Source organism: Hyperolius riggenbachi, chromosome 3 (assembly GCF_040937935.1).
Source record: "Hyperolius riggenbachi isolate aHypRig1 chromosome 3, aHypRig1.pri, whole genome shotgun sequence".
Lineage (NCBI taxonomy): Eukaryota > Metazoa > Chordata > Amphibia > Anura > Hyperoliidae > Hyperolius > Hyperolius riggenbachi.
The window spans coordinates 265,671,084-265,959,441 of record NC_090648.1 but is presented as its reverse complement, the minus strand read 5'-3'; the positions used below and the strand labels follow the sequence as shown (position 1 = coordinate 265,959,441).

General features: G+C 43.7%; 1 protein-coding gene across 1 annotated transcript; it reads left to right on the top strand.

Moving 5' to 3' along the window:
- The first annotated feature begins 71,169 nt into the window (after window positions 1-71,169).
- On the top strand, window positions 71,170-273,835 carry LRRK2 (leucine rich repeat kinase 2). Its single transcript, XM_068276292.1, is given in 53 exon segments — window positions 71,170-71,255; window positions 79,217-79,415; window positions 79,495-79,580; window positions 82,951-83,060; window positions 85,200-85,288; window positions 85,481-85,615; window positions 87,591-87,725; window positions 110,087-110,218; window positions 115,044-115,163; window positions 117,861-117,988; window positions 120,395-120,474; window positions 120,557-120,663; window positions 126,286-126,415; window positions 130,398-130,522; window positions 134,774-134,907; window positions 135,643-135,787; window positions 136,473-136,612; window positions 137,236-137,364; window positions 139,714-139,884; window positions 148,046-148,325; window positions 151,258-151,431; window positions 152,199-152,314; window positions 162,291-162,354; window positions 182,903-183,120; window positions 184,806-185,056; window positions 185,882-186,030; window positions 189,255-189,348; window positions 195,227-195,419; window positions 195,689-195,870; window positions 196,405-196,634; window positions 207,224-207,351; window positions 210,395-210,613; window positions 215,109-215,310; window positions 219,341-219,429; window positions 221,472-221,659; window positions 223,663-223,817; window positions 230,372-230,518; window positions 231,123-231,314; window positions 235,460-235,606; window positions 235,716-235,816; window positions 236,731-236,921; window positions 237,746-237,906; window positions 240,641-240,811; window positions 244,404-244,504; window positions 253,067-253,261; window positions 255,691-255,884; window positions 257,836-257,908; window positions 262,692-262,876; window positions 264,568-264,720; window positions 264,835-265,040; window positions 269,113-269,172; window positions 270,922-271,052; window positions 273,734-273,835. Coding segments are annotated over 51 exon segments (7,566 nt in total). The 5' UTR covers window positions 71,170-71,255; window positions 79,217-79,279; the 3' UTR covers window positions 271,047-271,052; window positions 273,734-273,835.
- Window positions 273,836-288,358: the final 14,523 nt, after the last annotated feature.

Below are 288,358 nucleotides of genomic sequence, written 5' to 3'. Positions count from 1 at the left end.
ACAGGTAGTGTTGGGCGAACATCTAGATGTTCGGGTTCGGGCCGAACAGGCCGAACATGGCCGCGATGTTCGGGTGTTCGACCCGAACTCCGAACATAATGGAAGTCAATGGGGACCCGAACTTTTGTGCTTTGTAAAGCCTCCTTACATGCTACATACCCCAAATTTACAGGGTATGTGCACCTTGGGAGTGGGTACAAGAGGAAAAATTTTTTTAGCAAAAAGAGGTTATAGTTTTTGAGAAAATTGATTTTAAAGTTTCAAAGGGAAAACTGTCTTTTAAATGCGGGAAATGTCTGTTTTCTTTGCACAGGTAACATGCTTTTTGTCGGCATGCAGTCATAAATGTAATACATATAAGAGGTTCCAGGAAAAAGGACCGGTAACGCTAACCCAGCAGCAGCACACGTGATGGAACAGGAGGAGGGTGGCGCAGGAGGAGAAGGCCACGCTTTGTGAGACACAACAACCCAGGCCTTGCATGAGGACAAGAAGCGTGCGGATAGCATGCTTTGTACCGCCATGCAGTCATAAATTTAATAAAGATAAGTGGTTCAATAAACAGGGACCACGCGGCAACGCTAACCCAGCAGCAGCACACGTGATGGAACAGGAGGAGGGTGGCGCAGGAGGAGAAGGCCACGCTTTGTGAGACACAACAACCCAGGCCTTGCATGAGGACAAGAAGCGTGCGGATAGCATGCTTTGTACCGCCATGCAGTCATAAATGTAATAAAGATAAGTGGTTCAATAAACAGGGACCACGCGGCAACGCTAACCCAGCAGCAGCAGACGTGATGGAACAGGAGGAGGCGCAGGAGGAGAAGGCCACGCTTTGTGAGACACAACAACCCAGGCCTTGCATGAGGACAAGAAGCGTGCGGATAGCATGCTTTGTACCGCCATGCAGTCATAAATTTAATAAAGATAAGTGGTTCAATAAACAGGGACCACGCGGCAACGCTAACCCAGCAGCAGCAGACGTGATGGAACAGGAGGAGACGCAGGAGGAGAAGGCCACGCTTTGTGAGACACAACAACCCAGGCCTTGCATGAGGACAAGAAGCGTGCGGATAGCATGCTTTGTACCGCCATGCAGTCATAAATTTAATAAAGATAAGTGGTTCAATAAACAGGGACCACGCGGCAACGCTAACCCAGCAGCAGCAGACGTGATGGAACAGGAGGAGGCGCAGGAGGAGAAGGCCACGCTTTGTGAGACACAACAACCCAGGCCTTGCATGAGGTACCGCCATGCAGTCATAAATGTAATAAAGATAAGTGGTTCAATAAACAGGGACCGGCAACGCTAACCCAGCAGCAGCAGCAGCACACGTGATGGAACAGGAGCAGGCGCAGGAGGAGAAGGCCACGCTTTGTGAGACACAACAACCCAGGCCTTGCATGAGGACAAAAAGCGTGCGGATATAGCAGCAATGCTTTTTGCCGCCATGCAGTCATAAATGTAATACAGATGAGAGGTTCAATAAACAGGGACCGGTAACGCTACACCATCCCAGATGTTCATTGGTCATGTTACTTGGTTGGGGTCCTGGAGTGTTGCGTAGTCGTTTCCAATCCAGGATTGATTCATTTTAATTTGAGTCAGACGGTCTGCATTTTCTGTGGAGAGGCGGATACGCCGATCTGTGACGATGCCTCCGGCAGCACTGAAACAGCGTTCCGACATAACGCTGGCTGTCGGGCAAGCCAGCACCTCTATTGCGTACATTGCCAGTTCGTGCCAGGTGTCTAGCTTCGATACCCAATAGTTGAAGGGTGCAGATGGATTGTTCGACACAGCTACGTCATCTGACATGTAGTCCTTGACCATCTTCTCCAGGCGATCGGTGTTGGAGGTGGATCTGCACGCTTCCTGTTCAGTGGGCTGCTGCTGCATGGGTGTCAGAAAATTTTCCCACTCCAAGGACACTGCCGATACCGTTCCCTTTTGGGCACTAGCTGCGGCTTGCGTTGTTTGCTGCCCTCCTGGTCGTCCTGGGTTTGCGGAAGTCAGTCTGTCGGCGTACAACTGGCTAGAGGAGGGGGAGGATGTCAATCTCCTCTCTAAAGTCTCCACAAGGGCCTGCTGGTATTCTTCCATTTTGACCTGTCTGACTCTTTCTTCAAGCAGTTTTGGAACATTGTGTTTGTACCGTGGATCCAGAAGGGTATAAACCCAGTAATTGGTGTTGTCCAGAATGCGCACAATGCGTGGGTCGCGTTCAATGCAGTCTAGCATGAATTGAGCCATGTGTGCAAGAGTCCTACCAGAATCCTCATCATCCTCTTGTGAGCGTTGTGATAGTTGTTGTGATGCATCATAGTCGTCACCTTCCTCCTGGTCTGCTTCTGCTGACCATTCGCGCTGAATTGTGGAAGTCCAACGTGCACCGCTCTGGCCCTCGTCAGTGGTGGCATGAAATTCCTGCTCCAACTCCAGCTGTTCCTCCTCCTCTTCTTCGTCATAGCTGCTGGGGCCAGCGTTCCCTGAGGCGGATGGCCTGATGTTGGTACCATCACGCTGATCGTTTTCTCCTTCAGATTCCCCCAGTTGCATCATGACAGCTGTTTCCTTGATTTTCAACATTGACCTCTTCAGTAAACACAGCAGTGGTATGGTAATGCTGACTGAAGAGTTGTCACTGCTCACAAGCAACGTGGATTGCTCAAAATTTTGGAGGACTTGGCAGAGGTCCAACATGTTGGCCCAATCGGATCCACAGAAGCTTGGCAGCTGGCCGGATGCGCCTCGGTACTGCGCCGTCATGTACTGGACCACTGCACTCTTCTGCTCACAAAAGCGTGCTAGCATGTGCAGCGTAGAATTCCAGCGCGTAGGGACATCACACAGCAAGCGATGGTGGGGGAGATTGAAGCGCTCCTGCATCTTGGCGAGTGCCCCCGAAGCAGTACTGGAATTTCTACAATGTTTGGCCACTCGACGCACCTTCAACAGAAGATCGGCCACGCCTGGGTATGTCCTCAGGAACCGCTGAACTACTAGGTTCATCACGTGCGCCAGGCAAGGGATGTGTGTCAGCTTAGCCAACCTTAAAGCGCGAATGAGATTACTCCCATTATCACACACAACCATGCCCGGTTTCAAGTCCAGCGGTGCCAGCCACAAATCCGTCTGTTCCTTTATTCCCTTCCAAATTTCCTCCCCTGTGTGCTGCTTATCCCCAAGGCAGATCAGCTTCAGCAACGCTTGCTGACGCATGCCAACAGCTGTGCTGCACTGCTTCCACGATCCTACTGCTGCTGGGTTAGCGTTTCCGGATGAGGTACAGCTTTGAGATGCGTTGGAGGAGAAGGAGTCAGAGAGGTAGGTGCTGCTGTTGTTATCCAGTGGGAGGGACGGCGGTGCAGCTGTTTGCGGCGTGGGCAACACCCGCGCCGTAGCAGGTGAGGAATCGCTGCCAGGCTCCACAAGGTTCACCCAGTGCGCGGTAAGGGAGATGTATCGACCCTGGCCGAACGCACTCGTCCAAGTGTCAGTGGTGAGGTGAACCTTGCAGGCAACGGCATTCTTCAAGCTTCGGGTTATTTTGCTGACCACGTGCTCATGCAACTCAGGCACTGCAGAGCGCGCAAAGTGGTAGCGGCTGGGAACCACGTAACGTGGGATGGCCACTGACATCATGCCCTTGAAGCTGTTTGTCTCCACCACTCGATATGGCAGCATTTCGCAGGCCAGAAGCTTGGCTATGCTGGCTGTTACTGCCACGGCCCGGGGGTCATTTGCTGGCAATTTCCTCTTGCGCTCAAACATCTCCGACACAGACAACTGAATCGTAGCGCTGCACACGGAAGGGCTGTTGGTTGTTGTGTTTGATGAACACTGGGAGACCTCAAGAGCACTACTCCGGAAAGTGACAGTGTCAGCGTCGTCTGATGTTTGTGAATGTTGTGAACCACGCAATGGCTGGGCTACTGCTGCTGCTGAGGCGGGTCTGGTGGTGAGTCTGGTGAACCCAAGGGAGGCAGTGTTGCTGGTACCCTGTCCTGCCGCGTTTGCCCACAGAGTGGGATGTTTGGATAGCATGTGGCGGCTCATGCTGGTGGTGGAGAGGTTGTTAATACTTTTCCCCCTGCTCAGGCGAGTCTTGCACACCTTGCAAATCGCCATGGTAACATCCTCAGTGCAGTCTTCAAAGAAAGCCCAGACTTTGGAGCACCTGCCTCCTTGCTGGCGATTTCTGTTTCCTCCTCTTTTGCCTCTCACTCTAACTTCCACGCTTGTGGTGCCTGAAATTGCGCGCCGCCTACCTTGTGGCACAAGGCGAACTCGTGCAGCAGTGGGTTCTTCAACAGACTCATCTGTGCTGCTGCTACGACGGCGATGTTCTCGTTCACAAATAAAATCTGGGTCTCTGTCCACATTGTCCATACCCTCCTCTTCCATCTCCTCAAACTCGTCATATGTCATTGTGGGGGGCCGCCGCCGTGGAGTAGAGCTCCCCAGAACAACCTCTGCGCAGCTCACTCCAACGTCGTCTTCCAGATCTTGTCGGCCGACCTCCTGCAATTGCAACCCCTCCTGCCCAACTTGCTCTGGGATTTGGGTTTCCGAGTCCTCCTCGGACTCGCCTTGTATTTCAGTGCGCGGTGCATTTCCCACAGTTAATGGTTGTGAATCCGGGCACAACATTTCTGGCTGTTCCTCCATTGACCTTTCATAGGTGGAAGTTTGTTGGGCTGGGAATAGCTCCTGCGAATACCCCATTGTGTCCTGAGGTAATTCATAGGACTGGTTATCTGGCAGTTGTGTGCGTGGTGTCGCTGCCGGTTGTGTCAGCTTTGTGCCCACTGGCTCCTTGTAACTGGCTGAGGACTCGGACCTCGTGCGTGATGTGCTGGTGCTGCTTAACCCACTGCTGGACGCTTGAGAGGTCATCCAAGTAATTATCTGGTCCTGTTCTTTTGGATTTGTGAGGGTTGTTGTCCTGGACAACATGGGCGGTATTGAGTGGGTTTTCTTGGGTGCTCCCCTGTGGCCTGTACGTGAACCGTCAGGGGAAACACCTCTTCCCTTGCCCCTTCCTCTTTCACCGGATTTCTTCCTCATTTCACTTATCCTTACAGTACACGCTGACTGGCAGCAGTACAGTGGCAGTACAGAAATGCTATACAGTACCACTATTCCCAGCAGCGACACAGAGCACAATGCTATACAGTGGCGGGTGAGCGGTGTACTACTGTTCCCAGGCCCAGCAGACACAGAGTGGAAGTAAACACAATGCTATATAGTCTGGCTGAGCGGTGTACACAGAGTGGCAGTACACACAATGCTATATAGTCTGGCTAAGCCGTGTACACAGAGTGTCATTAAACACAATGCTATATATAGCGTGGCTGAGCGAGGTGCACAGTGGCAGTACACACAATGCTTTATAGTCAGGCTGAGCCGTGTACACAGAGTGTCAGTAAACAATGGTATATAGTCTGGCTGAGCGGTGTACACAGAGTGTCAGTAAACAACGGTATATAGTCTGGCTGAGCGGTGTACACAGAGTGGCAGTACACACAATGCTATATATAGCGTGGCTGAGCGAGGTGCACAGTGGCAGTACACACAATGCTATATATAGCGTGGCTGAGCGAGGTGCACAGTGGCAGTACACACAATGCTATATTAGTCAGGCTAGCCTAAGCCGTGTACACAGAGTGTCAGAAAACACAATGCTATATATATAGCGTGGCTGAGCGAGGTGCACAGTGGCAGTACACACAATGCTATATATAGCGTGGCTGAGCGAGGTGCACAGTGGCAGTACACACAATGCTATATATAGCGTGGCTGAGCGAGGTGCACAGTGGCAGTACACACAATGCTATATTAGTCAGGCTAGCCTAAGCCGTGTACACAGAGTGTCAGAAAACACAATGCTATATATATAGCGTGGCTGAGCGAGGTGCACAGTGGCAGTACACACAATGCTATATATAGCGTGGCTGAGCGAGGTGCACAGTGGCAGTACACACAATGCTATATATAGCGTGGCTGAGCGAGGTGCACAGTGGCAGTACACACAATGCTATATTAGTCAGGCTAGCCTAAGCCGTGTACACAGAGTGTCAGAAAACACAATGCTATATATATATAGCGTGGCTGAGCGAGGTGCACAGTGGCAGTACACACAATGCTATATATAGCGTGGCTGAGCGAGGTGCACAGTGGCAGTACACACAATGCTATATATAGCGTGGCTGAGCGAGGTGCACAGTGGCAGTACACACAATGCTATATATAGCGTGGCTGAGCGAGGTGCACAGTGGCAGTACACACAATGCTATATATAGCGTGGCTGAGCGAGGTGCACAGTGGCAGTACACACAATGCTATATATAGCGTGGCTGAGCGAGGTGCACAGTGGCAGTACACACAATGCTATATTAGTCAGGCTAGCCTAAGCCGTGTACACAGAGTGTCAGAAAACACAATGCTATATATATAGCGTGGCTGAGCGAGGTACACAGTGGCAGTAAACAATGCTATATATAGTGTGGCTGAGCGAGCGGTGTACTACTGTTCCCAGCAGCGACACACAATGACTGGGGGGGACCCTGGCTAGCGTGGCTGGAGAGCGAACTACCCTGCCTGCCTACCCAAAGCTAAACCCACAGACAAATGGCGGAGATATGACGTGGTTCGGGTATTTATTTACCCGAACCACGTGACCGTTCGGCCAATCAGAGCGCGTTCGGGCCCGAACCACGTGACCCGTTCGGCCAATCACAGCGCTAGCCGAACGTTCGGGGAACGTTCGGCCATGCGCTCTTAGTTCGGCCATGTGGCCGAACGGTTTGGCCGAGCACCGTCAGGTGTTCGGCCGAACTCGAACATCACCCGAACAGGGTGATGTTCTGCAGAACCCGAACAGTGGCGAACACTGTTCGCCCAACACTAGGTACAGGTACCAGCAGGCGGCTGTACCGATGATTTACAGAGTCCTGAAAAAGATCCAACAGGAGAAAACAGTAGTTTTGGCGGTCATTCCTTTCTGGCCGCGCAGACCGTGGTTTCCCCTTCTGCAGAAGTTAGTATCAGCTCCTCCAATAACCTTACCGAACAAGGTTCTGCATCAACATCCAGAGCTCCTCAGTTTGACGGCATGGAGACTGATAGGAGCAGACTAACAACTTTAGGATGTTCTGAAGATGTCATCGAGACACTACTTAAAGCAAGGAAGGGGACAACTAATTTCACATATCATAGGACCTGGAATAAATTTCTAAACTTTCGCACGGAAGAGAACTTACAGATGGAAGGAGTTCACGTGGCTACCATTCTAGCGTTTCTGCAGAGGGGAGTAGACTTAGATCTCAGCCTAAGTACTATAAAGACTCAAATATCTGCAATCTCAGCACTCACACATAAGAGATGGGCGACGGAACCACTCGTGGTGCAATTTGTTTAGGCCGTGACCAAGATAAGGCCCCCAAAAAGGAACTGGTATCCCCAGTGGGAGCTGCCATTAGTGCTTAAGGCTCTATCCCAACAGCCTTTTGAGCCAATGGAAGAGTGTACTTTAACTAACCTCACTTTAAAAATAGCAAAAAATCTATTAACCCCTCGCACTCACGCATGCAAATGTTCAAACAAATGCATTCACAGATTCACTCATCCAGGCACAACTGTTATCCCTACAGCTAAGTTAAAAGCCGGGGTCTTAGTTCACAGAAGAATGCATTCTTATGCTTAGTCACCTACACTGCGCAGAAGTACCCAGGTAAACATAGGTGTCCTAACTCTGGCCCTGTAACATGCATAGTGCAGACATGCAAACACATTCATTGCATCAAACCTATCAATGGATTAGGAGCACACATCCTGACGTCCTCTCCTGGGACAGATAGTGCATCTTACCAATCGCACAAGGGAGCTAACGTAATGTATCCATGTGCACCATGCACATACACCAGCATAAGCTGTGTGCATGCTGACAAACACATACAGGGGAAGGAGGGGGTGCACTGAATTAGACCCTAGCCACAGGGGTCAGTAACAAGAAAAAAATACATATATCCAGGCACATCGCCTCTAGTTAGGTTATGTTTACCTGGGTACTTCTGCGCAGTATAGGTGACTAAGCATAAGAATGCATTCTTCTGTGAACTAAGACCCCGGCTTTTAACTTAGCTGTAGGGATAACAGTTGTGCCTGGATGAGTGAATCTGTGAATGCATTTGTTTGAACATTTGCATTTTTTGTATATTTTCACTTTAAAAATAGTCTTCTTAACAGCAATCATCTCTGCAAGAAAAATTTCGGAGCTACAGGTCGTCAGCTGTGACTCTCCTTACACTCGATTTTTTCCGGACAGAGTGTCACTAAGGCCAATAGATCAGTTTATACCGAAGGTGGCAAGTACTTATCATTTCAATCAAGAATGGAGTCTACCATCTTTCCATGACGCCACAGCTGAGAGGCCAGGTGGTCTTAATATACCTCAGATATTGAGAAGATACATAGAGTCGACGAAAGAGTTTCATAACACAAGGAGACTTTTTGTAATTCCTGTAGGCTACAGGAGAGGACAGGCAGCTACAACTAAAACCATAGCTACTTGGTTGGTGAGAACTATAAAAATGTCTTACAGGATTATGGGCAGAGCACCACCTGAGGAGGTTTCGGCACACTGTACAAGGTCGATTGCAGCATCATGGGCAGCACTAGTAAAAGTATCTCCTGAGATGATATGCCGGGCTGCCAACTGGTCATCACTAGTGATGTTGCGAACCTCCGATTTTCGGTTCTCGAACCCTGTTAGCGAACCTCCGCGGAATGTTCGGTTCACGAAAAAGTTCGTGAACCTCAATAGACTTCAGAGGGGATGCGAACTTCAAAATTTACAAACATTTCTACTGGCTAGAAAAATGATAGAAAACATGTTTCAGGGGTTCTAATACCTGGAGCTCCCTCCACCCGCCCCCTTTTTTGCCTATTCCTTCCTCCCTCCTAGGAGGAGGAGGGTCTCATCTGCCAGGGAATTCCAGTATTTCAAAAGCCAGCTTACATACCGTGGCTGGGGATTGAACCCAGGTCTCAGTGTATGGTAGGTAACTAACATATCCATTATACCCCCAACACTTCTAGCTGAAGCTAGCCTAGCATGTACAATTTATGCTCAATCAAAAAGAAAAATTAGACAAGACAAATAACATGGCGGACTCAAAGCGCTGGAGCTGCAGCCACTAGGGCACGCTCTATAGGCAGTAGCAGTGTTGGGAAGACTTGCCTAAGGTCTCCTACTGAATAGGTGCTGGCTTACTGAGCAGACAGAGCCGAGATTCGAACCCTGGTCTCCTTTGTCAGAGGCAGAGCCCTTAACCATCACACCATCAAGCCACTGCTTAAGGATATGTAGCCAGGCATGGCCTTGCCTTTCGTGTTCAACAGTTGTCAAGAGAAAAATTAGACAAGACAAATAACATTTATATTGTGCTTTTCTGCTGGCGGACTCAAAGCTCCAGAGCTGCAGCCACTAGGGCACGCTCTATAGGCAGTAGCAGTGTTGGGAAGACTTGCCTAAGGTCTCCTACTGAATAGGTGCTGGCTTACTGAGCAGACAGAGCCGAGATTTGAACCCTGGTCTCCTGTGTCAGAGGCAGAGCCCTTAACTATTACACCATCCAGCCACTGCTTAAGGATATGTAGCCAGGCATGGCCTTGCCACCACCAACACTACATGCTGAAGCCAGCCTAGCATGTACCATTTATGCTCAATCCATTTATGCACAAAAATACAATTCCGCGGAAAGCGGTGACCATCCCTACTAGAGAGAGAGAGAGAGAGAGAGAGATGAATCTACCTGGCTATCTGGGGTTCTCTTTGGACAACTGTTTAACATGTAAGGCAAAGCCATGCTACAAATTTATCAAAATTTACAATATACAATCTATTGTAAACATGATAGGTAAGTTATTACAGTAATTTACTATCAGCTGATATGTTTTTTGTGTTTCTGGCTTAATATGGGGGTTATGAACCGCTTTAAGCAGTGGCTGGATGGTGTAATGGTTAAGGGCACTGCCTGACACAGGAGACCAGGGTTTGAATTTTGGCTCTGTCTGCTCAGTAAGCCAGCACCTATTCAGTAGGAGACCTTAGGCAAGTCTTCCTAACACTGCTACTGCCTATAGAGCGTGCCCTAGTGGCTGCTGCTCCAGCGCTTTGAGTCCGCCAGGAGAAAAGTGTGATATAAATGTTATTTGTCTTGTCTAATTTTTCTTTTGGATTGAGCATAAATTGTACATGCTAGGCTAGCTTCAGCTAGAAGTGTTGGTGGTATAATGGATATGTTAGTTACCTATCATACACTGAGACCTGGGTTCAATCCCCAGCCACGGTATGTAAGCTGGCTTTTGAAATACTGGAATTCCCTGGCAGATGAGACCCTCCTCCTTCCGGTAGGAGGGAATAGGTAGGAGGGTGGAGGGTGCAGTTTCTTAACTAATTAGTATAGGCAGATGAGTGAGTCAAATGGCTCAAGGACTTTGCCTTGTATAAGGGGTGGTGGGGCTCCAGCAGTGAGAGCAGTCTGATTGGCAACAATGTGCCTGCTGACTGTGATGTAGAGGGTCAAAGTTTTGCTCAATAGAGCATTATGGGGCGAATCGAACTTCAGCGAAAGTTCGCCTGGTGCAGGCGAACGCGAACCACCAAAGTTCGCCTGGAACCGTTCGGTATATCTCTAGTCATCACTGAATAAAATCACTTTTATTGCACATTATAAAGTGGATCTGGGAGTACTGTCCACAGTGCAATTTGGGAAGGAGGCGTTATCTGCAGTTAAGATAACCACATCCTAATTAGTTTGTTTTTTCAGAGTAATTTTGTTGCTCTACTACTGTAGCTAATAAAGCTTTATTTTTTACAGCAAACATATGTCCCTCCCTTTAATTTGCAAGTATAGTTATATCCCTGTAGTGTGGTGCCATTGACATGGAAAGAAAACGGAGAATTGTATACTCACCTAACGGTAATTTTCCTCTATTTCCAATGTCCATGTCAGCATACGGAGGACCCACTCATTAGTTGTCTGTTCTTGGGACTAGTAAAAAAAGCACTCATTGAGGGGATGGCTCAAAATTTATACAAACAGGTCCTGAAGGGGTTACAGGGCGGGACTAACCCTGTAGTATGCTGACATGGACATTGGAAAGAAAGGAAAATTACCGTTAGATGAGTATACAATTTTCCGTTATCATTGCCTGCCTCCCTCCCAGTCTTCAGGCACTCCCACCCAGCTCTGCAGTAGAAAGTGCATTGAGAAATATTTGCCAATCAGAGAGTAACAGAGGTGTGGGAGGGGAAAACAGGAGGGAAAGAGGCTTCAGTCAATCAGGCTGCATTAGTTAAAGAGACTCTGAAGTCTCTTAAAAATCCTCTTTTTATTACAAAATCCTGTGTAATATTATTGCCCTACCTAAACCGACACATCCCCGCCGCTGTAATCTAACTAAATCCCCCCAGACTCCCTCGGGGGCAATCCAGGGAGCGCTTCCGTAAGAGGCAGAGCTATGAGTTGCAGCTCTGCCTCTCAGCGCGTCTATCAGCGCCGGATCGCCGCCTCTCCCCGCCCCTCTCACTCTTCCTTCACTGAGAGGGGCGGGGGAGAGGCGAAGATCCGCCGCTGATAGACGCGAATGGAGGCAGAGCTGCGGCTGAAAGCTCTGCCTCCAACAGCAGCAAAATCCACGACCAAGAAAGTAATGGATTTTTCAGGGGAGAGGGAGGGGGGAGTTAGGGGGAATTTAGTTAGATAACAGCCGCGGGGATGTGGCGTTTTAGTTAGGACAGTAATGTTAGACAGGATTTTGTAATAAAAAGATGATTTTTAAGAGACTTCAGTGTCTCTTTAAGTCTGAGGGGAAAGTAAAGAAGAAAAAAAGAAAACCCAGCATGCCCTTCAACTTCCTTTTTGGAGGCAGATGTACCAAATAAGAGCCCGGGAAACAGGGGATTGATGTTTTATGGAAAAGAAAAATAAGAGTGATTTTTAACTTTTGGATTGTCTGGTTAGCATCTTTATTACTCGTTTACCAGATAAAAATAAAGAATTGATTTTTTATTTTATGCCTAACAGTTAAACGAGTTATAGTAAAAAAAAAAAAAAAAAAAGGAATCCATGTTTTTATGTTGACTGTTCCCCAAAATTAGAACAAGGAGGCTTAATTTGAAATGCTTGTAGTACCAGCATGTTACATATGTTACTATTACAAGTAATGTATTTTTGATGATCTCACACTGTGCTCATGCTTTATCAAACATGCAACACATATTCTCCATGGCAGCCGACTAATAACAATAGATTAGTTTTAACAGTTTAAACCATAGATTAGTGCAAACAGAAAGAAAGAAAAAAAGTGTGCATTTGCTCAGTAATATATGTTCTGGATTATATATACCATATATACTCGCATATAGGCTGAATTTTTCAGTACAAAAAATATGCTGAAAAGTCACCCCCTCGGCCTATATGCGGGTCATCTGCCTGTGTCTGTGGTGGGGGTGTGCAGACTGACCTGCCAAGATGATCAGAATGTAGCCGTGATGCTTGTGCGGGCTTCAGCTTGCTTCCTGGGTGTTCGGAGGTGCGGGCCAGCTGACTGGATTACCGCCGGTGCTGCGGGCTGTGCAGGGGAGCTGATCGGCGGGTGCCTGTACCGTGGATGCACTGCCAAAGGGGACCAACAACTGCTGATCTGCATTAGGATCTCCTGGTTAGGTCACGGCAGACGTGATCAGAGGTCCAGGGGAGAGCAAAACAGGAGAGATGGATGGCCAGAAACACAGCTCCGCTCTTCCGTGCACAAAATCTTGCGCTTCCAGTGCAATGTCAAGAGTCGCTTTGACATTGAATGCTTCATTTAAGCCTTATTCACAGCTACACATGCGGAATCATTTGTATTTTCCAAGATTTTAAAGGGTATGCATTTCTTACAGCATTGATGAGCAAAGCAGAATCACTGCAGTAAAGTACAGAGGCACTCTGTCAACCTATGTAATAATTCCCGCAGGGGTCGAGTCCTGCATGAACGCGGGGGGACGACGTCCACTTACTATTATTGCAGAGTGGACGCCATCCCCCCTAGCACCCTGGAGGGGAGCAGCGCAGCAGAGAGGAGCATTGGGCAGAGCAGTGGGGAAGGGCGGATGCTCCCCCCCCCTTCCCTCACCTTGGAGCTCCTCTCCCTGGCTCTCCCCTCCATAAACATTGCGGCGGTGGCTGGCGGCGGTGACTGGCGGCGAGTGGACACACAGTGTCCACTCGCCGGAACACTGGAGGAGGTAAGTCCCGCCCACTGATGCCGCCGCCAGCCACCGCCACAATGTTTATGGAGGGGAGAGCCAGGGAGAGGAGCCCCAAGGTGAGGGAAGGGGGGGGGAAACATCTGCCCTTCCCCGCTGCTCTGCCCAATGCTCCTCTCTGCTGCACTGCTCCCCTCCAGCTGGGGGGACACCTATACACCTGGCTACATATACTGGGGCCACTATACTCCTGGCTACATATACTGGGGCCACTATACACCTGGCTACATATACTGGGGCTACTATACACCTGGCTACATATACTGGGGCCACTATACACCTGGCTATATATACTGGGGCCACTATACATCTGGCTACATATACTGGGGACATATACACCTGGCTACATATACTGGGGACGTATACACCTGGCTACATATACTGGGGCTACTATACACCTGGCTACATATACTGGGCACATATACACCTGGCTACATATACTGGGCACATATACCCCTGACTACATATACTGGGGCCACTATACATCTGGCTACATATACTGGGGACATATACACTTGGCTACATATACTGGGGACATATACACCTGGCTACATATACTGGGGCCACTATACACCTAGCTAAATATACTGGGGACACTTATACACCTGGCTACATATACTGGGGCTACTATACACCTGGCTACATATACTGGGGCCACTATACACCTAGCTAAATATACTGGGGACACCTATACACCCGGCTACATATACTGGGGCCACTATACATCTGGCTACATATACTGGGGCCACTATACACCTGGCTATATATACTTGGGACACCTATACACCTGGCTACATATACTGGGGACATATACGCCTGGCTACATATACTGGGGCCACTATACACCTAGCTAAATATACTGGGGACACCTATACACCTGGCTACATATACTGGGGCCACTATACATCTGGCTACATATACACCTGGCTACATATACTGGGGCCACTATACACCTGGCTATATATACTGGGGACACCTATACACCTGGCTACATATACTGGGGACATATACACCTGGCTACATATACTGGGGCCACTATACACCTGGCTACATTTACTGGGGACATATACACCTGGCTACATATACTGGGGACACCTATACACCTAGCTACCTATACTGGGGACATATACACCTGGCTTTACTGGGGACACCTATACACCTGGCTACATATACTGGGGACACCTATACACCTGGCTATACTGGGGACAGCTGAACACCTGGTTACATATACTGGGGACACCTGGCTATACTGGGGACACCTGTAGACCTGGCTACCTATTCTGGGGACATCTATACACTTGGCCACCTATTCCGGGAATATCTATACACCTGACCACCTATTCTAAGGACATCTATACACCTGGCTACCTATTCTGGTGACATATCTACATCTGGCCACCTATTCTGGGGACAACTATACACATGGCTACTTATACTGGGACACCTATAGACCTGGCTAGCTATACTGGGGGTACCTATTTTGGGAGAACTGCTGTCAGATCTGTATTTTTGGGGAACCGCTGATGCCAGATTACGTGTATTTTGGGGAACCGCTGCCAGATTGTGTATGTTGGGGGACCACTGCTGCCAGATTAAATGTATTTTGGGTGTTACGTGTATTTTGGGTAACTGCTTCCAGATTATGTGTATGTTGGGGGAACTGCTGCTGCCAGATTGTCTATTTAGGGGGAACCACTGCCATATTATCTGTATTTTGGAGGAACCCCTGCCAGATTATGTGTATTTTTGTGAAATGCTGTCAGATTACATCTACTTTTTGGGGATATACTACGACAGAGCTCAAACTTCCCCTGGCAGACTTTTTATACCACTGCTAAGGCCATGTATTTTTGGCCCCACCCATGACCACGCCCACACTATGCTTAACAACGCCCACTTTTGGGCGCGCCGCACGTATTTTTCCAGGACTAGACCCCTGAATTCCCGTGTCTCTGTGTCCCATCCATGTGTCTGTGCGTTACTGAGCATGTGCCGGACGGACAGCCTATGGGACAGGAGCAGGGCAGAACAGGAAGGCATGTGTGCCCGCGCTGACATGTGGCAGCAGTGGCAGACCAAGAGCCCATTTTTAAACGGGCTTAGGTCAACTAGTTGCTGTAATATTTAATGCCTACAAACACCTATCATTGCAGAGAAGTACAGGAACCTGAAACAAGTTATTACAGCTGGATGGTCCTAGTGGGTGAGAGATGGCCCAAACTGTTCACCGGCGGACAGTTGCTGGTGAATTTTGGCTGTTCGCATTTGCGCCTGTTCATGAACATATGGCGTGATCGACCCGCCCCTTATACATTATAATGGAGCCAAAAATTGATCCCTAACCCCAGTCACAAGACATATGGCAGCCAATCAGTTATCCCTGCCACCTGGACCGCCCCCCCCCCCCCCACCCACCTATCAGAAAGCCAGCACAGCAGCCATTTTGCAGTCTGTATTTGGCTTCTGTGCTGGGCAGATCAGGGAGAGTGTGCTGCTGACAGGGATAGCATTAGTTAGGCCTATGTTCTGTGTCCTCAGTGCAGATTCTTGCTGCTACTAGTGTCTTGAACAGCTAATAGCCCTTCTTAGAGCTAGTACATTGTTTTTCTTGCTCGCAGGGGTTGTGCTGTTGTGATTTCCTGGGGCCCTAGCACATTGGCAAGTGTTCAGAGGTCACGTACCTTGAACCCACAAAATGGCAGAGAAGTAGTTGACTGGCTTACACAGCAGCACACCCCATTTTTTCCCGCTTTTGCTAGGAACTTTGCCGCAACATCCTCATCCTCCTCTGATATGGGCACTCTACATCATCATTGAACTACCTCAAACCAATCATAGGGGTTAGAATACCGCGATCGCTTGCACTCCCACAAACATGCGCACAAGCACGGTCTCCACTACACAAATATTACCGCCGAAAGGACTAACATTTAAGTCCTGGAAGTTTCAACTCGTAAAAACAATAATACGCTCACCTGAGGTTATCACTAAAGCTCTTTGCAGTTGTTTGCAGTGTGGTAAATGTGGCGTTTCATCTGTCAGTGTGAACAAGGCCTAACCCTTACACTACCGATTGACATGTACAAACGCCAGACATTTTAAAACACTTTATTCCACAAATTTAGGAATGTAATGCGATTTCTGCCTTTTAGAGATTAAAACAATACTCAGGGTCCACTACATAAATTGTTCGTGGGACTTTTGCCATGGGTCCCTCTCCGGCATGTCACGGTCCAGGTGTTAGGCCCCTTTAAACAATTTTTCTTTCACTTTTGTGGCCAGAAATCGTCCCTCTACGTTTTAGAATTCACCTGCCCATGGAAGCAGAGCCGGATTAAGGCTAAATGGGGCCCTAAGCAAAGTAACTGACTTGCCCCCCCCCCCCCATCATGTCATAATAGAATGAAAAGGTGCAGCTGCTGCCGCACACACCGGGGCAGCCGCGCTACTGGTTGCTATGGACAACAGCCCACTTTCCTCTGCGGGTGCACAATGCACGAAATAGCAGCGGCAACTTGGATCTGTCTCCTCTAGAATGCCGCCACTCTGTTACTACTACTATTACTACTTCCTGTCTGATCTGAGAATCAGAGCTATCGGCGGCCCTGTAGAGGAGACAGGTGGGTTTCGGATGACGGGACCTCTATTGCTTGGATCACGGATACTGTATGCGAGTGGGCATTTGTCATCTGCTGCTATCATTCTTGCCCACTGCAGCTGTGGCTCTCTGTAGGAAGGGAGGGAGGAGCGGGCAGTGGCAGAGCGCACAGTAGCAGGAGGGGGATCCAGGAGGAGAGCCCGGCTCTGAAGATAATCAGTAACAGGGGGTGTCTTTTGTCAGGATTGCAAGGACTGGATTTTGTGCTGGTGGGTCCCTTTGACTCTGAATGGGGGGCCCCAAGCAAATGCTTCAAATGCCTGGTTGGTAATCCAGCCCTGCAAAAAAGTCTATGACGGTTCGCGAACCGAAAAATTCAAGTTCGAAACAGCATTAGTGGGTGACTTACTGTAAGATGCTATTTATTTCTGTAGAGCAGGGAATGCTATTACAAAGTAGTATAGAGCTGTGAAAGTTAGTCTTTGGCTATGGAAGAACAAGCGGAGTAATTTTGATAGACTGAATAACCAGAACAGCAGGGCCGGGCCGAGGCATAGGCTGGAGAGGCTTCAGCCTCAGGGCGCAGTGTAGGAGGGGGCGCAGAATTCATTCAGCTGTCATTCCTAATTGTGTTTGAAGCAGAAAGAAATAAGAAAAGGGGATACATAGCAGTGACTGCAAGCCAGATAACTAGATATTAAGGTGTTGGGGAGGTTGTGGGCCCTGTGGCCCTCTTAGTCTAATAGCAATCAGTGTGTGACGGCTGGGGTGGCAGAGATGGAGGGGCGCACTTTGGTGTCTCAGCCTTGGGTGCTGGAGGACCTTGTCCCGGCTCTGCAGAGCAGTACTGGAAAAAAGTAAGTTTGCCATTTCAGACTGGTAGTGGCAGGTATGGGGCATTGTTTATTGGTTTGTCTGCATTCCGGATCAGCTCTGATTCTGCTGTCATTGCTACAGCTGTGCCTGCTGCTTCTGCATCTCATTTTCCCCTATTCCAGATCCAAATGTCTTTCTCTTCTGCAGCTGCCCCAGCAAACTCTAGTGCAACATCAGATTCATTCTGTACACTGAACACAACCATTTGTCAGATAGACACTTGTGCAACCTGGTGGAAGAAATGGGAACTTCATATAGAGATGTTTGTCCATGCATGTCAAGTCATTGATAATAGCTAGATTTTTTTTATCTGCCCTAAGCACCAGGCAAGTGATAGAGCAGAGAGGTCTTCCATGATACACTGTCCTTGTGATCCACATTACTTTCTTACATTCTGGCAACTGATTCTCCAAAGGTCTTAAACCTTTCATGATCTCCATACATTACATCCAAAATGCTTATTCCTGCACGTGAAAACCTTCTATCCTTCACTCTGATCTCCTCACAGTCCAAGATTTATTATAGGCTTCACCCCACCTCTGGAACTGTCTTTAGAACCACATCCGTCATACTTTCGGTCTGGAAACCTGCAAGCATACCCTTAAAAATGATATGATTGCTTGAAAATCTAATTTATCATAATTAGTACCCGGACGTGCGTATTGTATAATGCATTGTTACCCACTATTGGCGACATTGTACTCTAAAAATACCTTATAAATACGTTATAAAATCTCTTTAGTTCATTTCCTGTAGAAAAATATAAGCAGCAAGCATGTACTGTACAATTCTCTGTGCATGAATTGTACCGACAACAACCATTATTGCCCTTTATTATTAAAGACCACCTCCAGCCAAAAAAAAAGTCTGAATGGCAATACATATGTGGCCTAGGCACTGTGTACAGTTAGATGAACATTTAAAGTTTACATCTGATACATCATATTGGATAGAACAGACTCACATTTCTATATCTGTAAGTAGCACTTCCTTATTCCTCCTGAAGCTGAAAGCATTGTGTCCACCTCTTCAGCCTAGTTAACTCCCCTGCCCCTCCCTCCCCTGCTGTCTGCCTGGATCAAATTACTATTTTTTTTTATTTTTTTTTACAAACTGTAGTACAGAGAAGAAAAATGAAAACTGCTGCAGCCTGTCTTATGTCTGTTTGCTATAATTCTTACTTCAGATGTCTGTCTGTCTGTCTGCCTAGATTAGATCACATGGACATGAGGGGTAGAGAGATGACATAAATGCCCCAGCATCCTTTGCACCTATGGTTTGGAAAGAAAAAAAAAGGCCCAGGGCCCAATTTCACACTGGGGACAGCGATTTTAAGACCATATGTGGAATATTGGCCCTAGGGGGTGAGAAAAGCATTTATCATGTGTGATTTTATATATCTTGGCAACTTTTTAGGTTTGAAGCAAACTGCAATGTATAATTTAGGTACTCTAAGGGTGGAGTTGCTATATGTCCAGCATCAAGGATGTATAAAGAGGTAATCTAGCGGACCACAATAAAAAAATATACAAAACACTTTCTCACTGAAAATTGCCACTTTTTGTGACAAATGTAGGCAGAGTGCAAATACATTATACTCATCTGTAGTTGCTTTATGTTGCTATGCATTATTGCTTTTGTTATAACGTTCTTCAATAAGTCTCATCTTGTATAATGCATGATGTATAAATGTCATAGTGATAATTGGCCTCTGGGGTTTTCTTACTGAATGTTCTGAGATAGTGACCTTATTTGCAAGTCCGTGGTGATGAGTTAAGGGCATGAAGACATGTATCCAGTTAAAATTCTGTGCTTGAGGCAATCACATTACTTATACTATTATTAGAACATGTTACGTTGAATGGGAAATTGGCAGAGAAATCCTACAGTAAAATATTCTCCAGGGTTTGTGATTCAGTTCTAATATGTTTTTCTCTGCTACATATACTGGATATCACCTCTACTCGTGATGTTCATCCAGAATCATGGCGCCACAAATGATATCAGACCATGCAAAGCCCTAAAGGTTGGCATGGTCACAAAGTGAGGAATTACTTCCGTTTCTGCAGATCGCCTTGAAGAACTTTACCAAAATATATTAGTAGGAGGGGGAAAAAAAATCAATACCTTGCAAAGTGAGAAGTTACAAAATAGACGTTCGATTAAAAAATGATTGATACCCGCCATGTGATTTGTTCTTGTTGGTTATCAACCATACAGGTGTCCCTGATGATCTATTGGGTTGAAGTTCAATTCAAGGTTACATTTCCTCTTTAAATCCATACCTGGACACTTCAGGACTTCACCACTCCAAAAATAAATATGATGTAACAGACCAGGCTCACCTAAATAATAATATGTGGCCAGCAGCTCTGTTTCAGGGCTAGTTCCCACTGGGTGATTTTTCAGCGTTTCGCTGATCATTGGCGATCAGTAAAATGCTGCTCATAATGCAAGTCAATGATAGTGTTCACACTGTAGCGATCGCAAGTGATTAGCGAATTGCTGATGGTGCATGCAGCATTTTTGGAGCGATTTTGGAGCGATTGCATTTCTATGTTATAGAATCAGAAAACGCAATCACACCTAAATCGCTTCCCTGTACAGTGAAAAAACTGTTTTTTGCCGATCGCCGGCGATCAGCAAAATGCTACTAAAGCACCCAGTTTGAACTAGCCCTCACTCTTTTGTCTTGTTGTGCTGCATGCATTAACTAAATGCTTCAAATACAATAGGTAGAGCTTCTGGAGGACAGCAAGTAGTGGATATGGCAAATGCTTTGCAACAATAGCATTGAATCCAGGGTAATTCTAGGAAGAAATTATAGAATATACTATATGTGGTTTTTAGCAGTACAAACACTTTTTTTGTGTTAAAATATATGTTTAAACTGTATACAAGGATAAAATGGCAGCCTCATTATATAAGGTTTAGGATATTATAGGATAATATCCTAAATATCCAAATATTAAAAAAAAAAACGGTGCACAGGTCCCTGTACTGGCTGAGTTCACTGGAAAGAAACTTCCTTGAGGGAAGGCAGGTTGAAAAAATTCAAAGAGCACACATTTGTAAACAACCGCCACTCACCAAACTTTATACCAAAAAATACTTTATTGGTAGAAAAAAGACGTGACATCCATCCCATTAGAAACATGAACCCCTTAAATAAATAGACGCAGGCATATTATTTCAAGGAGTACTCCTGGAATCATACGCACCAACACATTCACACCCAGATCTGTATCGGCCAATCCCTGCAGTGTGTGCGTGTGCGTGCGTGTGTGTGTGTGTAAGAGAGCTGAAATAGAAGCACCTATCATGCAAGTCCACAAATTCTTAAGTCCCGTCTACATGGAGCGAGGTTTCCACGATGTGCCTTATCGGGGAATCGAATCCGACGCACGCGCGGGCGAGCGGGTATGTGGAAGAGGCGATCCGGCGGCTAATTGAGCCGCCGGATTGCCTCGTGTAGACGGGGCTTAAAGGACAATCCATGATCCTCTTGTGCAAGTTGAATCCTGCTTCAGATATGTTCAATACAGTCCCTTTGTTTTGGATGCACTAGGGTGCTGCCTTATAGCCAGCAATGAATGACGAATTCTCTCTGTTGGAAAACTCTACTGCAGCAATAAGTCACAAATGTCTTTGGCGGTTTACGCCCAGTTATACTCATATGAGTTAGTTACCTTCTCTTGCGCAGCAAAGAGGCTCACGGATTGTCCCTTAGAATTGGTGGACTTGCATGATAGGTGCTTCTATTTAAGCAAGCAAGCGTGCATGCACGCACACACACACACTCTGCAGGGATTGGTCGATCCAGATCTGGATGTGAATGTGGTGAATGTGTTGGTGCGTATGATTCCAGGAGTACTTCTTGATTTAGTATGCCCGTGTCTAATGGGATGCATGTCATGTCTTTTTTCTACCAATAAAGTATTTTTGACATATAGTGTGGTGAGTGGTGGTTATTTACAAATATGTAGGAGATTATAGGATCAGCGTTCGTCTTTTAGATACGTACACGGCTAATGCAATAAATTCATATAAACCTTATGCCTGCTGTATGATTCACAGTGAAATGTCTGCTTTCTCAAACCCAAATTTGCATAAAATCATATAATCTTGCCATATCCATCCCAATTTCAGTGTTTGCCAGATACGCCCCTGCACTGCTGACTTCCTGCAGTTGAAGTGTGCTATGCCATCACTGCTATGTTCTGCACACCACTTTCCTCTTACTTTACTTTGAGCCACCACTGATCAGCAGGTCTGTGTGTGTTAGTGTTGCAGAGTGGGGGAGACAACTATGCATTTGACTTCCTAACTTACACCAATGTCCAAATTATATATATATACTGTAATATGTAATGGTTATGGCTAAAGCTGGGCTTATTATCATGTTTACTCTCTTTGTGAGACAGGTAAGCACTGTGCAAGCGATGCTCTGATACAACTGCTGCTTTAAAATACAAAAGCAAAACATGATTGGGGTTGCAGATGATGTTTGGTATTACAGATAGTACCTTCAATTAGTTAAATAAAAGATATACACAGACAAGATTTGGAGAATAAATTAAAATTCTCATCCGTAAGCAAGACTTTAGACATAGAACTGAAAAATCGCAAAATTAATAAACACATCAACACACTGCATATCAAATGGCAGGCATTGACAAAATAGAAGAAAGGAATGCATAGGGTGAGGGGATCTCATACAGCACAGTACAGCTGATGATTATTAGTGACAGTCCAATAAACTGATGTACGGAAATCAGCACTGATTACTGTGTATCCTATTCATGTGTGTAATCTGTGTGAGATTTATGTGCTGCTGAAAGAAGAAAGCTCATTAATGACACTTTTTAAAGTGTACACGTTTAAATAATGACACGTCAAACTCTAGCAATATTGACAACATACATACTTTTCTCCCATTTAGTTGACTCTTGGGTTTTTGGATTAGTTCCCACTAGACTGCTGATAAAAACTAGCATTATATGGTTAGAGTAGAACTCACCAGATCGGGGACACTTTGGCGCAGTTGGTGAGCTTAAGCGCGTTAAAGCGTAACCAAGAGCCCCTGTCACTGTTTTTCCTGTTGTGTGCTGCAGCCCCTCTTTATGTTATATATATTTCTTGTGGGGATTGGGGTCTCCACTGCTGCGTGCATACTTTGCAAAAAAATTGCATTAAAAGTTGGTTTGTGCTGCTCACCCCTTGATAATTGATTATAATTTTCACCTTGTAAACCTGTATAACCACGCCCACCTGTAGCACAGTTAAGCAAAATAAATGAGTGCATTGCACATGTCCAGAGAGTTCGTTTGGTAGCTAGTGCACTGGCGCACCGAAGGGGGTATTCCGGGTGTCTGGAACACCCCCCCGCGACCAGAAGGATATGTGTGCGGCGCTGCGGGGGGCCTCGGTTGCTGCTGGCGGCGGGCGTAAGGCAGAGCTGCGGGGAGAGAAGACTTTACACTTACGGTGCCTGGATCCTGCGCGGCTTCCATGTACTTCCTGTCCCGGCGTCTGTCGCTATGGTAACAGCGCCCCCTGTAATGACGTACCGCATGTCATCACAGGGGGAGCTCTTACCGATGCGACGCGCGCTGGGACAAGCAGAAGATAGAAGCTGCGTGCAGGATGAAGGCAGGTAAGTGGAAACTCCTCTCTCCCCGCTCCCCCCCCCCCGCCTACCTATCTAACCTACACAGGGGCATATACCTATCTAACCTATACTGGGGCATATACCTATCTAACCTATACTGGGGAATATACCTATCTAACCTATACTGGGGCATATACCTATCTAAGCTATACTGAGGGGCATATACCTATCTAATCTATACTGGGGGGCATATACCTATCTAACCTATACTGGGGGACATATACCTATCTAACCTATACTGGGGCATATACCTATCTAAGCTATACTGAGGGGGCATATACCTAGCTAATCTATACTGGGGCATATACCTATATAACCTATACTGGGGCATATACCTATATAACCTATACTGGGGCATATACCTATATAACCTATACTGGGGCATATACCTATCTAATCTATACTGGGGCATATACCTATCTAACCTATACTGAGGGGCATATACCTATCTAATCTATACTGGGGGGCATATACCTATCTAATCTATACTGGGGACATATACCTATCTAATCTATACTGGGGGGTATATACCTATCTAACCTATACTGGAGCCATATACCTATCTAACCTATACTGGAGCCATATACCTATCTAACCTATACTGGAGGCATATACCTATCTAATCTATACTGGGGCATATACCTAACTAACCTATACTGGGGGACATATACCTATCTAATGTATACTGGGGGGCATATATCTATCTAACCTATACTGGAGCCATATACCTATTTAACCTATACTGGGGGCAACTATATGGGCTACCTATACTCGGCTGGCTACCTATACTGTGGGCACCTATACCTGTCTCCACATTGGGGCACATTTTACGCCCTCGCCCTGGGTGCAATTTAGCCTAGAAACTGCTAGTATTTGGCTCCACGCACATCATGTTTTGGCCACGCCCACATGCCGCTTTCAGGAATCCCCCCCTTGAAAATCCTGGATTTGCCCCTGTAGTGGAAGGTGAGGTGTTTTTAATTTCCTTTTCTCCCATTTAGTTGACTCTTGGGTTTTTGGATTAGTTCCCACTAGACTGCTGATAAAAACTAGCATTATATAGTTAGAGTAGGACTCGCCAGATCGGGGACACTTTGGCGCAGTTGGTGAGCTTAAGCGCGTTAAAGCGTAACCAAGAGCCCCTGTCACTGTTTTCCCTGTTGTGTGCTGCAGCCCCTCTGTATGTTATATATATTTCTTGTGGGGATTGGGGTCTCCACTGCTGCGTGCATACTTTGCAAAAAAATTGCATTAAAAGTTGGTTTGTGCTGCTCACCCCTTGATAATTGATTCTAGCAATATTGACACTACACAGTGGATCACATTTTGAAAATAGCTTGTACACTCACAGTTGTCTCTGGTCAGCAAAACATTTTCTGCAAGAATAGTGAAGCTATCAGGTTCGGTTCCCGATAGCTTCCATAATGAGGTTTGCATACGGTGAACTGCAACAGAATGTCTGTTTTTTTAATACTAATACTAAAACTGGCAGGAGTTCATCTGCTGGCATAGTGTTTGCATCAACATATTGTAAGTATAGAAGTGTATGGAGATATCAGTAATATTTCCTCTACATCTGCTAGAGGAGAGAGTAATAATTTTTTCAGTGGTCATTGTTTTGAATGGCAACTTAGTATTAATGAATGCAATGAATGGCCACTCCCAGAAGGAGAGCCACCTAGTTAAGGCATTGGGATCACCCTCTACTGATCTAGTGATTTGGTACATTACATGCATGCCGGATATGCACAAGTACCCTGGTAAATTTTACAGCTTTACCAAATTTGCTTTGTATGTTTGCTGCTTATCTTGCACCAACTGAAGAGCAAAAACATCCCCAAGTATGATATTTTAGGTCTAGAGGAAACATTTTTTTTTGGCATATACAAAACATTTTCAAAACTGCAAGACAACCATCCTGTAAATTTTAAGTTCAAGTTGTCAGGTTTTCAATTATCAGATATAGAGATTTAATAATTGAATAAAAACATAATTAATATCCTTTAAGAATATAGCCTTATAGGATTGCATGGTCTATTATAGATATTAGCATGTGTATCCTGATTCATATTATATATGCATGCATGTTTGATTTATCATATGGATTTTAAGAAATAGATTTCTTTATACTGTTTTATATCAAATGTAATTCTGACTCAAAAAGAAAAGCAAAGAGTTTCTTTCTTCTAAGTTCAGACTGCTGACAAAATGTTGATCAAGGTATACGTGACTATTCTTAATCTTTAGGCAAATCTTAAAAGTTTACTTTGTCTTGGACAATATTGAAGCCAAGTGTCCTTGTTTACAGTCCAAAGGCCAGCAGGCTATATAGTGGCAGCTTGGAGTTAGAAGGTGGACTGAATAGAATTTCTTATAATCTTATTATCAGGAATTCTATATAGGTATGTCATTATATATAGCATGTCATATATAGTAATGTAATTACATTATTCCATATTATTTTATATAGTTAAGTGGATAGTATATGGGGATATATATTTAAATATCATATATCAGCTTATGCTCAATTCCAACCATTTTCCCCAGGGATGGTCAGAGCTACAATGCGTTTTAGTTTAATGTTTAACTCAGTGACCAGACACTTAAGAACCATATTTACTAGAATAACATTTTTGGATCATAAATGGTTGTTCTCAAACAGAGCCATAACTTATTGTTGGCCAGTTTTATGTGTTAAGGTATTAAGGGATTATAAGAGATTATGATCATTCTTCCAATCTAATGAATTGTCAACATAGTGTTCAGAGCAGGGACAAGGTCCTCCAGCACCCAAGGCTGAGACACCAAAGTGCGCCCCTCCATCTCTCCCACTCCAGCTGTCACACACTGATTGCTATTAGACTAAGAGGGCCACAGGGCCCACAACCTCCCCAACACCTTAATATCTAGTTATCTGGCTTGCAGTCACTGCTAGGTATCCCCTTTTCTTATTTCTTTATGCTTAATACACAATTAGGAATGACAACTGAATGAATTGTGCGCCTCCTCCTACACTGCGCCCTGAGGCTGGAGCCTCTCCAGCCTATGCCTCGGCCCTGATAGTGTTGGACATGGTATTAACAGGTCAATAGGTTATTCTTTTAGTTTTGAATAATATATCTAATACGAGTGTGCCCCCTGCTGGAGGAAATTACACATCCAGAAATAATGTCACATGATTTATATAACTGAGCTAGTTAAATAGAAAATTGAAAGAATACGCCCACCAACTCCAATTGGATCTTAGTTAATCCATGGAGGTTGGATTATTGATAAGAGGAAACATAAATCTGACTGAGCGTGCCTAGCTCTCTAAGGCTGCTCCAGACATTACATCTCATTTCTGCTACTTTAAACCTCTTAATGGGAAGACTGGACCGAAATTTCAGTGGATTCTAATGTATCACTTCTCCAGCAACACCTATAACCTTTCAGAACACCTGGATTACTTGGGATGGCAAAGATTTAAGCTGGATTGGATCTTCCTTGGAATCACCCACTGCTGTACACTGCACACCTTCCTTGGAATTGACCTGAGACTTTAAAGACTTTCGGCCTCTTTGTGCCCGCCCTCTCCCCATCCTGTGAGTAACTTTCATCAATTATCTACAGCATCTATGCTCAATAGACTATATTTTTCTACATATGTTTTATATATAATATCTTAAAACTCCTAACAAAGGACTGTGTTTTCAAATCCATGCTGTCCATCCATACATCTCTGTGTAAGGACAATTCAGTCTACACAGACCCTTTGATCTCTGCAGGATACCAGCTGGAGCTGAGAAAGTTCACACCTTGACTCTAAATAGGGCCTTTTTCAGCAGGAGCCCTGAGCTGTCTCTTGTCCATTCTAATGTGTAATGGCTCATACACATGAGCCACAGCTGTGGCTCAAGCCATAAAAAAAAAAAAAAAAAAAAAGCAGCGACAGCTCGTCGCCAGGTCCCTCTGTGCAACAGCCGTACACACGGTGCACAGAGGGACACAGATTCGGCGGAAGCTGTCGCCGAAGGTTCCTCCCCCCCGCATTGTGTATGGAGTTGCTGTCGCTAGTCTGCATACACACGGCGGACTAGCGACAGTTGCGTCGATGTTGCGGCGACAGCTTTTGCCGGCGATTGGCCGTGCCAATCGCCTGGCGACAGCAGCGACGAGCGACGGTTCGGGGAGCGCTCCTCATACACACGGGCGATCTGTCACCGCAACATGTGCACGCCATGTGGTTGCGGTGACAATTGTGGCTCATGTGTATGAGGCTTAAGCATCAATATTCAGCAGAGACACTTCTCGCTGTATACCAACCAAGAAATGTTTATCCAATTGACAAATCAACAATAATTCTACTTAAGTCTGTTGGAATCTTCAGAAAGACAAAAAGAGAATTCAGAGGACGTGGAAAAAGACGTTCTTCACTGCAGGACCAAAATAAATCTGTGACAAAATCTAGAGAGTATACCGAGGCAACAACCCTAATAGCTCCAGCACAATCCAGCAGAGATGACAGCCACACATCTGGAGACTGTTCTGTCCTGGAGTCCTCAATCTCAGACCCTAGCTCCCAGGGTAGTACCATCAAGGCTGTCCTCTGTAATGTCAGATCGATAAACAACAAAACAGCAATCATACATGATCTAATAGAGTCTTCTGATCTGGCCTGCCTGCCTGAAACCTGGCTTTCTGAACCAGTTGGCCCCACCCTGGAGGCCGCCGTGCCAACAAACTATTCAGTGATATACTGCAACAGGAAAGAACGCAGGGGTGGAGAGGTTGCACTTTGCTTTAGATCAGCTTTGAAAATCAGACCACTTACTGTAGGACCTACCAACTCGTTTGAATGCTTGGGGGTGCAACTTTAAGCTGAGAAAAACATTAACATATTGCTGATCTACCACCCACCAGAAAAGTACTCGGACTTCCTTAAGGAACTTGTAGATCTCCTATGCAACCTAACACTGGAACACCCCGGATGGATTGTTCTTGGAGATTTCAATACATGGGTGGATAACTCCTCTTCAGAATTTGGAATAGAGCTACCTTATGCCTTATATAAACTGGGCTTCTTCCAATCAATCAGCTCTGCTACTCACAGGAAAGGTCACACTCTGGACCTTATATTCCATACTGGGCTGTCAATAGCCAATGTGGAAATTAATCCTGTTGCCTGGTCAGACCATCACACTATCCACTTCTCCCTCTCAATACCAGCTGTCAAACACCAGTTCAAGAATCAAATAAAATATCGCCGCTTAAAAGGGCTAACACCACAACATATTCGAGATAACCTTAGCTTTGATGAATTGACTGACTCCAGCTTGGACCCTAATACTCTGGTGTTTAAATACAACAAATGTGTTTCCTCCACCTTTGAGACCTTTGCTCCTCTGTGCACCAAATATCTTACTCCACACCATCATGCACAGTGGTTTGATAACTCTATAAAAGAGCTGAAAAGACAAGGCCGAAAACTTGAGAGACTGTGGCGCAAATCTCAGTCCCCTGAAGACAAACCTGCCTTAATCCTCCACTTCAAGAACTACCAAAAGGTAATCATGGGGGAAAAAATCATCCTATCACAAGAGATTGCAAATGCAGTTAAAGAGTAACTGTCAGGCTGCAGAAGCTAATTTAAACCTCTATTCTCCTGTGTTAAACAGTTTAGAAGGAAGCCCAAAAGCCATTAGTGAAGATAAAAATCTCAGTTACCTTTGATGTGTGCTTATCAGTAAGGCTGTTAAAACCCAAGAGGACGCAAGCCGCATACTATACTGCAAAGCATTCTGGGGCCCTCCCCTCGGCTGCTAATGAGACGTTACAGCAGCTTGTAATCAGTCCAGCGCGTAGCACTGATAAATCTCTGGGCAGAGTACACTGCAGGAGTCAGCTATTGTTCCTAGCCACATGGCTCATTAATATTCACTGCACACTGTGTTGTTCAAGTACGAGCTTATCTGTGATCAGGAAGCAGGCAGGACATGACGACACATTTGACAGAAAAACATGGAGCCTGCCATGAGCTGTCAGGAGCATCTATCTCTGCATATACTATATACAAATTCTGTGAAATCCAAACGTGGACAGTGAAATGCATATGTAATGTAAGTACAGCCAATCTTTAGCTACTGATATATGTGTTTATTTTCTCTGAGACCTTATACCTAACAGCTCCTCTTTAACAAACCAGCCCAACTGATCCGCACAGTGGAAAAACTCTGCAACCCGGCATGTCAAAAACTTAATATCGAGTCTTCAAAGGACCTCTGTGACCAATTTGCCCATTTCTTCACAGACAAAGTCTCCGCTATAAGGTCCACCATCCAACTTACAGCCTCTGAGCCTAATATAGCGCAGAAGACCATTAGCAGAGACAACATAACACCTTGGTCAAACTTAAAAGAAATTGATGAAGAAGTCACATCAAGCATCCCCCTTCACCTCCGCCTAACTACCTGTGGCCCAACACAGTTCATGTTGAACTGCCCCGACCTGTTTGTACCGGTATTCCTCAAAATTGTTAACTGTTCCTTACAATCAGGGATATTTCCTGCTTTACTGAAGGAAGCAATCATCAAGCCTCTCATCAAAAAACCCTCCCTGGACCCAGATGCAATGACCAACTACAGACCTGTCTCTAACCTTCCCTTTCTGGGTAAGATAATTGAAAAAGCTGTATACCTCCAGCTAGAAGCCAAAATCCTACAAAACAACAGTTATGACCCATTCCATTCTGGCTTCAGGAAACACCACAGCACGGAAACTGCCCTCATCCAAATATGCAACCACCTGCTCATGGCAAGAGACAGAGGAGAGTGCTCGATCCTCATACTGCTAGACCTTTCTGCAGCCTTTGATACAGTTGACCATGACATCTTGATAAACAGGCTACAGGAATACTGCGGCATTGATGGCATAGTTCTTCAGTGGTTCTAATCCTTCTTGAGTGGCAGAACCCAGTGTCTATGGGGCCCTTCCTGTCCACCCCTGTACCAGTTAAGTATGGGGTGACCCAGGGCTCAATCCTCTCTCCCCTGCTTTTCATGATTTACATGTTACTGCTTGGAAAACTAATCCAAAAACATGGCCTGACCTACCACTGCTATGCAGACGACACCCAACTATATATTTTCTTCAAGCCTGGTGTGACAGATCCAACTCTAACTATAAACGCCTGCTTACGTGAACTACAGCAATGGATGAATGACAACTGGCTGAAACTGAATGCAGACAAAACTGAAGTCTTTCTGATCGGAGGGCAGCGCATGACAACAAAACAACTTAACTTGCAGTCTTCACCACTGGGAATAGGAGGCACGGATCTACGCAGCTCTGATCATGTGCGTAGCCTGGGAATTCTAATGGATGGGGATTTAAACTTCAGAACTCAAATCTCTGCTGTGGTGAAATCATCCTATTTTCACCTTAAGAACATTGCAAAAATCAAGCACCTCATCCCCCCAGAAGATCTGCCAACCTTAGTTGATGCCTTCATTACATCCCGACTGGACTACTGTAATGCTCTCTACACTTGCCTTCCAACAAGGTCTCGTACCGCCTGCAGCCGATACAGAAAACTGCTGCCAGACTGCTAACCAACCAACCTCGTCACTGCCACATAATGCCAGTCCTGCACTCCCTTCACTGGCTACCTATAGAATGGAGGGTCCTATTCAAGATCGGCCTACTGACATTTAAATCCCTGAATAATCTGGGCCCTGGATACATGAAAGATATGTTGCAGCTGCATAGCAATCCCCGCATTCTCAGATCCACAGGTTCTAATAATCTAGTCATACCCAGAGTCCACTTGGAAACTTTTGGTCCCATAGCCTTCTGTCATGCTGCCCCTACGTTTTGGAACTCCTTACCTCAACAGATCAGGACAGCTCCATACCTGGACGTGTTTAAATCCAGACTGAAAACCCACCTGTTCTGTTTGGCATTTGCAGAAATATAACTTTTGTTGTGTGAATACTTCATCCTACTACCAATTACTGAATCTGAGAGAGCCTAAGCACTTTGAGTCCTATGGGAGAAAAGCGCTATAGAAATGTTATTGTATTGTATTAATAATGAGTGCATTGGACACTCGAGACACACTCATCCTTTCAAAAGAAAAGAGACTCTCCTCTGCGCACACGCACTCTCAACCTCTGAAAGAAGGGACATACCTTCAGACAAACAGACGGAAAATACTCTCACGCTTTACCAGCCTTGAGGCCACTCCCAGATCGGGTTAGCAGTGCAGGCCTGGCAAGATTCCTTACTCCATTTTATTGGTAACTATACATTTTTTATTATATCAAAGCCAACTAAGTTAGGGGCTTGGATTTTCAATGATTCTATACCTAGTATAGAATACCCTGAACATGTGACCTTCCTGGAATTGCAACTAGGAATATCCGTGTTTGATTTGGGTTCATTTTTCTCTACATTTTTTATTAATGTAAGTTTTTCTTCCAAGCTTATAACTTGTTAGAGAGAGATAAAAGATTGGTTGACATATAAAGGTTTCATTTACAGACCAGGTCATAATTGCATAATTTTATATCTTTTTCTTTTTATTTAAAATCAATTATTTTATAAAATCGGTGTTTACAGATCAGTAAACTTTAAACTTGTTTTATATATTGAGGTTTTTTAGACCAGCTATATCTGCTTCCATATTTTTTTCCCTTGTTAAATTGTGCATTACAATCAAGCCTTGCAAATAAGATAAAATATCTGCCATCTTGTGGTTATACAGCCTATTGTGATTGTTATTCAATAAAATAAAGAAGTTAAACAGTTTGCAAATCATCATATTCTGACTTTATTTACATTTTACTCAACTCTTTATGAAGTAGGGTTGTACCATCTCCACATTATGCACCCATAATTGCATCTTACATTGTACAGTACCATGGAAGGTGATGGTGCTATGCAAGTCATTTATAATAATAATTCAATGAAAGCTCAGTACACTTGAGTTTCTTGTACAGACTCCTAGCAACATCAAGGATATTCAGATTTCATTCACCACTATGAATTCCCTTGTGATAATTTATAGGTAGGTGCATGGTAAGCAATTGAAACAGGTCAGAATCTGTCAAAAAGTTTCCTAAATGATCTGTAAACTCTGCCTCAGCATACAGTATATGGGAGAAAAACATTGAAATTGCTTTGCAAATGCTTGAAAACCACATCATTAAAGGACAATTGCACTCACAAAGCACTGTTTGCAAAATGCTTTAAAAAAAAAAAAAAGAATACCCTTATCAATAATGCATATGTAGTGAATTATTGATTTTACTCCCTTTAAGAAATATCCCTAGATGGGCAGTAATGCTCAGAGCAACAATGTATTCACACTGTCTACATTAGGAGGTCCTAGCTCTGGCTATCTTGAAAAAACATGAGTGAGCCCACTGATGCAGTTGTGTCTGCTTTTCAGTGACACATCAATGTTACAGATGCTGAAAAGCAGACAGAAGTGGACACAACTGCATTAGAAGCGGACGCAACTGCGTTAGTGGGCTCAGGCCTTCACTGACTTCCCCCCACACACTCTAGGGAGCCTAACGGCTAACTACAAGTAAACCTAGATGCATGCAGGATGATTATTATCCAATGTGGCAAATCAGTCAATCTCTATCTATAAGGAATTTGATCAGATAGTAATTGATAACTTCATCACATGAAATATACAGTCAGGTCCATAAATATTGGGACATCGACACAATTGTAACATTTTTGGCTCTATACACAACCACAATGGATTTGAAATGAAACAAAATGATGTGCTGTGAACGGTGTATAAATTACAACAGTTTGCATATGTGCCTCCCAATTGTTAAGGGACCAAAAGTAGTGCGACAGAATAATAATCATAAATCAAACTTTCACTTTTTAATACTTGGTTGCAAATCCTTTGCAGTCAATTACAGCCTGAAATCTGGAATGCATAGACATCACCAGACCCTGGGTTTCATACCTGATGCTCTGCCACGCCTCTACTGCAACTGTCTTCAGTTGCTGCTTGTTCTTGTGGCATTTTCCCTTCAGTTTTGTCTTTAGCAAGTGAAATGCATGCTCAATTGGATTCAGGTCAGGTGATTGACTTGGCCATTGCATAACATTCCACTTCTTTTTGGAGCAATCAGGCCGGAGGAAGCCCCAGGTATGTATGATTTTTTTTCAGTACACTTTAACCACTTAACCTCCTTGCCGGTTATCCCGAACTCAGGCCCCGCTGGGCCGATTTGCATAATTTTTTTTTTCCTACACGCTAGCACTTTGCTAGCTGCGTGTAGTACGCGATCGCCGCCGCTCGCCGCCGATTCGCTGCTATCCGCCGGGCCCCCCCCGCCCCCCTGCGCAGCCTGGCCAATCAGTGCTAAGGGGCGGAACGGGATTCCCTCTGACGTCACGACGTCCATGACGTCGGTGACGTCATCCCGCCCGGTCGCCATGACCGGGGAAGCCCTGCAGGAAATCCCGTTCTCAACGGGATTTCCTGCATACTCTGATCGCCGAAGGCGGGGGGATGCCGCCGCTCAGCGGCTATCATGTAGCGAGCCCTGGGCTCGCTACATGATTTAAAAAAAAAAAAGTGCGGCGCTGCCTCCTTGCCGGATTTTTTAGAACGGCAAGGAGGTTAATAAAGCAGTTTATGGCAGCATCTCTGAATGTATGTCCTCCTAGGAAGTCAAGTTTTTCAAAGTGAGATTTATCTCTGATTTTAGAATCTCTGTCCAACTTGTATTACTTTACAAGATATTACAAAAAAAAATGCATTATACCGGAGCTGTGCAGGGAGACTGCAACGATCGCTGGACCGAGGCTTGATGAATAAAGTGGCTGGATCGGGGGGTGGGGGGGCACCTATACAAGCTTCCCTTTTGCTGCCTACATTGTACTGGAGCCCCTATAACTGCCTAACTTATACTGGGGGACACCTGTACTGCATAAAACCTCCTGAGCAGCATGCTAGACACTGCGTCGAGCATACCGATTTCAGCAAAAATGTCTGTACGTTAATCTTATTTATTTTTTATCTGCTCCAGCATCGTATGATTAATTTGAAACCTTCTAATGTCCGAGTTGGTCCAGTTCATGGCAGACAATGAAATACTTCCCACAGTCCTGCCATGGAGATGCACCAGAAAAGGAAATTTATCAGAGGTAAGTATACGATTTTCCTTTTTTTAAGTTTTCCCTCAAGCGTGTCTAAGAGCAGAGCCCAATCTGTTCTGTGAGCAAAGACATATTGTAATCCCATTGGCCTCAATTCATGGAGCATTATCAAACGTTTATCAAATACTTTATCAAACGTTTGATAATTTACCTCATGGGTAAAATCTAATTTTAAATTAACTAAGGTGTTATATATTTATTGAATGTTTTACCAATAAAACGTTCAACAAATATATAACACCTTAGTGAATTCAAAATGAGATTTTACCCATGAGGTAAATTATCAAACGTTTGATAAAGTGTTTGATAAACGTTTGATAATGCTCCGTGAATTGAGGCCACTGTGACCACAGAAATTGAGACTGAACTTTATCCAGTGCCAGGCTCTGATCAAACTGTCACCAGTGATTCCACTGTGATTACTAAAAGAAACTGACCTCACACCTGTTACCCATGGCAGGGACTTTTCACCATTGACAGAGACCGTAGTACTAAACTTACCTGTCATTTGTTAAAGCGGGATAGTCACCATAAAAGACAAATTTCAACAGCAACTGGTTTGAGTGTATAAAGTGATAAAGATACTAATCCTGCAGTCAAAACTTTTTCTGCAGCTATGGTCTGGAGTTATCACATAACTTAGGAGCATTGGCCCTTTAATTGTTATTGCAAAACAGTTGCATGCTGGGAGGTCTTTTTATCTATAATATATTCCTCCTCTTCCCTTTATTTCCCCCTTCTTCTAATGACATAAGACAGTGCACTTCCCAGTATAGATCTCAGTGGGAGTGTCTGAAGACTCTGGGAGGAGGGCGGGTAACAAATACACAATTAGCAAGAGGAGAAAAAAGTGAAGGAGTAAATGATGTCAGGAGGTCATAGGTAACCAACCTGGAAACTGTCTAGGATTCTCTGCTTTTCCTTTATAAAATTCACAGGAATAATAACGTGGACAGTACAATACATCAGTTATGCAAGTAGAACTAGTATTTATCTACTTATGTGTTTTTATTTCTAGGTTAGCATAGGTGTCACTTGTTCTTTAACCACTTGAGCACCAGAGGTTTATAGGTTTATACAATTATGAACTTTACAAATTTAACGGTTTATTGCTTGGTCATACAACTTAGCATCCAACTAAATTTTACCTCCTTTTCTTCTCACAAATTGAGCTATCTTTTGGTGGTATCTGAATGCCGCTGCTATTTTTACTTTTCATTTTATTAGCGAAAAAAAGCCCACCATAAAACATACAGATAAGTGAACTGACTTTCCCCTAAATTGGCCCTAGACTAAGATACATACACTACACAATACATACATATGGCTATGGCAAGGATTAGATTGTGAACCCCTCTGAGGGCCAGTTAGTGAAAAGACAATATACTCTGTAAAGCGATGCGTAAGATGTCAGCGCTATATAAATACTAAATTATAAAAAAAAACACCAAAAAAACCTGCCAGCACCAATCATTGGCTGACAGCTGAGAACCACTGTGCACGCTGACGGGAGTGGGCACTTGTGGGACCCCCAGTCAAATCAGGCAAGATGACGCATATATGCGCTGCGGAGGAACAAGAGAGCTGCAGACCCACCGCCATTCAACATTAGTGGGTCCGCAAGAAGAACAACTATTAATATGTTTAACAATAAAGCCATTTCCTGCCCTATCTAAAACTAAGAATAGTTTTGTCTGCAGCTTTGTTTTTTAATGAGGACAGATAGGAAGTTTTGTGTTGAGTTCCCTAATTGCAGCTCTGGTTTAACATGATATACACTGTAACATGAAATCCAACATGTTGACAAATGATCATGCCACTTGGATAGTCTGGTTAAAAATGGAAGCAAGTTTCCTAGTACAGTATTTCTGCTTACAGAGTTTGAGGCCACACTACATTTTCCTTTACAAATGTTTTTGGCATCATTACATAAAGCATGAAGATCCAAAGAAAATCAGGACGAGATTGGTTATTCCATAATGAATCATGAAATCTGATAGGCCAGAAAATGACTCTGCTAAGTTCCACAGAGAAGAGGTGCTGTTCACGGTGACTATTAACTTAGGGCTCGTTCACACCTAGGGAGTTTTGCATTTTTTTGTAGCGCCAGCGATTTAAAAAAACACCCTAAAATCGCTAGGGCAATCAATCCTTATGGGATAGTTCATATCAGCGCGTTTCGTCTGATTTCCGCTCAGCAAAGCGCTGCATGTACCATTTTTATGGCGTTTTGCTACAATGGAAGGTATTGGAAAACAAAATTGTATTTATTCTTTTCTGGGTCAAAAAGTTCACTTCCAGACTTGCGTCAGGAAGTGAAAAAATAGAATCGCTCTGCAAAAGCGCTTTGGAAAGCGCTGTACACAAAATAGTAGAGCACAGGTATGCAGCGGGTTCGGGAAAAAAAAAATTCACTCAAAATCGGTGGCGTTTGCAATTTCGATTTTAGATGTGAACAAAGCCTTAAGGCGGACCTGAACTCAGAATTCCTCTCTGATCTAAAAGCTGAGCAACAACATACTAACTATAAAGAAAAACATTTATTTGTTACAGCGGATATAAATCCTGCAATATATCGGCAGTGTCTACTTCCTGCTTTCATGGAAGCAGACATATTGTTAACCTCCTGTGTTTACCAATTAGCTGCTCTGCAGTGGCAGCCAGCTGACTAAGCTGAGATCAAATTACAATTGGCGTGAACGCAGTGGCTCTCCCAGGACCCCGTAACACCAATTGACGTTATGTCTAGGGGGCGTGTTTTGCAGGAGATTTGCGCGCGCAGACACGTGCGCATCTCAGCTTGAATGACGGAACTCCGCTCCATCATCAATCTCCCATCGGCGATCGACGCTAGGAGACTGTTAGACGGCAAAGCCGCCATCTATTTACATTGTACAGCGATGCGATCTACGGTAGCGCTGTACTGGGGACAGTGGTGTCACTTGGCTGTCCCCCTGGGAGGCTCTGGAGCGATTGGCTCTTCTAGGCTGTTGCCTATGACAGCCGATTGCTGTCATTGGCTGGCGGTGGAAGGGAGGGCAGGGGAATTTTTTTTAAAAAAAATAGCGGTTTATAAAAACAAACAAACAAGGCAGCAGCTATCAGAGCCCACAAACAGAAAGCTCTGTTGGTGGGCAGAAACAAAGGGGGGGGGGGGGGGAAATCACTTGTGTGCTGAATTGTACGGCCATGCAGCAAGCTGCAGTGGCCTGCATTGTAAAAAACACCTGAGGAAGGGCAATGCCCGAAACATGTCATGTGTATATTGCACTTTTGTCTGCTCCAATACAGTTGTATGCTGAACCTTTGGTGTGCAGTCTACTTTCTTGAATTGTATCCAGTGTGCTGCAGGAGTGGTGTACCTGCTGGAGTCTGGCACCGGTGAACCGGCCTTGGAAATACTGACCAGTGTGGTGGAATAAGTGTGATTTTGGCTTACAAATGCTAAAAAATAGCCTGGTCACTAGAGGGGGTGTAAGCCTATGGTGGTTAAAGGAAACATGAGATAAAAGCAGGGCTGTGGAGTCGGTCCAAAAATCCACCGACTCCGACTCCTCAGTTTAGGATTCCACCGACTCCGACTCCTCTAATTTGCATATTACAATTTTGTTGATTAAAAGTATGTAACATGAAATTCGTCTCTTAACTGCCAACGCTTAGGAATTTTACAAGACAACTGAAGTGAGAAGGATATGTAGACTACTATATTTATTCCCTTTAGACTAAAACTAGTTCTTGGTAAGAGTACTTGTAAAAGGTACAAACCGGAACAAAGAACATCTATCAGGCCCTAGGCAATGTAAGTGTGGGTACATGTAAGAATGATGTGCAGGTACTCTGCAGGGGAATGAGGAGATTCTTCCTCTATTACACATTCTTCATGCACAATCTGAACAAGGTTTATGGGTGACAGACAACACCTCTGTGTTCAATGTGCACAGCATTCTCAGTGGATTCCCTGCAGCTCTGTGGGGAGTGCATATGTAGAGTATAGTACTACTGTGTAACAAAGTAAACCTGAGACAGATGAAATTAAAGTTTTATACATACCTGGGGCTTCCTCCAGCCGCTTTCAGGATAATCAGTCCCTCGTTGTCCTCCTCCACCACCTGGATCTTCTACTATGAGTCCAGGTACTTGAGCCAGTCGGGCGTAGTGCGCATGCACACACTCCGCCACCAGGAGCGTACTACACCTGTGCAGCACTATTGCGCAGGTGCAGAATGTTCCTGGCTGTGGGAGCGGCATGCGGCCGGACAGCGCTGACTGGCTGAATTACCAGGACTCGTATCAGAAGATCCGGGTGGTGGAGGACAGCGAGGGATTGATTAGCCTGAAGGGGGCTGGAGGAAGCCCCAGGTATGTATAAAACTTTACTTTTCATCTGTCTCAGGTACCCTTTAATTTGTAGTCACCAAACCAAATTTTAACAACATATCAAATTATTTGATTTCATCAGCAAAGGGAGTGCATACATTTGCATAAATCAGCATCAGTGCAGAATTATTTCCATCTCATTGACCATCTCTATTAGTGACACAGCTACACATCAGGCTTTATTCTTACAGCATAGATGTTATTTAGTATATATAAGAGATTCCTGTGTACACATCATATATACAGTCACAATCAGATATGTATATCTGACCATAAAAATACGGGGACTGCTTTATTGAAGCAGCACAAGTAACTAATTTTGATTGGTTTATTTCATTTTTGTGGACTAAGCACAGCTATTACTGTATATATACTGTATAAATACATTATTTTTAATGACTATTATTTGAGAAATAGAACATTTTATCATATTTTCTATTTTAATTACAGTTACAAATTCATTAGGAGTCGGAGTCCGTGCATTTTTTCCCGACTCCGACTCCAGGCACCCAAAATTGCCCGACTCCACGACTCCGACTCCACAGCCCTGTATAAAAGACAAGCATTTATATTTACCTGGAGCTTCCTCTAGCCCCCTGTAGGCCATGAGCTCCCTCGCTGTCCTCCCAGGCCACTCCATTTTCCCGCAGTAAGCTCTGGTAAATTCCCCAGTCAAGCTCCACTGCGCGGCCCCGTGGCTGGGAGAGTTGTGGCTGAGCGAACTGTGCATACAAACAATGCTCCCAACCATGGTAGCATGATCAGTGAGTGCGCACAGGAGACTGCAAGGGAGCCCACGGCCTACAGAGGGATGGAGGAAGCCTTGTGTAAGTATAAATGCTTGTCTATCTTTTATCTCAGGTACACTTTAAATACTGCTAAAAAGATGACCAGGGGGAGTAATTTTGACTCTGTAACAAAGCCTTATTTCTTCTATCCTATAAGTTCCTATACCTGTTCTAATGTGATCGGTCTTACTGCAGCCTTTCCTAGTTGCACAGTGGCTGTATTATCTCTGTTATATAATAAAATCTACTTTCCTTTGTCAGCTTTGTCGGCTCAGGCAGGAATGTGCTGCTCTGTTGTAATAGGATAGAAGTTATGCACACCCTCTCCACACCCCCTGCAGGCTCTGTATGAGTCACAGACTGAGCTTCTCTGAGCCTGTCACATGCTGGTTAGCAGCCATGTTTTTGTTTGTAAACACTGCCTAAAACTGGCAATTACAAGCCAGGATCTCAGCAGGGAGTGGCAGAAACAGCAAAGAGGGGCCCAGGAGAACACAATGAATAGAATGGTATGCTTTTTATTGTAAGAATTTTAGAGTACAGATTCTCTTTAACTACACATGTATTTCATTAATGCAGATATAAACATCAGCTGATCACAGTTTCATACAAAATGTCTAGAAATCACAAGGGTCAATGAGAAGAAACATGAAAACAGCTGTTGAAGATGCACAGATAGTTTCTTAAGAAAAATGTTACCATGCATGTAATTTAGTAAAATACTGACCCCTGCTGTTCCAATGAATACATGACATAACATGTTAGAATGAAAATCAGGGAATAGAAAGATAAATGTTAAAAGGAACCTGAGCTGAAGCTTGGGTTCAAACGAGATATTTACCAAAAGAGAGGGAAGCTTCATTCTATCGAGGCTTCCTTCCGTGCTCGCATGTCCCCCCTTACTCAGCCCGGCCTCCCTCCATATCGGGGCCGCGCTCATCTCGTTACAAGTGCGGTCGTACAGTAGCTGCGTGGATGGCCCTGCATGTGCAGTAGCACGGCTTACTGCATATACAAGGGTGTGCTCATGTGGCTGCGCTGATGGAAGAGGAGGTGCATGACCTTAATATGATTGCAAACAATTCCTTGTCGCCACTCTTTTTCCAGAGAAGTCCGAGCGGGTCCATTCTCCTGCGCAAGTGCAGTGTCTCCGCACTCGTTCTTGTAAGGGAGCACGGACGCAAACTTTGGGGAGACACATCAATGGAACGGCGAGGTGGAGGGAGACGGGGAAACCTCTATAGGATCCAGAGGCTTCCCTCTCATAAGGGAAGTATCTATTTCTTTTTTTTTTTTTTTTTTTACAGCGTCACAAGTTTGCTTTAAAGTTTTTTTCATTTGATCCAAGTTTTTTTCTCCACTTTTTCAGTACTACTTTAAATGTTAATCTAAAAAATATCTGCAGATGTATGAAGCATCTAGCCCCCCTCAAATTGTTTTTAGTTAGGTAGTGGTAACCAATACTTACTCAATTATCCAAAATTTTGCATTTATTTTTGTATGGCACTGAACCCTTGGAGGGTTGGGGAAACAGCATGGCGACCAGGGCTGTGGAGTCAGAGTCGGGGCAATTTTGGGCATCCGAGTCGGATGATTTTTGTAGAAAATCCACAGCCCTGTTAAGTATTAGACTAAGGAGTCGGAGCCATTTTGGGTACCCGGAGTCGGAAGTTGTGGTTTCATAGTTGGAAGATTTTTGTACGGACTCCACAGCCCTGCCTGCAACTACAGGGGGGAGGGAGAGGCCCAAGCTCCTACTTCACTCCCTCTGGCTGTACTTGTTATGTGTGTGAAGATTATGTTGTCTACACTTGTATGACCCTTGCAAGATGGGCCCCTAGGCTGTGAGAGTCACCAGGGATAGGCAAAGGGAGGGGTGTGAACATTTTTTTTTTGGGGGGGTGTGGAATCAAAGTTTTGCTGAGAAAGGAGGGGGGGGGGGGGGGGGTGCATGATTTGTAGCTATTGGAATTCTGCTAATGCAGATAAACATGGCTTATCCTAATAAGTCAGCAGCTGTGAGTGCTAAAATGTAAAATGGGTGATAAAGAAGATGAGGAATTACTGCATACATTAGTTCCCAAGTATGTGATGTCATCAGGGCCGGCGCTACCATAGAGGCAAAGGAGGCAGCTGCCCCAGAGCTTGTAGGGGCCCCCAGTGGCTACAAGAGGAAAAAAAAATTTTTCAAATCGGCCTTATAGTTTTTGAGAAAATCGATTTTAAAGTTTCAAAGGAAAAAAAATACACAATTAAAAACCTGCCGACTTTAATGGTTAATAGCAAATCCACCTTAATGCTAGAAACCCTAAATTTGCAGGATATGTTAAGGAGATCATTAGGAATAAGAGGGAAAAACTATTTTTCAAGAAGACCTTATAGTTTTTGAGAAAATCGATTTTAAAGTTTCGAAGGAAAAAATGCGGTAAATGTCACTTTTAGTAGCAAACCTAACGGTAGTGTAATTTTTCCATGCATCAAACGAAACCGTAATAGATTTCCTGACTGGGTTTCCAGGGGGTCTATACGCAGCCGCAACGCTTTGGCCAGGGATAGCTATACAGCCGCAATATGGCTGTATGAAGATCCCTGGCATTTTTTCCTATTATACCAATTTTTTTTTATGTTTAGAGTGTGGGAATTTTTTTTTTTTTTTAAATTATGTGGGGTCCCCCATCCTGAAACTTTTTAACCCCTTGTCCCCCATGCAGGCTGGAATAGTCAGAATGTGGAGCTCCGACCGATTGGGACTTCACACCCTGACTATACCAGCTGCAAAAAAGGTCCCCTAATGCCGATTTTTGTTCCTGGGGTATACCGTATATACTCGCAAGCAAGCCGACCCGCATATAAGCCGACCCCCCCACTTTTAACTGAAAAAACAGAAAAAAATGATTGACCCTCATGTAAGCCGGGGGTAGGAAATGCTGGCCGTGTGATTCCCTCATGTGTGTCCCAGTATAGCTAGTATAGTGTCCATTATGGGTAGGTAGTGCCCTGTATAGCTAGTAAAGTGCCCAGTATAGCTAGTATAGTGCTCAGTATAGCTAGTATAGTGCCCAGTATAGTTAGTATAGTGCCCTAGTATAGTGCTCAGTATAGGTAGGTAGTGCTCAGTATAGCTAGTATAGTGCTCAGTATAGCTAGTAAAGTGCCACAGTATAGCTAGTAAAGTGCCCCAGTATAGCTAGTATAGTGCCCCCAGTATAGCTAGCATAGTGCTCAGTATAGCTAGCATAGTGTTCAGTATAGCTAGTATAGTGTTCAGTATAGCCAGTATAGTGTTCAGTATAGCTAGTATAGGGCCCAGTATAGCTAAAATAGTGCCCCAGTATAGCTATTATAATGCCCCGGTATAGCTAGTATAGTGCCCCAATGTAAGTAGATAGTGCCCAGTATAGCTAGTATAGTGCTCAGTATAGGTAGATAGTGTCCCGACCTCCCCCCCCGCCCGCCCGCCGCCGCTGCTATTATTAGCTTACCCGGCGGCTTCCCATATCCCTCCCTCCGTCTCCTGCACTGGCTTGTAAATAGTTCGCAGCAGCTCGCCCCACGGCGGCTGCTGTGTGATGACGGAGGAAGCTGTAGGCAGAGCGGCTTCCTGTACGGGCGATGTGTATCGCCGTTGCTATGGGAACCGCTCTGCCTACAGCTTCCTCCGTCATCACACAGCAGCCGCCGTGGGGCGAGCTGCTGCGAACTATTTACAAGCCAGTGCAGGAGACGGAGGGAGGGATATGGGAAGCCGCCGGGTAAGCTAATAGCAGCGGCGGCGGAGGGGGGGGGGGGGGTATAAGGAGCAAACATGACTCGCAAGCAAGCCGACCCCCCAACTTTTGGCCCACTTTTGGGGGGTCAAAAATTCGGCTTGCTTGCGAGTATATACGGTATGTCAGGTTTATTTTGCCCTGGGGCTCCATTGTTGCTTAAACCGGCCCTGGATGTCATGGAAGAACTAGAACGTATGCAATTATATAACTTTTATGTTATGCATCTATGCTTGTTACCCATTATGTACAACACTGTAAAAGTAAAATAACTACATAAATCATTGCAATACTGTATTAATGTTACTCACCAGCTACAGGAAGTTTTGTCCACAGGTTGTGAAAGTCACTCTACTTCTCCTCACAGAAGCTTTGTGGTGATATTTTCCACCACAGCAAATACATATATCTGTATTTGTATTCAAAATACACTTGTACTTTTAATTGTATATTTAAAAAAAAAATTATTTATGAGTCGGTGGATACATGGAAACTTATTTGGTTTGTGGTTAATCTTAAAAGTGGCTTTAAATGTAAAATTACCTTAATTTTCTAAGTACAGCACAGCATGTTGGAAAGCGTAGTTGCTGAAATTTCCTTCCTCTTTTAGATAAAAGAAAAAAAAGGATCTATTATAGCTGTATGTTGGAATGTATATCGCAATGTACATTTTATAACTACAAATACTGTATATCTCTTCACACACGTGTGTAGTTTTTAAACTTTCTGTTATTGCAAGCAGAAATACAGGGCTTTTTGTCCAGGTGTGGAGAATGATTAGAAACCTCTTGCCCTGTGCAACTAGTTACTTCTGCAGCAAGGTAATCATTTCTTTGAAGTCTCATGACAGCAGCACGTCTACCAGAGTACTATTGCCAAGGCTGCAAAGAAGAGTAATTTGAGATTACTATCAGGTTTGGAAAATCTTAAACGAGAAGTGGAACAAACCTATAAAATAAAATAATGCAGAGTGCTTCGATAATTTACTAAGTCCCTAGATCCCTCTGCTGCCCCCAGTCTCCATCATTTCATCTTTGCCCCCCATTCTGTCCTAGCAGAAGCTCTTTTGAGGGTGAACTTGCACATTTGAACTGGGCATGTTTGAGTTAAAGAGTAACTGTTAGCCCCCAAAGTGAAATTTAAATCTCTACAGCAATGTTTTATTTAGTATTAAAGTGATCCAAAAAGCCAATGCAGAACTTAAAAATCAATATAATTTTGTTACTATGTAGCCTTTTGCCCAAGCTAATGACGCAAAGCCGCATATCTGATACTGATGAGCATGCAGAGCATGCCTATGTCTGCCCGACCCCCCTCTCCCCCCCAGGACCAGGTGCCGATCTATTCGCACCACAAACAGCTGACCGCTCTGACAGGGAGAGAGAGCGGGAGCACTTCCAGCGCCGCCACGGCAGAGCAGCCGCCGCCGTGCATCTCTCTCACATGTCTCACATGTGACTCGGCGGCGGCTGCTCTGCGTGGCTGCGCTGGAAGTGCTGCCGCTCTCTCTCCCTGTCAGAGCGGTCAGTTGTTTGTGGTGCGAATAGATCGGCACCTGGTCCTGGGGGGAGAGGGGGGTCGGGCAGACATAGGCATGCTCTGCATGCTCATCAGTATCAGATATGCGGCTTTGCGTCATTAGCTTGGGCAAAAGGCTACATAGTAACAAAATTATATTGATTTTTAAGTTCTGCATTGGCTTTTTGGATCACTTTAATACTAAATAAAACATTGCTGTAGAGATTTAAATTTCACTTTGGGGGCTAACAGTTACTCTTTAATGCTCCACACGTGCCCAGAAAAAAAGAATTGCTTGTGCAAATGAAAACATTTAGGTCCTGAGCCCACTAATGCAGTAGTGTCCATTTTTCAGCTACAGTACATAGCAATGTTACAGATACTGAAAAGTGGACACAACTGCATTAGTAGGCTCAGGCCCTAACTGGGCATGCATGGTTCAGAACTTCTGCATGTCCAGTTCATTTATATCCACAGGCTCTTCTCATCCAACTTGTTATCCTGCCCAGCAGTTGAAATAAAAGGAGATTGGAATGGACACTGTAGGCTACAGATGTTAGTAAGTGCTTCCTCAAAGTTACAGAAGCTGTTTTTCCAGGTTGGAGGATCCGATTAACTAACCGCAGGCTGAAATAGAAAGATCAAGATTGCTTGTAACATTCCAAAAATCTGACCAATGTACCATGATACACATATGTTAAATTTTTCCCCAATTATGAAAAAAAAATGATTGAAAACTCAGAAAAAAATGCTTTGATCTGTACAGCAAGTAATTGACAATTGACCACACACCATTCAATTTTCATATAAATAGATCAGAAAAATCCTACACTCCTGATCTTCTTTTGCCGAATAAAAACAGGGAATTCGATCAGACTTCTCAAACGAATAAAAAAAAAAAAAAAAAAAGCTTTTGATTTTTCTGGACAACCGATGGTATTTATTGAATTGGTGTAAAATTGGATCTTTTATTTGTATGGTGTGTGGCCACCTTAAAGAGTAACTGTTAGGCAGAAAATACCCAATACATTCTCTACTGCAGGCTAATAGAGCAGTAGAAAGGATGCTAACCAGGCAATGTAAACATTCAAAATCATTCTTACTTTAGTATATTTCTCTCCTCATGTCCCAGTCTCTAAAAGTGAACGCAAGGCCGCAGAGAGAGTGACAGGCATGCTGAATCAGCCTGCTTGGCTGATGCCTCTGTCACTCATCTCTCTGCAGTGCGATTGGCCGTCTGGTCTCCCCTTGTCTGCCTGGTCGCCGCTGCTGTTAGAGCGCACGGAGGGGGGCCAGAGGCTATCTCCTGTCACTGTCCTCTGCCCCCCTCCTCCAGTGGCATGTCCGCGCCCCCCCCCCCCCCCCGCCGTTCTGCCGCATTCTCCTTTTTCCCCACACTGAGCTTTGGGAAAGGATAAAGGTGGTGCACACATACAGACTGCCGGAATAATCGTTCCAGGCGCTGCAGTATCCTACACTCTGCACTAGTGCAGAGAATAGATGGGAACGACAGCGCTTGGATCCATTATTAGGTGAGTCTGTGTGTGGCTGCTGCATTTATTCCTCCCCGCTGTGCTCAGAGTCAGTGCGGGGAGGAGGGGGATGCTGGGGGGGGAAGAAGATCTAACCGGACACAAGATGGCCGCTGCCAGCAACAGGAACCTTCTAATATATAAATATGATTATAACTGAAATGAAAACTTTGACACCCAGATACATCTGTTATGTAAGTAGAGCATGTATTTATCTACTTATGTATGTGTTTTTTTGAGGGGGCATTTTGGAGCTAACAGTTGCTCTTTAACAATACTACTATTGTGCAATTTTACCAATAAAGGTCAAAGAGATACAGAATAATTACTTTGTTTCAGCAATACATTATATCACAGATGTGATGAAATGAGTGCATGATAACAAGTATGTTCTGACTACCTCAGATACAACATGAAACCGGCAATACAGTGGCACCGACAAAGAATAAACAATTAACTGAATCCTACAGTTGTGAATATAGCTTGTGTTGCGTCTGGCAGTGCTATCTGGTATGTAGGTACAAGGTTACAGTGTGAAAGGCTGCAGACGCTCCTGAAGGACCAGCTAGCAGGAAGCTTCTTTATGATTTTGTTTGTTTGTTTTTTTTCTTATCTAAAAAACCAATACAGGATTTTTCTGTGGTCAATAACATGTTTCAAGGATCCCTGCACTACAGCAGACAGGTGGTAAAAACCATGCTCACCTGAAGACCAGAAACAGCATGAGGCCTGGAATCCATTACATCTATCTCTAATCACAATCGCTAGCGTTTTTAATGAGAGTTTTGTAAGCGATTTCATAAGCGTTTTCTGGCGATTTTGGTAGCGATTTTAAAAAGTCTAAGCGTTCTGCCAGCAATTGTGTAGCAATTTGCTATAAGCGTTTTTAATTCTGATTGGTACATTCAATTAATTAAAATTTTTTACAGTGTGCAGTATTTTAAAAACGCTAGCAAAATCGCTCTGTATAGCAATTCATGAGCGATTACGCCAGCGTTTATATACTTTACATTGCAGAAACACTAATGCAAAACGCTAATGCTCAAAAGTACTGCAAGTCCTGCATTTGCGATTTTGCTAATCGCAATCGCTCCAGTGGAATTTGACCCATCCATTAACCAGTTCGGTCTATCTGGACGAACTTACTCGTCCAGATAGGCTCTGCTGCTGCCGCCGCATGGTGCGCGCGATCAGGTGCGCTCCTGCCGCCCGCCGCTAGCCCCTTGATCAGTGAATGGGAATATAATTCCCATTCACCGATCTAACTTCCCCGCAGAAAAAACTGCGCTTTCTATTGAGAGCGCGGTATTTCTGCCCCCAGGAAACTTCTCTGTCTTCTTTTAGTTCCTGGATGCGAGATCGTTCGCATCCAGGACTTTGACAGTAAACTGCACCCACATCCATTTTTCATTAAACAATTATATTATTTTACATTTAAAATTAGCTGTTTCCCTTCCACACCAAAAATTACCCACATACATTTTTTATTAAGAAAAAATAAAAATAATAATAATAATAATAATAAAAAAAAAACACATAAATAGTTACCCAAGGGTCTGAACGTTTTAAATATGCATGTCAAGAGAGTACGTTATTATACTATTTTAAATTATAAGCTTATAAGTAGTGATGGACACAAATTGAAAAAATGCACCTTTATATCTAAATAAAATATCGGCACCATAAATTGTGATAGGGACATCATTTAAACGGTGTAATAACCGGGACAGATGGGCAAATAAAATACAAGAGTTTTAATTATGGTAGCGTATATTAATTTCAAACTATAATGGGCAAAAACTGAGAAATAATGAATTTTTTTCATTTCTTTCTTAATCTTCCTGTTAAAATGGATTTAGAAAAAAATAATTCTTAGCAAAATGTACTACCCAAAGAAAGCCTAATTAGTGGCGGAAAAAACAAGATATAGATCAATTGTGATAAGTAGCAATAAAGTTATTGGCGAATGAATGGGAGGTGAACGTTGCTCGGATGCATGAGGTTTTCGATACAGCGGTGCTGAACTGGTTAACATTATCTGAGCATTTGGGGAAATTGCTAGTGTTTTGAATCGCTCCGTAAATGCTCAAAAAAACAAAAATAAACAAAAAAACAAACAAAAAAAAGAATCGCTCTAGTGGGTTCCAGCCCTGAAACACAGCCGTGGGGTGTGCAAATTGTGCATCAAGGACTTCTCATCAACTGGTAAGAAACAGCCCTATGCCCTGACCAGGGTTGCAGAAATTATAATAACCTGAACCATGCTTTACAGTCTTGCATGCAAGCAGGACATACTACAGGATATTGATAAGGAAATACAGGCATTGGATTAAATAACTACTGCCACTGAGGACTATAAGGAAGCAAATGACATGCTGAATGAATTGCCTCTAACTTCAGTATTGTTCTGTGTGTGTTGAAAGAATTTCTATTGCTAGACTTTTCTGCATGGATCAGAAATTGTTGCGGAGAAACATCATTGGCTACTGGAAAAATAGGTAAGGGATATATCCTTTTCTTGTAAAAAGAAAGGTCTTCTCTGAGAATAGCTGAGTATGTGTTAAAGGACACCCAAAGCGAAAATAAGCTAATAAAATAAACAATTGTATCTATCTTCCTTCTCCTAAAAATGACTTTTTAAGATATTCTAGTTTTATTTTATGTTTAAATCTACTTTTTAAGTTTTAACTGTTTCATTGTTTTTGCTCAATGACACAATTGAAGTATGGCGGAGCTAAAATGTATGAACTATTGAACTTTTTATCTCTTTCCTGCTCTCAGAAGCCAATTTCTGCTAGGAAAGTGTTTTATAGTTGGAATTTCTTATCAGTGAGGTTCACACTGTAGTCACTTCCTGTCTAAGTCAGGACTGAGTCAGCCACTTACATACCGGATATTTAATTATTTTATGCAGGAAAAATAAATAAATAAATAACACAGCATAGTTATTTGTGTGCTAGGCACTGTACATACCCATGTCTATCTCATCATGTCACTTTGGGTATCCTTTAAACAGAGTTCCCCACCCTATCCTCAAGGCCCACCAACAGTACATGTTTTGCAGGAAACCACAAACATTCACAGGTGGAGTAATTAGTGTTGCAGTAGAGCTGATTAACTACCTGTGTGGATTTCCACAAAACATGCAGAGTTGGTGGGCCTTGAGGACAGAGTTGGGAAACACTGTGTTAAAGGACAATTGACCTAAAAGATATGGAGTGAATTAGGAAAAAAGGGCGTTGGAGCACTTACCAAAAAAAAGGCACTGCCATAGGCACCTATTATAAAAACCGTGGTTTGTGGCAAAGAAGGGAAATTTGGGCGCACGCTATTGGGCACCATCGGTCACAAAACACACCCATTATAAAAGCAGCGATTTAAGGCAAAGAGCTAAGGGGATAGGTTAAAGTTAGGGGTAGGGGGGTTAAGTATAGAGTTGGGCCGAACGGTTAGCCGGCGAACGTGGTTCGCGCGAACGTAGGTGGTTCGCGTGCGGGTACCGCACGCGAACCTTTTGCGGAAAAAGTTCGGTTCGCCCCATAATGCACTGAGGGTCAACTTTGACCCTCTACATCACAGTCAGCAGGCCCAGTGTAGCCAATTAGGCTACACTAGCCCCTGGAGCCCCACCCCCCCTTATATAAGGCAGGCAGCGGCGGCCATTACGGCCACTCGTGTGCCTGCATTAGTGAGAGTAGGGCGAGCTGCTGCAGTCTCTCATATAGGGAAAGATTAGTTAGGCTTAACTTCTTCCTGGCTGCATACCTGTTCTGTTCAGTGAGCCCTCAGCCCACTGCATACCTGTACTGTGATCCTGCCACTCCATACCTGTTCAGTGATCCTGCCACTGCATACCTGTTCTGTTCAGTGAGCCCTCAGCCCACTGCATACCTGTACTGTGATCCTGCCACTCCATACTTGTTCAATGATCCTGCCACTGCATACCTGTTCAGTGATCCTGCCACTGTATACCTGTTCTGTTCAGTGGACCCGCCACTGTATACCTGTTCTGTGAACCCGCCACTGTATACCTGTTCTGTTCAGTGGACCCGCCACTGTATACCTGTTCTGTTCAGTGGACCCGCCACTGTATACCTGTTCTGTTCAGTGGACCCGCCACTGTATACCTGTTCTGTTCAGTGGACCCGCCACTGTATACCTGTTCTGTTCAGTGGACCCGCCACTGTATACCTGTTCTGTTCAGTGGACCTGCCACTGCATACCTGTTCTGTGAACCCGCCACTGTATACCTGTTCTGTTCAGTGGACCCGCCACTGTATACCTGTTCAGTGAACCCGCCACTGTATACCTGTTCTGTTCAGTGGACCCGCCACTGTATACCTGTTCAGTGAACCCGCCACTGTATACCTGTACTGTTCAGTGAACCCACCGCATCAGTGCGCATACCTGTGCAGTTAAGTGAACCCACCTACCTACGTGAGTGCACGCAGTGTGATATACCACTCCGTGCATACCCGATATGGACAAAACAGGTAGAGGAAGAGGTAGTGGCAGAGGCAGAGGAAGGCCACCCGGCAGGTCTGCGCGAGGTCGTGTAAATGTAATTTCGTGTGGACCTGGCCCACAGTACAGTGCTCGGAAGAAGGCACGTCCCATCACCTCCCAAGATTGTCAGGACGTGGTTTAGTATTTAGCGACACAGAACACCTCATCTTGCTCAGCCACCAGCGCTACTACTAGCACCACTTCCGCTGCATTTGACACTTCGCAAGAATTATTTAGTGTTGAAATCACTGATGCACAGCCATTGTTGTTACAGCCAGATGAATTTTCACCAGCTAATATGTCTGAGTTACGCGGCAACACTATGGATGTAACGTGTCAGGAGGATGAAGGACCTACTGATGGTGCAAGTTTGGATTTGTCTGAGGCAAGCGAAGCTGGGCAGGATGACTACGATGATGACGGTAATAGGGATCCTCTGTATGTTCCCAATAGAGGAGATGAAGAGGGGGACAGTTCAGAGGGAGAGTCAAAGAGTAGTAGGAGGAGAGAAGTTGCTGAAAGAAGCTGGGGCAGCTCTTCGTCAGAAACAGCTGGTGGCAGAGTCCGGCACCATGTATCGCCACCTATGTACAGCCAGCCAACTTGCCCTTCAGCATCAGCTGCTGAGGTCTCCATAGTGCCCACATCCCAGGGTGGCTCAGCGGTGTGGAAATTTTTTAATGTGTGTGCCTCAGATCGGACCAAAGCCATCTGTTCGCTCTGCCAACAAAAATTGAGCCGTGGAAAGGCCAACACTCACGTAGGGACAAGTGCCTTACGAAGGCACCTGGAGAAAAGGCACAAACAGCAATGGGATGGCCACCTGAGCAAAAGCAGCAGCAGCACACAAAAGAAAAGTCACCCTCCTTCTCCTCTTCCTCCTTCAGGTGCATCATCTGCTTCTGCCGCTTTCTCCCTTGCACCTTCACAGGCACCCTCCTCCACTCCGCCTCTGCCCTTGAGCGGTTCCTGCTCCTCTGCCCACAGCAGCAGTCAGGTGTCCGTGAAGGAAATGTTTGAGCGGAAGAAGCCACTTTTGGCCAGTCACCCCCTTGCCCGGCGTCTGACAGCTGGCGTGGCGGAACTGTTAGCTCGCCAGCTGTTACCATACCGGCTGGTGGACTCTGAGGCCTTCCGTAAATTTGTGGCCATCGGAACACCGCAGTGGAAGATGCCAGGCCGCACTTATTTTTCGAGAAAGGCCATACCCCAACTGCACCGTGAAGTTGAGAGGCAAGTGGTGTCATCTCTTGCGAAGAGCGTTGGGTCAAGGGTACACCTGACCACGGATGGCTGGTCTGCCAAGCACGGGCAGGGCCGCTACATTACCTACACAGCCCATTGGGTGAACCTGGTGGTGAACGATGGCAAGCAGAAAGCGGCGGACCAAATTGTGACACCTCCACGGCTTGCAGGCAGGCCTCCTGCCACCTCCTCTCCTCCTGCTACATGCTCTTCGCTGTCCTCCTCCTCCTCCTTGGCTGAGTGGCAGTTCTCCTCTCCAGCTACACAGCCCCAGCTCCGCAGGGCCTATGCTGCATGCCAGGTACGACGGTGTCACGCCATCTTAGACATGGCTTGTCTCAAAGCGGAGAGTCACACTGGAGCAGCTCTCCTGGCTGCTCTTAAGAAACAGGTGGATGAGTGGCTGACCCCGCACCACCTGGAGATAGGCAACGTGGTGTGCGACAACGGCAGCAATCTGCTTGCCGCTTTGCATATGGGGAAGCTGACACACATACCCTGCATGGCACATGTCATGAATCTAGTGGTTCAAAGATTTGTGGCAAAGTACCCTGGCTTAGCGGATGTCCTGAAGCAAGCCAGGAAGTTCTGTGGGCATTTGAGGCGCTCTTACACAGCCATGGCACGATTTGCAGAAATTCAGCGTAAAAACATGCCGGTGAGACGCCTCATTTGCGATAGCCCCACTCGCTGGAACTCGACCCTGCTCATGTTCTCCCGCCTGCTAGAACAGAAGAAAGCCGTCACCCAGTACCTCTACAACTGGAGTAGAACGAAACAGTCTGGGAAGATGGGGATGTTCTGGCCCGACAACTGGACACTGATGAAAAATGCATGCAGGCTCATGCGGCCGTTTGAGGAGGTGACCAACCTGGTGAGCCGCAGTGAGGGCACCATCAGCGACTTAATTCCCTACGCGTACTTCTTGGAGCGTGCTGTGCGTAGAGTGGCGGATGAAGCTGCGAATGAGCGTGACCAGGAACCGTTACGGCAGGAACAGGCATGGGACCAATTTTCATCAGACCCAGCTGTTTCCTCAACACCTGCGGCAGCACAGAGGGGGGAGGAGGAAGAAGAGAGGTCGTGTGCAGAAGACGAGTCAGACTCAGAGGATGATGAGCAAGGTGTTTCTTTGGGGGAGGAGGAGGAGGAGGGGACAGCGGCAGGAGAACAACCGCAGCAGGCGTCGCAGGGGGCTTGTGCTGCTCAACCTTCCCGTGGTATTGTTCGCGGCTGGGGGGAGGAGTTTGACTTACGTGACGTCACTGAGGAAGAGCAAGAGGAGATGGAGGGTACTGGATCCGACTTTGTGCAGATGTCTTTTATGCTGTCCTGCCTGTTGAGGGACCCCCGTATAAAAAACTTTAAGGGGAATGAGCTGTACTGGGTGGCCACACTACTAGACCCTCGGTACAGGCACAAAGTGGCGGACCTGTTACCAACTCACCTGAAGGTGGAAAGGATGCAGCACATGCAGAACCAGCTGTCAACTATGCTTTACAATGCCTTTAAGGGTGATGTGACAGCACAACGCCAGCAAGGTACCACTGCCACTAATCCTCCTCCCTTGTCCACGCAGTCAAAGACAGGACGCTCCAGCGATCTCATGGTGATGTCGGACATGCGGACGTTCTTTAGTCCAACGCCTCGCCGTAGCCCTTCCGGATCCACCCTCCACCAACGCCTCGACCGGCAGGTAGCCGACTACCTGGCCTTAAGTGTGGATGTAGACACTGCTGTGAACAGCGATGAGGAACCCTTGAACTACTGGGTGCGCAGGCTTGACCTGTGGCCAGAGCTGTCCCAATTTGCCATCCAACTTCTCTCCTGCCCTGCCGCAAGCGTCCTCTCAGAAAGGACCTTCAGCGCAGCTGGAGGCATTGTCACAGAGAAGAGAAGTCGCCTAAGTCACTAAAGTGTTAAGTACCTCACCTTTATCAAAATGAATGAGGCATGGATCCCGGAGGGCTGCTGCCCGCCCCAAGACTAAGTCAGTCCCCGCACACACAGCATCTCTGCCTGCACGCCGTGTGACTGGCTGCCTGGCCTGCCCCAAAAAGACTAAGTCGCTCCCAGTCCCTCCACACAGCATGTCTGTCTGCAGGCCGCTTCACTACCTTCTCCGCCACCACCAACAGGGTCCGGGACTCCAGGCGGCCGCTGTAATAATTTTTATGGTGCGTGTACATGACTGCCTAATTTTTCTGGCTGCACTGAGGGCAGCTGCAACAACAAAAGAAAAGGCATGTACATGCGCCCATTCCCCTTCGTGATCATTACCTTGCCGTGGTGAAGGGGCTTGCGTATCACAATGAAGCAATGACCGGCGCCTAGATGAGTGTCTCGGGGGGCACACAAAAGATAATAAGGTTGTTGCTTCATTGTGGTCAGACCAAATTTGATCAGCTGGACAGTCACTGTTCTGTCATTCAGCTACATCAGCCAGGCCGACCATATGGGCTGTAAAGCCACCAAAACCTGCACTCTCGCCATGGTGCGCACCAGTCCAGCACGGCCGTCACTACACATACAGCTGTTTGCGGTGCGTTACACGGTGAGTTTGGTGTGTCAGTGTGAAGCAGTACCTTAATTACACTACCTGATTGATGTATACACATGCAAGATGTTTGAAAGCACTTTAGGCCTGTCATTTAGCATTCAATGTGATTTCTGCCCTTAAAACGCTGCTTTGCGTCAAATCCAGATTTTTCCCGGGGACTTTTGGCGTGTATCCCACTCCGCCATGCCCCCCTCCAGGTGTTAGACCCCTTGAAACATCTTTTCCATCACTTTTGTGGCCAGCATAATTATTTTTTTTTTTCAAAGTTCGCATCCCCATTGAAGTCTATTGCGGTTCGCGAACTTTAACGCGAACCGAACGTTCCGCGAAAGTTCGCGAACCCGGTTCGCGAACCTAAAATCGGAGGTTCGGCCCAACTCTAGTTAAGTATAGGTAGAGGGGGAGTCTTAGGGTTAGACATAAGTAGAGGGAGGTCTTATGGTTAGGCATCAGTAGATGGAGGTCTTAGGGTAAGGCAACAGTAGAGAGAGGTCTTTGGGATAGGCATCGGTAGAGAGAGGTCTTTGGGATAGGCGTCAGTAGAGAGAGGTCTTTGGGATAGGCGTCAGTAGAGAGAGGTCTTTGGGATAGGCGTCAGTAGAGAGAGGTCTTTGGGATAGGCGTCAGTAGAGAGAGGTCTTTGGGATAGGCGTCAGTAGAGAGAGGTCTTTGGGATAGGCGTCAGTAGAGAGAGATCTTTGGGATAGGCGTCAGTAGAGAGAGATCTTTGGGATAGGCATCAGTAGAGAGAGGTCTTTGGGATAGGCATCAGTAGAGAGAGGTCTTTGGGATAGGCATCAGTAGAGAGAGGTCTTTGGGATAGGCATCAGTAGAGAGAGGTCTTAAGGTTAGGCATCGATACAGGGAGGTCTTAGGGTTAGGCATCGATACAGGGAGGTCTTAGGGTTAGGCATTGATACAGGGAGGGCTTAGGGGTAGGCATCGATACAGGGAGGGCTTAGGGGTAGGCATCGATACAGGGAGGGCTTAGGGGTAGGCATTGATATAGGGAGGGCTTAGGGGTAGGCATTGATATAGGGAGGGCTTAGGGGTAGGCATTGATATAGGGAGGGCTTAGGGGTAGGCATCGATACAGGGAGGGCATAGGGGTAGGCATCGATACAGGGAGGGCTTAGAGGTAGGCATCGATACAGGGAGGGCTTAGGGGTAGGCATCGATAGAGAGAGGGCTTAGGGTTAGGCATCAGTAGAGGGAGGGTGCTGTGCTGTGTGAGAGTAGGGTTATGGTAAGACATAGTAAAGTATTAGTAAATATTACAGATACTTTACTATTGGAATTAAGAAGTAAAATATTAATTTTACTGATACTCTATTAGCAGCAATTCCCCATGCCCTTTTTTCCAGTTTCCTTTGTTACATGTATGCATATGGAGGCAGCCATATTTATTTCCTTTTAAACAATACCAGTTGCCTGACATCCAGCTAATCTTTCATGCATCAGTCGTGTCTGAATCCCACACCTATAACAAGCATGCAGCAAATGCAGTCAAACTTAATTCAAACATCTGGCCTGCATGAGGCATAGTATCAAACAGGACATCCAGGCAATGTGCACTATTTAAAATGAAACAGATATGACAGCCTCCATATTACTCTGAGGTCAGGTGTCCTTTAATAAGAATGGATGCTAGCATACCTATTTCATGATTAAACATCTTAGATTCTTGTTGACCAACATTCACTTTTCAGCTCTGCCAGTTCTCCCAGTCGGTTACATGCATTTCCTCTTCGTAATGGTATATTCCTGATTTTAAAGATATGTTATTACTATGTAGGTTTCACAAAGAGAACTGTAAGTGAAACTTCAGTCTACTCATAACTGAAAATCAACAACTGAATATCAAAAAGGCTAAATGTTGTTCTTACTACTAAATTCACTTTCTATTATGTCCTGGAAGTAGGACACCTAATAACTGAGATAACTCAGTCTCAATCTCTGTGCTGCTTGGGGACCATGAACAGGTAAGGGCAAAATGCGGCCTTTCCTTTATGTCAACAGCAAATACTTTTTACAGCATGCACCACTTTTCTACCCAAAGCAACACAAAACACGTCAAAACTGTAAAGTCATCAAACTTTGTTTTTATTGCCAAAAACTGTATTTTCATAATTATATGCAACTTATTATTTTTTGGGAGACCGTGAGGAACAGTTTACTGTATAGAAGCCTTTAAAGTGATCTTTAAGTCGATTGAAAAAAAATGAGATTTACTCACCGGGGGCTTCCCTCAGCCCCCTGCAGCTGATTGGTGCCCTCGCAGCCCCGCTCCGATGCTCCAGGACACGCCGGCGAACACTTCGCAATAGCAGCATAGGGGGCGATATTATGGCTGGGAACGCAAAGAGTCACTCGCGTTTCCATGCCTGTCGGCCGGTGACGGCCAAACCAGAAGTGTTCACCGCGTGTCCTGGAGCATCGGAGCGGGGCTGAGAGGGCACCGATCAGCTGCAGGGGGCTGAGGGAAGCCTCAGGTGAGTAAATCTCATTTTTTTTAATCGACTTAAAGAGAATCTGTACTCTAATATTCTTACACTAAAAAGCATACCATTCTATTCATTATGTTCTCCTGTGCCCCTCTGTGCTGTTTCTGCCACTCTCTGCTGCAATCCTGGCTTGTAATTAACAGTTTTAGGCAGTGTTTACAAACAAACTAACCATCTTGTAATAGGCTCAGCTAAGCAGAGTGTGTGAGTCATTCATAGTGTGCAGGGGGCCTGCAGAGGGTGTGTATCGCTTCTACCAATCACAAGCAGCCCTGCACATTCCACACAATCAAGCCTTAGCCCGACAGACACCGACAGAGGAAAGATACATTGATTTATTACAGAGACAGTGCAATTAGGAAAGACTGCAGTAAACCAGAGCAGATTAGAACAGGCATAGGAACTTATAGGATAGAAGAACTAAGGCTGAAAAATTTGTTACAGAATCTCTTTAAGGATCACTTTAAAGAGAGCCCGAGGTGGGCTCATAAAAAAAAAAAAAAAAAAACCTGATCCGGGGGAGGGTTAGGCTGAGCGGATCAGGTAGCCACAAAAACCTCTGCTTCTGTGGGCCACACTGGCCTCTGGATCACAACACTGGAATGCGAGACTGTCTCATTCATAGTGTGCAGGGAGGCGGGGAAGTGGAACGGCCACGGAGAAAGAGCTGCCCAATGGCAGCTCTGGAAACCCTGCAGGAACGCCCCAGGCAGGCATTTTAAAGGGGAACTAAAGAGAGAGGTATATGGAGGCTGCCATGTTTATTTCCTTTTAAGCAATATCAGTTGCTTGGCAGCCCTGCTGATCCTCTGCCTCTAATACTATTAGCCATAACCCCTGAACAAGCGTGGAGCAAATCAGGTGTTTCAGACTTTAAAGTCAGATCTGACAAGACTAGCTGCATGCTTGTTTCTGGTGTGATTCAGATACTACTGCAGAGAAATACACCAGCAGGGCTGCCAGGCAACTGGTATTGATTAAAAGGAAATAAATATGGCAGCCTCCGTATACCTCTCACTACAGTTCCCCTTTAAACAGGGAATCCCTCTCTTCTATGTTTACCTCCGAGACAGCGACAAATATTGTCAATCTTGGGGGGCTATAGCGCGGTGGTGGTGGTGGTGGGGGCATAGAGGCATGTCATGAGGCAGAGAACATGCCTCTGTGGCCCATCTGCCGCCCATGGAACCGCCTCAGGTTCTCTTTAACCTCCTTAGCGGTAACACTAAGTCAGGCTCAGGGTGGAAAACCGTAGCTCAGAGCCGCAGCCCCGAGCCTGACTCGTGGTAACCGCCGGGAGGTTAACGCAGAGCATAGCATACAGCGGGTGTTTCAACTCACCTCTCCTGGGATCCAGATGCCGGCAGCCATTCTCCTTCCAGTCCTTGGAGGCTCTGGATCCCTCTGGTGAGATCGCCATCTGTTGCCATGATGACAGCCAGCGATCTCACTATAGGGTTACAGCACCACCTGGAGGACGAGGGAGAACTGCAGTGCTGGATTTCCAGGGAGGAGAGTATGTGCAGAGGCTGCTGCAGGCTCTCTGGGGGTATGATTTTTTTCCTTGCTTTTAGGGTCTAAAAGCTAACAAAAAAAATTACACCGCTTTTAAACCCTAAAATCAGGAAGGAATCAAATCGCCAGGAAGGTTAAAATGTGTAGCACTGCGTAATATGTTGGCGCTTTATAAATAAAATAAATAATAATAATAATTACCTCACACGCCTGTATTCAAGGCCGGGACAAGGTTCTCCAGGACCAGAAATTTCATAGTGCCTCCCTCCCCCCCAATTGTGTCCGCCCCAGTATAGGGTAGCCAGATCTTCCCCCAGTATTAGGTAGGTCTTCCTTTTCCAGTACAGCTAGATGTACCCACAGTATTAGGGTAGGCTCCCCAACCCCCTAGTATAGGTAGCCAAAATTAGGCAGCCCCCTTCCCATGTATAACCAAATTTTCCCCACGTATTAGGCAGCGCCCGTTCCACAGTATAGGTAGCCAGATACGCCCCAGTATTAGGCAGCCCCCTTCCCTAGTATACTGTAGGTAGCCAGATATGCCCCAGTATTAGGCAGCCCCATTCCACAGAATAGATAGCTATAGATATGCCGTTTTCGGCAGGTTCCTGTGCATAGCTCCCTCGCCTTTGAAGAAAAGGCATCAGCCTTTACTTCTATTTATTTTTCCACATGATGTTAGGAAACCATTATTACAAAGCAGAACATGCAACATATTTCTAGAATTTCACATGTTGACATGCACAACGTGACCCAATGCAGGTTTACACAAGTCTGTTGCTTCTTACCATGAGTTATTTTATCTACCATTGCCTGTACTTTTATTGCCTTTACTTTTATAGTTGCATTATGAATATTTTACAGTATAAAGCTACACATTGTAACTCACCATGCGCTGCCATAGGCCATAATGTGAATTATGGCTATAGCAGCTCAGACGGTATTTTGGGATCTGTCAACACCAATAGCTGGCAGCCAAACTACGTCTTTCCCCCTTGGTCCATGGCGACCTGGAGGGGGAATAGTAATGAACTCTGCCGGGCAGGGTGAGACGTTTTTGCATGTATGCCTTTTACACTACACTCACCTAAAGGATTATTAGGAACACCTGTTCAATTTCTCTTTAAAGGGAAGGTTCAGGGACGCTACAAAAAAAAAAAAAATCCACATCCACTTACCTGGGGCTTCCTCCAGCCCCTGGCAGGCAGGAGGTGCCCTCGGCGCCGCTCCGCAGGCTCCCGGTGGCCGACCCGACCTGGCCAGGCCGGCGACCAGGTCGGGCCTCTTCTGCGCTCTACTGAGCCTGCGCAGTACAGCCCGGAGGACGTCCGATGACGTGAGCGCGCCGGTGTGAAACGCACAATGGAGCACAGAAGATGCCCGACCTGGCCAGGTCCGGTCGGCCACCGGGAGCCTGCGGAGTGGCGCCGAGGGCACCTCCTGCCTGCCACGGGCTGGAGGAAGCCCCAGGTAAGTGGATGTGGATTTTTATTTTTTTTGTAGCGTACCTGAACCTTCCCTTTAATGCAATTATCTATTCAACCAATCACATGCCAGTTGCTTCAATGCATTTAGGGGTTTGGTCCTGGTCAAGACAATCTCCTAACAATGTCAGAATGGGAAAGAAAGGTGATTTTAGCAATGTTGAGCGTGGCATGGTTGTTGGTTCCAGACGGGCCGATCTGAGTATTTCACAATCTGCTCAGTTACTGGGATTTTCACACACAACCATTTCTAGGGTTTACAAAGAATGGTGTGAAAAGGGAAAAACATCCAGTTTGCGGCAGTCCTGTGGGCGAAAATTCCTTGTTAATGCTAGAGGTCAGAGGAAAATGGGCCAACTGATTCAAGCTAATAGAAGAGCAACGTTGACTGAAATAACCACTCATTACAACCGAGGTATGCAGCAAAGCATTTGTAAAGCCACAACATGCCCAACCTTGAGGCGGATGGGCTACAACAGCAGAAGACCCCACCGGGTACCACTCATCTCCACTACAAATGGGAAAAAGAGCCTACAATTTGCACAAACTCACCAAAATTGGACAGTTGAAGACTGGAAAAATGTTGCCTGGCCTCATTAGTATTGATAGAGTCAGAATTTAGTGTAAACAGAATGAGAACACGGATCCATCATGCCCTGTTACCACTGTGCAGGCTGGTGGTGGTGGTGTAATGGTGTGGGGGATGTTTTCTTGGCACACTTTAGGCCCCTTAGTGCCAATTGGGCCTCATTTAACCACTTGCCAACCGCCCACTACCTATGGGTGTCGGCAAAGTGGCACCCCCAGGACTGCGTAACGTAGATCGGCGGCGGTACCTGGTGGACGGAAAAGCCGGGGATCCCGCGCATCCGCCGGCATTAGGCTTCGCCCATCCGCGAAGTCAACCCGTCCGCCATGTAGAAGCACCGGCGGGTTGTTAACCCCCTTTCTGCCGCATGTAAAGTGTATAATACACTTTGTAATGTATACAAAGCGTATTATACAGGTTGCCTCCTGCCCTGGTGGTCCCAGTGATCGAGGGACCACTAGGGCAGGAGGCAGCCCCCCCAATAAACACACACACTGATTCTGCTGCCCCCTGATCGCACACAGCACCCCTCAGACCCCCCCTGATCACCCCCTCAGACCACTGTTTGCACCCAATCACCCCCCTAACCACCCATCAATCACCCCCTGTCAACGCTATATTTTAGGTTAGGTCCTAAACTGCCCCCTGGGGGCTCCTGATCACCCCCCACCCCCTCAGATCCTCCCCAGACCCCCCCTACATCTATTTTCCCCTGTAATCACCCACTGATCACCTGTCAATCACCCATCAATCACCCCGTCACCACCTGTCACTGCCACCCATCAGATCAGACCCTAACCTGCCCCTTGCGGGCACCTGATCACCCGCCCACACCCTCAGATCGCCCGCAGACCCGGCCTCACATCACCTCCCAAGTGCATTATTTACATCTGTTCTCCCCTCTAATCACCCACTGATCACCCATCAATCACCCTGTCACCACCACCCATCAGATCAGACCCTCATCTGCCCCTTGCGGGCAACCAATCACCAGCCCACACCCTCAGATCGCCCTCAGACCCCCCTGATCACCTCACCAGTGCATTGCTTGCATCTATTCTCCCCTCTAATCACACCCTGATCACCTATCAATCACCCCGTCACCCCTGGCACTGCTACTCATCAGATCAGACCCTAATCTGCCCTTTGTGGGCACCCAAACCCTCAGATCGTCCTCAGGCCCCCCCCCCCCCCCGATCACCTCCCCAGAGCATTATTTACATATGTTCACCCCTCTAATCACACCCTGAGACACCCATCAATCACCTCCTGTCATCACCTGTCACCCCCTACCACACGTACCCATCAGATCAGGCCCTAATTTGCCCCGTGTGGGCTCCTGATCACTCGGCCAAACCCTCAGATCCCACTCAAACCCCCTTCCGATCACCTGCCCAGTGCATTGATTGCATCTATTCTCCCCTCTGATCAGCCCTTGAGACACCCATCAATCTCCTGTCACCCCCTAGCACTCCTATCCATCAGATCAGGTCCTAATCTACCACCTGCAAGCTTCTAATCACCTGGCCAAACCCTCACCCGACCCACCGCAGTGACAGAATTGTTTTTTTCCTGATCACTGCTGGTCTCTACGACTTAATTGTGGCTGAGACCAATCATTATGCCACACAATACACAACCGCCAATCCAAGAAGCTACCATGCCCAGCCTTTTCGGTGGAAACCACTCCAGGTTTCCGAACGTAACATTTTTTTGGGCCTTCTCCTTAACATGGGTGTAGTCAAAAAGAATGTAATGTGGTCTTATTGGTCTACGCACCCAATACATCACATGCCCATGTTCTCTGCTGCCATGTCCAGGTCACGATTTGAGAACATCCTGTGCTTCCTGCACTTCAGTGCCAATAGAACCTGTCATCTAAGAGGCCACCCTGCTTATGACCGGTTCCACAAAATTCGGCCCCTCATAGACCACCTGTAATCAAAATTTGCAGATGCTTATACCCCTGAACAGTCATTTTGAGGCATTTAGTTTCCAGACTACTCCTCACAGTTTAGGGCCCCTAAAATGCCAGGGCAGGATAGGAACCCCACAAGTGACCCCATTTTAGAAAGAAGAAACCCCAAGGTATTCCAGTAGGTGTATGATGAGTTCATAGATTTTATTTTTTGTCAAAAGTTAAGTGGAAAATGACACTTTGTGAAAAAAACAACAACAATAAAAATCAATTTCCAGTAACTTGTGACAAAAAAATACAATCTTCTATGAACTCACCATACTCCTAACAGAATACCTTGGGGTGTCATCTTTCTAAAATAGGGTCACTTGTGGGGTTCCTTAACTGCCCTGGCATTTTAGGGGCCCTAAAACCTGAGGAGTAGTCTGGAAATCAAATGCCTCAAAATGACCTGTGAAATCCTAAAGGTACTCATTGGACGTTGGGCCCCTTAGCACACCTAGGCTGCAAAAAAGTGTCACACGTGGTATCGCCGTACTCAGGAGAAGTAGTATAATGTGTTTTGGGGTGTATTTTTACACATACCCATGCTGAGTGGGAGAAATATCTCTGTAAATGGGCAATTGTGTGTAAATAAAATTAAATAATTGTCATTTACACAGATATTTCTCCCACTCAGCATGGGTATGTGTAAAAATACACCCCATAACACATTATACTACTTCTCCTGAGTACGGCGATAGCACGTGTGACACTTTTTTGCAGCCTAGGTGCGCTAAGGGGCCCAAAGTCCTATGAGCACCTTTAGGCTTTACAGGGGTGCTTACAATTTAGCACCCCCCAAAATGCCAGGACAGTAAACACCCCACAAATGACCCCATTTTGGAAAGTAGACACCCCAAAGTATTCAGAGAGGGACATGGTGAGTCCGTGGCAGATTTAATTTTTGTCACAAGTTAGCAGAAATGGAAACTTTTTTTTTAATTTTTGTGTCACAAAGTGTCATTTTCCGCTAACTTGTGACAAAAAATAAAATCTTCTATGAACTCACCATGTCTCTCAGTGAATACTTTGGGATGTCTTCTTTCCAAAATGGGGTAATTTGGGGGGTTATTTATACTATCCTGGAATTCTAGCACCTCATGAAACATGACAGGTGCTCAGAAAAGTCAGAGATGCTGCAATATGGGAAAATTCACTTTTTGCACCATAGTTTGTAAACGCTATAATTTTTACCCAAACCAATAAATATACACTTATTGGATTTTTTTTTTAATCAAAGACATATAGCACAATAAATTTGGACAAAAATGTATACAGAAATTTTACTTTATTTGAAAAATGTCAGCACAGAACGTTAAAAAAAAATCATTTTTTTGACAAAAGTCATGTCTTTTTTGATGAATATAATAAAAACTAAAAATCACAGCAGCAATCAAATAGCATCAAAAGAAAGCTGAATTAGTAACAAGAAAAGGAGGTAAAATTCATTTAGGTGGTAGGTTGTATGACCGAGCAATAAACGGTTAAAGCTGCAGTTGTCTGAATGGAAAAAAAAGTGTCTGGTCCTTAAAGAGAACCAGAGGTGTGTTTGAAGAATGTTATCTGCATACAGAGGCTGGATCTGCCTATACAGCCCAGCCTCTGTTGCTATCCCAAACCCCCCTAAGGTCCCCCCGCACTCTGCAATCAGAGAAAAAACACAGCCGCGCTGTGCGGGCTGTGTTTACATCTGTAGTGTCAGTCTCGGCTGCTCCCACGCCTCCAGCAGAGCTCCGGTCCCTGCCCCCTCCCTTCCCTCCAATCAGCGGGGAGGGAAGGGACGCAGGCGGGGACCGGAGTTCTGCAGGAGGCGGGGAGAACAGCAGATTGAAACTATAGAGATAAACACAGCCCGCTGCGACACGCTGTGTGTCGACGGCGAGGCTGTGATTTATGAGGGATTGCAGAGTGCAGGGGGACCTTAGGGGGGTTTGGGATAGCAACAGAGGCTGGGCTGTATAGGCAACAGCCTCTGTATGCAGATAACATTCTTCAAACCCACCTGGGATTCTCTTTAAGGGGTTTTAAGACTGCAGTCCTTAAGTGGTTAAATGCCACAGGCTACCTGAGCATTGTTTCTGACCATGCCCAACCCTTCATGACCACCATGTACCCATCCTCTGATGGCTACTTCTAGCAGGATAATGCACCATGTCACAAAGCTCGAATCATTTCAAATTGGTTTCTTGAACATGACAATGAGTTCATTGTACTAAAATGGCCCCCACAGTCACCAGATCTAAACCCAATAGAGTATCTTTGGGATGTGATGGAATGGGAGCTTTGTGCCCTGGATGGGCATCCCACAAATCTCCATCAACTGCAAGATGCTATCCTATCAATATGGGCCAACATTTCTAAAGAATGCTTTCAAGCACCTTGTTGAATCAATGCCACGTAGAATTAAGCAGTATGGTATTGTACCGTGTTAGCAATCAGTAAACGTAGAATTAAAGGAAAGGTTCAGGGAGGGTGGAGGAAAAATAAAAATCAATTTCCACTTACCTGGGGCTTCCTCCAGCCCGTGGCAGGCAGGAGGTGCCCTCGACGCCGCTCCGCAGGCTCCCGGTGGTCTCCGGTGGCCGACCCGACCTGGCCAGCTGCCAGGTCGGGCTCTTCTGCGCTCCAAGTCCTGGTACTTCTGCGTCCCACGCGGGCGCGCTGACGTCATCGGACGTCCGCCGGGCTGTACTGCGCATGCGCAGAACTACTGCGCATGCGCAGTACAGCCTGGCGGACGTCCGATGACGTCAGAGCGCCGGCGTGGGACGCAGAAGTACCAGGACTTGGAGCGCAGAAGAGCCCGACCTGGCAGCCGGCCTGGCCGGGTCGGCCACCGGGAGCCTGCGGAGCGGCGGCGAGGGCACCTCCTGCCTGCCACGGGCTGGAGGAAGCCCCAGGTAAGTGGAAATTGATTTTTATTTTTCCTCCACCCTCCCTGAACCTTCCCTTTAAGGCAGTTCTGAAGGCAAAAGGGGGTCAAACACCATATTGGTATAGTGTTCCTAATAATCCTTTAGGTGTGTGTGTATGCTATGTTAAAACTTACTGGTCCTGGGGCAGATGCAATTCACTTTTTCTCCTGAGTTTTATCCTTGGTGATATTTTTAAACTAGTCAATAAAATACAATTTAAGCCACCAAAAGCAAGAAAATACTCACAATAATTTTGATATCACTTTTTCAACTAATTTTTGTTACTTTTTTAGTTGAAAAGTGTTGTAAAGTTATTTTAAAAAGAGGAAATCAAAAATTATCATCTAGGAGAAAACTCAGGTGAAAAAGTGAATTGCATATGGCCCCTGGAGTCCAACAAAGGCCTCTCCCGACGCCATTGCAACAGGATTCCGCAAACGGCTTCTCCTACAGCAGCACCCGTGCGCTCTAAGGAGCATGCACACGCCTTCACAAACTAGTTATAGCCCTATAGTGGGAGGCAAGGCTATGGTACAGGCGGTATTTAAATCCTAGCCACTCAGCACTGTCTCAATTGACAGCCGCAGCATCTTACCTCGCCATAGGTTACTCCGCCGTTTGCAACTTCCGTTGCACAATTCAGCCAAGTCGGTCCTGTCAATCCAATCATCAAGTCTGGTTAGTCCTGTCTTCCAATCCTGTCAGGATTATCATCCAGTTCCCTCAATCCTGTCCTCCAGTCGTCTCGGTCCTGTCAATCCAGTCATCAAGTCCGGTTAGTCCTGTCTTCCAATCCTGTCAGGATTATCATCCAGTTCCCTCAGTCCTGTTCTCCAGTCATCTCGGTCCTGTCAATACAGTCAAGTCCGGTTAGTCTGTCATCCAGTTCCCTTAGTCCTGTCCTCTCAGCCCTGTCAACCAGTCAAGCTGCTCGTCAGTCCAGTTGCCATTGATGTTGGTTCTGTCTTCAGCCAGTCTTGTCATTAGTCTGTCCTTCCCTTATTGCAGGTTTCACTCCTCCTGTTCTTATTAATGGTGAGGCAGTCGCTGGGGTCGTGGCCTGGTGGACACCAGGTAACAAAGTAGTCTGTCACCCACTAGGGGTGACAGCCCATTATCCCTTGCAGGGTGCGCAGGTGAAGACCCGTGCCCACTTAGACTACACACCCCAGGAGTGCCCGCACCAATCACTGGTGCTGAGATCAACAAGACCTTGACATATGCATTGTTACACCCATTTCAGCAATTCATATAGTGTGCAAAAACATTACAAATACAATGACTGCTCTGTCAAAGTTTTCCAGGTACGTGCTGGACGTTATTGTAATGCATTCCTGCATGGATATACCATTTAATTGGCAGTGAGTAGATTCTGTGCCGCACCAACGTAGATACTGTCTGGTGTGTTTTAAACAGAGCCTCCTGCCAGGGAGAGCACTACCGTCAGGGCAACCTGGGCAATTGCCCCTGGCTCAAGCCACAAGTATCTGTTGCTCCACAGGGCCCCTGCAGTGTAACACCTCACCTGTCCTGGCGGGTGCACTCTTCTGTCAGTCCGCGCACTGCTGGGCCAGGTTGCACACACGTACGGCAGCTGTTTCAATGTATAGTGTTGCTACGCAGGGCCCTGGTGGAGGGACAACAAGCGGTGCGTGGGTGACTTCATGTGGCGGGCGGGGAAGCAGCACGAACACTGGAATCGGCGTCACTGGGGTTAAGTAGATCCGGCCATTGGATTGCTCACAGGTTGAGGTTCGCCGGCTGTGGTACACATGTCTGATTGCCGGCTGAAGCGGTTATTGGCCGCCTCAGCTGTCTTAAAGAGACTCTGAAGTCTCAAAAAAAAAAACAGTTTTTACTTCAGTATCTTCATTAGCACTAATGCCCTACCTAAAACGCTGCATTTCTGCATCCAGAATCACAATTATTCACCCCTAACTCCAGGGGCAAAAAATCCGCGACTTTCCTGGTCATGAATTTTGCAGCCCGGGGAGGCAGAGCTTTGGGCTCTAGCTCTGCCTCCATGCGCGTTAATCAGCGCTGATCGCCGCCTCTCAGTGCAAGACTGAGAGGGGCAGGGAGAGGCGGCAATCAGCGCAGATTGACGGGAGTAGAGGCAGAGCTACTGCCCAAAGCTCTGTCTCTACTAGAATGCGCTGCCCAAATCTGGGGATTTTGAGGGTCTTGTGATTTCAGCCGCAGGGATGCTTTTCAGGTAAGACATTAGTGCTAATGAAGATACTTTTTTTTTTGAGACTTCAATGTCTCTTTAGCCCCATCTACACCATACAATTTTTTGTCCGATGCAATCCATTGGGTATCATTCATAAAGGAGCTGTCGGTACGGGGAATCAGTGCGGGAAAACACCGCTGCCGGTGTTTTAGACTTCTGGGTGGGCATTCATAAAAAAACATCCAGGTGTGGTGGCAGTGCGGAGATTCCCCGAACTAGGCAGGCGGAGACACGGAAGCTGCCGAGTTGATACATTTCTCCGTGTTCCGCTCTGCTGCAGCTGCCTGGGAGGTCTGTGTGTCTCCATTCACTTGCATTGGTATCGCCACATCACAGGGAGTGGTACTTCCCGCCCTCTCACCGCTTGCGGTGATCTTTATGAATAAACATTTTGCTACATTTGTTCGGATAATCACCGCACAAGGCGGCGATTTATCACTCTGCTCGGTAGTGTCATTTTTTTATGCGGAAAGAGGCTTTATGAATACTGACTTTGCCGAGTGGTCGGTAAAGTCAGCTGTTTCTAGCATTTCCGCATGCGGAAATGCTTTATGAATGATAGCCAATGATTTGCTTCAATCCGACATGTCTGATCGGGATTCGATTTGCCTTTGCAAAACAATGGCAAATTGAATTGAATCCCGATCAGACATGACAGATTGAAGCAAATCAATGAATCGAATTGGACAAAAAAAATTGTATGGTGTTGATGGGGCTTTTAAGTCAGGCATTTATAGGAGGCTTTATAGACTACTTTGTGTACCATTAGAGAACCAAGCTGGGTTCTTAGAATCCTATTTACAGCAATGAAGAAAAAGTGACTGGGTCTCCACCTGGATTTTATGCAAATGCTTAATTTATTTTCCCATAGCCAAAGATAAAAACACACGACGTTTCGGCCTGCGGCCTTTATCAAGTGTAACTTCTTAGAATCCTATTTACACACAGAGGCTGGGTATGCATATAATGCCCAGCCTCTGTTGCTATACTGTCTCCCCCCTGCACTCTGCCCCCCAAGTGACACTGCACATGTAAACAGCCTGCTGGTGACACGCTGTGTGTCGCTAGCATGGCAGTTTAGTTTGGAAGGGCATAGCAAGTGCAGGGGGGGGGGGGGGGACACAGTATAGCAACAGAGGCTGGGCATTATATGCAGACCCAGCCTCTGTGTGCAAATAGGATTGTAAGAACCCACCTGGGGTTCTCTTTAATGCTGTAATGTCATCCCCATCTATTGTTAAATGCTGCTTAAAGGAGTACTGTAAGGTGGGTAGAGGGGAAAAAAAAAAGTTTAACTTACATGGGGCTTCTAACGTGCCTCCAGTCCACATTGCCGGCTCACTTCCAGAATTTGGGACTTTAACCACTTTACCCCCAGCGGTACGAATTTCTCTGCCCCTTTTTTCCCTCCTAAAAAACCAGGGACGGAGAAATCCGTACCTTCCGCGCTACCGCCGCTGTCCTCATGCGCGCGCACCCGCCGCTCGTGCACGCCGCCGCCCGCTCGCCCGGAGATCAATGAACGGGAAAATCCATTCCCGTTCGTTGATCTAGCCCCCACAATGATCTGCTGCTTCTTTCAGAAACAGCGAGATCATTGTGCGTCTCCCAGCCTCCTACTGCTTCCTGTAAGCGTCCTTCCGGACGCTTACAGGTCGCATGTAAACAAACACTCTGTGGCCATCTTGTGGCCAAATAGTATACTACACCCTAAAAGCATTTTACATACACAAACATTACATTTACACAATAAATTAACTCATTACCTCCCACACTCCCCAATTTTTTTTTTTTTGTAATTTAAAAAAAAAAAAAAAATACAATAAAAAAAAGGCATAAATAGTTACCTTAGGGACTGAACTTTTTAAATATTTATGTCAAGAGGGTATAACACTGTTACTTTATAAACTGCGGGCTTGTAATTAGGGATGGATGCAAAACTGAAAAAAATGCACCTTTATTTCCAAATAAAATATTGTCGCCAAACATTGTGATAGGGACATAATTTAAATGGTTTTATAACCGGGACAAATGGGTTAATACATTTCATGGGTTTTAATTACAGTAGCATGCTTTATTTAAAAACTATAATGGCCGAAAACTGAAAAATAATAATTTTTTCCCACATTTTTTCCTATTTCCCCATTAAAACACATTTAGAATAAAATAATTCTTGGCATAATGTCCCACCTAAAGAAAGCCTAATTGGTGGCAAAAAAAACAAGATACAGTTCATTTCATTGGGATAAGTAATAATAAAGTTATAGACGAATGAATGGAAGGAGCGCTGAAAGGTGAAAATTGCTCTGGTGGTCAGGGGGTAAAACCCCTCAGTGGTGAAGTGGTTAATGTTGCAAACCACTGCGCCTGAGCGGCCACGTCCTTGCTCCCGCTGACGTCACTGGAAGCGTACTGCGCATTACGGTCTGTGCCTACGTAGTACACTCCTGGTGACCTTAGCGGAAGCGAGGAATGCAGCCGCACAGACACAGTGGTTTGCGACATTAAAGTCGCAAATTCCGGAAGTTTGCCGGTGGCGGGGAAAGGAGGGTCGTTTTGTCCAAGCATGGGCACAGGACGTCTGTACGGGACCGTTACAAGCCCCAGGTCATTTCAACTCTTTTTTTCCCCCTTACAGTACTCCTTTAATACATCAGCACTTTATAAATAAACAGTATTCATAATAGTGGCCCCCCTGTACTGCTTTACCTGTACGTCTAGGGGCCCCTCTTGTACAGCTTTCCCTGGCAGTATAATGTGTCCGCCCACCTTCAATAGCTATCCACGGTGAGCTAGTGATCCCCCTTCAAATGCTTTCCCTGGTGACGCTCCTTGTAGAGCTTTGCCTCGTGGTTTGGTTGCCCCTCTCCCTTTCTATCTCTGCATAGAGGTATTTCACTTAGCGCGATCCCATTGTCTCCAGCCTGCACCACAAGCCGTACGTAGTAGCAAGTAGCAACAAAGATCCAAACCTGCATCCATTCTCCTGCACTTTCGCGCGTACGCCAGTGTTGACGTGCACGGCGGTCATGTGGTGACGTGACGTCACCAGGGTCCTAGCGCTGCCGTGCGGTGAACCGGAGAATGACGGAGGACCAAGAGTTTGCCAGGAATACTTGGAAAGTAAGTTAAAAAAACGCCCCGAATTCTTTGTCATGTTTATTTCATGTTTTATTCCATATGGCATATTTAATCACTAAAGCCCTAACTCCAGCAAAGTATTTGTGACTGGTGGGGGTGTGCAGAGTCAGGTTGCATGTGTTTGCAGTTCCAAAAGAGAGTTTCGTGCACTAGTGTCCTGGTTACTCCCTATCAGGAGAGGAGAGGGATACAACCACAATATGCTATTTTTATTTCTGACCTATCATTTTCTTTTGCTCTACAAATAGCTCTTTAGGGTTGTTAAAATACTTTGGTGTTAATCAGATTTCGAAGGTGAGTGCCTGAAACCTAACAGCTGATTAATCAGCTATTGGGTAATTAATTGAGGTTTTTTTTATATAATCGATCCTTTCAAAGTTGTTATTCTGCATAGTGGATTTCTTCCTGTTAAGGAGCAAAATACTACTCTGAAGATGAATCCATGCAAATTCTATTACACTGCGTCTGTTGTGTTACTTTGCAACGGACAATATATAATCGCATCACAATACAATTATATTTCTATGGTATGTTCATATCGGGTGCAGTGAAGCGTGTTTACAGTGGCAGTGAAACATGTGTAATATATGCTTAAAGGGAAGATCCGGAAAAAGAAAAAGTTCTACTTGCCCAGGGCTTCCTCCAACTCTCGTTTCACCCGATATGTCCCTTCCCGCCAGAGTCGGGACAAGGTACTCCAGTACCCAAGGCTAAGACACCAACGTGCGCTCCTCCATCCCTCCTACCCCTGCCGTCACACTCTGATTGCTATTAGACTAAGAGGCTCCCCAGGGCCCCAAACCCCCTCAACACCTTAATATCTGGTTAGTCCCGTTACACATCAAAAGCGTGCAGGAGAACGGCTCCTGCACGCGTTGCGGCGTGTCGTCGGGAAACTCCGGTGCGACGCTGAGTAGCGGCGGTAGTAGTTAATTAACCCAAAGGGGAAACGGCGATTCCCGACGATAAAATGCGCCGGGATGCGTCGTACCGCAACGTATCGAAACGCAGCGTCGTGTGTGAAAGGTAAAAGGAAAGTCTATGGACTTTCCTTTTACCTTGGTTAACGCAAAGTATAGACTTTGCGTTACAACGCGGAAAAAGGGCTCTGGTGTGAAAGAGCCCTTATCTGGCTTGCACTCATGCCATGTACCCCTTTACTTCTTTCTCTCTGCTTCAAACACAATAGGATAATGCTAGCTGAGTGAGTTGTACGCCCCCTCCTACACTGCGCCCTGAGGCTGGAGCCTCTCTCACCTCGGCCCGGCCCTGCTTCCCGCAGCTCCGCTCTCAGCCAGTGTCCCAGGGTCCCCTCACATGGTCTGGAGCGTTCTGCTCCTGCGGCCAAGCACTTGCGCAGGCACAGAAGATGCTAACCTGGCGAGGTCAGCATCTCCATCGGAGGGGACACCGGCTGGGAGCGGAGCTGCGGCGAGGGACATATCGACTGCCAGGGGATAGAGGAAGCCCCTGATAAATAGAACTTTTTTTTTTTTTTTTACCTCAGTTCTTCCCTTTAACATGACACTTATACCTTGTGATGCGACTTTCCACCACCATTGTGATCTCATCGCAATGCAAAGAGTATGGCGTGAAAGGACCTGAGGCTAGTTTCCACTAGGGGTGATTTGCAGCATTACCATGCACACAAATACATCAGTGAGCTGTTTCCAAATTTGTGTGTGGGGAAAAATTGTAGTGCCTGCAGCATTTATTTGCATACTGCACCCAAATCCCCATAGCTGTGCATGGCATGGTTAGAGGGATTCTGATGCTTATTCACCTCAGGAACGGATGCTGGCAAAAGTGAAACTGGGGCCTTATGGTGTGTACATACTTGAAAGATAAATGAAAGATCTTATGCTGGGGATACACTGTACGTTTCTGTACCGTGTATCGAGCCGCTGATGCTGGGAGCTGATAATTTCCGACAGGTCCGATGACCCGCCGGATCAATTCCCCGGGCGAACAATAGCGGGGTGTCGAGCAGCAGATAAGGAAGCGCGTGCAGGGACGAGTGGGAATCGATCCGGACGCGGCAAAAGATCCGTTCCTGCAAAATGCATTCATAGTCTATGGTATATGCAGATCCTCATACACACCTTGTTTAACCGACATTCATCTGCATATCTGACAATCATCTGCAGATGTGAAAATCCATCCTGGTGGATCTGATCTGCAGATGAATGTCTGTTAAGTAAGGTGTGTATGAGGATCTGCAGATATAGACTATGAATGCATTTTGCAGGAACGGATCTTTTGCAGGAATTGATCTTTTGCAGATACTGATCTTTTGAATGTGTACATCATCTTTGTGTGCAGCATCTTGCAAAGATTTTTATCTGATGGGGAGTTCAGCTCAGTAGAATAGACTATGTAGCATAAGCTCTCATACTACATGGAAGGTGTTAAAATTGGTCTAATGCCTGGTGGCATACACGGCTCGTTTCTTCCTTTCAATCGAGCCGCTGATGGCTCGATTGATAATATCCGACAGGTCCGATGACCAACCGGATAGATTTCCCGCTCGATCCCCGCGGGCGGACAATAGCAGGGAATCGAGCGGCTGATAAGGGATGCCCACGGGGGCGAGCGGGAATCGATCCGCGCGCACGAGCGGTGACGCGCCGGCATCGAGCATAAAACTCGCCGTGTATTCCCAGCATTAGATCTTTCATTTATCTTTCAAGTGTGTACACACCATTAGGCTGGATCCAAACTAGAGAATGCATTTTTCTGTGCAATTCCTGGGTTTCTGCCTTTCTGCGTTCATGTTTTTAATTGCATTTTCCTGCTTGGCATTTTCCACGTTTGCAATTTTGTTTTTGTTTTTTTTTTGGGAAGGGGGCGCAACTGAATACATTGTGAATGTGCGTGTTGTGCAGAAACCCCCCAGAAAGTTGTTTGATTGAAAACTGGGGGAAGAACGCAAAATAACATGTGATTCCTGAGTGGGCCATTGGCTATAATGATAAGTGTGGCATTGCACGTTTTTAGCTTTGCACGAAAAACATGCATGAATCTAACAAGCGCTTGTCCACTATCTGTGCTGAGTGCTAGTAAGCGCCCAGCCGGTGGACGGGAGCAGCTGACAGGCAGTGAATTCATTGACTTTGGCTGCACGTGCAAAAGAAGCCTTATAGTCCGTTCTGGATGATCATTTTCTGGAAGACTGTGAGAGGGTGAATAGAAGTGTTATTTTTAATTTTATGTAGAGGGTTATGATGTAAGGTAAAAGGGGTGCTTCAAGAGACAAGACAAATAACATTTATATTGCGCTTTTTTCCATTAACCTCCAGGACAGGTCCACCATGAGAACGACAGGCTCCTCCCAGGAACAGGAAACGTCCAGATAGAGTACTCTATAAATCTTTGTCCAACCCCTTGATCCTCAGTTGACGTTTCCTGTTCCAAGGAACAAGGAGTGCTCTAGTCGCTCGCCGGTCCGTCAGACCAGGTGTGTTTGGGACCCGGTTGGCGGCGAATGGTGGACCTACCTAGAGAGGTATTTGGGTCTAGTAAGGAGAAGCGAGGTGTACCTTCTCCTGTGGCTGTCCTGGCTGCCCGAGTTGCAGGTGGATCCGGAGGACACGCGCGGTGTCCATGATTCCCCTAGAGCGGAGGCTAATGGCGCACCGGAAGTGACGTGGGAAGTCTAGCAGGCCTCCGGAGGGAAGGTGGCTGATTGCCCTCAATGGCGGCGTCCTTGTGACGTACTTCCGCCCTTACGCGGCGTCACTTCCGGTGGCGCGGGGAAGAGACGCCGGAAGCCCGCATGGTTCGGCATTTCGTGTCACGAACGGAGCGGGAGGGACGCTAAGCAGGAGCCAGGAAAGGTGAGAGTGGCGGAGGCTTGGGGACCTATATGGTATGAGCCGTACGCCTTATGCCGCGTCTGTACGGAGGTCTGTTACTTATTATCTGACTGTGCAGTATAATATAAAGCCGGCTTAGTGTCTGATCTGAGGTCTGTATAAACTTATGCATATAGCTGGAGATATATGTTTTGCAGATATTCAGTTGTGATATTGCTGGGTCATATGTTGTGTGTGTGTGTGTATATATATATGTATATATATCACCCAATATACAGAACACCAACACCAGTTTAGCTGCACTCATAAGAGAGAACCATTTATTGCTCGAAAATATGCTTCACTGTTTGAAAATTTGAGCAAAAGAACCCCCAATAAATATAGGGTATAAGTTGCATAAATCTAAAAATGACAAGATCCAATTGGGGCCCCAATACATCTACCAGAGAGAAACCACACTCACATCTCCCACTCATAAATATGCAATGTAATGCTGAGGCAATGTCCCAATAAGGTTTACTTGTCATAATAATGATAAAAGGCAGCATACGACTTGGTAGATAAAAATCACTTAAGGGCAGCTGCACCACGTACCAAACAGCATGATTGCAAACTGTATGTGTGATCATCAGTCCTTGCCACACTAATCCTTATCCAGTTAGCTGATAGCAGTAATGCCCTTCCAGACAGTTCACATAGAAGGTTGCTGAAATGCAATATGTATTTCCCTCAGCACTTCATATAAGTATGCAGACTACTGCCTATTTCCACTTATCTGTATACTGTGCTCTGCTGCCATAAGATGTAGTAAGCAGAGGATAATTGCCACGTGGGAACTGCCCAAACATTCAGATCATCCAGGATGCACACCAGCAGCGGCCATCGCTAATGCATTTCACCCCTCCCTTGGGGCTTCTTCAGAGCGTGCCAACATAGGGGCCAACATAGGATCAGTGTACAGGCAATATGTGTATATGTGGTATCATCCCCTGTCTAATATATATAGGGGGATTATATAGATGGCCTCAAATAAATCATATGTATATGATATTTCTATACATGTTCTTATCCATCTGGGCTCAGGGTTACTTATCACTCTTTGACAGATGCGCACCAGGGTGTTCTTTCTTTAGGTTTAGAAAGAAAAATGACACTATATTTTTTGTTTGTATTGTTATAGGGCACAGAGTCTACTGACCCAGCAAGGCCAAGAAGGTGGTGCCCGCTCTGTGATACAAAAATGGCCCATACTTATAATAAGCAGTTTTGTCAAACCGGTTTAAGTAAAGTTAATGTAGGAACATTCAGGGGACTTAAAGGAAGAATTAATGTCAGCCGTAAAAATTGAGAGGGCTGAGACAATTAAGTCATTAAGGGAAGTATTTGCTTCTGCTATCATCCCAGCAACAGAAGCAGTAATCCCTGGTACTAGTACGACCAGGCCGGCCGTAGATATACCAAATACAGAGGGTGAAGAGGAGGATAATGATGAGTCAGACTCTTCTTCTAAAAGTATGGACAGCCAGACTGAAATCAGAAAATCTCCAGGTTTAGATTCCAGCTGATGAGACTGAGCAGCTTATCTGGGCTATTAATAAAACTCTAAATATTGAATCTAAGAAATCAGAATTATCGATGCACAATAGATTGTATCAGGGAATGGAACCAAAAGAATCTTTGACTTTCCCATACATAAGATCTACAACATCTCACAGGTTAATATAGACAATGAATTAGCCTTTGAGGATCCGGGATACCTGAAGGATCCACAAGATAAGAAGGTGGAGTTTGCCCTTAAAAAGGCCTGGACTGCAGCAGGGGCAAATTTTCAACCAGCAGCAGCCACAACATACGTAGCAAGGGGAGACCTGGGGCTATTAATAGAGAGGGAACGAAAAAGAGTTTTCTTTTTCGAAACCAAAATAGTCAAGAAAAGAATTGACGCCAGAGAAAGATTTGGGGGTCGTCTATCGGAATTCTATTCCCAGTGGACGAAAATAAGCAAAAACGATTTCTTCCACAATTTTATAAACTAGGGGTACAAAATTCAGTTTCAGTCCCTTCCAGCAAGAAAATTATTGCTACTCCTCTTCCAAAAGGACAGAGAGAAAAGCCAGCATCATAAAATCAATGTTAGACGAGAACATCGTCGGACCGGTTCCGGGCAGTCAGATCACTGGCTATCAGTGATTTTATTCGACGGTTTTCTGGTAAGAAAGCTGACGAGAAAATTCAGGTTAATTCTAATCTTAAAAGCTTAAACACCTTTTGTGTCTTATCAAAGATTCAGGATGGAATCAATATTCTCTGTGAGAAACTTGTTAACCACAAACTGCATGATGATAAACATAGATTTGAGGGACGCAGATTGGCACATTCCAATAAGAGCGTTGTCTCAGAAGTTCCTGAGATTTGCGGTAAGGGAAAAGAAGACGATTCAACATTTTTAGTTTACTGTCCTGCCCTTCGGAATATCATCAGCACCGAGGATCTTCTCAAAAGTAATGGCGGAAGTGATAAAGTATTTACATGCAGAGGGAATTCTCATAATTCCATATCCAGACGATCTCCTTGTAGTGGCGGAGTCATACCAAAAAAAAAAAAAAAAAAAAAAAAAAAAAAAAAAAAACAGAGAGAAATACAAGAAAAAGTACTAGATCAGTTACAGACCCTCGGATGGATAGTAAACTGAGACAAGTTGGTCCTACAACCAACGTCAAAGATTCAGTTTCTAGGAGTCATAATAAATTCAGAAACAGAAAGAATGTACTTAACAAGCGAAAAGATAAAAAGATTAAAGAAAATAATACAAGCCGGGTTTAGATTTCAGAAGATGTCTTAGATGCTATTTAGAAAGGGATAAAACGGTGTATAGAGGAATCCTATAAGATTACAGGGGATACGGTATTATATACAGTTAGAGCTCATTCAGCTAGAGCAGTTGGGCTTACAGAGCGAGTGCTACGCCGGAAGAGATCTGCAGAGCAGCTACGTGGTCAAGTCTAAGTACCTTCTCTAGACACTATAGAGTGAACCTGATGTCTGCAGGACAGCAATCATTTGGGAGAAAAGTCCTGCAGGCAGTCGGCCCACCCTAATTGGGTAAGATTCTTGCTCATCTTCTCATGGTGGACCTGTCCTGGAGGTTAATGGAAAAACCAATGTTAGTTACCTGGTAACATCCTTTTTAGTAACCTCCAGGACAGGTCCGTAACCCACCCGAGTAAAGGATTTATATGAGTATATAAGTACAAGAAAAGTATATGTATATGCAGTATGAATATTAAAACCCCTTTGTTTTTAGGAACAGTACTTGGAATTGACTGAGGATCAAGGGGTTGGACAAAGATTTATAGAGTACTCTATCTGGACGTTTCCTGTTCCTGGGAGGAGCCTGTCGTTCTCATGGTGGACCTGTCCTGGAGGTTACTAAAAAGGATGTTACCAGGTAACTAACATTGGTTTCTCCTGGCAGACTCAAAGCGCCAGAGCAGAGCAGCAGCCACTAGGGCGCGCTCTATTGGCAGTAGCAGTGTAAGGGAGACTTGCCAAAGGTCTCCCACTGAATTAGTGCTGGCTTACTGAACAGGCAGAGCCGAGATTCGAACCCTGGTCTCCTGTGTCAGAGGCAGAACCCTTAACCATTACACCATCAGCCAACTGCTAAGAGGACAGTATGGTAATAGGCATTTTTAGAAAAGCTAGAAATATTGGAATAAAAGGTGCTGTATGCTCCAGTGTTAAAGTTTAAGATTCCATAGTGTTCTTTCTCTTTAATTGCCAGAGTGTTTTGCAATATTATTATTGAAGCAGTATTAATGTAAATATGTACCTAGCACTTTTTCATAGACCTCTACACACCACAGCTAACAAAAAACAATATTACTTTGCACAAAGCTGTGGTGAAATGTGCACAGTCTTCTTGTACTACGGTAGTTTCTCCTTATTGCTTCCTGTTTCAGGTGTGTTTTTGTGCTCGCATACCTAAATCATGTGAATGTGACGGGTGTGACCAATCTGTCCTGTCTATTTGTAGTATATACTTTTCTTTTAGAGGAAAGTTTGGTCATTATGCAGAAGCTTCACTATTTCCTTGGTCTGTGATTATTTGTCTTCCTTATCTTGCAGTGCTGCTTGGTCGTTACATGAAATGAAAAGATAAAGTATAATTTTTTGGAAAAAAAAATAACAATGACCAGCCTGGTAGAACTTGAGGAAAACATCAAGAAGCTAGTTGTACGACTGAGAAATGTTGAAGAGGGAAAACAGATAGACACGCTGGTGCAGATTTTGGAAGATTTACATAGTTCCACCTTTTGTGATGGTGGTAAGTATTCATCATTTTAGTGTTGATTTTTCTGGTCCTCTGAACGCTAAACGTTTTTTTTTTTTTTTTCTATCCACAGCATCAGAAATTTACAGTCGCATAAATGTGCATTCTCCACTGCTGCTTGTCCTGGAATCTTATTTGACAGTTTCTGCCATTCAAAAGGTATTTTAATAAATCTGTATTTACAATACCATCAGATGAGCTTATGAATATAGTAAGTAATATGTATATCTCTGTTTTTCTTCATATCCTAATTCATGTGGTACCACAGCTGTTAAATCTCTCGATAGGCGATTGCTGATTAGCTCTGCATGAGTTAGGCTGGTTGGCTAGGAATTGGAGTAAGACTGTCTTCTGCTTCCAGAGAGCATTAAAGGACAACTGACCTTAGAGGGATATGGAGACTTCCATATTTATTTCCTTTTGAATGGACTCTGAGCAGGCCACAAAAATGCGATAATGAACTGACTTGGGGCTTCATCCAGGCCCCCGTAGTCCGCGAGGTCCCTCTGCATCTTCTGCCCTTCCTCCGTTCTTCTGCTGGCGGTTCCGTTAGTTACGCAACTTGGCCGGGAGTCATGCGCAACTGTGCATGCGTGGCCCCTCTTGCTCACTTGCCCATTGCCTGACCTTTCTGCACTAGTGCGGTATGTGTGCAGAACGCTCATGGCAATGGGGATGCAGAGGTGCTGTGCATGCACATTTGCACATTACTCCCGGCCAAGTCATGCGACTATCGGAACCGTCAGCGGGAGAAAGGGAGCCCAGAGAATGCTGAGGGACAAAACAGCGTTTTTGTGGTCTGCTCTGGGTTTCTTTGAAGGAGTGGCGCGCGCGCGCGCACACACTCACACTCACACTCACACTCACTCTCTCTCTCTCTCTCTCTCTCTCTCTCTCTCTCTCTCTCTCTCTCTCTCTCTCTCTCTCTCTCTCTCTCTCTCTCTCTCTCTCTCTCTCATTATAACATGTAAATCTCTTCATGCCCTGCTTCACTTCAATATAATTACCACCTTCTACCATTATTTATCGGGTACTGCCAGCGCCCAAATAACTCCTTGGGCATTGCTATAACCGCAATTAACATTGCAGTCTATGTGGAGCTCAATTTACCAAAAGGTGCCGCAGGCGCCCAAATTACCTACTTCACAACCAGGGCGGGTGGAATTGGTGCAATTATGGGGTACCTGGAATCAGAGGTTTCATAAACTGAGGAATCGGAGTCAGATAATATTTGGCCGACTCCACAGCCCTGTTTGCAACACAACATGCGTGGTGTGAACAACAAGCTCTAAACTCTATTAGAAAAAAGGAGGCAGTTAATGCCTTAACATGGAAGCTGTTTTATGTTGTGGGTTTTTCTTCAGTTGTTTTTGAAATTGCTGTAAATGTAACACACTTTTTTGGATAAAATGTACCGTGTTTATGATTCACGAGGCAAGCATTCTTAGAAGGAAAGAGTTACATTTTTACTGCTTTCCTTCTAAGAATGCTTACCTCGTGAATAAAACAACAACTTTAATCGTAATGTTAGATGCTAGCAGGACACAGCTACAACTCGTGGCAGCTCCGTGCTGCCGCCACAATCCTGCGCAGAGCGGAAAGCTGGTAACCACAGCAACGGACAGCAATAGGTGTCCGTGTCCTTGCCAGCAGCAGTGAAGGGGCCTCAGCAGGCAGCATTAGGATCTGTGAAGTGCGGTGACATCACGCGGCTCACATGAGCAGAACAACTGCACGAGGATCCTATTTCTAACTTCTCAAGGGGAAAATATAATGCCATCCCAAACAGCTGATTTAGCTGCCTCCTACAGCATAATGGTATTGTCTAAATCGGCGTCAGTAAATGTTTATTCTAACGTGGCTCCCTTGCTGCAAATAGGTAATGCCAGTGTACTAATTACATTTGTTCAGCCACTAAACGTGTTTAAAGTATTACTCCACTTGTACATAACTTATATGTAATGAAGTAAAAAGGACTATTTTCGCAATACTGCCCCTTTAAGCATCACATTCCCAATAGCTCCTACTTCCACGGACCACTTTGGTCTTTAGTTTCTCTCACAGGCTCTAGTACTTTTTCAACTTGAATTTGCTGTGATTTGGCACCACTTCATTTATCTGCACTGCTGTCTTTTGTCCTTATTTCTACCATCATTTCCAGCTGATTACGGTATACGTGTCTGTCTGGATCTTAAGATCCCACAGGTTCTTAGCTGTGCTATTCCATTTTCCTTCTGTGGGACATTTTGTTTGGACTGATTCAGCCCAAATACTCTGCACATCTTGCTGTACTTAATGTCAAGTACTGGATTGTGCTGTTCAGTGTATTCTGTTCTTGCCTTCATCTTACATCCTGCCACTATGTGTTTGATTGTCTCTGAAGCACATGTACATCCTGCACCTTTTTGTCCTTGTGTGTTAGATCCCTGCTGTCAGCTAGGTTCTGCTGTCAGCCAGGACTCCCGTTCTCTTCAGCCAGGTCAGGATCTTCTGCGCATGTGTGGGTGTGCCGTGCGTCTCTTATCATCTCGCTCCCTGCACTTGTGCAGTTAAGTGAGAATTGAATTGACCAAGCACAGAGAACTCTCAATGCTCGGAGTGCTATGACAAAAGGCACCTGGCACGCCCACGCAGGTGCAGAAGATCCTGACCTGGGCGCAGGTCATGATCTACCGGAGAAAAGAACAAGAGCACTGTGTGACAGTGGAACTGCGACGTGGGACATTACATACTTCTAGGGGCTGGATGACGCACTAGGTGAGTAAATTTTTTTTTTTTAATGCTAGGACCTGTCTTTTAAGGCTTCTATAGACATGAGACAACCATCATTTGGTCTGGATGTTTTAAATGGTCTTGCATCTATGGGCACCATTCAGACACTGCTTTCTGCAGGTGGTGGCTTTTTATCACCGGACTGGTGCATATATTTTCAATCTATAATCAAAAAGCACCTCTGTAATGGATCACTACCTCCCTATCTGTCAGTAAGACTGTATAGTGCACAGCCTTACAACTTATACTGCATTGGTTGTTCTCACTTATAAGGCTAGATTGAGCTATGGTGAGTTTGGGTATTTGGTTGGGCTTCCTGGTTATGAATTATAGCCACACCCTGCCATACCTGTGTCCATCCTTGCCACACACCTCCTACCCAGTATTGCCAACTCATACCTTTAATTACTGACACATCTAAGTTATACAGGTTCTGGGGCTACTTACACATCATCAGTGCCTGAACTGCATCTACCTAGCCATGAAACCTGTATGATTCATGTGTCAGTAATTAAAGGAATGAGTTGGCAACACTGCTCCTACCCAAACTCATGGCCCCCAGTAACCTTATAGCTCAACCTGTGCCCTGAATCTAGTAATTAAATGTAAGTGACCATCTTTGTTTAATTTGCATCACAAGATTATCATTGCATATATATCTGTCTGTGATGATACAGAAAAAAAAAGTTTGATTTCTCTTAAATATTTTGCTTTGCATGGCTGGATTATGTGAGATGCATTTTACTATGTTTTACAGGTGGGCTGGTCTCTGCTGTGCAGACTGATAGAGGTTTATCCAAATACTCTGCATAGTTTACATACTCCTGTGGATCTTGGACGAGACTGGGAAGTGCTTGGTGTACATCAGTGAGTAGTTTTACTTATTTTGATATTTACATTTTCTCTTAGACATGGTATTACAAAACAGGAGCACTTTATTGTTTATAAACCTACTTACTGCAGTTTAACCATTTCAGCCCGCAGGGATTTTTACACCTTATGCAACAGAGCAATTTTCCCCTCCCATTCACCCACCAATAACTTTATCACTAATTATCACAATGAATTGTTCTATATCTTGTTTTTTCCACCACCAATTAGGCTTTCTTTGGGTGGTACATTTTGCTAAGAATTATTTTTTTCTAAATGCATTTTAACAGGAATATTAAGAAAAAAATGCAATATTTCTCAGTTTTCAGCCATTATAGCCTTAAAATAATACATACTACCATAATTAAAATCTATGTATTTTATTTGCTAATTTTTCTCGGTTATTACACCATTTAAATTTTGTCCCTATCACAATGTTTGGCGCCAATTTTTTATTTGGAAATAAAGGTGCATTTTTTCAGTTTTGCGTCCATCACTATTTACAAGCTTATATTTGAAAAAAAATGTTTGTCTTATACCCTCTTTGCGTGCATATTTAAAAAGTTCAGACCCTTAGGTAACAATTTTTTTTTTTTTAAATTGTAATTTTTTTTTCATTAAAAATTTTATTTGGGAACTTTTTGGTGTGGGAAATACACAGTTAATCTTTAATGTAATAATAATGTGGGTTTTTTGTATTAAAAACATGTATGTAGATGTAGTTTTACTATTTGGCCACAAGATGGCCACATTGAGATTTTATTTTTATTTTATTTATTTTTTTTAGCCCTGGAAGCATACTGATCGCTTCCAGGAAGCATGTAGAGGACGGGAAACTTTTTTTTATGTCAGAAAGACTGCAGCCTCTGATGAGAAGCCATCGGGACTTAGATAAATGAATGGAAACCATGTTCCCATTTATTGATCTCTGGGCTACCGGGGGCAGCACGTGAGCGCGCGCATAAATGGTTAAAGTGAAACTGAAGTGAAAATGTGCCCCTTGGGGATACTTCCCTCGGGAGGACGAAAACTGTATGCTAAAGAGGCTTCCTCCACCCTCCTCCGTAAACCCGTTTCAGCTCTGACACCCCTGAAAAAGGGGTATGCCTGTTGACTACTCACGAAGGCACACTAGCAACGTCCCGCTCGGATTTCCTTGGAAAAAGCTAGGCTGGATCAGATCTGCGCTACTTTGCATTAGAATGGACTTGAGCGGGGTCATCGGTTTTCACTGGAGCCTAAGTGAGATAGTGTTAGCGCACATGCACAGGGAGACCACCCTTGGTGGGTCCCAGCGCTGGATCGGGCTGGTGTATAAGGACAGAGAGAAAGCTAAAAGTCACTGGTTAAATTTAAAGAAAACTAGAAATACTGAAAGGAAACTTACAGAATAAATAATTGTTTCTGTTGACTCCTAAATGCATCCTTCTTGGATGTCCTGATTCCTATTTGCTCCACCATACTTCTTTCTGCTTCCAAGGTGATGCATGCAGCAATATGTAGTTCCCCTGTATGTAGGAGGAGGAGTAAGCTGTGTGAAGAAGGCTGGCGAAAGTAACATAGTGTTCTGTGGAAAATAAAGAAAAGGGAGGAAATTATGTCAGCTTTGGCTTCACTTGGGAATAGTAAAAAATGGGAAACCATAATAAATCATTCTTGTGTTTACAATCAAATATCTACTACATAACTCTGCAAATACTCCAGAAAAGTGAGTGAGTGAGTAAGGTAAATACAGTAAGTATTTACCTGATAATTATTGTTTGTTTTTTCCTTACTATGGAGTTTCAACTCATAGCTATATTAAGTACAGACTGTGTATTTTAGGGATGGCAGTGTCTGCTTGTTTTAGAAACACATCTGTTAATTTAAATATGTCAGTTGTCTTACACTGCAATATACTTCCGCATATTTTAAATTATTTATTTATTTAAATAGAGAAGCTAATTTTAGGAAAACATGTGACTTTGGTACCCTTCATGGATGTCTTTTTATTTTTTAGACATATGTTTCCCTTTTATTTGTGTGAGTGTGTGTGTTTTTTTTCCAAGTGACTATATTTTTTTTCAAAATGTAAGACCACCTTGCTTTTTGGATTAATAACAAAACTAAGATAGTTTTCTTTATTTTTTCTTTTAGGCAAATCTTGAAAATTCTTTCTACATACGTTACAAATCTTGGTGTCTTGACAATTGGATTAAAAGTTTTAACTACTATCCTTTCTTCGGGTAACGTAACTGTATCCATTTGTAATAATAATTTGCAGTTATACATTATGTCTGGATATGCAGTAAATCTTCCTATTATCAGTGTTATTAGTTTTATGCAGGGCTTTGGAGTCAGAGCAATTTTTGGTACCCAGAGTCGGAGTTGGAGTCTGACATATGTTAAGACTTCTAAAACATGTTTTCTCTCTATAGATGTAATTCATTTTTTGGTTTTGGACCATGAAGCAGATATCTTTTTGCTGATATTTGATGCCATGAAAATGTTCCCTGAAAAAGAAGAAATTCAGACATATGGGTGCCAGGCATTATATCTCCTTTTACTGAGAGGTATAACTTTTCTTACTACGTTTTTGTTTTGATGATATATGCATTTCTTGCTGAACTGAAATGGCTGTCAAGTCCAACTAAACTCTTCATGCAAAATGTGTGACAAGAGTTTGTTCCTCAGATATTGTATATGGTAAGGCTAGTTTTTAAAAATTGCCAGTTATTTTAAAAATTGAATAATGTAGAGCAGCAAATAGTAAAAGTATTACTTAGGAGGATTGATCACTAGACTGAGCTTTGGTATTTCCTGACTAGTAGCCGTCTGGCCCCTATTCACTTGCATTAGGATATGGATGCACCCTGAGTAAGGGAATGGGAACTTGCTGTAAAATGGTCAGGAACTGTCTCTTTGTTCCTGAGAAGATGCCTCCACTTGTGGCTGATATATATATATCTCATCCAGGGCCGGTTTAAGGGGCCCTGTGGCCCCGGGGCAAACTTCAGTGTTGGGGCCTTCCCATTAACCCTTTGCTCCCCGGGCCCTGCTGCAATTACATAAGCAGCGATAATTACCTTATCCCCATCGGGTGAGCGAGCGGGCAGCGGCTGCACTAGGAGACATGCTGTCTCCCTCCCACTCTATGACCCAGCGCGTCATGTGTAAACAGGCGCTGGGTCATAGAGTGGGAGGGAGACAGCATGTCTCCTAGTGCAGCCGCTGCCCGCTGGGTCATAGACTGGGAGGGAGACAGCATGTCTCCTAGTGCAGCCGCTGCCCGCTCGCTCACCCGACGGGGATAAGGTAATTATCGCTGCTAATGTAATTGCAGCAGGGCCCTGGGGAGCAGAGCGGGCGGGCTGGCAGAAGAAAATATCGCAGGGTCGGCGCTGCTGGGGCTCGAGCAGAGGTCGGGGCCCCGGGGCAAATTCCCCTTTTGCCTCTATGGTAGCGCCGGCCCTGATATCATCCAGTGCCTAGCACCATAAGAAGACCAGAGACTTGCCAGCTGTATTCAGATCAAAATTGTATTAAGTGTGTAAGAGAGAAGCGTCAGAAATATTACTTTCCTTACTACCTGGTCTTTAATAAATATACACTTTGTGGCTCCTTTCATCCAAATCAGCGTATAAATCAAAGTGATGCTTGCCTAATTAATATTTAGCAAGTTAGACCTGCTTTTCTGTATACAGATTCTGGGGGAAAAACTGCCAGGGTTTAAAGGAAACAGGAAACTAATCAAATGCTACAGTTATACTTACCTGGCGCTTCCTTCACCCCCTGTGGACCGTGAGCTCCCTTGCTGTGCTGCAGATGCGAGGCCCGGCCACGTGGGTGCCACCATCATGCTCCCATCGCCGTGATCGTTCTGTGCCTGCACAGTAGCTGTTTTGGTTTACACAGAACAGTAACATTTTTATGTAGTGTAATTACTAAGTTATCAAACTGTATATTTTCATCTGTACCCGGAGTGGGGTTTTAAGAATTTATTTCTGTTCCTAAAGAAATCGAATTCCAAAAAATGGTGATAAAATAAGAGTGAAGCATTTTGTGGTATGCAAAAGATGGAATTACCCATAATATACATTTACAGTAACTTGTTCCACAAGTAATCTAATGCATATGCCATTGTACCACATCCATGCATTGTATTTAATGCTGCTAATTTCACATTACGTGTGTTCTGTAATGCCCATGCTAACGTGTAAGACGAAGGCACGCACTGCATGTTTAAGCTAGTTTTACGCCGGGGCGTTGCATTCCACATTCTGAGGCTACATTTACAGTGCTTTAGTGCCTCAGTGGCCAGTCAGATGTTTTTTTCCAAAACAATATAATGGCAATGCATATATCGCTGTAAATTAATGCATTAACGAAACAATGCTGCACACCGAGTTATGCTTCAGAAATTTATTTCGTTTTGTATAGACTAGCTTTGTCTGAGGAGGAAAATATACTAACCTTAAACTTTTTTTGTTGTATTATAATATAATATTTAATTTTGTAATGCATGGTGTTTTCTGCTTTTTTTATCAGTACCAGAAGAACAACTAACTGAATTTGTTGACAGTAAGGATCACTTAATAATCTTGAAGGTTCTGGCAGAATTTAGGGATACAGAATCTGTTATCTTACCTGCGTTGAATGTACTGCTCCTATTGGCTGGTCCATGTAAGTTATTGGCTTATTTGTAGTTAAATATTGTACTTTGTCCTCCATGTCATTCAAAATGTCATTTTTTTTTGTGGGCTTGTATGTAAAAGTTACTTAACCACTTCGCATCCAGACCTTTTTTCCCACTTATGGGCCAGAGCAGTTTCGACAGTTTAGCTATGTCCTTATTTAATCAGAAATAACTTTATCCCTAGTCCCTACTTACGACACAGAAAGGAAATATATATTGTTTTTTTCAAGACAAACTAGGGTTTCATTGTATGCCATTTTTTTTCCATCGAACAATGTTGTTTTCTATGAATTTTAATGGGAAAACAAAGAAAAAAATAGAAAAAACATTTCTCAGTTTTACCAATTCTAGTTTAAAAATAAAAAGTGCTACTGTAGATAAAAAAAACACACATTTTGTTTGGCTATTCTTACTGTTTATCACAAAACGTATATATTCCTGTCACAATTTATGGTGAAGATATTTGATTCTGAAATAATCCTACAGAGTGTATTTTTCACTATGACATGAGAAAATAAAAGTATTTTTAATAGTAAAAAGCAATCTCATTAGCTCAGGAAACATATATTCCCATTCACCAATTAGTGCTGCATCAGATAGTGCCAGAAATGTGCATAGGAGCAAGCCCAATCCTGCACAGCACTGCTTCTGCTACAAGACGTACAGTGGTGTGAAAAACTATTTGCCCCCTTCCTGATTTCTTATTCTTTTGCATGTTTGTCATACTTAAATGTTTCTGCTCATCAAAAATTGTTAACTATTAGTCAAAGATAACATAATTGAACACAGAATGCAGTTTTAAATGATGGTTTTTATTATTTAGTGAGAAAAAAAACTCAAAACCTACATGGCCCTGTGTGAAAAAGAAATTGCCCCCTGAACCTAATAACTGGTTGGGCCACCTTTGGCAGCAAATTACTGCAATCAAGCGTTTGCGATAACTTGCAACGAGTCTTTTACAGCGCTCTGGAGGAATTTTGGCCCACTCATCTTTGCAGAATTGTTGTAATTCAGCAATATTTGAGGGTTTTCTAGCATGAACCGCCTTTTTAAGGTCATGCCACAACATCTCAATAGGATTCAGGTCAGGACTTTGACTAGGCCACTCCAAAGTCTTCATTTTGTTTTTCTTCAGCCATTCAGAGGTGGATTTGCTGGTGTGTTTTGGGTCATTGTCCTGCTGCATCACCCAAGATCGCTTCAGCTTGAGTTGACGAACAGATGGCTGGACATTCTCCTTCAGGATTTTTTGGTAGACAGTAGAATTCATGGTTCCATCTATCACAGCAAGCCTTCCAGATCCTGAAGCAGCAAAACAACCCCAGACCATCACACTACCACCACCATATTTTACTGTTGGTATGATGTTCTTTTGCTGAAATGCTGTGTTAATTCTATGCCAGATGTAATGGGACACGCACCTTCCAAAAAGTTCAACTTTTGTCTCGTCGGTCCACAAGGTATTTTCCAAAAAGTCTTGGCAATCATTGAGATGTTTTTTAGCAAAATTGAGACGAGTCTTAATGTTCTTTTTGCTTAAAAGTGGTTTGCGCCTTGGATATCTGCCATGCAGGCCGTTTTTGCCCAGTCTCTTTCTTATGGTGGAGTTGTGAACACTGACCTTAATTGAGGCAAGTGAGGCCTGCAGCTCTTTAGATGTTGTCCTGGGGTCTTCTGTGGCCTCTCGGATGAGTTTTCTCCGCGCTCTTGGGGTAATTTTGGTCGGCTGGCCATTCCTGGGAAGGTTCTTCACTGTTCCATATTTTTGCCATTTGTGGATAATGGCTCTCACTGTGGTTCGCTGGAGTCCCAAAGCTTTAGAAATGGCTTTATAACCTTTACCAGACTGATAGATCTCAATTACAGTACTTTTGTTCTCATTTGTTCCTGACTTTCTTTGGATCTTGGCATGATGTCTAGCTTTTGAGGTGCTTTTGGTCTACTTCGCTGTGTCAGATATCTCCTATTTAAGTGATTTCTTGATTGAAACAGGTGTGGCAGTAATTAGGCCTGGGGCTGACTACAGAAATTGAACTCAGGTGTGATAAACCACAGTTAAGTTATTTTTTAACAAGGGGGGGCAATCACTTTTTCACACAGGGCCATGTAGGTTTTGAGTTTTTTTTTCTCACTAAATAATAAAAACCATCATTTAAAACTGCATTTTGTGTTCAATTATGTTATCTTTGACTAATAGTTAATGGTTTTTGATGAGCAGAAACATTTAAGTGTGACAAACATGCAAAAGAATAAGAAATCAGGAAGGGGGCAAATAGTTTTTCACACCACCGTATATCTACTGGCTTGTGGCTTAGATGAAGTCACAGAGGACATCTATCTACTGGCTTGTGGATAAAGTGGTTAAACAGTGCAGTGCTTCCTGCATGGTGTAAAATTTTAATGTCAGTTATAGAGGCTTCATAAAAGTATAAAACGTCCAGTATCCAGACAAATTTCCCTTATATTTTATCAGTATACTCAACAAATGAAAACTGAACGTCTAGTTTTGGAAGGAGTTTAATATAAAAAAATGTCTTTAGGCCAGCTGGATAGCGTACTGGTAAGGTTGTTACCTTTGATGTAGGATTGAATCTGACTCAAGCCAGTACGTAAAACAGTAAGGAGTCTTTGGGCAAGGCCCCCTAATAATCTTGGTCACCCATGGAGTGGCTGTGGCTGCAGCCTTAGAAACTCTTTGCGTCTACTAGGAGAAAAATCACAATATAAATGTTCTGTGTCTTGAATTTTTTTTTTTTTTATACCCAGAATTAGTATGAAATGCTCCCAATCCAATTCACTTTTTTTCCCTCAAGTTTTCTCCTAGGTGATATGTTAACATCTCATCAGCAAAATGCCTTTTAAGCAACCTGGCAGCAAGCCCCCCCCCCCCCCCTCCTTCTCTCCACTTAATAGATTTGTCATTAAAGTGAATCTTAAGTGAAAATAAACTGAATAATTGTATCCAACCTCCTACTTCTAATGCTAGGTACACACCATAAAATTTTCTGGCAGATTTACCTGCCGATCGCTTACTTCCAAAATGTCCGATCAGAATTTCGATCGATATTTCGATTCTTTTTTAAATCGCTTTTAGATCTTTTTTTTTTTTTTTTGTTCAATTTTAGTTCAGTTCTATGAAAGTCGATCAAAAACGATTAAAAATAGATCGGAATATCAAAAAATCTATGGAGATTCAGATCGGACATGTTGTAAATCGATCTGGCAGGTAAATCTGCCAGAAAATTATATTCCCAAACAATTCCTATCTCAATTGAAAAACAATGTAAATTGATAGTGTTCCTTTAAGTGGTTAAAAAAGTACATTTATTGTTTGGTCTCAATTCAACAAATCAGTCTGTCCCTTACATCCGAGTGCTAAAATATATGAACTAGTGACCTTTTTATCTATCCCCCCACTCTCAGGCTAAGTACACATGGATCAACCTGCAGCCTGATTATCATCTGACTTTTGTCTGTTGGATGATAATCAGGCATGTGTACACGTGCAAACGACTTGACGAGCGACTGATAACCGGTGGTTTTCCGAATCCAACTGTCAAATCTATGTTGGTCTGATATTGTGCAGTTGGTGCGTATGCAGTGTTCTACCCAGAGATTTTTTCCAGCCGGGTGGCATGAAAAAGTAGCCGGGTGGGGCGAGATGAGAGAATGCTGGGCTGGTGCTTCTGTGCACAACTCTGCTCACAGTTTAGGAGGAGGTGAGCTGATGACAGCCGGGTGGTCACCAAAACTAGGCGGGTGGAACACCCAGCTAAAATAGCTTGGGGAGAACACTGGTGTGTACAAGTCGCTTGAATGACTTGTACTTGTTTAGAATGTGTAGTCATTCCGCTTGCGTGCGCAGTTCGGTTCTTTAGCTGTCTAGATGTGTGGACATACAGGTTGCGTGGTTCATCAGGTCGTGCGGTTTGTCGTGTTGGTCCAGTGGTCATGTGCATGTTGGATGTGTGTATGCGCCTTCAGAAGCTCAGTTCTCTGCCAGGTAAGCTGAAATTCCTTATCAGTGAAGGAGGTTGTTGTCTGGCTGGGTCCCGTCTGGAGAAAACTCTCAATTATACTGAGCGCGCTCAAGATGGCAGCCTCACTTTTTACGTTACGAAGTTACCATGTCCTTAGTCAGAGATGCAGTAACACCCCGGCAGTGAACCCAGTCGCCATTGCTAAGCCCCATGCAGTCACCGCATTGCTCTGCAATGCCCGCTCTATAAACAATAAGACAGCCATTGTTGCATACCTTATTCAGACATGCGATTTTTCATGTATCACTGAAACCTGGATTGATGCCAATGCAGGCCCCACATTGGAAGCAACCACCCCATACAATTCCTCAGTCCTAAGTGAGGAAAGACGAGACCGCAGAGGAGGGGGTGTAGCAATTTGTGGCAAAACAACTGCAGCTCAGAGCCCTGAATGTTGGCTCAACAAAGTCCTTTGAATGTATAGGTGCCCAGATCTCAGCTGGTAAAGGCTTCAAAATTTTAGTGGTTTATCGTCCTCCCGGAGATGCTGACCCATTCCTACAGGAATTCTCAGAACTTCTGGCCACGCTGACTCTCTTATCCGAGATGGATCTTCCTTGGTGACTTCAACGTCTGGGCTGATGACACTCAATCACAAGATGCAAATGAACTAATAAATCTCATTGGTGGACTAGGCTTCACACAAGTTGTAAAATCTGCTACCCACAGAGGAGGGCATACGCTAGACTTACTGTTCCACCTTGGAATGGACATTAGTAACATAACAGTAACCCCAGTGGTGTGGTCAGACCATCACATAATACAGTTTACTATTGAACATCACCCTATTAAGCAGCTCCCTAAAGAAACAATCAAAACCGGTCCCCTGAGTAAATTAACACCGGAGAGGATAACTGCCAACCTGGATTTTACAAATCTGCTCCACAGTCAAATGGACCCAAATACTCTAGTAGGCCAGTACAACAACACGATATATGAAACACTTGACAGTATTGCCCCATGGCGCACCAAATCAGCAACCAAAAAGCAGAAAGCTAATTGGTTTGACAAAACCATCATGGATCTAAAAAAGAAAGGGCGCAGACTAGAAAGAAAGTGACGTAAATCAGGGTCTGAGGAGCACAAATCTAGCCTAGTTCAACACCTCAGACAATACCAACAAGCAATAACCAAGAAAAAATCAGACTTTACCTCACACAAAATATCTACAGCCAACAACAGAGCTGCTCAACTCTTCCACACAGTGGAATCACTCTACAATCCTTCCTGCCTAAAAGGCCCAACCTCATTCTCAAGGGAAAGGTGTGAAGATTTCTCTGCCTTCTTCACAAACAAGGTGTCTACCATCCGTGCCAGCATTACACCAACAACATCAATTGACCACTGGATGTTGCATATGCCTACTACCGTACCACCATGGCAAGTCTTTGACACTCTGAGTGAAGAAGATTTTAGAATTCTCATTCAAAGTCTCCGCCCCACTACCTGCGACCTGGATCCTGGCCCAACTGGATCCTTAATGCAGTGCCCAGAGCTGATCAGGCCAGCACTTCACAAAATCACTCAGTGCTCCTTGCAAAGTGGACTTTTCCCAGAAGAACTAAAGTAAGCAATCATAAAACCCCTCTTGAAGAAACCATCACTAGATCCTGATTCTGTAACCAACTACAGACCTGTGGCAAACTTACCATTCCTATCAAAGGTTATCGAGAAAGCAGTCGCCAACCAGCTAGAAGCAAGGCTTACAGATAACAACATCTTTGATACTTTTCAGTCAGGATTCAATGAATGATCTACTTACTGCAAGGGACAAGGGTGATTGTTCAATTTTGATTCTTCTTGACATGTCAGCAGCATTTGATACTGTGGATCATGAAATACTAATCCAGCGACTGAAGAATTACTGTGGCCTAAGGGGTACTGTTGTTAGCTGGTTTCAGACCTTCCTATCTGGCAGGACACAGCAAGTATGTCTGGGCACACACTACTCTAATCCAGTGCCACTTGCCTATGGAGTTCCACAGGGTTTTGTACTATCACCATTACTCTTTGCAGTCTACATGCTCCCACTGGGAAAAATAATCCAGAACTATGGCCTAGGATACCATTGTTATGCAGATGACACACAACTGTATCTGTCCTTCAAGCCCAAGACCCATCAGCATCCATAAATGCGTGTCTAGTGGATTTACAAAATTGTATGAACACCAGCTGGCTGAGGCTGAACTCTGACAAAACAGAGGTGTTGGTGGTAGGTGGTCCACACATGATGGATAAAGTTCAAAACGCTCACCACCTCAAACCAGCAATTGGGGGACATACTGTACAGTATAAAGACTCTGTGCGAAACCTTAGGGTGATCCTGGATGGAAATCTAAAACTCAGACAGCAGGTATCAGCTGTCGTCAACTCTTCCTTATTCCATCTAAGAAATATAGCGCAAATCAAACACCTTATCCCAGCTGAAGACCTACCTGCCCTGGTTCATCCATTCTTATCCTCCCGCCTAGACTACCGCAACGCCCTATTCATCGGATCTACAGATAAGGTTCTGCGCCCCTTACAGCTAGTACAGGATGCTGCAGCCAGACTCATAGCCAATGCCCCCCCGCAGCTCACACATCACCCCAGTACTGCAAACTCTTCACTGGTTGTCCGTAAAATGGAGAATCAATTTTAACCACTTGAGGACCTAGGGCTTTCTACCCCTTAAGGACCGGACACTTTTTTTCCATTCAGACCACTGCAGCTTTCACGGTTTATTGCTCGCTCATACAACCTACCACCTAAATGAATTTTGGCTCCTTTTCTTGTCACTAATAAAGCTCTCTTTTGGTGCTATTTGATTGCTCCTGCGATTTTTACTTTTTATTATATTCATCAAAAAAGACATGAATTTTGGCAAAAAAATGATTTTTTTTAACTTTCTGTGCTGACATTTTTCAAATAAAGTAAAATTTCTGTATACATGCAGCGCGAAAAATGTGGACAAACATGTTTTGGATAAAAAAAACCCCATTCAGTGTATATTTATTGGTTTGGGTAAAAGTTATAGCGTTTACAAACTATGGTGCAAAAAGTGAATTTTCCCATTTTCAAGCATCTCTGACTTTTCTGACCCCCTGTCATGTTTCATGAGGGGCTAGAATTCCAGGATAGTATAAATACCCCCCAAATGACCCCATTTTGGAAAGAAGACATCCCAAAGTATTCACTGAGAGGCATAGTGAGTTCATAGAAGATATTAATTTTTGTCACAAGTAAGCAGAAAATGACACTTTGTGAAAAAAAAAAAAAGTTTCCATTTCTTCTAACTTGCGACAAAAAAAAAATGAAATCTGCCACGGACTCACCATGCCCCTCTCTGAATACCTTGAAGGGTCTACTTTCCAAAATGGGGTCATTTGTGGGGTGTGTTTACTGTCCTCGCATTTTGGGGGGTGCTAATTTGTAAGCACCCATGTAAAGCCTAAAGGTGCTCATTGGACTTTGGGCCCCTTAGCGCAGTTAGACTGCAAAAAAGTGCCACACATGTGGTATTTCCGTACTCAGGAGAAGTAGTATAATGTGTTTTGGGGTGTATTTTTACACATACCCATGCTGAGTGGGAGAAAGATCTCTTTGTTTTTTTTCACAAAGTGTCATTTTCCGCTAACTTGTGACAAAAAATAAAATCTTCTATGAACTCACCGTACTACTAACAGAATACCTTGGGGTGTCTTCTTTCTAAAATGGGGTCATTTGTGGGGTTCATATACTGTCCTGGCATTTTAGGGGCCCTAAACCGTGAGGAGTAGTCTTGAAACAAAATTTCTCAAAATGACCTGTGAAATCCTAAAGGTACTCATTGGACTTTGGGCCCCTTAGCGCAGTTAGGGTGCAAAAAAGTGCCACACATGTGGTATCGCCGTACTCGGGAGAAGTAGTACAATGTGTTTTGGGGTGTATTTTTACACATACCCATGCTGGGTGGGAGAAATAACTCTGTAAATGGACAATTGTGTGTAAAAAAATCAAGATTGTCATTTACAGAGGTATTTCTCCCACCCAGCATGGGTATGTGTAAAAATACACCCCAAAGCACATTATACTACTTCTCCCGAGTACGGCGATACCACATGATTGGCACTTTTTTGCAGCCTAACTGTGCTAAGGGGCCTAAAGTCCAATGAGTACCTTTAGGATTTCACAGGTCATTTTTGTTTCAAGACTACTCCTCACGGTTTAGGGCCCCTAAAATGCCAGGGCAGTATAGGAACCCCACTAATGACCCCATTTTAGAAAGAAGACACCCCAAGGTATTCCGTTAGGAGTATGGTGAGTTCATAGAAGTTTTTATTTTTTTGTCACAAGTTAGCGGAAATTGATTTTAATTGTTTTTTTTCACAAAGTGTCATTTTCCGCTAACATGTGACAAAAAATAAAATCTTCTATGAACTCACCATACTCCTAACGGAATACGTTTGGGTGTCTTCTTTCTAGAATGGGGTCATTTGTGGGGTTCCTATACTGTCCTGGCATTTTAGGGGCCCTAAACCGTGAGGAGTAGTCTTGAAACAAAAATGACCTGTGAAATCCTAAAGGTACTCATTGGACTTTGGGCCCCTTAGCGCAGTTAGGCTGCAAAAAAGTGCCAATCATGTGGTATCGCCGTACTCGGGAGATGTAGTATAATGTGTTTTGGGGTGTATTTTTACATACCCATGCTTGTCCATTTACAGAGAGATTTCTCCCACCCAGCATGGGTATGTGTAAAAATACACCCCAAAACACATTATACTACTTCTCCTGAGTACGGCGATACCACATGTGTGACACTTTTTTGCAGCCTAGGTGCGCTAAGGGGCCCAACGTCCTAATCACAGGTCATTTTGAGGCATTTGTTTTCTAGACTACTCCTCACGGTTTAGGGCCCCTAAAATGCCAGGGCAGTATAGGAACCCCACAAGTGACCCCATTTTAGAAAGAAGACACCCCAAGGTATTCCGTTAGGTGTATGGCGAGTTAATAGAAGATTTTATTTTTTGTCACAAGTTAGTGAAAAATGACACTTTGTGAAAAAAAAACAAAAATCAATTTCCGCTAACTTTTGACAAAAAAATAAAATCTTCTATGAACTCGTCATACACCTAACAGAATACATTGAGGTGTCTTTTTTCTAAAATGGGGTCAGTTTCTGGGGTTCCTATACCGCCCTGGCATTTTACGGGCCCAAAACCGTGAGTAGTCTGGAAACCAAATGTCTCAAAATGACTGTTCAGGGGTATAAGCATCTGCAAATTTTGATGACAGGTGGTCTATGAGGGGGCGAATTTTGTGGAACCGGTCATATGCAGGGTGGCCTTTTAGGTGACAGGTTGTATTGGGCCTGATCTAATGGATAGGAGTGCTAGGGGGGTGACAGGAGGTGATTGATGGGTGTCTCAGGGGGTGGTTAGAGGGGAAAATAGATGCAATCAATGCACTGGGGAGGTGATCGGAAGGGGGTCTGAGGGGGATCTGAGGGTTTGGCCGAGTAATCAGGAGCCCACACGGGGCAAATTAGGGCCTGATCTGATGGGTAGGTGTGCTAGGGGGTGACAGGAGGTGATTGATGGGTGTCTCAAGGTGTGATTAGAGGGGGGAATAGATACAAGCAATGCACTGGCGAGGTGATCAGGGCTGGGGCCTGAGGGCATTCTGAGGGTGTGGGCGGGTGATTGAGTGCCCTAGGGGCAGATAGGGGTCTAATCTGATAGGTAGCAGTGGCAGGGGGTGATTGATGGGTAATTAGTGGGTGTTTAGGGTAGAGAACAGATATAAACACTGCCCTTGGGAGGTGATCTGACGTCGGATCTGCGGGCGAACTATTGGTGTGGGTGGGTGATCAGATTGCCCGCAAGGGGCAGGTTAGGGGCTGATTGATGAGTGGCAGTGACAGGGGGTGATTGATGGGTGGCAGTGCCAGGGGGTGATTGATGGGTGGCAGTGACAGGGGGTGATTGACAGGTGATTGACAGGTGATCAGTGGGTTATTTCAGGGAAGAACAGAAGTGGGTGTTTAGAGGAGACAATAGATGTAAACACTGCGCTTGGGTGGTGATCTGATGTCGGATCTGCGGGTGATCTATTGGTGTGGGTGGGTGATCAGATTGCCCGCAAGGGGCAGGTTAGGGGCTGATTGATGGGTGGCAGTGACAGGGGGTGATTGATGGGTGGCAGTGACAGGGGGTGATTGATGGGTGATTGACAGGTGATCAGTGGGTTATTACAGGGAAGGACAGATGTAAATAATGCCCTGGCGAATTGATAAGGGGGGGGTCTGAGGGCAATCTGAGCGTGTAGGCGGGTGATTGGGTGCCCGCAAGGGGCAGATTAGGGTCTGATCTGATGGGTAACAGTGACAGGTGGTGATAGGGGGTGATTGATGGGTAATTAGTGGGTGTTTAGAGGAGAGAATAGATGTAAACACTGCGTTTGGGTGGTGATCTGATGTCGGATCTGCGGGCGATCTATTGGTGTGGGTGGGTGATCAGATTGCCCGCAAGGGGCAGGTTAGGGGCTGATTGATGGGTGGCAGTGACAGGGGGTGATTGACGGGTGATTGACAGGTGATTGACAGGTGATCAGGGGGGATAGATGCATACAGTACACAGGGGGGGGGGGAGGTCTGGGGGGGGGGGGGTCTGGGGAGAATCTGAGGGGTGGGGGGGTGATCAGGAGGGGGCAGTGGGCAGGGGGGGAGATAAAAAAAAAAATAGCGTTGACAGATAGTGACAGGGAGTGATTGATGGGTGATTAGGGGGGTGATTGGGTGTAAACAGGGGTCTGGGGGGTGGGCAGGGGGGGGTCTGAGGGGTGCTGTGGGCGATCTGGGGCAGGGGGGGGAGAAATCAGTGTGCTTGGGTGCAGACTAGGGTGGCTGCAGCCTGCCCTGGTGGTCCCTCGGACACTGGGACCACCAGGGCAGGAGGCAGCCTGTATAATACACTTTGTAAACATTACAAAGTGTATTATACACTTTGTATGCGGCGATCGCGGGGTTAACATCCCGCCGGCGCTTACGCATAGCCGGCGGGATGTTGCGGCGGGCGAGCGGTGACAGGCACCGGCGGAGGATCGCGTCACAGATGACGCGATCGCTCCGCTCATGCCCTTACAAGGACCGCCGCCTCTGTGAGTGAGCCGGTCCTTAAGGGCTCCACTTCCCGGCCGCCCCTGTGCGTTAGGCGGTCGGGAAGTGGTTAAGATCTGCCTGCTGACATTCAAGGCTCTAAACCACATGGGACCCAAATACATAGCGGATCTATTCCAACTGTATGCCCCTCCACGCACCCTCCGCTCTGCCAACAAGATGAAGCTGGTTATTCCCAGGATACACTTAAAATTTGGTGCTCGGGCCTTTTCCTATGCAGCCCCCACTCTATGGTACTATGAGGCTCCTTCTCTGGATAGCTTTAAAAAAAGGCTAAAAACTCACCTCTTTTCCCTAGCCTTTGAGACTGCATAAGGCAGGGTCACAGCGCTTTGAGTCCCCAGGGAGAAAAGCGCTATATAAATATTATTGTTATTGTCATTTGCATAGCTGATTGTTAACTCTATCAGGCAGAGAAAAAAGAAAAGCACTGTACATACACATGTCCGTCTCATCTTGTGACGTGTCACTTAAAGCTAATGGGAATCGTTTGAAAAAAAATGAACTCCCTAAGGAGAGGGAAGGCTCTGGGTTCTATAGAGCTTTCCCACTCCTCTCCCGATGCCCTCGTTGCAGCGCTGGCTTCCCGGTTTAAATCCCTTGCTGCGGGAGGCTTCAGAAGTCTTTGGGAGCTGAGTGCTCCCGAAGATGGGTGGCTCTGTACTGCATCTTGGTGATCACACGAGAATATGTGATTGTGCAGGCGCAGTCATTTTCGGGAGCACTCAGGTTCCCCAAAGACTTCTGAAGCTTCCCTTAAAGTGAACCTCCGGACTAAAAATCTACTCAGCAGAACTGAAAAGGTTTAGTGTTTCTTTAACAGTTTCACAGCATCAGAACTTTGTTTTTCTTACCAAAGCATCATTTTTAGCTGCATTTTTATCTAAGCTCCATCCATCAAAAAAAAAAGCCCAGGCTTTTTTTCTCTGATGCTGTGCAGAGCATGATGGGATTTCCTATGTTGTTATTCACGTTGCCTAGCAACTGGGAGAGGTGCTCAGGACACAGGACAGTTGGAACTGTGTCTCATGCTCCCTGTCACCTCCTTTCAACCAAAAAAATGGCTGCCATCCTGAAATTAAACATTTGCCTGTTCTTTTAAAACAGTGTGGGTAAGGGATTATATTACCTATCTATTTTAATTAACATAACTAATGTAACTTGATGACAGTATGTTTGTTTAGGCTGGAGTTTCTCTTTAAGTAGCAGAAAGCAGTATTTGACCAATTTGGTCGATTACTGCTACCGGTTGAGCCAGTAAATAAGTATTAGTGGCATGAAATACCTTCTTGCTGTAGAGATTGGGGGAAGGTTAGGAAGTACTATGTCATGGAGGGATATATATATATATATATATATATATATATAATTTTTGTAGAGGTAAAGCCAGGGTCGGACTGGGACACTAAGGGCCCACCAAGGAAGTTTCAGCCTGGGGCCCCCCCCCCCCCCCCCCCCCCGCACGCCCATTTTGGGCTCACATACACATGTACTCTACAAATTTTGCATGATTTTATGGTAGGGAATAGATTGTGAGTACTTCTGAGGACAGTCTCCAATAGGGATATGCGCCGCAGCAAAAATAAATTAGTGTCACCACGCACTGGAACATGGGCGTGGTCATGATGAGTCATGGGCAGACTTAAATAAAAAAAAAAACACAAAATAAGTAGCGGTGTTATTCACAAAGATTAGGTCCGACCAGATACTTTTTAGATAAAATAATTAAGTAGGTACATGCCTCCTGATAATTCATCAAGTAGGCAAATGGCAGCAGATTGTCCGACAAAATGCAATCAAATTGGCAGCAGATATCCCCACAAAATGCAATCAGATTGGCAGAAGATACCCCCACAAATTGCAATCAGATTGGCAGCAGATACCCCCACAAAATGCAATCAGATTGGCGGAAGATTTCCCCACAAAATACAATCTGATTGGCAGCAGATATCCCCACCACAAAATGCAACCAGATTGGCAGCATATATTCCCACAAAATGCAATCAGATTGGCGGCAGATTTCCCTACAAAATACAATCTCATTGGCGGCAGATATCCCCACAAAATGCAATTAGATTAGCAGCAGGTATCCCCACAAAATGCAATCAGATTGGCGTCAGATTTCACCACAAAATGCAATCAGATTGGCGGCAGATATCCCCACAAAATGCAATCAGATTGGCGGCAGATATCCCCACAAAATGCAATCAGATTGGCGGCAGATATCCCCACAAAATGCAATCAGATTGGCGGCAGATTTCCCCACAAAATGCAATCAGATTGGCGGCAGATTTCACCACAAAATGCAATCAGATTGCCGGCAGATTTCCCCACAAAATGCAATCAGATTGGCGGCAGATTTCCCAACTAAATACAATCAGATTGGTGGCAGATATCCCCACAAAATGCAATTAGATTGGCTGCAGATTTCCCCACAAAATGCAATTAGATTGGCAGCAGATATCCCCACAAAATGCAATCAGATTAGCGGCAGATATCCCCACAAATTGCAGTTAGATTGGCAGCAGATATCCCCACAAAATGCAATCAGATTGGCGGCAGATATCCCCACAAAGGCAGGTCCCCAGTTAGTGGGGGCCCCCATGCTAGAAGGAGGGGCAGCGGGCACAGAGCAGCGGGGAGGGGGGGAAGCTTCCCCCCCTCTCTCACCTAGAGCCTCCCCCTCTCTCACCTAGAGCCCCCCCCTTCCGCGCTCCCCCCAGTTAGGTATGCAGATCTCAGTGCCCCCATGCATGCTGGAAGGGGGAAAAGTGGGCACAGAGCAGCGGGGAGGGGGGAAGCCTCCCCCTCCCTCACCTACGGGCCCCCCCTTCCGCGCCCCCCCCCCCTCCAGAATTGCACGCGGCAGCGAGCAGGCATCACTTACCAGCATCAGATTGATAGCTCTGTGTGCCGCTGCTGGTCTCCGTCTCCTGCACTGCTGTCCAATCACGCTCTCACAGGAAGTACTGCGAGAGCGTGATTGGATAGCGTCAGTGCAGGAGACCAGCCCAGCGGCACGCAGAGCTATGGATCTGATGCCGGTAAGCTATTCCCTGCTGCTGCCGCTGGCTGGCTGCAATTCTGGAGGGAGGGAGGGAGCGTGGAAGGTGGGGCCCCTAGGTGAGGGAGGGGGGGAGGCTCCCCCCCCCCCCCCGCCGCTCTGTGCACAATTTCCCCCCTTCCTGCGTTGTGCCCCTCTCCTTCTCAGCTCTGGGGCCCCCAGGAGGCGGAGCGGCCGGGGCCCACTGATGGAAAAATCGGTGGTTCGGTGGCTCAGTCCGAGCCTGGGTAAAGCGAATTTTGGATTTGCGTAGAATGAAGGGTTAAACGCCTGTCTTGTTTGTATTGTTGCCTAAGATTAAAATCCTGAATCCAGCCAATCCTTCCCATTCTATTCAAAACTAAAAAGAACAGTTTGGGACTGGAGTTTGTTTTTGTTCATATAATGAGTGCATGCCTGAAGTAGCACAGCTTTGAGTGGGTTGATGTGTACTTGAATACAGGAAAATGCTTTCATCGGTATGAACTTCTTGAGCACTCCTTGGGACCATGGTTGAGAAATCAAAGGTATGCTTTTTAGCTTTGGCATCTTGAAATGTTGAATGAGTTATTTGTTTTCATGTACTTAGTCATTTGTTTAAATTGTAGGTCCTTGCAATTTCATTTTAAGAGCTTATTTTGAAAGATCTAATGGCTACTACAGTTAGTGTATTAGGAAGAGAGAATAATATAAAAGACTTGCTTAAATAAAGCCACTTTTGTTTTTCTGAGCATATTACCGTTTCTTCTTTGCCAAAACTGAACTTCATTTCCTGTGTTCTCATTTGATTCATTGAGATAACTACTAGTGATGTTTTGTTTTTTCCCAGATTTCCAAAACATCTTAAAACTACTACTTACAGTAATCTCAATTGTCCTTGTTGAAGCTCAGATTAAACATCTCAACAAAGGGATTTCAATTAGTTAAAAATAAAACACCTGATTATTGGATTGCATAAATAGCCTGCTTTTTGCTCTTTAAAGCCACAGATCAGACAGTTTTTAAATGCTTTTAAAATAACACTATTTTAACCATTTCTGCAACTGAGCGTGTACGTCAGAGCCCCTGATGAGTTACGCCCCCAGTGATGAAACGTGTAGGGCGGAGCTATTTGACCTACACGCTACCACCTCCCAGGAATTACCACAAGCGGCTTGGGAGCGGTCACGGGCAGAGACCTGAAACGCCGGCCGATGGATCTGTGAGATATGCTTAATCTTTTAATACATTTGGTGCACATTTTTTTATTGGGGCTGAGTTGGCCATATTAAAAAAGCAGTTTTGCACTATGGGAAGCGCTCTTCCTTTTTAATGTTTCTAGATGCTGGATGTTTTGTGATGCGCTTATAAACAAGAAGCATGACGGTGAGCAGAGAACTAAGGGGGGAGTGAGTGTCCCCTCCCCTATATCGGTGGCAGTAACTCCGCACAGTGTGTGTGTATACACGAAAGGGTGTACTGTTTTGGAGATTGCTCGCTATGTTCTCTTTTTCCCCTCTCCCAGGCATATGGAATAATAGGAGTATGTACTAGGACTTTTGACTGGATGCGCAGCTGTGACTTTGTGATCTATCTGTAAGGGGAGTTTGCCTTCTATCTAACAGCAAGCAGCAATCTGGACAGAAATTAAGCATAAGTGTGTGGTGAGCGCTGTATCGCCCTGTAAGTTTGTGTTTGTGCAGTGCACGACTAATAGTTGTCCTATGGACAGATTCCCCCACCTGAGCTGTAGATCTCTGCAGCTCGTCCAGAGTCACCATGGGCCTGTTGACTGCATTTCTGATCAGCGCTCTTCTTGTTCGGCCTGTGAGTTTAGGTGGACAGCTTTGTCTTGGTAAGTTTACAGTTGTGCCATACGCCTTCCATTTCTGAATTATCGCTTGAATAGTGCTCCGTGGGATGTTTAAGGCTTTGGAAATCTTTTTGTAGCCTAAGCCTGCTTTAAATTTCTCAATAACTTTATCCCTGACCTGTTTAGTGTGTTCTTTGGACCTCATGGTGTTGTTGCTCCCAATATTCTCTTAGACAACCTCTGAGGCCGCCACAGAGCAGCTGTATTTGTACTGACATTAGATTACACACAGGTGCACTCTATTTAGTCATTAGCACTCATCAGGCAATGTCTATGGGCAACTGATTGCACTCAGACCAGGGGGGCTGAATAATTACGCACACCCCACTTTGCAGTTATTTATTTGTAAAAATTGTTTGGAATCATGTATGATTTTCGTTCCACTTCTCACGTGTACACCACTTTGTATTGGTCTTTCACGTGGAATTCCAATAAAGTTGATTCATGTTTGTGGCAGTAATATGACAAAATGTGGAAAACTTTAAGGGGGCCGAGTACTTATGCAAACCAGTGTATATGGAAAAAAAAGTGCAAAAATACACTATTTTCTATTTTCAGCCACTATAGTTTTAAAAGAAACAATTCTACTAGCTTTAGTCTTAATCTCTTCTTTTTCCATAACTTATGCAGTTCTTACTTCCATGGTCTAATGTTGGGTTTCATGTTAGGATGTGCGTGCTACCCAACATCAATCAAATCGAAAATGGTATAGTAGATATGCAGTTTGTGGAGCTTTACAGTTAGTTCATATATGCTCCTCAGTCTGTGGCATGCTCTGACATAGTGTGCAGTGATTGTCACCGTGGACTCCTCTTCTCCCAGTAGAAATAGTGTTTTCTCTCATCTGGGAATAGTTCCATCAATTTCTTAAAAAGGTGTCCCTGCTTGCAGCATATTTGGGCCAGTGCAGCAGGAAGTGATCATCATCCCGAGGGTCTTATTAACACATTGTTGGCAGTGTCTATTCTTCCTGGGTTTGAACGTCTGTCTGTGTCTCCCAGACCCAATTTTAAGGCTGTAAGCTAGCCAATCACTGAGAGGGTGTGTCCGTCCCAGTCCGTCAGAGCCACAATGCTAGGCATCTTTGTATTGCCGGTCTGCGCTGACCCACTGAGTATGCAGCTGCAAGCGGAGGCATGTGAGGATCCGACATATGACAGCATATGAGCTGCAGAACCAGTACAGTGCCGATCTCCGTATATATGAGAGTCATGTGGCTGGCAAAGGTGGCGAGTCCCAGTGTGCCGGAGATCGGATGCTATACAGTCTTGAAGGACTGATAGATTTGACTGGTTCTGAACAGCGGAGGAACTTTGTTGTATAACAATTGTAATCAGAAACTGTCCATACACAATCGGCCTGCGGACAATCAGATTGTCCTATGGAGGTGTGTCCTCTGGATTTAGAAGTGTGACAGTGATAGGGAGGAGAAAGTGCTCTATCAGTTTGGGGGGCACTGTGGTGTTTTAAATAAAGGAGGTGACAAATCAAACTTTTTTTTTTCTCTTTTTTTCTTTGTAAGCGACCTGGTTTTGTGCATTTGATTAAAACCAATCCCTTGTTTGGGGTTACGCTCCCATCAGTGATTTTTTTTCCCCTGTTGCTTTAGCATACATTTATATGTTTATAGGCACCTAGATTTATGGTTTACAATCGTCTGCTCACAATGTTGCCACCATCAATTCTCCTTGGGTTTGTACGTCTGTCTGTGTCTCCAAGACTCTATTTTAAGGTTGGGAGTAGGGCTGCTCAAATCCGGATCCGGGAGACACCCGGATAGTTGCTATCCGGATATCTCCCAGTAAACCTGTGCGGGGTGGGCGGGGGGGTCAAGCTTACCTGTCTGACGTCTTCTTCGTCCGTCCCTGGTGCATCCCACGATGCGTTCCACGCGGCGGTCACGTGACTGCAAACACTTCCTCCTTCCGGGTTGAAGGAGGAAGTGTTTGTAGTCACGTGATGCGCGTGGAATGCATCATGGGAGGCACCAGGGACGGACGAAGAAGAAGTCAGACAGGTAAGCTTGACCTCCCCCCCCGCCCACCCCGCACAGGTTTACTGGGAGATATCCTCCGGATAGCGACTATCCGGGTGTCTCCCGGATCCAGATTTGAGCAGCCCTATTTGGGAGCACTCAGTCTGTAGACTCTCAGGATTTGCCTCTCTTGAGAGTTTTGGAGATCTGACATGTAGGGGGCCAATTTATAGTCTCTTTGTGGGAACTTGGCATATGTTTAGTTTTTGTGACTGTTTTTTTTTACTCCATTTATCTACATCATTCTCTTTTGCTTTTGTGTGTTTTATCTATGCTCTTCTTAGGGCCTATGGATTTGGGTTTGGAGGGAACCTAGATTTGACCACTTTTCTCAGGACACAGAACTTTTCTTGGTCTTCATTGTACAACATGGCTTTGTAGTTGGGTGAGTCAGGGCTGCTGTTCTGTAGGTGGGCCAGTAGGACGGCACACTCTTCTGTATCTCAAGCAGTAATGGGAAACTACCCGGCTCAGCTCGGCAGACAATGTTTGAGGTACTCAGACGGACATGGAGGAGGTGTTTGCAGAATTCTTGGTGGAATATTTCTGTTGTGCTAGATTCCCATTTTGATTGATCTTGGAAGGTGATGGGGCCCCATACTTCACTTCTGTAGAGTAGGATTGGGGCCATGTCAAAGACATTCAACTAGACTTTTGGCGGTGGTTTGAGGTGGTACAGTTCTTTCCTGATGGCACAAAATGTTCATCATGCTTTGGCTTTTAGGGTGTCTATGGTTTAAAGTAAACCTAAGACGATGGAAAGTAAAAGTTGTATACATACCTGGGGATTCCTCCAGCCCCCTCTGCACAGATCGCTCCCTCGCCGGCATCCAAAGCCTCCTGAATTCCCCCATAGCAGCCCCATTCTCCTTGTGGCAGTTGGGAATACTGCGCATGCGCAGCCTGGCCACACTCCCAGCTGCGGGAACAAGATGGGGAAGCGCCCTTGGCCACACTGCGCCGGCTGGCTGAAGATAATGGGGCTGCTACAGGAGAATCCAAGAGGCTTTGGACGCAGCTGAGGGGGCTGGAGGAAGCCCAAGGTATGTATATTTGTCAGTTCTGCTGATTCTACTATCGGTGAGTGTAAAGGATGGGCACTGGGCTGACCTTGTGTTTTTCACCTGGAACACCATGGTTTGTGTTTTCATGAGGTTATTGGGGAATGCCTGTGTTGTGCTAAATTTCTGCAGGATTTCCTGCTGTCTTGCAGACCACTCTCTGTTGGCAATAACAATAAGGGGTCATCTGCATACAGTAGGAGCTTCACTGTTGTGTCATGTAGGAGGAGTGCTGGTGATGCATCTGTGGCAGAGGCCAATTTATTGATGCATATGTTAAAAAGAGTTAGACTCTGGCTGCAATCCTGTCTTACCCTCTGGCCCTGGGAGAAAAAGGTGTTCACTTTCATACTGCACTTATTCCCAGTGTATGAGCTCTTGATGACATTGCATGTTTTTCCTCCTAATCTGCTCTCTAGGAGTCTCAGAAACAAACCTAAGCTGCACACTCAGGCAAATGCCTTCAAGTCCACAAACAGGCAATTATTTTCCATTCCTTGGCTTATGTACATGGTGTTTGAGAACCAGTCGGCTCTGGCAGGGCCTCCTACTCCTCCCGCCCATTCACCTATCACTGAGGCTGAGCCAAGTCCAAGCCCACACCCACCGAAGGTGTGCGAGGCTGAGACCTACGCCATTTAGCCACTTTAAATCCCAGGAAAGCCCCGGGCCCAGATGGCGTGTCACCGCCATGTTTAAGAACATGCTCGCATCAGCTAGCCCCTATCCTCACCTCCATCTATGCCAAGTCCCGACAGGAGGGCAAAGTCCCAGAGTGCTTCAAGAGGTCCACAATCATCCCTGTCCCCAAGAAGCATGGCATCTCCGACATCAATAACTACAGGCCTGTGGCTCTTACTTCCGTCATTATGAAGACCTTGGAAAGGGTGGTTCTGGCTGACCTCAAGCACTCCACGATGCCCGGCTGTATCTGTTTCAGTTCGCATACAGGCCAAACAGGTCCACTGATGATGCTATCAACATCTGCCTAGAGCTCATCAGTGATCACCTTGATAAACCAGACTCTTATGCCAGAATCCTCCTACTGGACTTCAGCTCGGGGTTTAATACAATCTGCCCCAGCATCCTCCAGAACAACGTGGCGGCACTCGAGGTCCACCCGACCCTGCAACGTTGGATCACAGACTTCCTGACCAACAGATCCCAAGTTGTCAAGTTGGACCAGACCTCCTCCCAACCAAGGGTCACCAACACAGGTGCCCCATAGGGCTGTGTCCTATCCCCGATGCAGTTCTCCCTCTACACCAATAACTGCAGATCATCAGCTGACTCGGTTAAGGTCATCAAGTTTGCTGATGGTACCACCATCGTAGGCCTCGTAACCAAGGGCAATGAGCAGGCCTATCGACAGCAAGTCGACAGCATTTGCCTATGGTGCAAGGAAAACAGGCTGATCCTCAACACGGCCAAAACCGTGGAGATGATCATAGACTTCAGGAAGCATGCACCAAGACCGCTCCCTATCTTCATCGATGGCACTGAGGTCGTAAGGGTACCCTGCGTCCGCCTCCTGGGAACCCATATCTCCAGCGACCTGTGCTGGAACGCCCACACTGTCACGATACAGAGGAAGGCCCAACAAAGACTTTTCTTGCTACGTCAACTGAGAAAGTTCGGGATGGCCCAGGAGCTTATGTCAAACTTCTATACCGCCACCATAGAATCTGTCATCTGTTCATCCATACTGTTACGGTACGCTGGCTGCTCGAACAGCGACAGATACAAGCTACAGAGAGTCATCAGGTCAGCAGAGAGGATCATAGGGAAACCCCCTCCCCCCGCTTGACCGCCTCTTCTACTCCAGACTGCGATCCAGAGCACAAAGAATTGCAACTGATCCCTCACATCCAGGCCATCGCTACTTTAGCCGGCTCCCATTGGGGAAGAGACTTTGGGTCATATCCACCAAGACAGCTAGGCACAAGAACACCTTCTTCCCCTCGGTTGTCAACCATCTGAACTCTATTAAGTGGCTCCCACCCTAGGCCTGCAGTCAGATCGACTGCTCTGATAGAACGGTGGTCCGTCCCCAGCCTCCAACGTCACAGTGTTAAAGTGGAACTTCAGCCTAAACAAACATACGGTTATTAAGTTACATTAGTTATGTTAATTAGAATAGATAGGTAATATAATCTTTTACCCACCCTGTTTTAAAAGAACAGGCAAATGTTTGTGATTCATGGGGGCTGCCATCTTTGTCATGGGGGCAGCCATCTTTTTGGTTGAAAGGAGGTGACAGGGAGCATGAGACACAGTTCCAACTGTCCTGTGTCCTGATAACCCCTCCTAGCTGCACACACTAGACTTCAAATGTAAAAAAAAATAAAAAAAAATTGCACCAAAACAGCAGAACGAGAACAACAACATCAGAAATCCCATCATGCTTTGCACAGCATAAGGGGAAAACTGCCTGGGCAGTTTTCTTCTGTGCAGCTAAAAATGAGGCTTGTATAAGAGAAACAAAGTTCTGATGCTGTGAAACTGTTAAGGAAACACCAGGCCTTTTCAGTGCTGCTGAGTCGATTTTTAGTCTGGAGGTTCACTTTAAGCTGCTCAGTTCTGTACAGACAAGAATGATTTGTCTATGTTTATTATGTCTGTTCTGTCTCAGTCTGTAGTTTTCACTCTGTCAAAGCAAATTGTCTCCCTCGTGAGCTGTGTTTACATCTTCTGTGCCAACCCCAATTCCAGGCACGACTTGGGTCGTGCTTGGCGAATAAACACCTATTCTGATTCTGATTGATAAGGGTAAGCAGGGTGTAGATGTGGTCGGTGCTGCAATGGTTTGGTACAAATCCTGCTTGGCTCTTACTGAAAACATTGCACTGTGTGAGAAATGTGAGGATTCCCTTATTCAGGATGCTGTTGAATAGTTTTTCCCAGTGTGCTGCGGGAGCCAAAAGAGCAGGAAGGGGCAAAGGTAAAAGAATAGGTTCTGCAGTCATGGCTTAGGCTGAGTCGCTAGAGTGGTGAAGATCTGCCCTCACCTTTGTTACATATGGAAATAGCTGTGGAGGATGATAGCTGTATAGCAGTGCAGATCTAGTCCGCACTAGCCTTGATCAGCATATGTAAATGAAAACTTTAGATGGGCTTTAATTTTTATTTAATTTTTTTTTTATTTGGCGCTTTGTGTTATAGCTCTTATTTTTGTTTTACAGCTAGCAATGTGGAAGTACTAATGTCCGGAAACGTAAGATGCTATAATGTCATAATGGAAGCCATGAAAATGTTTCCAAACAGTGAAAAAATTCAAGAAGTTTGCTGCTGTTTATTCCAGAAACTTGCGTTTGGTAAGGACTTTGTGTGCCTAGAAAAAGTGAAAGTTCAGTAAATGATGTTTAAGCACACTACATCGATCACATGCTGTATTTTGCTCAGATGTAGTGTTAATATCAAATAACTGTTCTATTTACTTTTTTTTTTTTTTAGATACAATATCTCACAAAAAGTACCGTATTTTTTCGACCATAAGATGCTACAGACCATAAGAGGCACCCAGGTTTAGAGGACAAAAACGTGGGGGGAGGGGTGGTGGGTGGAAATAAACCTGGTGTGTCCATGGTGCAGTTGTGTATTGTGGCATTTCCCCCCCCCTCCCAGCTGTCTCTTTAACAATACACACAATATGGACAAGCACCATCAACATTAGAAATAAATATTGCTAATCAAATCCACCTTCACCCTGGGAAGTTTCTTCTCAGAGTTTGGTCCCTGTCTGTGGCAACAGTAACTGTCGCAGCTGCCGGCCCACCCAGGCTCCTGCAGTAACAGTAACTTTAGCGGGTCCCCCATCCTCACGCTGGCTTGCATGTTTGCCTCCTCAATGTCCTGCTGTTGTGGCCCCCAGCCCCCCGTCTGCTCGTGCAGTGTCCTTTAACTTTTGTTGCCCCTGCCCCGCTGCTCAGGGCCCTGTACTACTGTGGCAGCCCCCCATCCACCCCCTCAGGGTCCTGCGCTGAATATACCTGTCTTTCTGTGTTGGCTCGCCCCACTGGCTCAGGCTCCTGTAACACCTGGGCAAAACACAAGCTCTCACCTGATCCAAGCCAGCCCAACCCTCCATCTTCTCTCCTTTCCTGCTTGCATCCTCGCTTGTACCCTCTTACTGCATTACCCCGACACATGTGCAAAGTCAAAGAGTAAGAGGGCACCAGCGAAGCTGAAGCAGGAGAGGAGAGAAGATGGAGGGGCGCACCAGCTTCGTTCAGGTGAGAGCTCGTGTTTTCTCAATTACCCGGGGTGTCACAGGAGCCAGCGCAGCTAGACAGGTACCATCACTGCAGGACCCTGAGCGGACGGGGCCCAACAGTTGCACAGGACCCCGAGCGGAGGACTGGGGGCTGCAAAAGTTAATACAGGACACTGCACTGGCGGGTGGGGGCTGAGGGCCAGAACAGCAGGACACTGAGCAGGCGAGCTTGCAAGCTGGTGTAGATCCGTGAAAGTTACTTTTACTACAGGAGCCTGCCCTGAAGGATGGGGGGGGGGCACCCTTACTGCCACCACTACTGTAATCTGTGTGTGGGTGTGGGAGAGTCACTCTCCCACACAATGTAAGTCTGAATTTGTATTGTTTGGGCGATAAGATGAAGAAAAACACACACTCACACACTTTGGGGGAGAAAAAGTGCATCTTACGGTCCGCAAAATACGGTAATTGAGAGAGAAAAAAACTCCTGATAAACCAGCTGAACCACCAATTAATAACTCCATTCGTTTTTTATTAACCTCCTTAGCGGTAATCACGAGTTCAGCTCGGGGTGGAAAAAACAATCCAGGAGCGGTAACCCCGAGCTGAACTCGTGGTAGCCGCCGGGAGGTCTATGCAGAGCAATGCACGCAGCGGGCGTTGTAATTCACCTGCCCGGTATCTCGCTGTCGATCGCCGTTTTCCTTTCTCTCCTCCGAGGCTCTGCTTCCTCTTGACAAGATTGACATCTGTCATCATGACAACGTCCGGCAATCTCACTATAGTTTTACAGCGCCACCCGGAGGACGGAGGGAAAACTGCAGAGCTGGATCCCAGGGAGGTGAGTGAGTGATGGGCTACTGTAGAACTCCCTTGCAGCATGATTTTTTTCCCCAGGTTTTAGGATCTAAAAGTATGCAAACAAAAATTACAACGCTTTTAGACCCTGAAATCCAGAAAGAATCATAACACCAAGGGGGTTAAGTATCAAAAACCAAAATTCACAAAACAGGTAATATCAATTTAAATACAAACAATAAATACCTGTCCCACATACCGAGATACAGAGTGGGATATTTATAATCTGCTAAATAGCACCACAGTCAGAGCTGTGAGTTGTGAAGTTGGTGCAATTTTTTAGTATCTGCAGTCGGAGTCATGAAAAAAGTGTACCGACTCCTAATAAATTTAAACTGTAAATAAAAGATCTCATAAAATGTTCTATTTCTCAGATAACAGTCAGCATAAATAACGTGTATTTATAATAGCAGTGCTTAGTCCACAAAAATTAAATACTAGACCAATCACAGAAAGTTACTATACTTGTGCTGCTGCAATAAAGCAGTCACTGTATTTTTATAATCAGAGATACATATCTGATTGTGTAAACAGGAATCTTTTATACATAATAAATAACATCTCTGCTTTAAAGTGTACATGAGGCAACATGTGATGTGTATGTACAGTTAAAACGTAACCTCGCTGTTTTATTTTGCTGAGTACATTTTCAGGCATGCAAGTGACAGCTTCTGTTTTGTGGGGATTTAGTAAACCTCACTGAAAAGCAAATTACAGCCAAAAGTTTTCCTAGCAGAATACAACTTCTGAGGGCAGGAGAGAGTTAGAAAAGTAGTTTAGAGTATTTCATGTATTGTAACTCTGGGACATTTAATAGACTGCCATTGAGCAGAGGCAATAAAACACTGAATCTAGACGAATAACTAGACGAATAGCATTGCGGCTGCGTCCTCGAAGTATATTTACAAGTAAACAAAGGCTGCTTTGTCACGCAAGCTAAGCCTTAAAGAGGAGCTTTAACCTCGGATTGAACTTCATCCCAATCAGTAGCTGGTACCCCCTTTCCCACAAGAAATCTATACCTTTTTTAAACAGATCATCAGGGAAATCTGTATGGCTGCTATTGTGGTGAAACCCCTCCCACAGTGTGATGTTATGACCATGGTGCTGACAGTTCCTGTCTGTGAACCTCATTGCATTGGAGGAAATAACAGCTGCTTCCAACTGCCAAGCAAGCATACAGTATGCAGAATTTTCATTTACTGAGGCAGGGGTCACACTTACCGGCTTTCGTACGCGTTTTCTGCACAGAAAAACTGACTTCAACTGAGAACTCATGTTAATCAATTAGCTAGGTCACACTTGAATGTAGATTTCGCGCGCAGAAAAAAAACTGACATCTTGCGCAATTTGTCAGTTTTCTCTATAAATTACATTAACTGCTGTAAAGTCAGGGGTCACACTTGTCTTTCAGTTTTCTGCAAAGTGTAGAAACTGAAAGACAAGTGTGACCCCTGCCTGAGAGTTCTGTCACCTGACAGGACTAAACATGGTGCCACCTGCAGCAATGGGCTCACGAGTACTTACGAGTGCTTAAGCACGTGAATTCTTGATTTAAATGAGGCTTAATTGCCTCAGGTGTGCGGCGGTGAAACAAGGGGTTATTTACCCAGAAGTACGGTGTATACTGTGCGCTCCAAATAGCTTGCACGCGTCCTATTGGATGCGTTGCAAGCCTCACTACGCGCACTTCCTCCTTCAAGCCGGAAGCTGTTTGGAGCGCACAGTATATGCCGGATTTAAGGGTAAATAACCCCTTGCTTCACTGCTGCACAACTGAGGCAATTAAGCCTTCTTTAAATCACAAACTCGTAAGTACTCGTGAGCCCATCGCTGACCACCTGTGATAAATTAAAATCACGGTAAAATCACAGTCACGAAAAATTGCTACTGCTGCAAGTCAATGGGAGTGTATTTTTAAAAACACAAGGGCAGTAAAGCACTCTGAAATGTGGCTCAGATTGTCTGACAAAGGCTTCACTTGTTAGTAAATCTACTCTGATCTTTTCTAATAGTACACTTTCTTGAGCATAAAACAAATAGTACATATTGTTTATTTATATAATTTGTACCATTGTCCAAGATTTCTATTCCATCTTTTCGTTCTGTTAAGCCTCATTCACACTGGAGTATTTTACTAGCGATTTAGCTTGTCTGTAAACCAATCAATACAGGAAGGCACGCTGGAAATCTCGGTTGAGGAGTAGCGCACGTGACCTGCGTGTATCCTAAGTTGCACACTTCACCACAGCGAAACGCAGCTTGAGGTAACCCTTTTGCAGGTAACCCTTCTGTGTCAGCACATCCCGTTGTTACTAGTATAGTGGTAGACTACAGGTACAAGCATGAGAGCAAGTCCATTTGAGGTGAAGTGGAGAAGGGGTGAGTTGTCAGCAGCTGGCTCTCAGACCCTGGAGATGACATAAACTGGCCCTGACTTTTATGCAGGTTTGGGATACCATCATTGATGTATTTGGGGCTGGAGGTATAATCATAGAGGTGCAGATTTGCATCTTCCATCAGATCGCTTATGGGGCATTTTGAGTCTTGGTGTGTCAAGCCAACAAGGTCTTTTTACCAAAGGTCCTAACCTTTTGCCTGCCACATTTCAGTTTTAGAGTTTCCCTTCAACATTAGGTTGTCTCAATCATCTACAATATTATATAAATCAGCTTTTAATGGTGGTATGGTCTCCCTGACAATAGAAGTGACTACTAGGGTGGCTGAGAAGCATATGGCACAGTTAGGTGGATTAAGGGAACCAAGCAGCATTTATAGCCCCATGACATCTCAATAGCACATTAAAAATGCATTCTAACAATGTGCCTCATTAATTATAATAATAAAAAAACACCATCCATTTTACCTCCTCTTTGTAAAGGCTTTTACTACCCTACTTCGGTGGGTGACAAAGCAAACAAAAGCTTTCATTAGCTTCACACCCTGTCGCTGGATAAGGGCAAACTGCTGTTTGTTAGCATAGAATAGTTAACCAAATCTGTAGCATCATACATGTTTTTGATTATGATATTTTTCAGTAAAATAATCAGAATGTTTATTCTTTTTAGAAAGTTTCTTCAATATTTTGGTTCTCAATGAAGCTCATACTGTGATCATTAAAGCCCTGACAAGCTATCCTGCAAACTCAAAGCTGCAAGCAGCAGCCCTGTCATGTCTGGCTCTTCTTAGTAAGTTTATTTTAGATCAGTACCAGATGTTATATTTTTTTATCATAGCTTTGCATCTACTTAGGTTGTTATGATTGACACTTAAAGCTCTAGTTCAGGCTTGTGTTTTCTAATGTATATTGTGTGGACTGTGTCATAATTTGCAATTCAGAATGTTCTATGCGTAGCACATCGTTTTTGCATTATTCATTTTTTATTGCTTGGATGGCTTGGTTTGCAAGCTGTCTTTCTTTGCCAAAGTTAAATCCTGTTTGGCTGAGAGTACAGCATTCTGTCTGCCACCCAGAATTCTCCCCTATCCTATCATAACCCATGTGGGATAATTGGGTAGGAAATGGGTGGTACACCAACCAGTCTTCTGAATACCTGACTCTACCTACTTCCTCATTCTGCTTCTGAGAGATTAACTCTTTGTGTCTACCACTACAGCTACGGCTCAGCAGATGAGTTGCTCTTATCAAGTTCCCAACTTTATATTTTGCAGTGTTTTCCCCGGGCTCTTTTAGCCGGGTGCTCCACCCAGCTAATTTTGTTAAGCACATGCCTGTCATCAGCTCACCTTCACATCCTCTTCCTATGCTGTAAGCAGAGTTGCATCAGCCCTGCATTCACCCGTCGCACCCCACCCAGCTACTTTTTCATGCCACCCGGCTGGAAAAAAAATTCTGGTGAGAACACTGTTTTGTAATGAAGCATACCATTTTATCCACACCCACTGCAGTGTTTTTATAAAAGGGCTAAATTAAAGAGAAGTGAAAAATGTTTTTTTTATTACAGGAAGAGCATGGTGATGAGAGGTACACATTAGTGATGGTCAAGTAGATGCAAATAACTTCGAGTTGATGCATATTTTTATGCAAATTTATGCCGCTTGAAAATGAACCAATCAACTCCTGCTAAGTTCAAATTTGATTGATTCTTTTTCAAGCTGCATAAATTTGCTTCAACTCGAAGTTATTTGGATCTACTTGACCATCACTAGTACACATGCTGGATGGAGTGGGGAACTTTGCTTTGTTACATATTGAGCAAGGAAGCACTAGATAAGAAAATAAGAGGTTCATATATTTGAACAAAGCATGAAGTAGCATTCATTGTAGCCCACTATACACCTAAAACTTTCCTGAGTTTACTTCAGCGCTACGTACATTCCAGAAAGAGAAGGCATTCTACACAGCTGTACGGATGCTGGTTCTGTTTTTGCTTAGCTGGAAGTAACTACTCCTATATCAGTACCACCTGAGAGCTTTCCCTGAAAAATCTCAGAGCAATGTTAACACAACTAAAATTAGTCTTTCTTTCTTTCTAATGCACAGGCTGGATAGTGTAATGGTTAAGGGCTTTGCCTCTGGCACAGGAGACCTGGGTTCAAATCTTGGCTCTGCCTGTTCAGTAAGCCTGCACCTATTCAGTAGGAGACCTTGGGCAAGTCTCCCTAACACTGCTACTGCCTATAGAGCGCATCCTAGTGGCTGCAGCTCTGGCGCTTTGAGTCCACCAGGAGAAAAGCGCGAAATAAATGTTCTGTGTTTGTTTTTGTTTGTTGTTTGAAATTCATATGATCCACAAGGCAATCACTAGCACAAAATCAATACTATTTATCAAAATTAACCTGGCGTTAGTGCAAAGAGAACTTTTAAGCATTAATGTAATAAAAAAAAAACGTCTTTGGGTCTGTGCTACATCACAGGCACAAGCCCTGTTTTGCGGAGAGAACAGTGCTGGTTAGGCCAGTGGAGGATAGGGAAGCTTCTGGATTATCCACAGTCTTTACTCTTTTAAGGTCATTACCCATTTGGGACCTTTTTTTGCCCCTACAGTTAAACTTTACAGGATACCAGAGCTGAATTAAGATGGAGAAAGGGGGGGAACAGGCATATACTGTCAGCTGTCCTGATGCCCACCGCTCCCCCCATTCTCCTCTCTGCCCCCGCATCCTACATAGATGCCCTCTGGCAGCCTCTTCCAGGTCGCTGGAGTCAGGCATTACTGTGCAGGCTCTGGCCGGACTGCACGCATCCTACAGCGCACACGTGGCCTGGATCGCACTGTATGTGACTTATTCAGGATGTCATGTGCAGTGCGCTCCCTGCTGCAGGCATGTGCTGTAGGATGCATGCAACTTGGCCAGCACCTGCTCAGTAATACCCGACTCCAGTGACCCAGGAGAGGCTGCCGGGGGGCATTTATGTAGGATGCGGGGGCAGAGAGGAGAACAGGGGGAGCGGTGGGCATGAGGACAGCTGACAGTTCCCTGCTCCCCCTGTTTCTCCATCTTAATTCGGCTCTAGTATCCTTTAATAACCTGTACAATTTAAATGTTTAAAGGAACTGCAATTTTAATGTACTGATTTTTTACTGCACAATTACTTTAGTAAATAACTTCCCATAGTGGCTTAGAATGCAACAGTTTTCCTAGCATACTGAATTTATTTTTATTGTTATTTCCAGTATTAATTTAGATCTCACATATTGCACAGGGCTCTACAAAGTACCTAAATGAATCTATGCCACTCACCTTCCCTCAAAGTAGCTCACAATCAAGTGTCTCCACCATGATCTGGCACCAATCTGGGGCAACCTGACGGAACAAAACTTTTGCTAAATATGGATAGAACATAGAAACTGTCCTTGCTGGAATTTAAATGTGTCAACCTTTTACCCGCTGTGCTCACAGTTATTTTATTTTCCTTTTAGCTGAAACTATATTTCTGAATAAAGACTTTGAGGATAGAGAAGAGACAGAAGATCCAAAAGGACAGCTTTATTGGTTTGAGGCGTCATACAAGGCTTTAAAACTTCATAAAAAGAACACTGAAGTGCAGGTTATTACGTATGTGTATGTGTGTGTGTGTGTGTGTGGGGGGGGGGGGGGGGGGGGGGAGGGGGAAGGGGCCTTTGTTTTTGTCACATCCGTTTTTAATATGTTCTAATCCCAGAAATTTGAAGCAGGCTTTAGATTTAAGATTTTGTTTTATGCTTAGTCTGCTGCACAATTTAAAGCCCGGGTCAAATAAGAACAATAAAACCTGTAAGATGTACAACTGTTGCTGTATACTAACCAATTTATGAGTAGGCCTATTTACTAATCTGAGGGATTGGGCATTGCAGTCCCTCCTTGGTGCTGTGAGAATCGCCTAAACCTATGGTGTTGCTGTAGATTACGGACCAGTCTGGGTATATAAAAATGTTGTTTTTACTTGGCTAGGATGCAATAAAGCATGGTGAAACTGTGCCCTAAATGTAATCCTCAAATGTTTCTACTAAGCTTGGATACATGAATATCTCCACACCTCAGCAGTGTCAAGCCTCTCCTGCAGTCCACATGATTTTTTTTATTTGGCACCAACCAGCCAAACATTTTTGATTATAGTTGTGGCTCATCCTATCCCATTGCATCTATATTTCAGAAATAATTCCTTTCATTTACCTCTTGTAAATTTAGCATTGATGAAAAGCCAATTAAGCATGGCATTTTGGATTTTTTTTTACTTGAATGGATGTTCATGTGTCATCATTACTCGATGCCTTAAAGGGCAACTGAAGCAAGATGTATATGGAGGCTGACATATTTATTTCCTTTTAAACAATGCAGATTGCCTGGCTGTCCTGCTGATCCTCTGCCTCTAATACTTTCAGCCACAGACCCTGAACAAGCATGCAGCAGATCAGGTGTTTCTGACATTATTGTCAGATCTGACAAGATTAGCTTCATGCTTGTTTCTGGTGTGATTCAGACTACTGCAGCCAAATAGACCAACAGGGCTACCGGGCAAATGGTATTGTTTAAAAGGAAATAAATATGGCAGCCTCCATATCCTTCTCACTTCAGTTCCCCTTAAAAGGGCAACTGAAGTGAGAAGACTATGGAGGCTGTCATTTTTATTTCCTTTTAAACAATACCAGCTGCCTGGCAGCCCTGCTGGTCTGTTTGGCTGTAGAAGTGTCTGAATCACATCAGAAATAAGCATGCAGCTAATCTGTCAGATCTGATAATAATATCAGAAACACCTGATCTGCTGCATGCTTGTTCAGGGTCTGTGGCTGAAAGTATTAGAGGCAGAGGGTCAGTAGGGCTGCCAGGCAACTGGTATTGCTTAAAAGAAATAAACATGGTAGCCGCCATATACCTTTCTCTTCAGTTGTCCTTTAACCACTTCGGTACCAGCAGCCTCTGCCCCCTTAAAGCAGTAGGATCAGCCATACTATGCCAGGGAAAAAACACATATATATGTAGATAAATACTTGATCTACTTACATAACACATGTATTATACTGTCCACATTTTGATTTTAGTGAATGTTATATAGTAAATGACGAGAATTCTGTTCCTGGTGGGGGCCATGTCTTTTGCCCACAGTTAAGGCTAACTCGTGATGTAATTTCTGCCCTTTACTTTTTTTCTTGTCTCCTCCAATCACTGAGTCGCCTCAGCCTTGCTTGTAAACACAAGTGAGTAGGGGATTAGGTTTCAGATAAGCAGCTGGCAGGGAAATAAAGGAAAGAGGAGGAATAGATTATAGATAAAAAGAACCCCCAGCATGCAATTCTTTGGCACCGACTACTAAAGGGCCAGTGCTCCTTAAGTATATGATAACTCCAAATCATAACAGCAGAAAATGTTTTAAAAGTTTTGAAAGCAGGATTAGCATCTTTATCACTTAATACACTCAGACCAGTTGCTGTTGAAATTAGATTTTTTTATGGTGACGATACCACTTTAAGGACCAGAGGCTGCTGGTACGCTAAAACGCGCATAATGACGAATCGCAGCAATAATCCGTAGCTCCCGACGGTCACGCCGCTCTGTCCCCGCCGTCTCTATGACGGCAGAGTGCTGTGTGCCGGTCAGGAGCCGCTTTCATTGGCTCCTGACCCTGTCACTCAATGTAAGCCAATGGAATTGGCTTACAGTAATGACAGGGCCAGAAGCCAATGAAAACGGCTCCTGCCCGGCTCACAGTGCTCTGCCGTCATAGAGGTGGCAGGGCAGCACATTGCGGTGGGTAGAAAGTGGCGGGAGCGGGCGGGGACACACGGTGAATGGGACATAGAGTTTATGTTCGGTCAGAACCGCAGCGCCACCTGCCCGACGTAGATTTAAACTGCGTCGGTCCGGAAAGGAGTTAAATATATCAATGGTTACTCAAGACAATAATGTTTTAGTCAAAGTAAGTATGGTTGATTTTTAGTATGTTATTTATAATTGTAATATTGTTTTTATGTATCAGGAATCGGCATGCTGGGCACTAAATAATCTATTTATGTACCATTCTGAACTCCATGAAAAAATTGGGGATGAACAAAATCAGTAAGTAACATTTAAGAAGTTGGCGTTAAAACTGATATAATATCTTGAAACAATTACTGAGCAGTCTATATTATTACATAAGGTTCCCTGTACATAAAGAGGTGATGTTGTCCATGCTGATGCATTCCTCTTCCAAGGAGGTGTTCCACTCATCTACCACAACTTTAGCCACCCTCTCCGAACACAATGGTAATTATAGATCTATATTCAAAGTGCCAGATAGATGCATTCCTCCAGGAACTTATGCTTATCCTTTGTGTACTATCGCCATACGAATGCAATACTTTCATTTTTGTATGCTTAGCTAATGTTTGTTACTACAGCCACTACAGTCATAAACGTTTTTACACCTGGTGTCAGTTGTTGTTTTTTTTAATTTGTTTTGCTTTTTTTAAAACATGTTTGTGTTTTATATTTATACAAACAGTATTAAATCGTAACGGTGACAAAAAACTATAAAACAAATAAAAATTACTTTTTACTCATTTCTTCAGGATAAAAAACACAGAAATGATTTACCTTCAGTGGAAAAATCAAGTACACATTGGTTCTAATGTCTGGTGTCCCCTTTTGTAGAAACAACCTCAAGATATTTTTTATTTTTTTATAACTGTGTACAAGTGTGTGTGAGATCAACTGGAAGATACTTTTCCCATAACTCTCTGTATTTTTCTTTTGTTTAGTGTTTTATGTCTGTATAATGTTATAAAATATCTATAAAACTGTTTAAAAATGGAAGGAGGGTGGTGACGTACCTCCACAGAATGAATTTGCCACTGGAGGGCACAAAAGTAACTTTTGTGCCAGTAAAAATACAGCAGAGTGCCTTGTGATGTGCACAAATGCTCACCCCACATTAGGAGAGTGAGTTCACAGGCCCACTTGAGATATATTGCCCTTTGTGTCTGTACCGCTCTTGCTACCTAAGCTGTCTTCCTAGAGATTGAGAGCATCGTCCTTACGGCAACACTTAGGCTACATACACACTTGAGATAAAAGTCCTTGGAAAAGGCAATATCGCAGACCAATTTTACCCCCTTCCATGTACTGTAGTATGAGAGCCATACTCTACACAGTCTATTCTATTGAGCTGAACTCCCCATCAGATAAAAATCTTTGCAAGATGCTGCACGCAAAGATGCTGTACACATGCAACAGATCAGTATCTGCAAAAGATCTCTTCCTGAAAAAGAACCGTTCTTGCAAAATGCATTCATAGTCTATGATATCTGCAGATCCTCATACACACCTTGTTTAATGGACAATCATCTGCATATCTGACAATCATCTGCAGATCCAAAGATCCATCCTGGTGTATCTGATCTGCTGATGAATGTCTGTTAAACAAGGTGTGTATGAGGATCTGCAGATCTCATAGACTATGAATGTATTTTGCAGGAACATATCTTTGTGTGCAGCATCTTGCAAAGATTTTTATCTGATGGGGAGTTCAGCTCAATAGAATAGACTGTGTAGAGTGTGGCTCTCATACTACATGGAAGGGGGTAAAATTGGTGTGTGATTTTGCCTTTTCCAAAGACTTGTATCTCAAGTGTGTATGTAGCCTTATAGAGTACTTGAAGTGACATGATGAGATAAACATAGGCACATGTACTATCCTGACTAATAGGTACATCTTGTGCTAGCCCTACTAAGAGGCTAATAGGTTGAAGTCCCTCTCTGTTGTCCAGTACAGCAAGAGGTAAAAAAAACAACTAGTTATCTATGTAAATGAGCTTGTGAATTCAGTCAGCTTTGTTGGGAAATTTTGTAGGAAAAGGATGGGATTGGAGTGTGGCAGGGCTATAGCAGGGTAAAGTGTCTGTTTCTATAGGGAAGGTTGGAGAGATAACATGCGGTGCATAATGGAACGGCATCTAATGGGAGTGGAACAGTACACTCTGGATTTGCTGTAGTTAAAAAAAAAATCAGGCATTCTGGATCTTTAAATGAGCTCAGGGGACACCTGTAGATGTGCTAGATTTTTGGCTAACATTGCAAATCCCCCCAATAACCTAATTAAACTACAGCTGTCCCTATAATAGCCTCACCATCCAGCTTCTGCAGATCACTGCATCTCCTGTCTTCTCTATGGCTGATACCATCTTCTCTCCTCCTTCTAGCTGAGGCTCATCTTACCTCCTGTTCTCCTTCTCTAGTCATATGCTGGTCTTCTCTCCTGCTCCTCCCTACTCTCCCTCCCATCTAAAGTTTGTCTTTTCACCTCTTCTCCTCCCTTCAGCTGACTCACATAGTAGCAGCACACTATTTACATGTGTGAGCCTCTGCTTCTTCTGCTGCTCCTGGTTTGTCTTTTTCCTTTTCCATTGGCTGAAGGTTACTTCTGTGCACAAGATGAAAAAAAATGTTATAATTGTGATTATGGTGCAATGCGTGGGCCTCAGAGGTTAAGGGGCCCTTCTGCGGCTGCAGGGTCGGCACAGGGTGTGTCCACCCATGCTCTGTATGTTCCCAATTGCTTGATACCTTTAAATACAAATATGAGATCTCCTGAGCAACCACCATATTTATATATAACAGCATAGAAGAATTGGGGGTGTACTGTACTTTAACCAAGTATTTTTTAGTATAGTCACATCAAATGATAACTTTTTTAATAGACAATAACAAAATGTAGGAGACAATTAAGGAAGGCATATACCCTAAGCAATAGAAATACCAAACAGCGTTGTATATCTAAAATATCATAATTGTATTGATACAAAATACATCAAATAATTTAAAATGGCGGAAGTTCGAGCCAACCACTCCATACTCGTACACTCACTTCACTCATACCAAACCCGGGATATGCCTAACAAAAATGGCCAGGGATAAATATCATATCGCAGTTCCTTCACTGTTATAGCAATTGCTGTGGTAGATGTTTACCATATGTTGAAATCAAATGAGCACAACCGAAACTTGATGTTAAAAAAACAGTCAGACAAATATTAGTCAAATCAATAGTTGTGCAGAAAATTGCATCTAATTATCAAGTTCCAGTTGGTGAATTCTCTTGCAGCATGCAACAGACTTGGGCATCAGGGAAGCAATGGACACTGTGTCAAGATAGTGGATAATGCAGCAAGTAAAGTTTATAGGTGCTTCAAGGGAGCAACAGACACTGTATACAAACAGTGTAAAAGCAAGCAAGCAGGTGGAATGCAGGATGAAGCAACATACAGCGCTCCAACAGAGTTTATATGTGTATACAGTACCTAGTGTTTTGTCGCTCCTCAGTAACTCCTGTAGCATTGTTTCTAATAGAACCTGGGTAAAAGTTATCAATAATTACTGCTGTCATCAGGAAGAAAAAGAAAAGCACTCCGGGCACCTTCCGTCCTGATGTTTATTGCGTGAATGTGCGGGACAAAATTACAGGCATCATACCACAAGTGCGTCCATCTAGTGATCTGAGCAGTGACGGTGTGATGGAGGTGGGGGTGGCGGACACCGAGTGGGGCTTGCGACGGCCGTTTTGCGTCTCACTAGACGCTTGGTCACGCTGCGTACCACTTAGTATGGCGGCCTGCGAACATCCAGCATATTGCTGGGATAAGCCCCGCCCCTTCCGGTTGCTGCATGCGCCATTGGTGAAAGGAGAGAATGGGGTGGAGCAACCAAGAGCAACCTCCAGGCGCAAAAACCACAGAACCCAAAAGGCAGTGCGGGTAGGGGCAGGTCAAGGGGCCGGACCAAGCCACCCATCAACTGGCAACATCTGATTCAAGAAGCCAGTAGCTTAGCCCCGCCCGCACTGTCAAATTAGACAAGCATACATTTTAGCCTGTCAGTGGCGGCTCGTAGAAAAACTGACATAATTTCATTATCTTTATAATGCGTCGGGGGTCGCAATATAGGTTCTTCCAATTCATCCCAAGTATTTAAAGTGACGTGCACAAAGTTACCCGAATACACACAAATTAAAAACAAGAAAATCGGGAGATTGACTCCACTGCAGTCAAGCAAGCCTTAAAGCTACAGTACACCACATTATGGATACATATTAAATGCCTCAACCTAAACAGTATTACTGTCCATATAATTGAGTGGCTAAGGGCCAATGGTATCCTCAAAACGAGGAGAAAGACATGGGGGGCACAATTCATCAAAACAGGAATCTCGTTGCGACAACGAGTCACACATATGTCCTATATAGAATCTTTTGCATGGGCAAAAAAGTACATAGACCACATACTCTGTCTGACATGTAAACAAACTTTTGATATGGAACCTAACTCCACCCACTTGTATATATTTTTGTGTGACCATTCTGAGGCAAAATTTACAATGTCCACACCCAACATTTCCTTTGGGGGTGTAGCGATCAAGCCATGTAGTCTGTCTAGCTGACACAAACTCACTTTTGGTTAGGAGGTTGGCGAGAATGGGGGTTTTCCTGAACGCCACACGGGGCGGTCCTCCCACCTTCTGTGACAGGTCTGGATCGTGTTGGATGATTTCCCAATGCTTGAAGATACTTTCTCTAATCTTGCTCGCCATTGGAGTGTAATCAAAAGTAAACACTATTCTTTTGTCGTTCTTATTCTGTTTGATTCTTCCCTTCAATAGGGTCTCCCTATCTTTGTCCAAAGCCATGCTCCTGGCTCTTGCAAGCAAATGTGGATCGTACCCTCTTTTGAGGAACCTGGTGGTCAATTCCATCGATTAATCCTCAAAAGTCGACCGCGACCGATTGTTCCACCTTAGGCATAGATATTGGCCATATGAAATTGCCTCCACTGCATGCTTGGGGTGGAAGCTCCTAGCATGGAGGACAGAATTGGATGCGGTCGGCTTCCGATATCCCTCACTGATTAATCTGTCGTCCACTACTTTGAGTCTAAGATCAAGAAAGACCACTTCTGTGCCTATCATTTCTGAAGTAAACTGCATGTTTGTCATTGATGTTTAAATAGCTCACAAAGTCCAAAAATTGGGCTTCCGTGCCAGACCACACCACCAGGACGTCGTCCACGTACCTGGACCATTGTTTGATGTACCCCCGGAAAGGGTTTAACTCCGAGTGCACAGCAGACTCCTCCCACGCCCCCAGGATAAGTTTTGCAAAGGAGCACGCCACTGGGGTCCCCATGGCAGTCCCCGCCACCTGTTGGTACCAGCGGCCGTCAAACATGAATGCATTGTGAGTTAATACAAAATTCAAGCATTCTCAAATGTATTCGATGAAGTCGTCATCTTTATCAGTACGTTGCAGATATCGTTTGACGGCCTGCACCCCCGGGTCTTGGGGGATCCTGCTGTACAGACTGACCACATCAAATAAATCTGATGTGCACACGTCCAGGCGGAAGACAGCAGGAGATTGCGGTTGGATGGTGAGATGTTTTGCCTTATATTAATCACAACACACTCACACCCAGGGAGTGCCACTCACCTACCATTTTCCTCTACTTGATGTAAATGTTATCAATGAGCTCAGACATTTTGTATATGTTTATAGCATATACCTACTTTTTATGCAACTGTAAATGTAAAGAAACTGCTGAATATACATTTGAAATACACAAACCTAACCTAATCTGCCAAAAGATTTGCAATTCTCTGAAGCTGATGCTTTTTCCTACCTTGCTTCGTTCCTCTAAGTACAGGTAAACTCAGCTTGGTCATGGATCAAATGAGCTTGCTAATTAGACCCAGAAGAGAAGAATCACATTCATGAGGGTATCACTGTGGTGTTTGCTTCTCAAAGCAATTTTCATTCAGTAAAGACTTATTGTCCCTCTGTCCTCCATTGTGGCACGTGGAAGGCATTTCTGTGACAAATATGTTTTTTTTTGTTTCCAGGGTTTATAAAAAATACTTTATTGGAGAAAGGAGTTCATATCAATGTGCTTGAAATTATGAAAAAACATCTTGATTCTCCAGAAGCAACAGAAAGTGCCTGCAGAGTGTTGCTTCACCTCTTCAGAGAAAGGTATTAATGCAAACTTAAAATAAAAATCCAAGTAAAAAATGTTTATCGTGGAACACACATGTACAGATTTTAATGTACATGCAGATTTTAATGCAGTCTTCGTAAACTATTAAACTGAAACTGTTGACTTTATAACGATTGCACAAAAAAGTAAAATAATGGTCTTGAATGTTTTAAAATTATTTATTTGATACTATTAAGTCCTTTCCAGCTCTTCTAGTTAATAAAACCATTGCATTTCATTGAAAATGACACACACACGCGCGCACACACACACACGCACACACACACACACGCACGCACACACACACGCACGCACGCACACACACACACACACACACACACACACACGCACACACACACACGCACACACACACACACGATACATTTGTCCATGAAGGGACAATTGTTGAGACTGCGGTTGATGAGGTGAGTATACATTTCTTTCTTCCCCAACAGGAGGTTACAAGGGTACTTTGTTTTGTAATATTAGCCTTAATCCTTAGACCCCTTCACCACATTTGCGCTGCAGGAAACACAAGTGACTTCGTGAAGCACGGTACTTCCATTTCTATGTAATTCTTCTCAATGTGCTTGTGATTTCCATTCATTACAATGAATTTGTTGGCAACTGTGCATTGCAATGGGGACATCAGACAGTACAGTCTATGCAGTTGTTATTTCCAAAATCGCATCTGAAAACTTGAATGTGGGGAATGTTTCTTACTCTCAGATTAACCACCCCTCCACTACACCTGACACTAACCTTGCCCATCCCACTTACAACTCACTTACTAGTGCCCCCCTTCCTGATGCTCAGCTGTACTATAAACTACAGCTGTAAAATGTAACCAAGCTCTGGTGCACTAATGCGGCCCACTGAGCAGCTTTAAAGCACTCCACACCGCTCGCAGCCCATTAACTAATTCCACTTGAGCGGCTGTAAAAGCTGCTTAAAACTGCCCCTGAGGCCCAATAATGAAAAAGCCTGAAGTTTGGCTACAGTGCATTTCTGCTTCTAAACCTGTTTTTAACCACTTTGCATCCAGACCTTGTTTTCCCCTTATTGACCAGAGCAGTTCTCACGCTTTAGCGGTGTCCCTGTTTAATCACCAATAACTTCACCTGTACTCGTGCCACTGAAATGATCTATATATCATTTTTTTCAAGACAAACTAAGCTTTCATTGGGGGGGGGGGGGGGATTTGGTCCCAAATAAAATGTTCCTCTCTATGCATTTTAATGGGAAAAAGGGGGAAAAATAAAAAAAATGCATTATTTCTCAATTTTGACCAATTTCTGTTTAAAAATAAAAAGTGCGATTGACATAAAAACTGTGCCACCAGTTAAAGTTGCCCCAGTATAGATATCCAGATGTCTCCCCAGTATCACCCCCCCCACCCCCCCAGTATAGCCAGATGTGTCCCCAATATCAGCCCCCCCCAGCATAGCTAGATGTGTCCCCTGTGTTTGCCACCCCCAGAATAGATTGACAGATGCACCCCCAGGAATAGTGCCCCTCTTTATAGATGTGTCCCTGGGATCGGGATTACCCCATTATAGCCAGATGTACCCCCAGGATTAGTGCTGCCCCCCATTATAGCCAAATGTGCCCCCAGTATTAAGTTATGGGCCCCCAGGTGCCCAGATGTGCAAAATTTGTAAATTCCCCCCCCCCCCCTTGTTACTAAGATGTCCTCCAGTAACTCTGCATACCCCCCTTTGCATATCCCCTCCCCCCAAGAATCCATAACCAGATGCCCCCCCCATCAGGCAGCCCCCTCCGTGCAGAAATAGTTAAAAAAAAAGCAAGCAGTCTCACTCACCTTACCTCGGCCCTGCGACTATCCTAAAGCCTGATCCTCCGATCACCGCTCTGCAGTCAGCCGCATATTGCCAGTAACCCGGTCCCGGCTTGATGACGTCATCAAGCCGGGACCCTGGTTTCCGGCAATATGCGGCTGACTGCAGAGCGGTGATCGGAGGATCAGGCTTCAGGATAGTCGCAGGACCGAGGTAAGGTGAGTGAGGCTGCTTGCTTGTGCAATTTTTTTTTAACTATTTGTGCGCCAAGGGGGACAGATGAAGGATCGCTGCAGTTCACTACTGCAGCGATCGTGCATGGGAGGGGGATGGACTCATTGGCCAAAAGGGAACATGTTCCCTTCCACCAATTAGTAATGCAGCTGACAGTGCTGGAGGGTGCGTTCTGAAGCGCACCCGACTGTGCACAGCAGGGCTGCAACCAGGTCAGTATATCTACGTGGCTGTGGCTTGGAGGGTGCCACAGCTGACGTAGATATACTGTAGCAGTGGGGAAAGTGGTTAAAGAATGGTTGCCTGACTACCCTAGTCTGTACACGGAAAGGGAGAATGTGAGATGGGACAGTCCAGGGCTGACAATTGCATGATCTTGTTTTTTGTTGTAAGCTTCTTGTATGTTAACCCCATTTGTCTATTGTGCAGCACTGCGTAATATGTTGGTGCTTGATAAATATATAAAAAAAAAATAATCTTTGAACTATTGAGGTTCACAAGCCTGAAACTTTTACCATTAAAACATCAGATTGACTAGTACATGTAGTACCTAAAATGTTGTTAATAAGAATTAACAAAAAAAAAGTGTATTCCATTAACATGCTCACTTGAAAAGAAAAAGACACCGAGAGCCCAATATGGTGTAGTATGCTCAGGACAATAGTGGATAATGTAATGTGAGAAGGTTATACTCACAAACAAGGGTTACCGCTGAGGCAACCACTGTGAATGCAGGTGAGGAGATTAGACCTGTCCTCACTCAGGGTTAAGAAGTCGCTCTCTGTAGATAGAAGAAAGGTAGGGGTGGGTCCCCCTTCCACCAAGGGTGGACACTATAATGACTTTGAAGAACAGAGGCGCCAGCAGAATAAAAACAATTAAAAGTAACAACTTTTAATTGTTGTTTTTATTCTGCTGGCGCCTCTGTTCATCAAAGTCATGCTCACTTGAAAGTTTTGAAACTCGTTTAAAGGACATCTGAGGTGAAAATAAGCTGATGAGAAAAACAATTGTATCTATCCTCAATCTCCTAAAAATGACTTTTTAACATATCCCACAGTTTTATTTTATATTTAAATCTTAAGTTTTTATTGTTTCATTTTCTCTGCTCAATGACACCTTCATTGAAGTATGTCAGGGCTCAAATCTATGAATTATTGACCTGTTTTATCCCTTTCCTGCTCACAGAAGCCCTTTGTTGACAGGAAAGTGTTTTATGGTTGTAATTACTTATCAGTGAGGGGTATGCTATAGTCTGACCCAGTCTGACTCATTCCCGACCCAAGCAGAAACTGTCACTTGCATACCTAATGTTTAACTTTTTCAGACAGAGGAAGCGAAAAAGGAACACAGCATAGTTATTTGTGTGCTTGGCACTGTACATACCCATGTCTATCTCATAGGCCTTGGTTCACTAAAGGGTGCTAAGTGTTAGCACACCAGTGAAACGAAACGTCGCACCAGTGCGTGCGAAACGTCGCACTGTTCGCGTGCTAAGCGTACTTAGCACGCGAATGGTGCAACGTATTGCATGTAGCGCTAAACTTTGCGCGCGATCTGTAACATCGTTAGAGGTACAAACTACTTAGCACCCTAGTTTGCATGTCCGAAGCTGTTAGGCGTGCTAACCAGGTTAGCATGCCTTTGTGAATCGAGCCCATTATGTCACTTGTCACCTCGGTTGTCCTTTAAAGCGGACCTGAAGGTGTATAAAAAATAAAAAAAACTGTCGACTGTCAGAACCGAAAGTGAGCCGCAGCGGGGGAATGGAGGATCGTATGGTAACGTCGTGGGCACAGGGTGGCTGCAGTGGGCTGGCAGAAGCCCTAGGTAAGTAAAAACACTTAGTGTGTGTGTGTGTGTGTGTGTGTGTGTGTGTGTGTGTGTGTGTGTGTGTGTGTGTCTTCCTCCACTTTAAATTTCACATTTTTTTCAACTTTTTAAGATCTTTTAATCTGGATGTGATGACTGTGGTTACGACGAGTTTGATGAATGCAATGAAGAATCACAGGAAAGTGGCTTGTGTTCAGCTGGAGGCTCTGCGTGTGATGCTACAAATGATATCCAATGGTAAGCCATTATTTTTTGTTTTATGTTTTCACTCATAAATCATGTGTAGCAATACAAGATCTAAACAGGATTCATTCTATTGTTTTGAATTTGGCTGGAAAGAAATCTTGTCTTTTTCTGACCTAGTGTTACCACGCATCAGTTATTTCGCGGTAGCGATTTCTATGTGTCGTTCATTGCTGCAATTTTACTCTTCCAGGAGTATGTCTTGTCTTTTTCTGACCTAGTGTTACCACGCGTCAGTTATTTCGTGTTAGCGATTTCTGTGTCGTTCATTGCTGCAATTTTACTCTTTCAGGAGTATGTCTTGTCATCTGTTGCATGGAGATGATTTTAGTATACTACAGAATAGATATGACATTATTTAAATCCCAAATTATTGATCTAATTGTCTGAGGATACCTCAGATGCATATATGCAAAAAGGCACCCGTGAATTTGAGTGCCCAAAATAGCCACTAGAATATTCGATACAACGCCCAAATATTCTACATTAGCCAATGTGGAATTGGGGACCTATGGTGGTGCCCAAACTTCCATGTTGCTTCCAGTGCCCACATTTCCTGCTTCCACCTCAAGACTACATAAGGATATTGCCACAGGTGAATGTCATTGTAGAATGAGAAAGGTGCTGCACTGATATGCTTTTTAACTGCAAAACTGTTCTCAAAGAGGAACTCCAGTGACATTTTTATTTCAATAAAAATAGTGCTTCATTTTTACAATAATTATGTATAAATTATTTAGTCAGTGTTTGCCTGTTGTAAAATCTTTCCTCTCCCTGATTTACATTCTGACATTTATCACATTATGACCTATGTACTGCTGGCAGGTGATGTCAGTGGAGGGAGATGCTGCTTGCTTTTTTGGCAGTCGGAAACAGCTGTAAACAGCTATTTCCCACAATGCAATGGGTTCACGGACAGGAAACTGTCAGGACATCACACTATGGGAGGGGTTTCACCACAATGTTAGCCATATAGACTCCCCGTGATGATCCGTTTAAAGTGGACCTAAATTAAAAAATACAAGATTTCAGAAATAAAATCTATTTTCTAAATTATAATAATAAATAGCAGCCTTTTTTCAGCTGCATGATGACAAATATAAAATATTTTACATATATTGAAGGAACCCCTCCCTTCCTTTCATATTGCCGGGACAGAATCTGGCAAACTGGTGAAGTAGGTGGTGTCCGGTAAAGGAGGAATTGCTAATGGCTGCCACCTGTATAACCCTAGTTATGAAAAGAGAAGGGTGAAAAGCATGCATTGAAATGCTCATAGGCTTGAAGGCAGGGGCGTCTCTAGCCATTTTGTAACTCCAGGCGAGAAAACCTGTGGCGCCCCCCTCCCCCCATGTGGTGCCCCCCTGATGAAAATAATCATAACGCAGCAATGATTCACCATAAAATAATTATAACGCAGCAATGATTCACCATAAAATAATTATAACACAGCAATGATTCACCATAAAATTATCGTAATGTGGGCAGCATTCATCAGAAAATAATCGTAATGCGGCAGCGTTCACCAGAAAATAATCGTAATGTGTCCAGCGTTCACCAGGAAATAACCGTAATGTGGCCAGCGTTCACCAGGAAATAATCATAATGCGGCAGCGTTCACCAGAAAATAATCGTAATGTGGCCAGCGTTCCCCAGGAAATAATTGTAATGTGGCCAGCGTTCACCAGAAAATAATCATAATGTGGCCATCGTTCCCCAGGAAATAATCATAAATAATGTGGCCAGCGTTTACCAGGAAATAATCATTATGCGTCAGCGTTCACCAGAAAATAATCGTAATGTGGCCAGCGTTCTCCAGGAAATAATCGTAATGTGGCCAGCATTCCCCAGGAAATAATCGTAATGTGACCAGCGTTCACCAGAAAATAATCGTAATGTGGCCAGCGTTCACCAGAAAATAATCGTAATGTGGCCAGCGTTCCCCAGGAAATAATCGTAATGTGACCAGCGTTCACCAGAAAATAATCGTAATGTGGCCAGCGTTCACCAGAAAATAATCGTAATGTGGCCAGCGTTCCCCAGGAAATAATCGTAATGTGGCCAGCGTTCACCAGAAAATAATCTTATGTGGCCAGCGTTCACCAGAAAATAATCGTAATGTGGCCAGCGCTCCCCAGGAAATAATCGTAATGTGGCCAGCGTTCCCCAGGAAATAATCGTAATGTGGCCAGCGTTCCCCAGGAAATAATCATAATGTGGCCAGCGTTCCCCAGGAAATAATCGTAATGTGGCCAGCGTTCACCAGGAAATAATCATAATGTGGCCAGCGTTCACCAGGAAATAATCATAATGTGGCCAGCGTTCACCAGGAAATAATCTTATGTGGCCAGCGTTCACCAAGAAATAATCTTATGTGGCCAGCGTTCACCAGAAAATAATCGTAATGTGGCCAGCGTTCACCAGAAAATAATCGTAATGTGGCCAGCGTTCCTCAGGAAATAATCTTAATGTGGCCAGCGTTCCCCAGGAAATAATCTTATGTGGCCAGCGTTCACCAGAAAATAATCATAATGTGGCCAGCGTTCCCCAGGAAATAATCGTAATGTGGCCAGCGTTCACCAGAAAATAATCGTAATGTGGCCAGCGTTCCCCAGGAAATAATCGTAATGTGGCCAGCGTTCCCCAGGAAATAATCGTAATGTGGCCAGCGTTCACCAGGAAATAATCATAATGTGGCCAGCGTTCACCAGGAAATAATCATAATGTGGCCAGCGTTCACCAGGAAATAATCATAATGTGGCCAGCGTTCACCCGGGAAATACAACCACTAAACAGCAACGGTCTTGTCTGTCCCAGCTGTCATTTTTCCCTTAATGTCGTTGCCTTTCATATTTATTTATAGGAGCCACTGCCTGTAAAGGGATATATAGGGGCAAGCGTGGGAGGGAGGGGGGGGGGATGGTAATCAGGGCCAGCCAGGGAGGCATATACAAAAATTATCAAGAGCTGAGCCTGCGAGCAGCAGAGGCAGAGGGCACTCACTGTGAGCTGGTGTCGCCTCTGCATTTGTGTAGCCAAGCCAGCCGTCCTGGTGCGTCACTTCAACCACGTGTGACAGGCGGGGGGCGGAGTTAGGGGCGGCGCCGGTGTGTAAATCAGCGTGTGGTGATCGCACGCTCAGCACCAGTCAGCACAGAGAAGGAGAGGGGGCGGATCAGTAGGCGGCAGCACGCACTGCACATATAAACTAACGTGCGTGCTGCTCGGAGGCTCTGAACGGAGAAGAGGAAGGGGACGGATCAGTAGGCGGCGCCGGGCACAGGCTGAGCTGCCTGTCACAGCCGGCGCCGACCTGGCTGGCTGAAAGAAAAATAAAATAAAATAAACACACGCACAGAGCGCCCACTGCCACCAACTGTGCCATAGGCAAAAATTTAGAGTTGCCTAATGACACAGACGCCCCTGCTTGAAGGAGTGTTTATTTATCTTTGTATGTGTCAGAGTGGTGCAACTAAATATTTTGAGTCAAAAAAATGTTTGGTTTGGGTTCGCTTTAAGAAAAGGAAAAGATTTCTCATGGGAAAGGGGGTATCAGCTGCTGATTGGGATGCCGTTCATCTCTTGGTTGCGGTTTCTCTTTAAATTAGGTAAACTATGAATATGTATCAACCATTTCAAATACTGTACACAGCAAAGCACTGTGAAGAATAGTATCACAAATATATTGTATGCGTAATACACTGTGGGCTTGAATTACAAAGCGGTGCTAACCTACTTAGCACGTCTAAAGTCTTTAGACACGCTAACCAGGGTGCTAAGTAGGTGAGCACCGGATTTCTCAATCAGATCGCGCGCTAACTTTGCGCGCGTAAAGTTTTATGCGCGCAAAGTTTTACGCGCGCTAAGTCCCATAGGCTTTAATGGGCACATCGCACGGTGCGCCCTGCGCTCTGTGCAGTACGCGCGTAAAGTTTTACGCGCATAAAGTTTTGCGCGCGTAAAGTTTTATGCGCGAAAAGCTTGTTTAGACGTGCTAAGGGATTTTTCACAGGCGTGCTAACAGTTAGCACCGCTTTGTGAATCAAGCCCTGTATGTTTATAATTTTTTTTGCATTTTTTTTTTAGCTTGCAATTTATTTTTTCATCTGCCTTTCATAAGTGAACCATTATACTACTTCACTTCCGAAGTTACCTTTTGTATGTTAAAGTGATATTCAGCTGTATATCTTAGCATGCTTGGTAAGGTTTATGTTTTTAGAAAATATTGAAGCATTCCTTTTTCAGACAATATGATAATTGTGTCAAGTAATACCATGAAAACTGAAGAAGACGCATCTCTAAAACTCCCTGTGAAGGTGGTCAAGAACCAGTGCTTACTGGAAGGAACACACAAGTTAATCTTGGAAGCCCTCAATAAAGTATGTGTAGTAAAACCACAAATGTAGTTATCACTGTTGTAACCCTTTCCAAGCACTGTTATACAGAGTCTAACTCCTTTGCAGTTGTGAATTTATGAACCACATTGTGTTTATTGTCATCTTCTGATGTCCTTAAGGCCCCTTGTACACTTGCATGTTGCATCGCACTGCGCTACTCTTCCCCACCGAATCCCCGCCGCAAGGGTCATGCAAATCTATGCTTACTTGCACACATAACATGATGCGGTGCGCCAGAAGTATTCAAAATGTTGCACTGGTGACGCAAAGGCTGTATGCAAGTTAATAAGCGACACAGTAAATACATGCACGGACCGATGGGAATCCCAGTGATGTACTTCCTGCCCAGGGAGTGCGTCACTAGCCGGGGACAGCGCTATGTATATGACCCTGTCACCGCATTGTGGCTCAGTGTCATATGAAGGCAGGACACTCCTGGCCATGGGAACACGAAAACATACAACATGGGCGTGCCAGAAGTCATAATTGCTTTATAGTACAGTCATTCTTATTTTTATCATTTGCTTGACCTGAAACCTCCAAACTACAACTTTGTTTATAGTTTTCGGAAGTCCACCACAGTCCAGAAACCCACTGCCATCATCGGGCAAACTCAGGCAGTGCGCTGTTCCTGACAAATACAAGTGCTTTTCAATTATCAAGTTTAATTACCGGTAAGGGTAGTTTTATTTTAATTATTATTTATTTATTTTACAGTTTATAGGTAATCCTGCTATACAGGAAACTGGCTTAAAAGTTTTGAGTTGCCTGTTGGAAAGTTCTGGAGCTCCGGAACTTCTATCTGAACAGGGAGCTATTGATACCATTCTACATACCATTCAGATGTATCCAGGAAACCAAGGTAAAATGTAGGGATTTCATTCTCCTCATTAAAAATGCTTTAACCCTGAAGATCTTGCTCTTTAGGTGAGATTAAATATTTGCTAAAAAAAAAAACAAGTTGTCCAGTGGAAACTACTTTATATTTTCTTTGGTTGTTGTAGCTTGTACTTACTGAGACATGGAAACTAACATTTTTTATATTCCCTCTATGCCCAATACATCTGCAATAAATCTGTATGATGGATAGGTGAAGTTAGATTTTAAAAAAAAATAAATTGATCAAGTTTTCCTTAATATCTAAACTATTACCTGGTCCAAACCTGCAGATTGCTTGCAGCAGCTACTGATGACTGCTAGCATTACTACAGTGGAGTCAGATTTGCTGCAGTGCATTATTGCATGATAGGACCTAAGTATTTGGAGAGCAGTAAGCTGTTCCTCATGAGCTAAAGCTCAATACCCAGTATGAATCTGCTTGCCCCATACCAATCTGCAACTGAAGTAAAGAATCAGCTGTCTTTTGGCAGTTTACACAATTCTTCCTAGATGCCATAACTGAAATCAAGAACTACGGTGATCAGTTCACTAAAGTGTTTTGGTTTCTTGATTGAGTTTTAGTAGATTGGGGATATGGTGAAGTGTGTACTGTACAGTTTTTTTCTTAGTTGCTTGGACTCAGGCTTGAATTCTCTTTTGTTTTGTAGAAATCCAGTGTTTTGGTTTCTATCTCTTATCGTATTTGCTTACAAGAAAAAACTTGTGTATTGCCACAATGCATGTTTTATCAACTCATCTTGTGTCCACATTACAACGGTACAAGGATGTTGCAAGTATTCAGGAAGAGGTATGTTTAATCCTAACAATATTGGAAGAAACTAATTTTTATGCACTACCCTTTTTGTATTCTCACAAAAGGAAAGAAGTGAAGTAGTAAGAACTTTAGCTTCGGTACTGGCCTCAAAGAGTTAATATATCGGCATCAGCATAGTAGAAGTAGCCAGGGGAATTTTTATATTCACAGGGAAACCCTGGCTGGTGCTTTTTTCCATATCTCCCTGACAGTTTACTGTAGGTGATGATGACATAAGGGCGAGTCAGACAATAAGGACAACTTACGGTATAATTCCACCCAGATATCTGACCCTTTTTAATTTGGGAAATTTGAATACTCAAGTGTAATTCGAGGATGCAAGCATAGCCATGTTCCCTTATATTAAGTATAATATTATTATTATTAATTTATATTATTATTTAGTATTTATAAATATATCCACTTTCTTCCCTCCCCCTCCCCCCTAATAACTAGTATAGCTATTTAGTTTCTTCATAACAAGTTCAGTTATATTCTCCACCCCTATAGTAAGTATGACTACTACTTCATAGCTTCTTGTCCTGTGCAGCTCTTTCCATTGTGCTATTTTATGTGTCTTTACCAACCAATTGAGATTCTTCTTTTTATCCTTTCAGGGATTTCGGACAGCCTTGACATTAATGAAGGTGTCGCACAGTTTTGCAAAGTTTTTAGATCTGGAAGAATTTCACATTGTGCTTTTCTATCAGATTTCCATGTGTTTGGCAAAGAAACGGGATCAGAAAGTAAAAAAAAATAGGACTTTATTCTGTTTGCTGTTCATTGATTTTCTAGAGGTTTTATTTTGTTTGTTTATAAAGTATTCTGCTACATTTGAAGCCTTGTACAAAGGGCTTTGTTACTTATACTTATAACAATAATCTATATCCCATAATGCAGATATAATGATTTTGTTTACTCTAGAAATGTAAACTATATGTTACATTCTTGTCATTAGAGGTGATTATTTGTGATCCTTTCTGGCAACAGTCTAGCATCAGCATGGTTGTATATTGGTTTTTTTTTAGTCATCTGCCATGAGACTTAACAGAGACTGTTTGTTGTTTGGCATTGTTCTTCTTGCCCCGAGGGTGCCTCATGCTTGTACACCACTCACGAACACCCTGTCTTTTCATATAACAGGCAGCTTGACTGTATCTAAGCAGTGTGTCTGTGTAGTGATTATTTCAAAAATATTATCCAGAACAGTCACCAACAATTGTTCTCGATGACCATAATCTAGCATTTGCAACGGCATACATATTAGTATGCCGCTGTTGAGCTGGGCGCAGAGTGATCCGAATGACAGCTCACCCTGCTGCTGCTCAAAACCCCGGCAGCTTTAAATACTATTCCCCCTCCGAGTCATACCAACTCGGCAGGAGGAATAATTTGGGGTCCGTGATTATCCTTACACGCCCCGCAAAGTATAACATTACTGTTATGGTGGCTCCTAGTTTTTGCACTCAGCGCTGACTGCTGTGTGCCAAAGCCACCTGCTTCACTTCAAGGACACAAAATAATTGTTTAATCTGGCCATTGTTTACTGAATCTCCTTTGCAACACCGTCTATAAAAGTACACCAGGGCTATTACAGATTTTAATTTGGATGTAACCAAGTCAAAGAGGTGTAAGAAGGTTAATCCTTCTTAAGGGCCAGTTCACACTTGAGCGGATGCAGAACAAAAACGGTAAGCACATTCCGCCGGTTCTGCATCCACATGCAACAAATATACCCGACCGTTCCGCGTCCGCACCCTGTCCGTTCCGCTTCCGCATGTGTTGATCACGTCCGCCCGTACGCATCGCCGCTCACCTGTCTCACCGCCGCTCCATACCTTTAACAGCCCGGAGGCCAGCAGAAGCATCATGGCTCTTCTAAGGCTGCAGCAGGCCAATTCTCCCTAGCAACAGAGAGAATATTCATTGGTCCAACATAAACCAATAAGAATTTTCCCTGTTGATGAGGATTCCCATTGTTTTTCTTTTCTAGCCCAACGGAGATCCCCTGGCCACTGGGCTGTTTAGGATGGACCGAGTGGCGGCACATTAGTATGAGGTCATGGCGGTAATGCAGCGGTTTTCTTAGTGAGAACTGACAGTGTCCATTCTCATAGGCTTTCATTGGGCACATTTTTCCATCCAGTCCAGGAAAATGTACCAAGTTGGGACTATGCATTCCGTGTCACACAGATCCATGTACAATCCGTGTGTTGTAACAAGTGGAAGCGGATCCAATTTTTAACATAGGATCCAGTACCTGTATTTCAGCAGAGCTTTAAAAACATGTCGCATGGATCCATTTTTAAAGAGAACCCGAGGTGGGTTTGAAGAATATTATCTGCATACAGAGGTTTGATCTGCCTATACAGCCCAGCCTTTGTTGCTATCCCAAACCCCACTAAGGTCCCCCTGCACTCTGCAATCCCTCATAAATCACAGCCGTGCTGTGAGGCTGTGATTACATCTGTAGTGTCAGTCTCAGCTGCTCCGCCGCCTCCTGCATAGCTCCGGTCCCTGCCCCCGTCCCTTCCCTCCAATCAACAGGGAGGGAAGGGATGCAGGCGGGGACTGGAGTTCTGCAGGAGGCAGGGAGAGCAGCAGACTGACACTATAGAGATAAACACAGCCAGCTCTGACAAGCTGTTTGTCAGCAGCGTGGCTGTGATTTATGAGGGATTGCAGAGTGCAGGGGGACCTTAGGGGGGTTTGGGATAGCAACAGAGGCTGGGCTGTATAGGCAGATCCAGCCTATGTATGCAGATAATATTCTTCAAACCCACCTCCGGTTCTCTTTAAAGCAAGTGGGAACCAGCCCTAACCCCTGGTGTAAAACAGCCTGTCTCTTCAGTCCATCAATGTCAATTTTACATTCAAATATACAGTAAAATATTCTTTCCCATGAAGATTTCTTTACATTATTCTAATCAATGTATAGTGAACATCTTATCCTCCTTGAAACTAGACTGCTCTCTGAAATACATTGCCAATTTACTCTAACTTAAAAATGTTATCACTACAAGACTGGTAGAGAAATTCTCTAGGCTGCCGACTGACCACAGATATTTTGGTTTACATTCTTCTTCATGCTTTAGTTTCAGGCACTCTGTTATCAGTGTTTTTCTGAAATGACTGTGGATGAAGACCTGAAGAACAGCCTGCTGGTAAAGGCATGTGCTGAAAATCACATTGCCATAGTGGAATGCTTGCTTTTGTTGGGAGCAGATGTGAATAAAAAGACAAAACACACATCATTGATCATTCAGGTACTCTTACTGGTGTGGGTATATGTGTTGCATAATGTAAGTAACTTGCTGTAAGTGAAGCAAACAATATGCTTGCACATGAGCTCGCACAAAAGTTTGTTGGCCATGTTGCATTTCCCTTTCTCAGCAGTTTTACTGGGATGGTAGGTTTTGGGTGTGACACTAACCAATTAACACAGAAGCAATGCAACAATATCCATCTCTCCAACACACCCAAACTGCTGCTGCCATAACAAACACTGTGGGGAAAGTATTTACTTAAAAAAAAAATTTTTTATATATATATATATATATATATATATATATAGTGTGAATGTATTTGTATGTATATATATATATATATATATATATATATATATATAGTGGAGGAAATAATTATTTGACCCCTCACTGATTTTGTAAGTTTGTCCAATGACAAAGAAATGAAGTCTCTGAACAGTATCATTTCAATGGTAGGTTTATTTTAACAGTAGCAGATAGCACATCAAAAGGAAAATCGAAAAAATAACCTTAAATAAAAGATAGCAACTGATTTGCATTTCATTGAGTGAAATAAGTTTTTGAACCCCTACCAACCATTAAGAGTTCTGGCTCCCACAGAGTGGTTAGACACTTCTACTCAATTAGTCACCCTCATTAAGGACACCTGTCTTAACTAGTCACCTGTATAAAAGACACCTGTCCACAGAATCAATCAATCAAGCAGACTCCAAACTCTCCACCATGGGAAAGACCAAAGAGCTGTCCAAGGATGTCAGAGACAAAATTGTAGACCTGCACAAGGCTGGAATGGGCTACAAAACCATTAGCAAGAAGCTGGGAGAGAAGGTGACAACTGTTGGTGCGATTGTTCGAAAATGGAAGGAGCACAAAATGACCATCAGTCGACCTCGCTCTGGGGCTCCACGCAAGATCTCACCTCGTGGGGTGTCAATGGTTCTGAGAAAGGTGAAAAAGCATCCTAGAACTACACGGGAGGAGTTAGTGAATGACCTCAAATTAGCAGGGACCACAGTCACCAAGAAAACCATTGGAAACACATTACACCGCAATGGATTAAAATCCTGCAGGGCTCGCAAGGTCCCCCTGCTCAAGAAGGCACATGTGCAGGCCCGTCTGAAGTTTGCCAATGAACACCTGAATGATTCTGTGAGTGACTGGGAGAAGGTGCTGTGGTCTGATGAGACCAAAATAGAGCTCTTTGGCATTAACTCAACTCGCTGTGTTTGGAGGAAGAAAAATGCTGCCTATGACCCCCAAAACACCGTCCCCACTGTCAAGCATGGGGGTGGAAACATTTTGCTTTGGGGGTGTTTTTCTGCTAAGGGCACAGGACAACTTAATTGCATTAACGGGAAAATGGACGGAGCCATGTATCGTGAAATCCTGAACGACAACCTCCTTCCCTCTGCCAGGAAACTGAAAATGGGTCGTGGATGGGTGTTCCAGCACGACAATGACATAAAACATACAGCAAAGGCAACAAAGGAGTGGCTCAAGAAGAAGCACATTAAGGTCATGGAGTGGCCTAGTCAGTCTCCGGACCTTAATCCAATAGAAAACCTATGGAGGGAGCTCAAGCTCAGAGTTGCACAGAGACAGCCTCGAAACCTTAGGGATTTAGAGATGATCTGCAAAGAGGAGTGGACCAACATTCCTCCTAAAATGTGTGCAAACTTGGTCATCAATTACAAGAAACGTTTGACCTCTGTGCTTGCAAACAAGGGTTGTTCCAATAAGTATTAAGTCTTTTATTGTTAGAGGGTTCAAAAACTTATTTCACTCAATGAAATGCAAATCAGTTGCTATCTTTTATTTAAGGTTATTTTTTTGATTTTCCTTTTGATGTGCTATCTGCCACTGTTAAAATAAACCTACCATTGAAATGATACTGTTCTGAGACTTTTTATTTCTTTGTCATTGGTCAAACTTACAAAATCAGTGAGGGGTCAAATAATTATTTCCTCCACTGTATATATATAATACAAATGTCAAACCACATATAACCATCTCTCATTCAGGTGTAAATACGCACTTCGTAGTAGCTGTGGGTCTCTCCCTTTTCAAACAGTCTACCACACCTATGAGGAAGTATAAGTTGACCCGGACTAAGAACTCAGAGGGTAGTAGCTATTGTGAGCATTGTCCTTGCCTTCCAAACAATTATCATTTTTGGTTACGGTTTATATTAACCGCTTCCGGACCAGTGCAGTTGAAATCTACGTCGTGCTTGTGGCTGCACGGCTCTGACAGAATGTAGATTTCAAATATCTGCGGCCAATGAAAGCGGCTCCTGACCGGCGTACAGAGCTGTGCTGTCATAGAGACGGCAGAGAGAGGGCCCTGCAGCGATGCAAGAGGGGCTGGTATATGCGGCGATTCGTCGGGAGGCATTTTACGGTACCAGCAGTCTCTGGTCCTTAAGGGGCCCAGAGACTGCCGGTACCGAAGTAGTTAATTGAGCTCCCCATTTGGGTCACAATACCTTTTATGCTTTCCGGGAGGGAGCACTTCATCAGTAGGAAAATATATTTTTGAAGGTGGGGGACCACAAGACCACCAGGTAGATCTATATATGGGAGGGCAATCACTAGACTGCTAACCATATCTGTAAGAAAAGAGGTGGGGGAACCACTATGCCACCAGTGAAATGTATTTAAAGGGAATGTCCAAGCTAGAGAGAAAAAAAATCTACTTACCCGGGACTTCCTCCGGCCCCTGGCAGCCGTTATGACCCATGCCGCAGCTCCGCTCTCAGCCGCTGACTGCCGGTCCCCTCCAGTGCAGAGGCTGACCTTAAAGGATACCAGAGGTGGCATGTGACATGATGAGATAGACATGGGTATGTACAGTGCCTAGCACACAAATAACTATGCTGTGTTCCTTTTTTTTCTTTCTCTGCCTGAAAGAGTTAAATATCAGGTATATAAGTGGCTGACTCAGTCCTGATCAAGACAGGAAGTGACTACAGTGTGACCCTCACTGATAAGATTTTCCCCGTTTTATCTCTTTCTTGCTCTCAGAAGCCATTTTCTGCTAGGAAAGTGTTTTATAGTTGGAATTTCTTATCAGTGAGGTTCACACTGTAGTCACTTCTGTCTGAGTCAGGACTGAGTCAGCCACTTACATACCTGATATTTAACTCTTTCAGGCAGAGAAAGAAAAAAAGGAACAGAGCATAGTTTTTTGTGTGCTAGGCACTGTACATACCCATGTCTATCTCACTTCGAGTATCCTTTAACAGGTTGTCCTCTACTAGGCCTGTGCGAGCGCCGCTGTCAATCAAGTCCACGTTGTCCGGAGTGTACTGCGCAGACGCAGTAGCAGCTGTTGGGGGCTGGAGGAAGCCCTGGGTAAATAGATCTTTTTTTTTTTTCCTCTCTAGCCTGGACATTTCCTTTAAGGGGGATGCCAGCTAGTAGACCACTAGGGAGATCTATATAAGGGATTTGTTTGCTAGACTGTCAGAGAGATCTATATAAAGGTGGTGGCGGGGGGGGGGGGGGGGGGGGGGGGGGGGCACTAACCTACCAGTCTATAAGGAAGAAGGTGAGACCACTAGACTACAAAGGAATATAGTGAGGAATGCCACTATAGGGGGGACACAGCACATGAGCCACTATAGAGAGCTCAGCATAGCGACCAGTACAAAGGGCACACAACACAGGGACCACTATAAGAGGAAATTGTATATAAAGGCGCTCTAAGTGGGAGGCTATAGGGATCTTTGAATTTGAGGACTCTTTAATGGGGGCATTTAAAAGAGAGATCTGTGAAATTAAGGCATATAATAGGGGCACCTTCATAGTGGGAATTAATAAAATAATTTTTTTTTAGCTACTCCCACTTTTTAGTCTATACACCCATGTAATAAAATGCCAATTATCCCCCTAGTAATCTCTCATCCCCTATTTCGGCCATTAAAAATATTTTGTTATTATATTTACAGTTCAAGTTGAAAAGTGCACACTATAGCAAATATGCACCTTTATTTCGAAATCTTGTATCTTCCCCATACATTGTGCAAGCAAGATAGTTCAAGTTTTGTGATAAATGGGGTAAATAGCCTAGTAATATATGTGTTTTTATGTACAGCAACATGTTTTATTTTAAAACTATAATGGGTAAAAACTGAGAAATAATTATTTATATTTTTACCATTAAAATTCAAAGGAAAATAAAATTATTCTAGGGAAAAAAAATAACTGCCCAATGAAAGCCTAGTTTGTAAAAAATAATATATGAATGTGAGGAAACGCGGAAAAGCCGCCGTGTGTGCCAAGAGGCAGGCGGCTGACTCCGCGTCCTACGCGGCGGTTTGCTTGCGTCTGGTTGTGTGGTGGAACGCGGAAAAGCCGCCGCATGTCCTGACAGCAAAGCGGCTGTTTGCATGCAGCAGCATGTGCTTGGTGTGGCTGGGTCTGTTAGTGCATCGAGGCAGATGGAGAGCTATGCTCGCGCGGGCCTGAATTTAGGACCTTTATACCTGCAGAGGAAGTGTCAGCTGATCAGGAAGGTCAGCTGGTTCCTGCAGGACTCATGATTGGCTGAATGGTTCGGGCGGGGCAGCAGAGTCCAGCAACTATATATTCTGCTGCTTAGTCAGTTGCTGGTTGCCTGTCGTTGCAATCACTTCGTGGTAGCACGCAGACCCTTAGTCAGATCCAAAAGTGTGCCGGGACCAGCTGGAGCTGTAATCCTACACTTAGCTAGATTCTGTTGATAGTCTAAAGTACTAGTTTGATTGTGATTATCTGTTATGACTTTCTGCCTGTCTGACTACACTGCCTCTGTCTTCTGATCCTGTACTTTGTTTGTCTGTGAGTTGCCGACTTGGCCTTCCCGACCCTGAGAACTATCTCTATCGCTAGGAGATAGTTCATGCCTGTATGTGCTGGGCACCTGCTCCATAGGGCCAGCTCTGTATCTGCTGGGCACCTGCTCACAGGGCCAGCTCTGTATTTGCTGGGCACCTGCTCCTCAGGGCCAGCGCTGTATTTGCTGGGTACCTGCTTCACAGGGCCAGCTCTGTATGTGCTGGGCACCTGCTCCATAGGGCCAGCTCTGTATCTGCTGGGCACCTGCTCACAGGGCCAGCTCTGTATATGCTGGGCACCTGCTCCCCAGGGCCAGCGCTGTATTTGCTGGGCACCTGCTCCTCAGGGCACCTGCTCCACAGGGCCAGCTCTGTATTTACTGGGTACCTGCTCCATAGGGCCAGCTCTGTATTTGCTGGGCACCTGCTCCCCAGGGCCAGCGCTGTATTTGCTGGGCACCTGCTCCACAGGGCCAGCTCTGTATTTACTGCCCCAGGGCCCATCCTGTATTCATTGGGAACCTGCTGCTCAGGTTCCTCAAGCTTGTTACTATTCTTCTGTATTCTGATCTTGCACCTTGTCATTCTGATACCCTGTTGCCGAACCTCGGCTCGCTCTTAGACTCTGCATCTGACTCCTGATTCTGTACCCCGATATTTCTGATACCCTGTTGCCGAACCCTGCTTGTTTATTAGTCTCCGCCTCTGCGTTCTGAATCTGTACTGTATTTGTCCGTGTGTTACGACCTGGCTTGCCTGACTTCGAGAACTGACCTTACTGTTAGAGGCAGTTCCCAGATCTGTTAGTGACACTCTCTCCTAGCTGTCACTCACGTTCTGTCCTTCCTACGCTCCGCCTGACTCCTCCCCCGGGAGAGTCCAGGCCTTCGGAAGGAATCTGTATTGCTGCAGTACTTCATACTGTACGGCACTTGTTTCTGAGGCTTAGTCCTCGAGGTATTACTGTTGCACCAAGCACTTACACTACTCAGGTGTTCAGAGGTTAGCGTTATATCGGATTATCGGTGATACTGCAGATCATCGATAATCGGGTATATTCTGCATTCTCGGTGATACTGCAGTTCACCGGTAATCAGACCCTCTCCCTGCTACACCGATCGTGACAATGAATAATTTAGGCGCCACAAGTGGGGATAAAGTAATTACTGATTAAATAGGGATATAGTTAAAATGTCAAAACTGCTGTGATCTAGAAGGGAGAAATGGGGTCTAGATGTGAAGTGGTTAAGCTCTGGTTCTGTGTAATTTATCATTTGTCTTATATGTGGATTTGTGTAAGATTATTAAATTGGAGATCAATAAAAATTTAAAGATAATTTGAACACTTTCATTACAGTGTTTAGAGTATGAACCTGAATATGAGAGGCATGTTCCTAACCTGTCAACAAGCTAGAGGACAGACCATATTAGGAGCTGGCAGGTAGTGACCAGGTATTTCTATGGCAAATGAGCATATTGTAGAGACTAGCTATGCTGGTGATGGGGAGTGGCAACAGGCATTTAAATGGCACTACCTGGGCAATTAGTTGCTCTGAACACAATTGTGAGGTAGGATGCTGCAAAGAGGAGAACTTATACAATAGTCTGCAGCAAGCTGTATACGTGTACTGCACATATTAGCAGTGATGCCAAATACCTTATTCAAAGACTTTCCTGCTTACCTGATTGAAACTTCTTATGTTATCTGCCATGTATATTTTTACATCCCTGAAATCATATTTTTAAAGCATACTTTGCCATTGAGTTGTGACTACTAGATGTAACCCTTGAACTTAAAGCGAAACTGAGACAAGCTAAAAAAAGAAAATGTATACATACCTGGTGCTTCCTCCAGCCCCATACAGGCTGATTGGTCCCTCGCCTCCTCCGCTGCCTTGCTTTTCTGCTATGGGTTCTGGTAAGTGAGTGAGTCGGAGCACAATGCACATGTGCGGCCCGGCAGCGCGCGTGGCAGGCCTGTGCCAATAGGCTCACCTACCGGGCCCCATAGTGGAGAGTCGAGGCAGTGGGAGGAGGCTGGCGAAGGACTGATCAACCTGAATACCTGGAGGAAGCTCCACTTATGTATACTATTTTTTATTTTTTAAAAGACGTGTTTTATTTGAGATTTTTAGCATACAGAAAATGCATAATCACAGAACTGGGAATCAGTTGAATCGTAGCATCATCACGCAAGAAAAGGATACATTTGCAAACATATATCTAATAACAAATTCCTAGGAGGCACTATTAGATCAGCACCTGCATGTAAAGTTGAAACTAATACAACAAATCAAGCTCCTTAAGCAATCCCCATCACTCCCTATCCCACCCTCACCTTCCCTTTCCTCCCAACTCGATTGCTTTCTCATAAGGTCGTGGAGAAAAAAACAATAGGCAGCATCACCGGTTGGAATGATGAACTAACTACCTAACATGCAGTCAATAGAAAAGGACAGAGGGTGCCTCGTAGGTGTTCCTTACAATACCAGCTCGTGTATTTGAAGGGGTCGACAAGTGATTGAATCTCATTGGTAAAGTTCACTGTAATAAAAGGTTTCCATTTCCTGAAAAACGTTTTGGCTCCTTTTTCTTTGTGTAAAATAGTGTCTACTTTATCCATTGAGAACAAGTCAAGAAGGACATCTTTGACATCTTGAATAGTGGGAGTAGTGGGTAGATCCACCTGTTAAATATCGCTTTCCTGCCGGCTGCTGAAGTGAGGTGTAGGATGTTGGGATATTTAGGTGGTTTTGAGGGGATGTAGAAGGGTTAGAGACACTAATGTTAAAGAACCGTTGTATCTTTTCCAGAGTACCACATTGTAAAAGTTTAAGGAAGCGAGACACTTGATCCCAAAACCAAACTATCCTAGGGCAATGTTGCACTTAGTGGACCATGGCCATATGCAATTCCAGTTTTCTCCTGACTTTTCTCCTAGGGGATACATTTTCATCTTCGGTTTAAAATAACATTCCAGCACTCTGCAATTAAAAAAGGAATAAAAGTAGCTGGAGAAGTACTAACAAAATTATTTTAAGTATTTTCTTGCTTGCTGGTTGCATAAAAGACATTTTATTGACAAGTTTGAAAATATCACTTAGGAGAAAACTCAAGAGAAAAAAGTTAATTGCATATGCATTCGGTAGTTTGCAATTCGGACATTTTAAATTTTTTTTTTTTTTTTTTTAGCTCGTCTATGTTACAATTTAAACTTTTTTCAGCTATACAGGTTTATACAGACTTAGTTAGGACTTTTAGGCCTAAAGTTTGGGTGTCCTTTCTCCTATTAGAAGAAGTATGAATTATATTTATGTGTATGTTACATTCCTTCTATCTTGCTAGGCATGTGAAAAGGGCATTAATCCTAAACTTGTGGAACTGTTATTAAATCATGGAGTTCGTGAGGAAGACGGACAGAAAGCGCTTCAAATAAGTATTAAGAATGGTAGTAACGAGATGATCAGCTTGTTATTAAAGAAGTTTGGCTTGGATGCAGCTAACAACAGCATTTGCCTGGGAGGATTCCATATGGGCAAAATAGAACCTTCATGGCTTCATCCATTGTTCTCAGAAAAACAGCCAACACTAAAATTATCCTCTGTAGATCAAGAAGGAAAGCAAGGTATGTGGCGTTTTCTGTAGTAAAAGGAGTCATGTATGATAAACACATTTAAATGTGATCAATTGTATTACATAAACTGAAAACAATGTAAAATTATACATTGCCGACTATAATTTTGAAAATGTTAAACTTTGAGAAAGCGAGGGTGTAATTCAGGAAACGCGTCAGTCAACATGTAGAATCGTAGAATCAATCTTCACACTGGAGATCCATTTTTATTAAAGGACGACTGAAGTGAGGATACATATGGAGGCTGCCATATTTATTTCTTTTTAACCAATACCAGTTGCCTGGCTGTCCTGCTGATCATCTATTTGTCTCTAATACTTTTAGCCATAGACTCAGAACAAGCATTCAGATCAGTTGTTTCTGGCTAAAGTCTGACTAGATTAGCCGCATGCTTGTTTCAGATGTGTGATTCAGGCACTACTGCAGCCAAAGAGATCAGCAGGACTGCCAGGCAATTGGTATTGTTTAAAAGGAAATTTATATTGCATCCTCCATATCATGCTCACTTCAGTTGTCCTTTAAGGCGGGTCCTAACCAGAGCCGTAGTGTTTGCCAAAGAGCCTGTCCACCAGCTCATGGGGAAAAAGACAACCCAAGCAAAGGGTTGTTTATCCAGACCCAGGTGACCACAAGGGGATTTATCACCACCAAGCTATCTGTCAATATTGACCTTATTAGCCACAAACTAAGATGAGCTGCCTCTCTTATGCTGGGAAAACACAATGCAGTTGCCCGTCCAATCAACTGGTGATTGGGTGGGAAATTGTACCATATGTACATGTCCAAGCTGCTCCAGATCGATTAAGGAATCAATTTTTTTTATAACTTCGCAAAATCGAGTCCTTTCTCGATCAGAAACTGATCAGACATGTTGGAAATAAACGCCCGATTCTCGTTGATCAGACGAGAAATTGCATTGTGTGTTCTCAGCATTATTGAAGGTTAGAAACAACTGTAACGTAATGCATAAGTAGCACATTTCTTCTAGCTTTTTAGATTTCTCTATGTGTTGATGATACTCAGTGTGTGAAGAAGCTTCATACTTGTGTTTATTTCTGGTGACATAATGGGCTGTATGGAGTTTGCAAGCAAGTAAGTCTGTCTGTAGATCTTTTCTGCCATCTAGTGGATTTATTATGAAGATGAACAGTCCCATATACACAGTGGTATTACACAACCTTCTCATTTGAATGTACAGTATTAAGATTATGTTCAAAATATGCTCAAGTAATACAGGAGAAAAAGGAGTTTCCTCCCTGGATAATATACGAGGATGTACAGATCAAGCCGTACTGATTGTGGATTTGTCACACATCATTTCTTTAAAAAAAAAATCAAACGTTTATAGAATAAAGAACTTGTTATTACAGCAGAGAGGAAAAGATCCAGTATTGCAGAGTGATATTAAAACAGGTGCACCCAGGATATGAGACATACTTTTTCTAAACTGAAGAGACTTATGGTTATGTGTCTTAAAGAGACTCCGTAACAAAAATTGCATCCTGTTTTTTATCATCCTACAAGTTCCAAAAGCTATTCTAATGTGTTCTGGCTTACTGCAGCACGTTCTACTATCACCATCTCTGTAATAAATCAACTTATCTCTCTCTTGTCAGACTTGTCAGCCTGTGTCTGGAAGGCTGCCAAGTTCTTCAGTGTTGTGGTTCTGCTATGAACTCCCCCTTCCAGGCCCCTCTATGCACACTGCCTGTGTGTTATTTAGATTAGAGCAGCTTCTCTCTTTTATCTTTTACAAGCTGGATAAATCGTCCTCTGAGCTGGCTGGGCTTTCACATAGTGAGGAATTACAGACAAGGGCAAAGCTGTTTGCAGGAAGAAAAGAGCAGCCTGAAACTTCAGTGCATGAGAACTGCAGGGGGAAAGAAACACACAAATGATCTCTTGAGATTCAAAAGGAAGGCTGTATACAGCCTGCTTGTGTATGGATGTATTTTCTATGTGTGGACATACTGTACATCAACCTACTTCCTGTTTTGGTGGCCATTTTGTTTGTTTATAAACAAACTTTTTAAAACTGTTTTTAACCACTTTTAATGCGGCGGGGAGCGGCGAAATTGTGACAGAGGGGAATAGGAGATGTCCCCTAACGCACTGGTATGTTTACTTTTGTGTGATTTTAACAATACAGATTCTCTTTAAAGAGGAACTAAAAAATGGAAATTAACTCTCACCACTTGTGTAAAGTTGATGGCAGGGTTAGTCAGAGAAAACCCAGTTCTCAGAGGGGAAAAAGTCCTGCAGCCAATGGAAATGCAGCTGAAAAGGTGAAATCTCTCTAACTCAGTAATGGTAGTCCTAGGTCTAATTAAACTTCAGGATTGGCTAGCCTTGTGGGTAATTACATCATATGCAGTTAGTCCCTAATTTGCATAATGCTAATATTAACACCCCCCCCCCCCTGATATCTTAGCACTCATACCTCCTACACTCGAAATTTTGAGGGTAGGGTAGGGAGGGCCTCCAGCCCCACTGGTTTACAAGATTGCAGGCAGAAACTGCAGGAAATAACAAACACAGTGTGTGCAATCCAGTCTGTTTCATACTGAAAGTCATGGCAAAATGTTGCCGCAACTTACATTTGCTATTCTCATTCATACAAATGTATGCACCTTGTCTTGGACCAAGCAAACACAGTAGTTGATCATTTTGATTGGTCTGTTTTTAAGCTGTATGAATTCATCAGCCCTTTATGTGCCCGTTTGGCTAGTGATGGAGTAACATTGTTGCTGGTAAATTTAAGCAATTTTATTTTTAATTTTTTTTTTTTTTATTTTAAGTGTGTCCTGACATTTTTCTCCAGTTCTGTGTTTCAGAAATGCTTTCCATGTAATCTTACATTTGTTCCTTTTGGTTTGTATTTTATGTTTTTCCTTATTTTTGAATGCATGTATTTTAATTTCAGATTTGGGGCCACATTTAGCAAGGATGGTTTTACGTCATCAGAACAAACATCATGGTTGTAGGTCTTCAGCAGATTTAAGTATCGTTGAGGAATTTCTTGATAAAGGGGATGAATCATTCTCACATGATGGTTTTGAAGATGTCTTCCCCTGCAGTGATGACATGGACAGTGAAGGTAATAAAGCACAACGTTTATTTAGATATCTATTTTATTCAGACGTTTTATTTTTAAAGGCCTTTGTGTTGCTGTTATTTTTCTTTTTTCCTTTTAATGAAACCTATTTTTACTTAATTAAAAGCACTTGATTTCTTTTCCATGCAAATGAGATATGGTCCAGATCAGGCAACACCAATGTAGTTACAAATCTTTATTGTTCTCATTAAAAAGCAGTAGTTCAACAGCAGTCCACTGTTTCGAGTTGTGACGCTCTTTATCAAGCTGACAAACTGCTACCTGCAAATACCAGGAATAAATATTATGCTTGCTTGCCAATTTGGCAGTTCTGTCAGATTTTTTTCGACCAAAACGATCGAATCGAATGAAAGTTGAAAAGAATATTTTTTTTCGTTCAAGAAAAATTAATGATTATCCTGTTTTTTCTATAAAAATCCGATCAGACATGTTGGAAATATCTTTATATTCGATCTAATGGAATAATCGAACTACGGTAAATCATCTAATTAAAAAATTGTATCATGTATGGGCACCTTTATTTGAATAAGTTTCTAAAGATTGCTGTCCATTGCAAAGACATGCCTTTGGCACTTTCTTTCCAAATAAACTGCTTATAGTTTTTCAACCCTAGGAGGAGATACTTTTTACATTGCAAGAAATATTTTCTTGTGTTACACTAAACCATTAAAACTGTCTGAAATGCAACAGCTACTTATTCATAATGGATTTTTTTTTAAACTAAAATTCATTATTCATTTATTTTAAAGGCAGTGACAGTGTATTTCCAATGAAAAAGTCTCTTTCATTTGGTAGTCTTGACATGCACAAGGAAAATTCAAAGACAAGTCACGTCATATCAGGACAAAGACAGACCAACTCACTGGTATGTTGTTCTTTTATGTGTTTGATTTTGAAATTATTAAAAGACACTGAGTTCTTTTAAATTGTCTGGTTGCATATTGCAGTCCAAAGAGAGCATTGTATTTTTGAAATTAGGCAGTACTGTTTTTTTTGTAGAATCAAATATTCTTAGAAATTTCTGAGGTTGGGAGCTGACAAATATACCTGACTAAATAGGTTTTTCAGATAGCGTGCTCTGCTTGTACGTCGCTATACCCTTCATACGAAGTTGAAACATAGTAAGCATTGAGATGTGCTGTTGGAGTCTCCGACCTGTGAGTTGTCATTGTTTTTCCTGTAAAGTACTGTATTTGTTGGACGCCAAGATACACTTTTCCCCCCCTAAAAAGTGGGGAGAAATGTTGGTGCATCTTATGGTCCAAATGTAGACTGAATTCTGAATGTGTTGCCACAGACCATGACCTTGTAAGTTATGCTCTTTATAATGTTACATATTTATAATTTTATTTCTGGGAGTTCCATTAATATATGCAAATGACATACCGGTATATCTAAAAAGCATTTACAATCGATAAGTGTGGCAGTCTGCTGTTTCCGTGTTTACAAGGGAGAAATGATGCCTACTGGCATCAGATAGGTCTGCTGAGAAAATGCAGTGATTGGTCCAAATGATTATACTGGGATCCTGCCTGCAATACCTTTGGCACCAGATTGTGCTCTGCTGGGACTTACATGAATTGCTTAGTGACTTGTATGTTACATTATGCAGCTTATGAACATTGACTAATGCAAGACTTTTCCTACATAAAAAGGTAATGATCAGTCTTCCACATGTCTAGTAAATTGTAAGCCACAATGAGTAAAGCCTTTCCACTGGAGTTCTGGTTACAGCATTTCCATTGTAAAGCTGATTGTTTTAACCACTTAAGGACCAACATATAAAATGGCCTTAAAGAGAAACTCCAACCTAGAATTGAACTTTACCCAATCAGTAGCTGATACCCCCTTTTACATGAGAAATATAATGCTTTTCACAAACAGACCATCAGGGGGCGCTGTATGACTGATTTTGTGCTGAAACCCCTCCCACAAGAAGCTCTGAGTACCGCGGTACTCTGGGCAAACTGCCACAATGTAACAATGTTCACAGACAGGAATTCGCTGTTTACAGCTGTCTCTAACAGCCAAAACAGCTAGGAGCAGCTACATAACCTGACCACAGTAAAAATGTCACCATGTAATAAATGTCAGAATGTAAATTGGGGAGAGGAAAGATTTTACAATGAGCAAACACTGACTAAATCATTTATACATAATTATGGTAAAAAAATGAAGCACTTTTTTTCCTCTTTTAGGACCAGAGCGTTTTTTCTGGTTTTGACATGCTTTGTTTGAGTTTAGATATTTCAGTCAATTTTTGGTCTATCCGAACAAATGTGATATTGTTTTTTTCAGAACAAATAGGGCTTTTTATCTATACCACTTAATTATATTGATAATGGAATTTTATATGTTTTTTAAGAGAATTTATGCTAAAAAAAAGTAAAAAAATGTATATTGTCTGAAATTTTCAACCAAAAATATGTATATATCTTAAATTAAAACAAATTATTTTCAAAATGTATTCTGCCATATGTTTCTAATATAGATGTGAAAAAAATGAAAACTATTTACATCTTTGGTACATTGTAGGGACTGTGAAAAAAAGTGTATTTTTGCTTTTCAGTGAACAAAATCTACAATGCTTGTTTTCTGCGTTGTACATCACTTGTCTGAAGCACTAAGTCACTGAAATAGTAAAATTCCCACAAAATGACCCCATTCTGTAAACTAGACCTCCTGAGGTATCCATCGATGGGGGCATTGGTGATTTTGACTGCACAGATTATTGATGGAAATTGATGGAATGTATAACGACAAAAAGAAAAAATCTTTTTTTTATTCAGACATGTCAGTTTTTTCTGTTTTTTGACAGACATGCTTTGAAGTATTGTAGAAATTCACCCCACAAATGATTCAGTAATTCCTTCTGAATAAAACGATACCAAATATGTGTGGCTAGACTATTGCTTTAGTCCAATACAGTGCTTCGAAGAAGTTGTCAATTATTGAACCTTCAAAGACTATAAATCACACGCTTGCATTTCCCAGCACAGCCCGCTTTTGATGAAGTCTGAGGTAAAAAGTCTGTCAAATTCCCACCAAAACGACCCCATTCTGTAAACTAGACCTCCTGAGGTATCCATCGATGGGGGCATTGGTGATTTTGACTGCAGATTATTGGTGGAAATTGATGGAATGTATAACGAATTTTTGAATAAATGAATTTTTCTTTTTGTCCTTATACATTCCATCAATTTCCACCAATAATATGTGCTGTCAAAATCATCAATGCCCCCACGGATGGATACTTCAGGGGGTCTAATTTACAAAATGGGGTCATTTTGGTGGGAATTTGACAGACTTTTTACCTCAGACTTAATTGAAAGCGGGCTGTGCTGGAAATTGCAAACATGTGATTTATGATCTTTGAAGGTTCAATAATTGACAACTTCTTATCAGCACTGCTTTGGACTAAAGCAATAGTCTAGCCACGCATATGTGGTATCGTTTTATTCAGAAGGAATTACTGAATGATTTGTGGGGTGAATGCCTACAATACTTAAATTTGAATGGAATGTTTGGGAAGAAAAAATAAATGTATCAATTTTTTTTTGGCGGGGGGATTCAGTTGCTCCTTCTGAATAAAATAAAATGATATCGCCTATGTGTGGCTTGGCTACTGGCGCTGCTAGGTGTTTTTGTGAAGCCTGGTAGGTGAAAAAATATTTTTTTATGTTACACTATTTGTGTACCATAAATTTGAAGGATAATCCAAGCTAAAAATTTAGGCAGGTGTGGTACACTTTGAAACAGTCTTTTAAACAAAGTCCTGGTTTTTCGGGACATTCGGGGCAATGGTATCCGTCCTTATTTTTTGTTTAGTGCAGACCCTACACTTTTTCTGGGGGTATTGCTTTTTCCCCGTCTGTGGTATAATTTCTGGAACATGATATCCAGAAAGTCTCTCGACTGGCATCAGATAGGTCTGCTGAGAAAATGCAGTGATTGGTCCAAATGATTATACTGGGATCCTGCCTGCAATACCTTTGGCACCAGATTGTGCTCTGCTGGGACTTACATGAATTGCTTAGTGACTTGTATGTTACATTATGCAGCTTATGAACATTGACTAATGCAAGACTTTTCCTACATAAAAAGGTAATGATCAGTCTTCCACATGTCTAGTAAATTGTAAGCCACAATGAGTAAAGCCTTTCCACTGGAGTTCTGGTTACAGCATTTCCATTGTAAAGCTGATTGTTTTAACCACTTAAGGACCAACATATAAAATGGCCTTAAAGAGAAACTCCAACCTAGAATTGAACTTTATCCCAATCAGTAGCTGATACCCCCTTTTACATGAGAAATATAATGCTTTTCACAAACAGACCATCAGGGGGCGCTGTATGACTGATTTTGTGCTGAAACCCCTCCCACAAGAAGCTCTGAGTACCGCGGTACTCTGGGCAAACTGCCACAATGTAACAATGTTCACAGACAGGAATTTGCTGTTTACAGCTGTCTCTAACAGCCAAAACAGCTAGGAACAGCTACATAACCTGCCCACAGTAAAAATGTCACCATGTAATAAATGTCAGAATTTAAATTGGGGAGAGGAAAAATTTTACAATGAGCAAACACTGACTAAATCATTTATACATAATTATGGTAAAAAACGAAGCACTTTTTTTCCTCTTTTAGGACCAGAGCGTTTTTTCTGGTTTTGACATGCTTTGTTTGAGTTTAGATATTTCAGTCAATTTTTGGTCTATCCGAACAAATGTGGTATAATTTCTGGAACATGATATCCAAAAAGTCTCTCGACTGAATCAAATCTTCTGCCCGGGTGAGTTGCAGCTTTGGAAATTAGTGATTCAGCAATTTCCTCCTGGAATTCTAAATTGCTGAGAGGGTTTTTTGACATTTTGTACAGTACATAGCTGTTGTAAATTCCCAACTGCAGCAAGGATAAGCCTACTTTTTTATACCAATATCTGGTTTTGAGTGCGGCCAGGTACGGCTTCATTGCCGCGTCATTGCGGTCTACACCACCCATATATTGGTTGTACTCATGAACACATTTAGGTTTCTCTTGTGCTCCAGTCCTGGGTGTTATGCTTTCAGGAGTATGTATGGTTGAAAGCATATATACGTCCCTTTTTCCCCTGTACTTCAGATCTAGCATCTCTTCACTGCGGAGACCCTCAGATTCATCAGGTTTGAGGCGCTTGTTGACAAGGCTCTGAGGGAAGCCTTTGTGGTTTGATCTGATGGTACCGAAAGCTGGCGTGTTCTCTCTCGCTAAATGTTTGAATAGTGGGATGCTGGTGTAATAATTGTCTAGGTACAGGTTGTAGCCTTTGTTCAGGAGAGGGTGAATCAGATCCCAGACAACTTTACCATTTGTGCCCATATAAGGTGGGCACCCAGGTGGATCCAGCTGGCTGTCTTTTCCCTCGTACACTCGGAAAGCACATGTAAAGCCAGTGCTGCTTTCACAAAGCTTATACATTTTTATGCCGTATCTGGCACGCTTGGAAGGAATGTATTGCTTTATCCTAAGTCGACCAGTGAAGTGTACAAGGGACTCGTCAATACTGATATTTTTTTCGGGCACGTATACCTCTGAAAATGTTTGCGATAGCTAGTCAATTAGGGGCCGAATTTTGTATAGGGGATCAATATTTGGATCTTCTCCGGGTCGGAACTGGGAATTGTCACTGAAATGGAGGAAGCGCAAGATGGTCAAATAACGTGTCCTCGACATTGTTTGCGAAAAAATCCCCATATGTTGAATTGGTCTTTTCGACCAATACCGTTTTAGGTCTGGTTTTTTGGTAATGCCCATGTTTATTGTGAGGCCTAAAAATGTTTTTATTTTCTCCACTGTAGTGGGCCACCAGTTCTTAGGCCTCACATAGCTGGATTGTGGTTTCTCAGCAATGTGTTGCTGAGCGTATAAGTTTGTTTGCTCAGCAATGGAGCCGAGGAGCTCATCAGTGATTATGAGTTCCATAAATTGAATTACGGAGAGGTTAGCCGTTTGCACTTTAATTCCAGCATGGCCTGTGAAAGGAGGAATTGAGGGTGCTTCTAGGTTGGCAGGTGACCACACGGTGTGAAGCAATTCCTCCGGTACGTCAGTGCGGCAACGTTTAGTAGAAGCGCTCTGTTGCCTGCGGTGTCTCTGTCTGGGTGTTGCTACACTCTCTTCCTGCACCTGACTAGTGCTTGGCTGCTCTGGCATGGCTGTCTCAGAACCCTCAGTCTCCTCCACATCCGATTCACTTGGTAGGGTGTCACTGTCAGGGATTGGCTCAAACTCTGAGTCTGAATCTTCAGGTTCTGATTCTTCAGAGTCTAATTCCTCACTGGATTCACCAGACTGGCAGATTATATCTACAATCTGCTGAGCAGTAAAAGACCTCTTCGCCATCACGTATATAGTGCAGGACACTATAAAGGACACAATATAAAGTACACAATATACCCTAATAGCGACACTATATACCAGTGATGGCTAACCTTTCAGAGGCCGAGTGCCCAAACTGCGACCTAACATCGACTTATTTATCTCCGAGTGCCAATGAGGGGGCGGGGTTGCAGTGGCGGAAAATGGGCGTGGCCATGATATTGAATGGGCGGAGCTAACGTAATGATGTAACAGCGAGGCATAAGAAAGCAGTGTTTCCGCCATGATGTGGTGAAACGAGGATTCGCATCATGGGTGTGCAGAAACTGTGTGATGCTATTTATTAGTATACCCGCCGTAACCCCAAAGCAGCAAATATAGCCAACTATGACCATTAAGGGCTCATTCACACTATGTGCTGCGCTGTCAGTTTTGACGCAATGCACATAATGTAAGATTCATATGGTAACATGAAAGTCAATAGACTTCCATGTTACCATTCACACTACAGGTGTGCGTTCCCATGCGTTACGTTGTAACGCATCTGGGAACATGTTAACGCACAACCCATACGTTTCCCCGATGGGTACAGCTGCCGACCTCCACGCTTTAGCGCACCACAATGTGCATTCCGTGCGATCACTGTGCGTTGGCAGCACATGCATGAAATTGCATTCGTGCATACGTTCTGTAGTGTGAATGAGCCCTTAATAATAAATGTAGCAACAGTTACCCCAGACACCAGAAAATAAACGCAATGTGTGCAACATTTCAGCAGAAAATCATGCAATGTGGGCCACATTTCACCAGAAAACAAACGCATTGGGCCACATTTCACCAGAAAATAGACACAGTGGGCCACATTTCACCAGAAAATAGACGCAGTGGGCCACATTTCACCAGATAATAGACGCAGTGGGCCACATTTCAAGAGAAAATAAACGCAGTGGGCCACATTTCAAGAGAAAATAAACGCAGTGGGCCACATTTCACCAGAAAACAAACGCAGCGGGCAGCATTTCACCAGAAAACAAACGCAGCGGGCAGCATTTCACCAGAAAACAAACGCAGCGGGCAGCATTTCACCAGAAAACAAACGCAGCGGGCAGCATTTCACCAGAAAACAAACGCAGCGGGCAGCATTTCACCAGAAAACAAACGCAGCGGGCAGCATTTAACCAGAAAACAAACGCAGCGGGCCGCATTTCACCAGAAAACAAACGCAGTGGGCAGCATTTCACCAGAAAACATACGCAGTGGGCCACATTTCACCAGAAAACAAACGCAGTGGGCAGCATTTCACTGTAAATAAACGCAGTGGGCCACAATTCACCAGAAAACATACACAGTGGGCCACATTTCACCAGAAAACATACGCAGTGGGCCACAATTCACTAGAAAACATACGCAGTGGGCAACATTTCACTGTAAATAAACGCATTGGGCCACAATTCACCAGAAAACACACGCAGTGGGCCACAATTCACCAGAAAACATACGCAGTGGGCTACAATTCACCAGAAAACACAATGTGGGAAACATTTTAGCAGAAAACACAGTAGGCCGCATTTCACCTGCAAAAAAAATGTAATGTACTCACCTGACAGAAGTCTTCCCTCTCGGCTGGGCTCTGGCGTGCATCTTCCCCGGATCTTCTGCAGCTGAGTCTCCTGCGCTGCCGCTGACAGGCAGAGTGCAGGGCTATGGGAAGATGGCTGCCGCCGAAGCTCTGTACTGGAGACACAAATAGTCTCCAGTACAGGGCTTCGGGACGGCAGCCATCTTGCCGTAGCCCTGGTCTGCCTCCCGGGAGACTGCGGGGCTGCGGGCTATGAACTGGCGCGGCGGCGTTTAGTAGACGCTGAGGCCAGTTCATAAGCAGCGGTGGCGGGCCAGCAAATTAGGCTACGCGTGCCGGGCCCGGCACGCGTGCCATAGGTTCGCCACCACTGCTATATACTAAACCCTTTATATCCTACGCTATATACTAAAGCCTATATATACACCCTACACTATATACTAACCCCTATATACTAAACCCTATACACCCTACACTATATACTAAACCCTATATACCCTACTCTATATACTAATCCCTATATACCCTACACTATAAACTAAACCCTATATACCCTACTCTATATACAAAACTATATACTAAACCCTAAATACCCTACACTATACGCTAAACACTATATACCCTGCCTATTATACTAACCTCTATCTAACTGCAGTAAAGCACAGTAAATAAAATCACAATCCAGTAAATATATATATATATACAGTGGTGTGAAAAACTATTTGCCCCCTTCCTGATTTCTTATTCTTTTGCATATTTTTCACACTTAAATGTTTCTGCTCATCAAAAACCGTTAACTATTAGTCAAAGATAACACAAAATGCAGTTTTAAATGATGGTTTTTATTATTTACTGAGGAAAATAACTCAACACCTACATGGCCCTGTGTGAAAAAGAAATTGCCCCCTGAACCTAATAACTGGTTGGGCCACCCTTAGCAGCAATAACTGCAATCAAGCATTTGCAATAACTTGCAACAAGTCTTTTACAGCGCTCTGGAGGAATTTTGGCCCACTCATCTTTGCAGAATTGTTGTAATTTAGCTTTATTTGAGGGTTTTCTAGCATGAACCACCTTTTTAAGGTCATGCCACAACATCTCAATAGGATTCTGGTCAGGACTTTGACTAGGCCACTCCAAAGTCTTCATTTTGTTTTTCTTCAGCCATTCAGAGGTGGATTTGCTGGTGTGTTTTGGGTCATTGTCCTGCTGCAGCACCCAAGATCGCTTCAGCTTGAGTTGACAAACAGATGGCCGGACATTCTCCTTCAGGATTTTTTGGTAGACAGTAGAATTCATGGTTCCATCTATCACAGCAAGCCTTCCAGGTCCTGAAGCAGCAAAACAACCCCAGACCATCACACTACCACCACCATTTTTTAACTGTTGGTATTATGTTCTTTTGATGAAATGCTGTGTTACTTCTACGCCAGATGTAACGGGACACGCACCTTCCAAAAAGTTAAACTTTTGTCTCGTCGGTCCACAAGGTATTTTCCCAAAAGTCTTGGCAATCATTGAGATGTTTTTTAGCAAAATTGAGACGAGCCTTAATGTTCTTTTTGCTTAAAAGTGGTTTGCGCCTTGGATATCTGCCATGCAGGCGGCTTTTGCTTAGTCTCTTTCTTATGGTGGAGTCATGAACAATGACCTTAATTGAGGCAAGTGAGGCCTGCAGTTCTTTAGATGTTGTCCTGGGGTCTTTTGTGGCCTCTCGGATGAGTTTTCTCTGCGCTCTTGGGGTAATTTTGGTAGGCCAGCCACTCCTGGGAAGGTTCATCACTGTTCCATGTTTTTGCCATTTGTGGATAATGGCTCTCACTGTGGTTCGCTGGAGTCCCAAAGCTTTAGAAATGGCTTTATAACCTTTACCAGACTGATAGATCTCAATTACTTTTGTTCTCATTTGTTCCTGAGTTTCTTTGGATCTTGGCATGATGTCTAGCGTTTTAGGTGCTTTTGGTCTACTTCTCTGTGTCAGATAGCTCCTATTTAAGTGATTTCTTGATAGAAACAGGTGTGGCAGTAATCAGGCCTGGGGGTGACTACAGAAATTGAACTCAGGTGTGATAAACCACAGTTAAGTTATTTTTTAACAAGGGGGGGCAATCACTTTTTCACACAGGGCCATGTAGATTTGGAGGTTTTTTTTTCTCACTAAATAATAAAAAACATCATTTGTGTTCAATTATGTTATCTTTGACTAATAGTTAACGGCTTTTGATGAGCAGAAACATTTAAGTGTGACAAACATGCAAAAGAATAAGAAATCAGGAAGGGGGCAAATAGTTCTTCACACCACTGTGTATATATATATATATATATATATATATATATATATATATATATATATATATATATATATATATATATATATATATATGGGTTGGTTGGGAGGGGATCAAGGGATGAATGGGGGGGGAGATCGGGTTAAAAAAATGTATTTAAAATGTTATTTTTCACTAAAATCGCACAGCCTGTCACGGCTGCAGGCTGTGCGTCTCTCCCTGTCACAAAAGATCCACACAGTGACAGGGAGAGGGAGGCGGAACGGCAACTATGTTGCCTTTCGGAGGGGGATCGCTGTGATTGGCTCACAGCGATCACACGGCAGGGAGCCAATCAGTGACGGCTCCTGCCGATACCCGGAAGCCTTAGCTGTCATAAGACAGCTAAGAGCTCCGGATTCCGTGCAGACGATCGCGGCGGGGAGCGGCGGCGCCGGTGATAGAGATCTACGCCCTGCCAACTAGGAGCCCATCAAAACAGGGTGTAGATCTCTATCACCTTGGTCCTTAATTGGTTAAACAAATGACTAGCTTGCTGCTAGATTCTGTGTTTTTGTTTTTATGGTGCTTGATAAAATCAGATTTGTATTAAAAATTATTGTTTTCTTTTTTTCAGGGTGCTTTTGGAGATGATTCTGTTGTACGACGCAGAAAAGATTTTCCTTGTATTGATTATCCAAGTAGGTAGTTGTGTATGTCACCGAAATACTGTAAGTAAGACATTTGCACTGTGCTAACAGGGCTTCATATAGATGACATGAAATCATTACAGGTAGTACCTTACCCTTACAATTAATCATTCATTTATTATATATGTTACGGCCAAAACCAGAAATCGGCCAATTCTAGAATTGGCCGGCCGTTTCTAGAACTGGCCGATTTGACGTCGGCCAAAGTCCAAAATGCTGGGAATTTCTGACATTGGCCGGCCAGTTCTAGACACGGCCAAAGTCAGTCGGCCAAAGTCCAAAACGCACAAATTCCAGAACATCCCGGGTCCTGTCCAGCACCATAAATGGCACTTCCGCTCTGCTCTGAAAGATACATCATACTAATCTTTTTTTTTTTTTTTTTTTAAAGAAAAGCATTTCTTAATTACAGCTGACACAAATCCTGCAATAAATCTGCAGTGTGTCTACATCCTGCTTTCTTGGGAGAAGACATTGTTAACATCATGTGCTTTTAAATTACCTGCTCTGCTGTGGAAGTCAGGTGACACAGGGGAGAGATCAAATTACAGTGGTGATTAGTCACAGATGAGGGGGAATGCATGGCTGTGGGTGCTTTGCTGGGGGGCTGTGCAGGGCTGGGGGTGCTTTGCTGGGGGGCTGTGTATGGCTGTGGGTGCTCTGCTAGGGGGCTGTGCATGGCTGTGGGTGTTCTGCGCTGCGCATGGCTGGGGGGGTCTTTGCTGGGGGGCTGTGCATGGCTGTGGTGGGTGCTTTGCTGGGGGGCTGTGTATGGCTGTGGGTGCTCTGCTAGGGGGCTGTGCATGGCTGTGGGTGTTCTGCGCATGGCTGGGGGAGGGTCTTTGCTAGGGGGCTGTGCATGGCTGTGGGTGTTCTGCACATGGCTGGGGGGGGGGGTCTTGGCTGGGGGGGGGGGCTGTGCATGGCTGTGGTGGGTGCTTTGCTGGGGGGCTGTGCATGGCTGGGGGGGGGGTCTTTGCTGGGCTGGTCGTGGCTGGAAATGCTTTGCATGGTCGGGGGGGGGGCGGCTTTGCATAGCTGGGGGTGCTTTGCTGGGCTGGGGGGAGCTTTACTGGGCTGGGGGAGCTTTGCTGGAGGCGCTGCCAGGAAGCCCCGCTCACCTCATCCCCTGCTGCCGCTAAGTACTCAGACCTCCGATCAGGGCGACCACCAGGCGGAGAAAGGCAGAGCAGCGCGCACGCTACCCGCCCGGACCCATACACTTCCAATGCAGAAGAAGTGTTTAATGACGTCACTTCTGCATTGAAGTGTTCGGGTCCAGCGGGTCTCGCGTGAGCTGGCAGCTGCTATGCCTCTCTCTGCCTCCCTGCTACGGTCGCCCTGATCGGAGGTCTGAATACGTTAGCGGCAGCCGCAGCAGGGGATGAGGTGAGCGGGGCTTCTTGGCGGCGGTGAGCGGGACTTCGGGACTTGGCCGGCCACGTGAAGTCACAACGCGTTCTGGCCGGCCAAAGTCCGAAACTGAAGCCCGTTTCACACATTGGCCGCATGAGCCGGCCACTTCGCATACTGACCGGTAGTGATGCTCAAATACCCCTTTTCAAAATTCGAGTTAGGTCGAATTCGAATAGTAAATTATTCGAGATCAGTCGAATATTCGAGTCGAATAATTTTTACTATTTTTACTATTCGATTCGACCTCGGAATTCGAGCTCACTATTCGAGTCGGTATTCGAGCTCATTATTCGAGCTGACTATTCGAAATGGCCTTAAATAGCTTCCAACACTTGTTTTGAGGGTGAATGATGCAAGAAACCTCTTTTTTTCCAAGTAACAACAGCAAGTGATTATGTGGGGATGTTCCTTTAAAAAAAAAAAGTTGAAAAGAGAAGTTGTGTCCAGAAATTTGTTCAGTACTGTATATACTTCTTCTTCTTCTTCTTTATCTTCTATATCGTCTTCTTCTTCTTCTTCTATATCTTCTTCTTCTATATCTTCTTCTATATCTTCTTCTTCTTCTTCTATATTGTCTTCTTCTTCTTCTTCTTCTTCTTCTTCTTCTTTTTCTTCATCTTCTTCTTCATCTTCTTCATCTTCTTCTTCTTCATCTTCAACTTCTTCATCTTCTTCTTCTTCTTCATCTTCTTCTTCTTCTTCATCTTCTTCATCATCATCTTCTTCTTCTTCTTCTTCATCTTCTTTTTCTTCATCTTCTTCATCTTCTTCATCTTTATCTTCTTCATCTTCTTCTTCATCATCTTCTTCTTCATCTTCTTTTTCTTCATCTTCTTCTTCTTCTTCTTCTTCATCTTCTTCATCTTCTTCTTCATCTTCTTCTTCTTCTTCTTCATCATCTTCTTCTTCTTCATCTTCTTCATCTTCATCTTCTTCATCTTCTTCATCATCTTCTTCTTCTTCTTCTTCATCATCTTCATCTTCTTCTTCATCTTCTTCTTCTTCATCATCTTCATCTTCTTCTTCTTCATCTTCTTCATCTTCTTCATCTTCTTCTTCTTCTTCTTCTTCATCTTCTTCATCTTCAACTTCTTCTTCTTCTTCATCTTCTTCATCTTCTTCTTCTTCTTCATCATCATCTTCTTCTTCATCTTCTTCTTCATCATCTTCTTCTTCATCTTCTTCTTCTTCTTCTTCTTCATCTTCTTCATCTTCTTCTTCATCTTCATCTTCTTCTATATCGTCTTCTTCTTCACTTATTTCTCTTTTCAAATTTTTTTTTTAAAGAAATGCAGCTATTTTTGAGCGTAACAAATAGCTGGTGGCGCACGCATGTTGGAAGCGCCATTGTATGTGCTCCCTGGCAGTGGAAACACACAGACAGCAGGAGGTAAATTCAGCAGCAGGAGGAGGAGGATGAGTGTGTGGCAGCAGGCAGTCAATGAGGCAGGCAGCATGACATAATAGCCCTGGTACCTAGCGGTGATACCAGGGCTGTAAATAAACACAGCAGGCAGGAGGTCCCAGACAGCGGTCGTGCAGCCCACATCGTGTCCAATACACAACTGGGACAACACAGTTTTCAACCCGGGCACCTCAGAAAAATTAACCTTTTTTTTTTTTGGGGGGTTTTTTTGTTTTGTTTTTACAACAAATTACACAGATATAGCTATTTTTTGACGTAATAGCTGGTGGCAGAGTGGCAGCAGAAGGTAAATCTGTGTACCCTGGCGTTGGGAAACACAGACAGACAGCAGCAGCAGCAGCAGGAGGAATGGAGGAGTAATGTGAGCAGCTATTGTTTGACGTAATAGCTGGTGGCAGAGTGGCAGCAGAAGGTAAATCTGTGTACCCTGGCGGTGGGAAACACAGACAGACAGCAGCATCAGCAGGAGGAATGGAGGAGTAGTGTGAGTGTGGCAGCAGGCAGGCAGCGTGACATAATAGCCCTGGTACCTAGCGGTGATACCAGGCCGTAAATGAACACAACAGGAGGTCCCAGACAGCGGTCGTGCAGCCCACATTGTGTCCAATACACAACTGGGACAACACAGTTTTCAACCCGGGCACCTCAGAAAAATTAAACCTTTTTTTTTTTTTTTTTTATGGTTTTGTAGTTTTGGTTTTACAACCAATTACACAGACAGATATAGCTATTGTTTGACGTAATAGCTGGTGGCAGAGTGGCAGCAGAAGGTAAATCTGTGTACCCTGGCGTTGGGAAACACAGACAGACAGGCAGCAGCAGGAGGAATGGAGGAGTAATGTGAGCAGCTATTGTTTGACGTAATAGCTGGTGGCAGAGTGGCAGCAGAAGGTAAATCTGTGTACCCTGGCGGTGGGAAACACAGACAGACAGCAGCATCAGCAGGAGGAATGGAGGAGTAGTGTGAGTGTGGCAGCAGGCAGGCAGCGTGACATAATAGCCCTGGTACCTAGCGGTGATACCAGGCCGTAAATGAACACAACAGGAGGTCCCAGACAGCGGTCGTGCAGCCCACATTGTGTCCAATACACAACTGGGACAACACAGTTTTCAACCCGGGCACCTCAGAAAAATTAAACCTTTTTTTTTTTTTTTATGGTTTTGTAGTTTTGGTTTTACAACCAAGTACACAGACAGATATAGCTATTGTTTGACGTAATAGCTGGTGGCAGAGTGGCAGCAGAAGGTAAATCTGTGTACCCTGGCGTTGGGAAACACAGACAGACAGACAGACAGCAGCAGCAGCAGCAGGAGGAATGGAGGAGTAATGTGAGCAGCTATTGTTTGACGTAATAGCTGGTGGCAGAGTGGCAGCAGAAGGTAAATCTGTGTACCCTGGCGGTGGGAAACACAGACAGACAGCAGCATCAGCAGGAGGAATGGAGGAGTAGTGTGAGTGTGGCAGCAGGCAGGCAGCGTGACATAATAGCCCTGGTACCTAGCGGTGATACCAGGCCGTAAATGAACACAACAGGAGGTCCCAGACAGCGGTCGTGCAGCCCACATTGTGTCCAATACACAACTGGGACAACACAGTTTTCAACCCGGGCACCTCAGAAAAATTAAACCTTTTTTTTTTTTTTTTTATGGTTTTGTAGTTTTGGTTTTACAACCAATTACACAGACAGATATAGCTATTGTTTGACGTAATAGCTGGTGGCAGAGTGGCAGCAGAAGGTAAATCTGTGTACCCTGGCGTTGGGAAACACAGACAGACAGCAGCAGCAGCAGCAGGAGGAATGGAGGAGTAATGTGAGCAGCTATTGTTTGACGTAATAGCTGGTGGCAGAGTGGCAGCAGAAGGTAAATCTGTGTACCCTGGCGGTGGGAAACACAGACAGACAGCAGCATCAGCAGGAGGAATGGAGGAGTAGTGTGAGTGTGGCAGCAGGCAGGCAGCGTGACATAATAGCCCTGGTACCTAGCGGTGATACCAGGCCATAAATGAACACAACAGGAGGTCCCAGACAGCGGTCGTGCAGCCCACATTGTGTCCAATACACAACTGGGACAACACAGTTTTCAACCCGGGCACCTCAGAAAAATTAAACCTTTTTTTTTTTTTTTTTATGGTTTTTTGGTTTTGTTTGTAAAACAAATTACACAGATATATAGCTATTGTTTGACGTAATAGCTGGTGGCAGAGTGGCAGCAGAAGGTAAATCTGTGTACCCTGGCAGTGGGAAACACAGACAGACAGCAGAAGGGCAGTACACAGCAGCCCACTGTAGGTGTAAAATGTGTGGCTGCAGGCGACGTAATAGTCAAAGTGAACCAGGCTGGCTTAGTGAGCAGGAGCCAGGAGGTGGTAAAGGGTGGTAAGGCACATTAACGATGGTTCTTAGCCAGTTCATGTCCCCCTCTCGCCGACAACAGGGGCCAGGAACTCGCCTTCCACCCACGCCTGGTTCATCTTGAGAAACGTCAGTCTGTCCACAGACTTGTGAGACAGACGTGAGCGTTTCTCGGTGACCACACCACCAGCTGCACTGAAGCAGCGCTCGGACAGCACGCTGGAAGGGGGGCAGGACAGCACTTTCAGGGCGTACTGCGCCAGCTCGCTCCAGATCTCCAGGCGCTTGACCCAATACTCCATGGGATCAACAGGGGCATCGCTGTCAAGCCCGCTGTAGGACCCCATGTAGTCAGCCACCATGCGGGTCAGGCGCTGGCTGTGACCGGTGGAGGATGCTGCTGCATGCACCTCCTCTCTAGTCACTGCTGCCGGAGCCTCTACAGTCCTGTAGAGCTCGTGGCTGAGAGACAGCAGGTCTGTGGGGCGCTTGCTGCTGGATGCAGGCACCTGCTGCTGCCTCTGTGCTGGCTGCTGGACAGTGGGGGTGGAAGGCTGGGGGAAGGCTTCCTCCAAGCGCTCAACAAGGGCCTGCTGCAAGCTCCTTATTTGTTGCGCTGGGTCTCCTCCTGCAGGCGGCAGGAACTGGCTCAACTTCCCCTTGAGGCGTGGGTCCAACATCATGCTGATCCAGATGTCCTCCCTCTGCTTCATCTGGATCACCCTGGGGTCTCTGCGCAGGCACGTCAGCATGTGCGCTGCCATTGGGAAGAGGCGGGCCACGTCTGCTGGCACATCGACGGCAGTGCTGCTGTCCTCATCCTCCTCCTCTGCCTCGTCAGCCTCATCCTCTCTCCACCCCCGCACCAACTCAGCTGCACTGTGCTGATCCCCCTCATCAGCAGCAAGGTCAGGGACCTCCACCAAGTCCTCCTCCTCCTCCCCCTCAGAGGTGGACTGTGCAGCTGCTTGCCGCTCCTGCTGGTCCAAGGCTGCCGCTCCCTGTTCCAGCAAAGCATCGAGGGCCCTGTTCAGCAGACAAACCAGGGGCACCCACTCGCAGACCATAGCATGGTCCCTGCTCACCATGTTAGTGGCCTGCAGAAAGGGAGCCAGCACTAAGCACACCTGCTGCATGTGCCTCCAGTCATCATCGGGGACGATGGACGGGATGTTGCTGGTCTTGTCCCTTCTCTGAGCGGCGGAAACAGTGGCCAGGGCAAGGTACTGTTTGACAGCGCGCTTCTGTTCAACCAGACGCTCCAACATCGCCAGGGTGGAGTTCCAGCGAGTCGGAACGTCAAGGATCAGCCGATGGCGTGGCAGATCCAGCTCCTTTTGCACGTCTTCCAGGCTCGCACAGGCTGCAGCCGAGCGCCGGAAGTGACGCACAACGTTCCTTGCCGTTTCCAGCAGTTCGCCCATCCCCTGGTAGGTGCGCAAGAACTTCTGCACCACCAGGTTCAGCACGTGGGCAAGACAGGGGATGTGGGTCAGGTTTCCCCTGTCTATTGCGGCAACCAGATTGGCCCCATTGTCGGCCACCACCTCTCCGACTCTGAGGCCTCTGGGGGTCAGCCAAATCCTCTCCTGCTCCTGGAGTTTGGCCAACACATGGGTTGCCGTCAGCTTGGTCTTCCCAAGGCTGACCAAGTGCAGCAGCGCTTGGCAGTGGCGGGCCTTCACGCTGCTGCTGAGGCGGGGGGTTTGGCCAGGTGTGCCGGAGGATGGCAGAGGATCGGAGGAACCTGCTGCAGTTCCCCTGACCCTGCGGGGTGGCACCACCCACTGTGTTGCTGCTGCTGCTGTGCCCGCTGCTGCTCTCCCATCCTCACCCCCTTCCACCAAGCTGACCCAGTGGACAGTGAAGGACAGGTAGCGGCCTGTCCCGAAGCGGCTGCTCCAGGAGTCCATGGTGACGTGGACCCTTTCACCAACCGCGTGCTCCAGCCCTCGCTCCACATTGGCCATCACAAAGCGGTGCAGTGCAGGAATGGCCTTGCGGGAGAAAAAGTGTCTGCTGGGGAGCTGCCAGTCTGGGGCTGCGCAAGCAAGCAGCGCACGAATGTCGCTCCCCTCCTGCACGAGCGTGTACGGCAGGAGTTGGGAGCACATGGCCCGTGCCAGCAAGCCGTTCAGCTGCCGCACGCGACGGCTGCTGGGAGGCAGAGCCCTAACCACCCCCTGGAAGGACTCGCTCAAAAGGCTCTGGCGTGGCCTTTTGCTGGCACGGGAATCAGCAGACACAGCGGAGGAGGCCACTGAGGACTGGCTGCCAGAACAGGCCTCAGTGTCGGCGGCAGGAGTTGCAGAGGGGGGAGGAGCAGTGCGTTTCCGCACTCCTGCTGGTGCTGCTGGAGGAGCAGGAGGGCGGGTGGCTGCTGTTGCTGCTGCTGCTGAAGGCTGTGCAGTGATGGGTGTGGTGCCACTGCCAGCACCAGATGCCTTCAGCCTCTGGAACTCCTCATGCTGGTGGAAATGTTTCGCAGCAAGGTGGTTGATGAGCGAGCTGGTGCAGAACTTTAAGGGGTCTGCACCTCTGCTCAACTTCCGCTGACAGTGGTTGCAAGTGGCGTACTTGCTGTACACAGTGGGCATGGTGAAATATCGCCAGATTGGTGACTTAAACATCCCCCTACGGCATGGAAGCGCTGCTGCCTGTCTCCCTGTGGTGGTTGGGGGGGGGGGCTTGGGGGGCTTGGGTGCGGCTGGTGGTGGTACTGGCAGATGCTGCTGCTGCTGCTGCTGAGCCTGAGACACCAGCAGGCTGTGGGACCTGCCTACTGCTGCTGCCAATGCTTGCAATGATGCGCCTCCTTGCAAGGCCCACAAGAGCATCCTCCTCCTCCTCCTCAGAGCTGCTGAGGACGACATCCCCTGGAGGTGGTGGCACCCAGTCTCTGTCTGTCACCGGGTCATCATCATCCTCCCCCTCCTGAAACATGTCCTGCTGGGATGAGGACCCCCCAAACTCCTCTCCTGATGCATGGATGGGCTGCTTGACTGTCGCCACAGTCTTGCTGTCCAATCCCTCATCCCCCAAAGTGCCCATCAGCATCTCCTCCTCAAAATCGCCAACAACAGCAGACAATTGACTCATGATGCCTGGGGTCAAAAGACTGCTGAATGACAGGTCGCCAACTGACGGTGAACTGGCCTCCTCCCCAGGCCCTGCTGGGCGGCTGCTGCGAACAGGGGTGGTGGTGAGGGTGGAGGCCTCGGATGCAGAGCTGATGGCGGGCTGCTCATCCTCCGTCATGAGTTGCACCACAGTGTCTGCATGCTTTTCCTCAATGGGACGTTTCCGACCCGGCTGGAGGAAAATCGGAGCAGGTGCTACACGCTGCTGCTGCTGTGTCTCTGCAGCGTGAGTTGCAGATGCTCCTGCTGGGCGGCGCCCAAGGCGTCCACGGCCAGTGGCTATGGGAGGAATTAGCTGACGCTGCTGCTGCTGCTGCGGAACTGTGCATGGTGGCGCGCCCGCGGCTTGCCACAATGCTGCTCCCTCTCCTCCTGATTCCCTTGCTGCCCTTCCCCTTGCCCAAACCGCGCTGGCTGCCACTTCCAGACATCTTCGATGTTTTGGGCGTATAGACAAAAGTTTTTTAAAAGGGCGGTTGAAAAGTGGGGTACTTTAATGGAGTGGGTTGGTGGGTGAGGTGACTGAGTGAGTGTCCCTAGTACAGTAAGTAAGTAGTAACAGTCAGGAAGTACAACTAGCAGTTACAATAATCAGTAGTAATCACAAGTAAATTTAGTGTGTGTACACTACAGACAGTGAGTGCACGCACGCGCAAACACGCGCAGGAGCTAGCCTATGAACAGTGACTGAGTGTCCTAGACTCCTAGTACAGTAAGTAGTAACAGTAAGTACAACTAACTAATTACAATAAGCAATCAGTTATCAGAAGGAAATAGAGTGTGTGTAGTGTGTGTACACAGACAGTGAGTGCACGCACGCAGGAGCTAGTAGCCTATGAACACAGTGACTGAGTGTCCTAGACTCCTAGTACAGTAAGTAGTAACAGTAAGTACAACTAACTAATTACAATAATCAATCAGTTATCAGAAGGAAATAGAGTGTGTGTAGTGTGTACACAGACAGTGAGTGCACACACGCAGGAGCTAGTAGCCTATGAACAGTGACTGAGTGTCCTAGACTCCTAGTACAGTAAGTAGTAACAGTGAGTACAACTAACTAATTACAATATTCAATTACAATAATCAATCAGTTATCAGAACTTGGAAATAGAGTGTGTGTAGTGTGTACACAGACAGTGAGTGCACACACGCAGGAGCAGCTAGTAGCCTATGAACAGTGACAGTGAGTGTCCTAGTACAGTTACAGTATATAACTACAATACTAATACAATCAGTAGTAAAGGACAGCAGAAATACTGGTATAGATGAGAGAAATAAACAGAGGACAGGAGGACAGCTGCCCACACAGGCAGGCCCTGAGGCCTAAAGCTGTAAGCCTGCAGCAGCTGGCCTGTCTCTTTGTAACACAAAAGCTACTAACTAAAATACAATGTCTAACTAACTAACAACAATATAGGTGTGTATAGGAGGTGTATGTGAGCAAAAACGCTAGGTAAATGACCACAATAAAGCTCTTGCTAAGCCAAAGCACAAAGGAGCAACTCTCTCTCTATGCAAGTCTCAGGCAAGGACGGAGAAACGTAACATGGCGGCCGCTATTTATAGGGTAGGGGCTGGCCAGGGTCCCCCTCTGTGATTGGCTGCCGTCAGAGGGCCTGGGAGCCCTCTGATTGGCTCTAAGGACATCAATCTGGGCTATGACGCTATTCGAGCTCGGTACCGAGCTCGAATAGCGCCGTTTGCTCGAATAGCTCGAATAGTGAATGGGCTATTCGAGTGTACGCGAATAGCCCATTCGAATAGCTACAGCTATTCGGAGCTCGAATACCGAGCTCGAATAGCTGGAAAAGAGCTCGAATATTCGAGCTACTCGAATATTCGAGCTCTGCTGAGCACCACTGCTGACCGGCCAGAACCCAAAGTGGCCAGACTTCGGGTTCTGGCCGTAACATATATATATATATATGCACACACAATGGGACTAGTTTGGATGAATGTTAACCACTTGAGGACCTAGGGCTTTCTACCCCTTAAGGACCGGCCACTTTTTTTCCATTCAGACCACTGCAGCTTTCACGGTTTATTGCTCGCTCATACAACCTACCACCTAAATGAATTTTGGCTCCTTTTCTTGTCACTAATAAAGCTTTCTTTTGGTGCTATTTGATTGCTCCTGCGATTTTAACTTTTTATTATATTCATCAAAAAAGACATGAATTTTGGCAAAAAAATGATTTTTTTAACTTTCTGTGCTGACATTTTTCAAATAAAGTAAAATTTCTGTATACATGCAGCGCGAAAAATGTGGACAAACATGTTTTTGATTAAAAAAAACCCCATTCAGTGTATATTTATTGGTTTGGGTAAAAGTTATAGCGTTTACAAACTATGGTGCAAAAAGTGAATTTTCCCATTTTCAAGCATCTCTGACTTTTCTGACCCCCTGTCATGTTTCATGAGGGGCTAGAATTCCAGGATAGTATAAATACCCCCCAAATGACCCCATTTTGGAAAGAAGACATCCCAAAGTATTCACTGAGAGGCATAGTGAGTTCATAGAAGATATTATTTTTTGTCACAAGTAAGCGGAAAATGACACTTTGTGAGAAAAAAAAAAAAAAAAAAAAAAAGTTTCCATTTCTTCTAACTTGCGACAAAAAAAAATGAAATCTGCCACGGACTCACCATGCCCCTCTCTGAATACCTTGAAGGGTCTACTTTCCAAAATGGGGTCATTTGTGGGGTGTGTTTACTGTCCTGACATTTTGGGGGGTGCTAAATTGTAAGCACCCCTGTAAAGCCTAAAGGTGCTCATTGGACTTTGGACCCCTTAGCGCAGTTAGGCTGCAAAAAAGTGCCACACATGTGGTATTGCCGTACTCAGGAGAAGTAGTATAATGTGTTTTGGGGTGTATTTTTACACATACCCATGCTGGGTGGGAGAAATATCTCTGTAAATGACAATTTGTTAATTTTTTTTACACACAATTGTCCATTTACAGAGATATTTCTCCCACTCAGCATGGGTATGTGTAAAAATACACCACAAAACACATTATACTACTTCTCCTGAGTACGGCGATACCATATGTGTGGCACTTTTTTGCACCCTAACTGCGCTAAAGGGCCCAAAGTCCAATGAGTACCTTTAGGATTTCACAGGTCATTTTGAGAAATTTCGTTTCAAGACTACTCCTCACAGTTTAGGGCCCCTAAAATGCCAGGGCAGTATAGGAACCCCACAAATGACCCCATTTTAGAAAGAAGACACCCCAAGGTATTCCGTTAGAAGTATGGTGAGTTCATAGAAGATTTTATTTTTTGTCAAAAGTTAGCGGAAAATGACACTTTGTGAAAAAACACAATTAAAATCAATTTCCGCTAACTTGTGACAAAAAATAAAATCTTCTATGAACTCGCCATACTACTAACGGAATACCTTGGGGTGTCTTCTTTCTAAAATGGGGTCATTTGTGGGGTTCCTATACTGCCCTGGCATTTAAGGGGCCCTAAACCGTGAGGAGTAGTCTTGAAACGAAATTTCTCAAAATGACCTGTGAAATCCTAAAGGTACTCATTGGACTTTGGGCCCTTTAGCGCAGTTAGGGTGCAAAAAAGTGCCACACATGTGGTATCGCCGTACTCGGGAGAAGTAGTACAATGTGTTTTGGGGTGTATTTTTACACATACCCATGCTGGGTGGGAGAAATAACTCTGTAAATGGACAATTGTGTGTAAAAAAAATCAAAAGATTGTCATTTACAGAGGTATTTCTCCCACCCAGCATGGGTATGTGTAAAAATACACCCCAAAACACATTATACTACTTCTCCCGAGTACGGCAATACCACATGTGTGGCACTTTTTTGCACCCTAACTGCGCTAAAGGGCCCAAAGTCCAATGAGTACCTTTAGAATTTCACAGGTCATTTTTGTTTCAAGACTACTCCTCACGGTTTAGGGCCCCTAAAATGCCAGGGCAGTATAGGAACCCCACTAATGACCCCATTTTACAAAGAAGACACCCCAAGGTATTCCGTTAGGAGTATGGTGAGTTCATAGAAAATTTTATTTTTTGCCACAAGTTAGCAGAAATTGATTTGAATTGTTTTTCTTCACAAAGTGTCATATTCCGCTAACTTGTGACAAAAAATAAAATCTTCTATGAACTCACCATACTCCTAACGGAATACCTTTGGGTGTCTCCTTTCTAGAATGGGGTCATTTGTGGGGTTCCTATACTGCCCTGGCATTTTAGGGGCCCTAAACCGCGAGGAGTAGTCTTGAAACTAAACGTCGCAAAATGACCTGTGAAATCCTAAAGGTACTCATTGGACTTTGGGCCCTTTAGCGCACTTAGGGTGTAAAAAAGTGCCACACATGTGGTACCGCCGTACTCAGGAGAAGTAGTATAATGTGTTTTGTGGTGTATTTTTACACATACCCATGCTGGGTGGTAGAAATATCTCTGTACATGACAATTGTTTGATTTTTTTTTTTTACACACAATTGTCCATTTACAGAGAGATTTCTCCCACCCAGCATGGGTATGTGTAAAAATACACCCCAAAACACATTATACTACTTCTCCTGAGTACGGCGATACCACATGTGTGACACTTTTTTTTCAGCCTAGGTGCGCTAAGGGGCCCAACGTCCTATTCACAGGTCATTTTGAGGCATTTGTTTTCTAGACTACTCCTCACGGTTTAGGGCCCCTAAAATGCCAGGGCAGTATAGGAACGCCACAAGTGACCCCATTTTAGAAAGAAGACACCCCAAGGTATTCCATTAGGTGTATGGCGAGGTCATCGAAGATTTTATTTTTAGTCACAAGTTAGTGAAAAATGACACTTTGTGAAAAAAACCCAATAAAAATCAATTTCCGCTAACTTTTGACAAAAAATAAAATCTTCTATGAAATCGTCATACACCTAACAGAATACCTTGGGGTGTCTTTTTTCTAAAATGGGGTCACTTGTGGGGTTCCTATACCGCCCTGGCATTTTACGGGCCCAAAACCGTGAGTAGTCTGGAAACCAAATGTCTCAAAATGACTGTTCAGGGGTATAAGCATCTGCAAATTTTGATGACAGGTGGTCTATGAGGGGCCGAATTTTGTGGAACCGGTCATAAGCAGGGTGGCTTTTTAGATGACAGGTTGTATTGGGCCTGATCTGATGGATAGGAGTGCTAGGGGGGTGACAGGAGGTGATTGATGGGTGTCTCAGGGGGTGATTAGAGGGGAAAATAGATGCACTCAATGCACTGGGGAGGTGATCGGAAGGGGGTCTGAGGGGGATCTGAGGGTTTGGCCGAGTGATCAGGAGCCCACACGGGGCAAATTAGGGCCTGATCTGATGGGTAGGTGTGCTAGGGGGTGACAGGTAGTGACAGGAGGTGATTGATGGGTGTCTCAAGGTGTGATTAGTGGGGGGAATAGATGCAAGTAATGCAATGGCGAGGTGATCAGGGCTGGGGTCTGAGGGTGTGGGCGGGTGATTGGGTGCCCTAGGGGCAGATGGGGGTCTAATCTGATGGGTAGCAGTGACAGGGGGTGATTGATGGGTAATTAGTGGGTGTTTAGAGGAGAGAACAGATGCAATGCACTTGGGAGGTGATCTGACTGCGGGTCTGCAGGCGATCGGATGGTGTGGGTGGGTGATCAGATTGCCCGCAAGGGGCAGGTTAGGGGCTGATTGATGGGTGGCAGTGACAGGGGGTGATTGATGGGTGATAGGTGATTGGCAGGTGATTGACAGGTGATCAGTGGGTTATTACAGGGAAGAACAGATGTAATTAATGCACTGGCGAATTGATAAGGGGGGGTCAGAGGGCAATCTGAGCGTGTTGGCGGGTGATTGGGTGCCCGCAAGGGGCAGATTAGGGTCTGATCTGATAGGTAAAAGTGACAGGTGGTGATAGGGGGTGATTGATGGGTAATTAGTGGGTGTTTAGAGGAGAGAATAGATGTAAACAATGGATTTGGGAGGTGATCTGATGTCGGATCTGCGGGCGATCTATTGGTGTGGGTGGGTGATCAAATTGCCCGCAAGGGGCAGGTTAGGGGCTGATTGATGGGTGGCAGTGACAGGGGGTGACAGGGGGTGATTGATGGGTGATAGGTGATTGGCAGGTGATTGACAGGTGATCAGTGGGTTATTACAGGGAAGAACAGATGTAATTAATGCACTGGCAAATTGATAAGGGGGGGTCAGAGGGCAATCTGAGCGTGTTGGCGGGTGATTGGGTGCCCGCAAGGGGCAGATTAGGGTCTGATCTGATAGGTAAAAGTGACAGGTGGTGATAGGGGGTGATTGATGGGTAATTAGTGGGTGTTTAGAGGAGAGAATAGATGTAAACAATGGATTTGGGAGGTGATCTGATGTCGGATCTGCGGGCGATCTATTGGTGTGGGTGGGTGATCAAATTGCCCGCAAGGGGCAGGTTAGGGGCTGATTGATGGGTGGCAGTGACAGGGGGTGACAGGGGGTGATTGATGGGTGATAGGTGATTGGCAGGTGATTGACCGGTGATCAGTGGATTATTACAGGGAAGACCAGATGTAATTAATGCACTGGCGAATTGATAAGGGGGGGTCAGAGGGCAATCTGAGCGTGTTGGCGGGTGATTGGGTGCCCGCAAGGGGCAGATTAGGGTCTGATCTGATAGGTAAAAGTGACAGGTGGTGATAGGGGGTGATTGATGGGTGATTGATGGGTAATTAGTGGGTGTTTAGAGGAGAGAATAGATGTAAACAATGGATTTGGGAGGTGATCTGATGTCGGATCTGCGGGCGATCTATTGGTGTGGGTGGGTGATCAGATTGCCCGCAAGGGGCAGGTTAGGGGCTGGTTGTTGGGTGGCAGTGACAGGGGGTGATTGATGGGTGATTGATGGGTGATTGACAGGTGATTGACAGGTTATCAGGGGGGATAGATGCATACAGTACACAGGGGGGAGGGGTCTGGGGGGGGGGGGGTCCTGGGGAGAATCTGAGGGGTGGGGGGGTGATCAGGAGGGGGCAGGGGGGGGAGATAAAAAAAAAATAGCGTTGATAGATAGTGACAGGGAGTGATTGATGGGTTATTAGGGGGGTGATTGGGTGCAAACAGGGGTCTGGGGGGTGGGCAGGGGGGGTCTGAGGGGTGCTGTGGGCGATCAGTGGGCGGGGGGGGGGGGGGCAGATCAGTGTGTTTGGGTGCAGACTCGGGTGGCTGCAGCCTGCCCTGGTGGTCCCTCCGACACTGGGACCACCAGGGCAGGAGGCAGCCTGTATAATACACTTTGTATACATTACAAAGTGTATTATACACTTTGTAGCGGCGATCGCGGGGTTAACATCCCGCCGGCGCTTCCGTATGGCCGGCGGGATGTTACGGCGGGTGGGCGGAGCCAGTTGCCGGGGGAAGCGCGCGTCATCAATGACGCGATCGCTCCCCCGGCATAGGAAAAGGACGCAACGCCCTAAGGCGTATTGCGGTCCTTAAGGCATCCACTTTGCCGCCGCCCATGGGCTGTGGGCGGTCGGCAAGTGGTTAAATAACCTACCATTATGTATATATCAAACATACCCTCTATTTTGCAGTTGAAGGAACAACATGATTTGTCTTTTATATTTTAATTTTGTTACATACGGTAGTTATGATCAGGAAAATATGTAATATAAACATTTCACATTTGCAGCAAACTTTTATGGAGCTCACAAGTAGACTGGCCAAGTAGACTGAAAGTTTTTTCAATTGCTGTTCTGAGATTTGTTTACCTAGACCTCTTAGTGACTCATACAAGACTACACACATCTCCCTGTACAGCTGCAAAAGTTAGTCATGTGTGACTGTCATGTGTGAGAATCTCAGGAGATCAACTATTACAGAAATGCTCAAACCAGCCTGTTTGGCTCTAAAGGTCCTATTGTGAGGCTCATTTTTCCTCCCAACATTCTGGTGTTTGATGTGAACATTAACTGAAGCTCCTGCATATCTATCTGCATGATTTTGTACATTGTGGCAGCTAGGGTTGCCGCGGTATACCGGTATGACGGTATACCACGGTTTCAAAATGCATGATAACCATGCCATGCACTTTTTGAAAATACCGGTTTACCCAAGATGGTGCTGTAAGACGTTTGCCCGGCACACAGGGCTCCAACCCTTCTCCCCCGACGGCCTCACCGCATCTGTGGGAAAGATTCCCCCTGCCTCTAGGAATCCAGGGACGCTTTGCGGAGTGTCCAGGGACCCAGGGCTCGCTGCAGTCAGACTCCGGAAATCTTTACCACGTGGCCGCCCCAGCTCCATACACGCTGCTGCCGCCGTCACTTCCTGCTAATCAGCTTCCTACTGATCGGAGCTCCCCATGGCTGACCGTGCCAGTCCCCGCCCGCTAAGCCCCAGGACCACCACAGCTCTGCGGCCCCCACTGCTGGGTCTCACCGAGCAGCCGCCACTGATCGTCACTCCAGCCGCCTCTGCTTCCGGACCGCACGGCCACCCACGCAGGGAAGCCCTCTCCTTCTAAGCCGCCTCACATTGCCTGCCTTCCTCGCATCCACCACCACCAGGCACGGAAGACACCCCAGCAAGAAGCCTCCACACCACCTGCAGATGCCGCTGCTCCAGTGACAGACTAGGCCACTTATGAAGAGGAGCACCTACTACATATGCTGCAGGCACCTATCCTGGCTGCACCTACTACATATGCTGCAGGCACTTATCCTGGCTACACCTATCTCTGGCTACCTGTGCTGCAGGAACCTATCCTGGCTACCTATGCTGCAGGCACCTATCCTGGCTACATCTATCCCTGGCTACCTATGCTACAGGCACCTATCCCTGGCTACCTATGCTGCAGCCACCTACTACTGGCTACACCTATCCCTGGCTACCTATGCTGCAGGCACCTATCCTGGCTACACCTATCCCTGGCTACCTGTGCTGCAGGAACCTATCCCTGGCTACCTATGCTGGAGGAACCTATCCTGGCTACCTATGCTTCAGGAACCTATCCTGGCTACCTATGCTGCAGGCACCTATCCTGGCTACATCTATCCCTGGCTACCTATGCTGCAGGCACCTATCCCTGGCTACCTATGCTGCAGCCACCTACTACTGGCTACACCTATCCCTGGCTACCTATGCTGCAGGCACCTATCCTGGCTACACCTATCCCCGGCTACCTATGCTGCAGGCACCTATCCCTGGCTACCTATGCTGCAGGCACCTATCCCTGGCTGCACCTATTCCTGGCTACACCTATCCCTGGCTACCTATGCTGCAGGTACCTATCCTGGCTACACCTATCCCTGGCTTCACCTATTCCTGGCTACCTATGCTGCAGGAACCTATCCCTGGCTATCTATGCTGCAGCCACCTACTACTGGCTACACCTATCCCTGGCTACCTATGCTGCAGGCACCTATCCCTGGCTACCTATGCTGCAGGCACCTATCCCTGGCTACCTATGCTGCAGGCACCTATCCCTGGCTACCTATGCTGCAGGCACCTATCCCTGGCTACCTATGCTGCAGGCACCTATCCCTGGCTACCTATGCTGCAGGCACCTACTACTGGCCACTCCTATCCCTGGCTACCTATGCTGCGGCCACCTACTACTGGCTACACCTATCCCTGGCTACCTATGCTGCGGCCACCTACTACTGGCTACACCTATCTCTAACACCACCTGGACTTCTGCAGGAGCAGGGTAAGCCTTTTTTCAGTTTTACCTGGGGCCCCCAGGGGCTTAATCATATGTATACTGAAGGAGTAGCGCACCCCACACTGGGGTGGGGGTGGGGTGTAAGGGGTGCTCAGGGTCCAAATAATTCTATTATAATTGTATAATACCGTATACCGCAATACCGTCATACCATGGTATTTTTTTTGACGGTTATCATACCGTGGAATTTCATACCGTTGCAACCCTAGTGGCAGCAATATTGGCTGATTAGATAATAGTACGAATACGTAGGTGTATATGTATTCCTAAAAAAAAAGTTACAGATTGTTCCGCGCATGTGCATGCCCTACAGTGTAAAGCTATGCTGTATTTAGTAAACTTCATAAGAGAATAATTTTCATTAAAGCTGTACTTCCACTGTAAAAAAATATATTGTACACACTCTAAATATTTAACCAAAATTCAGGTTCCTGATACAGTCTTATCCCAGATATAAAATTGCAAAGCACCGCTGTTTTCAAGAAGTTCAGTATCTCATTCTAGAAAGCTGCAGTAATAAGCAAATTACTGTAAGGTTATGGGCTCACTAGCAGCACTTTTGCAGCAAAGCGCTGCAGCACTGGAACCCTATGGGGATGGTTCCACAGTAGTTATGCAGTCGCTCTGCAATTGCAATATGGTAATTGACCCGCCGCAATCACTATACAAGGCAATGGGGACTAAATCTCGATTGCTCCAGCCAGGAATTGCAGAGAAAAACGTGGTACTTCTGTAATTTAGAAATCGCAAGTGGTTTCTGACTTGCTCTAGTGGGCCCCAGGCCTTAGGCATTTGTTGCAGCTGTTTTTCACACTTCTCGAGTTCTGAATTAACTATTTTAGGCCCCATTCACACTGCATGCGTTCCCATCTGCGTTTCAGTATTGTGTGCAGATGGCAGACACGTACGACATCACAGTGCATAGACTGCACTGTCTGATGTTCACACTGCATGCGTTCCGGACAAGTGCGGTCCGGGAACGCATGCTGCATGCATTTTTTGCGGAAATGCGCGGCTGACCCATTCACTTCAGTGAATGGGATCAACCGCGCAGCGCATACAAACGCGGAGGGCGTGCGTTCGTACATGCTGCGTTCCAAACGCACGGCTGTCCGCGTTTGCTAATGTGAAAGTGGCCTTATATTAACCTCCCTGGCGGTTTGTTAAAATCCGCCAGGGGGCAGCAAATACCTTTTTTTAATTTTTTTTTTTTTTCATGTAGCGAGACAATGTCTCGCTACATGATAGCCGCGGCATCCTCCCAGCCCCTCCGATCGCCGCCGGCGAACGGAGATCAAGAGATCCTGTTCAAAGAACGGGATCTCTTGGAGGGCTTCCCCCGTCGCCATGGCGACGGGGCGGGATGACGTCACCGACGTCGTGACGTCAAAGGGGAATCCGATCCACCCCACGGCGCTGCCTGGCACTGATTGGCCAGGCAGCGCACGGGGTCTGGGGGGGGCGACTGCGGCGACGGGTATAGCGGCGGATCGGCGGGCAGCGGCGGCGATCGGAGGTTACACGCAGCTAGCAAAGTGCTGGCTGCTATGCATACCTTGCTGTGCTATGCATACCATGCATACCTTGCCTATGTTTTATATTCGTATTATTGTATTATCACTGCATTTGGACAATATGCTTACTTTGATACTAAAGTTATACATTTTGCCTAGGAATCTCTAAGGAAATAATTGTATATTTAATGAAACATACCGCTTCTTTGTAAAATAATATTTGTTAGTATATAGTATGATATGAAAGTAATGTCTTAATACAAACTGAATGCTGGTGATGGGTTCACTTCAAAGCCTTTTTTAAGGATTCCCCCCCCCCCCCCCCCTTCTCACTTGCTCCACCTAATAAGAGAAACATCCCACTTATATAATCAGTGGTAATTCCAGATGACATTTTGTAAGAACTTTTACCTGGGGCTCCACCAGCTTCTGGAAGGGGTTTCATTCTAGTCACAGTGGCCTTTTCCTTCGCTGCTGACTGAATGGAGTTGTGGCTGTAACAGCCAAAATCCTACCACTTCCATTCTAAATAGCATCACAGGCATGGCCACAGTAATATAAAAAAGAATGGGGGCCCTATATTGTTCGAATGGGTGAAGATTTCTAAAATGTGGAATGGTGGTCTCTGGGATAAACAGCTTCAGCTTGGCACATTCCAAGCACTTTGGCCATGGTGATCATGGCTGTCTGTTCAGAGGGTTAGGTCATGTGGCTGTGCCTGAGGCGAGTATGAAGGAGCTTTTAGAAGAGTTGGGGTTACTTTGATAGACTTGGGGAGATGTGATTAAAATTGAACAGTCTTATGAAAAGTAATTCACAAGGATGGAAGAAGCAATTTTATTTGTGGTGTTATCTTTGGAAAGTTTTTTCTTTGTAGGGGTATTGATATTGTTTTCCTGGATCATTATATATTTTTACTTTGCAATATATTCAATTAGGTTTGTTTTGTGAGTACTATTTTCACAGTTAATTTAAAGTATTGACTATCATGTTTACACTGTCTTGCAGGTATAGCACTGAGGTTTCCTTTGCACATGAAGCGAACTGATAGTACCTCTTCACTGACTGACAAAGAACACATTCGAAATTTAGATCTTTCGGCAAATGACTTGGAAACCATAGACTTAATAAATAAAAAATCCCTTCTTACAAATCACCTGGAACGCCTTGAGAAAATTGAGCTTCAGCAGAATAATTTAACATTGTTACCTAAGTCACTATGCGAGGTAATGGCATTACCAATTTAAAAAAAAAAGTCTGTTGTAGGTGATGCCTTTTTAAAGGGAACCGAAAGTGAAAGTAATGTGGCCAATTTACTTTCCTGGCTTATTCCAGCCCCCATAGTCCTCCTGGTACCTTGCCATGATTCCACTCTGTTCAATTTTGCTGCCAGTTGTAGGCTACTTCCTTCTCGATCCTGCACCCATAGCCGGGAGTGTTTGGTGCATGCTGTTCTTGCAGCTTTTAGAGGGGACAGCTGCTAAATGGAACAGAGCAGAACGATGGCAAGGGACCAGGAGGATTTATTAAACTTTCAACGCCCTTTAATTTTTATTTTATTTTTTTGCATCTTGCTTTCCTTAAAGAAGAACTTTTACGAAAAATAGTAGTAGGGGGAAACAAATCAATGCAGTTAAAAGTTAAAAATAGAAGATAGATCAAGAAATTATTGATCTTCACCAACTGGTTCATGTGGTTTGATCCACCGTGACCCTGCAGGTAATCCTCTTTACTGTTGGCTGACAAGAAAAAAAAAACCCGCCATTATTTTCCACAATGCAGCAAAGTTCACAGACAGGAAACTGTTGGGCCATGGCCTTGACATCACCCTGGGGGAAGGCTTTCAATATCAGCCATACAGACATCTCATATGATCTATTAAAGACAAGGTAAAGACTTGTGGGAAAGGGGGTATTGGCTACTGATTAGGATGAAGTTCAATCCTGGGTTTAAGTTCCTGTTTAAACATAAGTAAGCATGATTAATTTAGTACCTTGATTAAGAAAAATCACGAAAGACAAGATAAAGAAAAGAGAGATTATTTTTGTCTCATCAGGAAGTGCATTTAATTCTCCACTTTCAAGTTGCATACAATGGGCTTGATTCACTAACTTTGATCAGGCGTGCTAACTTTGATAAGGCATGCAATTTGTCTTAAGGGGCCCATGCACTTAACAATTTTCCCGCCGATATACAGCAGATCCAATCTGTGATCGAATCTGCTGTGAAATCATTGCGCAAACGAACGCTGACCGAACGATCGATTTCCATTCGAAATTGATCGTTCCCGTCGATCCGTCCGTGCGGAAGATTTTGCTCGATTGCAGGCGGGAGTGCGTCTATAGCGGCGTTCGAATGTCCGACGACCGACACTAGCGGCAATACATTACCTGTTCCGCCGGCGCAAGTCCCCTGGTCTCCGCTGTCCCTTCTCCGCGCTGGGCTCCGGCTGGCTTCACTTGCTTCCTGTCCCGACAGGAAGTTTAAACAGTAGAGCGCCCTCTACTATTTAAACTTTCCCCGGCAGGAAGTAAAGTGAAGCTGGAGCCCAGAGCGGAGAAGAGACAGCGGAGACCAGGGGACTCGCGCCGACTGGATCAGGTAATGTATGTGGGGGGGGGGGGGGGGGCAGCGGCAGCTCCACACATTGTGAATCGGTTTCATAGTGAAATCGATTCACAATCTGTTTGCAGTAAAGGCAGCCATACTATCCCTCTCTGATCAGATTCAATCAGAGAGGGATCTATCTGTTGGTCGATCTGATGGCAAATCGACCAGTGTATGGCTACCTTTAGTTAATCAAGCCCAATATGTTATAAATATGCATTCAAGCCGCAGTCTTTAGCATCTCTAAATAAGTTTCTTTATTATTTCATATTTTGATCATTCTGATTTATTCTTTTAAAACCAGGTATTAAAATCTTTGACGTACTTAGACTTGCGCAACAACGGCTTTAAATCCTTCCCTAGTTGTGTCCTGGAGATGAGCAGTATCACTTTCTTGGATGTATCAAGAAATGAAATTGGACCTTCCCTAAACTTGAACAAAGATGCTAAATGCCTTACTTTGAAGCACCTTAACCTTTCCTACAACCAACTTAAAAGTTTTCCTGACTGTGTTGGAAGTGTTGCACTAAAGCTTGAAGAGTTAATTCTTGAAGGGTGAGTTGAGTTTGAAATATTGGTTTGCTTTTGATGTTAGAAATTTGTTCTATTTGAAAAATGCACAACGTAAAGAAAGAAATCAGACATATGCACTTTCTGATGGTTTTTTTTTTTTTTTACCATTTTCAAGCCGCATACATTTGGCATGCAAGTCAGAATTATGTACATTCATGCATATTTACTCATACAATATAAATGTATATGCGGTACAGTGTTCTTTTCAATGTAAAATGTTTGTTATAGAGGTTTCTGTGATTTATAATCTTTACATGAAAATAACCTGCTGCAGCTGTTTCTGGTGGACTTTGGGCTCATCTCCTCACAGGGGGATTCTAATGCATAAGTAAATTACAAACCAAAGCACGACTACTAACTGTGGTATTTGGGTGGCATAAGTGCTACCTATATGTGTTGTTTTGTGGTGGCATCATATATTTAGCAAAATCTGCTGCAGGCATTTTAGCGCATAGCATTGTCCCTTTCACTTGCACTATTGCAGTGAGTACCTCAATGGAGATAATCATGCATTGCTATATGACACATGGTCACCTTAATTTTATACATTCATGCATTGCATGCATACATACATACATACATTGCATACCTCTACTCTTTGCAGTGCTACATATTTTCCCACTCTTGCCCTGCACAATATTGCTTACAGGAGATGCATAATGTACAGATGGTGGGCATTGTGAAGGTCTTTTTTTCATTGTGCCTGGCAACAGTCAATCTGTGAATTCAGGCAGCAGCAATAGATACTGCAACTTTAGTATTTTAAGAGCATTAATATTTACAACTCAATTTATTAACTTCCCATAGAAACAGCATTTCTGAAATTTGTACATCACCTTGCTTACCTGAATTACGAACCCTAAACTTGAACAAGAACATGTTATCCTCACTACCTTCTGATTTCCTCAGTAAATGTGCCAAACTAGAGGTATTTTTGGCTATGACAAACCAGCTGGGTAAGTAAAATTCTGTTATACCTGTATTTGTCTCCATTTGCCTGTATTGTTCACTGGATTTCCTGATATATACAGGGAGCGCCTCTTGTCTTTTGTCTAAAAATTGATTTGAGTGACAATGTTAGTCCTAGATATTGTTTTACTGTGAGATGTACATGGGCTTTGCCTTCCTAGGGTGTAGCTTTTACAGTCACTAACCTTCTCCACCTATCCTGAAAAGCAAACTGTGTCCTTGACCATAGCACCACAGGTGGGGTGTAAAGCTTGGCATTGGATGACCAAGTAGGGGTTGCTTCTGTTGTGATGGGGGGAGGGGGATGTTGGAGAAGAATGTCAGCTTTTAAGAATTTTGTTCTAAATATTAGCCAGCAGTCATGGATGTGTACTTGGCTATTCAGGAACATAAGATAATTATTATCAGATTTCTCCACTAAGGGCCTGAGCACACGAACACACTTCCTTTCCACTTTTCATAAATATATCACTGTTAAAGAAGGCTCATCCAGAGCTCAGGCTTCGTATCCAGATTTTATACAAGATTACCCAACCCCCCCCCCCCCCCCCCCCCCAAGATAAATAAATGCAGCAGTGCTCTATTTTAAATACCTCTTCTATTGTTTTGTACTTCATTTCCCACCAATGCCCCCATTACTGGCCTATGGGGCCGTCCGCTTTGGGGGTCCTTTGACCTCACTGACTTGTGGACTTCCACAGTCCTTGCAGTCACTGTTTGTTCACCACATCCTCTTCCAGAATTAACCGTAGCAGGCTGGGCCAATCTGACATACATGTGTATAATGCAGGGCTGTGGAGGAGGAGTCTGAGTCGGAGCAATTTTGGGTACCTGGAGTCAGAGTCACATAAACTGTAGAGTTGGAGTCAGTGATTTTTGTACCAACTTCACAGCCCTGGTAAGTATTAGACTAAGATGTTGGAGCAATTTTGGATATCTGGAGTCGGTGGTTTCATACAGGGAGTGCAGAATTATTAGGCAAGTTGTATTTTTGAAGAATAATTGTATTATTGAACAACCATGTTCTCAATATACCCAAATAAAATCATTAATATCAAAGCCAGAATTGAGGTTTGAGACAGCACCCAGGTATAGAAGATGGTGTGCCCAAGCAGTCGGCCCTCCACACTACCAGAGCCGTCAGATGCAGAGAAAGGATCTTGCAGGCACCACCGGTATAGTTACAGCTTCTTTATTGGTCACATCAGACTTGTGCAGCAGATACGACAGACCGCTGTTTCGAGCGATGTAGCTCTTTATCAAGTTGTCAAATACTGCAATGCGTATGCAGTATTTGACAACTTGATAAAGAGCTACATCGCTCGAAACAGCGGTCTGTCGTTGTATCTGCTGCACAAGTCTGATGTGACCAATAAAGAAGCTGTAACTATACCGGTGGTGCCTGCAAGATCCTTTCTCTGCATTAATATCAAAGCTGAATATTTTTGAAAGTAATTTTTAGTTTGTTTTTAGTTTTAGCTATTTTAGGCGGATATCTGTGTGTGCAGGTGACTATTACTGTGCATCATTATTAGGCAACTTAACAAAAAACAAATATATACCCATTTCAATTATTTATTTTTACCAGTGAAACCAATATAACATCTCAACATTCACAAATATACATTGCTGACATTCAAAAACAAAACAAAACAAAAACAAATCAGTGACCAATATAGCCACCTTTCTTTGCAAGGACACTCAAAAGCCTGCCATCCATGGATTCTGTCAGTGTTTTGATCTGTTCACCATCAACATTGCGTGCAGCAGCAACCACAGCCTCCCAGACACTGTTTAGAGAGGTGTACTGTTTTCCCTCCTTGTAAATCTCACATTTTATGATGTACCACAGGTTCTCAATGGGGTTCAGATCTGGTGAACAAGGAGGCCATGTCATTAGTTTTTCTTCTTTTATACCCTTTCTTGCCAGCCACGCTGTGGAGTACTTGGACGCGTGTGATGGAGCATTGTCCTGCATGAAAATCATGTTTTTCTTGAAGGATGCAGACTTCTTTCTGTACCACTGCTTGAAGAAGGTGTCTTCCAGAAACTGGCAGTAGGACTGGGAGTTGAGCTTGACTCCATCCTCAACCCGAAAAGTCCCCACAAGCTCATCTTTGATGATACCAGCCCAAACCAGTACTCCACCTCCACCTTGCTGGCGTCTGAGTTGGACTGGAGCTCTCTGCCCTTTACCAATCCAGCCACGGGCCCATCCATCTGGCCCATCAAGACTCACTCTCATTTCATCAGTCCATAAAACCTTAGAAAAATCAGTCTTGAGATATTTCTTGGCCCAGTCTTGATGTTTCAGCTTGTGTGTCTTGTTCAGTGGTGGTCGTCTTTCAGCCTTTCTTACCTTGGCCATGTCTCTGAGTATTGCACACCTTGTGCTTTTGGGCACTCCAGTGATGTTGCAGCTCTGAAATATGGCTAAACTGGTGGCAAGTGACATCTTGGCAGCTGCACGTTTGACTTTTCTCAGTTCATGGGCAGTTATTCTGCGCCTTGGTTTTTCCACACGCTTCTTGCGACCCTGTTGACTATTTTGAATGAAAAGCTTGATTGTTCGATGATCACGCTTCAGAAGCTTTGCAATTTTAAGAGTGCTGCATCCCTCTGCAAGATATCTCACTATTTTTTACTTTTCTGAGCCTATCAAGTCCTTTTGACCCATTTTGCCAAAGGAAAGGAAGTTGCCTAATAATTATGCACACCTGATATAGGGTGTTGATGTCATTAGACCACACCCCTTCTCATTACAGAGATGCACATCACCTAATATGCTTAATTGGTAGTAGGCTTTCGACCCTATACAGCTTGGAGTAAGACAACATGCATAAAGAGGATGATGTGGTCAAAATACTCATTTGCCTAATAATTCTGCACTCCCTGTAAATTGAGGAATTGAACTCGGGTGGTTTTTGTACCGACTTCACAGCCCTGGTAAAATTTGAGAAAGATCTTGGGGGAGAGGGGTAACAACCTTCAGCACTAGAGAGAGAAGGAGAGAAGGTGGTTGAAAAGGGAAATAAATAAGAAAAATAGCATAGATAAGCTTTAATTGGTGTGGCAGATGGTGGCTTGCAGCTTGTCATAATTCTTAGATTTAATATTTTAAAATTATGATGTGGGGTTATATTCTTGGGGGTGCTCTAAGAATTTATTATTTCGAATTTTTCTTGCTTAATCTGAATATTTTTCTATCTAGCTGTGTTGCCGTTTATGCCTTCAAAAATAACTACACTAAGATTACCGTGTAATAAATTCACGTTTGTTCCCAAAGAGATTCTTCAACTTTCACAGTAAGTTCTATCATTTTAAATGGAAAAATAGTTTTGATCTATTGATACTTAATTTGTGATAGACTTTGCTGGTTTTCTTGTAAGAAATGGCTTTGTGACTTTATTATAAATATGCTGCATATTTGTTGATCATTTATTTGCTGTTACATTTTTATAGAACATTACAGAAAACATTATTGTCACTATTCACTGTCCCCCAAAGGAACTCTCCATATGGTGTTTCTACAGCATTTTAGTTCAGTATTCTGAGGGGAAGTCAGTACAAATACAGCTGCTCTGTGACGGCCTCAGAGGTTGTCTAAGAGAATATTGGGAGCAACAACACCATGAAGTCCAAAGAACACACCAGACAGGTCAGGGATAAAGTTATTGAGAAATTAAGGCTTAGGCTACAAAAAGATTTCCAAAGCCTTGAACATCCCACGGAGCACTGTTCAAGTGATCATTCAGAAATGGAAGGAGTATGGCACAACTGTACACCTACCAAGACAAGGCTGTCCACCTAAACTCACAGGCCGAACAAGGAGAGCGCTGATCACAAATGCAGTCAAGAGGCCCATGGTGACTCAGAGAGATCTGCAGAGATCTACAGCTCAGATGGGGGAATCTGTCCATAGGACAACTATTAGTCATGCACTGTACAAAGTTGGCCTTTATGGAAGAGTTGCAAGAAGAAAGCCATTGTTAACAGAAAAGCCTAAGAAGTCCCGTTTGCAGTTTGCCACAAGCCATGTGGGGAACACAGCAAACACACGGAAGAAGGTCCTCTGGTCAGATGAGACCAAAATGGAACTTTTTGGCTAAAATGCAAAATGCTATGTGTGGCGAAAAACTAACACTGCACATCACTCTGAACACACCATACCCATTGTCAAATGGCGGTGGCAGCATCATGCTTTGGGGGTGCCTCTCTTTAGGAAGGACAGGGAAGCTGGTCAGAGTTGATGGGAAGATGGATGGAGCCAAATACAGGGCAATCTTAGAAGAAAACCTCTTGGAGTCTGCAAAAGAATTGAGACTAGGGCAGAGGTTCACCTTCCAGCAGGACAACGACCCTAAACATAAAGCTAGGGCAACAATGGAATGGTTTAAAACAAAACATATCTATGTGTTAGAATGGCCCAGTCAAAGTCCAGATCTAAATCCAATTGAGAATCTGTGGCAAGATCTGAAAGCTGCTGTTCACAAACGCTGTCCATCTAATCTGACTGAGCTGGAGCTGTTTTGCGAAGAAGAACGGGCAAGGATTTCAGTCTCTAGATGTGCAAAGCTGGTAGAGACATACCCTAAAAGACTGGCAGCTGTAATTGCAGCAAAAGGTGGTTCTACAAAGTATTGACTCAGGGGGCTGAATAATTACGCACACCCCACTTTGCAGTTTTTTTGTTTTTTTTTAAATGTTTGGAATTATGTATGATTTTCGTTCCACTTCTCACGTGTACACCACTTTGTATTGGTCTTTCACGTGGCATTCCAATAAAATTGGTTCAGGTTTGTGTCAGTAATATGACAAAATGTGGAAAACTTAAAGGGGGCCGAATACTTTTGCAAACTACTGTATTTCTGTATCCTGCTCCCCCACTGAGGTTTAGCCTAGGCTATTTATTCCTCCTCAAGCATTCTGAGAGACCAGAGATCTTCTCTACTGGCTTTAGAACAATCTGTAAACAAAACATACATTGGTATACATAACATAACAAACAAATATTGGTAATAACAAACAAAACGTTAGCATTGTCGTGAAGCGCATGGGTGGGAGGTGCCACTGTTCAGCACGTCAATAGCAGCAACACCACCACATAGTCTATTGCTTACTCCTATTATTGCTGGTACGAAGCTCCACAAGCCATGCCAGGTCCATGGACTTCCGTTATTGAGTATGAGCGAACTCCTCTGTGACGAGGCAGGAACAAGACCTTTAAGAATCGCAAGTTAATTTGCATTTCAGGCAACACATTTTCTGCAGCCCTCTGACGCTCTTGATTTGAGTTGGAAAATCACTCTGTTGGGCATTATCAAGGAAGGTGTTGCTATTGCATGCTGTTTGTATACATCCTACTCCCTGTGACAGAGATTGAGGTTTATGGATAAAGGAATTTCTACTGGACAGGGAGACTGCCTGTTATTCCCCTGTGAAGAGTGGCACCTGCTGAATGTCTGTGCTGTGTGGGCAGACAAGTTGGTGCACATGCTGCAGAATCAGTAAATGTGATGTATAGCCAATGGTATGGTGATGCTGATGTTCAGTAAGTTAGTGTTATTCCATGTATAGAGCAATAAACATCTGGCACTGTCACAAAGCTTAATCTTCAATTGTGTTTAATAAAAGTTATATGGCATATCCATCCATTGTATTACAAACACATTTCACATACCCAATTCAAGTTGTCACCGTGGGGCAATGTGGGAGCAGCGGTCTACCTGACGACCATTTCGCTTGATGAAAGCTTCTTCTGAGGCTCCGTGCGCACGGAGCCTCAGAAGGGTATGTAAAATGTGTTTGTAATACAATGGATGGCTATGCCATATAACTTTTTTTAAACACAATTGAAGATTGAGCTTTGTGATAGTGCCGGATGTTTATTGCTCTATGCATGGAATATTGCTTGTGTTTCTTTCAACTTCCTGAGCACGTTTAAAGACGCATACCCTAGCATCAGTACTCCGGAGGTGCTTACCCCAGTTATCCAGCCAGTGCAGTGCCGGTCACTTTTTTCTTTAAAGATACAGTAACATCGTGTTTTTAGTTTCTCATATTGCCCAGAATTTTATTGAAATTTGAACGAATGCTTTAGGCGCTCGTTAGTATGTGTATCTACTACATGTGCAATAAAGCTGCTTCTGTATTATATGAATAAAGGCACTGTAGACCATTGTTTCTTCCTTTTTTGGTTTTCAAATATTATCAGTTATTAATGCAGGTCTGTTTAAAATAACTTTCTTTGATGCAGATTAGTACAATCCAGGATTTTTAACTTTTATGTGAAATTGGAAAGCCTTTGGCAGTCTAGAAAAAGCATTTGAGCATTTCTGTTTTCAGCTTTGGTCACATGCAGTTTTCACGTTATATCTGGCAGCACGGTGGCGTAGTGGTTAGCTCTCTCGCCTTGCAGCGCTGGGTCCCTGGTTCGAATCCCAGCCAGGGCACTATCTGCAAAGAGTTTGTATGTTCTCTTCGTGTCTGTGTGGGTTTCCTCCGGGCACTCCGGTTTCCTCCCACATTCCAAAAACATACGGATAAGTTAATTGGCTCCCATTAAAAAAAAAAAAATTGGCCCTAGACTACAGCACTTACACTACATAATATAGACATATGGCAATGGTAGGGATTAGATTGTGAGCTCCTTTGAGGGACAGTTAGTGACAAGATATATATATATATATATATATATACTGTACAGCGCTGCGTAATATGTTGGCGCTATATAAATACTAAATAATAATAATAAAAAAAAAAAAAATTCTTTGACAGATTTATACTAGAGGGAGTAGCTGTATATTTGTCAGAGAACTATACATTATTCTTGAATAATATAACAGAACATAAATGTAAGCCATGTTTTTATTTTGTAGAACAGTGAAAAGATAGAGCCCTTATCATTGCTGTCCCTGTAATTCGTAACAGCAGGCTTCATATTTAAGCCAGAATCCCTACTATCCAGAATAAAGAAATTATTTTCTAGAGTTGGCATATGAGTATTATGATGAAATCTTTTGTATTACATTTTGGAATCGGTTCTTTTTTTAAGATTAGCAAAGGACTCGGCACACAATCCGTTTTTCTAGACATCTTCTGAAGGAGGAAGATATATTTAAAGTGTACCTGTAGCAAAAAAGTGCTCCTAGGGGGTACTTACCTCGGGAGGCGGAAGCCTCTGGATCTTAAAGGGGCTCCCCCCATCCCCCTTTGCAGTACCATTCCAGCGTTGTGACCCCTAAAAAAGAGCTTGGTGGCAGCTTGCACAGGCGCACTAGCACAGTCTCGCTTGGCTTTCTTTTTAAAAAGCTGAACAGGATTGGTTCAGCGCTACTATGGACCCGCTCAGGTTTGGCTATTTTTGTTGGAGCCCAAGCGGGATGGACCTTGTGTGTGCACAGGTAAGCCACTCTTTGGGGCTCCCAGCGCTGGAAGTCTCTTTAGGATCCAGAGGCTTCCCTCTCTCGAGGCAAGTTTTCTGCTTTTAAATAAATCACAGGTTTACTTCAAAAGGCTGTGTGCAGTGATACTTGATATGATGTACTGTGCATTAATACTGACTAGTGATGGTCAATGAAATAAAAACAATGCTGGCTTTTATGCAAATTTATTTTGATTCAGATAGTATGAAGCTTAGTATTGGACCAATCAAATGCATGATCTGGATTGACTCAATTCCAAGCTGCATACAACTTTCATTCACTTTGAATACAAACTGGAATTATTATCTCTTTGACTACCATGTTTCCCTGAAAATAAGACACTGTCTTAAATTAATTTTTGTTAAATTAATTTTTGCTCCAAAAGATGTGCTAAGGCTTATTTTCAGAGGATGTCTTATTTTTTGGGGGAAACACTGGTAGTTTTCCTGTACAAAATGTATATACTGCATGCCATGCTGAAACACAAGCAGCATGCACAGAGCTTGTGGTTTGCAGATATTGGCTCTCACAAGAAATTGATTCTGCTGATCATGTGGGTAAGAGTCTATATCTTGCAGGTAGCTTGCATAAGCTATGTGTCCTGGGAAAAGGTGAATAGCTGCTGATGCTTATCAGGACAAATTAGGAGGGCTGGCTCCAACAAAAACACACATTGCCTGACACATATACATACACTGTAGAACTCACATTATACTGCTGCTCTCCTGTATTTAGGCTTTGTATTGAGCGTGACTTGCTGGTGTCATGTGGGCTGCTTATTTCACCAAGTAAGTGCAAACTTCTGATTCTGCTAGAGCTTACATTCGGGGGATGTTTTCTATTTCAAGCATGCGAGGAATTCCTGTTAGGACTTATTCTCAGGGGATGTCTTACTTTAGCGGAAACCTAGTATGTGTTGCATCGAGATATCAGTGTCACCAAGCAGCTACTAGAGAGAAGTCTTGAGGTAGCCATACACTGGTTGATAGCCACCAGATCGACCAACAGATCCCACTCTGATCGAATCTGATCAGAGAGGGATCTATTGGCTGCCCATACACTGCACACAGATTTTGAATCGATTTCAGCATAAAATCAATTAAAAATCAGTGGAACCGCCGCTGCCACTATCTGCCTAGCCGCCCCAGACCTCCACCCATTTGAGCTCCCCCTCAGCCAGCAGCAATAATGTCACCTGTCCGCCAGCGCGAGTTTCAGATGTCTGTGTTGTCTTTCTCCATGTCCTCTTCACTTCCTGTCCCGTCTTGTGGCAAGCTACAGTTCAAACCTTAAAGGGCATTCTACTGTTTGAACTTTGGCTTGTCATGGGACGGGACAGGAAGTGAAGAAGACGTGGAGAAGGCCAGGAGGAAGAAGTGACAGCATGGATCCTGGGGACTCACGCCGGCGGATAGGAAATATCATTGCTGCCGCTATGCTGCGTCAGTTATCGCTGAATCAAATGCAGTTAGCAACACACTCCCCAACGGCTAGCAATCAAGCAAAATTTTCCATCTGGTCCGATTGACGGAATCGGCCTATGTCAGATGAAAATCAGTCAATTGGTCGATTTCACAACAGTGAGCAGTGTCGAAGGGACGTTGAACTAGCATTTTCATTGAGGAAAAAAATGTAATATTTGGCTAGCATTTTCATTGAGGAAAAAAATGTAATATTTGGCTTGTTGTAAATACATTTCTTTTTATTTGTGATAATGATGTTAAGTAATTTTTTTTTCTTTGTGGTGTTTCGTTTAAAGCCTGCGAATAATAGACTTAAGCAACAACCATATTGAAAATCTGCCTGGCCCGTTTGAGTGGGCTTCGTTAAATTTGCGAGAGATCATCTTAAATCACAATCAGATTTGCTCCTTAAATCTCGATCTACACAAAGATCCAAGCAGATGGTCACGGCTTGAAAAACTCCAGCTCTCTCACAATAAAATCAAAGAGGTATATAAAATGAGCAATGGGTGTATTATTGTGTCCATTATAAAAGGCATTGAGAAATTTGGGCATCGGGTAATGCTGATAGTATATTGATTACATTACTGATATTCCATTTGTCCAACTTTGTCCAGTCTGCGTCGCTATAGCCGCAATTGACATTGTGATCTATGGCATCGCCCAATTTTCCAGGCGTGCTATGCTCTAAAATTGCCTGCTTACATCTTTTTTCCAGTATTGAGACTGTCTAACTAATTAATTCCATCTTCTTGCAGATTCCTCCTGAAGTTGGTTTTCTTATAAATATGACCTGCTTTGATGTAAGCTTCAATCCAGACCTCAAGTCTTTTCCAGATGAAATGGGAAAACTTACTAAAGTTTGGGACCTACCTCTTGATGGACTAAATCTTGATTTCGATTTAAAACGCATTGGATGCAAAGCCAGAGACCTAATCAGGTAATTGACCATCTTTAGTAAAATATTAAAACGGCCAAAACGTTTGGAAGCTGAAGGGCATTTGGTTCTCTTATTCTATCCATTTTCATTAAAATTAATTTTCATTTGTGCTGGTACAAAATTTGATTAATCCATTTTATTCACTCCATAACAATCAGAAAACAGATTTAAACCAGAGAGTTCTTTCATCAACAGCAGGGCCGAATTTACAGCTCAGGAGCCTATAGGCACATAAGCTCTGGCGCCCTAAACTCTGCCCTTAACACAGACCACACCCCTCACACCACACCCCCTTTTTCTACATGGTGGTGTAGTGGATAGTTCTCTCGCCTTCCGGTGCTGGGTCCCCAGTTCCAATCACAGCCAGGGCACTATTTGCATGGAGGTTACATGTTTTTCCCATTTCTGTGTGGGTTTCCTTCAGGCACTCCTGTTTTCTCCACATACCAAAAACATACAGATAAGTTCATTGGCTTTTATTACTTGGCTTTATTACATACATCAGATTTATTCCATGTTTTTTTTTTTTTGCAGATTTCTTCAGCAACGGTTGAAAAAAGCAGTTCCTTACAATCGTATGAAGCTCTTAATTATGGGAAATGCTGGGAGTGGCAAGACAACACTTGTGCAGCAGCTAATGAAAGACAAGCGCCCAGGAAAGGGATAAGATAAGAGCACTATCGGAATAGATGTAAAGGACTGGCCCATCCTTATAAGAGGAAAAGTAAAAAAGGAAATAACACTAAATGTCTGGGACTTTGCAGGTAGTGACTAGATCAGTGAACTGTAACTGTTCTGATCATGCCGTACTGTACTCTTACTAGATCCAGTATTAATTGTCTGTCAGTACTCTATGCATTTATTTAACAAATTTCCATCCTTGAACTTCCACAAGTTTTAATTCTTTGGGCCATGGTGGACCGGTTCATTAGCAACTACCGTATTTTTTGGAATATAAGACTCTCCGGATAATAAAACGCACCTAGGTTTAGAGGTAAAAAAACCAGGGGAAAAAAAAATATGCCAAATATGCTAAACTTGGTGCGTCTATAGTGCAGGGTGATCTTGTGGAGCTGCTCCCTCAAACTGTCCATCTCCAAAGCTACAATGCAATGCTACACTTAGTCACAGTCATGCTGGTTGTTATGTACCTTAGCAAATCAATAATTTTTACTTCAGTATGGTCTGTTCTCCCTTCATCTTGTTACAGCTTAAAGAGGAACTGAACTGTAGATTGCAAAAAAGACCAAGGGAATCCTCTTTAAAAATCATAGGCAAAAAAAAGAAAAGAAAATATGATTAAAAACATCTAAATAACATTTATAACATAAATCTTTTAACCAGCTGGGCGAGTACCGCCGGAGCCTGCCGCTCAGGCCCTGCTGGGCCGATTTGCGCCAAATAAAGTGCAGCACACGCAGCCGGCACTTTGCCAGCCGCGTGTGCTGCCCGATCGCCGCCGCTCTGCGGCGATTCGCCGCGAGCAGCGGCGAAAGAGGGTCCCCCCAGCCGCCTGAGCCCTGCGCAGCCGGAACAAAAAGTTCCGGCCCGCGCTAAGGGCTGGATCGGAGGCGTCTGACGTCAGGACGTCGGCTGACGTCCATGACGTCACTCCGCTCGTCGCTATGGCGACGGTGTAAGCAAAACAAGGAAGGCCGCTCATTGCGGCCTTCCTTGTTTATTCTGGGCGCCGGAGGCGATCGGAAGAACGCCTCCGGAGCGCCCTCTAGTGGGCTTTCATGCAGCCAACTTTCAGTTGGCTGCATGAAATAGTTTTTTTTTAATTTAAAAAAAACCCTCCCGCAGCCTCCCTGGCGATCTTATCAGAACGCCAGGGTGGTTAATTAGCCTGTCCCACCAGTGACGTTGCTTGCCGCGGCAGGCTCGCAGGGAACATTGCGAGGACTTCTTGTTTGTCGGCAAATTCCGCCCACCACTCTCTGCTCACATGTTGTTTACCAACTACGTCATCAGGTGGCGCCTGGTAAGCAGCATGACAGATTGAGCAGAAGAGCGGGCAGACAGCGAGCAAAGCAGGGAAGACAGCAGAGCTGGGCTGTAAACAGCGGAGGAGAGAGATAAGAGGGAAGGAGAGGCAAGCCATCCATGGAGGGAGGAAGGGCAGACTAGATAGTGGAGGGGAAAGAGAGGCTAGAAGAGGGACAGTGTACTTTACTATGAACGCACTTCTTGTGGTGTCTGAGATTGTCCTGCCTGTCCCACCCGTGTAAACTGTTGCACTGATTGAAAGGGTTTCCTCTGACACAACTGCTACGCCCACCATCTTCTCTACACCTAAGCTCTCCCTAATTCTGGCGAAAGATTTGAGCTTTTGCATGCTGGCTGGATGACAGGAATCGCCCTTTTCCACAGCACAGCTGTGCTTCCAGCCTGGACACTGCTGGGACCAGCTTATCTCCTGCACTCCCTTGTCTGCTCTCTGGTAATGGGGTGAGGGGATACTTAACCCATTCAGCAGCTCCACTGTATTGCATGCAAAGTTGCAAGGCTCTGCCTCTGTCATTACTTTTCCAACAAGTGTGTAATGCATTGCTGATTAAACAGTGATTTCTGCTCTTTGTACATGTTCTTGCCCATAGAGGTTCTCCTGGTGCGTGTATGTGTGCGTGCATGTATGTGTGCGTGCCTGTATGTGTGCGTGCCTGTATTTGTGCGTGCCTGCGTGTATGTATGCGTGCGTGCATGTATTTATGCGTGCGTGTATGTATGCGTGCATGTATGTATGTGTGCGTGCATGTAAGTGTGTATGTGTGTGCATGTATGTGCGTGCGTGTATGTGTGTGTGTGCGTGCATGTATGTGTGTGTGTGTGTGCGTGCATGTATGTATGTGTGTGTGTGTGTGTGTGCGTGCATGTATGTGTGTGTGTGTGTGTGTGTGCGTGCATGTATGTGTGTATGTGCGTGCATGTATGTGTGAATGAGCGTGCATGTAAGTGTGTATGTGCGTGCATGTATGTGTGTATGTGCGTGCATGTATGTGTGTATGTGCGTGCATGTATGTGTGAATGTGCGTGCATGTAAGTGTGTATGTGCGTGCATGTATGTGTGTATGTGCGTGCATGTATGTGTGTATGCGCGTGTGTGTGTGCGCGTGCATGTGTGTGCGTGCGTGCATGTATGTGTTTGTGTGTGCGTGCATGTATGTGTGTGTGTGCATGCATGCATGCATGTATGTATGTATGTATGCGTGCATGTGTGTGTATGTATGTGTGTTTGTGTGTGCGTGCGTGCATGTATGTATGTGTGTGCGTGCGTGCATGTATGTGTGTGTGTGTGCGTGCATGTATGTGTGTATGTTTGTGTGTGTGTGTGTGTGTGTGTGTGTGCATGTATGTGTGTGTGCGTGCATGTATGTGTGCGTGCGTGTGTATGTATGCATGTGTGTTTGTGCGTGTGTGCATGCATGTATGTGCGTGCGTGTATGTGTGTGTGCGTGCATGTGTGTGTGTGTGTGTGCGTGCGTGCGTGCATGTGTGTGTGTGTGTGTGTGTGTGCGTGCGCGTGTGCATGTATGTGTGTGTGTGTGTGTGTGTGTGTGTGTGTGTGTGTGTGTGTGTGTGTGTGTGTGTGTGTGCGTGCATGTATGTGTGTATGTGCGTGCATGTAAGTGTGTATGTGCGTGCATGTATGTGTGTATGTGCTTGCATGTATGTGTGTATGCGCGTGCATGTGTGTGTGTGCGCGTGCATGTGTGTGTGTGTGCGTGCGTGCGTGCATGTATGTGTTTGTGTGTGTGTGCATGTATGTGTGTGTGTGCATGCATGCATGCATGTATGTATGTATGTATGTATGCGTGCATGTGTGTGTATGTATGTGTGTTTGTGTGTGCGTGCGTGCATGTATGTGTTTGTGTGTGTGTGCGTGCATGTATGTGTGTGTGTGTGTGCGTGCATGTATGTATGTGTGCGTGCGTGTGTATGTATGTATGTGTGTTTGTGCGTGTGTGCATGCATGTATGTGTGTATGTGCGTGTGTGTATGTGCGAGCATGCATATGTACATACACACACACAGCAGGAGAAGCTCTTGGAGAAACAAAATGTATACTGTTACAAGAAAAAAAAAAGCATAAATCACTGTTTGGGCTGCATATTACACATGCTGGAAAAGTGTAAATATTATTTATGATTTATAAAGTGCTAACATCTTCTGCAGATGTATAGAGTATATCGTTTTTTTTTTTTTTTTTTATTAAAAGCTTTATTGAACAGAGAAACCAAATACAAAATGCTGAGCATAGCAAAAAAATAACAATTTGTAAGAGTATATAGTTATGTCACTTAACTGTCCCTTAGAATGGCTCACAATCTATTATCTACTACTATAGTTATATGTCCATTGAAGTCTAGGGCTAATTTTATGGGGAACACAACTTATCTGTAGGTTTTTGAAATGTGGGAGGAAACCGGATTGCAAGGAGGAAACCCACACAGACATGGGGAGAACATGTATACTCCATGCAGATAGTGCCCTGGCCGAGATTCAAATTGGGGACCCAATTACCCTAGGTACGCCATTGAGTAGTACTAGGTACTACCCTAGGTACGCCATCAGATAGATGGGTCGAATACATAATTTTCAAGAGTCCTGATTTCCAATCGTTTCTCTGTTCAATTTGCATAGAAGGGTTCAGAAACGATCGGATCTGTTGGAAATTATCGACCCCACTATCTAATTGGAAATTGCATGGTGTGTACCAGGCATAACGTCTCATGCTGGATAATTCCCAGGTAACCTGTGCTCTTTAAATTACACTTGAACTGAGAGGTGTATGGAGGCTTCCAGATTTATCCAGATTTATTTTCTGTTCAACAATACCAGCCATAGACCTGGCTATTATGGGCAGACAATTTTATCTCTAATCGGATGTGATTAGTGATAAATTTGTCTCTGTCAAAGCTGCCCATACACTACAGGTGATTCCCGTCCGATTTAATCATGAAATCTTCAGGGAATCGGCTGAGCCCGCCGCGTCCGCACCACCTCTGACCCCAATGTATAAAATCCCCCCCCCCCTCCCCTGGTGTGTGCATTTATACATTACCTGTCTTGTAGCAGCCTCCGTGCGGTGACCATCCATCTCGCCAGGTTCTAATGGCCGCGTACACCCTAGCGCCGCATAGCATCTGAGGTCAGACCCTATGTGCCGTTTGCGTGTTTGATCTGAATGCGATTGGGGGCAAGCGGGGCTCCAAGCACCGAGTGTAAACTAGCCCTTAGCTGTTCAGCTATTAGTATCATCTCAACAAAAAAAAACATAAAACAACTTATGGCAAGTAGTGTACACACCACATATACAATACGATTAGAACTGCTGTACTCAGCCCACAAAGACAATTACTATTAACAGCTATTAGTAATTGTCTTTATGGGCTGAGTGCAGCAGTTCTAATTGCATTGTATATGTGGTGTGTACACTACTTAGCATAAGTGGGTTAGCATAAGCAGAGGATAGACAAAATACAGAGAAGAGAAATGACAGGCTGGAAAACACAGGCAGACATTTATACACAGGCGCAGACAGATGACATCACTGTAACTGTACAATATCACAGGCTAATTTGCATACTGATTGGAGAAAGGACCTGCTTGAGGAAGGAGGGGCTGGAGGAAGTAGAAATCAGCTGAATGGCACTGTAAACTTGCCAGCCAACATATGGCTGCACACACTGCACTAGAAAGCAGTAACAGAAATAAGGACATCTGACAGATATATTATAGCAAACATATATTTTTATTTATTAAAGCAATACTCTGCAACACATCAGATATTTTTACAGTATCCAATTTTAGGGTCAGTTCCCCTTTAAACAATAGACCTGTTTAGGTCTCCTCAGGGCCTGTACACACTGAAAAACGCAGGCAAAAACGCAAGCGCATGCGTTTTTAAAGTGCCTGTAGTTTTAAAAACGCATGCGCTTTTGCCTGCGTTTTTTGTGCGTTTGCGTTTTTCTTGTAATTGCTGATTGGCTAAAGAATCCTTTGTTTTTTTTCTAGTTTACATTTCAACAGGAATCAGGACATTGCAGAGTCTTCTGGGATACTGACTTCTGAAAAACGCAGGCAAAAACGCAAGCGCATGCGTTTTTAATGCGTTTTTCATGCGCTGCGCTTAAAAAAGCGCAGCAGGCACTGCGTTTGCGTTTTTTAAAAACGCATCGCACCAGTGTGTACAAGTCATCACGATTTTCATTCTTTTTCAAAAGACCTTGCGTTTTTAAAAACGCAACGCAAGCGCAGCAGTGTGTACAGGCCCTTACAGATGTAAAGTATCTCCTTCAGTACCTTATTGTACATTATGTCTGATTGTAATCCTGTTTAACCACTTCAGGATTCGGCGTACGCTTAACTACGCCCCTGAATCCTGAAGTGGATTGCATGGAAACCGTTTCATGTCAGTTCACGGAGGGTGTCTCCGTGAACACCCTGCGAGCCTCCGATCGTGGCTCGCAGGGTAAATGTAAACACACGGGGAAGATCTTCCCCGGTGTTTACATGTATACGGCGCTGCTGCGCAGCAGCGCCGTGGCGGAGATCGGCGATCCCCGGCCTCTGATTGGCCGGGGACCGCCGGCACCTGATAGGCTGAAGCCTATCCTATCCGGCGCAGGACGGAATTCCGTCCTGCGCCGCTCACAGGGGGAGGTAGAGGGAGGGAAGGGGAAGGCGGCCAGGAAGCGCTGCGGAGGGGGGCTTTGAAGAGAGGCCCCCCCCCGCAAGCGCAAGCAGCCGGCGGCGATCAGACCCCCCCCAGCAGGACATCCCCCTAGTGGGGAAAAAAGGGGGGAAGTCTGATCGGCCTGGCTGCTAGCTGATCGGTGCTGCGGGCTGGAGAGCCCACGCAGCACCGATCAGCAAAACCACCCGGTATCCGGAAGTGGTTAAGGTACTTTTATCTAACAAGTGTGCAAAACCTAGAAGTCATTAACAGGGTCTTTGCTTTGGGAAAATGTAGGTCACTCTCTCTTGTTACTGATAACTCTCAGCAGGGAGCTTGGCTGCATTGCATTGGAAGAATGCAATGCAGCCAAGCTCCCGGCTGAGAGTTATCAGTAACAAATTATAAACAATGAGATTAGAGGTCCTGGAAGCCTCCAGGGAAATGTGTGACTGCTGTACATTCCGAAAAATACAGTAGGTACAGCAAGAAGATGTTAGTCATAGCAACTAGTTGAGATGACTAGTAACTAGTTTTAGCAATTCGTTGTTATTGTTGCCAGTTCAGTTAAAATATATTGAAGTCTAGTCACAGCTGCTAGTGTCTCCCACTATCTGCTTTTCAGCTTGACAGCTCTGGCTAGTTTTGGATAAAACATCTATTAATGGGGGGATTCTCAAAGCTCCCTTAATTATTTTCAAAATTACTCCCCAGAAAGGACCATTACGAGGATGCCAGCTAGTCTGCCTACTTGCCTGCACACATCATTTGAAGTTGAAGCACACATGAACTGAGATGGATGTGGAGGCTGCCATATTTATTTCCTTTTAAACAAAACCAGTTGCCTGGCATCCTGTTGAAGCAAACATGAACCTAATCCAGTAAGACGTCCATCAGAAACACCTGATTTGCAAGCTTGTTCAGGGTCTATGGCTAAAAGTATTAGGGAGAGGATCAGCAGGACAACCAAGGAACTGGTGTTTTTTAAAAGGAAAAGACATATAATAAAGAACAAAATATAGGCTTACCGTATATACTCGCATACAAGCCGAATTTTTGACCCCCAAAAAGGGGGCCAAAAGTTGGGGGGTCGGCTTGTATGCGAGTCGTGGGTGGTGGTCTGCGCCGCCCGCCCGCCCGCTCGCTCGCTCGCCCCCTCCCTCCCTCCGCGGCCGCCGCTGCTGCTAAATTACCTGCTTCAGCGTCCGGCTTCCTAATCCGGGTTCCCCTCTTCATCCTGCGGAGTCCGTAACTGTATCACAGCAGCGCCGGGCGCGCTGCTGCTGTGACGATGCAGGGGGCAGGAAAGAGCGGTTCCCCTGGTAACGGCGCATCGCCGTTACCAGGGGAACCGCTCTTTCCTGGCCCCTGCATCGTCACAGCAGCAGCGCCGGGCGCGCTGCTGTGATACAGTTACGGAGTCCGCAGGATGAAGAGGGGAACCCGGATTAGGAAGCGGCCGCTGCCTAAAGCAGGTAATAGCAGCAGCAGCGGCCGCGGAGGGAGGGAGGGAGCGTGCGGGGCAGGGCACTACACTGGGCACTATACTAGCTATACTGAGCACTATACTAGCTAAACTGGGGCACTATACTAGCAATACTGAGCACTATACTAACTATACTGAGCACTATACTAGCTAAACTGGGGCACTATACTAGCTATTCTGGGCACTATACTAGCTATACTGAGCACTATACTAGCTATACTGAGCTCTTTACTAGCTATACTGAGCACTATACTAGCTAAACTGGGGCACTATACTAGCTATACTGAGCACTATACTAGCTAAACTGGGGCACTATACTAGCTATACTGAGCACTATACTAGCTATACTGAGCACTATACTAGCTAAACTGGGGCACTATACTAGCTATACTGAGCACTATGGCTCAGGCAGGCAGTAAGTGAGTAGTCCCATTGTTGATGGAGAAGAGGCTCTTCCACACGTCTATGCCCTCCATAGTCAAGGTGAGAGTAATGGGAATGGACAGAGCTTATGGTGCTATCTGATCACTCTGATTCAGGTGATTAAAGAAAACCTAAAATGGGGAGGGAAAGAAGTTTTCTTTTACTTACCTAGGGCTTCTTCCAGCTCCCAGCACTCTATTAGGTCCCTCGGTGTCTTCCCAGTCCACTAGGTTGTGCTGCTGTCATTCCTGACCACGCGCCTCTTCAATCACGCTTCCCTGGCTGGCAGTGTTTGGCACATGCACAGTTGATAAAACTTGCAACTGTACATGCGCAGAATGCTCTCAGTAACGGGAGCACGATTGATGAGGCATGTGGCCAAGCCATGCATGCGCAGCTGTTTACGACTAGGCTTAGTTGCGGACTTTAGTACACATGAGACCTGATAGACTGCGAGGGGCTAGAAGAAGCCCCAGGTGTGTGAAAGAAAACTTATTTCCCTCACTTAACAATCACTTAAAGTAAAGGTGGTAATTTTCAGAAATTACTAATATGGTAAATCTTTTTTTTTTTAATCATTTTTTAATGGAATACAACAATCCTATCCACTTTTTTTTTTAAATACATTTTATAAAATTCCAGGACAATAATTAGTTTTTGTCTTCCCGATGTTTCTTTGTAATGTTTCTTTCATACAGGTGTGTATGAAAAAAACTTTGGTTATTTATAGTCTTCTTGTTTGATTTAAGAACTGCTGATTCTGCACTCACTTCATTCCCACCGCCAATTGATAGGAAATTCAGAGGTGGCATCAGAGTTGCCAACCCAATTTCTCATTTTTCCTGGACAAAATGGTCAAAAAATCTGGACGCCACAAGTTTTGGACGGACAGGGGGCGGAGTTAGGGGCGGAGTCAGTAGCGGGCTTTTTAGGGAACTTCTTGTGAATTTCGGGAGGAAAGAAACATAGCTGAAGCAAGGGATTATTGCATATGGCTCATGCAAAACAGCCCTCCTGAACTGGGAAGAATTGTTTCCCCATAAAAGAAAGGCTATGACTATGGTAGGATTAGAGTGTGAGCACCTCTGAGGACAGTCAGTGACATGACTATGTACTCTGTAAAGTGCTGCAGGAGATGTCAGTGCTATATAAATACATAATAATAATAATATGATAGGACATATGACTATGGTAGGATTAGATTGTGAGCTCCTCTGAGGACAGTCAGTGGCATTACTATGTACTCTAAAGTGCTGCAGAAGACAACAGTGCAAAAGCCCCAGGTAGGTAAAAGACAGGTAAGGTTTTAACCCCCTCCTGGGGCTTCGTTTAAAGTGTACCTGAGACAAGAAAAAAAATATATACACATCTGGGGCTTCCTCCAGGCTGATCGCCCCCTCGCTGTCCTCTGCCACCTGGAACATCCACAATTGTCCCCCGGAAAGTCCTCTTGTCAAAACAGGTGCAGTTCGGCTGTGCATGTGCAGAATGCCCCGGACTGGAGGCTCTCCAGGGGCATTTGCAAATAATCCAAGGTGGCGGGGACAGCAAGGGAGCAATCAGCCTGGAGGGGACTAGAGGAAGCTCAAAGTATATATATATATATATATTTTTTTTTTTTAAATCCCATCTTAGGTTTACTATAAGCCACCAGCAAACAAGAAAGTGCTTACTCAATTGCCAAGTGCTGAGAAACCAGCAATTCAGAGTAGCAAACACAGGGTTAATGACTGCATTCACTTAAAATCCACAAGCAGGCTGTGCTGTGAGTCAAAATGTTAAAAGCAGCTGCAAGATTATCTGTTCTTCACAAGAACAAGATAAGGATCAAAGCTAGAAGGGAATGGGATGATAACAAATCACTCTGCTACAGCTCAATAGGTTTTCCCCTCTCACCATTCTCCGTAATCCTGAAGCCTGCGGTACATCTGTTGCGTGGTTTGTCCTCACCACAGGCAGGGTCTGGCTGAGGCTCTGAGGCTAAGCCTGAGGGTCGTGAGCACTTGAGCAGGAAGGTGCTGGTATTCCCAAAGGTGGTAGCTAGAAGCAGCAGCAGAATTCATCCTCACCAGGCAGTAGGTACATCCTTTGAAAACCGCGGGCTGCGTAGCCGGTTCCACCCCCCACAGTGACCTGTTGACTCTCCCACACCCACTCAATGGTGATTGGCTCAATCTCCTCCCAGGAAGTCTTGTGTGTTCCTTGCCAGGCAACTGCAGTCCTGTAGCGAATCTTCACATGTGACTGCAGTGCCCGGAGAGAAAAAGAGTCCCTGGCGGCTGGCGGAGGAACACCCCTGCAAAACATAATGCCTGCAAAACTAAATACCCGATGCGGCCGAGCTGCTCCTGCTGCCTAACCTGACAGTAGCGCCGCCACGATTGCTCTTTGGACGGACGCTTCACAGAAAGTACGGACAGGAACGGACACATGTTTTTGGAGGGCATTTGTACGGACTGTCCGTATTTATACGGACGCTTGGCAACCCTGGGTGGCATATTTCAATTGTGCACATAGTAATAACATTGGTTCAGACCAGTGGACTAATGGCAATTTCTGATGCCATTAATTGCCAGAAAAAAAAACTTTTTCTAGTCATTTTATAACTGTGGTCTTTCTACAACAGAAAATCTGTAAGTCCTACTTCAGTATAGAGAAATCCAAAGCTTATTTCAACCCCTGTTATTTGGTTGCACTTTGTGTGCTTTTCAATAAATATGTGTTGTGTATAAATTATGTTCTAATGTTGTTTGGTTTTATTGCAGGGCAAGAGGAGTTTTATAGTACTCACCCACATTTTATTACACCACGTGCTTTATATCTTGTGGTTTATGACCTCAGCAAAGGAGCAAGTGAAGTTGATGCCATAAAACCATGGCTTTTCAATATAAAGGTGCGTCTTTTGTTCTAAAAGCATGTACACAGCACAAAATAGTGAAGTAATACATTTGTCTACATGGAAAAATACAACATAGAATGTAACCTTGTGTGGTCTTTACTATTTTAACACTGCCCACCTAATAGTGCAGTTTAGGATAGGTTTTGCTTAAAACAAATGCAAGGGATTTTCATATGTACAAAAATTAAAGACTTTAGTTTCATTTGTAAGTAGTTATGTAAGCATAATAAAGTAACAAAGGTCTACAATAAATGAGATTTGAAAGATGTTTGCTTTAAGTGTACTCAAGGGCGTACCAATAGCCATAGCAGCTGCTATGGGTCCCCAGAGCCCAGGTGGTACTTGATGTATTCACTGGTAACTTTCTTGTGTTTCTCCACCCTATAATTTTGTCCCATGTGCCCATGGACTATATGCATTGTAGATCACATGAGAATTTACATTTTCTAATTAACTCATAGCCATAGGGTAGGGGCATGTGGCATTGCTCAAGAATGCCTGTCTGCAAGTTTTGCTATGGGGCCCCATAATCTCTAGCTACGCCACTGAGTGTACTGCGTTTTTATGAAAACTTTTCATTGCATGTGTGTGTACATAAGAAGGGCAGTATCTCAATAACTTATTGGAACATTCACTTGTTAAAGGACCACTATCGCAAAACCCTTCATTCTTAAATACCACCCTAGTAGTTACTGCACACATACAGAACTGTGTACCGCTTTAGTTAGTTGTTAGTGGGGGGGTGGGGTTAACATCCATGTGAGCCATGTATGCCGTGATGCAAGTATGCTGACGGACTCTGGAAGCTAACTAAATAAACAAGCAGTGTTTTTTTTTATTGCCTTCCCTGTCCTATAAATCACTGGGAACACTGTTGTGTGCACTCATACACATCACAGTCCCCTCCGCGCTTCTTGCCCCCCCCCCCCCCTCCCAACAATTACCAAGGTAGCTTTCTGCTGCTCGAGCCAAACTGAGTTCACTTGCCACTGCTCTGCTCTAGGGCTCCGTTCACTCACTCACAGGCTCCATTTGGCTGGAGAAGCTGAAAGCTGCCTTGGTAATTGCCTGCAGGGGGAAGTGTGGGGGACCTGTGATGTGTGTGAGCGTGCATAACGAATGTTCCCAGTGATTTATACGACAGGGAGGCAAAAAATAAAAGACTTTGTTTATTTAGTTGGCTTCCAGAGTCCACCAGTGCCCCTGCATCACGAGATACAGGGCTCACATGGATGTTAAACAATCCCCACTAACAATTAAAAAGGAATACACAGTTCTGATAGTGGTCCTTTAAAGAAGCACACTGTAGTGACATGTAGTAAATTATTTAGGATACCCAATGTTACGTTAATTATCATGGAAACACTATCTTGATCTATATATTGATGTATATTGTTTTGTAATCCTGCCCTCCCAGTGTATTCTGTAAGTCATGTATTATTTCTACTGTCTTTCGAACACACACAAAATGAACATTCTGCAGTGATGCACCTTCCAGCATTGAAGATGTCGTCACCATTGATAAATCGCAGAATGTAAATAAAAGAGAGAAATGATTTTATAATGGCCAAACCTTGACTAAATAATTTATACATGTATATTGTAAAAAATTAGTTGTATTTATTTCCATTATTTTCAGTACAGTTCCTCTTTAAATGGTTGAACATCTTGCCTTCTATTTTGCTTTTTATGCTTTGCAATTCAGTGTGGATTTCCAGTAATCTGACAAAAGGTGGGACATTCCTAGAAGCTAATAATACCCTCTAGTTATTTTTAATGCAAATTAAAATACTACATGCAGCACTCAACCTTTTTGAAACTTCTAATTCATAAACACACCTATTTTACTTGCAGATTTCACTGTGGTCTGTTACTGCTAACTTTTGCTACCTAACAGTAGAAATGTGTTTTCCTTATTAAAGAGAATCTGAAGGGAAAATAAACTTATGATATAATGATTTGTATGTGTAGTACCGCTAAGAAATAAAACATAATTAGCACAGATATAAGTCTCACATTGTTTCCAGTAAAGGAAGGGTTAAAGGGACTCCGAGCAGTAACAAAAATCAAAATCTGAACTTACCTGGGGCTTTCTCCAGCCCACCGTAGGTTGGGAGGTCCCTCGGCGTCCATCTGGCTCTTCTCCCAGGCCCTGGTCAGAAATGGCTCCCGGCGACACTGGGCCAGAGTGTTGGGCTCCTTCTTCCTGAAAGGTGACATCAGTCGTCACGACACCGGCCGCCTCGCGTCATCACGGCGACTGGTGTGACAGTACTGCGCATGCGCAGCACTGTCACGCCGGCCGTCGTGATGATGACTGAAAGGTGACCTTTCAGGAAGAAGGAGCCCAACACTCGGGCCCAGTGTCGCCGGGAGCCGCTGGGGAGCCATTTCTGACCAGGGCCTGGGAGAAGAGCCAGATGGACGCCGAGGGACCTCTTGACCTACGGGGGGCTGGAGAAAGCCCCAGGTAAGTTCAGATTTTGATTTTTGTTTCTGCTCGGAGTCCCTTTAAGACATTTCAGTTGTTATCTATGCAAAAGAGCTTCTGTAAGCTCTGCGACTTTATAAAGTCATGGACAGCACTGTATTTTGAAGCCCTTATCTCAACGGTCTCTTATTGTTTCTTATTTATTTATGTTTTTTCTGCAGAGAAAAGTTCGTAGGGTCAGTAGCCTGCTCTGTGAAATCATTTAAAATGCTGAGTGTAGTGTGGAAACTGCGTTTATTAGAGAATGATGCAATGTTATTTAAAAAAAAAAAAAAAAAAAAGCTATATACCTGAAAATAAAATACTATTTTCTTTGCTACTCATGTTCTATTAATTATCTGTACTACTACACAACCAATTCATTATATCAAGAGGTTTTTTTTTCCGCTTCAGTGTCACTTTAACCATAGTAAATAAATTGGGGGTTTTATGTAAGGAAAAAAAAATACTAAAATGATGTGTGATTGTGTTTCAGCATTAGCTCACTTTTTTTTTATATATATATATGTGTGTATGTGTTTTTTTTTTTTAAATAAATTCTTACAGGCTCGGGCGTCATCTTCTCCTGTTATTCTTGTGGGAACACACCTTGATGTCTCAGATGAAAAACATCGAAAAGCCTGCATAAACAAAATGAAACTGGAGCTGAGTAATCAACGGGAGCTTCCCTGTGTGCAGGATTACCACTTTGTGGATGCCACTGAAGAGTCTGACGCTTTGGTGAAGCTTAGGAAATCAATCATCAAAGAATGTTTGAATTTTAAAGTAATATCTGTTTCTAAAATATTGTTAATATCTGTCTTTTTTATTTTCATACATATTTTGAAACATTTCTATGAAGGCTCTGTTGATCAAGTAATGTACAAGGAGCACTAAATTCATTTTAACTACCTTCTTTAATCCTAGAAGATACTTAACCACTCATCAAATTAGCTTCAAACGAGATGAAGGATATATACAGTGTGATGCGAAAGTTTGGGCAACCTTGTTAATCGTCATGATTTTCCTGAATAAATCGTTGGTTGTTACGATAAAAAAGTTCAGTTATAGGAGACACACACAGTGATATTTGAGAAGTGAAATTAAGTTTATTGGATTTACAGAAATTGTGCAATAATTGTTTAAACAAAATTAGGCAGGTGCATAAATTTGGGCATCACAAAAAAGAAATGAAATCAATATTTAGTAGATCTTTCTTTTGCAGAAATTACAGCCACTAAACGCTTCCTGTAGGTTCCAGTGAGAGTCTGGATTCTGGTTGAAGGTATTTTGGACCATTCCTCTTTACAAAACATCTCTAGTTCATTCAGGTTTGATGGCTTCCGAGCATGGACAGCTCTCTTTAACTCACACCACAGATTTTCAATTATATTCAGGTCTGGGGAATGAGATGGCCATTCCAGAATGTTGTACTTGTTCCTCTGCATGAATGCCTTAGTGAATTTTGAGCAGTGTTTAGGGTCGTTGTATTGTTGAAAGATCCAGCCCAGGTGCAGCTTCAGCTTTGTCACTGATTCCTGGACATTGATCTCCAGAATCTGCTAATACTGAGGGGAATCCATGCATCCCTAAACTGACAAGATTCCCAGTGCCTGCAACCCCATAGCATGATGGAACCACCGCTATATTTTACTGTAGGTAGCAGATGTTTTTCTTGAAATGCTGTGTTGTTTTTCCTCCATGCATAACCCCTTGTTATGCCCAAATAACTCAATTTTAGTTTCAGCCGTCCACAGCACCTTATTCCAAAATGAAGCTGGCTTGTCCAAATGTACTTTAGCATACCTCAAGGAGCTCTGTTTGTGCTGTGGGAGGAGAAAAGGCTTCCTCTGCATACAGCATGTCCTTGTGTAAAGTGCGCCGATTGGTTGAACAATGCACAGTGACTCCATCTGCAGCAAGATCATGTTGTTAGGTCTTTGGTGCTGGTCTGTGGGTTGACTGATTGTTCTCACCATTCGTCGCTTCTGTTTATCCGAGGTTTTTCTTGGTCTTCCGTTTTCAGCCTTAACTTGAACTGATCCTGTGGTTTTACATTTCCTCAATATGTTCCTAACTGTGGAAACAGACAGCTGAAATCTCTGAGACAGGTTTCTGTATCTTTCCCCTAAACCATGATGGTGAACAATATTTGTCTTCAGGTCATTTGAGAGTTGGTTTGAGACCCCCATGTTGCTACTCTTCAGAGAAATTTAAAAGAGGAGGGAAACTTACAATTGACCCCCTTAAATACTCTTTCTTATAATTGGATTCACCTGTGTATGTAGGTCAGGGGTCACTGATCTTACCAAGCCAATTTGAGTTCCAATAATTCGTTCTAAAAGGTTTGGATTCAATAAAATGTCAATTTATGCACCTGCCTAATTTTATTTAAACAATTATTGCACACTTTCTGTAAAGGCAATAAACTTCATTTCACTTCTCAAATATCACTGTGTGTGTCTCCTATATGATATTTAAGCCCGACAAAGGCTGCTTGACCGAAAGCTTGCTTATTCTTTGTAATGATCTGCTCTGCTGTCTGCACAGGCCGACAGCTTTTTGACCATTTTGTAGGTCTGAGTGCTGCAGGTTCCTGGAAAGGAGACCTGTCTTCACTCTGCAACTTGCTAAGCTGCTGCTCTGGTGAGGAATTTGCATCCACTTGGCATGCAAATTGCTTAGCTGCTTCCTTTGATGGCTTGCAGTATAAATACCATTTCCTCCCAGAATCCCTTGCTGGTCATGATGGTTGGTGCCTGCTAACTTACCTGGAGTCTCAGCCTTTGCTAATTGTTTGCTAAGATTATCTTAGAGTAATTCCTTGGGTGTGCACTAGCATTCCTTGTAGCGTAGTCAGGTTGTATTATCTGTATTGCCTTGTACTGTCTATCTGTTGCGATTGTCTTGTCGCCAGCAGCGGTCGACAGGAAATTGTTCCGTCTGTTTGGATCGCATTCGCCCTAGCGGTAGTGTCGGTGTTTCCTTCTGTATTCTGCCTTAGGGGTGCAAGCCAGAGCAGCGGTTGCTACTGGTAGCCCCATCTGTCTGTCTGTCTGTCTGGATCGCATTCGCCCTAGCGGTAGTGGCGGTGGTTCCTTCTGTACTCTGGGAGTGTAGGCCAGAGCTGCGGTTGCTACTGGTTACTCCTTCTGTCTGTCTTGTCTGGAACGAACGCTTGCTGTAGGCTCGGTGAGGTAACCGTTTAGCAAGCGTTCGCATTCTCTATTCATTTTCATGTTACATTGGTTAGTTAGGGTTGGCGTGTTTTGTCTCTGTTGCGCTTTTCTTGCGGAGACCGCGTCATTAGCGTGCTTTGTAGCTGTTGCGCTTTTCGTGCGGCGACTGCGCTTAGCGAGTGCGTTTGTTATTTTCCTTGGCGTTCTGATCATTGTTATTTGCTGTGTCTTTCTTGCTACACTTGTGCTCTGTCTTACTCGGTCTTGTGTCACTGTTGGCAATAGCCACTCTTGCGATTGCGTTCCCACTTGGTTTCCGCTGTTGTGTGTGTCAGTGCACATCTTGTGCGCTGACCACGGAGATAATTCCACAATCGTTACATTCTTATTCTTTTTAGTTAGCCAATAAATGGTATCATCCTGATTTAAAACTTCTTGCTATATGATATATTTAACTGACATTTTTTATCGTAACCACCAACGATTTATACAGAAAAATCATGACGATTAACAAGGTTGCCCAAACTTTCGCATCCCACTGTAAGAGAGAGAATTGCACTGCATGGAGAATTCAGCCACCTCAGGGACCAGATATCTAATGGTGCCCTTACATGGTACAATAAAAACGTTTGATTTTTTCTTTTTATTCAACCAAAATGATCGAATCGAATGAAAGTCAAAAATAATCTTTTTTTCGATCAAGAAAAACAAACTTATTATCCTGGATTTTTTCAGTAAAAATCCGATCGGACATGTTGGAAAAATCTTTTTATTCGATCTAACGGAATAATTGAACAAAATTACCTAATGGAAAAAAAATGTACCATGTATGCTTTCTTAGTTGGCGGGATCACACTTGAGCCTGTGGAAAATTGATGTTTTTCAGATGGATGGTTTGCAGACAATTTATTTTTTGTTTTTAATTTGCATTTTCTGCATGTCTCAAACAGCAGCTGGCTGCCGGCAATAAGAGTCACATGCAGTATGCAAAAAAGTAATGCAGGCAGCAAAGTTTTTTTCCCGTCATGTGGTAACTGCACTAAATGTGACCCAATTTATTGATTAACATGGGCTGTCATATCTGATGCATTCCTGTATGCTGAATAAAGGCATGTGATTCCTTTAAATGTGATCACTACCTAAGGGTCCAATGCACATGCTCTGATCTGCCTTTCAGAATGCAAAATTACTAACCCTAGTCTTAATCTCCACAAAGGACATACATTGTGTTTTCAAAGAGGGACTGGATCATTCTGTAAACAAAGATTATATACATTTCTGTGCCTGAACGGAAATAATTGGGGGATAAGGTGGTGATATTTCTTCAAAAGCTTGCTCAGTAGAACCTTGATTGTATGTGGAGAACATGTTGAGCAGGGCAGTTTCTAGACTATAGATTCCCTAGGGCGGGGTCTATAAATTGTGGCCCCTCCCCTGTACCTTTGGGCACACTGTTGCAATGCAGTAGGCAGAGCTGCTTCCCAGTATTAGGCCTCTTGCACGCGATTCCGATTCAGATTCCGCTTTTTAATCAGTTTTTACATCCGATTCAGATTCCGATTTGCAGTGTGCAGGGAGCAGACTGCAAATCAGAATCTGAATCGGATGTAAAAACTGATTAAAAAGCGGAATCTGAATCGCGTGCAGTGTGCAAGAGGCCTTAGGTAGTCCTCGATATAGCTAACTCATTCAGTGCACAGCGGGAGCATTACAGCAACTCACCTACTCCATATGCGCGACATAAATACTTCCTGGTCCTGGGTCCAATCTAATGTCGGCTATTAAACTGGACCCAGGACCAGGAATTATATACGCGGAGCATGTGGATGCAAGCAGGTGAGTTATTGTAGCTCTCTACTGCACTCTGCATGCGCGTGTGTGTGTCCCCACCGTTACACCCTGGGCAATGCCCCCCGTATTTCACTATGTATAGCACAACTTAACATATAATTTAGCTTACAATCTCCCGGAACGGAACCTGTTTTAAGTGGGGGACTGCCAGACTTTTAATAGAACAAACATTGCTTTGCATTCATTACCATTCAGGGCTAATTATACAAGTACAATAACTCAGTTTAATCTCCTGTTTTGTTTTTTTACAGATTAGGGACCAGACTGTCTTGGGGCAGCTTATTCCAGACAGTTACCTGGAACTTGAGAAGAGAATTCTCATTGAACGGAAAAACGCACCTATTGAATTTCCTGTCATCAGCCACAAAAGATTGTCAGAAATGGTAGAGGAAAACCAGTTACATTTGGATGAAACTGAACTTCCACATGCAGTTCATTTTCTAAATGAGTCTGGTAATGCTTTCATAATCTAATATATTCCGTTTTCCTGTCCAGCTTTAGGAAGTGAACAAATTGGAAATAATCACTGAGCCTGTTGATAATACTTTACCAGAGAATACAATATTGCCCTCTCATGTATAATGTATTTGTTTTTGTATACAGCATTTGTGCAATATTTTGTATTTAAATTTTACCTAGTATGTCCTTTCTATTAGGCAGGTTAAAGAAATAAGAATGTTTCATCTTAAAATGTATTATGAGGATACCGTAACAAATTTTAGTTTAAGAAACAAAGGCTTCAATTCATCAAGCATTACCGCATTCGGTAATGCTGAAAACAGCTGACTTTACGGAGCACTTAGTAAAATGTTAATTCTTCAAAGCAGTTACCGCATGAGAAGCTGACATCCCTGAGCAGTGAGATAAATTACCGATTTGTTCAGTGATTACCTCAACACATGTCAGTAAAATGTCAGCAAATGTTAATTCATCAAGCTTACAGCATTCGATAACATTTGCGGTGATTACCTCTAGCTCTCCCCTGTCGATAACAAGCTTGGAATGCCTTCAGGGTGGATGTCTCTGTGTTTGACAGGAGCAGGCAGCTAATACAAACCTCCCCTGTCCCCTGCAAGTGCTGCTGATAGGTTGGCCAGGCTTCTCGGGTGGAACAGGCTCCCCAGGCCGCCAGCAGAGAGAAAAGAATAAAAGCTATTTTCCAGGCACTGTTCTTTTCCAGGCACCCTTCGGTAGTGAGATGAGATGCAAGTGGGAGCTCGTGGCAAAATGACCTAAGCAGGGAATGTGTAATGTTTCTCAGCAGTTCATCTAAGCTGTGGCAAGTAAATAGAAACTTAAGACTAATGAGACAGCTTCAGCAAGAACAGAGGCAGCATAACATGTATAAAATGCACATCTGTAGGGATGTCGGTGCTGCCTCTTTCCTATTGTAATGCCCTTACTGCACGGACCTCTTCGGTAACTTACCAAACATCTACCACATGTGTGAAAATATTGATGAATTAGCACACACAAGTGTAAAATACAGAATGCGGTATTTTAAGGACTTGGTTATTGTTATCGAACAGCCCTTGATGAATTGAAGCCAAAGTGCGATGTTTTCTGGTATAAACAGGATTTCTTTGTGAGATGTACTTAGCAAATAGAAGCTATATAGAATAATCAATTGAACAGATGGGCAAAATATGTGGCCAGTTAATCTTAAAGGGGTTCTGTGGTTCTTTTTAAAAGCAAAAACTGACGCCTCTGTCTAGTTATTTGTCTGACTAGACGAATGCAACTGCGCCTGCGCGGCCGTGCATGTCCCCTCTCGCGTCTCCGAGAGCTTCCTGCACATGACAAAACTTTGTAATGCGCCTGCACAGGAAGCTCCCAGAGACTCGAGCGGGTGCAAGGACACGCGCGGCCAGGCAGGCACAGTTGCATTCATCTAGTTGGACGGGAAAAGAAGGGTCATAGAGGACAGTGTGGGACAGGACAGCTGCAGGGGGCTGGTGGAAGCCCCAGGTAAGTGTCAGTTTTTGTTTTTTGAAAGGAACCATAGAACCCCTTGAAAGATATACTATGTAAATCAGCATGCCCCTGTCCTTAAAAATACACCTTCCTATTTCTGCCACTTATAATGGTCATCTAAAACTGTAATATAGAATTCATGGTTTTGTTGCCAGTGCAAGCATTTCATTACCCAGGTTTTGCTTAAAGTGAACCTCCAGACTAAAAATCTACTCGGCAGCGCTGAAAAGGTGTTTCTTTAACAGTTTCACAGCATCAGAACTTTGTTTTTCTTATCCAAGCCTCATTTTTAGCTGCACAGAAGAAAACTGCCTGGCATTTTTCCCCTGATGCTGTGCAAAGCATGATGGGAGTTCTGATGTTGTTATTCTCGTTCTGCTGTTTTGGTGCAAATTCTTTTTTTTTTTTTTTTTTTTTTAATTTTTAATTTGAGATTTAAAGCCTAGCGCACGCAGCTAAGAGGGGTGATCAGGACACAGGACAGTTGGAATTGTGTCTCATGCTCCCTGTCACCTCCTTTCAACCAAAAAGATGGCTGCCCTATGAAAAAGATGGCTGCCCCTATGAAATCACAAACATTTGCCTGTTCTTTTAAAACAGGGTGGGTAAGAGATTATATTAACCATCTATTTTAATTAACCCAACTAATGTAACTTATGACCGTATGTTAGTTTAGGCTGAAGTTCCCCTTTAATAATGTGCAGGTAGTTATTAACCTCCCTGGCGGTAAGCCCGAGCTGAGCTCGGGCTATGCCGCCGGGAGGCACCGCTCAGGCCCCGCTGGGCCGATTTGCATAATTTTTTTTTTTGTTACACGCAGCTAGCACTTTGCTAGCTGCGTGTAACCTCCGATCGCCGCCGCTGCCCGCCGATCCGCCGCTATACCCGTCGCCGCAGCCGCCCCCTCCCCCCCAGACCCCGTGCGCTGCCTGGCCAATCAGTGCCAGGCAGCGCCGTGGGGTGGATCGGATTCCCCTTTGACGTCACGACGTCGATGACGTCGGTGACGTCATCCCGCCCCGTCGCCCATGCGACGGGGGAAGCCCTCCAAGAGATCCCGTTCTTTGAACGGGATCTCTTGATCTCCGTTCGCCGGCGGCGATCGGAGGGGCTGGGGGGATGCCGCTCAGCAGCGGCTATCATGTAGCGAGACATTGTCTCGCTACATGAAAAAAAAAAATTTAAAAAAAGGTATTTGCTGCCCCATGGCGGATTTTAGCAAACCGCCAGGGAGGTTAAAGGAATACTATCGATTCACATATTTTTTTCAATTGACACAGGAATTGTTTGAGAAGTGCTGCTAAGTACTGGTGTATACATTTTAGTAGCAACTTCTTTGTTTACTGTTATCAATATACATTCAAACTTTACTGATGCCAAAACTGACGGCTGACTGAGCCATGAGGAGAGGGGAAATTCCCCTCACACTTGATCAGTTAACTCTATGTGCAGCTCTGTGTGTGACAGAGAAGAGAGCTCCCAACAGCTGCAACTCCTGTGTCCTGTGTTTCTGACTGACCTGTCTGAAGAGAGCAGAGGAAATGTAACTAATTGTCACAGCTTTTTCATACTGTTTTTGCTTTCAGAGTTTGATATTTGCTTTCTGTAGTCTGATATGCCACTCTGGCTGTGCATTGAAGCAGACACCCCTTCTGCAATGGATTTGTCCCAATATAGCTAAATCTTACCCTCAATAAATTACAGCTTTTGCCTCTGATATTTAACATGAAAAGTAGGAAAATGTTTACACAGCTACTTAGACATTATTTGCACACTGTCATTTTAGAACACTTGGGTATCGATAGTATTCCTTTAAGAAAATAAACTACTGGTATGTGTATTTGTAGATTAAATACATTGGGTAGAGGAGGACTCCAAGCTAAATGAGGCATTTTTAGTATTTATATAGCGCCAACATCTTCTGCAGCACTGTACAGAGTATATAGCCTTGTCACTAAGGAGCTCACAATATAATCCCCACCATAGTCCTATGTCTATGTACGTATCGTGTAGTGTATAAATTGTAGTCTAGGGCCAATTTAGGAGACGCCAATTAACTTCTCTGTATTATCTGTATATCTATGTATTTTTGGGGATGTGGGAGGAAACCGGAGTGCCCAGAGGAACCCCATATAGACACGGGGAGAACCCACAAACTCCTTGCAGATGTTAACGTGGCTGAGATTCGAACCGGGGACCCAGCGCTGCAAGGCAAGAGCGCTAACCACTACGCCACCATGCTGCCGGTGCTCCCCCAGTTATGTGACTATTAGCCACTTGACTTCGGGATGTGGTTCCACCATTACGGTTGCTTGGGATTGGTAGTGATTGTTTGTAGTGGGCAATCACATGATGATGGTGCACCTCCATGAAGCTGGTGAGCGTGTACTACATTTTCAACACTATATTACACTTTTCTTGCACACCATGGGGCTTGTTTTTATTTTATGTTGATTTTGTTATAGTGCATGGTTTTAATTTATATCTATTTTTTTTTATCATTTTGCAGGAGTGTTATTGCATTTTGAGGACCCTGCTCTTCAGCTTCAAGACCTTTACTTTGTGGACCCACAATGGCTCTGTAAAACCTTGGCGCAGGTTGTTTATTGACTAGTGTATTCGTTAATTTTTTAAAAAATAATAAAAAAAAAAAAAATATGAAGGACTACAGCCTACTAGCAATTTTATGTAAAAGCTTCACCCAAATGTTTTTACTTTAGTGTTGGTTAAAGTGCACAAGATTTATGTGTTTTTTTTTTTTTTTTTAGCTTATATACATTAGGTACATTTTTTTCACTTACTTTTCAGACAGAAACTGACTAAGGCCCTTATTCAATTCACATTTCTCTCCTGTTGCTAGTTGATGTTGCTACACCTTATCATTAAAATGCCCATTAAGCCACCAGCAAGCAAGAAAATACTAAAGGTGCATACACACATCAGACTATAGTCTTTGGAAAATGAAAGATCACAGACCAATCTTACCCCCTTCCATGTAGTATGAGAGCATTTCTACACAGTCTATTCTATGGAGCTGAACTCCCCATCAGAAAAAATCTTTGCAAGATGCTGCACACAAACGTGCTGTACAGACACAAAAGATCAGTATCTGCAAAAGATCTGTTCCTGCCAAAGATCCGTTCCTGCAAATTGCATTCATAGTCTGAGATCTGCAGATCATTATACACACCTTGTTTAACTGACATTCATCTGCAGATCAGATCCACCAAGATGGATTTTCAGATCTGCAGATGATTGTCTGATCTGCAGATGAATGTCAGTTAAACAAGGTACGTTTTCACCTACTTTTTGGTACTTTTTTAACTGCAGAGGGCTGAAAAGTTGTTTTAAACAGAACATGAAAAACTATCTAATAAGAGAAAACTTGGGAGAAAAAGTGAATTGAATATGGGCCTAAATATCTTCAACAGCAACAGAAATAACAGTGTAGAGTAGGGAACTGGTAGAACATATGTCAGGTTTTAGCTACGGTACTATATACAACAAGAAAAAAAGTATATATAAATACACAAGAAAATAAATAGTTTTAAGCTTCTGTCACTCACTTCCTTCCATTGAGACACTATGGGTTCAGATTAGAGCTCATGGTGTCACAGGGTCTGGTAGCAATATGAATTCCACTGAACAGAATTCTACTGAACAGATATCTGGAGATCTCATATACACCTTTTGTAATGGACAGTCATCTGCAGACCAGCTTCACCAGGATGGATCTATAGATCTGCAGATGACTGTCTGTTGAACAAGGTGTTTTTGAGATCTACAGTACATATGCAATAGACAATGAAAGCATTTTGCAGGACCTGATCTTTTGAAGATACTGTTCTTTTTTTATGTACAGCATCTTGCAAAGATTTTTATCTGATGGGCGTACTCAGCTTAACCCCCCTGGCGGTATGAAAAATTCCGCCAGGGGGCAGCGCAGCAGTTTTTTTTATTTTTTTAAATCATGTAGCGAGCCCAGGGCTCGCTACATGATAGCCGCTGCTCAGCGGCATCCCCCCGCCCGCTTCCTTCGCCTTCGGCGATCTCCGATCAGGAAATCCCGTTCAAAGAACGGGATTTCCTGGAGGGCTTCCCCCATCGCCATGGCGACGGGGCGGGATGACGTCACCGACGTCAGGGACGTCATTGGGAGTCCCGATCCACCCCTCGGCGCTGCCTGGCACTGATTGGCCAGGCAGCGCATGGGGTCTGGGGGGGGGGCCGGCGCGCCGCAACAGATAGCGGCGATCGGGCGCAGGCCGGCGGCGATCAGTGTGCTGGCGCAGCTAGCAAAGTGCTAGCTGCGTCCAGCAAAAAAAAAAATTATGTAAATCGGCCCAGCAGGGCCTGAGCGGCACCCTCCGGCGGCTTACCCCGTGTCCAGCACGGGGTTACCGCTAAGGAGGTTAATAGAATAGACTGTGTAGGTATGCTCTCACGCTACATGGAAAGTGGTAAAATTGGTCTGTCACACATTATCTCATGTGTGTATTTGGCTTTACTTGTTACTTAAGGTACCCTTTAAGAATATTTCCACTGCTGTGCGCATTGCATTAATTGCTAACTGATGTCGGCTTGTTTTGTTTTGTAATATTTCCATTCTAATAAAAAAAAATTTTTTTACTGCTGTTCAGATTTTGACAGTCAGAGTTGATGGGTGCCAAAAATATCCTAAGGGAATTATCCATTGCCTAGATGTGGAAAAATTTCTTTCCAAAAAATTGAAGTTTCCTAAAAATTACATCTCGCAGTACTTCAAACTACTGGAAAAGTTCCAAATAGCCTTACCCCTTGGTGAGGATCAGCTTCTGATTCCAAGCAGGTATGTTAGTGAAACCAAGCTTTTTCTGGGATCTCAGTACTCATAGTCATAAATGCCCTTTTTGTATATACCCCCCCTCCCCTCTGTGATCAAAGTTAAATGAGCCTTCTGCTGCTAATAACAAATTGTCTTAAATTTTTGATCTCGTGACCAGAAGTTGAAGTGAAGTTAACCACCCTGGCGTTCTATTAAGATCGCCAGGGCGGCTACGGGAGGGTTTTTTTTAAATTTAAAAAAAACTATTTCATGCAGCCAACTGAAAGTTGGCTGCATGAAAGCCCACTAGATGGCGCTCCGGAGGCGTTCTTCTGATCGCCTCCGGCGGCCAAAAGTAACACGGAAGGCCGCAATGAGCGGCCTTCCGCGTTTTGCTTACTTCGTCGCCATGGCGACGAGCGGAGTGACGTCATGGACGTCAGCCGACGTCCTGACGTCAGCCGCCTCCGATCCAGCCCTTAGCGCTGGCCGGAACTATTTGTTCCGGCTGCGCAGGGCTCAGGCGGCTGGGGGGACCCTCTTTCGCCGCTGCTCGCGGCGGATCGCCGCAGAGCGGCGGCGATCAAGCAGCACACGAGGCTTGCAAAGTGCCGACTGCGTGTGCTGCACTTTATTTGATCAAAATCGGCCCAGCAGGGCCTGAGCGGCACCCTCTGGCGGTAATGGACAAGCTGAGCTCGTCCATACCGCTAAGGTGGTTATTAAAGAACCCCCGAGGTGATGACATGTGACATAATGAGATAGACATGTGTATGCACAGTGCTTAGCACACAAATAACTATGCTGCGTTCCTTTTTTCTTTCTCTGTCTGAAAGAGTTAAAGTGGATCCGAGATGAACTTTTACTCCTTGCATAATTGTGGTACTTACATATAGTTTATAGGGTATTCCTCAAGCCAAATACTTGTTTTGTTTTGTTTTAATACCCTAATTTCCTATAAACTAAACAAACCACACCCACAGCTTCTCCAGAGTGCCTTGGCGCTTGCAAGGGATTGTGGGATTTCAGTCTGGGCAGGTGAAAAAGGTGTTACTAGCTATAGATTTCAGAGGCAGAGTTTTCACAATCTGAGAGCTGCAGTGCAGATACAGATCAGTTGCCTTTGTAATGGAGGAGATAAGAGTGGAGTTTTCACAGAATATGCAGATTAGCATGCCTAGATACAGATAAACTTGCCTGTGTGTGTAATTGTGTAATAGTGACAAGCAGAAAACATGTCTGCTCCCATTGTATCACAGGAAAAAATATTAATATACTGTTGAAGCTGTTTGAAGATAGATTTGCTGTGTAAACTATCTAAACTTTAGATAAGATATATAGACAAGTCACTTGTTATATTTAGTTTTTCATCTCGGATCCGCTTTAAACATCAGGTATGTAAGTGGCTGTTCCTGTCTGAGTCAGGACTGGGTCAGACTACTGTGTGACCCTTCCTGATAAGAAATTACAACTATAAACCGCTTTCCTAGCAAAAAGTGGCTTCTGACAGCAGGAACGAGATAAAAAGGATCAATAGTAAATAGATTTTAGCTCTGGCATACTTTAATGAATGTGTTATTGAGCAAAAACAATAAAACAGTAAAGACTTAAAAAGTAGATTTAAATATAAAATAAAACCATGGAATATCTTAAAAAGACATTTTAGGAGAAGGAGGATAGATGTTTATTTCATTGGTTTATTTTCACCGCGGGTGTTCTTTAAGTTAAGGTTGAAGTGAATGCTAGCATGATTCATATTTATCCAGCAAATGCACTGTTTTTTCCGAAAAAAGCATAGCACTTTATTTTATACATCAGCCCGACCTAGTAAAATAGACAAGAAAAAAACAACGCATGAGTTTGAAAATGAGGCAAGTTTCACATCGTAGGAAGTTCAAATCACATTTAAAGTGTTGTGCATGTTATTCAAGTTCTGTCTATTTCCCAACAGTGGGAAACTGTCCATCATTACAGGAATTATGCGTGTTTTTTCCAACGTTTAAACATTGTTTTATTTTCTTTTATAGTTTATCAGATCACAGGCCTGTAATTGAACTGCCTCACTGTGAAAATTCAGAAACCATCATACGCCTGTATGAAATGTCATATTTCCCTATGGGTTTCTGGTCCAGGCTCATCAACAGACTTCTGGAAGTGTCCCCATACATGTTGTGTGGCAGAGGTCAGTAATTCAGTATGTTATATAAAATAACATTTTAGGACTCAGAAATTTAAAGAGTACCAAAAAGTAGGTGAAAAAGTGCTGTCCGAATTATTCTGAGTAGTTTCTTGTTTGCTGGTGGCTTAAGTGGCATTTTATTGATAAGATGTAAAAAATATCACTTAGGAGAAAACTTTAGAGAAATAGTGAATTGGATTAGACCCATAGTTTGAACACTCCCTTTATTTTGTATTTAATGTATGTCTTCATGTATATAAGGTTGTGCAAAATCTGGTTCTCCATAGCTTTATTGAACAACAAAAAAAATGAATGCAGAACTGCGGATCTCCCCCCTCCATGTAGCCATGTTTTTCAGTACAGTATAGCCATCATCTCCACTACAGAGCGGTGCAGGGAGGCAGGTGTTTATAGCTACCTGTCTTGACTCGCACTGAAGTCCTTATTTTCCCACTTGCTCGGTTATTCCTTTTTAATATGACAATGCAGTATCTGAGCGGAGGAAGGCTGCATAATTCATTAAAGGGACTCCGAACAGTGCAGAAACTATGGAAAGATGCATATCATTTTAAAGCTCTCTTTCTCCTCTTTCCAATATTATATAAACCGCCGCCCTACGCCTTTTAGTTTTCGCTATTTTCGCGATTGAAATTGCAGCGGTCGTGATTTCAATCGCGAAAATAGAGAAAACTAAAAGGCGTAGGGCGACAATTTAGGTGTCGCCAGAAAGAGGAGAAAGAGACCTTTAAAATGATATCCATCTTTCCATAGTTACTTGTATTACACAGGACGACACTTTCCCCAGTGTCAGCAGCTCCATTCAGCAGAATGAAGCTGCTGACTTTAGGAAAAAGTCGCCCTGTGTAATACAATGTAACTATGGAAAGATGGATATCATTTTAAAGCTTTCATTCTCCTCTTTCTGGCGACACCTAAATCGTCTCCCTACGCCTTTTAGTTTTCTCTATTTTCGCGATTGAAATCGCGGTCGCGGCAATTTCAATCGCGAAAATAGCGAAACCTAAAAGGTGTAGGGCGGCAGTTTATATATCATTCGAAAGAGGAGAAATAGAGCTTTAAAATGATATGCATCTTTCCATAGTTTCTGCACTGCTCGGAGTCCCTTTAAAGGGAAGGTTCAGGGACAATTAAAAAAAAAAAAAAAAAACCAAATGCACTTACCTGGGGCTTCCTCCAGCCCGTGGCAGGCAGGAGGTGCCCTTGGCGCCGCTCCGTAGGCTCCCGGTGGCCGGCCTGGCCAGGCCGGTGGCCAGGTCGGGCCTCTTCTGCGCTCCATTGTGCGTTCCACGCCGGCGCGCTGACGTCATCGGACGTCCTCCGGGCTGTACTGCGCAGGCTCAGTAGTTCTAGGGGCTGGAGGAAGCCCCAGGTAAGTGGATTTGGATTTTTTTTTTTTTTTTTATTGTCCCTGAACCTTCCCTTTAACTACTTTATAGCTGATTTTTATATGGGCAAATGTTTAAACAGGCAAATTTATATATGTTCGCCATGTACCTGTAGGCTCCTAAGTGCTTTTCAAATTAATCATAGCTCAGATTTTAGTGAGTGTACTGTTAATTAGCATACTTGGTTTGTCTTTTCACTGTGTAAATGTAAGTATTGCTGTCGGGATTATAATCCACTAGATAGTGAATAATGTAACTGCATTCCTGTGGCAGCATGACTTGAGTGTAAGGATAGATATAATAGATGTCTGTGGGGGCCTGTGTTCACTGCTTGCTTTATTTGCATGGAAGGTTCTATTTTCATGAGCCTGTTGCAAACATAATTGGCATGCTCACATACTCCTGAAGATCATGGTGTATGCCTGCACCTGTTTTCGTTGGCAGTATGGTAATCATACCCTCTGAGAACAGATTTTAGTTGCTACCTGGCAAACACTGAAAAAGCTAATCAAAAGCACAATGAATCAGTCAAGAGCCTGTTGTAAATAATGAGAATGCAAACCTAAATGAAATTATACAACATAACCATTCTGCTTAAGGTACGTACACATGCACAATTATTATTGCCCATAAATAATAATAACCCATGCTTGCTGCACAGATGTAACTATGGGGTGGGTGAGGGACAACGGCAGAGCAGCTTAGAACAGGAGGCATAAAGAGGTGAACAATGTACTTGCCCTGCACCAGGGAACGGTATAGGTTTGGGAGGACCAATAGACACCAGGGAAGTGTATAGGGGTGGGCCATTAGGCACCAGGGAACTTTATAAAGGAGTAATGTAGCCACTAGACATAGGGCTCAATTCTGGTAGCTGTGCGAGGTGAAGAAAGCATTAGTCCGGAAAATACCTCACTCATTATTTTTTTTTTCTTAGTTGAATTCTGATGCATTTTCCCGACTGCGGATGGCGTTCGGTAGATTTCCAACACAGGGGGAAAACAATGCGCAAATCAGTGAGGTATTTTCCCGACCTCCACATGCCTGCACTATCTCCTCTAATCTGTTTAGACCCCATGTGTGCAGACTGCTGCCCGCCAGAGAACCCTGAGCAGGAGGGGAGACAGCCAGTGAAGGAGGGAGATGGGCATAGCAGCGGAGAAGGTGGGGAAGTTTCCCCTTACCTTGGGGCCCACCTTCCTGGCTCTCCCCTCCAGAATCTGTAAAGTGTCGCACAGCGGGCAGCGGCTGACAGCGGGCGGAGACTTAGCTGTCAGCCACCGTAGGGAGCGCTGATCTGTGTGCCACTAGTCTGGGCTTCTCAAGCCCAGAAAAGTGACACACGGATCAGCGCTCCCTCCGGTGGCTGACAGCGGTAAGTCTCCGCCCACTGCCCGCTGTGCGACACTTTACAGATTCCGGAGGGAAGAGCCAGGAAGGGGGGCCCCAAGGTGACGGAAGGGGGGGGGGAAACTTCCTCCCTTCTCCGCTGCTATGCCCATCGCCCTCCTTCGCTGGCTGTCTCCCCTCCTGGAGACACCTACAAGCCTGGCTGCATATACTGGGGGCACTTATAGACCTAGCTACATATACTGAGGGCATCTATAGACCTGGCTATACTGGGGAGACCTATACACCTGGCTGCATATACTGGGGAGACCTATACACCTAACTGCATATACTGGGGGCACTTATAGACCTAGCTACATATACTGAGGGCATCTATAGACCTGGCTATACTGGGGAGACCTATACACCTGGCTGCATATACTGGGGAGACCTATACACCTGGCTGCATATACTGGGGGCACTTATAGACCTAGCTACATATACTGAGGGTACCTATAGACCTGGCTATACTGGGGAGACCTATACACCTGGCTGTATATACTGGGGAGACCTATACACCTGGCTGTATATACTGGGGAGACCTATACACCTGGCTGTATATACTGGGGATACCTATACACCTGGCTGCATATACTGGGGACGCCTATACACCTGACTACATATACTGGGGGCACTTATGAACCTAGCTACATATACTGGGGGCACCTATAACAACAACAACACAGAACATTTATATCGCGCTTTTCTCCTGGCAGACTCAAAGCGCCAGAGCTGCAGCCACTAGGACGCGCTCTATAGGCAGTAGCAGTGTTAGGGAGACTTGCACAAGGTCTCGTACTGAATAGGTGCTGGCTTACTTAACAGGCAGAGCCGAGATTCGAACCCAGGTCTCCTGTGTCCGAGGCAGAACCCTTAACCATTACACTATCCAATAGACCTGGCTATACTGGGGGCACCTATAGACCTGGCTATACTGGGGACACCTATACGCCTGGCTGTATATACTGGGGACACCTATAGACCTGGCTATACTGGGAACACCTATACACCTGGCTACATATACTGGGGACACCTATAGACCTGGCTATCTATATTGGGGACACCTATAGACCTGGCTATCTATATTGGGGACACCTATAGACCTGGCTATCTGTACTGGGGACACCTATAGGCCTGGCTACCTATTCTGGAGACACCTGTAGACCTGGCTACCTATACTGGGGACGACTATAGACCTGGCTATCTTAACTGGGGACATCTATAGACCTGGTTATCTATTCTGGGGACACCTGTAGACTAGGCTACTTATACTGGGGACACCTATAGACCTGGATACCTGCACTGGGAAAACCTATAGACCTGGTTACTTCCACTGGGAATACCTTTTGACCTGGTTACCTTTACTGGGGGCACCTATTTTGGGGGAACTGCTGCCAGATTAACTATTTTTGGGGAACTGCTGCTGCCAGATTAAGTGTATTTTGGGAAACAGCTGCCAGATTATGTGTATTTTTGGGGAACCGCTGCCAGATTGTGTATAATGGGGGAACTGCTGCTTCCAGATTCTGTGTATTTTGGGGGAACCACTGCTGCTACATGTTTTTTTGGTGATCCGCTGCCAAATTATGTGTATTTCGGGGAATCGCTGCTGCCAGATAACGTCTATTTTGGGGGAACGACTACCATATTATCTGTATTTTGGAGGAACCTCTGCCAAATTGCATGGATTTTTGGTGAAATGCTGTCAGATTACAGTATTTTGTGGGATACACTGTGGCAGAGTTCAAACTTCACCGGCAGACTTTTTACACCACTGCTAAGGTCATGTATATTTTGACCCACCCATGACCACATCCACATTCTGTTGCGTGACCACACCTAATTTTTGGCGTAAGGGTTTTTATCAGTATAAAATATCACAATATAACATATTTACTGTTGTCAGTAAATTATTATATCTTAGTCTGTAAAAATATAACGTGAAAGGTGGGAAACACTGGTATGGGGTCCCCATAATCTTCTATTGCCCGGGGGCCCCATGAGTTGTTAGTCCGCCCCTGCCTTCTGCAATGCTCTGACCCCCGTGCTTTGCCCGCAGCGGCTTACCCGATCCAATGCGCTGCGCGGGCTGCAGACACCCGGGTTCCCCATACACTTCCTCTTCGGTGCAGCTACTGATGACACTGCGGGCAAAGCACGGGGGTCAGAGCATTTCAGAGGGATCTCGGAGGCCAGTAAATTAGAGGGGCATATCGCAGACGTTGCGGGGGAGGGATCAGAGGCATGCGGGGGGGGGGGGGGGGGCACTTAGCATACAGCGCTGCACACACGGGTCTTAACAGATTAGAGGGGGATAGTACAGGCATGAGGGGGGAGAGGGGGGGACACAAAAATACACCAGGGGTTACAGCGTGCTGGATTGTTAAAGTGCCCATATATCTACAAATGTGTGGGCAAATCGACTATGAGAGATTTCAGCATGATATCTATCCTGAATCGGCTTAGCAATACTGCCTAAGATAAGGGATGTGGGAAAATCTGCTGCCATCTCATCGCATTTGTGGGGAAATCTGCCAATCTAATTGCCTTTGTGGGGATATCTGCCGCCAATCGAATTGCATTTTGTGGGGATATCTGCCGCCAATCTGATTGCATGTTCTGGGCATATCTGCCGCCAATCTGATTGTATTTTGTTGGGAAATCTGCCGCCAATCTAATTGCCTTTGTGGGGATATCTGCCGCCCATCTAATTGCATTTTGTGGGGATATCTGCCACCAATCTGACTGCATTTTGTAGGGTTATCTGCCACCAATCTAATTGCATTTTGTGGGGATATCTGCCGCCAATTTGATTGCATTTTGTCGGAAAATCTGCTGCCATTTGACTACCTGATGAATTATCATGAGGCATGTAACTACTTGATTATTTTATCTAAAATGTAAATGGTCGGACCTAATCTCTGTGAATAACACCGCTACTTATTTGTGGGGGGTTTTCGGAGCACTTTTAGAGGCTGGGGGTCGGGAGGGGGTGGGGGGGCAGGGTTGGAACAAAGAACAAGCTGAAAAGTCTACATGTTATGTGACAACACTGCATTTATCATGTGGTAGAGGTAGGTCTAATTATGTGAGGTAAAAGGCATGCAAACACGCACCTTATTTCACTTCAGAATTCAAGTGTGAGGTATTTCACTACTAAATACCACACATTTTTAGTAGAAAATTACCACATGAATTACCTCATGAAATTACATGAGGTAAAACTTTACTTAAACTACCAGAATTCAAAAGTTGATTTCCCTCATGAGGTAAACCCAATTCCATGAGGTAATTATTTACTAAACGCTACCAGAATTGAGCCCATTGAGTTTGGACCGCGACTTGGTCCCAGTGTTCAATTTCAGCCCCCTTTGTATCTGAATTCGACATCCCTGCTCTAGCATGTGTTCTAGCGTGTTATTGCAGCCAGATCACTGTTAAGGTAGTGGAATATCTATTATGCTGTCCCAATTACGAGGAAACTTGGTTTTATTATTAGTGTTAAATGTCGAATCACGCTTGTAATTTTCTGCTGCATGCATGTGCACCATATAGGTTATCGGTGACCCACAAAGTACAACAGACCATATTGTTTTCAGTACATTAAGTCTCATTCTAGCAAAGCAAAATTTGAAAATTACATTAATTTTGTTTGAGTTTCTGGTTTTATACTTATTAAAATGTGGTTGTCAATTTTTATTTGATATTTCTGAGTAACAAAAGTACTACTACATTTTTGTGTTTCAATCCTTTTAACAAAAGAGCGAGCACAACGCCCTAACAGGATGTATTGGAGACAGGGCATCTACCTGAATTGGTCCCCAGAAGCCTACTGCTTGGTGGAGTCTGCAAGCCTTCATAACAACCCAAACAGCTTTCTGAAAATCACTGTTCCATCTGGCAGGAAAGGTATTCAGTTTGTAATATATACTACTTGATTCACAGAACAAAACTATATTTCTTCTTTTTCAAGTTCCAGGCTTGTTTTTTTTTCACTTGTGCCCTCCACTACCCCAGGATACTAGTTGTTAAAGGGAACCTGAGATGAATAGGAAAACAAAATCCTACATACCTGGGGCTTCCTCCAGCCCCCTCCGGCCTGATCGCTCCCTCTGTGCCATCCTCCTCCTTCTGTATCCTCCGTAAGGGCTCCTGGTATCTTGGCCAGTCGGGGCTTACTGCGCATGCGCGGCCTGCCCTGCAGCCGGGACCTTTCTGCACCTGCACAGAACTCTCCTGGCCACGGGAGCGAGACAGGGGAGTGCGCACAGCTGCACTACGCATGCGCTGACTCGCCGAAGATATTGGGACCCCTTGCGGAAGATCGAGGTGGATGGGGCTGAGGAAGCAATCAAGCCGGAGGGGGCTGGGGAAGCCCCAGGTATGTATGAATTTTTTTACTATTCATCTCTGGTACACTTTAAACCTTTAATTGTCTTGGAAAACACTGTCTGATGGCCCATGTGAGGGATCAGTATATATTGCTTTGTTATGACTACCTATATCTGTTTAGGTTGCATTCTTCTTGGGCACGTTGTGGATCACATCGACTCCCTCATGGAGGAATGGTTTCCAGGCTTGCTGGAAACTGACATTTCAGGGGAAAGTGAAACACTGCTGAAAAAGTGGGTGTTGTACAGCTTTGATGATGGTCAAGAGCATAGGAAAATACTATTGTCTGATCTGCAAGCAAAAGCAGAAGAAGGTAGGCTATTAAGTTGTTTGCATTCTATTTTATTTTTAGTTTAGTCATATGCTTACTTTTTGTTAGGAATGATTGTTTGAAATTTCACACATTTATATTTAGACACATACACTTCGAGTGAAGCAATTTTTAGGACCATTTTTTCACTTTTCTACATCAAGGCAGAATTTGGCAACCTTGTCCTCAATGCCCACGAGAAGTGCATGTTTTGCAGGAAACCACTAACATTCAGGTGGAGTAACTAACTGCCTCTGTGGATTTTCACAAAACATGCACTGTTGGTGGGCCTTAAAGTAAACCAGAGCTGACGCAATCTAAAGAAACGATACTAACCCAGGGCTTCCTTCAGCCCCACGAGCACTGGTGAGTCCCTCGCCGTCCTCCCGCAGTCTCTCATTTAGTTGCGGGAACACTGCATTAAAGAGACACTGAAGCGAAAAAAAATATATGATATAATGAATTGGTTGTGTACTATGAATAATTACTAGAAGATTAGCAGCAAAGAAAATATTCTCATATTTTTCTTTTCAGGTATATAGTGTTTTTTCTAACATTGCATCACTCTATAATATGTCCAGATTACACAACACTCAGCATTCAAAATGAGTCTTTCAGAGCAGTCGGTGAAGTAATAAACTCTCCTCTGCTAGAGGAAAAGTAAACAGTTTAATTACAGTTGAGATAATAAAAGTCAGATAACAGCCCTCTCGACGACCAAGTTGGTCGGAGAGCTTAATAGCTTTTTTGCATAGAGATAACAACTGGAGTTTCTCAACTCTTCCTGCACTGGAAACAATTAGACTGATGTATCTGATCTTAATGTTTTTTTTCTTAGCTGTACTACACATACAAATCATAATATCATCATTTTTTTTTCCGCTTCAGTGTCTCTTTAAGACAGGAGTCACACTTGGCAAGTTACGTGTGGTCTTACCAGTGATGTGGGTGGAACCCTTGCGATTGGCTGCTTTCCCTCCAAGCTGTGTGTATGGGAGGGCTGTGCTCGTCTTTTTTCGGAACAGCATCCTCCTCCGGCCTGCTGCCATAGTAAGCATACATATTTTGTATGTATGCTTGTATTTTACATATATAGCGGTGGTTCCCCATCAGATCTATTCTTGGTTCCTCCCTGGTAGAATGTTTTTAGCCTGTATTGTCTGGTACTTGATGGACAGCATGGTGGCATACTGGTTAGCCGGCCGCGCAATTGTGCGTGCTCCTGCCTACTTCCATTAGCCTGGAGATCAATGAATGGGAACACAGTTCTCCCTATGAAAAACCGATGGCTTCTCTGAAAAGCCGTGATTTTTTTAAGTTTCACTTCATTAAGCGATGAAAAACACAAAAATGACTCTGGCCAAATAGTAAAACTACATCTACATACATTTTAAAAAAAAATATACACTATCTATTACATTTAAAATTACCTGTTTACCTCCCCACTCCCAAAAAAACCAAATACAATTTTTAATAAAAAAAAATTACAATAAAAAAACAACATAAATAGTTACCGAAGGCATTTTTCCCACCAGAACGTTGCGTTTTAGGGGAAGTTAGGGTCGCATAACGTGCCCCTAACGCAACGCCTGGTGGTGTTGGAGGTGGACGCCAGAGTGAGCCGCGTTGTGCGGCTGTTGGTGCGCCTTTTTTGTCTCATACCTTGCGGGGACCACGTGATCGGAACACTCCGCATCACGTGGTCCCGCCAGCCAATCAGCGGCCGCTCCAGGAAGAAAACACAGAAGAAGTGATGGGAAGTCTGGCTCTTTTCAATGAATCGATTCATTGAAAAGAGCCGGACTTCCTATCTCTACTGTTCAGAATCGATTCAAAGCAGCAGGACTGAACCTAGTGATGGGAAGTCCGGCTCTTTTCAATGAATCGATTCTGAACAGTAGAGATAGGAATATTAAACACTAAATTATACAGCGCTCCGACGAAAAGATATCTACCAAATCCAATAAGGCTTAAGGATGTATTTAATACAATCAATATGATTAATGACTTCACAGCATATATACTTGTTAAATAGCAGTCTTACACCTATCATTGCGCAGGCATCTTATAAAATCAGAAAATTTATTAAAAGATTCCACTCACATGGTACAGGTAGATGGTAAGCCTGTGGAGTTTAGGAACGGGCTCCACCCCGTACAGAAATAAATTTTCTGATTTTATAAGATGCCTGCGCAATGATAGCGTTTGTTTGCATTGAGGTGTACATTCAAGAAGAGACAAGAGTTGATACCTGAATAGCATTCGTTTACCATAACGTGCGGGGAGCCTGGAAAATACCCCAGAGGCGTGATAAGGCCACTATAACTACTGGCCCACCCTATTTGGTGAGTGAGGATCCTTTAGGGTGTTCCTGGTGGCGGTGATTGTTGCATATTGCCTATGGTGAAGCGCTGATCTGGAACAGAGACAATATTCACAGTAGAGATAGGAAGTCCGGCTCTTTTCAATGAATCGAGCCGATCTTCCCATCACTACTCGGCAGTGCAGTGAATATTAATTAGCCATGTGGCTAACAATAGCGGACTCTCCCCTCCTCCTCTCCTCCTCAAAATGAAAAAAAAAAAAACAATACTGAGCATGTGCAAACAGTCTAGAACGCACAGCATGCTGCACTTTTAAATAACATGCAGCGTTACAATGTAACGCAACGTGGGCACTGTGAACAGCCCATTGATTTTTCATTACTGTGAGTTAGGCTGCGTTACAGGCTGCACCAACATGCGCCTGTAACGTCTTACTGTGAAAGCAGCCTTTGGGTCTGAACTTTTTTAATATGCATGTCAAGAGAGTATATTACTATACTTTTTTTTAAATTATAAGCTTGTAAATAGTGATGGACGCAAATTGAAAGAAATGCACCTTTATTTCCAAATAAAATATTGATGCCATACATTGTTATAGGGACATAATTTAAATGGTGTAATAACCAGGACAAATGGGTAAATAAAATACGTGGGTTTTAATTATGGTAGCATGTATTATTTTAAAGCTATAATGGTTGAAAACAGAGATTTTTTTCCATTTTTTTTCTTAATATTCCCGTTAAAATGCATTTAGAAAAAAAATATTTCTTAGCAAAATATACGACCCAATAAAAGTCTAATTAGTGGTGGAAAAAAAACAAGATATGGATGAATTCATTGTAATAAGTAGTGATAAAGTTATTGGCGATTGAATGAGAGGTGAAAGTGGCTCGGATGCATAAGGTGGAACAACACTGAAGGCTGAAGTGGTTAAATACCTGTGTATCGTGTGTAATTATTTTATCGCTTTTTAGCAACTTAACAAAGGGGATGCCCTTGAAACAGCACTCTGTCACTGCTTTTACACCTTTGAATATTTTAATAAAGTAAAAGAGCTTTTCATAATTGCGGTCTTGATCCTGTACTTTTATGGTGGTTCCTTATCCCTATAAGGTACAAGAGCGTTATTCTAGCACGTACATCTTTCTATTGTATAGCTATTTGGGTGCTCCAGAACCTGGTTTGCTACAATTGGCAAGTTCTCATGCTTTTTTTTTTCTGCAAGGTGAAATCACATTAGAACTGACAATCCATGTAAATCACCTCTAATGCAAATTTTTGCACGCACGATTAAAACTTCCAATGGTTTGAAAGAGTGTGCTATCTTGCACATTTTCTCTATTCTTACATTAGCCACAGCAGAAAAATATGAACATTTTTCATTGGACTTGCGCATGCATTTTCTGAACTGGGAAGTTTTAGCCCTGTCTAAGGTTACATACCAATCTAGGTTGAAAATTGATGTGTTTTATGCAGCGCTTAAATATATTCATATATATATATATTGCATACACTGCATCTAAATCGCCTCTTTTCCTGACTCAATAAGCTAAGTTTGGCAAACTCTAGTTGTGAGACCTTCCATTCCCTTTACTTTAGTTATCCTTTTTGTACTTGTTCTAAAACTCTAAAGTTCTTTCTATAATGTGGTGCCCAAAACTATATTCCCTTTTGCAGTTTATTTATACAAGGGCTTTAGTATACATTTTCCTTTTTGAGCATTCCAGAATCTTCATTTGCTTCTGCTGAGCATTAAAGTGAAGCTGTCAGTAGACATATGAAAACATTGTTCAGACCCTTATTCTGCATCTTCTTTTTTTAAAGGGGACTTACTAGTGAAACCAGATGACCCAAGGTCAACAATACCTATCTCTCAGATTGCACCAGACCTTGTTTTGGCTGACCTACCCAGAAACATCATGTTGAACAATGAAGAATTGGAATTTGATCAGTCTCCTGAGTTTTTGCTAGGTATGATTTTACCTTTTTTTAAATTGGTCTAAAACATTGAATGCTTTGGCTATACTGTCTTTATTAATTTTTTGGTTTAGTTTACTTATGGAAATATAATGTTTTGCAGGTGATGGTGGTTTTGGCTCTGTTTATAGAGCTTTGTATAGAGGTGAAGATGTAGCTGTGAAAATTTTCAACAAGCATACTTCCCCAAGACTTTTGAGACAGGTAATGCTTACACTTTTGTATTCAACACTTTGTTCACAAAATAGACAGATGGGTATATTCTGACTAACATACATAAATACTACACTACTGTAGCTTCCACAGCACGCCTTCTTCATTAAAGGGACACCGAGCAGTGCAGAAACTATGGAAAGATGCATATCATTTTAAAGCTCTCTTTCTCCTCTTTCCAATGATAAATAACCCGCCACCCTACGCCTTTTAGTTTTCACTATTTTCGCGATTGAAATCGCCGCAGCAGCAATTTCGATCGCGAAAATAGAGAAAACTAAAAGGTGTAGGGCTGCGGTTCAAGTGTCGCCAGAAAGAGGAGAAAGAGAGCTTTAAAATGATATCCATCTTTCCATAGTTACATTGTATTACACAGGGCGACTTTTTCTCAAAGTCAGCAGCTCCATTCAGCAGAAAAAGTCGCCCTGTGTAATACAATGTAACTATGGAAAGATGGATATCATTTTCTCTATTTCTCTATTTTCGAGATCGAAATTGCGGCTTCGGCAATTTCAATCGCGAAAATAGCGAAAACTAAAAGGCGTAGGGTGGCGGTTTATATATAATTGGAAAGAGGAGAAAGAGAGCTTTAAAATGATGTGCATCTTTCCATAGTTTCTGCACTTCAATCAGTTAATGTTTCAGTGAAGAAATTGAATTAGTTTGACTGATTATTATGAAAACTTCCCCATGATTGCTTGCATCTTCTTTTTTCCTGGTTTATATGATATGGCTTTATAGAAAAGAAAATGAAAAGAAACTTATACTGCCTATAACAATGAATTAAAATCAGTAATTTTGTTTCTATCTGGTTGCTATCTTTTCACCTTTTACAAATTGCTCAGTTAGGGATACAAATATTAGTTGTTGTAAAAAAAATTATATTTTTTTTTATGTTCATAAAGGAACTGACGGTACTTAGTCAACTCCATCATCCAAGCTTAGTATGTTTGCTGGCTGCTGGTATTCGGCCTAGGATGTTGGTAATGGAACTGGCTTCAAAAGGCTCTCTTGATCGTCTACTTCAAGAAGAAAGGATTTGCTTGACCAGAACTCTGCAGCACAGAATAGCTCTCCATGTTGCTGATGGGCTGAGGTGAAATTTATTATCTAAAAATAATTGTGCCTTTTGCTGTGTGAAGCTGAGATGATCACTGTGATTAGAGTATCCCAGCAATCTGTGTTTTATATGTATTGCATGTGTACCTGCTGCAGATGTATTTTATAGCTTAGGTTTTCCTATCCTAGTAGGTTCTTTTTTCTTTCCCATTCCATGTTAGTATTGTAATTACCTACTACTGTGTTCATTAGGAAATACCATACTTTTTGGAGTTGATAACTAAATTTTTTAATACAAAATATACAGTAGTCATACATTAGATAATGCACGGATAAATAATACTGAAGCTCTTCAGAAGAAACAGTTTTTCTGGTATGATATCATACCCAGCATGGGCTAGGACCCTCAGTAAAGATGTCCATGCACTAGTCGACCTGGCCAACAGATAGATCCCTCTTCAATAATCGTCTGATCAGATGTATAGTTCAATTTTAAAGGAGTACAGTAAGGGGGGAAAAAGTGAGTTGTGGCTCATTTTCGGATTTTGCAACTTTAATGGCGCTGGTCACTGCGCCTGCGCAGCCCTAGCCACACGCTTCCACTCACATCACTGGGAGCGTCCTGCGCAGGAGCAGCACGTTTACTAAGTAATAATTTTGACACAAACATTTTCAAGGTCCAATTCACAGAACACCAGGCCACACCACCTACTGTGCACAGTTGTATGACCCCAGTCCCAGATAATTGGGTTGTATGTAGAATACTTTAAAATCTGTTTTGATGACAGTTAACACATTGTTTCCTTTATATTTTACTATTCAAAGATGGTGAATTACATTTTTTGTTTGTTTTTCAAAAAGATATCTTCATTCGTCGATGATCATCTATCGGGATTTGAAGCCTCACAATGTTTTACTGTTTACTTTGTATCCAAACTCAGCTGTTATTGCAAAGATTGCTGATTATGGTATTGCTCAGTACTGTTGCAGAATGGGAATTAAAACTTCAGAAGGAACTCCAGGTAATTAATCACAAGTTACACAACTCTAATGTCTTACTTAAATTTCTCCTGTGTAAATAGATTATTCCACCCAATACAGTATGCTGTACAGTAAAACCCTTGGATTGAGAGTAACATTGTTTAAGAGTGCTTTGCAATGCAAGCAAACATTTTTGTGATTTTGATTTGATATACAAGCAACATCGTGATATACAAGCAAAAAAAAAAAGTATACATGTGTCATGTCATCACAACTGAACCGATAGTTCTCCATTTGGTTCTGCAGGATTGTACTTAATTGTACTTAATCTGAGTGTAGGGACTGTATAATGTCACATTTTCATGAAATCCTCAAAAGTAGGCAAAAGCAACAGTCAGTGGATAAGTTCCTTGTTAAAGCCACACACACACACAAAAAAAAAAAAAAAAAAAAAGGAAAAAGATGTGAAATCTTGCGCTACTGCAGACAATGGGTCGATCTGAACCAGCAGCTCCTTTTGCGCTCGGCTGTGAGCGAACTACTAAGAGATAAAAAGAACAAAACAGGAGGAGCGCTCCATAGTGTGATACCTTTTAATCAATGAAAGCTGCGCAAATGTACAATTGCACTTACTAGATATATAAAAAAGACAGGCATTCAATCAGGCGTATAGCCTAAAAAGAAAAGACTCATCCCCTCAAAGGCGAAAAACCTGGAGCTGCAGTGGCCAGCGGCAGCGTGGGTCCAGATGGTGGCTGGACGTCAGGTCGCTCCCTGGGGTGTCTTGTGTGCAGGTCTCGTCAAGACGCGTTTCGGCGTATCCACGCCTTCGTCACTTAATGAACCTGCATGCACACTGTGGTCATATTTATACCAGGAAGATGGAAACCACTTCCTGTGGTTAAGGGGAGTTGAAAGAGCTAGGGGCGGGATTAAACCCTCATATGTTTGAGGGTTTGAGGGCCACTGCAGCTCCCGGTTTTTCGCCTTTGAGGGGATGAGTCTTTTCTTTTTAGGCTATAAGCCTGATTGAATGCCTGTCTTTTTTATATATATCTAGTAAGTGCAATTGTACATTTGCGCAGCTTTCATTGATTAAAAGGTATCACACTATGGAACGCTCCTCCTGTTTTGTTCTTTTCACACACAAAAAAAGTTGAGGTGAGCCACAGATGGCAATTATTCTTTTAGTTACAATGAAGTATATTTTTTTTTTTTTACATTTTATGCTATATTACCATAACTGTTTTTGGATTGTGTAAAAAAATCAACTGTGGTTCCATTGATTCTTATGGGTAAATTTGCTTTGATATGATTTTGATTACAAAGCCTGATTCTGTAACGAAATATGCTCACAAACCAAGGTTTCACTATACAAGTACCCCCCCCCCCCCCCCCCGGTTAACGAATGAGATAGGGACTGTAGGTTTGTTCTTAAGCTGAATCGTCTTTTTTACGTCGGAACATTGTGCAGTTCCTGACCCCTGTGCCTCCTCTGTGCCCCTCCCCTCCGTGCCTCCAGTTGCTGTTTCTGTGTGCCTCCTTGTGCCTTCCTTTGTGCCTTCTTGTGTCCCCCGTTGTGCCTTCTTGTGTCCCCATTGTGCCTTCTTGTTTCCCCCTGTGCCAACTTTGTGCAGGGCTGTGGAGTAGGTACAAAAATCTTCCAACTCTGACTCCTCAGTTTATGAAACCTCCGACTCCGGGTGCCCAAAATGGCTCAGACTCCTACTCCTTAGTCTAATACTTACCAGGGCTGTGGATTTTGTACAAACTCGTCCGACTCAAACTCCCGACTCCGACTTCTCAGTTTATGAAATCACTCACTCCAACTGCTACTCCGGGTACCCAAAATTACTCCCGACTCCAACTCTGACTCCACAGCCCTGGCTTTGTGTCCCCCTTTGTGCCAGCTTTGTGTCCCCTTGTGCATTATTTGGGTCCCCCTGTGCATCCTTTGTGTTCCCCTGTGCCTGCAATGCTGATATCACCTTCCAGCCGGAGTCCAGTAGTTTGCACCTATCCACACTGCCTCCTGCTCCCTCTAGTACTGTTCTTCTGTAAGTCACGTGACAAACAGAAAAAGTACTAGAGCAAGAAGGGAGTGGACCAAGAAGGCCGCACAGCATTGGACTCCGGTGAGAGGTGAGATTTGCACAGCTACTGATGCAGGGGTGCTCTCTGAGATGCATGTTGGAATACAGGGACTACCTGCATATGCAAAATTGTAGTATTAGATTAGTAAATGTCCCTATTGTTGATACAAGAAAGTCTGAAAGTAGGTTAGCACACCTTAGTTTAAATGTAGTGTTGTTAAATGCATTGGTCAACACAAGTTTGACAGTTGTTTTGGGGCAACGGAGGGTCAGAAAAGTGCAGACATACCATTTCACCACAGTGCAAAGTCAAAATAAATAGCATAATGGGGGAGAACCACCCATGTCAATTAGTGAGGAGCAGCCCCTCATGCATATTCATATTCAATGTGACAGTAAAGCGAGCAGGTGCAGTGATGCTAATAGTACAAACGATTAGAACGACATGACCTCACGGTGGGGATGATTAAAATCTACCCCTGACAGGAAAAAGCGCCCACAAACAGGACGTAGATTTCAATCAGTAAGGCCTAGAAGCGGTTATGGTTGTACACTTTAGAAAATATGCATGTTTACCATATCTGAAATGTAAAGGACACTATATAGACTAAAACTGCTGAGACGTGTTGACATATAAATTGTAATATATAAAGATCGTATTGCTGTTATGTCTTCATTGTAGGATTTCGAGCACCTGAAGTTGCCAGAGGAAATGTTATTTACAACCAGCAGGCTGATGTCTATTCTTTTGGACTGTTACTTTATGACATCTTGACAGGTGGAGCCAGGATGGTTGAAGGACTGAAGTTCCCAAATGAATTTGATGAGCTAGCAATCAATGGAAAATTGCCTGGTAAGAGAGAGACGCAGACCACTCACACTCACTCACTCCACAAGGCTATCTTTCCAGCACATCCCATAATTATTTGATCAGTTTGAGATTTGGGGAATTTTGAGGTCAAAGAAAACCTGATTTGCCTGATCTAATAACTTTTTCCAGGGACATTTGAATTTTGCGCCAGTAGGTTTGGCATGGGCGTATGTGGAACAGGATTCCTAATACTTTCATACTTTAGTTGCTCAATACTGGTTTCATCAATATTTCTTCTAGAAAATATAGTACTGCATTGTCCAATGAAGGAGGAATATCCCACCTTGCAGCCACTGTGCTCTGTTGCCTCAAGTTTTTAACCTCCCTGGCGGTATATTAAAAACCGCCAGGGGGCAGCGCTGCCGTTTTTTTTTTTTTTTAAATCATGTAGCGAGCCCTAGGCTGCTCAGCGGCATCCCCCCAGCCCCTCCGATCGCCTCCGGCGATAGGCGATCAGGAAATCCCGTTCAAAGAACGGGATTTCCTGGAGGGCTTCCCCCGTGGGCGATGTTACAGTTTAACCGTGTGCTGACCAGGAAGCTGTTATGGGGTAATGGACATTTTCAAAATGGAGGACGGAGAATTCCATTGCTCACAGTGGACAAACAGGACGCAGGAGAGGAGAAAGAGATTGAGGAGTAGACTACATGGGAGGTAAGTATGACTTGTGTATGTTTATTTTGTCTTTTAATTTCCAGTTTAGGTTTACTTTAAGAATCTGACCTGACAGTTGGCATCCATTCATTGCTTTTTGGGTTTTTTTTGTTTTTGTTTTTTTGTTTATTCCTCAGCTCTGAAGTTGCTGATCATGCCCAGAAACAGTGTTTTGACCCTCGTTTCTCCACACCGAAGGCACATGCACTAATTTAAAGGACCCCATTACTAGTTGAAGTCCCATATGTTTTGGACTATGAGACTGTAGACTAAAAGACACACACTTTGGTTTAGAAGTGGAAATGTCAGGGGGAAAAAAAAAAAACCTTGTGCGTCTATGGCGCAGGGGTGACTTATGGTCCTTTTTCCACCAAACTGTCTCAATCTAGGCTACATTGCCCAGCTACAATACACTAACTGATGCTTCTCCCACCAACTACACTTCACTTACTTCTAATCCCCCTTCCCTAGAGAAGATTTCACTTGATCCTGCTGCCAGGCTCCTCTACTCCTCTGTCTCCGGTCATCTTGCTGCTGTACGCTCCTTTCCTCCGAGGGTGTTATCTTTTAAGCATCAGGACCCCAGCTGCCAGGATTCTTTTTCCCTTGGGCTCCGTCTGCAACCCTGCACATCCTGCCGCTATACACGTGCCATCTTTCCTACTTACAGCATCCTTTCTAGTTACTGTTGCCCTGTTACTGTGTGACATGATGGCACACGTGGACCGCACATCAGGTCACACAGTAACAGGGCAACAGTAACTAGGAAGGATAAAGCATGTACAGTAGTAAAATGCTACGGCTGCAAACGGAGCCTGGGGGAAGAGAAGCGTGGTGGCTGGGGTCATGATGTGTGAAGGACGTTGCCCTTGGAGGACCCTAAGTGTATAGCAGCAATGCATTTACTCCCCCTTTCCCTCTCACTTTTGGTGAAGAATAAGCGCATCTTATATTCTGAAAAATATGGTAATTCTAGCTACCATATTTTTCTGGAGGTAGGGATTTAGAAATACCAGTATGAAATTTAATTCTGTCCGGATCCAAGAGAATTTCAATTATTTCCTGTTCTAAAAGACAGGAAGTGAGGAGAATTTGTAGTGTCCTCAGACGTGACTTACTTAGGACAAATGGAAGGAATTTTCATAATTTTATTTAGAGTACCTGTACTCATTCTGCGCAGTTGACCTTTTTGGCAAACAGGCTTGTTATAGGTAAAGGATAAGAAACCTAAGCAGATATTCAATACTTTTATTGTTATATTTAGTATTTATATATCGCCAACAACATCCGCATCGCTTTTACAGAGTATGTAGTCCTGTCACTAACGCACAATCTAATCCCTACCATAGTCATATATTCATTGCAGTCTACGGTCAATTTTAGGGGTTAAGCAGTTCACTTATCTGTATGTTTTTGGGGATGTGGGAGGAAACCGTAGTAACTGGAGGAAAGTAACGCAAACATGGCGAGAACATACAAACTCCTTGCAGATAGTGCCGGGATTGCAACCAGCTACCAAGCGCTGCAAGGCAAGTGCTCTCAACTATGCCACCATGCTGCTTTTCCACCTAGCAGATAATTTATCTTTCCATCTTCTGTTTAAAATAACTTTTGAACTATCTGCAATTGGAAAAAAAGTAGGTGAAAAAGACTGTCAGCATAATTCCAAGTATTTTTTTCTTGCTAGTGGCTTAAAGGGAAGCTAAATTGAGAAGGATATGGATTTATCCTTTTAAAATAATACTAGTTTACAGACTTTCCTGCTGATCCTGTGTCTCTTTCAACAAGCATGCAGATCAGTTGCATGCTTGTTTCAGGTGTGTGATTCAGCAACTACTGCAGCCAAAGAAATCAGCAGGACTGCCAATCAACTGGTATTGTTTAAAAGAAAACACCTATATCCCTTTCAGTTAAGGTTCCCTTTAAAAGGCATTTTATTGATAAGGAGTGAAAATACAGCTTTGGGAATAAAAACAGGAGAAAAAGTGACTTAAATAAAGGCCCTAGGGAGAAAGATGTGTGCTTGCCTAATTGAATTACTGTCCTCTATGGCTTTTCTTGTTGGATCCAGAGTGTTGATTTCTAGTCCCCTGCTTCACCTGACTCTTTCCAACCTGCTGCTTCTCACCTTTGATTAATGCTGAGGCTGTGCACAAAGCACACCAGGTTGTACGTGACATCTTCACGCAAGTGCATCTCCGTTAGGGTGGTGGGAAGCAGTAAGAAAAGACAGTACAATTGTTCAGATGCAGCTTCACTGTTTATTTAGGGGATATAGGTACCATTTAAATCATCCTTTCTGCCTGTAAGGAGTTTTGATTTTGATTTCAGTACACCAAATTGCATGTGTGATGAGAACAGACAAAAATCCTTTGCACTTCATTATGTCAACCCTGCAGACCGCAATATAAGACACCTTTTTTTTATCCTGCAGTTAGAAAGAGTTGTTTTCTTTGTCATTTAATTATTTCACTTGCTTTCTGTCCATTTTATGGGTGTTGTGAAGATCGAGTAGTGAGAAATTTCATCAGCATGGGCACTGACATCGGTAACATCCTGACATTAATTTCACCTTTCTCTAGTCTATCCAAAACTGTTGAAAAAAAATGGCTTGGAGTTTCCCTTTTAACAGTTCTCAAAATTTCGTAGGCTAGCAACGTTAATAATTATTTCTGACCTATTAGGATGTTGCTACCTTGTTTTTCAATATCCACAATAAGCCTGGCACAGCGGTCACAAAGATTTAATTACATTTTTAATAACTTTATATTAACACCTAAATGAATGTGTCCTGTGTTTGTTTATGCTGTGTGTTTAACTGTAGTTTAAATTAAAGTTTTCTACCCTAACCATTAACTCATTAAGTTACGTATGTGGACGCTTAACTGAGATGTTTTTTTTTTCTGTAATGCTTTTCTAGATCCTGTAAAAGAGTACAATTGTGCTCCATGGCCAGAAGTTGAGGTTCTGATTAAGAAATGCCTTAAAGAAAACCCCCAAGAGCGTCCTACGTCTGCTAAGGTCAATTTTTCTTTTTTTTTTCTTGAGGTATAAAAGAACCTGTTCCATTAATCAAATTTGTGTCCGTATTTTCTGATACTTGATGATGTTCTTTTATTCTGTGTTTCTTTAGCATTAAAATTAAAATTGTGGAAAGATTTGCCACGTAAATGCAGATAAGCAGTCACTTCCACAGGCTTTATTGAAGATGACACTGAGGCTGTTGTTTCTCAATTACAGTATAACTGAAGACTGGAGATTGATAGTTAAATTGATTTCTTAAAAATATGTTTTACAGGAATATGGAGAATTGTTGGCTGCTACCTCCTCAAACTGTGACTGGCCCTCTTTGTGATGTCATGATCTGTCAGTGTCAGGAACCTTCTTTTAGTTTCAAAGTTTCATTGAGGAAGAACATGAAACAGACATAGCAAGATATCAGTAGATCCCTCTTAACAAGTACTTTAACTAGAGTGCTACATATAAACCTATACATCCCCGTAATAAGTAATCTACCCAACAGTTATAAAACATCTATTATTATTTAGTATTTATATAGCGCTGACATCTTTCGCAGGGCCGTACAGTGTATATAGTCTTGTCACTTAACTGTTCCTCAGATGAGCTCAAAATCTAATCCCTACATTTCAAAGTATATCGACAGCTCTCACATATCTTTTGGAGGTAGAGTTTGAGAAGTGGAAGTCCATCCATTATCTCATATACCAAATAAAAACTGATCAAAACGAAAACATAAATCATAACCTGGCTAAGACACTTTCTGGAAACCTTGGAAATCCCTGGAAACTATTGTTTACACTCTTTACAAATCTGTCATCTCTTACAAGCCTCTTTGAACCTTTTTGGACTCTTTTTAAGCTACGTTCTGCTGTAACACATAATTTATTTTCGGTTTTCAAATCTACAGTAATAAGTTTGAATATGTTCTGAAAGCTTAGGTCTATTTTCAGTGTGATCTAAAATCTAATAATAAGCGCATGGTGTCTGAATCCAGAAGCACTATGGATGTTTCACATCATGACTCTCTACAGTTAGAACATCGAGAGAATGATTTGCTAAAGATGGAAAATAGATGACAATGTAAGATATACAGCAAACCTGGACTGGATTAATTGAAAATATCTGCTATCGAGTGGGAATACCCTCGCCTGGGTCATATCAGAATAGAGCAAAGACTAATAAAATGAATTTGTCCTGTTGCAGTTCAATTATATACCTATTGCTAGAATTTAGCACTAAGAAAGACAGTACAGCTGTTGTTTTCTCTCTGTGGATGCAGCAAATGGCTACAGTTGCACAACCTTTATATGGCATTCTTTAAGCCAAATACTTTTTTTGTTTTGTTTTAATACTCTAATTCCCTATAAACTAAACAAGTCTTGCCCACAGCTTTTCAGAGAGCCTTGGCACTCAGTCCCAGGTAGCAGGGGCTTATGGGAGCTCAGTCTTGGCAGGAGGAGGAGGAGATTACTAGCCATTGATTTCAGAGGCAGAGGGGAGGAGGGAGAAGGAGAGGAAACTGAATTTACACACAAGGAAGCTGATAGCATCTCAGGCCTGTGACAATGTGCTAAAGAGAACATGGCTGCCCTCATTGTATTACAGCAATAAATAATCATAAACTTTTAAAGCTGTTTGCAGCTAGGTTTGCTGTGTAAACTATCTAAACTTTAGATAAGATATATAGACAAGTTATTTGTTATAGCTACCTTTTCATCTCGGATCCGCTTTAACAAATTGCATGCATGTTGCATAAAATGTGACTGGCCCTTTGTATTATATTATAATACTATATATAGGAGCATGGGTTTTAAAACATGAATATGCATAGAACTGTTTAGATTGATTTAAGAAATACTAAACATTTGCTGCATTTCAGTTGGCATGTTTAGGGCCTTAACCACTTCACCACTGAGGGGTTTTACCCCCTGACCACAAGAGCAATTTTCACCTTTCAGTGCTCCTTCCATTCATTTGTCTATAACTTTATCATTACTTATCACAATGAAATGAACTATATCTTGTTTTTTCCGCCACCAATTAGGCTTTCTTTAGGTGGGACATTATGCCAAGAATTATTTTATTCTAAATGTGTTTTAGTGGGAAAATAGGAAAAATGTGGGAAAAAAATATTTTTCAGTTTTTGGCCATTATAGTTTTAAAATAATGCATGCTACTGTAATTAAAACCCATGAAATGTATTTGCCCTTTTGTCCCGGTTATAAAACAGTTTAAATTATGTCCCTATCACAATGTTTGGCGCCAATATTTTATTTGGAAATAAAGGTGCATTTTTTTCAGTTTTGCGTCCATCCCTAATTACAAGCCCATAGTTTATAAAGTAACAGTGTTGTACCCTCCTGACATAAATATTTAAAAAGTTCAGTCCCTAAGGTGACTATTTATGTATTTTTTTTTATTGTAAATTTTTTAATTTTTTTTATTACAAAAAAAAAAATGGGGAGTGTGGGAGGTAATGAGTTAATTTTTTGTGTATAACTAATTCATTTGTATGTGAAAAATGTTTAGGGTGTAGTTTTACTATTTGGCCACAAGATGGCACCAGTAACTTTTTGTTTAATGCGACCTCCAAGCGTCCTTCTGGACGCTTGGAGGAAGTAGTAGGAGGCTGGGTAAGTTTTTTTTTTTTCACAATGATCGCGCTGCTTAGCGGAAAAGCAGCGGTTCATTGCGGGGCTTAGATCAACGAACGGGAGTGGATTTTCCCGTTCATTGATCTCTGGACGAGCGGCCGGCGGCGTGTTTACCCGTGGGAATGCGCGCTAGAGCGAGCGGGAGCGCGGAAAGTACGGATTTCTCCGTCCCTGGGGGTTAAAGGATGGAAAAAGGGACGGAGAAATTCGTACGGGCGGGGGTAAAGTGGTTAATCAGCGGTTGATCTGGCACAATACTTTGTTGAATCTCAGACCATTACTTTCTACTTTAGCTTCTGTAAAAGGGTTTTTACAATGTTAAAAAAATCAGACTATACACCTGAGTATTATATAGTGAATATATGAAAAAAACCACATATGGGGAGTTAATGGATGTGCATTGTCCAGAAAATATTTAGGTATGCAGGGTGGGGGTTCTTTAATTGCCTAATATGTTAATGCTCTGCAAAATGACATTCTCTTTATTGATGGTTATTGCTGGAAAAATGTACCTACTAGCATCACTGACTGTCCTGAAACGACAGTTTTTTTATGCAACCAATCATTCAACACTCAATGTGGAACACTCGGATAAAGTAACTTACGGTATGTATTTTAAGTAGAGAGGGGAAGAGTCCACCACGTTAAGTGCAAGGAGGCGTCTTACACACAATGGTAACCTAGGAGTTTGACAAAAGGGGAATGGGGTTGGATTTAGGCATTTACAGGTGGCCAGAAAGCATGAGAACATATATACCATACCATATATATCAGTGGGAACATTAGAGAAAACACCTACCCTGCTCTCTGTTTCATTCTTCACTGCTCAGCTTGCCTGTTATCAGCCCTGATAAAATCCCAGACTGAGCATTCAGTCTGGCTTTGCTCAGGAATCATTATAGCTGAGTCATAGCAGAGCCAGAAGGGGGCAGGCTTGGGCTTGAAAAGACATCAGAGAAGACAGACTCGGCTATAATGATTCCTGAGCAAAGCCAGACTGAATGCTCAGTCGGGGATTTTATCAGGGCTGATAACAAGCAGGCTGAGCAGTGAAGAATGAAACAGATCAGGGCAGGTGTTTTCTCTAATGTTTCCACTGATATATATGGTAAAATACACGAGGGTGCTTCGTCTCTGGTTCGTTTTATATATATGTTACGGCCAGAACCCGAAGTGTGGCCACTTCTAGTTCTGGCCGGCCACTTCGGGCTCTGGCCGGCCAATGTGCGAAGTGGCCGCAGCGCAGCGGCCAATGTTAGAAATGGAATGTTACGCCGTCTCGCTGCGGCCAAATTGATGACAAGTTGCTTAATTTAATGAAATATAGCCGGCGGCAATGTAATAGATGAAGCCGCCGGCTTTCGCACTGCCGCCTCCTCTCCCCCCTCCAATAAATACAATAAGTAGCAGCCTGCGGGGACACGTGTGTCCCGAGAGTCGTTCGTCGCGGCAGGGGAATCCTGCCGTTCCTGCAGAGCGGGTGCTGGCAGAAGCAATGTCTGCAGCCTCCCCGCTCTGCTGCCCCTGCCGCGACGAACGACTCTCCGGCTGCATGTCCCCGCCAGCTGCTACTTATTGTATGGGAGGCGGGGAGAGGAGAGAGGCGGGGGAGGAGAGAGGCAGTGCGAAAGCCGGTGGCTTCATCTATTACATTGTCGCCGGCTATATTTCATTAAATTATGCAAGTTGTCATCAATTTGGCCGCAGCGAGACGGCGTAACATTCCATTTCTAACATTGGCCGCTGCGCTGCGGCCACTTCGCACATTGGCCGGCCAGAACCCGAAGTGGCCGGCCAGAACTAGAAGTGGCCACACTACGGGTTCTGGCCGTAACATATACAAAGACCTACATACACAAGAAACACAGACACAGAGATACGATGAGCATGCACACACACAAACTCCCCGGATCTACAGATTTAGAAACAGACATCAAGCCACCCCCCAAATCTGTACTACTGATGTTCTTATTTCTCCTTGGCTTAAAAAAAAAAAATCATACATTTTTTTTTCTGTAAAATTTGCTGCTCTCCTCTTTCGATTTCCAAACATCTGCTTGCTCTCTCCCTATTAAGTTACGTTACCGGGTAGGACTCATAATCTGTCAGGATGTATGGCTTCAGACTGTTAGGGAACGAGGTAGGAAAGGGACAGGAGGCTAGAGCAGGCAGTTGGATGGTTTTAGAGGGTATATGAACTGGTGCCGCAAGGATTTTTTGTTGGAAAGCTGCAACTTTGCTTTAAATACAAAAAAGAAAAAAAAAATCTGTGCTGAGCTTAGGCCATTCTTGGGAAGTATCCGCATCTGATTTGGTAGTTCAGGATAGAGGAAGTGATGGCATCTTTTACTAAAAGAAATAAATCTGTGATGCAAGATGCTGCTGGCTCATTCATCCTACTAATGTCTATGTAAAATTGGAATATCAGTTTAGAGTAGACAAGACAGGTTTTAAAGTTTAACCCCACCTTCAGTATACTCAAAGTTAGTGTCAGGGAAACTGTCTATATCAGGGATGTCAAATTGGTCCTTCGAGGGCCGAGGTCCTCACACATTTTTGACATAGCTCAAATTAATTGATTGATCTGAATCAGGAAAAGATGTGGTCCATCAGGTAGAACACATTCCTCTCTTTCTCAGTCCATCCTAAACACTGGCATGGATCTGGCCCTCCAGGCCTGGAGTTCGACACCTGTGCTCTATATGCTATAATCTATTGCATTTACTTACCCGCTTGGCCACTCTATGCCATTTAAGGAGAAATCCTCACCCCCATTCAGAAAAGGCGCCTCGGTGCTTTTCTGAAGGCTGTGTTACCTCTTCCGCAACCCAACCTCCAGCACTGTAGCCAGCCCCCAGCTCTGTGGAGGCGACTTAGTCGTGCAAGATTACCTCTCTCCTCAAAGCGGAATCTTGCGCAATTATGCCCTGGCTACAGAGATAGGGGCTGGCTACTGAGCCGGAGGCTGGGTTGGTGAAAAGGTAACACAGCCTTCAGAAAAACACAGAGGAGCCTTTTCCTACGGGGGCAACAAATATTATGCAGAGATAGTATCCCTGACACTAACTTTGAGTACACTTAAGGTGCCCTTCAAAGGGATATATAATATTCCAACCTACATGCTGTGATGTATGTATGTGTCATGGCAGCGCTCATGTATGTATGACCTTGTCCCAGCTTTTTACATGTCTGTTTAATGTTGTGATCATGGCATGATTTCTATCTGTAATTTGATGATCTGTGTTATCAGCACTTAGAGGAAACCAGGAGTGGTTTCCTAGCCCTTATTTAATCTGGGGCTTCCCCCAGCCCCATGAGCATCGGGGCCTCCTTCGCTGTCCTAGGGTCCCACGTTCTGCCACTATAACTCCCAGTAATCCGGGCAGTCGTGGCCTTCTGCACATGTGCGGCTCGTACTGAGCCGCGCATGCGCAGAAGGCCACGATTGGTGGCAACTGACCGGATTACCGGGAGCGAGGGAAGCCCCGGTGCTCATGAGGCTGGAGTAAGCCCCAGGTAAATATAAATAGTGGCCAGTGTACCATCTCTGGTACACTTTAAAGCTTCACTGTGAATTATTGTGAGCTGAAAAAGGCTCGGCCTACCTTTCCATCAACTAATTAGGTTGAATTTCTTTAAAAAAAAAAAATCATACCCTTTATTTTTTTTCTGCAAAATCTATACAAGTGTGGTGCACTGCAAATGCAGTGGGTAGTGTAGGATAAACAATGGCAAATCACATGTATTTGCGATTTTAAAAACATTCTATTTGACAACCATGCATTCACAAAATGTGTGTAGTGTGAAAGAGCCCTAAATGGATATATCCTGGTTTCATTTTAATTACTATTTTTGTTTGAGAAGTCTTGTTTGCTGAATGTAGTAGTTGTTGGTTTTGGCATGAGAAGCGTGTTATCAGGAAGTCTACAAGGAACTTAACAGTATCCATTTTACACTTCTCTAATGTTTACTTTACTTTTGAAAGTTGTAAGTTAGGGATTTATTTTTTTTTTAGGATAATCTGTCTTGCCTTGTACAAAATTCAGTATTGATTGTTTTTGAAAATAGACAATGCCTTCATGTGACATTGGTTCTGAGCAAAGTAAATGCAATGTAATTACTTCTACCAACCTACAATTGTGCATGGGTCCAATAAAAGTCTACGGAAAACTTCATATAAAATTCATATAACAGAGATGACACAGAGAGGAACAGTGAAGACACATGGAACAGAAATGGCACAGTGATCCGACTTAAGAACGAATTTAGGTTAAGAAGGAACCTACAGTCCCTATCTTTTTTGTTAACCTGGGACTAAAAAAATGGTGTTCCAATCCAGGGCCATTTCTAGCCTTTATGGCACCCCAGGCAAGAACAAGTAGTCCTGTGTCAAAACACACACACCAGAATTTAAGCCATGTGCCATATAAGGTGGATGCATAATACAGCGAGCAAACAATGCGCCGATCCTGTCGCATTTTGTTGCACACCCTCTTCAGAGTATAGTGCAGCAGAAGCTGTGCTCTCACCTCTCCGCGGGATTGCCTGGCTTTTCTTACCGCATGTAGCGTGACTACACACCACATGAAGAAAGTGAAATGCTGTCACTAGAGGGAGCAGAAGACTGACATGATGATTGCACAGCGCTAGACTACATTGGGGAGATGAGAGCACAGCTTCTGCTGTGCTATACTCTGCATTTTACGCTGTAGGCACAGAGGTTTGCAGAGGGGGACACAGGGAGGCACAGTTGCACAGAGGGATGCACAGAGCAGCAGAGGTGGCACATGGGTACAGAAAGAGGCACAGGAAGACAGAAGAAGTCACAAAGGGGGACAGAATGCAGCACAGGGAGACTGAAGGAGGCACAAAGGGGGGGGGGGCAGAGGCAGGCGCAAAGTGGGACAGAGGAAGGCATAGAGGGACACAGGGGAGAAGAAGTGGCACAGGGGGGCTGAAGGAGGCACACAAGGGGACAGATAGAGGCACAGAGGTTGCACAAAATGACAGAACGTGGCACAGGGAGATAGAGGAAGGCACAGGGGGGCAGAGGAACACAGTGGAGGCTGCATGCACTATACGGACCTTGTGATGTCTGCTGTCCAGGGGCTGGCGATGCAGCTGCTCTTTAGGATAGCAGAAGCAGGTGATTGAATACCTGTGGGGGTGGGGCTTCGCTCAGGGGCAGGGTTCCATTTAGGAGTGGAGATTATTCAGTGGATGTTGCGCCCCATAGGACCACCGGTACTCCAGGCAATGGCCTGGAAGGCTTTTGGTTAATAACAGCCCTGTTCCAAACTGATAAAACCTTTACTTCATTTCTTTGGAGACAGATTACACATGCATATTTTTGTTTAGTTTACATTATTTTGAACTCGTTCACATTAAGTTTAAAGAGGAACTCCAGCCTAAACAAACATACTGTCATTAAGTTACATTAGTTATGTTAATTAAAATATATAGTGTGGGTAAGAGATTATATTACCTGTTTTAAAAAAAACAGGCAAATAATTGATTTCATGATGGCAGCCATCTTTTTGGTTGAAAGGAGGTGACAGGGAGCATGAGACACAGTTCCAACTGTCCTGTGTCCTGAGCACCTCTCCCAGTTGCTAGTCAACGTGAATAACAACATAGGAAATCCCATCATGCTCTGCACAGCATCAGGGAAAAAAAGCCTGTGATTTTTTTTCTTTGATGGGTGGAGCTTAGCTAAGAATTCAGCTAAAAATGATGCTTTGGTAAGAAAAACAAAGTTCTGATGCTGTGAAACTGTTAAAGAAACACCAAGCCTTTTCAGTTCTGCTGAGTAGATTTTTAGTCCGGAGGTTCACTTTAATTTTATGCATTGTTCTTTAAGTTTAGAGACCAGGAGATCTGAGCCCTCAATTACTGTATTTTTTTACAGGTATATGACATTTTAAACTCTGCAGAACTTATTTGTCTGATGAGAAACTTTGTGGTACCAAGTCCTCTTACAGCTGAGTGCATTGTGGCGACAAGTCATGGTTTTAAGAACCCCACAGTCTGGATTGGAAGCGGTAGTACTGATAAAGGACAGATTTCCTCATTGAATTTAATAAAAGGTGGACATACATCTCAGGTAAGTATGACAATTTGTAGGCTTTTAAAACAGGAATCTGATGCACATTTCTTCCTTGTTTTGCAAAGAAACCATGCAAGTAGTTAATTAGTCTAATTATTTTGTGTAACTTATGAAGACCGGTAGTAAGCTCTGAAGGCACATTGAGAGCTACCATTTTTGATCATCTTTTTAAAAATGCCAGATGTCTCTGGCCTCACACACCTGCAGAATACATGCAGTGACTCAAAGGGGTTGATTTATGAATTTTGGAAAATGTGATTGATTAAAATTGGGCTGGATTTTTTAATTTGTACATCTTATGGCAAACCGTTACATTCCTTGCTTGGGTCTTATCAAATCATGGTGCAGTTGATGAGAAGTTAGTAAACTATAATTTTTACAGTTCCTCTTTATTAATCAGTCTGGGCTTTCTGTATCACCTTTGTTTACTAGCATTCTCCAGAATTATTAAGTATGGTGAAAGACTATTCCTTCATTTGAAGCGACTATGTTAAATCAGTGTTCTCCCCAGAATTTTTTTCCAGCCGAGTGGCATGAAAAAGTTGCCGGGTGTGGTACGAGGGGAGAATACAGGGTCGGTGCAACTCTGCTTACAGCATAGGAGGAGGATGAGGAGGCGAGCTGATGACAGCCAGGTGCTCACCAAAATTAGCTACGTGGAGCACCCAGCTAAAAGAGCCTGGGTAGAACACAGTTAGATGGTGCTTTTAGATGTGTGCCCCTTTGTTTTTTTTTTCTATTGTTGGTTATTTACAATTTTTCTGACAGTAGATTTCCTCATAGATGACCTGAAGTAAAGGATTATGGAAGTTTCCATCTCCAGTTTAAAAAAATTCTATTACCTGGCTGTTATGCTGATGTTTTTTAATTTAAACAATACTCAAATCCAAACTAAAGACTGTTCTTTTAATTACCTGGGGCTTCTCCTAACCCCTGTAGTCTTGTAGGTCCCTCGCTGTGTTCCCATCCCTCCTCCGTGATCGGTTTTGTGGCCTGGTAAAGTGCACGGCTTGGCTGAGTTCCATACTACTGTGCATACGCTGGCTCGGTGGTGCGCCTCCTTGTTTGCTCTCCCATAGTAGGGAGCATTCTGCTCATGCGTAGTTACAAGTCTTAATATACTGCGCATGCAGTGGGGGCACACCGCTGGGCCAGCGTGTGTGCAACTTGGCCAAGCCAGACAGTGGATCAAGGAGTAGAACTGGGAAGATAGTGAGAAATCTACAAGACTACATGGGTTGGAAGATGTTCCAGTAAGTAAAAGAACAATCTTTGGTTTCATCTGCGGTATCCTTTAAATACTTTGAGTCATTTTCAAAGCACAAACGTGTAACCTGTGCGTGCCAACACCAAGTCAGAACACTGATCTCCCTACTGGTTCAGCCTCAGAAGATGGAAGAGGCAGAAGATCAGTTGACAGCCTGGCAAATATTATTTTTAAAGGAAAGCCAGCAATGGCATCCCTCAGATCTTTCTCAGTTCAGGGACCCATTACTGAATCCAAGCACAGGTAGATAACCGTTTAGTAGCAGCATTTGACTAATCTATGGAGTTAGCCATCAGTTTAGGTAGGCAATTTTGAATCAAGATGATACCATTTATTGGCTAACTTTGTAAGTTTACAAGTAAAGCTTTGTACACACATACATGGACTATTACCTGCAGGGATCAAGATTTGAGTAGTATACAGGCACATTTGTTGTGATGAAGGGGAGGAGAGACAACACATTGTGTATAGCAGAACAGAAGGTTTGGTCTGGTCCTTACCCCAACTCATTTTCCTTTTCTTCCTCCTGCACATATGGGATTTGCCAATATGAATGGTCAATGAGATGCAATAATTCCGAGCTGATGCACAATTTAATTTAGCTTCAAAATGGAATGAAACCAAGGTGGGATTCAATTGGTCCATTGCCAAGATGCATATATTTGCCTAAAAATTCACAGAATTCTGCATCAAATCAGAATTATTTGCATCTCATTTACCATGCCTATACACCAACCCACCTTCTCCCCTGATACCCTTACACCAGTGCAGAATCAAAGTGCTAGAAGAGTCAGTCCTGGCCATTTTAAATCAAATCAGCTTAATAATTAGTTCAAAATGTATTAGTAGTTTATAAGAATGCATACGTACACGTGTTGATGGGGCAAGGCAAGAAATCAAAACAAATATGGGAGCCATCCCTTTTGTGGGCTCCTGGTGTTTGTGGTTAATCTACTGCTGTAAAGTTGGGGGAGGTACTGGATAGATTAGTAAAGTGTGTCTCATCCTCTTGTTTCCCCATTGATAAGCAGGTGTTGGCCTGGAACCTCCCCCTTCTGAAGATTTTACATGCTAGTTGATGGTAATGGGTATCATTTTTTTAATGTGCATGCAACCACTTTTAGAGTTATAATTAAGTCTCTTTCTGCATTGCTTGCAGGAGTTTTCGGACAGCAGAATCTTGTGTCTTGCACTAGTGACTGTACATGGTGAAAGAGAACAATGGATCTTGGCAGGCATGCAGTCTGGAGATATACTGGCTGCACAAGTTGAAAATCTGAAAATAAAGCATCACCTTCACAAAATGCCAGACTCTGTTACCTGCTTGTTATTTACCTGTGTTTTGAAGCAGAGGTATATTACCGTATATATATACGCACAGTATTATTTTTTATCTATATAGCACAAACGTCTTTCATAGCACTGTACATAGTACAAAGCACATAGTGGGGAGCATGTATACAATTAGGGCATCCAGCAATACAAATACCTGCATTATTGATGTGTGGTTTGAGACCTCACCAATACTGGTGTGTGTTCATATGATGACTTGCATCAGAATCAGACTAGGAGAAGGTATCTGTTATTGCTATCTTCAAATGGTGTAGCATTTAATGGAAAACAATAGTTTTCATGTTGACGGTACCACCAATATTAATCTAAATGTTAAGTAAGTCCATATAGTGAATTATTTGACATCTGCAGAAAATATATTTAGAAACTGTCATTTGGCAACGCCTTTTTGAGTCTCTGAATATCGAATTTAGTATAATCTGCCAAAGATCATGGCTAACATTATCAAACCACACATCCCGGAAAGCACTGACTAGTTGATGGACAGGCCTCCATAATATTTTAAAGTGGAACTATAGTGTGGCATAAGCATGCAATTAAAACCATGTCTTCAAAATCCACTTTGCTTAATTAGTTATACTTTCTGCTTTTGACCTTAAAGTAATTAAATCTGTTTCCCTTGTCAGAGCAGCTAATGTGGAAGTAGTGCATGATTCAATACTGTTCAGTCAGACCAATCTTGGAAATACTATTTCAATCACTTTAAAGCTAGACATCATCAGCTAGGATGATTGGACATATTGGAACATCTTTAAGCTGACCGTACATAATGGATTTCTATGTGCAGACAGGCAAGAAAGGAGTGACCGCATAGAGTTGCATATCATTGAGCTGTATATTGATTAAATGGGATTAAAGTGAATCCGAGGTGGAAATAAACTGTTGAGATAAACAATTGTATTTAGCCTCCTGCTCCTAAATATTACTTTTTTTTATAGAATCCCATTGTTTTATTTTGTTTATAAACATTTACAAATTAAATTGTCTCTGTTCAATGACAGCCTATTAGATGCTCCAGAGTTAAATTACATGAACTATTGACCTTTTTCTATCCCCTGCTCCCAGAAGTAGTATTCTGCCAGGAAACTTTTATCACTTATAATTTGCTTATCAGTGAGGTTTACTATATTCCCAACAAAGTACTGACAAGACAGAAGCTGTCATTGCATGCCTGAGAGTAAGCTATTTCAGACAGTAAAATAAAATAAACAAACAGCCTGGTAATCAATATGCTTTGCACTGTACTTACACATGTTCATCTCATCATGTCACATGTCACGTCTGGTACACCGTAATGCTTAGTGGATTCCTGCTGAAATCCTATTGAATTTGAGTTTGCAGTGTGGTGTAGGAACCATTCACTATCTGCGCAAGGAGGGATCAATCTGCATGGTTTATGGCTTAACTTGCACAAAGGGGCTCCCTGCAATACAGTTGCCTCTTATCTTCTGCAGTTAGATATAAACCAACAAACTCCAGCAGCCCTTCAAGTTCACAAAGCTCAGTACTACACAAGACTCTCATCACACTGTGAAACTAGAGCTATGTACACAAGCAAGATGGAGCTCAGTTGATAATCCAATGTGTGCACAAGTGTCTCTTGAGAATGTTTAAAGATTCAGCACACCAGATTGTGTAAAAACCAAGCTCATTGTTCCCACATTACCCCACTCACCAAAGCTGTTCCATTGCATACCACCTCCCTTGTACAACGTGTTACAATATAGCTGATTTATTGGAGCAGAGGAGGACATTTTGACAGTTTTACATTAATGGATATGGCAAAATATATTCTATGCCTATATGGTGTCTATCCAGCGAGTATTTATATTTTCTGGTGATTTGTTTTAAGTAACACGTTTTTCTCATTGTAGAGTATATATTAAATTGTAGTGTATATTTGTGGCATGTTGGGCTTGATGTGTTTACAAACTAATCTTTGTTTTTTTAGCCAGAAGAAGTTTTTCTTGTTTGTTGGTACAGCAAATGGTCATATTGCAGTATTTGAGGACACTGCCATAAAGGTAAATACAGTATGCTCAAGCATTGGCACAAAACAATAACACATAGCTCTTCAATATATATCAGGGTCTTTAATAGACCTTTCAACATTTATCCTGTTCTATGCAAGTTCACTCTTTTTGAACATTCAAATCTTATCAGAGATTTAATGAGCACTGAAAAGCTGTGATCAGCTTATAAAATGAAATGTCCTGAATTCCACATGCAGGGTGTCCTAAGTTTAAAGTTGTGCAGCAAGACGGGTTTGTTTAAATCAAATTTTCCATAATCAAACAATGGTTTTTCTTTGAAAATTTGGATCCAGTTACAGTCTATAAGGGTGAGCCAAAGACCTTTTTTTCTGCAAAGTTACCTAACTGTAGCTAACTGTAGTGCTAATGGTTGCAATGGTGCAATCAGAATTGATCAACGTTTCTACAGAAATGTTATCAAACATTTTCTGGTACAAGGTGGTAAACCAGTACAATTGATATCTGTAAGATATTGATTTACCTTGTCTATGAGAAATTGTACATTGTATGGCTAGCATAAAGGTGCCTATACACATCCAATTTTAATTGACAAATTTGGCAACTTCCCTGCAATATGAGCGCTTACCTACACAATTTGTTCATAGTACAGGTAGCCCCCGGTTAACGAACGAGATAAGGACTGTAGGTTCGTTCTTAACCTGAATCTGTTCTTAAGTCGGAACACTGTGCCATCTCTGTCCCCTGTATCTCCTCTATGCCCCCCCTGTGCCTCCAGTGTCCCCCTTTGTGTCACCTCTGCCCTCTGTACCTGCTTATACAAGTTTAAAAGCCTTTTTTTTAATTTTTCAAAATCGATTTTTTCAAAAACTTCAAGTCCAATTAAAATAAATAAAAAATGGCTTGTTCCCATGGAAACGCAGAATCCATGCTGTTCGTATCGGCGGGTCGTTCGTAAGTCGGGAACTACCTGTATTCAGGATCTGTTTGGCCAATCAAAAAGGTGTGTGCACAGCTTACCAATACAGATAAACTTAGATCAGATTATACTGAAGAGCGGTGTAATATGCTGCCAGTACGGGTCCAAACCACAGGTTAGGTCTATGCAAAGCAGCAAATATAGTGAATTTCTGTGACTGGTGCACAGGTATGGAAGTTCATGAGAGATAACAACTACAGGTCTTAAGTATTACTGCATGGTGTGATTTGCCTTCTTAATACAGAAGTAAACTTGCTGTTTTAAGAAGGCAAACCACACCAAGCATTGCTTTTTAGTAAGGGCTTTTCGGTTTCTTTTAGTCACCTATACGTTCCTAGTGGTTTGGGTCACCCCTAGCTGCTTTGTTATTCTGTATTACTGCATCTTTCTGTTCTGAAACACATATAGAATGAAATTCCCTTGTATTGTTTTATCTTATGGTGAGGATTTGAAGGTGGCCATGTGCACGTTCAAATACCATACAGTGCTGTGAAAAACTATTTGCCCCCTTCCTGATTTCTTATTCTTTTACATGTTTGTCACACTTAAATGTTTCTGCTCATCAACAACCGTTAACTATTAGTCAAAGATAACATAATTGAACACAAAATGCAGTTTTAAATAATGGTTTTTATTATTTAGTGAGAAAAAAAACTCCAAATCTACATGGCCCTGTGTGAAAAAGTGATTGCCCCGCTTGTTAAAAAAATAACTTAGCTGTAGTTTATCACACCTGAGTTCAATTTCTGTAGTCACCCCCAGGCCCGATTACTGCCACACCTGTTTCAATCAAGAAATCACTTAAATAGGAGCTATCTTACACAGAGAAGTAGACCAAAAGCACCTCAAAAGCTAGACATCATGCCAAGATCCAAAGAAATTCAGAAACAAATGAGAACAAATGTAATTGAGATCTATCAGTCTGGTAAAGATTATAAAGCCATTTCTAAAGCTTTGGGACTCCAGCGAACCACAGTGAGTCATTATCCACAAATAGCAAAAACATGGAACAGTGATGAACCTTCCCAGGAGTGGCCGGCCAGCCAAAATTACCCCAAGAGCGCAGAGAAAACTCATCCGAGAGGCCACAAAAGACCCCAGGACAACATCTAAAGAACTGCAGGCCTCACTTGCCTCAATTACGGTCAGTGTTCACGACTCCACCATAAGAAAGAGACTGGGCAAAAACGGCCTGCATGGCAGATATCCAAGGCGCAAACCACTTTTAAGCAAAAAGAACATTAAGGCTCGTCTCAATTTTGTTAAAAAACATCTCAATGATTGCCAAGACTTTTGGGGAAATACCTTGTGGACCGACGAGCCAAAGGTTTAAATTTTTGGATGGTGCGTGTCCTGGTACATCTGGCGTACAAGTAACACAGCATTTCAGCAAAAGAACATCATACCAACAGTAAAATATGGTGGTGGTAGTGTGATGGTCTGGGGTTGTTTTGCTGCTTCAGGACCTGGAAGGCTTGCTGTGATAGATGGAACCATGAATTCTACTGTCTATCAAAACATCCTGAAGGGGAATGTCCGGCTATCTGTTCGTCAACTCAAGCTGAAGCGATCTTGGGTGTTGCAGCAGGACAATGACCCAAAACACACCAGCAAATCCACCTCTGAATGGCTGAAGAAAAACAAAATGAAGACTTTGGAGTGGCCTAGTCAAAGTCCTGACCTGAATCCTATTGAGATGTTGTGGCATGACCTTAAAGGGAACCAGAGACGAAGCACCCTTGTGTATTTTACCATGTATATCAGTAAGAACATTAGAGAAAACACTTACCATGCTCTCTGTTTCCTCCTCACTGCTAAAAGTGTCTGTTAACAGCAGTCACAAGAATCCCAGACTGAGCAATTAAATCTGGCTTTGCTGGGAATGATTATTGCTGAGTCATTATAGCAAAGCCACAAGGGGGCAGGCTTGGGCTTGAAATAACACCACAGAATACAGACTTAGCTATAATCTTTCTGTAGCAAAGCTAGACGGAGCAGCCTGACTTCTCAGTCGGGGATTCTTATCAGACGTGATAACAGTCAGATTACACAGAGAACAATGAAACAAAGGGCAGATTAGGTGTTTACTGTCATGTTCCCACTGATTTATAAGGTAAAATACAAGAGGGTGCTTCATCTCTGGTTCTCTTTAAAAAGGCGGTTCATGCTAGAAAACACTCAAATAAAGCTGAAGTACAACGATTCTGCAAAGATGAGTGGGCCAAAATTCCTCCAGAGCTCTGTAAAAGACTCGTTGCAAGTTATCGCAAACGCTTGATTGCAGTTATTGCTGCTAAGGGTGGCCCAACCAGTTATTAGGTTCAGGGGGCAATTTCTTTTTCACACAGGGCCATGTAGGTTTTGAGTTTTTTTTTCTCACTAAATAATAAAAACCATCATTTAAAACTGCATTTTGTGTTCAATTATGTTATCTTTGACTAATAGTTAACGGTTTTTGATGAGCAGAAACATTTAAGTGTGACAAACATGCAAAAGAATAAGAAATCAGGAAGGGGGCAAATAGTTTTTCACACCACAGTATATCCTCCGCTATAAGTCAATCATTTTAGGTCTTACTCTCTCAAAAAAAAAAGTATAGGAGTGGTCAAGTCAGATCTAAATTTCTTTTTGAATGAATGTAGAGTAAGCTGCAGAGGCCGCATTCTTTAAATGAACAAAGTCACCTGATTCCTGTTGAATCCGTGGGCAGGGATCCTGACATAACAGTTCTGGTCACTAAGAATGTCATAGCACATCCTGCAATAGTCCTCCACGTCCATTACCAACACCCCTTATCCAAAAGTTTTTTTTTTTTAGATTGCCATTCTTTTAGGCAAACTAATATTTTGCGAGGAATTTTAATAATTCCACTTTTTTCTAATGTGCTCCTCAATTAAAGAAAAAATAAGCCAAATGGGAGTTAGGGCTGGTGCACACCAAAACCCGCTAGCAGATCCGCAAAATGCTAGCAGATTTTTAAACGCTTTTTTTTATTTTTATGAGGCGTTTTGCTAGCGTTTTGCGGATTGCTGCTGCGGTTTTCAGTATAGTAGATTTCATATATTGTTACAGTAAAGCTGTTACTGAACAGCTTCTGTAACAAAAACGCCTGCAAAACCGCTCTGAAGTGCCGTTTTTCAGAGCGGTTTGCGTTTTTCCTATACTTAACATTGAGGCAGAAACGCATCCGCAATCCAAAAAATGCCTCACCCAGGCATTTTTCGTTTCCGCAAAACGCCTCCCGCTCTGGTGTGCACCACCCCATTGAGATACATTGACCAAGCAGATCCGCAGCCGCAAGCGGATCTGAAAACGCCCAAAAAGCCGCCCGGTGTGCACCAGCCCTTAAAGGAGAAAAGAGGGAATTGTGATTTAATTTGCAGGTTCCTGTTAATAATTGTGCTATGTAAGACTGATTGAACACCATCTCCCGTCATAGTTGGGTCATGCACTTCCTGCTTATTGGTTTCGACTATATTGATCTATTATCGGTGAAGTATTTTTTTCACTAAGGTTTCCATAGCTATTGGCTTACAGAGATTTCTTATACGTAAAAATTTAGTCCAGACAGGAATTTATATATAAGCCCCCCAAAAGTCTGTAGGGAGACTGTCTCTTAAATTCCAGATGTTGTAACATTTATTCAGTAAAGCAAGATTGATTAGGTTTTGGAAGTTTGGGAGATATTTGTTCATGTATTGCCAATTAAGACAGAGATGACCGCATAGGCCAAGGAAGTCTTTCTGTGTATCCAAAGATATTAAATATGACTTCTGTTATTTATCTGTGTTTAGAGTTTACTTGTGAATTGATTTAAGTTTGCATTTTTCTTTACAGTGCCAGGATGCAACTCCTATAAAAGTGCTTAATGTAGGCAATATCAGCACTCCAGTGATGTGCTTATGTGAATCGACATATTCATCTGAAAAGACTGCAGTTTGGGGAATATGTGGCACAAAAATCTTGTCTCTTTCGAGTGAATTTTCTGTTCAAACAAGTATTGAAACAAAAAATGCTGTGCTGTAAGTTTACAAACTGTGTCTGAAACGTTGTCTTCTGTCTTAAAACCTGGAGAGTGAATAGTTTATTTTTTGAGGAATATGGCATTTTAGGAAGGTAGTCACAGTGGAGCATAGTGGATAGCACTCTCCCCTTGCAGCTCTTGGTCACCGGTTCAAATCTCAGCCAGGGCATTATCTGCTAGGAGTTTGTATGTTTTTTCTATGTCTGTGTGGGATGCAGGAGGAAATTGTAGTGTCTGGAGGAAACCCAAAGACATACAGATAGGTTAACCACTTTAGGACCAGAGGTTTATACCCCTCTAGTGACCAGGCGATTTTTACAATTCAGCACTTCGCAACTTTAACATTTTATTGCTTGGTCATACAACTTAGCACCCAAATGAATTTGACCTCCTTTTCTTCCCACTAATAGAGCATTCTTTCGGTGGTATTTGATTGCTGCTACAATTTTTTTTAAAATTATTTTTTAAAAATTCAAATTTCTTTAAAAAAAAAACCCTATTTTTTTTATTACCCCCTCCCCCCCTAAATTAGCCCTATATCCGTGTTATGTACACTACACATACATAGGCATCAGCCTATGATAGGGATTCGAGTGTGAGCCACCCCTAGGGACAGTCAATTGACAAGGACATTCTTTGTACAGTGCTGTGCTAGATCGCAGCACGGTATACATATATTTTTTGCCTTTTTTTGTGTTAAAATCACCCTGCCAGCTCCGATTGTGGCTGGCAGGCTGATCGCGGTTGATTGCTTGCTCCCTGCAAATCTCGCTCATCACGAGATCACACTATATGGTGTGACTGAGGCGAGAGAGCCACTCTGCAGCTGCCATCCTGCGTTAGGCAGTTGCAGAGAGGTTAATTTGCTTCCCCTAAAATTGGCCCTAGACAATGATGGACATATGACTATGCTAGGGATTCGATTGTGAACCCCTTTAAAGGACAGTTAAAGGACAAGACTACAGGATCTACCCTGTACAGGCCCTCAGTAATAATAATAACACTAGAGGGGGGAATGCTAGGATATGGAAAGGGAATACATTTTTATGTTTCTTATGCTGATGGAGCTAACGTTGAATTGAACCGGGGTGTTACAAGGTCATGGAAGGGGACTAGTACTTTGTACACTGCAATGCGATGTATTGCTAGAAAAAGCAGACAGTTTTCTCCCAGCTGTAACCAACCCAAAAAACAGACAGCTTTGGCAGAACACAGATTACCACATTCTCATAGAGGATTTGGATTGTGCCTGCACATCAGATCACTTGGATTGTGCCTCCACATCAGATCGGCGGCAATTGTAAAAACATTGCAACAGTGGAACCCTATGGGAGTGGCTTCACAGCAGCATTGCAATTGCAGAATGATCGCAAAAGTGCTGCCTGCAGCATTTTTGTTGCAGTCAGATTCAATGCGGTCTCTGGTAATTGTGCTAAAAATCATGGTACTTAGAGGTTTGGGAATAGCGAGCAATTTCCAAATTGCAAACGCTGCCGCCAGTGGGCTTGAGCTCTAGTACTCTTGAATCAAAGTATAGAATGTACATAAAAGAGTAATATTGCTTGTTCATTAAAGTGAATACATATAAATGTTGATTTAAATAATGCAAAACTGAAAATGAGATCACCTTTTAAGCAGTAGAACATTTTGATGAGCTGCAGTATCTCAACAAATTCTGCTTTGTTTTAGGTTTTCTCATGGATCCTCTACTGACTCGAATATCACTTCTTTTGTGGTTGACAAATACATCTATGTAGCAAGAAAGTACAGTCCTTTAATCGAGATTTGGGATAAGAAGTCCGAAAAATTGTCTGGAGTACTTGACTGTGCTCAGTTTATGAAGTAAATGATTTTATTTATTTATGTATTGCATATAGCTTGCAGTGTATTTAAATGTGATCTTTTATTTGCTTTCCAAATGTATCTTATACTTACATATATATATATGTATTGCAGAGAGGAAATTGTGAAGCAGAGAAAACTAAAGAAAGAAGATTCTTACACTGCCCGAGTTAAGACTTTGTTTCTACAGAAGAATACTGCTTTATGGGTGGGGACTGGAGGAGGACACATTCTGCTCATTGACCTTTCAACCCGCCGACCAATAAGAATAATTTCTAGTTTTTGTGATTCTATTCGGAGCATGGTTCCCACGCAGCTAGGTACAGAAAATTTAATTTTCCATGATCACACATGTATTGGGAATATGGATAGATATTTGTAAGCTGCACCATGTACTAGATTCTTAGTTGCACTTAGTTTCCATTTCCTGCACCTGAATCAATCTGACCAATTAACCTCCTTGCCGGTCTGATTCTTTCCAGATTTTAGGGTCTAAAAGAGGTGCAATTTTTTTCCACTCATTCAGACCCTAAAACCTGAAAAAAAAATCATTCTGGCAGGTAGATCTGCAGCAGAATAAAAAATGTACCTTCCTGGGCTCTAGCGCTGCAGTTATCATTTTGACCACAAGATGGCGCTAATATACATATAAACGAACTTCTCTATATTTCTCTAATATAGAGAAGTTTGTTTTAAATATTAGCCCCGCCCCTGATGACGTAACGCCGCCACCGCCGCTCCGATTGGCCGCCGGGTCCCCGGAAGAATAGCGGGGACATGGGGATCCCGGCGGCCAGGGAAAGACCCCACGCTGCCGGGGAGAGAGGCTGGAGTCCCGCTGCACAGCGCGATCGCGCGCGAGACTCCAAAACTGATAGGTAAAGTGCTGCACTGCCTACCCCGACCTGAGCTCGGGATCACCGCTAACAGCTTCTTTTTTTTACATAGTTACATAGTTATTTTGGCTGAAAAAAGACATACGTCCATCGAGTTCAACCAGTACAAAGTACAACTCCAGCCCGTCCCCCACATACCCCTGTTGATCCAGAGGAAGGCGAAAAAAAAACCCACAAGGCATGGTCCAATTAGCCCCAAATGGGAAAAATTCCTTCCCGACTCCAGATGGCAATCAGATAAAATCCCTGGATCAACATCATTAGGCATTACCTAGTAATTGTAGCCATGGATGTCTTTCAATGCAAGGAAAGCATCTAAGCCCCCTTTAAATGTAGGTATAGAGTTTGCCATAACGACTTCCTGTGGCAATGCATTCCACATCTTAACCACTCTTACTGTAAAGAACCCTTTCCTAAATAAATGGCTAAAACGTTTTTCCTCCATGCGCAGCTCATGTCCTCTAGTCCTTTGAGAAGGCCTAGGGACAAAAAGCTCTTCCGCCAAGCTATTATATTGCCCTCTAATGTATTTATACATGTTAATTAGATCTCCTGTAAGGCGTCTTTTCTCTAGACTAAATAAACCCAGTTTATCTAACCTTTCTTGGTAAGCGAGACCTTCCATCCCACGTATCAATTTTGTAGCTCGTCTCTGCACCTGCTCTAAAACTGCAATATCTTTTTTGTAATGTGGTGCCCAGAACTGAATTCCATATTCCAGATGTGGCCTTACTAGAGAGAGTTAAACAGGGGCAATATTATGCTAGCATCTCGAGTTTTTATTTCCCTTTTAATGCATCCCAAAATTTTGTTCGCTTTAGCTGCAGCGGCTTGGCATTGAGTACGATTATTTAACTTGTTGTCGATGAGTACTCCTAAGTCCTTCTCCAAGTTTGATGTTCCCAACTGTATCCCATTTATTTTGTATGGTGCTAGACCATTGGTACGACCAAAATGCATGACTTTACATTTGTCAACATTGAATTTCATCTGCCATGTATGTGCCCATATAGCCATCCTATCCAGATCCTGTTGCAATATGACACTATCTTCCTGAGAGTTGATGATTCTGCACAATTTTGTATCATCTGCAAAAATAGCAACATTGCTCACTACTGCATCTACTAGGTCATTAATAAATAAATTGAAGAGCACTGGACCCAGTACAGACCCCTGTGGGACCCCACTGCTAACAGTCTCCCATTTTGAGTACGATCCATTGACCACAACTCTTTGTTTTCTGTCCATTAGCCAGTTCCCTATCCATGCACACAAACTCTTCCCCAGTCCTTGCATCCTCAACTTTTGCACCAGACTTCTGTGGGGAACAGTGTCGAAGGCCTTTGCAAAGTCCAAGTATATCACATCTACAGCATTCCCAATATCCATATTAGCATTCACTACCTCATAAAAGCTGAGCATGTTAGTCAAACAGGACCTGTCTTTAGTAAACCCATGTTGATGCTGAGAAATAAGATTATTTTCTACTATGAAGTCATGTATAGTATCTCTTATTAACCCCTCAAATAGTTTGCATACAACTGATGTTAAGCTTACAGGTCTATAATTTCCTGGATCAGATTTTTTGCCCTTCTTAAATAATGGGAAAACGTGGGCTGTACGCCAATCCACTGGGACTCTGCTAGTTGCAAGAGAGTCACAAAAGATAAGATAAAGGGGCTTAGCTATAACTGAACTTAATTCTCTTAGGACCCGAGGATGCATGCCATCCGGGCCAGGTGCCTTGTCTATTTTTAATTTATTTAGTCTTGCCTTTACTTCTTCCTGCGTTAAGTATTTAATATTACAGTTAGAAGATTGAGACTCTTCTGCCTCTGTAATTTGCAACAGTGCTGTTTCCTTTGTGAAGACAGAAGCAAAGAAAGCATTTAATAACTCTGCCTTACCTTGGTCGTCCACCATTGAGTTCCCACCCTCATCCTTTAGGATTCCTATACAGTCAACCTTTCTTTTTTTAGAGTTGATGTACTTGTAAAACTTTTTTGGGTTAGATTTGATATCCCTAGCGATTTGATTTTCAGCTTCGATCTTTGCCAGCCTAATTTCTTTTTTACAATTTTTATTGCACTCCTTATAATTGCTTAGTGCAGCCTCAGTCCCCTCCTGTTTTAGGACCTTATAGGCATTCTTTTTCCTCTTCATTTTATCCCTAACCTTTCTATTCATCCATAGAGGCCTTTTTTTATTCCTAGACATTTTGTTTCCATATGGGATATACATACTACAATATTGATTGAGAATACGTTTAAAAGCTTGCCATTTCCCTTCAGTGTCGTCCCCTTGTAGTACATTATCCCAGTTCACCAAACTTAGTGCCTGCCTAATTTGATTGAACTTTGCTTTTCTAAAATTCATAGTTTTAGTGGTCCCGCTGCCCCGTGGCCTATCAGTCACCAAATCAAACGTTATCATGTTGTGATCACTATTTCCCAAATGTTCTTGAACCTGCACATTTGATACATTATCTGGTCTATTAGAAATGATCAGATCCAGTAACGCATTCCCCCTAGTTGGTTCCGTTACCATTTGAGTCAAGTAATTGTCCTGTAGTGCTGCAAGAAATCTGCTGCTTTTACCAGAATGGGTAGCCTCAATACCCCAGTCAATGTCTGGAAAGTTGAAGTCGCCCATAATTATGACCTCGTTTTTACTTGCAGCTTTTTCAATCTGCTGTAGTAATCGCAGTTCTGCAGCTTCATTAATAAGAGGTGGTCTGTAGCATACCCCAATAAGCAATTGGCAACTTTTATTTCCACCATGAATATTTACCCAAACGGACTCCACATCTTCGCAATCTTCCTCCATCTCATCGTTGAGGACAGCTGTAAAAGAATTCTTAACAAAGAGACAAACCCCTCAGGTCGGGAAAACCGGCAAGGAGGTTAAAGAGCCTTGTGGCTTCATGCAAGAGCAATATTTCCACCCCTGGTAAATGGGATATAGTAAAAGATTTCCTTTTTTTTCTTTCAGGCTTTACCTTAGGCTACTGGTAGACCAAGGTATTTCTTTAGTAAGTCATCTTGTGAATAGGGCTTATTGTTTTAATGTATTCTTCAAATAACACTCCTCTGTCCCCTTTAAAGTCACTATTTTCATATATAGGCCTAATCCTCAATGACAAAGCTACCCTTTTTATATTCTGGCAGAATACCTAAATGTTCTGCTTTTTGATCCAACTATTATCCTGTACAAAGGTGCTTGATTCTGATTTGCATATACTTTACTATGGGGAGAGAGAAGGGAAATAGCAGCAAGAATCTCTCTACAGTGGGACACCATAACAGCAGTCCAAATTAGTCCAAAAAATCAAGACATCTGGTAACTGTTCCCCTGTACAGGGTCAGGTGCAGAGAAGGGGGAACATCTGTACAGACATCAAACTGTCGCTTTAATTATCAAAAATAATTGTTTTGGGCAAAGGGCAGTTTTTGTGCTAGACTTTTTAATAATACTGCTTTCTACCTTTATTTTATAGACAAAAGAAATATAAAGAATGTTGTGCTTGTTCTGGGATGCCGTTGTACACCTCAGAAAGGTAGTCTGATAACTGTTTATGGAAATTAACACACACACACACACACACACTGTATACATCTCCTCACATAAGTGAAAATATCTGTTTCCTGGGACAACATTGGACATGTCACTTGGATATAATATACAAGCTATACACCGAATACTTTACAACATTATGCTGTCCCATCAAAATAGCTTAAAGCAAACCTCTAAGTATAAGAGGAGGAACATTTCCTTACTTATGTCAATAGAGGAAAGCCTCAGGATCCTTCAAACATTTCCCACGTCCTCCCACCACTGGACATAAGGACCCCCAGGAAGTTCACAGCCATGCTTCCATCTGTGAATGTGCACGCCGCACTGCTCAAGATGCCTTGCACCTGCACAGTAGCACAAAGCTACTCAGCTTTTTTTTGATGAGAAACTCCATGCTACTGCACAGGGGGGATGCATCTTGTTGAAGAGGTTCATTGGCTCCCAGCGTGGGATCAGTGGAGGCAATGGGGATGCCTCTCGATTATCCAGTGACTTTGCTCTACCTCTACTGAGGTAAGTACCCATTTGAGGTACCTTTTTTCTCTTCAAGTTTACCATTAACACACAGCCATTAGGGCCTGAGCACACTAACTTTTTTCTGTCCACATCAGTCCACTTTTCAAACACACCCATTAGTGTGGTTGAAAACTACACATTAGAGTATGCAGGACCTAAATGTCTAAACCGTGGGCAACAAAAGTAAGTACAGTACATGAAGAATGGCAGAATTGTGCCCAAAGTGTCAATATTTTGTGTGCCCACCAATATTTTCCTGCAGTGCCTTGCAGATGTTAAAGAACTTACGATCCTCCACCTTCCGTTTGAGGATGCCACACAGATACTCAATAGGGTTTGGGTCTGGAGACATGCTTGTCCAGTCCAGCACCTTTACTATTGTTTCTTTAGCAAGGGTTATTGAAATTTAGCCCTGCAGCCAAGTTTCTGAAGGTATGGGATCTCTGCTTCCGTATGTCACTTTACATGTTGGTATTCATGGTTCCTTCACACTTGGTTTTGTATTCCTCACTTGGTTGCCGCACTATCTGAACCAAATAAGTTTATCTTGATTTCATCATACCATAGGACAGTCTGCTTGTCTTCAGAAAACTGTTTGCAGGCTTTCTTGTGCATCATCTTTAGATGATCTGAAACTACAGCCGCGCAGACCAATTTCACGCAGTATGCGGCGTATGGTCTGAGCACCCCTTCAACTTTTGCAGCAATGCTGTCAGCATTCAAACATCTATTTGCCAAAGACAGCCTCTGGATATGACGCAGAGCATGTGCACTGAACTTCTCTGGTCGACCATGGTGAGGCTTGTTCAGAGTGGAAGCTGTTATGTTCAACTGCTGTTCCAGCGACCACTATGAGAAAATTTAACATGCTTGTTCCCCATTCACACCTGAGACCTTGTAACACTAACAAGTAGCATGACCCTGGGGAGAGGAAATGTCTAATTGTGCAGAATTTCAAATTCACACTTCACTTTTTTTTGTTGCCAGTGGTTTCGACATTAATGGCTGTGTGTTGAGTTATATTGATGAGACAGCAAATTTACACCGTTATACAAGCTGTACACTGACTACTTAACATTTTGTGAAATACTCTGTATGTGCGTGTGTGTATACATATATATTTCCATTGGAATGTTGTTTGTTTGTATGTGTGTTTAAGTTTAACTACAGTATCGACTTTTTCATAAAATGTTTCGTCTTTTTTTATTTTTTGTAGAAATACAATATTTTCTTTCTGTCTGGGATACAAACCTCCCACATGAGGTTCAAAACCTTAAAAAGCATAATGAAACTAGACAAGAGTTGGCAGAGAAAGCGCGAGGATTATCACTTGATTTCTAATTGGAAGTAAGTTTCTATGTTAGTGTGCATGGACATCCTAAAGCTGGATAGCATACTGGTTAAGGGTGTTGCCTTTGATGCAGGGCATGAGCCTTTGACCAGGGTTAGATTCTCGGCTAGAGCACCTTAAACAGTAAGGAGTCTTTGGGCTATGCTCCCTAATGTCCCTGGCTTCCCAAAGAGAGCCCCTTAAGTGGCTACAATTCTGAAGAGCTTTAAGTCTGCCAGGAGAAAAGTGTGATATAAATGTCTTATCTCATCTCTTTGAAATGTAAATAAAAATGAAAACTTTTGTTTTAAGGAAAAGAAAGTTGTTCCCTCAATGGCAACTGTATACCAGGCTCAATAAACATTTTAGTTCTAAGCATAGCAAAGCGTTCATCCTGTCTTTGAAACCATGTTGTAACTTGTGTGTGAAGTGTGGGAGAATTTGACCTGAGTGGTATGCCGCTCAAGAGGTTTTGCTAGCTTCAGGAACCCCCCAGGATAAATCTATTTAGTGGCTGAATTAAATGTTGGCTAGCTTAGTATAGGTGCCTCCCACCCCCCGATCCAGCCGCTATATGCATTACCCAGCTTCTATCCAGCGATCACCGCAGCCTCCAGGCACAGCTCCAGTCTTCTCTATGGGGAGGATCGTACATGACGTCACCCAGTCCCGATCCTCCCCATAGAGAAGACTGGAGCTGTGCAGGAGGCTGCGGCAATCGCTGGATAGAGGTTTGGTATGTATATAGCGGCTGGATCAGGGGTGGAAGGCACCTATACTAGCTAGCCTAGTGCTAGCTAACATTGAATGCAGCCACTTCTCTTAATAGATTAATGTGGGGGGACTCCTCAGGCTAGCAAAACCTCTTGAGCGGCATGCCCAACACTATCGGAAATACCGCTCAGCAGGTTAATAACCACATGAGCGGATTCAGGCCCTTTTCACATGGCATGCTGAAGACAGTGAATTCACTGCATGTCAGCTTCTCCTGTGTACCGACCAAGCACTAGATAGAGCTCAGCGTGGCAGTGGAGAGGCAGTCCTCCCATTGAGTGACATGTCATTTGTTTTTGCCACTGGGTAACACCACCCAAGTGTGGGGTTTCAGATGCTGCTATTTGGCTGTTAATTACAGCTGAAAGGCGCTTGTGGCTGGCAGCCAGGAAGCTGAACTGCCTGACAAGAGCACAGTCAAGCCTTCCGTGTGAAAGAGGTCTAATGCCCTGATTCAGTTATCTACTTAAAGTGTACCAGAGCTCAGGAAACTAAAAAGATTTATACATATCTGGGGCTTCCTCCAGCTCCATACACTTCGATCGCTCCCAAGCCGCCGTCCTCAGTCTTCTGCAGCGCCGGTAGCGGGTCCCCACACTACCGTCAGTTGGAGCCAGTCTGGCGTACGAGAAGTGCGCCCTCTACGTATCTCTCCAGAAGCTGCTGGAAAGATACGCAGAGCGCACTTCTCCTGCATAGACTGGCTGTGACTGATGGAAGAGCGATACCCGGTACCAGCGCTGCAGAAGACTGAGGACTGTGATGTGGGAGCAATCGGAGCGTATGGGGTTGGAGGAAGCCCCGGGTATGTATAAATCTTTTTAGTTTCCTGAGCTCTGGTACACTAAGTTTTTCTTTCAAAATCAGATATTGTCACTAGAGATGGTCAGTGAGACACTTCTTTTTCCATCACGCATGTAAATTAAATCTAGACAGTATGCATAGAATTGGATGAATCTAGATTGGCAATACATGCATTTGATTAGTTCAGGCTGCATATATTTTGCATTAAGTTTTACACAGAAGAAATTATATCTCAATGACCATCACTTTCGTTTGCTCTAAAACTATAATGGGTGAAAATTAAGAAAATGTGTATTTTTCCATGTTTTTCCCCTTGAGAATACATAGAAATAAAACCTTTATGGGAGGAAAATAGTGGCCAAAGAATGTGTAATTTGTCTAAAAAATGTTTTTATTTGTATACTATATAAGTAGTGACCCATATGGCCCTGTAGTGAGAGAGATGTGGATATTGGATATCATTGGGTCACTTATGCTTGCACATTAATTATGTATGCTGCCTTGATAATCCTGTGCCTCTTAAACTTGTACAGCCACTGAACTAGAAATAGTATGCATCTCAGGAGCTTTGATCAAAGTTTGCCCACGTTAAGCACACACTTGTTTCAGGTGTGTGATTCAGAAACTGTTAAATTCAAAAAGCTTCGGAAATAAATATGGCAGCCTGTACATCCCTCTCACTACAATGTTACTTTAACCACTTGACAACTAGATCCTGCTTTAAATTTAAAGTAATTTCAAAAAAGTTTTTAAATGCTCTACTAGGTGGCTGGATAGTGTAATGGTTAGGGGCTCTGCCTCTGACACAGGAGACCAGGGTTTGAATCTCGGCTCTGCCTGCTCAGTAAGCCAGCACCTATTCAGTAGGAGACCTTGGGCAAGTCTCCCCAACACTGCTACTGCCTATAGAGCGCGTCCTAGTGGCTGCAGCTCTGGCGCTTTGAGTCCACCGGGGGAAAAGCGCAATATAAATGTTCTGTGTTTGTTTGTTTGTTTGATTACATAAACCAAATTTTAATGTACCTTGTGTTTATTATACGTAATTTACCTATATTTATTCCCAGTGCATATATTTTATATAATGCTTATAAAATATATTTTCTTTCTCCATTGTTACTAGAGTAAATGTTGCTCATTGCTGCAGTCTTCTACCTGTAAAGATGATATGTTGTGAAGATCAAGACACAATGCAAATGTCAACAAAATATAGAGCTGGAATCAAGATTATGTGAAAGTCATATGTACTTCTTAGAATACTTGTAACATTAATGAGTATTTAAAATTTGCAATCATCTTTATGAATACCTAAAAGTTGAAACACACTCTGTGCAAATATTTTATAACAAATTGAAAACCACAGCATTCTCTGTACAGTAAGTCAATATGATATATAAACTGTTCATTTCAACACAAGCAATCTGTATAGTTACCATTTTGCTAGTCAGTTTGATTTTGATCTTCAGTGGCATATTTGGAAAGATTATTATTTAACAGAAAATATCAGATTGTTCAGGCACAGATTGTATGCTTATAAATGTTGATACAACTTGTTTTATGTACTCTGCAAAGCTGATTTGTATATTTAATGTACATATGTATAAACCAATATCTTATTATAGTTGGTTATTATTTGATAGCCTATTTTTATACAGAAGCTTTGTGGGGTGGATGTTTATTATTATTTGATAAGTATAAGCTGCAAACTATTATTTTATTACTTTATTACTATTAAGTAAAACTCTGATCTATCCAATGAAAACAATTTAGAACTGAAGAAGAATGCCTAAATTGGACAGATCTTAAAGCATTGTTTATTTTGCTTTCATAATAAAAATGAAATAAACTGTGACTTTGTTCAGTTTCTTGAGAGATAGACATTAACTACCTGAATTAAACATTCCCATAACTTTCTATCAGACTGCATTGGTAAAAAGTATTATGCTGGGAATACACCTGTAATGCTGGGGGTCATACTCTCTGACCACCCAGCGCAACAAGGCTAAGAGCTGGATAATGGAAGAGGCTCCACAGATGGACACAGGATTAATGAACAAGGGAGCAAGATTGCCCAGAGCAAATGCAGCTGTGGGCCGCCTATCAGGCTAGATGCTATGTGATACAATACACAACAGACGTAGTCGGTAACAGGTTTGGGTCATACACGTTAATTCAGATGTCAATCGTATTGGAAGGATTAGGCAGATTCGTAGTCGAGAGGCAGGCAAAGGTCTGTACACAATACAATATTACAATAATACAATACTGACTGACTAGAGTACATATATATATCATGCTGATGCGCAATATATGAAATGTAGCTCTCAAATAACTCACTAGCTAAAGCACAAGTAATGATAATTAACAAGACAGACAACAGACAGACAGACAGAATGCTCAGCCAATCTATTCGCTGTTTCAGCGACGGCAACATTCACACTGAGATAGACAAGACTAACAGGTAGGAGCAAACTAATGGCAACCGCTGCTATAGTTCGTCCTCAAAAACAAGGCTAGAAGCAATGGAATACTACCAGTCACCAACGTGGTGCTGGCAGAATCTAACTATCAGGATCAGAAGGACTTCACTGACCCCCGCAGGTCAGCAAACGTCCAGCAGACATGACAATACAGAGCAAGGCATTATACATATACAATAACATCTTTCACAGCATAGACCCAACGACAACTCAGAGAGCTGAACGCTATGTCGGGCGGGGTCTGAAATGGGAGGCAGACTTTTATGCTGGCATCAGCCAATGGATGCAGGTATGCAAGTCTCCACACAGCTGAATGGTAATCACTCAATCCTGAGCTGGCTTGATTACCATTTGCTAGCTGGCTGTGAATGCAAAGGACTCCCATAAGAAATACATGCAGAATTATGTAACAACATGCATGCAGGAAATCCAGGGCTATCTGGCCGCAGCTCAGCTGCAACAAGCAATTGGTGGAATGATGACAGCATCCTGAGCTGCCCAGAACTGCAGAGTGATTGCAAATGACAATGAGACCCATTGCAAATGCACAACCAAATGCAAGCAGATAAGCCAAAACTGTCTGTTTGCAGCTCCACTGCAACGGACAGAATACGCTACAGGAGGGATCCTTACGTTTTTACCCCAGATAGATGGGTTCGATAGGTAATTTCCAACATGTCCTATGAGAAATCGAGCCAAAAAATAATCAGAAGGAATATCGAAGTGAATGGAAAAAGATAAGAAAAATGAGCAGAGGATAAGAGAATCGAGCGAAAAAAACGATCAGGTTGAAAATCGAGCAGAAAAACGTATTGTGTGTACCCAGCATTAGAGGTTTATAATGGCTTAAACTGCAGGAAAACTCAACATAATTTACACTTGATAAATATTTTATTAAATGGGTTCTCTGAAGTCTTCCATGAATACATATTAGTTTGTACATGAAATTGAGAGAATAAAAATAGTATAAGGCAAGGACATGACTAAACTTGGTACATAGAAGAGGAGAATTTGGGAGCATAGTTTAGTTCTTGGTTACAGAGACATCTGCAAATTTGTATCCAGCTTGCTTTTTTTCTCCCCAGATATTGTGAGGTTGATTTATTAAAGCACACTACAGGCAGATTTTCCCCATGGCTCTAATAACCAGGTTTTTTTTCTGACAAACCTGCCATCCGCTTCACACTGGTGGTGAGTTCATTTTCACCTTACAGTTCCTCTTTAATAGTTTTATGTTCATTTTCTTTTGCAACCATACCCATCAACAAGCTGTGGCTGCCAGTTGTAGTTTTAGCTTTTATGAAGAACACTAGTTGACCTAAGCCCGTTTAAAAAAAACGAGCTTTAGGTCTGTGTCGAATCCCCATCCCCTCTCCACCACTCCCCTCTCCTCCACTCCCCTCCCACCTCCCCGCCACAGTGTCACCGCGCGCCCGCAGCAGACCCGGCAGCACGCCTGGCCACACGCTCGGCCGCCCGCTGACACACCGCCCGCTCGGCTCCCTGGTCCCATGCTATCCCAGTGTATCGTTGTCCGTGCTGCGCAGTGCGCACAAAGGTTCAGCACGGACAACGCTACACAGGGACAGCGCACGGACACAGGGGTTTTTTTATGTAGGATACGAGCTTCTGTTTGAGAGGCATAAAGCCAGAATGTGATGCTGTAGCTGTGCAGTCTAAAAATAGAAGTGTTTTGCTTACAGACGAAATTGAAGATTAGATTTTTATTCAAGATGGTTGCTTCTACACTAGCTGAAAGGGACTGTGGTAGATTAATATTGTTATACAGATGCCATTAGTTTAGATAAAGGGCAGGTTGAATAACTGTCTAGTCAATAAGGCGTTAGGAGGCAGACATTTAATTGTACATTATACCTGCCTTTTAACTTTGTTAGTGTCTTTAACACCTCTTTAACCCATTAGCATCTTCAAACAAACTATTTCATCTGAAGATGTGCATTCATTTTAACCTCAGCCAGCAGAACTCGTTACCTGCCGCCCGCTCTGCCTGACCTCATTAGGCAGAACAATAACAGTTACAGTTACCTTTTCCGGATGCTGGACCTTCTCCTTTTAATCCACTGCACTCCCAGCATCCTTTTCTGACTTCCGATCAAGTTATTACATGTCAGCGGTGCAGTGCCGCCCAGTGGTGGAAGAGGGCAATGGAAGAGTCACTCCAGATAAAACGTAGGACAGTGTTTCTCAAACTTGCATGTTTTGCAGGGAACCTCACCTATGCACAGGTGGAGTCATTTGTGTCACAGCTAGGTGGATTCCATGTAGCCGAGACACTAATTACCCCACCTGTGCATAGGTGAGGTTGCCTGCAAAACATGCACCATTGGGGAGTCACGAGGAAAGGTTTGAGAAACACTGAGCTTTATTACAACTGACCTAACTTTTTAAGCCCCATCTTTCTTTTAAGTCAAACAGTTTCTTCCTGCAGATACATAGGGAAAAGGGAGGTTTTGCAAGAATGCACCTTGTTTGCTTTTGAATACAAGTCAATGGCATTGCATAAAATATGCATTTTTTTGTGTGAAAAACCATGCTCAATTTTGAAGTTACAGTAATTAAATACATTTTCATGTAAATTATCTGCATTGGTAAGCATGGAAAAATTGCAAACTACAAAATTGCTTACAAATCCCAAACTGATCCCAAAAATATGTTTAAAAAAATACCTGAAAATCCCAAAGTATAACTAATGCATAAGGGGAGTGGCATGCAGGATTTGCACTGACAAGTGTGAATGGCCTCTAATGTGAAGCTACCACAAAATGACTTACTCTTACAATTCCTTTGTAAGTGGGCAAAGTTACACATTTAACAGTGGATCAAATAATTATTTCCCCCACTGTACCAAAGGATCAGTGAAGAATAAGCCATTAGTGCAGAGCTTATTTAACAACATTATTTAAACTTGAATCAGAGGTTTCTTTATTAGAACTAATGTTAAATTCTTTACATAAATGTGTTTTGAAAACATATTAAAAATTATGTTATTGGTTCATAAAGTAGCACTAGTGAATTGGTTTATTATAATTTTAGGGAAAAAATTATGCTTAATTATGTAATTTGTTTGTCTTTAACATTTTTTAATGCTCTAGGCACAAATATTTGCCTACAGTCTTCCCAGAAAGTTAAGTTTGTCTCTTTTTCAGTGTTGACAGCAATGTGAGAAGCATCCCCACCCAATGAGCCTGCTACTACCATTTTCTAGTCATGGGGTCAAATTATGTAGACATGGTTTTTAGCTAAAGATATCTTATTCATTTAACATAAAAAATAGCATTTGAACACTTTCTACCAAGCTTGGAGAGTTTATTTAGATTTGTATTTATAGTGTTTTGTTGGCAAAGTTTCTTGCACTTGTAAAAAAGGGGTGCATTTTACAGACCTATTTTACTATCTGATACTTTAATTCCCGTGGTAAATGCAGCACAAAATGCCCATAAAAGTATATAAACGTGATTTGGTATATAAATTCAGAAGCTGCATTAGTTAATGAAATCCATCCATAAGGAAACCTGTAGTATTAGAATGGTTCACGCTGCCATATTTTTTTCCTATTAAAATTCTATTTGCCTGGGTATTGTGCTGATCTTCAGTCCCAATGCCTTCTCCACAACTCCACAAACCACATGCATATCAGTTGTTTGATGTAAGTGTGACTTCACCAGCTGCATAATTGTTCCAGGTACAACTCAAGCAAGTAAAGCCATGCACCTGCCATTTTTCATAATGTTAGTAAAGAGAACTGCTTCCCTGTTTTTTTCTTCTTTTTTTTTTAATACAGGTTTGTAATGATCCGCTCAGCTGGATGCACTGGCAGACAGCTGTTTGACCATTCCTCTAGTCTGTGGGCTGCAGGTCTCTGCAGGAGAGACCTGTTTTTCCATTACAAGTTTCTGGTCTGTTCTGCTGCTGAGGAATTTGCAAACACTCGTTATGCAAATCCCCTACCTGCCTCCTTTGATGACTGACAGTATAAAGAGCTATGTTTCCCAGAGTCCTTTGCTGGTCATAAGGGTTAGTTTCTGTGAAACACTCCAAGTGTCAGCCTTGCTCTTTGTTTGAAGATTAGCTTAGAGTAATTCCTGGAACTGCACTGGGCAGTTTCCCTAGTGCAGTAGGATTGCATATCTGTTTTGTTTGTCTGTTGCGATTGTCCTGTCCCAGCGGTGGTCAACAGGAAATCGTTCTGTGTGTCTGGGTGCTAACTGGAACAGCGGTTGTTACTGGTAGCCCCTTCTGATCTGTCTTGCCAGGATCGCACTCGCCTTACTTGTTCCTGTTTTCGTGTATCTGTCTTGTCTGCTACGAACGCTTGCTGGAGGCTCGGTGAGGTAACCGTTAAGCAAGTGCTCGCGTCCTCTGTTTCATGTTTGTCTGTCGTGGTTAGTTAGGCGTGCTTGTCTCTGTTGTGCTTATCACGCGGGGACCGCGCATAAACGCGTGCACTGTTGCGAATGAGTGCTGTGTTCACGTTTAGCTAGTGTTTGTTATTTTCCTTATCTTCTCATTGTATGATTTGCTGTGCCTTTGCTACTCTCGTGCTCTGCCTTGCTGTAGCCTTGTGTCATCTCTGGCAATCGCCTCTCTCGCGATTGCGTTCCTGCTTCATATCTGCTGTTGTGTATGCACAGTCGCGGGTTGGCGACTAGTTTGGTGCACACACATACAATCTGTCTCTGTGCTCATTCTCTCTCACAATCGCTTCTCCTGCGATTGCGTTCTCACCTGGTTTCCTTTGTTGTGTGTCCGCCGTCGCAGGGTGGCGGCTAGATTGGTGGACATACATACATTCCTCATCTGTGCTTATTCGGTCTTGTGTCGCTGTTAGCAATCGCCATCTCTGGCGATTGCCTTCTCACTTTGTCTTCATGGTTGTGTGTTCATCGTCGCAGGGTGGCGACTACAGTGGTGTGAAAAACTATTTGCCCCCTTCCTGATTTCATATTCTTTTGCATGTTTGTCACACTTAAATGTTTCTGCTCAGCAAAAACCGTTAACTATTAGTCAAAGATAACATAATTGAACACAAAATGCAGTTTTAAATGATGGTTTTTATTATTTAGTGAGGAAAAAAAACTCAAAACCTACATGGCCCTGTGTGAAAAAGTGATTGCCCCCCCTTGTTAAAAAATAACTTAACTGTGGTTTATCACACCTGAGTTCAATTTCTGTAGTCACCCCCAGGCCTGATTACTGCCACACCTGTATCAATCAAGAAATCACTTAATTAGGAGCTATCTGACACAGAGAAGTAGTCCAAAAGCACCTCAAAAGCTAGACATCATGCCAAGATCCAAAGAAATTCAGGAACAAATGAGAACAAAAGTACTGTAATTGAGATCTATCAGTCTGGTAAAGGTTATAAAGCCATTTCTAAAGATTTTGGGACTCCCGCGAACCACAGTGAGAGCCATTATCCACAAATGGCAAAAACATGGAACAGTGATGAACCTTCCCAGGAGTGGCCGGCCAACCAAAATTACCCCAAGAGCGCAGAGAAAACTCATCCGAGAGGCCACAAAAGACCCCAGGACTACATCTAAATAACCGCAGGCCTCACTTGCCTCAATTAAGGTCAGTGTTCACAACTCCACCATAAGAAAGAGACTGGGCAAAAACGGCCTGCATGGCAGATATCCAAGGCGTAAACCACTTTTAAGCAAAAAGAACATTAAGGCTCTTCTCAATTTTGCTAAAAAAAACATCTCAATGATTGCCAAGACTTGTGGGAAAATACCTTGTGGACCGCCGAGACAAAAGTTGAACTTTTTGGAAGGTGCGTGTCCTGTTAAATCTGTCGTAGAAGTAACACAGCATTTCAGCTAAAGAACATCATACCAACAGTAAAATATGGTGGTGGTAGTGTGATGGTCTGGGGTTGTTTTGCTGCTTCAGGACCTGGAAGGCTTGCTGTGATAGATGGAACCATGAATTCTACTGTCTACCAAAAAATCCTGAAGGAGAATGTCCGGCCATCTGTTCGTCAACTCAAGCTGAAGCGATCTTGGGTGCTGCAGCAGGACAATGACCCAAAACACACCAGCAAATTCATCTCTGAATGGCTGAAGAAAAACAAAATGAAGACTTTGGAGTGGCCTAGTCAAAGCCCTGACCTGAATCCTATTGAGATGTTGTGGCATGACCTTAAAAGGCAGTTCATGCTAGAAAACCCTCAAATAAAGCTGAATTACCACAATTCTGCAAAGATGAGTGGGCCAAAATTCCTCCAGAGCGCTGTAAAAGACTCGTTGCAAGTCATCACAAACGCTTGATTGCAGTTATTGCTGCTAAGGGTGGCCCAACCAGTTATTAGGTTCAGGGGGCAATCACTTTTTCACACAGGGCCATGTAGGTTTTGAGTTTTTTGTCTCACTAAATAATAAAAACCATCATTTAAAACTGCATTTTGTGTTCAATTATGTTATCTTTAACTAGTGGTTAACGGTTTTTGATAAGCAGAAACATTTAAGTGTGACAAACATGCAAAAGAATAAGAAATCAGGAAGGGGGCAAATAGTTTTTCACACCACTGTAGTTTGGTGGACACACATACCCTCTGTCGCTTTGATCTCTCTCTTTCAGGGCTATCTTGCCCTGCGTTTCTTCCCTTCGTACAATCCCTGTCTGGCGTCTGTGGCAGGGCAGAGGAGCTGTTCCTCTGCACTCCACAGCTCCACCTGTTGACAGGAATTTCCCTCTACAGGTGCATTGCACCTTTTGCTGGGTTCCCTCAAATTACACGCTTGTGGAGGATTTCCGCAGTGTCAGCGCACGTCTTGTGCGCTGATCACGGAGGGAATTCCACAATCGTTGCAAGGTTTCTCTGAAATTAGAGACCTGTGGTCTCAGACATACAGTACCTAAAATATGATAAGCTCCATTTTTCTTTCAGTAGTGATTGCCTTTAGATGTGGACAGTTGGTAGAGTGCACCTTTTTCTAGAAATGGGCTTACCTAGTGAAGACAGATCATGCAACTATTTTCAGCAAGCCTTCAGGGTGTGTACATACAGGTGCAATAATGAACATTTATGGCCCATGTAAATTATTACACAAAGACTGTAGAAATCACTGGGATGGAGAAGGCACCCCCAAAAATAAACATGGATGTATTAAATATAAAATTGCCCCTTCTTCTTAGAGGTAAGCCATGCCAATATAACAAGGACATTTTAATAATCAGACACAAAAACGATAACACATTTCACGGAGCACAGTCCACTTCCTCAGATCAAATAAAGCAATGTCTGGGTAGCCAAGGTGCAGAGCTTGGATTGCCTAAAAAAAGCCTTTGTCCTTTCTTCTTAGAGGTAAGCAATTTTATATTTATTACATTGTTATTTTTTTTGTGGTGCCTTCTCCCTCTCAGTGATATTGTTTGCATCCCCCTTGGGCTCTTGGTGTCCCCCCTCCCTTTATCCCCCTAGCTATTAGAGGTTGCTGTCAATTGTTTGTTTTGTGTACCCAAACAATCGTTTTTTTTCCTTGAGTTCAATTTACATTTAAAGAAAAGGTAGGGATGGGATTTCCTCACCTGTTTTTATACTGTGGTTACTGGTCTTGTAATACACCTTTTGTGAGTACCTCATCGCTTTGTATTTATCCAGAACCTGACATTAATATACTACACCATACGGGGCTCCTGGTCTCTCTCTGTGTTTTTCCTGTAACCGTAGGAAGTATTGGGACTCCTCTGGCCTACACACCTCCCCACATATCTGTAGAAATATTTTTTTGTGACCGATACCCAATTGTTCTACATCGACAAGGGAATTATTTCTTCATTGTGTGCTGTTAATCCATACAATCACTTTGGAATGAAGGTTACATTAGATTCTACTGTGTGCAAGTTAAGCAGGTGCCTCACCAGTCATCCTCAAACATCTGTTCATACATGCCCCACCTTAGTATGTAAATGCAGTTTAAGCCTGAATAGAAAAGGGATGTGTTTGTGAGTATGTTTATAATCAAACACACATGCAAAGCCTAGGTCATAGCCACTTGTCAGTAGAGAAATATATTTGTATTCAAAATTAGCATGTAGTATTTGAATTTGCTGCTGAGCATTCAGATTGGATTATACAGTAGACCACAGAAAGACAAAGGAGTAGAAGTACCTGAAGAGCAGAAGAAATAAGATGTATGCAGAAGAAATAAGATGATGTTGAAATAAAGAAGACCTCTGTGAAGACCTCTGAATATAGAAGTTAAGAGAAGAAAGAAGTATACAGAGAAAGAATCAGGCTGGATTCACAGTGGTCAGTTGCATAATGCACACTTTATAATGAGTGTGAACTGCAATAGAGACTGGCCTTAGACTTTTACTACAAAGCCTGCATGCAGTGAGTTAGCATAATGCGATAAGTTACAATGCAGTACTGTGACCAGCCCCATAGAACTGTATGGGTAGTGAGTTGACATGTAGAATTATTCTGCAACGCAACTGAACACTGTGAAAAACATACAAATAAGTTAATAGGCCTCCTTCTAAAATTGGCCCTAGACTACGATACATACACTACACGATATAGACATGACTATGTGAGGGATTCGATTGTCCCCTCTGAGGGACGGTTAGTGACAAGACAATATACTTTGTACAGCGTTGAGGAAGTTGCTCGCGATATATAAATAATAATGTGTCGACAGCGGAGCATAACATTCTTTTAGTTGCCAGATGCTCAAGAGTTCTCATACGAAACAAGCTGGCGCAGTGTTGAGGCAGGCAAAGGTGTACATTATTAGACGGGTTTAGTCAGGCCAAGGTCAGCATAAGGTAATTTATCATAATCATTATTAAGTATTTGAAAATCGTAAACATCTTCCACAGCGCTGTACAGAGTTTATAGTCTTGTCGCACATACAGAGCAGACTCAAGTCAGGAAGAAGCCAAATTCAGTATCCTTGATCATCATGAATGGTTATAAAGTTATGAGAGGATCTGTAGCCACATGCACAAATGCATAGGCTGTGGCAAGAACATGTGGCAGGAAGAAAATCTCAGTTTCCAGAATACCTAATACATTATGAGACCAATATTTTTACTTGAGATTTGTGCCTCATTTTTAGATTGTTAAAGACTACAATTCGATTACACTTACACACTATGCCAGAGTGTAGGAGATGAACTGTAGCAGGGAATTTGACACCCGGGGCATTCACTTTTTCACCTGAGGTTTCTCCTATTTGATATTTTCATGACTAAAACACCAGCAAGCAAACACTCAAAATATTTTTTCAGTATTTTTTCACCTACTTTTTGGTACTGTTTCAAGTGCAAAGTGCTAAAAAGTTATTTTAAATTATAGATGAAAAATGCTCTCCTAGGAGAAAACTCTGGAGTAAAAGTGATTTGCATATGGCCCCAGTGCTGATTATTTACAGGTGCCCCCCCCCCCTCCCCAACACAAACAAAAATTGATTGGAGGGTGGACGAGTTGGGGCACCGAGCGTGTCACTTCAAATCTGTCAGCACTACACTTGTGTTTAAATACACACTCCCATTGACTTTCAATAAAATTGTGACAAAATTGCAGCGATCACAATTTGAAAAAAAAAATCAAAATTGTAGTAAATTTGCTATGATTTTAATGCAAGTCAATAGGAGTGTATTTTTTAAAATGCATCACTAAATCATCAAAAAGTCCTTTGCAATGTGGCTCAGCCCTAGCTAGGAATAATCTACGCAATGACAACTGTATCTTGCAGATATCCACTTAAAGGTGCTCATTGATGATAAAATATTTTGTCTCAGTGAGCGTCCCTGCTGTACGCACTGGCCTGGGGTCTCCTGCATGTGCTGTTTGGGTCACAGGGGGTGCTGCTCTCCTTGCTGCAGCTCTGGCCCTGGAGGCTGTAGAGGGTGGAGGTAAGAATGGGGGGGAGGACTAAGAACACATCAGCTACCTGCAATGGTCTGCCACCCCTGTCAAATTTATGATAGCTTTGTGACTTGCTACTCAAAAAGCTTGCCCATCCTGGTATAGGGATTCCTGGCAAATATGCCACAAGGATTTTCTATTAAAATGATTGTTAATAAAAGTAAGACTATTGTGAATTGACTTAAAATGTTAATATGACCTTTCAATTGATTTTAGCCCTTATTATTATATACATTTCTCATGAATGCAGTTATCTAATCAACCAATAACATGGCAGTTGCTTCAATGCATTTAGTGGTGTGGTCCTGGTCAAGACAATCTAACTCCAAACTGAATGTCAGAATGGGAAAAAAAGGTGATTTAAGCAATTTTTTTTGGCATGGTTGTTGGTGCCAGATGGGCCGGTCTGAGTATTTCACAATCTGCTCAGATACTGGGATTTTCACGCACAACCATTTCTAGGGTTTACAAAGAATGGGGTGAAAAGGGAAAAACATCCAGTATGTGGCAGTCCTGTGGGTGAAAATGCCTAGTTGATGCTAGAGGTCAGAGGAGAATGGGCCTACTGGTTCAAGCTGATAGAAGAGCAACGTTGACTGAAATAACCACGCGTTATTCCCAACCAAGTATTGAGTGCATAACTGAACATAATTATTTGAAGGTTGACTTTTTTTTGTTTTAAAAACACTTTTCTTTTATTGGTCGGATGAAATATGTTAATTTTTTGAGATAGGAAATTTGGGTTTTCAATTGAGCTGTATGCCAAAATCATCAATATTAAAACAATAAAAAGCTTGAACTACTTCAGTTGTGTGTATTTGAATCTAAAATATATGAAAGTCTAATGTTTATCAGTACATTACAGAAAATAATGAACGTCATCACAATATGCAAATTTTTTGAGAAGATCCTGTATATACCCTACACTTGCTTACACACTGCCCCTTCATACACTTACCCACATGTTCATTATTTTGCAGATTCCTCTACATTCAGCCCTATACTATATGCTAATACACACATTGTACATCCCTGCACTGTATACTTTCCTACACCCCGTACTGTCCTCTGACTTTAACTGTGCCCAACATACTCCAATCTGTTAGCAGATTTTGCTAAATTCTGTTGTCTTCTGACTCTTACTGTGCCCAACGGACCAGCCCAAATCTTGTTTCACTGTCCACTTTGCTTCTTAAGATATGAAGATTTATCTGTTATAAGCACTTAAAGAGACACTGAAATGGAAAAAAACAAATTATGATATGATTTGTATGTGTAGTACAGCTAAAAAATAAAACATTAGGAGCAGAGACATACAGTGGCTTGCAAAAGTATTCGGCCCCCTTGAAGTTTTCCACTTTTTGTCACATTACTGCCACAAACATGAATCAATTTTATTGGAATTCGACGTGAAAGACCAATACAAAGTGGTGTACATGTGAGAAGTGAAACGGAAATCATACATGATTCCAAACATTTTTTTAAAATAAATAACTGCAAAGTGGGGTGTGTGTAATTATTCAGCCCCCTTTGGTCTGAGTGCAGTCAGTTGCCCATAGACATTGCCTGATGAGTGCTAGTGACTAAATAGAGTGCACCTGTGTGTAATCTAATGTCAGTACAAATACAGCTGCTCTGTGACGGCCTCAGAGGTTGTCTAAGAGAATATTGGGAGCACCAACACCATGAAGTCCAAAGAACACACCAGACATGTCAGGGATAACGTTATTGAGAAATTTAAAGCAGGCTTAGGCTACAAAAAGATTTTCAAAGCCTTGAACATCCCACGGAGCACTGTTCAAGCGATCATTCAGAAATGGAAAGAGTATGGCACAACTGTAAACCTACCAAGACAAGGCCGTCCACCTAAACTCACAGGCTGAACAATAGGAGCGCTGATTATAAATGCAGTCAAGAGGCCTATGGTGACCCTGGACGAGCTGCAGAGATCTACAGCTCCGGTGGGGGAATCTATCCATAGGACAAATATTAGTCATGCACTGCACAAAGTTGGCCTTTATGGAAGAGTGGCAAGAAGAAAGCCATTGTTAACAGAAAAGCATAAGAAGTCCCGTTTGCAGTTTGCCCCAAGCCATGTGGGGGACACAGCAAACATGTGGAAGAAGGTGCTCTGGTCAGATGAGACCAAAATTTAATTTTTTGGCAAAAATGCAAAACGCTATGTGTGGTGGAAAACTAACACTGTGCATCACTCTGAACACACCATCCCCACTGTCAAATATGGTGGTGGCAACATTATGCTCTGGGGGTGCTTCTCTTCAGCAGGGACAGGGAAGCTGGTCAGAGTTGATGGGAAGATGGATGGAGCCAAATACAGGGCACTTTTGGAAGAAAACCTCTTGGAGTCTGCAAAAGACTTGAGACTGGGGCGGAGGTTCACCTTCCAGTAGGACAACGACCCTAAACATAAAGCCAGGGCAACAATGGAATGGTTTACAACAAAACATATCCATGTGTTAGAATGGCCCAGTCAAAGTCCAGATCTAAATCCAATCGAGAATCTGTGGCAAGATCTGAAAACTGCTGTTCACAAACACTGTCTATCTAATCTGACTGAGCTGGAGCTGTTTTGCAAAAAAGAATGGGCAAGGATTTCAGTCTCTAGATGTACAAAGCTGGTAGAGACATACCCTAAAAGACTGGCAGCTGTAATTGCAGCAAAGGTGGTTTTACAAAGTATTGACTCAGGGGGCTGAATAATTACGCACACCCCACTTTGCAGTTATTTATTTGTAAAAAAATGTTTGGAATCATGTATGATTTCGGTCCACTTCTACACCACTTTGTATTGGTCTTTCACGTGGAATTCCAATAAAATTGATTCATGTTTGTTGCAGTAATGTGACAAAATGTTGAAAACTTCAAGGGGGCTGAATACTTTTGCAAGCCACTGTAAGTCTAATATTATTTCCAGTACAGGAAGAGTTAAGAAACTCCAGTTGTTATCTATGCAATGTCCGTTTCGTGCTCCCGCATATCTTCAGGGGCTCTGCATCACTTTTTTAAAGCTATTTTAAAAGGGAAGGTGTTAAGAGTAAAACAAATATCTTAGCTTAAGTAATAAGATGGGAGAACAGCTTTAATTGCTGATGTCATCATACTGAGAACCTTTTAATTAAGAAAGACATGATGTTCCAGTTTACTGACATTATGAAAAATTCAGCAAACAATGCTAGGAAACGTGGATTAGAATTCTGGTGTTCAACTTTTTTTTTTTTTTATTAAAATCTGTGACATTTCTATGCAAACACAAAGGCCATATAAAAGCTAGTGAAAAATATTTCCTAGTGCTCATGTTAGCCTAGCTGCAACAATGGAATGGAAAATGTTTACGTGTCTAGCACTA